This window comes from Gymnodraco acuticeps, unplaced genomic scaffold (assembly GCF_902827175.1).
Source record: "Gymnodraco acuticeps unplaced genomic scaffold, fGymAcu1.1, whole genome shotgun sequence".
In the NCBI taxonomy this organism is placed as follows: Eukaryota; Metazoa; Chordata; class Actinopteri; order Perciformes; family Bathydraconidae; genus Gymnodraco; species Gymnodraco acuticeps.
The window spans coordinates 149676-438033 of NW_022989815.1; the positions used below are offsets into that span (position 1 = coordinate 149676).

The 288358-nt window shown below is 41.1% G+C and overlaps 15 protein-coding genes, 1 long non-coding RNA gene and 4 other non-coding genes across 28 annotated transcripts in view; 7 read left to right on the forward strand and 13 right to left on the reverse strand.

Moving 5' to 3' along the window:
- Window positions 1-6761: 6761 nt before the first annotated feature.
- Window positions 6762-6952, reverse strand: LOC117556435. The gene has a single exon (XR_004570563.1). It is a non-coding gene; the product is annotated as a U2 spliceosomal RNA (small nuclear RNA).
- A 691-nt stretch (window positions 6953-7643) lies between these two features.
- Window positions 7644-7834, reverse strand: LOC117556441. Its single transcript, XR_004570564.1, has one exon. It is a non-coding gene; the product is annotated as a U2 spliceosomal RNA (small nuclear RNA).
- Window positions 7835-16047: 8213 nt separating this feature from the next.
- On the reverse strand, window positions 16048-16238 carry LOC117556446. Its single transcript, XR_004570565.1, has one exon. It is a non-coding gene; the product is annotated as a U2 spliceosomal RNA (small nuclear RNA).
- A 698-nt stretch (window positions 16239-16936) lies between these two features.
- LOC117556453 lies at window positions 16937-17127 on the reverse strand. The gene has a single exon (XR_004570575.1). It is a non-coding gene; the product is annotated as a U2 spliceosomal RNA (small nuclear RNA).
- A 2482-nt stretch (window positions 17128-19609) lies between these two features.
- On the forward strand, window positions 19610-21079 carry dynlt1 (dynein, light chain, Tctex-type 1). Its single transcript, XM_034231631.1, has 5 exons — window positions 19610-19685; window positions 19879-19920; window positions 20426-20549; window positions 20643-20720; window positions 20855-21079. Exons 1-5 carry the CDS (start codon window positions 19659-19661, stop codon window positions 20923-20925), a joined length of 342 nt encoding a protein of 113 aa, XP_034087522.1. The 5' UTR covers window positions 19610-19658; the 3' UTR covers window positions 20926-21079.
- Window positions 21073-29084, reverse strand: tmem181 (transmembrane protein 181). Of its 2 annotated transcripts, none has more exons than XM_034231614.1 (17): window positions 28794-29084; window positions 26880-26983; window positions 26582-26649; window positions 26248-26338; window positions 25994-26112; window positions 25656-25772; window positions 25421-25501; window positions 25167-25266; window positions 24806-24936; window positions 24058-24149; window positions 23906-23963; window positions 23139-23241; window positions 23000-23051; window positions 22825-22907; window positions 22620-22709; window positions 22468-22534; window positions 21073-22357 (listed from the first exon to the last, which is right to left on the reverse strand). In XM_034231614.1, exons 1-17 carry the CDS (start codon window positions 28925-28927, stop codon window positions 22273-22275), a joined length of 1575 nt encoding a protein of 524 aa, XP_034087505.1. In that variant the 5' UTR covers window positions 28928-29084; the 3' UTR covers window positions 21073-22272. The 2 variants fall into 2 exon arrangements, with proteins under 2 accessions (XP_034087505.1, XP_034087515.1); XM_034231624.1 differs by lacking the exon at window positions 28794-29084 and adding an exon at window positions 27215-27331.
- Window positions 29085-29927: 843 nt separating this feature from the next.
- On the reverse strand, window positions 29928-59338 carry tulp4a (TUB like protein 4a). Its single transcript, XM_034230921.1, is given in 15 exon segments — window positions 29928-32980; window positions 33097-33741; window positions 33743-36540; window positions 36638-36731; window positions 36907-37051; window positions 37652-37796; window positions 38735-38969; window positions 39085-39309; window positions 39541-39704; window positions 39820-39927; window positions 44059-44239; window positions 44728-44889; window positions 45749-45877; window positions 57042-58011; window positions 59269-59338. Coding segments are annotated over 14 exon segments (5400 nt in total). The 5' UTR covers window positions 57294-58011; window positions 59269-59338; the 3' UTR covers window positions 29928-32863.
- Window positions 59339-60090: 752 nt separating this feature from the next.
- On the forward strand, window positions 60091-62010 carry mrps10 (mitochondrial ribosomal protein S10). The gene is given in 8 exon segments (XM_034231570.1): window positions 60091-60139; window positions 60142-60176; window positions 60352-60404; window positions 60740-60809; window positions 60930-61069; window positions 61156-61264; window positions 61489-61578; window positions 61665-62010. Coding segments are annotated over 8 exon segments (612 nt in total). The 5' UTR covers window positions 60091-60105; the 3' UTR covers window positions 61746-62010.
- A 141-nt stretch (window positions 62011-62151) lies between these two features.
- si:ch211-51e12.7 (uncharacterized protein LOC336335 homolog) lies at window positions 62152-68475 on the reverse strand. Of its 2 annotated transcripts, none has more exons than XM_034230967.1 (6): window positions 68299-68475; window positions 66531-66604; window positions 66192-66332; window positions 65899-66027; window positions 65510-65635; window positions 62152-62769 (listed from the first exon to the last, which is right to left on the reverse strand). In XM_034230967.1, exons 2-6 carry the CDS (start codon window positions 66602-66604, stop codon window positions 62667-62669), a joined length of 573 nt encoding a protein of 190 aa, XP_034086858.1. In that variant the 5' UTR covers window positions 68299-68475; the 3' UTR covers window positions 62152-62666. The 2 variants fall into 2 exon arrangements, with proteins under 2 accessions (XP_034086858.1, XP_034086869.1); XM_034230978.1 differs by lacking the exon at window positions 62152-62769 and adding an exon at window positions 63864-64959.
- Window positions 68476-69213: 738 nt separating this feature from the next.
- msgn1 (mesogenin 1) lies at window positions 69214-71168 on the reverse strand. Its single transcript, XM_034230992.1, has one exon. It carries the CDS (start codon window positions 70102-70104, stop codon window positions 69673-69675), a length of 432 nt encoding a protein of 143 aa, XP_034086883.1. The 5' UTR covers window positions 70105-71168; the 3' UTR covers window positions 69214-69672.
- A 238-nt stretch (window positions 71169-71406) lies between these two features.
- On the reverse strand, window positions 71407-79885 carry LOC117555893 (flap endonuclease GEN homolog 1). Its single transcript, XM_034230935.1, has 13 exons — window positions 79591-79885; window positions 77832-78030; window positions 77558-77734; window positions 77132-77242; window positions 76971-77044; window positions 76590-76675; window positions 76164-76314; window positions 75706-75742; window positions 75549-75629; window positions 75343-75473; window positions 75161-75222; window positions 74093-74242; window positions 71407-73168 (listed from the first exon to the last, which is right to left on the reverse strand). Exons 1-13 carry the CDS (start codon window positions 79749-79751, stop codon window positions 71784-71786), a joined length of 2805 nt encoding a protein of 934 aa, XP_034086826.1. The 5' UTR covers window positions 79752-79885; the 3' UTR covers window positions 71407-71783.
- Window positions 79478-83117, forward strand: ppil6 (peptidylprolyl isomerase (cyclophilin)-like 6). Of its 2 annotated transcripts, none has more exons than XM_034230955.1 (8): window positions 79478-80277; window positions 80362-80457; window positions 80762-80950; window positions 81185-81247; window positions 81419-81560; window positions 82212-82271; window positions 82372-82507; window positions 82595-83117. In XM_034230955.1, exons 1-8 carry the CDS (start codon window positions 80200-80202, stop codon window positions 82704-82706), a joined length of 876 nt encoding a protein of 291 aa, XP_034086846.1. In that variant the 5' UTR covers window positions 79478-80199; the 3' UTR covers window positions 82707-83117. The 2 variants fall into 2 exon arrangements, with proteins under 2 accessions (XP_034086846.1, XP_034086840.1); XM_034230949.1 differs by having other exon boundaries at window positions 79479-80277; window positions 81419-81566.
- Window positions 83118-84462: 1345 nt separating this feature from the next.
- On the forward strand, window positions 84463-96326 carry cd164 (CD164 molecule, sialomucin). Of its 2 annotated transcripts, XM_034231003.1 has the most exons (6): window positions 84463-84733; window positions 85610-85693; window positions 90956-91024; window positions 91393-91506; window positions 92440-92514; window positions 92604-96326. In XM_034231003.1, the coding sequence occupies exons 1-6, from the start codon at window positions 84673-84675 to the stop codon at window positions 92774-92776; spliced, it is 576 nt and encodes a 191-aa protein (XP_034086894.1). In that variant the 5' UTR covers window positions 84463-84672; the 3' UTR covers window positions 92777-96326. The 2 variants fall into 2 exon arrangements, with proteins under 2 accessions (XP_034086894.1, XP_034086903.1); XM_034231012.1 differs by lacking the exon at window positions 91393-91506 and having other exon boundaries at window positions 84464-84733.
- Window positions 96327-99223: 2897 nt separating this feature from the next.
- cep57l1 (centrosomal protein 57, like 1) lies at window positions 99224-103477 on the reverse strand. Its single transcript, XM_034230783.1, has 11 exons — window positions 103457-103477; window positions 102879-103050; window positions 102602-102784; window positions 102388-102509; window positions 101952-102065; window positions 101784-101861; window positions 101475-101564; window positions 101307-101381; window positions 100946-101208; window positions 100731-100875; window positions 99224-99773 (listed from the first exon to the last, which is right to left on the reverse strand). Exons 1-11 carry the CDS (start codon window positions 103475-103477, stop codon window positions 99573-99575), a joined length of 1464 nt encoding a protein of 487 aa, XP_034086674.1. The 3' UTR covers window positions 99224-99572.
- A 2277-nt stretch (window positions 103478-105754) lies between these two features.
- On the forward strand, window positions 105755-157876 carry sesn1 (sestrin 1). Its single transcript, XM_034231046.1, is given in 10 exon segments — window positions 105755-105856; window positions 106469-106779; window positions 152614-152688; window positions 152784-152984; window positions 153085-153267; window positions 153533-153769; window positions 154296-154547; window positions 154641-154831; window positions 154940-155084; window positions 155185-157876. Coding segments are annotated over 9 exon segments (1641 nt in total). The 5' UTR covers window positions 105755-105856; window positions 106469-106509; the 3' UTR covers window positions 155272-157876.
- A 1-nt stretch (window position 157877) lies between these two features.
- On the reverse strand, window positions 157878-181288 carry armc2 (armadillo repeat containing 2). Of its 3 annotated transcripts, XM_034231022.1 has the most exons (19): window positions 181140-181288; window positions 179747-179822; window positions 178666-178973; window positions 178487-178559; window positions 178020-178185; window positions 176942-177068; window positions 174279-174346; window positions 173287-173394; window positions 170166-170350; window positions 169953-170055; window positions 169464-169678; window positions 168560-168705; window positions 167449-167548; window positions 164904-165228; window positions 161181-161303; window positions 160903-161016; window positions 160342-160474; window positions 159105-159259; window positions 157878-158873 (listed from the first exon to the last, which is right to left on the reverse strand). In XM_034231022.1, exons 3-19 carry the CDS (start codon window positions 178881-178883, stop codon window positions 158740-158742), a joined length of 2493 nt encoding a protein of 830 aa, XP_034086913.1. In that variant the 5' UTR covers window positions 178884-178973; window positions 179747-179822; window positions 181140-181288; the 3' UTR covers window positions 157878-158739. The 3 variants fall into 3 exon arrangements, with proteins under 3 accessions (XP_034086913.1, XP_034086920.1, XP_034086927.1); XM_034231029.1 differs by lacking the exon at window positions 179747-179822; XM_034231036.1 differs by lacking the exons at window positions 179747-179822; window positions 181140-181288 and having other exon boundaries at window positions 178666-179275.
- On the forward strand, window positions 171350-178804 carry LOC117555966. The gene is made up of 3 exons (XR_004570477.1): window positions 171350-171417; window positions 172142-172249; window positions 178042-178804. It is a non-coding gene; the product is annotated as an uncharacterized LOC117555966 (long non-coding RNA).
- Window positions 181289-207893: 26605 nt separating the features above from the next.
- Window positions 207894-251400, reverse strand: foxo3b (forkhead box O3b). The gene is made up of 4 exons (XM_034231066.1): window positions 251100-251400; window positions 250068-250786; window positions 211908-213376; window positions 207894-211267 (listed from the first exon to the last, which is right to left on the reverse strand). Exons 2-3 carry the CDS (start codon window positions 250617-250619, stop codon window positions 211937-211939), a joined length of 1992 nt encoding a protein of 663 aa, XP_034086957.1. The 5' UTR covers window positions 250620-250786; window positions 251100-251400; the 3' UTR covers window positions 207894-211267; window positions 211908-211936.
- A 3605-nt stretch (window positions 251401-255005) lies between these two features.
- afg1lb (AFG1 like ATPase b) lies at window positions 255006-280311 on the reverse strand. 2 transcript variants are annotated; one of them, XM_034231084.1, is made up of 13 exons: window positions 280195-280311; window positions 279709-279992; window positions 276558-276609; window positions 276352-276453; window positions 275978-276105; window positions 272291-272390; window positions 268640-268698; window positions 260676-260758; window positions 259614-259684; window positions 258278-258378; window positions 256926-257066; window positions 256213-256320; window positions 255006-255677 (listed from the first exon to the last, which is right to left on the reverse strand). In XM_034231084.1, exons 1-13 carry the CDS (start codon window positions 280307-280309, stop codon window positions 255543-255545), a joined length of 1479 nt encoding a protein of 492 aa, XP_034086975.1. In that variant the 5' UTR covers window positions 280310-280311; the 3' UTR covers window positions 255006-255542. The 2 variants fall into 2 exon arrangements, with proteins under 2 accessions (XP_034086975.1, XP_034086967.1); XM_034231076.1 differs by having other exon boundaries at window positions 255006-255680.
- Window positions 280312-281188: 877 nt separating this feature from the next.
- The window catches only part of snx3 (sorting nexin 3), a 14125-nt gene continuing 6955 nt past the window's right edge, over window positions 281189-288358 (forward strand). For both annotated transcript variants that reach the window (XR_004570484.1, XM_034231108.1), the window contains exons 1-2: window positions 281189-281384; window positions 288314-288358. The exon at window positions 288314-288358 is cut by the window's right edge and continues 51 nt beyond it. Coding sequence is in view for 1 of the 2 variants with exons in the window: in XM_034231108.1 (XP_034086999.1) it covers window positions 281223-281384; window positions 288314-288358 (207 nt within the window). In the remaining variant the exon portion in view is untranslated. The remainder of the gene's footprint in view (window positions 281385-288313) is intronic.

The window sequence follows — 288358 nt, forward strand, 5'->3', positions numbered from 1 at the left end:
GCCACTAAAAATATTGCTTTAAAAAAAAAAAAAATGGTCCTGTGGTATTGCTATTTTGACTAGCAATTGGGTTAAATTTAGGGCCGGGACTCGATTAAAAAAATTAATCTAATTAATTAGAGGCTTTGTAATTAATTAATCGAAATTAATCGCATTTTTAATCACATATAAATATTTGACCTAAGAACAGTGAGAAGCAATTTTTTTCACATGGATTTTAGTATACCATTAGGCGCATTCACACCGCAGTACTTTTCCCACAAAGGTTCATGAGAATTTAGTTCATGAGAACTCTTTGAACTGGATTAGTCAAATTAAGCCGCTGACGTCACTTCTTCTTCTTCTGCTTTGGGTTTACTGGCAGGCCGCAAACCACTTCACGGCGTATACTGCCGCCCGGAGTCCCCGGCCGGAAGTCCCCGGAGTTGGGGACTGGCTTCAGTAGAAGCTGCTGGGAGTCCCAGCAGCCTTCCGAGTAAATCGCCAGAACGCCGACACCTCCTCATCTCCACCGCTCCCATGTTTTATTTTGTGTTGCCATAAGTTAGTCTCTCTGCGTTTCTGCGCTGGGCTAATGCTAATAATGCTAATGCGAGGATAATAAAATGGCGGCTTCACAAAACTTTTTGGGAGTTTTACGGGGCGTGGTTTGCAATCCGCCCAGCCAATCAGAAATATAGCTCTTTTCTCACAAGAGAGCCGTACGAAAGTCCCTGCTCTCTAGCAGCTCTCTGCTCTCTAGCAGGGACTTTCGTGGGGGTAAAAAGGTTCTCATGAACTAATTTTAGTACCGGCTCTTTTTGGTGTGAACGCGATAAAAGAGGCTAACGTCCACGCTAGCTGCTATATGTTTTGCATTGAGGTGATACTTGAGGCTTGATGTGCTGCGATGATATGCGAATTCCTTTTTGCATAATTTGCACACAACCGTGCTCTTATCGACGCTTCCATCCGTCCGTTTTTTAAAACATTTCCCACTGTTGTTCACTGTGGTTTGTTGTTGTCTGAAGTCATGAACGTTAGTTGGTGCTCCAGTATAATCGGTACGCCTGAAACTCATCCAGTGAGAAACGTTCCGCGGTGCAAAAATAAGTGCGATTAAAATGCGTTAATTTTTTTAACGCGTTAATTGTTGTGTAATTAATTAATCTTAATTAACGCGTTAAAGTCCCAGCCCTAGTTAAATTGTTTAGTTTATTAATGCTACAACATAGCGTTTCGTGAGGTGGTTGTTGGGTGAAAAGCAAACAGCTGTTTGCTGTAGAGCCGCGCTCGCTCACTACAGACTTTCTCACCACCTAATCATTCTCCAAAATGTTTTTAATACCAGCGGTAACCGGCCAAGCGCCAGGCAAAAAACAATCTTCAAATAAAAGAATGTCACCGGAAGAGTTAAAAGGAGAGTGACAGGGAGCATGAGAAGAAGAGGGAGAGAAAGTTTCAGCCACACTGGCTTGATCGATGGAGTTGGCTTTGATATGATGCCAATATAAACAAGATCTTTTGTCGGCTCTGTACATCAATGCCGACCTATGCTGAAAAGTGAAGAGTAGAAAATATAAAGGTATTGGCTATAGGGAAGTGTCCCAGCAGTTTAGGATAATGAAGTTCTAATCTAATTAATGCTGTCAATTATCGCGTTCACGGCGGTAATGAATTTTTTGAATTAATTGCGTTAAAAATATTGAACGCATTTAACGCATGTGCAAAATGGCCCGCCCCATACATCCCACCAGTGGCAGCGCCAGGGTATGGCTGGGGTAGGCTACACCCATACCAATAAATGGCTTAGCCCCACCATGACAAATGATATTAAAGTAAGCCAAATAAAGTCTGCAAACTCACGGAGTAAATTGCACAGACAGCAGTAAGATTGATTTCAGTAGCCACTTGTCTGGAAATACCGAAGACCAGAAACGGTTTTGAAAACTTTTGTCACGTAGTGATCGTCTTCTCAATAGAACATCTTTGATAATGTCTTCTGGCCAATCAGAATCAAGATAACGGCGTGGTGTTGTTGCAGGAAGTCTCGACAGAGAATACTTTTGCTGTAGTACAGGGGTGCACATAACTGGTACGCAGGTTATGTGCGTAATCTGAAATGCGTACCGTCACTTGTGTCACAAAGCGCATTTGTGTACCGACGTACTTGTAAAGCTTTTCCAGAAGGCGGTTAGATCACCGGACGACAGAGTCGGTCTCCGTGTGCACAGACAGGGCTGCTGTTAACGTCGGTCTGTACAACGGAATTGTGCCGAAACTAGGCCAACCGGCTGCGGAGGGAGACTCCTCCCCCTTCACTGGAGAACTGCGCTAAAAACAGCTGATCACAACGTTCACACTCTGTGGTCACGAAGTACTCCACTAGCGCGCCCCCCCCCCGTCGACTTTCCTGAAGTACTCCCCCGTTGATAGAAATCAACACGTAATGAATTAAGACCCCACGGTTTGATGATTGATAGGTGTGTGGGCTGTCTTTCATTTTTGACACGCAGAAAATTTTTATAATAAACATAGATACTAGGGGTGTAACGGTACACGTACCCGTACCGAAATTATTCGGTACGGGCCCTTCGGTTCGGTACAGGTGTGTACCGAAGTGTACCGAACGAATATAACGTTAAACGTAAAAAATTGAGAACGTGAACAACTTTTTGGAAGTAATCTCAGGTGCTGCGTCGCAGCATTCAGAGTAATTTGCTCACATTGGGTTCAACGCGTCATAGAGCGAGCAAGTCATTTCATTGGATGAGAGGCATACTATGAGAGCTGGACAGAGGGATGCGTTCAAATGTAGTCAGTAATTTGAGGAACTGTCGAAAATTAATGGCGAACGCAGATAAAGTTGAGCTCGAAAATCCTCCAGCATCATTGAAGTCTCCGGTTTGGGAACATTTTGGTTTCGCAGTTACGTACAAGGATGAAGGACAAAGACAGGTGGACCGAACCAAAGCTGTTTGTCGGCATTGTTCAACTAACATTGGTTGCGCGGCTGGCAATACATCAAACTTGCACACTCTTGAAAAGGCATCACCCGAACGTGAATATCACCGGTACCAAAAGAAAAAAGACTGAAGTGCAAACCCAACTCCCACTAGCATTTAAGCCTCCACCACTCGCAGAGAGTTCAGACCGAGCCAAAGCTATTACAAACACCAAATATCCTTATGTTGCCATGTTAGCAAAGCGCTACCTGGCTGTATCTGCTACCTCTGTCCCTAGAGACAGGCCCGGACTGGCCATCGGGAGGACCGGGAGGTTTCCCGATGGCCTGGCCTGTTAAGTGGCCTGCTGGCCTGAGGATTTATTTTATTTTATGTATGTATTGTGAACGCAACGCTGCGCAAATGTGGGTCAGACTCTGCCTCACAGAGGGTGACTGGCTGTCTACATGATGTGGCCTGCCGACATGGCCACTTTCATACAGATCATACACTAAAGCCCTCGATTGGTCTCTCATTCAAGCTCGGGAGGGTGTGTATGTGTGGCGGGCCTGAGCGTGCGAGAGAGAAAGCGCGCGCACCGATTACGTGTTTTGTTGTTGTTAGCATCTGGTGCTAGCTAGCGGCGCTAATGGATGAGCTGACTGTCAACAAGGTGGAGGAGAGTCCTCTCCTGTCAGACTGAGAGACTGATAACTACAGCTCAGGTGAGGTAAAGGACTCTTGAGTGTTTAGATAGTTAACTTAGTCTGAGTTATCTCTGTGGGTCTCAAACGGTTTGGTCACCATTTATGTAAACACATATTTCCATTTGAAGGGGGAGTGATTAGTAAAATATGCATGAATAATAATTTTTTTTAAATAACTAGGTGACTGGCTGTCTACATGATGTGGCCTGCCGACATGGCCACTTTCATACAGATCATACACTAAAGCCCTCGATTGGTCTCTCATTCAAGCTCGGGAGGGTGTGTATGTGTGGCGGGCGCGAGCGTGCGAGAGAGAAAGCGCGCGCACCGGTTACGTGTATTGTTGTTGTTAGCATCTGGTGCTAGCTAGCGGCGCTAATGGATATAATGAGCTGACTGTCAACAAGGTGGAGGAGAGTCCTCTCCTGTCAGACTGAGAGACTGATAACTACAGCTCAGGTGAGGTAAAGGACTCTTGAGTGTTTAGATAGTTAACTTAGTCTGAGTTATCTCAGTGGGTCTCAAACGGTTTGGTCACCATTTATGTAAACACATATTTCCATTTGAAAGGGGAGTGATTAGTAAAATATGCATGAATAATAATTAAAAAAAATTAACTAGGTGAAAAAAGGTAAGATAAACTTAAAAAACTTGTTGAGAGCTAAAACTAGTCTTTGCTGCTGCCTCAAAGAGGAGCAGGGGGAGAGGGGGGAGATGAGTGAGGCTGGTTCAGGAGCACAGACACACTCACAACTATAAATGAATGCCCCCGGACCCCCCTAGAGGAATTGAGGTCCATCTCCACTTAAAATATGTTCACATGGATAGGTTCCTAAATAGATTTGCAAAAAAAATTGAAATATTAACCCATGTCCATATGTTTATTCTGGGGTAGTAGATTTAAAGTGTAGGGCTATCACTATGGGCAGCAACGCTGTAAATATTGACAAATAAATCCAGGAAAATGGCACAAAAGAAAACTGGTAGTGGCCTGGCTGGGTGTATAATTCCCGGCCTGACTTATTGTCCCAGTCCGGCCCTGCCTAGAGAGAGGGTGTTCTCCACATCAGGAGACATTGTTAGTGCCAGCAGATCTGCCCTTTCGGCAAGCAATGTGGACAAGTTCATTTTTCTTTAAAAAAACATGAAAATACAATGACAAGCAAATCCTAATGTCAAGCTGGCTGCTTAGGAACTAGTACAGTACAGTTCAAATACAGATTATTTCAGTTCATCGAAAAGCTGCACCTTAATGTTTATTTTATTATATTTTGTATTTATTTGAGTGAATATTCACAGTTTAATAATAATTAAAAACACAAAACTAATAGTTTATGTTTTGTGAGTACTAGTACAGTACAGTTCAAATACAGATTATTTCAGTTCATCGAAATGCTGCACCTTAATGTTTATTTTATTATATTTTGTATTTATTTGAGTGAATACATTATTCACAGTTTAATAATAATAAAAAAAATATATATATATATGTTTTGTTTTGTGAAAAAAAATTCTGCTGTACCGAAAACGTACCGAACCGAACCGTGACCAAAAAACCGAGGTACGTACCGAACCGAAATGTTTGTGAACCGTTACACCCCTAATAGATACTGTATGTTAAATGGATATATCCGCCTTCTTTCATTTATCTTTCCATTCCCACAACAATATACATAAAGAAATGGCATATTTTGGACATAGTTCGAATGGTGATTAATCATGATTAATTAACTTTTAAGCTGTGATTAATCTGATTAAAAATGTTAATCGTTTGACAGCCCTAAATCTAATCTATAGCCATTACATTTCTAACTCCTAATGACAGGAAGGCAGAAAGTGCATTATACAAATAAAACTACTCCTAATAATAGCAGACATTTTTTAACAATGACCACAATATCATTATTTTAATAAACCAAATATGAACAATTGAGGAAAATGAGGAAGAACTGATTGTTCAAATGTTGTAGTACAAGTAGTAATGTAGTTAGTGCATAAATTACTATTGCAACAAATGTGCTAATTTTCTTCATTATTAGTAGATTTTTTTTTGGACGAATGCTCCGGGCTAGTGATGTTACGTATTGCGCCGAGGCTTCGGAGCGTGTGTCGAGTAATCCCTGAAGCTTTTTGTGAAGCATGTATCGAGGCTTGTATCGTTTTGTGCCAGTGACGTCATCGATGACAAACGAAGCCTCGCTGCCTGTCGATACCACGTGACTGCTTCAGGAAGCGATTCAGATCGGTTGAACCGTTGAACCACAACGCTCATAATACCCATGGATGTATAATAAGAACCATATTACCCCTCCTGTACCCGGGCCCGGTGACACGATGAAATCAAGAGAGCTCAGACCCTCACTTATATAGAGGTCGGAACATGTCGTGACGTATAAATAGATACAAGCATAAATAAATGTAGGAATAAAATCATGAATAAATACAGAAATAAATACAGGAATAAATATGTTCCAGTGTTTTCAGGGAGCTTTAGCGTGTGTGCTGTGGCTCAGCTGGAAAGCAGTTGACACACGACCGCAGGGTCCCTGGTTCAACGACTGAACAATACGTATTTTTTGTTGTTTATAAAAGCTACAGCTAAATGAGACAATGTAGTTAATAAATGTATTCTTTGATATGGTTTAGCCTTTCTCAGGCTACAACATGGTTAAGTTTATGAAGGAATGCAAATCCCTCTTTGCAATGTTTACCAGCCTCCTTAGGCTTTTCAATCACAATCATTCAACTGGAATAAAAACAATATTGTTAACATTAAGATATGATTTTATGTTCGTTGTTTAGAGTTATTCTAAGGCTTTACTCATTGGGAACTCGGTATGAGATAGAGCACACTGTTGAGATGTCCAATCTGCCTGTTTTACACACTTTGACCAACAGGGGGTTTGTGTTCAAATGAAGCCCATGATGAAGCCTCATGAGATGAACCCTTTTGCGAACCAATTGGCTGGAAAGCTTCAAAGCTTCATAAGGCTTCATCTCACCATCACTACTCCGGGACAGTGGTTACAATGGTGGGGCCAGTGATAATACAATTCCACCGGCCCGGAGTGCCAGTGGCTTTTTACCCTTAATGTCTACCCCTGTCAGTGTTTTTATATTAGACATTTAGAGGGGGTGCACCGTTCCTGGAGGTACTGCAATACCAGGTCGATGCGTGGAGTGGACGGAGCAAGCCCCTATTCCATCTCCCTATTCCAAAAATCAATTTAATATATGGTCCCCGGGTAGGGGACGTATCAGATATTAAACTGATAAGAACAGATACTACACTTGATCTTAGCCAAAAGGCCGAGAAGCGATACTGCAAATGGGCCAGCAGGAAAGGTGTGATTCTCTGCACTGTTACTTTAAGTGATGGTTCAACATGTTTATTTTAATTACAAAAAACAAAAGGAAACACGCTTTTTCATGTTATAGAAACATTCACCACCAATACATGCATCAACAGGACACTTTTGTTAGAAAATGTTATGATAGTGAAGCCAGTTTAAGTTTATTTCTAGTAACATGATGTCCTTCTAGCCAATTATCCATCACTACTTAAGTGCCTTAAAATGCGTAGCTACTACAGGACTATTGTATTTGACTGCATTGAATTTGTAGACATTAAATTCATTAATTTAATAACATTGGCTTCTATGCTAACACTACAGAATTAATACATAAATATCTTACATAGAGTCAAATACACAGTGTTTCTCAGGCTGTGAAACCACTTTAGCAACATCATATTACTTTTTGGGAATGAGCAGAACCATAGAAAAGAAAAACAGATTTAATGAAATAGTGTTATTATTCAGAACATGTTAAGTATTATGTTTTCAACCATTGAAAGGGCAATGAAGTAAGTTGTACAATATCATTGGGTCACGCAAGCATGCGAGTAACTTTCAACATAACATGTTGTCATTTTATCCTCAATTCCTATATTACATTTTAAGGAGTAATGATGGTCAGGACTTCTCTAGGTGTTTTTATATTAGACATTTAGAGGGGGTGCACCGTTCCTGGAGGTACTGCAATACCAGGTCGATGCGTGGAGTGGACGGAGCAAGCCCCTATTCCATCTCCCTATTCCAAAAATCAATTTAATATATGGTCCCCGGGTAGGGGACGTATCAGATATTAAACTGATAAGAACAGATACTACACTTGATCTTAGCCAAAAGGCCGAGAAGCGATACTGCAAATGGGCCAGCAGGAAAGGTGTGATTCTCTGCACTGTTACTTTAAGTGATGGTTCAACTTGTTTTTTTAATTACAAAAAACAAAGCAACAAAAGGAAACACGCTTTTTCATGTTATAGAAACATTCACCACCAATACATGCATCAACTAGGGCTGTACCCGAATATTCGACTATTTGTTCGTTGGCCAACTATTCGGGTTTCAATTTCATTATTCGGATATTCGGTCTTTTATTTTATTTTTCAAAAAAATATGTTTTTTCCCCGAAATGTATGCTATCAATAAAGGCGAATTGCCATATTCTTATATTTATACTTTTGAATTGCACTGTTAAAATGCGGAAATATACAATATCAGCCTGTGCTCCTGACATCGCGTTCACTCAGTCACGAACGCAAACGGCACGCTTCACCTCGTTTCACACACACACCTGAACACAAAATGCCGAAGACTTCAGCTGTGTTGGACCATTTTAAATTGGACGACGGTAAGAAGAAGGCAGTGTGCCAAATATGCGACAAGAAACTGGCCTACCACGGTGGCACAACAACTCTGAAAAGTCACCGGATGCTGTAAGTAGTAGCCTAGCTTAGCTTAGCTGTTGTCAAGTTGCCATGATGAAGCTGCTTTATCCGCCGTTTAAACCGTAACGTTACACATGATAAAATCGTGCACTTACTTTGCTTGGAAAATAGTTGCAAGCAACCGAATTGTTTTTTTATATTAGTTTTTCAATTTTATCCGAATAGTGAAAATAATAGGAGCAATGTGGGAACATCTGGGGCTAAGGCAATTATTGGCATACAGTTCGTTTATTTATTTTTCGTTCTTCATTTATTTAAATACTGTTTACTGTATCGGTAACAAGTATTACACTGTTAGGCCGACTGTTACGGCTATGTTATTAAAAGTATTGTTGTTATAACAGAAATATGTGTTTTGTATCTTCAGGTTGTAAAACGTTATAGACGGAATTTGGAACCAGATTTGGTCCCCAGGCGCTGCACTGCGGCTGGGTTACATGCAGAGGACACATTTAGTTTTAAATTATGCGAGTACTGAGACAATAAATAAATATAAATCGTAATAGTATGCTCTTTCTGCGCTTCTGCTTAACAGCGTGTTGCCAGGTGTCTCGGAGCGTGTTATGAACATTTAAAAAAAAAAAAAAAAGTTTATTAAAAAAAAAGAAAAGATCTCCGCACCGAATATTCGAATATTCGCTGTTGATTACTACCGAATATCCGGAGCCCGAAAAATGGTATTCGGGACAGCCCTAGCATCAACAGGACACTTTTGTTAGAAAATGTTATGATAGTGAAGCCAGTTTAAGTTATTTCTAGTCACATGATGTCCTTCTAGCCAATTAGCCATCACTACTTAAGTGCCTTAAAATGCGTAGCTACTACAGGACTACTGTATTTGACTGCATTGAATTTGTAGTCATTAAATTCATTAATTTAATAACATTGGCTTCTATGCTAACACTACAGAATTAATACATAAATATCTTAAATAGAGTCAAATACACAGTGTTTCTCAGGCTGTGAAACCACTTTAGCAACATCATATTACTTTTTGGGAATGAGCAGAACCATAGAAAAGAAAAACAGATTTAATCAAATAGTGTTATTATTCAGAACATGTTAAGTATTATGTTTTCAACCATTGAAAGGGCAATGAAGTAAGTTGTACAATATCATTGGGTCACGCAAGCATGCGAGTAACTTTCAACATAACATGTTGTCATTTTATCCTCAATTCCTATATTACATTTTAAGGAGTAATGATGGTCAGGACTAGTGTTGCACGGTGTACCGATACTTGAAAGGTACCGCGATACCCTGCCGTTAAAAACGGTACGATTCCTCCGTTTCATTAGTATCGGTACTTTAAGAATGACGGGGAAAAGTACTCCGGTGAGAAAGCGCCGTTTTAATAAGAGCCGTGTGTGTTCAGCGCTCTGCTTCCACTCCCTGCACTGCAGCCGTGCCTGCAGTCCCGCCCCTCTCAAGCACGTTCTAAGTCCCTCCCTTCTCTCATGCACGCGGCCACGCGCTAGCTGCCAGAGCATGTGAGAAAACGAGAAGCATGACTGCAAGTGCAACTGCCGCTGCACCTCGGCTTGTTGACAAAAAAGACGCCAGAAGCTAAATTTGGAAGTATTTGAGCTATATCTCTGACAGTGAGGGCAAGCCTACGGACACCACGAGGCCTGTCTGTGAGAAATGTTTTAGATCCCTGCAAACCAAGGGAGCCAACACATCAGACTTGGCTAAGCACCCGCCGACCGGGGCTCACAATTAACGATGTCCCGGGGACCATACAAATTCCTACTGGGACACAAATCTATTTTGTCTGGGACTATTTCGGGACAGTGAAAAGAAAATTAAAAGTAAACTTCAAAATGAGTGTTATTTGCAAAGTCATTGGGCTGTCAAATCATAGAATGCATTCTACGTCATCCACTCTGCTGCTGACTGCTGCTAGACTCGCGCCAATGCAACGGTCACGACAGTTAAAAAAAGAAGAAAGAAATGCTGAGGTGGTTGAATAAACAGCCCCCTGATGCAAGTCCCAATTCTGCCGAATCCCGAAACGAAAACATCCCAAGTCCTGGTCATGATGCATCGTCTTCCACTGTGGTAAGTTAGTTGTCTTAAATGTCAATGTTAGCTAGCGCTAGCGCTAGCAACTGAAGTGTGCCTTACAATGCATACAAACGTTGTAAAATGCGGTGTCATGTTCTTTTGAAGTTTGTGAAAATTATGTGAAATACAGTTGATCAGAATAAGAGGTGTAGCCTATCATTTTTGTATTTTCTTTGTCAGCCAGTCAGTGACCAGGCTAGAATCTTTAGCTGCAAAAAACGTAAGGCATTTAGCTAATCATTTAGCTTTTCATCTTTTTTTAGTGTTTTAGTTTTTTTTGGTCAAGAACGTCAGTCAGATTGGGTGACGATTAGAAAGGGGGTCGCAAGGTAATTTTAGTTTGTCAATCAACTCTGGTATGAGAATAATGTGTCATGTTAAGAGAGAGTTTAATGTTCCAGTTGTTTTTGTGCCTAGCTAATCTCCCAGTAGATTTTGCCCTTCAAAGCAAGGCTACAATGTGCATTAGTGATGGCACGTTCGATGGCACGCTCGCTCGAAACATGTCTTTAACAAGAACAAACTGACCTGACCATTGTGCATGTCTGCATTTTTTGGGATCAGGGCTCCCCCAACAGGCCGAAAAAAATATGTGTATATCTGTTGAAACCAAAGACTAAAATAATGCTGTAGAAAAATATCAAAATGACTAAGATTATAATGCTCATACAAATGTTGCATTTCACCACTTTTGTAATAACATTTCTTTTACAATTGATAATGTTTTTGCCTTCTACATCTATATTAAAACAAAACAGGGGTCTGGCTCAAAGACATCATCAGGGCTTTAAGACAAAGTTGTATACAACATTGTACCCTACTATGTTATGTAATGTTATATTATAACATGAACATATGTTTTGTCTTAACTAAATTCAGGAGCTGCAAGTGCCCTAGGTCAAGGACAGAGGAGGCGAAGAGGCGAAGAGGAAGAGGAAGTGGCTTCCTGAATGGAGGCAACAATACCCCTTTGCCGAGTTTGATCCAGCTGCCAAAATGATGTACTGCTCAACATGCAGATCCTTCCCAGCAAAGGCCAAAGACAGTTCTTTGTTCATCGGTGTAAGTGGGGACAATGTACGTGTGAGAACACTAAAAATGCACGTCCTTACATCTGCTCACAATGATTGTGAGAAGGCTCTCAGAGTACGGGAGAATCCTGAGATCGCACCTCTGCCAAGCTGTCTTCTAAGAATGGATCAGGGTGTTAAAGAGAAATTAATCAAGCTATTTAACATAGCATACTATGTTGCAAAGGAGGAGGAACCCTTTACAAAATTTCACAAATTAGTGAATCTGCATTTCAAGAATGGCCTTAACTTGGGAATCACATACAAAAATGACCACGCTTGTCAGACATTCATAGACAACATAGCTAAAACCATGAACAAGTCTTTGGAAGAGAAGATAAAGCAGGGCTCGACATTAAGGACTGCCCGATGGCCCGGGGCCATCTAGTATTTAGCTCGGGCAATGAAGCCTCACCTGCTGGTTGCCCGATCGGGCAATCTATTATGCCAGTATCATGCAGCTTGCGGATCCAGTAATGAGAGACCCGACAGTAAAACTAAACTTATCTATAACTAGTTTAGGTAGTTTGAGAGGTAATTAAAATAGCTACGTGTGATATTCTAACCTGAAGTCTGTGTTTTGTCCGCTCACCGCTGCATGTGATCATGCAGAGCTGCGTGTCCACTCGTCAGCCTGCTCAGCTGATCTCTCTCTCCCGTCAGATTAGACTTCACTCGCGTTTATGTCCATATCGATCAGATTCAGCTAGTTCTAGCTAATGATATGATACCTGTTTATTAAAAGACACCTACACAATAAGTGTCGCTATGCAACTGGGTGAGGCCACAAAGTATAGCGCAGCATTATGCATTTGTTTACATGCCCACCGGAACCCCGAGGCATTACCAACAGATCAACGCACAATCAACCCACACAGGACATCTCTTTCTCCACATTACGTGTTAGACATTAGAATTGACTATTCTCGTCTGTCACATACTCTTTTGTCTGTCACATAAGTGGCGCAACTGAAGCGGTATTGCGCTAAAGGGAAATTATTTTGACCGGACATTTAGATTTGCCGGCTAATGGGAACTCTGACGTCGCCATTTTGTGTGCTTCGCGGATGCGCTCGGCTCCTCTCGACTGCTGCTCGGGTCTGCTCGGTCAGCTTCCGGATGAGGAGGCATTCGTTCGACCAACTTACAGTAGATAACATTACAAACATTTTTAACAGGGGCCATAATAGTGTAAATAATGTTTGTTTTGGCAGTTATAACTGAATGTAATGTTTTCTACTTTTTTACATCTGGGAAGGCATTTGCCTTCATCAGATGGAAAGTGTCTTGACCAACAACTTAAGTGTTTCTTATAGCTATGCAGGGCATGCAAGCGAGCAAACACAAACAAGAACAAACAAACAAGTGAAATGAAGAATAAAATTGAAATTGTACAATACAATATTGTGGTGGTTCATCTTATAATTCAGTCTAGAGAATGCACCAGACAGCATCTAAGACCTGCAAAAATCTAAATTTTCTAGGGGGACGGAGGCCCCCCAAACCCTTCGTGCCATTTCGTCCGCGCGCATTTTTCAGGGCAATCTCTATTGGGCTCAGGGCCATCTGTAAATTAGCTTAGATGGCCCACAGGGCCATCTCCCAAAATCCTTAATGTCATGCACTGTAAAGGCTGCAAGATTTTTTTCTATAATGTCTGACTCTTCTGTTGACCGATCAGTGCAGGACCAGGAGATAATTTATGTCACCTATATTGAAAATGGTCTACCTGTCAACGTCATGTTGACTATGGTGACATCACAGCATGCTAACAGCCAGGGCATCCTAGACGCCATAATGTCTGGACTTCACCAAGCTGGGCTCTCAGAAGATGACCTAAAGGCAAAGTTGGTTGGGTTCGGATGTGATGGGGCCTCTGTGATGATCGGGCATAGAAATGGAGTGTCTGCCAGGCTGAAAGAGATGTTTGGATCACTGGTGACCATCTGGTGTGTGGCTCATCGTCTTGAGCTGACCGCATTAGACAGCATGAAATCTTTTCCAGCTCTCACAGAACTGAAGAAAAGTATCAACGGAATCTACAAACACTACCATACATCAGCCAAAGCTAGCCGTGAGCTCAAGACTGTGGCAGAAGCCCTCAACATACATCTGGTCAAACCAGGGACTATCGATGGTACACGATGGCTTCCGCACACACTCCATGGTTTGTCAGCCCTTATCAGGAACTACCAAGCCATCCTTTTCCATTTGGAGAGCCACGCAAGTGACATGCATGATAGAGAAGCAAGTGACCTCATGAAGGGGCGGGCCAGCCACACTGTGAAAGGACTTAAGCAATTCAAGACAGACATTTTTGTTCATCTTCTTCTTGACATTCTCAGTGAGCTGAAAGACCTAAGCCTTCTCTTTCAGAGGGATGGGCTGACACTACAGATGGTGTCAGATGGACTGCAGAAGACGACCCTGGCTCTTGTAGCCATGAAGGCAAACAAAATTAATAGTTGATAAATAAACTCCCTAGAGAGAATTTTGTATGCTACAGTGTATGTTTAGTGATTGTGAAAGTGAAAGACTTTTTTCTTTTATCGTGTATTTCAGACAGTCCCAGGCCAGCATCTGAAGCAGTTCCTGGATGAAGTGGGGCCCTTTCCTGGAAACATGTACTCTGGTGTACAGCTCGACAGGAAACAAGTGGATGATGACAACCTCCACAAAGTGAAAGAAAAACGTATCAATGGCGGTTTGGCAGCCTTAATGATGGTGTGTTTAAAGCTGCTGCCACCATGTTTGACCTTAGCAACTGGCCAGAGGACATCACTGACCTGGCTACCTTTGGCCTGGCTGATCTTGAGACTTTTGTCTCTCACTTTAAGGGAATTCTTGAAGCATGTGAGGACTTCAGATCAATTCAAGAAGCGAAACGGGAGTGGATTGACCTAAAGGTACTAGTGCATCGACACTTCAGGCATCTTCAGTCTCAGGTGTTATGGCAGAGACTTTTGCAAGGTGCCATAGGGAGGCCTGAACAGTTTCCCCACATGCAGATGATCGTAGAGATACTGCTTGTGTTCCCGATGTCAACATCATGCTGTGAGAGAGGCTTCTCCTGCATGAAAAGGATCAAGTCTGACTGGAGAGCATCCCTCTCTAACCAAATGCTAAATTCCCTCCTCCGTATATCTCTGCATGGCCCTGAGGTTGAGGACTATAATGCAGAGCAGGCAGTTGAGAAGTGGTGGCAAAGTGGCCAGAGAACACGACGACCCATGTTTAGCGACTAAATAAATGTAAATAGTAAATGTGAAGGGGGAGATCTGGTGGGGGGGGTGGGTGAATGAGTGAGAGCAAGATGATTGACATTCATGAATGAAGATAGAAGATCAATTTATATTCCTATTAGTACTACTGACTTGTGAGGATAACTTGTAATTAGAACTGGAAACAGATACATTTATTAAACTGTATTATGGAACTTCTGTTTTTTTATTATCATTCATACCACTTTTATTGCCAGATGGAGGGTTCCGATCATAAAACACAGAGACCATACAGCCATACCATATTGAATTGAAAAATACAAATCAGAATTCTTCAATGTTGACATGACAATGATAAATTAGTCTGGATATTGAGAAACAATAGAAAAACATCTTAAAACAACTCTCTTCCCTTCTACTCTAGGAGAGGCAACAGATCAGACTAATATTCATATGTTTAAAAGAATAAGTATTTTAAACTTACATGGTGGAGTCTATGGTGTGATGATTAAGTGACAAAAAAGTATCAAATTATATGTATTCTGCATAATTGGGGGGGGCGACGATACAAATTTAAATTTGGGACACTGCTGGTTATATCCGGGACAATACAAAGAAGAATTCGGGACAGTTGTGGGACACTGAGGAAAAAAGTTAATTTCGAGCCCTGCCGCCGACCGGAATCCAGAGCTGTTTAAAGAATTTAAAGACAGACAGGTTAGCGAATGTGATAGATAACATAATTACATCATGCTCAAGCCCATGGCCTCAAATCTAAGTCAAACAAGTGTAATTTATTTTGTGACAAACGAACGTTTTCGTAGTTTGACGAGGCAATTAATGGCAATGATAACTGTCTAATATGGCTATCTTTTTAGCTAACTTACCAATGTGGCTAACATCTGCAATATACATTTAGTCAATAATTATTTATATTACTGTACTATTTCATGTTAATAAAATGTAAAAAAAATTATATTTTATAAAACAAAAAAGTTGTTTGAGATGATGCTTAATTTTATTTAATACGAATTTTTGTCATTTATTTTGTTTAATGTTCTCATTGTTTAAAAGTTTGTGTTATGGTTATGGTTCTGGTGTGAAATAAAGCACAATAATTACATTTAAGACTGTTTCCCTTTCTTTTAGAAAAGTATCGAAAAATAATCGGAATTGCAATTCTTGACTTGGTATCGAAACCAAAATGTTGGTATCGTGACAACACTAGTCAGGACTTCTCTAGGTGTTTTTATATTAGACATTTAGAGGGGGTGCACCGTTCCTGGAGGTACTGCAATACCAGGTCGATGCGTGGAGTGGACGGAGCAAGCCCCTATTCCATCTCCCTATTCCAAAAATCAATTTAATATATGGTCCCCGGGTAGGGGACGTATCAGATATTAAACTGATAAGAACAGATACTACACTTGATCTTAGCCAAAAGGCCGAGAAGCGATACTGCAAATGGGCCAGCAGGAAAGGTGTGATTCTCTGCACTGTTACTTTAAGTGATGGTTCAACTTGTTTTTTTAATTACAAAAAACAAAGCAACAAAAGGAAACACGCTTTTTCATGTTATAGAAACATTCACCACCAATACATGCATCAACAGGACACTTTTGTTAGAAAATGTTATGATAGTGAAGCCAGTTTAAGTTTATTTCTAGTAACATGATGTCCTTCTAGCCAATTATCCATCACTACTTAAGTGCCTTAAAATGCGTAGCTACTACAGGACTATTGTATTTGACTGCATTGAATTTGTAGACATTAAATTCATTAATTTAATAACATTGGCTTCTATGCTAACACTACAGAATTAATACATAAATATCTTACATAGAGTCAAATACACAGTGTTTCTCAGGCTGTGAAACCACTTTAGCAACATCATATTACTTTTTGGGAATGAGCAGAACCATAGAAAAGAAAAACAGATTTAATGAAATAGTGTTATTATTCAGAACATGTTAAGTATTATGTTTTCAACCATTGAAAGGGCAATGAAGTAAGTTGTTCAATATCATTGGGTCAAGCAAGCATGCGAGTAACTTTCAACATAACATGTTGTCATTTTATCCTCAATTCCTATATTACATTTTAAGGAGTAATGATGGTCAGGACTTCTCTAGGTGTTTTTATATTAGACATTTAGAGGGGGTGCACCGTTCCTGGAGGTACTGCAATACCAGGTCGATGCGTGGAGTGGACGGAGCAAGCCCCTATTCCATCTCCCTATTCCAAAAATCAATTTAATATATGGTCCCCGGGTAGGGGACGTATCAGATATTAAACTGATAAGAACAGATACTACACTTGATCTTAGCCAAAAGGCCGAGAAGCGATACTGCAAATGGGCCAGCAGGAAAGGTGTGATTCTCTGCACTGTTACTTTCAGAAACGGTTCAACTTGTTTTTTTATAATTACAAAAAACACAGCAACTAAAGAAAAACTCGCGTTTCTAAGTCATAGTAAGATTCACCACCAATACATGCATACGATCGCATACTTTTGTTGAAGAACGTTACGGTAGTTAAGCCAGTTTATACTATTTCTGGTCACGTGATGCCCTTTTGACCAATAAGGCATCACTAACAAAGAGTACCTTAAAATGCTTTCTATATCTTTAATATATGTACAAGCGTTTCTTTATTCAGTCAAAAATATACGTTTAAGACAAAGAATAACTATTTATAAAGACGGGGACGTGTGTGTGGTATACTAAGGAGCAGAATTAAAACCTTTGAGATGTAGTGCCACAAAGATACATAGAGGTCTGTCTCCCTCTTGAGACGGAACTACAAAACTGAAGTAGGTAACTTCAGCAGCTCATAAATTCGTCGTGCACTTTGCATTGCAGTCAGAACATATTCCAATACCGGCAAATGTGCCACAATAATTATCTGAGAAAATGTGCTAAACCCGTTTAAATATCACAGAAACAGTACAATTACACCATGGATATTGTCAAACTCATGACACGGACACCGTGATACAAGCGCTCAGCAAAACGTGCACAACATCCGGTTAGTCGGTTAAAAATAAACGTCAAAATAAGAGTCCATTTCAAAGCAGAAGGAAAAACTGTAAATTAATTAGTTCACCTTTTTTTGAAAATTGTATTTCAAACTGAGAAAGTTGATTAGATATGTAATGCCAACCCGTTTAAGCAACACTTAAAGGTGGGGTAGCTAATTTTGGAGAAACCAGATCGAGTGCCCCAGAATTTGAAAATACACAGCCGGAAAAAATCTGACACTTCCTCACAGAGCCCCTCCTCCAACACACACGAGATAAATAGGTGCACAGATAGAAGGCTGACAGGCAGGTAGGCCATCCAGTTATTTTAGCCGGGCCGGCTAAAATGATTAGTCGTGCTTTTTACAGTACTACGGCTTCCACAGATGAAATTGTTTTTTGTATTTATTGTCAAAGCATAATATATTCATTGCTATCGGGATGTTAAGAGCATTCCATGGAATATAACAAAAAGTGTTTGTGAAATAAATTACATTCCCCACATTTCACAATTACGTTGCATTTAATATTAACATCGATTCATTATTTCGCTGCAAAAGCGTGAGATTATGGTAATGGTGGTATGTAAATATAAGCTAGTTACCGTGACATTAGCTGCTTTGGGCCAAGGTCACGGAGACAGCCTTAACTGTATAGTTTCCTTTCAGATTTAATTAGCAAGGCGTGTTCGCTAATTAGTGGCATTACATCTTAAAACAAACAGAATAAGATAAATTGACGCAAAAGTAGCATAAAAATGCATATATTTCTCACACTATCACATCTCCGGCCCAAGTAGCCAGTTCAGCTAGCACATCAGGTGGCCTCGTGAAGCTAGCACTTAGCTCACGTTAGCAATACAGCATAACTCTACAGAAAACACTTTAAGATTATCTTCAACATTAAATATAGTACAGAGGGATTGCGAGGATTAATACTTATATACCCTATGCAAAAAAACCTGGTTAGTTTTAGCATTTTCCTACCTGAATTGGTCCTCTCGACAGCGACAGACCGTGGATCAACGGCTAGCAAGTGGAAAGTTATAAACTGCGTCATGTCAACGTCATGTGACAACTATCTCTAAAACTGACCAGAAGGGGCGGTGTTTACCTGTTTAAGGATATTTTGAATGCACGTACAAAGGTTTTGTTTATCAACGCTTTTAATATTTACTGGTGATTCAAATAAAACTTAAAATCACCTATTTTTTTTAAATGAGACATGTTTTGGGCTTCAGTGGGGCTGCAGCAATTACTAATAAAAAAGTTACGGTTTAGTGCTTTGATGGGGCCGGAAAAGTCATTTATATTGTTCAAATACCAAACATTTAAAAGCAAATTGTGTGTTTCTCTCAGTTTTACAAAAGACTGTTGTTTCATGAATTCTCATCGATTGAAGGAACTCTGGTCACTTGAAGAGGGCAATGTTTATTTTTATCCAACATTTATCCAACGATCAGTAAGTGCTAGACTATACATAGTTTTACGGCCAATTAGTCATTTGATAAGTTGTATCCTCGAAAATGTTGAAATGTAATGTTGTCACACATCCTTCGTGTTCAACTTTCTGCAGAATTACTACATTTACTTTTTGTACTTTCAGTACACTTTGCTGATAATACTTCTGTACATTTACTTACGTGGTATTTGCAGGACTTTAACTAGTAATGGAGATTTTTTTAGACAAATGTATTGGTACTTTTTTACTCAAGTAAAGATGCTGAATACTTCTTCCATCACTGTTTCCCATTAACACAAATCACTTATGGGCGTCAGTCGATGCTCTTATTCTGAAAAAAACACGACCGGAAATCATATTACTAAAGAAAACTTGGCTCATTTCGGAGGCAGTAGCAATGGATGAGGATCAGACAGAAGAGGAGGTGGGTTCGTAATAACTTGACTAGTAATTACATATATATTAATCAAATAGAAAACACTATTTCATCTACCATAACATTCGTTGAAGGGTGTCCTACTTTGTAACTTATATTGTTAATTGTTTGTCCAGAAAGTAGAAGACAGCCATGTCGACAGGCTAGCTTAAACTGAACTGTTTTGTTTTTAACCCGACAGACTGCGTTCGTCGTTGATGAAGTGAGCAAAATAATAAAAGAGGTAAGCAAAAAGACACTGGCTTTTGATTCACCCACAAAATATAGATTGTATCGGTTAACGCTAACATTTCTACCTTGTGTTAAGCAAACTGTTGGTTGCCAAGGACACAGTAACGGTTGCTATGCAACGTCATTATTTAGTATAATGTATTTCAATATTCTGAATAAGTTGTATTTATGCATTTTGTTCATAAAACGGTGTCGTATTTCAGTATTATTGCAATGGTATGACCTATATAGACCATTTATATACTAGTGCTGGGTGACTTGAGTTATCAAATAAATGTAGTAAAAAATACAATATTTCCCCTCTGATTTGTAGTAGATTAAAAGTTGAAAGTAGCAGTAAATAAATACAATACAATACAGCTTTATTTATAAAGCACTTTAAAACCTCCAGACCAAAGTGCTGTACAGTCAAATAGGAGGAAATTAACCTAATCACTTCCCACCACTGGGTTGGTCAGTTCCTAATTAATACTATGATGTTTAAATTGTCTCTGTAGTCAGTGGAAGCCACCATAGGAGCAAATGCCTACCAGCACAGCCGAGTGAACCAGTGGACCACCAGCGTAGTGGAGCAGTGCCTCAGTCAACTCAGCAAGCTGGGGAAGCCTTTCAAATATATTGGTACATACGCTGCAGCAGTAAAACAAATATATTATGATGGTTCCTTGGCTGTATGGGGTTGGTACTGAAAAATAATGTATTGTTTTCCCACAGTTACCTGTATCATCATGCAGAAAAACGGAGCAGGTCTGCAAACAGCGAGCACATGCTTCTGGGACAACTCTACTGATGGTAAAATACAATAGTGATGTTGCTTTAAATGTTTGTTTCCTCTTCTGCAAATGATCAACTTTCAAAAGCTGTATTTCTTCAGTAAATATAAATGTAAAGGTCATACTAAGTTTGCTGTGCATTACACCCAACAGGAAGCTGTGCGGTGAGATGGGAGAACAAGTCCATGTACTGCATCGTCAGTGTTTTTGGGCTGGCCATCTGAACCAACTACAATGCTGTACCTGTGTGTTTGAAATGTTTGGGCTTTTATATCTTTTTCAGAACCAGCCTGTTATGTTCAGACATGCTGGCAATATTTGAATGACATCTTGTGTTTTTTATATAAGTGCAATTAATTAAAACAATACTGTGCTGTATATACTTTGCTTTATTTACATGTGACATGAAATTGCTACATGTACAGCTTTTATCTCATGAAGCAACACTTGCAACAATTGCAAAAACATCCAAAATATCAGGTCCCACAATATCACTTTATCACCTTGAATCAAAATGTACATTTATGTCAAAGCATTTACAAATTCAAGACTGCAGAATTTTTTTTGAAGAAATGTAAAGACAAGGCACCATCTTGATTAGAATACATATTGAGAGATTAGTTTTAAAGTATAAAACTAAGCAATGTTAGGAAAGCTACGGAACAAAAACATTACTTAAAATAATATGTTCTACATTACGCAAAATATATTTGGCCAATACTGTAACTACTGTACATGCTGGGATAAGAAATGTTCATGATAAATCAGTAGTTCATTTACATAAAGTGGTGTAAAATCCACACAATTCATCAAACACCATTCATCCAGGGAGTCAGATAATACAGTATCAAATGTCCTAACTTTTCAGCAAATAAATTAAATTCTTACCCAAGTGCAATTACAAAGCTGCTTTTCATGAATTAGTCGGAAGCGTGTTAAAAATGAAGTAGTGCCTACTCCAGCGATAAGGCTCTCTCTTCCAATATGTTGGAATAAAAAAAAAGATTGTTAACAGCCAACACTGCTTTGGCACTTTTTTTATTCCCCGTCAAATCACTGATGTTGTGTTTGAGTCTGCTGCTGTGGAACACGTTTATTTTGCTTTCTACCAGCAGTATAGGTTTACTACACTTTGGCCATAAAAATGCATTATCATTATTGTCAGAGAGCTGAAAGGAATGGCAAAAACCACACAGTGCAATAGGGAGACAACAGTGGTTCAACACAAAGCGTTAAAATAACATTGATTTCTCCGAAAAAGATCCCCAATCGATATTAGCACGATTATATCTGACTATCAGCTTGTGAAGAAATGCTGCTGGGTAGGAGGAAAAGAGTTTACAAACTGGAAAAAGTGGCTACATGCCCTAACTTAAAGTAAAAGTACAGTATATTCAGTAGACATGGAACTTCTTTTAAAAATATAGTTATGTACACTTACAGTATAGCATTCTGTATCACCAATGCAAGTACTCCTTATTTACACCTACACATGATATTTTGTTGTTTTATATTCCTATAGTTTCCAACGGGGACACAAAAGAGGAGCAACATGGCAGTCAGGGGTCCCATCAGTCGCTGTCAGTCTCATCCTGGTACTTGGCGGTTGCTTTGATGGCACGTCCGTTTTGTAAAGGCATATCTTCATAATCGCTTCTTTACAGAAGAAAAATAAAACATCTGCTGGTTTATACACGTTCCCAACAAATGCTTCCCCCCAAACTATAGGGGGTGAGAATGTAATAAGCAATCAAGCAAATGCTTACCCGTATATAACTTCATCATCAGAGTCATTTAGCATTGAGAAAGCAGGGTTATCCTTCAACTGGGAGTCTGGAAAAATAAACAAAATCAGTTAGGTTCATACTTTAATTAATTATCGTATCCACTGTGTTTTAAATTGTGCTGTATTACGAACCATAAAGTGCATTTTTGGAGGGGGAATACACAAAAGCCAATGTGTACAAGTAAAAGTTGAGTAGACCATAGAATGATAAAAATTCAGCTGGTATGTCTGGAGTTAAGGAACCATTTATCACTTTTAAAATAATCAACATGGTGTCTCACATGGAATATTGAAGTGAAGTCATTGTCTAAAAATAAAATATTTTTGGAAAGGATATAGTTCTGGTAATGAGTAGACAGTGCAGCGACAAAATTGTTTTGTAGAGCCTTGGCACCAAACCTCAGGTAGAGAATGACCATGCTGGAGGACAAAGAGAAACAGCGTCATTTAAAACCAAATCAACCACAAATAGGCTTTTAAACAGGCCTCTTAGGATTTACTTAAAAACGTACCTTATAACAAGGACCACAAAGGTCAGCGCTGTCAAAAACCGGAGCCGGAGATCTAGTGATAGAAAACACACAGCACGTTCATGTTACCATGGTAAAGCAATAACTGTGATTAAGTCAGATGTGTGTTGTGCTGTGATACCTGAGTAAGGCATGTTCTTCAGTTCAGAACAAGCTCTGACGACCAGGAAGATCAGGTAAAGAATGTAGAAGGCAACTACAATCAGGAAGAAGACCTTCATACCCTGCAGAAATATATTGGGTCTTTATTAAACTGATGGGAAAAATAAGACATAAATATTGAGGGGTGAATTCACAAAAAGCAATGCAAGGATTTTGCAGGCGCTAAACCTAACCACAAATAAGAAAAACAATTATCTGAAAAGTAGCCACTAAGAGGGAAATACAGCCCCAACTGCAATGCCTAGCAGATAGTGTATCGATGTTCCTGTGTTATTTGAACCGATTTACATTCAGTGTTAAATTGTCCCATTTCTGGCAAATTAGCCCAACAATCCAATCCACAAAGATCAGCGCTAACAGCCACACAGTTGCAGTGAAATTAATAGCGTCTTCATTGTGCGTTCATTAGGTTAGTCCCATCCACACTCTCCAGTGATTATGGAAGCCGATTGAGGCCAGACAATGACATCGTAATACTTGTTTTCAAATTAATACATTTTGGGAAAGAGAGAAATAAATGTATAAAGATTCCCTACATGTCTTTTATGAAAACACATGAGAATATTGAAAACAGAGCTTTATATGGAGCAGATAGTGGGTACTGATGCGGGTGCTATCAGCAGTCGCAGTCCATTCTTTGTGAATTTTCCCCTGGCTGTATCAAATATAACAGTCCTGTCCAAAAACCTGTACCACAACCTTAACCATTTAAAAAAAGAGTCTCACCTGAAAGTTCACTATGTCCACTTTATACTGATAGGTAGGGTCTTGGAGTTCATTGACCCTGCAAATACAGAGGAAGGGAGTAGATGTATTCAGTCCTGTTGTGATTAACATTATTAAATCAGGCTGTTAGTGGACAGTAGGGTCAGACTTACGTTTGCCATATGCCCAGTGTGACAGCTGAGAGCCACAGGAGACCTACAATGACCAGCTTAGGAAGGTAGAAGGTCAGACATTTCCTCTCACCCTGTGGAAACAACATAAACACATGAAATAAGATTTGTAAAAGCTTAAAATGAGAGGAAACCCTTATATGCACAATGTATCATTTTCTGCCACTAGAGTCACTCAAACCACACAATAACAATAGAAGTTTGGGGGTGAAGTAGCCAGGGATCATGGGAGTTTTTGTCTTTGCTGTCTGCCAAATTATACAGAGGTCTCCTCCTCTCATAAACAAACAAAAAAGCTGCTCTAAATGATCAAACACTGAATAAAACACTTTCATGATGAAAATGTATGTGTTTCTGTTGCTAAGGTTTGGTCAGCTTGTTACCTGATAACTTAAAATAAAAGCATACAACTAAACCTTTATCCAGTTAAAAAAATATAGTTACAAAATGCCTAAAAAGCGTATTGTAAACATGTGGATTTAACCTGGATAAAAAGTGAATTAATGACAGCTTCCTAAAGAGAACCACAATGCTGATGTATGCACAAAGGGAATATGTGGTCATTACAAACAATCAAATGAAACCAAACATTTAGTATAATCACTGATTTCTCTAGGTTTGTAAATGTTGCGAAAATGTGGGATAATGGAAGTACAGAACGTAACAAAATATATAGGATAGATGTAACCTTATATACCTTTTAAAACTAACGGTATAGTACTGGACCCACCTGAACCCTGATGCCATGATAAACACAGAGCCAGAAGAGCAGCAGGGAGCACAGGAACAGAGCCTGGAAGAAAGCGTCTAACGTTCCTGGAAACCAGCTGTTCACCAGGAATGAGAGCGGGAAAAATGGATCTGAACAACAAAAGCAACAAAACACAATTAGAAACGCACCCCACCTTTAAGTAGGACTTCTTTTACAATGAATAAGACTGATAAACATTTGCAGTTGACACATTAAAACACAGCTCTTTGGTTGTGCAGATTAAAAGTTGCAGCTGCAATGATTGAAAAAGGTGATATAATGGGGAAGCCAGATTGTACAGGTTGTGTTTTAAGGGTCAAATATGAATGCTGAAGCTCACCGTTGTAGAGTAGCAGCAAAGGAAGCAGGACAGACATCCACTTCTGCTCTATGCCCCAATCCCTCATAGAAAACTTCCTCAGTGAGTGTGCAAACATACACTGCAACATTCAGAGAAAGAAATGTTAGTCCTGCGTTAGGCAAACATTGATTGAAGTCACTGATTTACGCTAGTTGGCTATCTTTCATTGCCAAGCTTTGGTGACCTGGAATATTGGTTATGTGATATAAATAAAAATGCACATTTGCTCTTACCGTCACCATGAAGGTTAACACCACAAAGACAAACCGGAACCAGATCTCCACTTGCGAGAAGGTGGGGTTGTACGTTTTCCACTGAGAAAGAAACAGAGGAGTAAAAGAGGCCGTGTTGAAATGTGAGCTCAAGCCTTAATGAAAGTAAAAGTATATCAAATAGTATGCAGAAACAATATCACAGAATTTGTTTTCATGAGCTGGAAGAAGAATCCTGTCAGTGTCTTTCACTTACCGAAAACTTGACCTTGATTTCATACGTGATATTTTCAAGGCCTTTGAAGCTGACCATAACCTGGTACTGGGTGTAGTTCAGATAGCCAAGATGGAGCACAATGATCTCATCACATTTCTGTAAGGAGACAGGAAACGCTGCGTCACTTCCCTTTCAATCAACAATCTAACTGTATGTTCACTGTATATCCAACAGCACTCACCACTATATTGCAACTTCATTTCATATCATAGATGACATTTCATAAACTCGCTCTGCTGCTGCTTGACTAAATGATTAATGATAAACGAGCATACTGTGAGAGAGGAAGGAGGCTGGGTTTCCTGATTGTCACTTACAGCCCCGCAGTGTAGCGTTCGTGATTTCTGGTGCGCGGTGTTGATGTGAATCACGCTGGCGTCCTGCATCACTCCCTTCAGCTCCACATTGATTTCTAAAGGCTGCTGGAAGTCTCCCACTGACACAGACGACAGAACATGTTGTTGTTAACAAAAGCCAGTCATGCTTGCAAAATAAAAAGGAAGCTTTTTGAGGTGTGTCATATGTGCTGGACATTTTACGCTCATGTTAAACATCTGTAGCTCATTCTTACTATTGCTGTGTTCAGCCTGTATCAAACAGGTGAGCCATAGCTGCTGGTTGTAGGTGGTGAGCGGAGAAGAAACTAGATTGAAGGGCCCGGTCTGTAAACATACAATGAATGACATCATTAAAAAGGATACTCAAGTCATTAAACACACAGGATGTTACACATGTTATCCCAGTAGTTAGACGTGTTTGCTTGTAACATAACACAAAACGTAAAGGTTTTCTTTTAACACAAAACGTAAAGGCTTCAAATTCATTTAAAGCGGAATGAATCCCAGGGTAAACAACAATGTATGTAATGATAACAAAACATCCCAATACATCAGATTGACTTTTACCTTAACTGAGAAGTTTTTGAGAACCAACTGATCACCATTGTGCTCTTGCTCAGCAATAGTCCTAGGACCTACACAAAAAAGCAACACATGTACATGACACATTCTTTACAATCTGAACTACTGGACTATCCAGAAATAAGCATTGTAGTGATACAAATAAAATACAATTTTGATTGTGCCATCATGCTTGATTGCAGAAGGACTTTCTTTCTTGTATCTAAAAACCTGTGTTAAAATGACTTGTGACCAACACCCAGTTTGGGCCACAGTATTGCAGACATGTTTATATTAGACATACCTGTAATCCCAATAAAGACTGTGAGGCCAAAGCAGATCAGAAAGCAAACGAAGACCAAGACAAAATGTCTTTTGGACAGGGTGTAGAGCCGCATGGGGGCCAATCTGTCATAGGAAGACATTGGTTAGAGAACACAAAAAAGCTAATGTTTATTTTGTGGTTAATTAAGGATTAAGGTTCGGATGTGTCAACACTGCTAGCGTCCATGCTAGTTTATGCTAGCAGTAACAGATGTCAGAAAACAGCTACATAGTGATGTCTTACAGGGTCTCCCACACATATAAAACACCGGGGACAAATCCCGGGAGTATCCGCTGAACAAAGCGTACACTTACAGCTCCATTTCTGTCGGTTCGCAGTCTCAATACCGAGAAAAAACGTTAAAATGTGGTAGTGAATCCACATCCGTGTAGTCCGTGTATCAACATCAGCCTGCGACGACCGGCGTAGACTACTGGAATGCAACGTCATCAAAGGGGAGGGGCCTGCATCACGTGACAGGGGCTTTCCTTTTCAGAGGGACTTGCTAAGAAGCGGTCGCGATTTAAAGCTGCTGCTCTAAGGTTAGATATAAAGGTTATATTTGTATTTGTGGACTAGTTTTATTCTGCAAAAATACGTTTTAAATATTTGTAGTATGTCGATGGTCGTATTTTCATTGAACATATTGTTCATGTCCCTCAAAAAGATTGGTAAAACAAAAAATATCCTATGTGAACATGATATGTATGCCATGCATATAAATCCCTTTTGTGAGGGCAAAAGAAAAAGTTGGTCACAAAAAAAAGAAAGTGAGAACATAAAAAGCCATAAAAAACCAAAAAATTGCTAAAATATAAAAGGAATATTTGAGGTACAGTTTGTTATCTAGATTTGCATACACAACTCACTTATTCACTCTAGTTTTCAAACTCGTTTGTACTGTTTCTGTTCTGATTTTATGTAAAGCGTATTTGAGCAATAGGAAAAGCGCTATAAAAATCCAATGTATTATTATTATTATTATTATACTTTACAGGCAATACATTACCCTTACACATGTTATAGCTTTTTTTATTGGTAAATTATTTTTGAAAACGTATGTTTACAAAGTCTATGTGACAAATCAGTAAGGGGTATTTGGCTTGTAGACATATACAGATTTATGATGTATGTTGCTCAAATGTTCTGTCATGGCTTAAATCATCCAACCATATCAAATGTTAATTTTACATTTGGAAACGTCCTTTAATTTTTCCCTAGTGCTGATAATGTCAGAAAAGTTGAGGCACAGGAACATTTCTTTTTAAATATCTGTTGACAACATGAGATGAACGTCCTACGTGAGAGAGTCACAGGCAGCATGCGACCACGTCATACGTTAACGTCAAGCAAAAAACAAAAAAGAATTAATGAGCTAGTTACTTTAATTATTTTAATTAGTCTTTACATTTTAACGACAACATTTAAAACATTTTTTTTTAAAAAGGCCTATTATTATTCACCACCAGCTAATGCAGATACAATCCCTTCACTTGTTGCCATTGATAGGAATCCAAAGGCCTCTTTACCCCTTATAAATGTGAGATTGTCAAATATTAATACTGATACTGAGAATGTGTCTAATGCAAAGTATTCACATATTTACCTTTTTTTAATGAATACATTTGAGGACTGCTATTTCCCTTTAGTCTGCACCATCTAAAATATAAACTAACGAGATTATGAAATATATATAAATCCACATAATAAGTAATGAACACATCTCGTTAGCATCAACCATAATCACCAGAGAGGCTGACAATATATAGGCTTATTGTTGGAAGGTGCAGGTTGTTAAATCCTGTCACAGCATACAAAGCCAAACATATTTGCTTCTGTAATGCAGGGGGAAATTGATCCTCCATTGTGTGAGTAGATAAACAGGAGAGCCACCTGTAAAAGCGATCATCCCGGAAAGGTGTCAGGTCCTCCTTCAGTTCGTGGTAGGCCTCCTGGATCTTCCTGCAGAAGTACTTCAGTTCGCTGTACAGAGGGTTCTCCAGGCTGGACGAGTAGTCTGCGTCCATTATGAAACACCGAGCCGTCTGCCGGATGAAAATGGCGAAGGGGAAAACAAACCAAGGCCTGTGGACAGCAGCACAATGATGGCTGTTTTGTTAACGCCGTTTAATTGAAAATGCAGCCGAAGCTTTTTTGTTTGTGTTGGTTCAAAGGAAGAAAAAAAAGGAGAAGAGAGGGCGGAAACACACGGGAGGAGGATCACGTGATCAGAGTTCAGCACCGCGGACAGAGACACCACACACACATCTTTATCATGGGTTTATCCAAATATTAGTCCTCCACTCATAAGCTTCCTTTTGTCTATAACCAACCATTAGTTACTACCTTTACATAGGCTACTCCAAATATAAAAGCATATAGAGTATATTTTTAAATATCTAAACCCAAATTAGTGTCTAGTCAGGGTGTGGAGATCCCTAATTTAGTTTTTTTGTTTGTATTTATTCAGGTTCATTCTTGAAGACAGTGCATAAATAGGCCAGACTAAGCAAGGTAGCTTTTTAAAAAAAAAATAATAATGATGTAATGCATATCAATTACAGTCAAAGTAAAACACAGAAACGTATGCAGAACATAGGCAGAAGTAGAAACCCAGTAAATGATGGTTAATCATAGCAAAAACATACAATTCTTACACATTTGTTTGTAATTATTACAGTTTCTTTCATAAATATTAGCTATAGAAAGCTAAATTGTGAGACATTAGACTCCTTTTCACAAGTATGACTATGACTTAAAACTATAAAACATAATTGTGAAAAAGTAATTTACTCGAGTCCACGTTGTCAGGTTTGTCTGACATGCATGGCCATAATATATTTGGGAATTTGAGCTTAGTTGCCTTAGTCCTCCACCTGTGCTTTTCCTGTTATGAAATATCATGTTTGTTGTTTGACACAATAGAGCAACCTTGTGTAAACTCTAGTCCAATAGCTGGCAGGGTAACAATAATCCCATCTATAAATTCAACATAATACTGAATATATTTAAGAGACAGGACACATCTTATTTCGGAAACAATGACGTTTTATTCAAAAGATGCGTGACATATACAATTATAAAATAATTTACATGGCATGCCTTACTATCCATTCACTATAAACGTTCAGTCACCAAATCAGACTCAGATTCTTTTCAAGTGTTTTTGTCATTTAAGTCTACAACTACAAATACAAAGCACATACCTTTTCTAAAGAAAAGCCAAATCCTACAATATCTACAACAGGTCATCTCGTAAAATCCGTTTAAAGTGAATCCTTAACCTAAGTCCATCGAGGCAATTCTGAACATGAACTCAGTGGTTTACACTTGTGAGTGAATGATGTGTGTATGTATGTGTAAGAAGCCATGAACACACACGTTTAAAGATAATAGATTTAACACTGATGGGATTGGTAGACTGCACAGTTGAATACAGACACACCTTGACTTAACAGTTACACTCTACATAACTAGTCTACCAACTACACTAAACTGGGCACTTACTCATTCACATCTTTCCATCCAAAGCAAACTTCACAAAACACAGAAAACTTGCCCGAACCCAAACCCCGCCCCCGACCAAACCCCATCTCATCGTCTGGGCTACACTTGTAACCACCTGTTTTCTCAACACAAAGAAATGTTCAGAAAACTCCACAATATACAGTATGTATAGATACTATATCTCCTTCAGGAAATAATCTCATAAATAAAATGCAACTGAGATGCTGAACTAAAAGAATGGTATCAAACTGTGGTCAAAATTGATAACAAAGGACCCCCCCTCCCAAGAAAATATTGCACAACTAACACAGAAAATGGATATTTTCTTCATGACATGCTCATGTTCTTTTTTTGGATCAGAAGAGACTTTTTTAATTATGTATTGTATCCCCCATCCCTACAGCCCCCACCCCCTCTGACAGACATGCATCTGGTTGTGATAAATAAAGCTCACACTAAAGAATTTAATAATCTCATCAATTCAAAGACCAAAACATAGCTGGTCCAAAGTTATACATTTCTTTATATCAAGTTACACTTTCTTCTAGGCCCATTTTTTTTACTATAAATCTTAGCAAATGGATATTTTGGCACAAAGGTTAAAGGTGAATATGATCTCACCTACCCAATATTACTGCCCTTTTTTGTTTGGCTACCAGCTTTAAGGAATATTTCAACCCCGTAATAATCATTTGTACATCAATTACTATTTACGATTTATTGTTGTTTCTTCAAGCTTTCAAGGTCAACATGTTTGAGTTATACACAAATGATCAGTTTGAGGATGAAGTATTCCTTTAAATTGATAAAAATCTATTTATTTATTTTGGCAATGTGGCTAATAATTGACTGCCCATGCTCCTATCTTGCTCTGTGTTCTTAGTTCAACACAAAGACAAGCGGGACTGCCTTAAAGAAGAAAGAAAAAAACAGCTTTTCAGATATTAGTGTCAGCTTTCTAAATGAACAGATTTCAATAGCTTCATCCTTCATTGGAGTTCTGACTTCAAAGATTCAGTGACAATGATTTCAGCTTAAGTCATAACTTGTTTCTGTTTGTGGTTGTAGCTGTTGAGCTGAACAGTACTACAGCGACGCTCCACACCTGAAATGACACTTAAAACACAGTGGAGACAGGCATAAACAGACATCTGTCAAAGTCACCCAAGTCTCTTTACAACATTTACATCACGACTGATATGTATTTACATGACTTCTGAAAAGAGTATGAAATGGCATAGGTGAAATATACAAAAATAATTCCTGTACCTTGCTTGTATGTTTAGTGTGTTATTTGAAGAGCAGGAGCAAACTACACACTCACTTCACAGAAGTGGCAGCAGGTGACAAATCACATCATGCCAGAGGTTAAGTTGTTCAATCCAGGCCTGGCGACTTCTTTTACGACAATGTCACCGTATGTAGGTATTTCCCTAAGTACAGGATATATCAGTCAAAGCTATTCAGTACACCCCTCCCTCTTGAATTACTCTGGACTACACAGCAATATTCAAATTCAGCCCCTAGTTCTCCCAAATAAAACAGGTAAGTTGAAAACAATGTTGACAGGGTATGAAGATTGGATATCACAAACAATGACAATAACGTTAAAATTCATATCTGAATAGATAAAGAACAAAATGTACATTACATCTAAATTAATCCATGTAGCGGAATAACATTTCTTCTTCCTTCAAAGTCCCAGGAAACTATGTGGAAACGACTGCAGTTCAACTCATCTATATTTACTCCTCGACCTTCCCAAGTGTTTAACAGTGACACACCTTTTACTACAGTGAAAAGTGTGACCTCTTAGTAGTGCTCCTAAATGATGCATATATCTAAGCCTCAATTCCAGCCAAGATAGTATTGAGATAGTAACAAAAGGAATGGCAGAGAGTAAAAACAAAAAGACCCTCCTACCCTCTGCCATTTAATAAAATTCTAAAAGCAAAAGCAGTATAATAAAGTGGTAACTGTTTCACTGAAGTTTGTACAGCAATGGATTTCAGTGCCCAGTAGTACCTGTGCGCTCTGGGAAATAAACAACTGTGATCTCCAGAGTGTGGTTTTCAAGTATTACTGCTGCTTCTTTTGAAAACTGCACCTCGACAATTCCTCTCTGTTTACAGGTTATCATGTCTATAAGCTTCTACTAGCTAAAGCAGCATTTATTTGCATGATGATTACCAAAGCTCAGCTCTTTGGCCCTACATGCATTGCAAGGAGCCACTGACTGAGGGCGACCTTGGCAAATGCAGGCAATGCTTATTGCACCAACTCTAGTGGCAGCATTGTGTAGTGCAGAATGATTGTATCTCTTTCTATGAACCCGGGCTGATTTAAGTCTCCTCTCTAAATCAAAGATTATTAATCTCAAATGAAACAACTGTGCCCCTCCAACAGATTGCATTTAAATCCCAGATATAACTCAGGGTAAGTAGGGAGGGGACATCTCATTTGAGGCGTTGAGTAACATTGGCTAAAGCCACTGCAAAGGCCTGCACAGCAGAGAAGGGATACTGAAAGTCCAGGATATAGGCATTGCCATCTATCCTGCCGAACTGCATCACCTGTGTAGAGAAACAAACAAAGAAAACAATGAATACAGATATCCCAGTGTTTCAAATAACTATACATATGAATATCGTGGAGAGAGGGATATTTTTTGAACAAAGAGCTCTCTTACCTGTCTGCCCTCCAGTTCAATTTGAAAGTTCTTGGCAGACTCCTGTGTGACGCGCCCACCAAAGTCCAGCTGGTACACCTGTGTGGCTTCATTCCACAGTGGCTGCTTGTTCGCCATGACGTACACGAAGCCCTGGCTGCCCAGCCCTCGGTCCTCCTTCTCGTTGGCCTTCCGACACTTTATCTCGTCCAGCTCATTGGCAGCTCTTAGGTTCCTCTTACTCTTCCAGCCCTTCTTACCACTCTGGCACTGATTGAGCAGCTCATCTCCGCTGATGAAGAGCTCTGGCTCACTCTCTGAACTGTCTTGGAACTCACTGTTGGCAGTGCCCTTACTCAGCTTCTTGGCCTTCAGCTGCTGCTCTTTCTGTCCCTTCAGCTTCTTCTTGTCCCTCCCTCCCAGCCTTGGACTAGAGATAAGGGAGTTGAAATCACCCAAAGCTCTGCTCTCCTTTTTCGACTTGCTCCCTTCAGCCAAAGGCGGCACGTTAGCCTCCTCGGCGCGCCCATCCACTCGCTTGCGGTTTTTCTTTACGAACTTATCAGACCGCTGTGGGACAGGGCTCTCGGTCAAGGAGAGCACCTCCTGGAAGCCTTCCCCGGCGTCTGCCATGGCCTCCTGCAGCTCTACTGGTGGAGGTGGAGGGTGGAGGGGGTGGGGGTGGAGGAGGAGGCGACAGGACATTTTTGTCTACTGCCATGTGGGAGGCTTTGGGTGGTAGTGGCACTGCAGGACTGGACATAGGAGGGCAAGAGTTATATGTACCCCAAGGAGTGTGGAGGGCAATGGAGGGAATAGGGAGGCCGGCACAAGAACTTCCTCCTGGATACAGGGGTGGAAGAGGGCAGCAGGTGAGGTTTGCCAGGTTTGCATGGTAACCAGGCGGTAAGACAAGGGTTGCATCCTGCTGTGAGAAGGGTACTGGTACAACAAGCTCCTTTGGGGAGGAGCAGGGGCGTGGAGACCCTTGGATGGGCTGTAGCTGGGCCACAGGATAGGCAGAGGATGGAGGGTACTGGAGAGAGATTTGGTATCCTGCGGCTGCTGCAGCAGCTTGAAATGAAGCAGCACTTGGACTGGTGGGGGACTTTGGAGAAAGGACAAAAGGCAGCCTGGACACATCTAAGTGCTGAGCAGGGCTAAGAATAAGTGGAGGTGGTTTGTGGGGTCCAGGGGGTCCAGCAGGACTCAGGGTGGCTGTCCGTTCCTGAGGAACCCACACCTCCTCTGTGGCTGCTGGGTCCCACTGATAGGGAGGTGGGCGTTTCACAACTAGTCCTGATGCATCATTTCCTCCTAGTGCCAGATTCCTCAATGACTGGTTCAGTGTTTCATCCTCAGTAAATGCTGAATTCACATAATCTGCCCTGTCTCTGTTACTTCCTCCTCCTGTGATCCCAGATCCTTCAAGAGCGCTCAGCAGGCTGTAAGAGGACTGCGAGGCCAGAGAAGTGGTGCTGTTGGAGTGAACAATGACTGTGCTGTGTGGTGCCCCGTTGCCTGGAGGGAAATCCTGCCTGATTATAGTTCCTCCAGCTATTCCATTAGTGCTCCCTGGGGCAGTGCTTCCGACACTAGATCCACTGCTACACTGACTGCACGTGTATAAGGCTGTTGGCACCCTCTGCTGGAAGGAGGCTGCTAGTGCACTACTACTACTGTTCTTAGCCTTCGGAGGCAGTGGTCTGGGCGCCTCCAGCATCTGAGAGACTTTGAGAGCGGCCTCTCGGCTGTTCCTCCTGAGAGTGGCGTGGATCAAACTGCTGTCAAGCCTCTGTCCAGGGTTCCTGCCAACAGCACTATTCTGATTAGCCGGGTCAGGGTACGGGGGCGGGTCTCCGCTGGGTATGGAATAGCGAGGTGCGGTGAGTCTGTTGAGTGTGGCAGAGGCGTAGGGAAGCTGGTTCTTCTTGTCAGCTGAGGAGGAGGTGACCCTGAGAGTGGCGGAGCTGCCAGGTCCCTGGAGTGTGTACACATTCTGATTGCAGACAAGGCGTGTTCGAGGACGACATACTTCCTCCACATTGCCACTGCTGTCAAATGTTGTTATCCTCTCATATCCCAGGGGTGTGGGGTACTGAGCTTGTTGCTGACCTGAAGGATAAAGTGAGAACTCGCCCTTCTTTAGTGACAGTTCTCCAGGGGGAGGAGTTCCACTGGGGCCCCCTACTGATCCAGATGCAAGACTGGAGGCTGCAGCGGATGCTGAGGCGGCAGCAGCTGCTGCAGCTGCTACAGCGGCAGCCACTGTCCCGGGGTAGGGGGGCGGGGGGTTCATCTTACTGAGCTCCAGAGGGGCACTAAACACCAATGTATCGCCTTCAGCCAGCTGTTGAGTTTGCCGCATGCTTTTGATTTTCAGGAGGTGCTCGTGTTCAACACCCAATGCTCTCTCAACCACTAAATCAGCAGGTGGATGAGGGATCTGTATCTGCAGCGCCCCCTGCTGGAGCATCGCTGCACCTGAAGTCTGTCCGGATGACATGGAGGTAACAGGGATCTGAATTTGGAGAGGCTGCTGAAGTGGATGATGGTGCTGCTGGTGCTGCTGCTGCTGCTGCTGCTGCTGCTGATGTTGTTGCATCTGATGCTGCGTCTGATGTTGGTGGTGCATTTGTTGCTGCAGTTGCTGCTGAATGTGTTGCTGCTGCTGTTGAATGTGTTGCTGTTGTTGTATTTGCTGCTGGAGCTGATGTTGATGCTGCTGCTGAATGTGTTGGAGTTGCTGCTGAATGTGCTGCTGCTGAAGCTGCTGCTGCTGCTGTAAGTGTTGGTGCTGAAGCATCTGCTGCTGCTGCTGTTGGAGTTGCTGCTGTTGTTGGAGCTGATGCTGCTGCTGCTGTTGGAGTGAGTGCTGCTGCTGTTGTTGGTGGTGGGGCTGAATGTGTTGTTGTTGTTGGTGTTGTTGTTGTTGGTGCTGCTGCTGCTGCTGTGGATGGTGGCTTGATTGTTGTTGTGGTTGTGAAGGATGATGAGAAGGTGGAGGTCCCACCATCAGGCGTCCGATTTCTAGTCCCCCAAAGATGACCTGCCCGGGGCTGGAGTACCTGGTGGGCACGGTGTACTGGGCTGTCAGGAGGGTGTCTTGGCTTTGGTCTGACCCACCAGCTGTGGCCCCAGCAGGGGTTGCTGTGGGATTCGTTAGGACATCCAGCTGAACATTTTGATTGGCTAGGAGTGATTGGACCAGACCAATGCTTTGGGCAGGGGACATGGCCTGGGCTGGACTATGGATGGGGGCAATAGGGATGTTGACGGTGCAGGGCGGGTTGTCATCGGTGCTCCCAGCGGGGCCGGACACAGGCAGGTCATCTTCATCCTCACTGAAGACGTTGGAGCTGAAGACGGGCAGATTGATGTAGTCCATGGAGATCTTACGCACCTCTGGCAGGTAGATGGTCATCTGTCGGGGCTGCAGATGGAGGAGGCTTGTCTTATAGATGACTAAGGGGAGAGGACCAGAGAAAAAGACATCGGACTTATTTAAATGTATTTATTAATTTATTGCTAAATGCTAGTTGAAAAGTTTTTGATGGGTTACCTGCACCAAGATTAGTTGGCAAGAAAGCGGCAAGCCCCACAATCTTGAATTTTGTTCCCCAAATATTGGATGTGACCTGAGCAAGGTAATTTTGCTGCAAGATGGGCACAAAGAGAATGATTTTATATATTATGTATGTCATTTCTTAAACCTGTATTGTATTTGTTGTGCTTGAAAGTGTATGCACACTCATCCTGTGCATAGACTTCAATACACAGCACTGATCCAGAGGAAAATAACAAATTAAGCTCAAATGATTTTACTGTTACCTGAGTGATGTCATCTAAAGGAAATTCCCTCCGTGTTAGACTGGGTGACCCAATTGAGGGTTTCCGTATGGGTAACCGTGGTGACCTGGAGATCTCTTGTGTAGCACGGGAAAGTTTGGGGGATTTTCTGGGATCAATGTTGATCCTGTTGGAAAAGGGACAAACTAAGTCTCTACAGAGAAGGTAGTAAATAGAAAATAAAAAGGTTTAGGCATGCATTGAACCAAAAACAGTGCAGATTTGTTACACATAATGATATATGAAGGAAGTTATCAATAATTGCTGGGATGAAACTTAAATAATCTCACTTCTGATATTACATATTTTATATAGACATTTATTAAAAGCTAAACGTTCATTCTTGTGTTTTTAAGCTGTTGGAGGAAGCTAAGATATCTAAAAGCTCTCTGCTGTCGAAGAAGCATTTAAGCCGATGCTGAATAACTGCCTAATATGTGGGAAATTAAATGTTTATTTAAAAAGAATTGTGTAACATGTAAGCCAAACCCCCTTAATACATTTCATTTTGTGTAGAGAGAACTAAACAACCTTCCACCAATCTGTAGGTCCTTCGGTCAAAATGTCAAAGTGTCCCTGGGCAAAATACTGAGTCAGTGTTTGTGTGCATGTTAATATATACTGATGAGCAGATGGCCCCTTGTACAGCAAATATGAATTTTGTATACGAAAAAAATAAACATCAAATAAAGATGACGTGCTACAGTACACACAGGTTTCTGGTTACCTGGGCAGTTTGGGGGATTTGCTCCCTCTGGATATCTTTGGAGATTTCTTGCCAACCCAGTCGTCACTCAGCTCAATGTCACTGGAGTCAGAGCAGTTACAGCTGTCAATCATGGCAGATATCAGACTGTTGCCGTATATCTCGTCTGAGGAGAAAAGACAAGATGGGGGACGAAAAAGAGGGGTACATTTTGAGTAAATGGATTGTAGATGTGTTAATTTCAACAAAAAATATTTAATGAGATGCTATAATGTGTGTTCACTGTTCACTCATTTTTAATGACATCTGATTAACTTGAGAACTAAATCAGGAACAGAAGAAGGAAAAACAAATATACAAATAAAGATGATCTCTCTACTTTGGCATTTCTGAAAATACAGATGACATTGTAGGACATCTACTACTCTCCAACAACCTGGATAAAGGCATGTTCCTCATGGATTTGTATAAAACTAACTATATGGCTCAGCATTGTTCAACATTTCTAAAGATAAATATTTAATCCCATTTGGTCCAAATCTTTGTTTCAGTAGTTTCAATTATTCGATTTTGCCTCATTCTTATGGAGTCAGTGAACCACTGCTGTTCCAGTTTAGGTCAAGTTAATTTATTTGATGGACATTAAAGTGTGAATGGGCTGGAACCATTTCATGGCTGGCTTCATTTATCACTGCATGGAGAGGGTGCGGGTTGATTTATGAGGAATCCAGGGGCCATCAGAGCCCCCATTAAACAGCTTTTAATTAACATGGGCGCAGTCTGCCCTATGTGACTAAAACATAGCCACGTCAAGGAACTCAAATAACTGGAAAAGTACTGGAGCAGGCCGATGTGTCTGAGGAATGCATTTAGCAGTTTTGTTTTACTCTTACAGTTACACATACAAACATTGGGTTTTATGCTAACAGGTACAGATTTATCAACAAATCAATAAGTCGATCGACAGAAAACAATTGACAAATATTTTAATACTCAAACAAATGTTGTTTTTGTGTCTGACTGATTAGACCAACCACTCTAATCAGGAACCTGTTCTTGGTTTTGCTCTGTGAAGTTACCAATATGAAGAAAGCGCAGTTTTACCTGTTTTCCCATCTGTCTTAGGGTCCATGATGACAAACTCTGGACGCAGTTTACTTATTCGCCGGCCTTTTAGGATGGGCACCAGACCCCCGAGGTACTCCAGGTACAGAGTGTAGCAGGGCCCCCCCACCTCAGGGTTATCCTCTGTTCGCTTCATTGTACAGTGCAGACGCTCATTTCCAGCTGTCGGGTAGCTCACAAAATCACGCATGTTGTTCGGATCAGGGATGGGGGGCTGAAAAGGAAAGGGGTGTATTTGTTATGAAGGCTTATCTCAGAAGGTGAGATCTCTGACGGAATGCAAGTCATTAAGTAGGTATGTTATGGTTTCACCCCCTGTTCGGTGTTACCTTAATGGTGGGTACAAAAGCAGTAGTGACGTAAAAACAGAGGCGGGAAGGCATGGTGAGCTTGGCAATATCTTTTTCCTCCTTCACTGCTGTGGCGATGCCCTGCTGGCAGAGTAGCTGCAGATTGGCAACGCGGTGCTCCACTCGCACTACGTAGAGCGCCGGGCCGCATGCCAAGAACAGACGGGAGTCCCGGTGCCCCCAACACAGCGTAGTGATGGGGCGCTGCAGGGTGACAGGAGACACATGGGAGAAAGGATAAGATTGTTTTGTCACATTTACAACACTACATACTGCAATACATCATTAAGATAAAGCATGAAAGATGTAAATATTAAGGGATCTAATTGGTATGGCTGTGACATATAAGTATAGAGTCCAATCTTGACAAAGGCAAATAACAAACACATACAATTCTGAGTAATGTGACTCAGGTTTGGCCCTGTTAAAGTTCACCTGTGCTGGTGTGTCCAGTGTGTAGATGTGTTCACCCTGAACGTTGTAGAACTTAACAAGGGCGCTCCTGGTGGGGGGACAGGAGGGGTCGGAGGGGAGGAGGGCCCTCTCCATCCCGGCCACCGCAAGGAGGTCCCCCTGCGAGCACCACTGCACCACCACATCTGTAACACGAGGCACAGGAGAAAAATTCATGTAATGCAGAGTAACACATGCTAACAACATTTACCAAATAAATAAAATCCTTGAGATATCATTGAATTAAACATTATTGCACACCTTTCAGCCCGGTGCGGATGAGGGTGGGAGAGAGGTCGTCGTAGTTGTTCATCAGGCTGATGTCTCCAGATGTGAAGCTGACGGTCAGCAGTGGTTTATGACTGTGCACTATGAAGAGATAAAGGACAATTTAAACATATTGAACAGGAACTGAGAAAGCAACATAACAAAGTGGTAACAATTTAAAGTACACGGTTTCAACAGTAAAGGAATAAAACAAGTTTCCACATTTAAGTATAGTGGATGTAAATAAACTAAATCAAGGGAAGGGTTACAATTACACATCTGTGCACTGAATAAAATGCAACAATTTATTTTATGTCAACTTTATCTGGGGGTTTAGCTTTATATGGCAGAACAGAGAGTAAGGAACATAACTTATTACAACCCCAATGTAACCTGACATGTAACAAGGGAGGGTCTTCATTGATTTGTCAATACATCGATTTGTCAAGAAAGAAAAAAATCAATGGTGTGAACTCTTTTTAATCATTGATTCTTCTTTCAAGGGAAACTGCAAAACATTGCCCAGTTGCAGCTTCTCAAATATGAGGATGTGCTCATTTTCATTGTCTTGATAGTAGACTGACCATATTTAGGTTTTGGAGTGTTGCCCAGACTAAACAAGCAAAATAATGGCATCACATTGGGCATTTTCCATGAGTTATTTACTTGCATTTCCAGAGATGGCTAAAAAATACCGCCCGTGTGTTTGTGTGTTCTTATTTACTCTAGAGGTAGTTGGAGGCTATTAAGAGACAGACGAGGACAGTTAATTGGCAGTTGTACATATTTGTCAGTGAGTTTCCACTGTGTACATTTAATGAGAATACACAATTTCACAAACACAGGCCCAGCACATCTCCCTGCTGCACCTATAGCTGCAAACAAGTGGCATTTTCCGTAACCTGCTATAAATAGAACACCTTCAGACAACCACCCATACGTTTTCCATTAAAACAGCCTTGAGTCTGTCCTCTCTCCTAGTCCTGCAATGACCCAAATACCAACACAAATGAATTATCCACTGCTGCTTTTGATTTCAGCCAAGGCTTAGTTACTCCTTCTTAATAATAATAATCCATTCAGAATGGTTTTAACATTAAATGAGACATATGCTTCTTTTGTAAATGCAGAGTGTGGTGTTGGGTAGTGATAATGGGTCATCATTATATATCATGATACAGAGATTTGGAAAGGCAGAGGAACAGGCGGCCTGGTGTCTTAGTCATGTTTTCGACTTGAGAGATAATTTCTATCGAGGCCAATCAATTACTATTGGCTGGTTCAATTAGTTTAATTATCGAGTTAGAGCATAATCAGGCAAGCACTTTTCAGCTTTACCACATAACCCACGGTGAAAGGAAGGGAAAAAATAGCACAGCAAGAGGAGGACAGACCCTCACCAATACAGCCTTAGCAACTGGGACTAATTAAGCTCAAGAGAAAAAAGGAGGCAAAAAAGGAAAACAGGAACCAATAAAATGAGGCTGTTACGTGGGCTGGTGTACACGGTGGAAGCAGCCAGGAGGTTGGAGGGCTAACCACATGCAACTCTACTATTGTGTGACTGCTCACGTCCCAGTAAAATACCAGTAATCAATCTATTGGCATTGGCCACCAGATTTTCTCAGGCTCACCGTTGACTGTTTTTAAATACTGCCATCGAACACGTCTGTAGGCTGCCAGCAAAGGGCACTAAAAAAGGTGAGTTATTTTAGGATTAAATTAACTATATGCTTCATAAAAATCTGAAAAGGAGGTTGGTTGGAGGAGAGTCTACAGGTGGGGTGTAAATGTTTATTTGGCAACTATTCAAACCTTTTTTTTTTCCCTCTAATGTCAACAGTAGCATAAACAGCCAGGGCTGTGCAGAATGTTTAATTTTTACACGTAAAACTTCCACTTCCGTTTTTTAGACTGAAGCCAAGAAAGCAGTTCATATTTACTAGGGATGCTCCGATCGATCGGTCACCGATCGAGATCGGCCGATACTCACTCTCTACCGATCGATCGGTGCTCTCTAAACATGCCGATCGCGAGAGCCGATCGCATGACGTAAAATACATGACACTTTTCTCTGTATGCGGCAAAACAAGCTCGCCAAAATGGCTTCCCGGTTTGGCAGTATTTTAAGGTGTCCGAAAAAGACAGTAAAATAGCGGAATGCAACGTGTGTGAAGCAGAAATCCTGCAGCTCCACCCGCTGTGACGGACCGGTGAGCGGAGCAAAACACACAAGAGTTAGACCTACTTAGCTATTTGATCTACCTCTGGAACAAGCTAAACTAGTTATTATAAATATATGTATTCTTCACTGTCGGGTCACTCATTACTGGATCAGTGAGCTGCATGAGATACTGACAGGCTGTCAGGAGGGAGAGAGGGGGAGAGGGGGGGGGAGAGAGAGAGGAGAGAGCGCTTCCGCTAATTTCTCCCGTGTTATTCTCCAAAGTGAATGTAAACTTGAATAATGTACATCATTTGAATGTAATAATTAAGTTGATTGTTGTTTGTGGAAGCTCCAGTGAATGAGCCCCATTAACTGAGTTTTAAACATCACTTTAAATGGAAGATTTAAAGTGATGTTTAAATCTTCCATTTAGGCCCCGCCCACTTGATCGGATCGGCGATCGGTATCGGCCGATACTGATTCCGGCGATCGGCCCCGAAATTGGCGATCGGCGCATCCCTAATATTTACCTAAAAAAACTGCCTTTTTTATAATGTCGTTATACAGTATAATTGTAGTTTATGGTATTGTTAGATTGTTGCTACAACGCCCTTGTTGTTTTGTTTTTTAAAAGGCTTCACGCCAACACATAAAGATTAAGGCAGAACATTCTGTATTTTGTAGCCTACTAGGGTTCGATCGGGACATTAAAAAGGTGAACATATTCCAATGGAGTGGATTATGTTTAAAGAAGAAACAATTGAAAATAAAGTCATAAATGTATAAGTTTTGTGTTTAGACACTACAAAGAATTCATATTTTATTTGTAGATAACACACTTCCTTTTCCAAGTAGAACCATTGATTGTCCATAATGTAAGTGTGTCGCACACAGAGCCTGGTGACGCACCCCCTTACACTGTGACATCTGCTGCTGTTATGACAACAGCTACTGCAGCATTAAAAGCAAACAGGAGGTCTAGTGGCAGCGTCAGCCCATTGTCAGGAGAGCTCCTTCTCCACCTCTTGCCCTCCATCTTTAACCGCAGCCCCCCCACCCATCTTCCATTTGGTCACACTCTCTTGTTTTAATGCGTCCCTCCCTCCCCGTCTTCACAACTGGTAGAGAAGTGGGAAATATTGGAAGAGTCATCTTCTCACTTATGAAGTTTAATAAATGATGCGGATCGCCGGTGAGATCAGCATCACAAATGACCTACCCTTCTAACGATGAGCTTCAATTAATACCTCCTATACATCGACAACCCAAGAGTATACTCCAAACTATAAAATGTGTTTACCTTATTTAAGAACACATTTTACTACACTGCGTAATACTAACAGGGTAAAGCAGGCATCTCAGGATTGAAATGTAATTGTGCCAAAGACCATCAAAAGTGTTCAGAGGCACTCAGTTGAACATGTAGGTGATCCAATCCACTACTTTCATGATCATTTTTACATCACATTCATATAGTATATTATTTTATTATGAATCTAATATCGATACAGAAACAAGGCACAGTTTATGTTCATGTGTACACCTGTTTCTGCGACCTAAATATTCATGAGAACACTAGGGAGGGGAGGCTACTAATCACAATATAGTGAAACCCTACCAGCCATAACTTGTGTCCTAACCTTGTGCCCCCAATTGGAAATCTTTCCCCCTTCCATTTGGACTAAGAGCCTGAGGAAGAATGGATGGAGTTGTAAAAGATGGCGGTAAGAGGCAGGTAGAGTAACTTATGGTCCTATGTATTTTGCACAGAAGTACTTACGTATTAAACAGCAAGACCCTCTTTTAAATTATTCAGGCCGATACATTTATTTAACATGGTTTCAAATTGGTTATCAATAATTGTGGAATTAACTAGTATTGGTATTGACTACTAGATGTTTGGTATTGGTACATCCTTACTATGTAAACCTTTATTAGTGTCCAATCCTACATCATATTATTCAGTTGTCTACTGTAGACATGATGTAAATTGCATTTTTCGCTGTGTGTGTGTCTGAACAAGCCACAAAGAGCAGTCAATTTAAATCAAACCCTGAGCAGCTTACTTTGCAGTGGAGAGTAGTCGTCAGAATCTGTGTCGCTCTCACTGCTGTCCTCCACCAGGAAACTGGGATAGTTCCAGGACATGCTGACGATGCCATCCGACTCATGCAGCAGAATGTGGGCCAGCATGCGCCCATGGCAGTCCATCACTATCACCTGTCCATCTGCAGTACCGAACAACACCTAGAGAGAAATAGTAAAGGGTTTTAAGGGAGAGGAATAAAGAGGAAAAAATTACACACTCTAACTTGGACTTAAAGGCAGAAGATGGAAAGGAACCTACACTTAGAAATAGACAAGAGATGACAGATAGAGTTAAGAGAAGTGCATATCACAAGGACAACAACTTGGGGAAAGAGACATAAATGGGATGAAGGGGTGAAAAAAGACATATATCCGGACTGAAGTTTGATGATGTCCAACCTGAGATGACAATTTAACAGCATGGAAGCATAAACATAGCCTAACAAAAAAATAACACTTTCAAGACAGAGCAGGGTTGCTGTCACTCAGAGATGATCTCCCTCTGGGCCGGTCGCAGCCTTCTGAATGACAAGTCCACATACTTAAAGTGGCAAATGACAACCTAAAACTTCTGAAGCTATTCAAATCAAAGGCTTGTAAAGTGGTAGGGTGAATTGTTACAATTCTGCGGGATGTGTGCGTGTTACCTGCTGGTCATCGGGGGTCCAGATCCCACAGGTAATCTGGCTTTCCAGGTTGATCTCGGAGGACCAGTGTCTCTGCCCGCTGACTGACCCCACCAGGACAAAGCCATCGCGGTAGGAGATGAGAGCCTGGGTGCCATCATGGGACCAGGTGAAGTCACTCACCTATAGGGGCCCAGATACATGAGTTGAGTAAGGAATGATGATAATGAGATGCTAGCTTTATGATTAAAAAAACAGTTGTGTAAATCAAACAGCCTTTGATGCCATTGTAACTGTCATTCTGTTATTTAGCACTGAAACAGTTCCTCGGTTCATCAAAAAGTCGATCCACAGAAAAATTCCTTGTCGAATATTTAGATAATAATTTCGTTTAATAATAAATAGCGTTTTTTTTCCTTTCAATTTTTGGGGAGTTTTCTTCATACCGTGAATATAGTCAATTGATTATCTTTTGACTGTTAAACAACCCTAATGTATGTTTACTGTAAAAATGCAATATATGAATAGCAAGAATTAGGAACTGGTCATATTTAACAACACTCAAATGTTTTAGGAGGCCCAGTATGCTTAGTAGCAGGGCTCTAATGATGGCAACATGAAAATCTCCAAACAGATGTTAAGAGAAGAACGGCCTCTAGGTGCTGCTAGCAAGACATTTACACCTAGTTTCATTCCAGTTTTGTGACCAGCACTGTCAGAACATTTAAATATTGAAATATTGACTGCCTGTTAATGTCAGTATAAATAATACCCTTGAACTGAGTGACAGTATAGTGAAAGTGTCAAATAAAGTGTTATCTGTAAATCTAAACTTTTTCTGTTAATTTGCTGTTGTTGATATGTATTTTACCCATATTACTGTTCTCTATTGTGCATCTACTTGCTTTATATATGCACTCATGTTCATGAATACAATTTGTATTTCTCAACATGCATTCCATATTCTGTGTAAATGCAAAGGAAAAATGCACTTTAAATGACACATTTTGTTCACGTCCCATTTCTGTGTAATGTATTTTACCTGGGCTCCACGGTCATTGACCAACTCCACGGACCAGCGGCCCTCATACTGGATCCAGACAAAGATTCCTCCATCTGTGTCACAGGTAGCCAGTTTCTGGAAGGGTTCATTCCACCGCACCAAGACCACCTAAAAAAATAAAAAAATGCAGAAAATACAATGAGAGGGGAGAAAAGGGACAAAAACAATGATTATAGAGACCGTCCCGTGTCCTTCTGAATGCCATTGTCTGTGACCCTGTCAGTGTTATCTAGTGAGATAAGTATTTTCAGAGAGATATGCAAATATGTATACACAGCAGTGGCCTTCCTGTCACAGAGCTTTGCCTCTCTAACTACAACAGATAATGTGAAATGACGAACAGCACAATGCCTCGTCAGAGTGCCCTTGATCTAAACTCTGAACTCTTGCCTGAACACTCGCTGTAGGGCGCTCTAAATTGGGGCGTCAGCTGAAACGCCAAAAATCCAGAAAGTTAAATCCATGCTCCAACATTTCAATGAGCTAAATTTAGCATCAAACCAGATGAAAATATACCGCAAAGTGGGTTAACCTCATTTTGAAAGAGTCTCAAAGGAGCTGAAAATATCCTGAATATTACTGACTATGAGATTCAACTATTGAATCTCTCTGCAGACTGTTGTCTATATAATCAAAACCACACTTTAAACATGGACATTTCTGAGTGTCCGTCCTTGTTTTGTTACTTGATAATGTGAATAATGAATAGCTGATCTTGTGTTTGTTTCAATGCACCGGTTATGTTTCAATTTTTTATTCTATGAAAAGCATTGTATTTGTCAATTTTGGAATTAGAGGGGAATCTAATCTAAAAGAAGTGATTGACAAGTGAGAGACACAAAATAGTTCACTGATGCATGAACGTCCCTACAGGAAATACTGTATTGCGGATTAAAGATCAGACCGCCTCTGACACAAGAGACTCACAGACGCGTGGGTTTCTGTATTTAGTAGATATAGCTATAGATCATCATCAACTGAGATGCAAATGTGAACTGGGACAAATCAATGATCAAAGTGATTATAATGTTTTTCTTTTTCAGCATCACCCATCTCAAAAGCACAATCTCCATCCAGCCCCCTCTACTCCCTGCATGTTTCTCTTTCTGTTCTTCTGTGGCGTGACTCAGCCTGTTCCCAGAGGAATAATCCTGAACAGGGAGCAGCTCTGCTCGCCCTAAGTGAAGCACGTGGGCTGTACACGCTCAAACACACAAAACAGGGCAGGTTTTAGTGAGGCTTACGCTCTCCGAGTGAAAGACCAACAGATCAGTGGCTGAGAGTTGGATAAGCCAGCCAGTCTTGCTCTTTTTCTCCCAACAACACCATCAGCCCCGAGCAGCAAACACTATTTTATATTCCTCTGAAGATACTGAAAAGATATGGAAAACCTGAATAAACAATTCTCCCTTCATCAAAACATCTTCAAGGTCCATATTGAGCTGCTTAAACTTTAGGGAAAGTAAACATTGGGAAACCACAAAATCAAGGCTACGTGTGATTGTTTTAAACCATCTTCTGTTACTACATTGATAAGCAGCCCAGATTAGCAAGTGATTGATTCATCAAATCTTTATACATTCGCTTCATTACATCACATTGCATTTAGCTGACGCTTTTATCCAAAGTGACTTACAATAAGTGCGTTCGACCAACAAGACACAAACTGAAGAAAACAGAATCATATAAGTACATCAGGTTTCATAGAGCTAAAACATTTCAATGCTACTCCACTAGCTTTAGATAAGCCAGTCCTTTATTAGTATAAAAGTGCTTTGTTAGCAATTCTTTGTTAGTAATTCTATCGCTCGAAGTGGAGTCGAAAGAGATGAGTTTTCAGTCTGCGCCGGAAGATGTGCAAGATGTGCTTCATAGTCAAAACTTGAGCAGCACGACCCAATGTTTGGAAAAGAGGCGGCGAAAAGATCTAATCTAGGTTTGATGGTAAGTTATATAGTAACTGTAGATGAGAAATGTTGATAAATATAGTATAATAGGGTGTAAAACTAAATGATATAAATCCAGTAGATGCTTCCATGCAATAAAAGCAGCAATGCTCAGGTAACAGTTACCAATCATATTTATTCTGCAGGGTTTTCCAATAATTCCCTAATAATCACTGCAGTGCAGTGTGACATTTTCGTTGAGTTCTACTAGCTGAACTTTCAGTGCTCTGCCTCACACAAACATGTTTATATGAATACACCATGTGCAGCCCTCTAGTGCAATGAGTGAACAGAAGGATTCATCGCTCTGCTGGCCTTGCTCCCTCAGCAATAAAGTGTCCTGTGAGCCAGATTTACCGTGTTTTCCCTCCCACTCCCAGTGGTATAAATCCTAATGTTGCTCTATAGGCGTGCCTCAGGTGGCAAACTGCAGGAAGGAGGACACAATGAGAGCTGGCCTGATGCAGCTCTGCACCTAAGGTCTGTATGTCATTCTGACTGACTTGACCAAATTCACGCACCATTAAAAAGGGCCGACCATGTATCATTCAGCCACAGCAGTGACTGGAGGCAGCGGTGCTCAGCGCGCGCAAAGCTGACAAGCTTGGGCACTAGTATTGTCAAAGATTTGTTGGAAAGACACATTTTTATGATCGAGTATCTCCTTAGGGCAGTGGTTCTCAAACTTTTTCTGTCAGGCCCCCCCTTTGGAGAAAAAAAAAAGTCAGGCCCCCCCCCAACACAAATAGTCAGGCTCAGTGGCAGCGCCAGATATTTCTTTTGGGGCTGCTGTGCGGTAGCTTGATGTTTCATAGAGGGTGCTCAAACATTTAGGGTTTCCCATTAATGTACCGGGCGCTACAGTGGAATTTTCTACTGCAACACTCCCCACGCACACACAGTGTACCCGTGACTGTTACAATGAAGGCTCGATAATCAGCTCACGGCATATAGGTGTAAGCAGGGGATTTATTTTTAAATATTGAAGTTAAAAGCATCAATCTGGTGCACTTTGAGAGCAAAATGAAGAGATCTATGGATACATCTCTCAACACCCATTTGAAACAGAACTGTTAACAGATTTACTTTTTCTTTATGGATATTTTACAAATCACCCTTTTAAACTTTATTCTTGTTTTACTGTCATAAAGTATTTCATACCTGTTTTTCATTTATTCTCTTATTTTTTTATAACTATAATGATCATATAAACGTGTGCCTCAGAAATAATTGTTTACATTAATGGTGACCAAAACATTTGAGACCCACTGAGATAACACTGAGAGTCCTTTAGCTCACTGAGTCTCTCAGTCTGACAGGAGAGGACTCTCCTCCACTTTGTTGTTGAAAAAACTCCTTATATCCGTTAGCGTAGCTCGCTAGCACCAGAAGCTAACAACTACGATCTCCGGTACGCTCTCTCGCACACAAAATGGCTCGTTCCACACACACACAGAGCCGAGCTTTAATGAAACACAGAGACCCAGACGTAATAGTACTGCATCATATTATTTTTGAATCAATACTTTTTGAAATTATGATTTTTTTATTTTTTTTTATTATATATATATAACCATTTTTCCTCCTGGTCTCATGCCTCTGCGCCCCCCACTTTGAGAACCACTGCCTTAGGGGAATACAAATCCATCTTGTTACTCCACCTGTGCACTGTCTGCAACCCCTGGTGAGCCAAAAGGATTTTCCGGATGGTATTAACCCAGTAACCCAGTACAGCTCCAACTGGTGTTGACATGAGGCTTTAGATCAGGGAGGAGTCTATGTTGCCTAATTCTTACATCATGTCTCTGCTATATAAACTAGCAAAGGGGCAAAACAAAAGATAACAAATCAATAAATAAGCATAAGGTTCACACATGGTATGTATTGCATGTTCACACACTTATCTGCAGCCGCATAGAGGTGAGAATAATCTGTATTATGTGTCTGTGTAAATATAGCTCAGTGTGGAGATTAGTGCGAGCTGGTCAGGCATCCCGCGAGGGAGACAGCTGAGCACCTCGCTGTGACGCAGCGATCTGGGAGATCAGACGTCACATGGAGACAGGCAGGATCAGAGTGAGAAGCCACAGGACAATGAAGGGTCAATGGGATCACAGAAGAACAAGGTGAATGCTTGCACAAATGCAAACATATGCAGACATATTGGTGACAATGCTCTCAAAGACCCAATCAAAGTACCTTAGAATGTTAGATACCACAATTTGACATTTAGAAAGTGGGTTACTACGTTTACAATCCCTTTCATTCTGCCCTTTGGCTAGGGCACGGCCATTGACAACTTCTCCTTGGGAAGTTGGCACCGTCTTTGCTCCTGCAGTGTCTTGCTGTTGTCATTGCGGTCCGGCCTCTTGCTGAGACTGGGAGCAGAGCTGACCCTAGCAACCTAACTGAGAATACCAAATCAAATCAAGGGACAGCTTTGGGTTGCATTGGAGTCAGCAAAAGGGAGAGGACACAGTGACAGACAGTGCAGTGTCACAGTGGTGCAGTCGTCCATGGCAATGCTTCGTTTTTAGCCATAGGTTAGGGCTTCTTTTGAAAACACACTTATGAAGGAGTAGGCTGTGTTTTCTTTTTTCACATCTTAACATGCACAAACCTAAATGACACTACACAAATTGCAAGATTAAACTGAATTATTATTGGACTTTCTTTAACTAAAGCCAAGGTTACTCTGCTAAACAAGTCATAGTTAAACGAGTTAAACATATTCAAATAGTTTATTCATTTAGGTTAAGTCTTTAATGTCTAATTTGGGAAATATGGACTGCAGCACAGCAATGAGAGACACCAAGACACAATTATCTATCTATATCTGGATAAAAAAAACAACATCTGGAAAAGGGACAAATTATCGCAGTTCTAAAAATGCCCATGTTAAAATAAATCCCTATGCTTTTCTTTTGAATGTGAAGCTGCTGCTGAAACTTCTTGACTAATGAAGAATAATTGGAAAGTCAAGACCCCCTGACCGACAATAAAATCTGATACAGAACTACCAAGCGAAAAGGAGCCTCTCCCTTCTCCCTCTGCCCTCTCCTGTAATTCTGGGTCTGACATGATATTAAATCAGAGGCAAAACTCAATTAAAGAGAAGAGCTGCACTGATACAAAAGCAAGGAAGCCAGAATGGGGGAAGTAGGGTCAGAGAGATTTGCAGCGTGCAGAAAGGGCAACGGGACGGGACCTTCAGGAGGTAGAGTCTGAAATGTTTACGAGTAGAGCAAGCATGTGCTAAAACTATAATCAATGTCTGATAATAGCTTCTACATTGGGTATCACTGGGTGTGATGCAAAGCCGAGGAAGAAAGCTGCAAGACTGTGTGCGGTGGGTGTTGGCAAGGTGGACACACTGACTTGCAGTTAAGTGCTTAAACATCTTATCATTTATCATATGATCCTTTGGCTATTTCCCCCCCAACAGTTCTGTTCTTTGAACATTGAATACAGGGCTGATATTGTTAAGACTGACTTTACATCATATTCAATGTCAAAAAGATGAATTCGATAAATACATGCTGTTTACTGGATGTGCCTGTACACTGCTCACATGGTCACTTACAATAATGCCGCAAGGTTGTATGGATACTAAATTGGCTCTTTATTCCAAATCTATAAAAGGCTGCAATATATTTTTCCAGACTGCCCCCAAGTTGTAATGCAACAGGACATGTGTGTAGGAATCATAACATGGTTATAAATCTGCAGCATCACAAGACCATAACTGGTTTACAGTTGGCTATGATGTATTTATAAGGTTTTCCTTGGATGTATATTGGACTGTAATGTAGCGATGCATTTGAGCTGAATCAAACTGACGAGTACAGAATTGTGTCGGAGCGTGTTAGGCAAATACTGAAACTCTCAAACAGCAAACATAAAGTAGCACACGAAAATACATGTACAAGAAAGGCAATCTGGTACTTATATTTCTATTTGTTGTTTTCATAGATGTTTGCTGCTTAGGCTGAAATGAGGAGCTTTAATACTGCAAATAGCAACACTAAAACAAAGTGAGCAGATAAGTTTGTCTTTTCTGACTACAAACATCGCTTATTGCAGAAACAACTTGCACTGCACAAACCACACTGTCTCCCTTGAAACACTTCTGGCAGAGAGACAAGTACACCTGGATTTGAGGAAGCAGAGGAGCCAGAGTGTTGTGCAACATGCCCTCTTCAAGAATGGATTAGCGGCACACTAATGCCATTTCCACTAAGCACTTTTGGTGAGATCATTTGAATGCGGTGAATGGGTCGTCGCTCTTCAATCACAGCAGGTCAAGAGGTCAGGAAAGAGAAGTGCTTTAAGGAAGATGTGTAAAGGCAGAGAAGAACATGATAGGAGGATGGAGAGCTGTGGTGGAACTCATTAGAAAATGAAGCAGGTGGAGATGGAAGCAGAGGTGAATGACACAAAACTCTGAGGCCGCAGTAACCCCATTAGAAGTGATGACTTTCTTACAACTATCCTGCTACAAAACTTTCGGCCTTATTGCAGGAAAAATGAAGCTGCATTGTCCCTGTCTAGCAATGTATTATTATGGTCCCCGTTATGTCTGAACAGACGAGTTAGTTGCTCTGCACCACATAAGTCATCATCTTCACCATTTAAAAAGAACAGTACAGCTCCCAAATCAGTGCGGAATTTTGCACGTGCGATCTACAGTACGAGAGATATCAACTCATTTATTTATGACAATTTTAATGCATGAAAATGTCACACTGCACAACAGATCAAATAAGTCCCAGTGTGAGTTGAACCTACATGGTGAAGTGGTAAACATGAGTACGTGCCCTTGGGTCTCTCTTCTCTTTTGGATTAGGTCCTTAGACACCTGCTCTAGCGAAGAGCCTGGATCAGGCCTCAAAGGACTTCTGCCTCGGGGGAATAACCCACCCATCGGACTCATGGAAATGGTAGCGAGGTGTGTATGAATGCATGTTTTTAACTTCAGTAGTCAAACAAATCTTTCCATACATAACTTTAAAGCAGTTTCAGTTGCAAAAAATCATAAACAGAATGACATTGTGCTGAGGACTTTAAAAGGATGCATATTTTTAGCAACGAAAGTCACAACATCTTCCCTTGAGATTCTCGCTTAATGTTCTACTTTCTCTCTCAGCGTACATGCTTGAGAAATGTAAATTGCACTTACTTTCTAACTTGGAGCACCGACTGTTTAATGCAGCAAAGGAACTTAAACTTTAACAAAGATGCACCTGAATGCCAATGATGTTGCAGCAATGGGAAGGATCTTAAATAAATAAGACACAGACTAGACCAACCTGAATCTACAATGGACAGTATTGTGGATATTTTCACTGGAAATAAAAGTACTTAAAGCATGTATGATTGTACCGTAGACAAAGGGCACAGCTAGCAGTTGACAGGATTCTGACGGACGATTCTCCCAAACTCTGAGTTGCGCCCAACATCTCCTCGTCAACATGCTGACAGTCATTGTCAAGCCTGTCTCTGATGTTCATCTCTCGTGGTGAATGATTGGACTCCCAGTGAGTATCTGCTCAGTCTGTTCAGCATCGGAGTGCAATACTAACGTATAAAACGCGCTGATCTATTCTGATGCATGTCCCAGAGGGATTACAGTGCAGCTTCAGAAGTATAGACACATAGAAAGATGCAAAACGTGTTGCTTTCATCTATTTTTCATGTTTTGTTCTAAATGTAATGCAACTGATGTGCCTGCTGCTTGAGGTTAGTATCGGTTTATAAAAATAGCATCAGGTCATTTAAGGACAAATGTTCTTTTAATAACCTTTTTATACTTTGTCTTGTTGGTTTATTTTAAGTTGTATACTTTGGTAGCAGCCATAATGTTGAAAAAAACTCTCTTCCAGAAAAAGGGAACATATTAGTTGATTAATTGATCAACAGAAAACTAATCAACCCGTTTGATAACTCAAATTAACAATAATAATAATAAAACATTGGATTTTTATAGCGCTTTTCCTAATGCTCAAAGACGCTTTACATAAATGGCTTCAGTCAAATTTCCAAGCTAAATCACAAATATTAACTGGTTATTCCAACGTACATTTCCTCTGTTTTACATCATTGTCCTCTGAATGTTGGTGGGGTTGGGATGGCTGGTCAAAAAACGATAGCTATTAGAAGACCTTACATTTGGCTCCAAGATATAGGGATGAAGATTTCAAAAGTCTTCATTATTTTTTACTAAGCGGTGGAAAATGTTACTGACTGTGGCATCACTCAAAATAATGTGTGTACGTTTATTATATCATAACACAATATGCTGAAGTGAAAGCGTAAAGAGTGCCTGAGCATTTCTGCTAAGCAACCAAGCTCAATGAAAAACAAAAAACATTGGATACAAAGTAGCTTTCTCATGACGCCCATTGTGAAAAGATGGCGGTGGGAGACAACAAAAGGAGCATTGGCACCACACACACCTTCATCCCTTTGAAGCTGTTACCTTGTAATTATCTCTCTCAACCTAGCTGAAGAGGCATGTGACGTCTGTAAACCTACATCAGAGATTTACAACAGGCCTTCTCATTATCTGAAGAAGATCATTAGAGCCTCCAGAATAGGAAAAACAGCAGGAAAACAGCTGAAATTGACCACAACACAAGCTGTGTTTTATCTTGAGGATAAAGGGTGACCGAAGTGCAAATCAAACCCTTTTCCCCAGGGAGAGGCAGTACACCTTACAGTATTACAGTCCTCTCCCTGTCTGTCCTCGTCTTAACACTGGAGCAGATGAGTTAGTATTTGAAAGGTATTGGATCAATCAGAGGGCATGTTTCAATCGGCCAATAACAAAACACCTACAAGACCAATCAAATAACTCTCTACAAGGGGCCACTTTAAATGAATGTATACATACTGGTTTGATCAATCTAAAGCCTGCATCTTAACCTTAATCGGGTGACTCCAATAAGTATTATGTGGGTCTTGGGAAAGGCCATTTCCCCAGAAAGAGAACCAATCAGAGCCTCTGATGTGTGGCAAACAATGGTGAAACTATGTGAGAGTCAAACACTCCTAACAGATGTCCTACAGCTCAAAATCTTCCCTGTTCTTTACCACACTGCCCGTTTTGGGCCATGTCCAAAAGACACGTCTGTTCAGAAGCTCGATTACATTAGAATGATCACAGGTCTGATACGTCAACAGGAACAATGGATCAACTTAAGGATGCTGGCGTGAGTATCGATCTTGGCAGGACCAAAATCCTAAAGGATGAGTTCATGTTGCATTGTTGTCGGTGCAGTCATTCATAACATGTTTTTAGCCAATTTACGTGACACTCGTCGTCACCAACGACGACAAATGTTCAAAGACAGGGCTGACGTTTAAAGGACAGGGATGGCATGTGACGTGTCTGAAGAGTGGGCCACTTTAACATACAGGGAAAGGTTATTCAAATGTATGACATAGCGCTTTAATCTAAAAACTAATTTTTAATACCTAGACAGGACTAACAAAATATAAATGTATTCATTTCTAGGGGTTAACGTCCTTGTTGTTGGACTGTTAATTGGACACAGCAATCTGTCCTCTCCTCATCAGAACTGGAATAGAAAATAATGTGGGTGAGTGAACCGATCTGTCATAACTCCACAAAATGCATTAGGCAGTGTGATTTCCACCACTGTCAGAAACTCCAAATTATGCATAGGGTGGACAAGTGGTGGATTTCGCAATTCCTAAAGCATTTATTGATTGCTTTACATCAAATCTAGAGTGGAGGTAGAAAGGGCATTACTTCTTTCAGTATGAGGTTAAAGGGAGGTGTTGGAATGTGCTTTTCTCTCCCAGTTGCATCTGTGTTTAAAGCCACTGTAAAAGCATCTTGATGGATGCAAAAAATACAAAACATTCTGATATTTGCTTTTCTAGGACTTGGTTGAATGAATAAGAGGGAAATTATAAAAAGGTCTTAATTAAAGAAAAGAAAAAATGCACAAGCAGCTCCAATTTGTCCTTGTTTTCAGTATTATTGCAGTATAGCTGCATTTAAACAGCAATATCCATAATTCTGTCAGCAACGCGTCATCTATAACTTTAATACACAAAATATATTGTGTCATCATTCATTTGAATCAGCCCCAATAGGTGGATAAAGTCAAATACACATAACAACAAAGTGGGTCAATTTAAATGATGTAGGTGTCATGTCCTCCACACTGCATGCACCAAAATAACAAAAGGAAAATGTCAGTACTTGGACCACATTCAAGTGGGCAGAGTTAAATGACATTTCTGCTGCGCTTCAGTCACTCTCTGTGGGGATTCATCCACTCTCCCTTCAGCTGCCTTATGGAATGCTGACACAGCACCTTGCTCCATCTGACCAACTGCTCCACCCACTAAACGAGAATACGCAACCTGTGTGCAGTCTCCACTTGTGCCAGCACTGCTATATAATGACAGGAATATTCAAATACATGTCGGGCAAAAGAACTCTACATCAAGTGATCTTTCCAATGACAATAAATGGCCTGAGTGCACTAGTGTTAGGAAACTTTGGAAGGGTATTACCATGATGAGAGATAAGAGCAATGCCAGAGGGTTGAGCATGGTAATGTTGTGACTAAAAGCAGCGGGTAGATCAAGTGATGCCAAACAGAGAGCCACTGAGAGCAGGAAGGTCTTACTTCCAATCAAACACTACACAATTTCCCAGATTACTCCATCGTTGTAAACTGTTAAATCATCTGTTGTGATAAGACTTGAAACTCTCAGCATGCCATGGCACAGACAGGGTGAGTCACTCTTCAACTAAAGTGCACCATCTTTGTGCTAGATTATACTGTACACTTGTTGCCAAACATGCCCTCAATAAGCACAAAAGAACAGTAACTTTAAGGACATTCTTCTGCACCTGACTCTGCAGCTGGGAAAAGGGAACAATGACCAAAATGCATAAATAGGGAGATGCTGAAGTAGTCTTTAAAAAGTGTAGAGGACACTTTTAATTAGAAGAAGGGCGGATGTGTTAAGTTACTTATTACTCAAGTGCGACATCATGGTATACAAGATATTTTTTAAGGGTATTTTTTAGTATGTGCTATAATATATTTTATTAGATCTGTGTATATTTTCCTGTAAACACAATAAGATCATCACACTCAAGAGCATCATTGAGATGAAATAACTTGATAGTGAGGTATATATTGAAATAATTATTGTCAGAGGGCCACTTTGTAACTCTACAATCCTTGAAACAATATGTGTTGTTTTTATACCTTTTCAATTCAAATATCAGTAAGTTCAATTTAGTAGGAATAACCTAATATGCATTTACGGTGTCTTACCTCGCTGTTGTGTCCTCTGAGGTTGAAGTTGACTCTCTGCGGGGTGGGCCGGTCCCGTCTGCAGTGGCTGGACGTAAACGTGACCCCGACCACTCCTCGACCGTTCCCGGTAGCGAGCCAGCCCTCCTCGTAGTAACGCTTCCTGCACACCGGCTTCTCCTTCTCGCTCTTCGGCACCCGGCCCTTCCAGGACAGGCACAGGATGTTGGAGTCGCTGCAGAGGACCGGGCCATGCTCTACGGCGGCGAACATGCCAGCAGCTGTATTCTACCCCGTGGATATTTGAAAAAAGAATACCCAGAGGGAGGTTTTCGGGTGGGGTCGGTACCGTTATGAGCGCCTCTCCTCCCCTGAGGTTACTGGTTCGGTGTTGGATGTGAGACAGCGACAACGGTGCATAATACGTGCGCTTTCTCTCGGCTATCTCGGTGATTTGCAATACTGATTAAGAGGTGACCAGTGAACACTTCCCTAAAAGTATAAATGAGGTCACAAAACTGTGGACTTTAGCGATGCTGGGTTAAAGATATCATGGGCTGCAAAAGGCACTCATTCAAGTCATTGTGATGTGTTAGATCAGTGAGCTACCTTGTTGATGATGTTTCAATGACAAGGCATAAGATGACAGTACCGGAAACTTATTTGAAATTCCACTGAATGTCAGCTAATCAAAAACAAACATCCAAAAAATATCGTTGTCTTGTAAACTCATCAGCAGGAGATGCACCCATTCCCCTCAACACGTCCCAGCGCTTCTCCCAGTTGATGTTATTAACGTTTCTGTCCAATTCAGTGTGTCATTTCAGGGCTCCGTGTCCTCCTCATACGACCCCGGCCGTGTGCGAGAGGAGGAGCGGGGACTCCATCAGCTGTCAGCCCTCAGGAGAGCCGCTTCTCCCGGGAACGTCATCACGTCAGCCAATCTGCCTTTTCAACCCGCCTCGGGGATCCCATGGAGGACTGCTGGAAACTAAAAAAAAAGGATGTCATTATCATACAGACAATGTCGCTACCAAATAAACAAGTGTTATATTTTGTATTGCTGTTTTTTATTTAAATAAAGCGTACAAGTCGACGGTGCAACAGTGTAATCATTGGAAGCAATCACCTGACTCCCACAGCCGTAATTTAAATATTAATGCGCTAGGCTAAAATTACCTCTCACTTACCGTTACTTATCAATTTAGTTGACTATTCACCGTAGCGGAAGAATATTTAACTGATTGGTGAATAATTCAGGATAATCGTGTATAATTTTAGCTTTAGCTGTTATACTCGACGAGTTACACTGATGTACTAAAGCCACAATTAAACACGAAAACAATGTCATAAAAGAGGGGGAGAAAACTAAATTAGACAGTGATTTTAATAGCAATCTAACAAGATCCGACAGAGGAATGGGCGTCTCGATTCACGATGCTCATGACTCTCATCTGACAGTAAAATGAAACCCAATGGACATCTGGTGTGCCAGCCAGACTATAATCGATATTTGAATTAGGTACATTCTCAGAGTTAGAAATAATAGCATACACACATAAAACGAACACTGGATTATAGACAGGTGATGTGACAGAGGGACATTTTCCTCCATCAAAAGATATACAGTTGCCAGTTAGGTGTAGCCTAACGTTGATGACATATCCATAGATACTATCGTTAGTAACTGACATTAAAAACAACGTTAATGGTGAAGCCCGTGAAATGATGCCAAAACAAGCCAAACACCCATCGCCGAGAGCTGCCTGCTAGCTACAGATAGCTAGATCCTGGGTGTTGGTGGATCCAAACAGAGGGATGTGTGGGCTTTCACGGATCAAAACATGTCAGCAGCGGAATTCATCTCCTCCGTTTTAATGTACCTTCTTTGTGCAGTGACGCTGATCTAGCCAGCCGAGATGCTCGCGAATGCAGCAGCCTGTGTTGTTGTCTCCTCCACAAAGAACAGCCAGACAGTGATAGCTAAGAGGCTAACCGAGCAGCTAGCTAGCTGAACCTGAACCACCATCAGCGGAGACTGGCTCTGTCCATCCGCCGCTGGCAACTCGTCGCTAACTGGCTACGGCTAGCACGTTAGCCGAGTGTTTATGCCAACGTTGTTTTCAATGTTAGCACGTCGTTTTTAATGATACAAGCATGTCAGTGTCGCAGTGGGCACAACCGAAAAGTAATGTCAGACCTGCCGTCAACTAAGCCGGAGAACCTCAATAACCAGTGGAGTGCTTACCTCTGTTGCTGCCGCTTCTTCCTCTGCCTGCAGCCGCTACTGTACACTGGCAGGGCCCGACAGCTGGGTCACGTGACAGGAACGTGATTTAGACCAATTAGATCATCAGAGTTCTCATCAACAACTGGAGTTGTCTAACTTTAATGTAATCTTAAATATCAGGATGAAAGAATAATGGACATGGTTGTAAAGCTATATAAATAATTTAGGTAGCATTGATCAGTTAAAACCTGTCTACAAATGTGTTTAACAAGTATTATTTCTGAAGCAATGGCTTATTATCACGTATTGTTGCAAACAACGACAATAGTAATGCTTAAAATGAAGCAATTTCCCATTTAAACAGTTGGGTAATTTCATGTAGAACATTTGTTTTAATAATTGATTGCAAGGTGATATGTTCTAGTGTAGACAATAATGAATTTAGTTTTGGTGTATCTGATTGTTTTCATTTCCTTGCTACCTGCCTATGGTAAATTATACATGTCCATCATATCTTCTTTCAAGTTAATAGCCAAATTATTTCCTTTCAATCATAAACATAATTTAAGGTTTTAATATTGAAAATGATGGACTTTTTTTCTTTTTGACTTCTTTTTTGGAATGTGATATGATACATTTCAATTTGTTAGTCTGCTGTGGTTTTTGGAAGTACAATATCCAAGCTAGCAAATGTTTAAATCAGTATATACATTTCTCTAGACACCCTGCAATGGAATTTGTAAGACTATAAAAACGGTATTTATATGTGAACATTGTCACAGATCCCACTCCGGAACACAGGAGGGCAGCACGGGGGAGAGCTAGTTTCCCTTCTGTTCCACCTTCTCCAAAAACATGGCTGCTCCCATGGCTCTCAGACGAGAATTATTTCTCTTGGAAGAGTTCTTAGCAGAGTCTCACATTTGGTAAGAAACGAATATATTTCTATTTGTACAACACCTACGAACAATGAACTAACATCTGTTTGAGAAGGAGCTATTACATCTCACAGTTTGGTCCCTGACAGCCGTTGTAGCATGGTGGGTCGGTTGTACAGTAAATGTCATTTCTAGATGTTTACTAATGTAAGTGTATTTACAGGGACCGAGAGCTTTGGGTGCCTGTTCACCTCACATAAAATGCTATAAAATAAGGTAAGCTGCAATTTCACTTCTTCACTCGTTTGTTGTCTACGCAGTTTATTATTAACTGCAATAAACCTGGACCTCGCATTAGAGCTGTTGTCTGCAAAGTACACCAACTAGGCATTACAAGACCCCCCTGCCCTGTTATCTGTTTTATTGCTATGTTTACAGTGACATTTAAGTTTTCAATCTTTTGAATATCTGAATAATTTCCTTATGTGCAAATGTTTTGATCCACATCACTATCAGATTTTTTAAATAACATTATGTATGTTCTAGACCTGCATTATCTACTTGAATGTGGTAGGACGTGTTAAATGTGAATTACTGTTTTGTTGCTGCAGGTCTCTTCTACCATTAGCACCCAGCACTTCCTTCCACACAGCTACAGTGCTTCCATCAACACCTTCACCAGTGAGTTATCAGTAAAAATGCAATCATCTTAGACTGTTTTTTTTAAACTGCTCAAGGTTGAAATAATACAAAAAAGACAGATCATATGCATTTATTGTGTTTTCATTTGTTTCCCTGCAGATCACTGTCACAGAAGAGCCTGACTCACTGTTTCAGAGGGTGTCGGTGCTGGTCAAAGGTCATGACAGAGCCGTGTTGGACAGCTATGAGATATTCGCCACCATGGCAGCCAATGAGCTGGGCATCACCCAAAACAAAGTGTGAGTAGCCTCCCGATACCTTTTTTTAAGCTACTAAAATCTTTACTGAAGACCTTTTTTGATGAACTTTTGTTCTTCTGCCACAGTTACGAACCTCCCAAGGACATGGAGAGATTGACGCTCCTGAAGTCGATTCACATCTTCAAAAATCACAGAGTCCAGTATGAGATGAGGACGCACTACCGGTGCATCGAGGTGATGATCCTGAACAGGGCTAATTATGTTTGTTTTATTCAATTAGTCGATGGTTATTAAAACTTCAAAATAGTTTGTGATCAGGGCAGGAACTTCACTGAGGGTTGTGATGGCCAAAGCCTTAAATACGGTTAATTATTTTTAACAATTACTGCTTCAATTTATTATTTCTGTGGACTTGTGTTTTTCTTTATATCTAAGATGTCCCTTCTCTTGTTTTGTAGCTGTCTCATATAACTGGCTGCACAGCACAGGTTTACCTTGAATACATCCAGAGGAACCTCCCTGAAGGTGTAGCCATGGAGGTGACAAAGGTAAGCAACTATCCTACCTGCTCAATCTAATGCTGCATTCAAACAGCCTGAATTCATGTGTTTTTTCCCTTTGCTGTTGTTATCAGACAGCCATGGAGAAGGTTCCAGATCACATCAAAGAACCCATGTGGGAGGAACAACCCGTTGATGACAAGCCCAGCCAGTGAAAACGTTGATTGAATTACTGGATGTTTTCTCAGAATTTAATGTTAACAACTGCAATATTAACGTGTGGTTTTCATGGATTCTTAAAACTGCTCAGCATAACGTTTTCAGCAATATCCTCAATATAGAGTTTAACACCAGAACTGGCATTCATTACGTCAACATGCAACAGTCATTATCTACTGTCAGTTGTGTTTTCATTGTTGTTCTGTTGCAAAACAGTGTGGAATTACTTATGTTTTTTCAATAAATACATTATTTAACAGACTTATGTGCAGTTATTTAAAAAGGAATTAGTTTATAATAGGACTTCTGCATTAATATAACATTGTTTGTCAAATTGTAGATGATGCAGTGGTTTCTAATTCTGTATGACGAACACATATTCTGTAGGACACAAGACCAGCACACAATACATTTCTTTTTGCTTTTATTGAATTATTGGTTTACAAAGATATTTCGGGGCAACACACATTTTGTTTAGCCTTTATTTATACAGGTGTAAAATATCATTGAGACACAAGGTCTCATTTTCAAGAGAGACCTGTTCAGTGGTAACAAATAAAAGTAAATGACAATTTAATATGTATCTTCTGCTTAACAGTAATAAATACTACATGGCTTACTTATCCTGAGATAGATGGCTATTATACTTGTAGTCTCCATACATTACCTGAAGGTGTGCTTACTGCCTGTTCTTGTTAACATTTCACGGTACAGATATACTTACATGTAAGTTGGTAAATCCAAAATGTATTGTTTGTATTCATTTATTAAAAAATGAAATACCACAATCTTTATTCAATATTCCTCACGGTCCCGCCGAGTTTGTTACTGTTGCACAGTGGTTTCAACTTCCCTCCTGAAAGACAATCTCCAGGCATCAGAGCAAGGGGATTAGAGATAAAGACACAAGAGGAGACTCACCTTTTCAAGTTCCCGAACTCGGTGACTCGGGGGGGGGGCGGATGTGAGGGAGGGTCTGGGATCCTGTGGCCTGGGAGGTAAACTGTACTGTGTGTCCCCCTTCAGGAGACAACAACAGTCAGGCTGTTATCATTAACCAAAGGGAGAAACGAGTGGAATGCAAAGACTGGAGAGGCAGCAACAAGTACGAAAAGTGCTGAAGACAAGAAAGAAAGAGCAGGAGGAAAGTGCAACACTTGTTTTGACACATTTATGAAAGAGACTGGCTTTGATGAATACCTCTCGAGGTATTCTGAGTGCGTCGGAAATAAAACACTTTCATTCACAAAAAATGGAAAGTCCTTTGTTGCACTGGCAGTAAATGCAACATGCAGTATTAATAAGAAATGTGTCTTCATAGGATTGTGCTTCTGCTTCACAGCTGGGGTTTGTTTTATCTGTATACACTCAGTAGAGCTAAAATAGCAGTACACTATGGAGCTACATGCATTCACAAAATAAAAAATATGTTTAGTCTCATGGTGTCTGTTTATCACTGATTCTAGAGTAAATCATTAATTTGATAATCTTCTTTTTGCTATAACCTAATCTATAACTTCTATATTTATTAATAACGTATTTAAAATGTACAGGAGTGTAGGATACATTATGCATTATAAGAGTATTAAATGAAATAGACAAATCCATTTTAAATCAATTTACAATTATTGTCAATATATTATCCTAGCAGCACACAAATATTAGAGTCCATATCAGAGTGTTTATCCTTTGCAGATGATGTCCTCCTTTTAGACATGCAACCACTGAATTGGAACTGTGGCATTACTCAAGTTGAGCGGTTCTGAGTCCTCCGGTGAAATTCATAAGGTAACATATGTCATCTTTCAAGTTACTAAAAGTGCAATTTAAAGATGCATTTTTTAGCCTTTTAATATCTGCAATAAGCTTCAGCTGTCTGCAGGCTGAATGTTCCGTTAAAGGCTCTTGATCGTCCAATCTTATCCTAAATGTATATAATAGTGTGCATTTATGCAGTGGTCTTAACATGGATAAAGTGTTCACTTTCAAATATGAAATACTGTTACTGTATACAGTTCTAGATTTGACATTGCAATTCATTATTTCCATACAATACAGATAAAGTATAATGACAACTCTCAGACTTGTTTGTGAATAAACAAAAAATAGAGAAGTTGGGTTTATTTTTATTTTTATTTGTTTTTCCACGACTACGTCATGTCTTGACGGTTTTCATTAAAACACAATCACAGGTTCACAAAAGTTAGGTAAATTACAGTTAAGAGAGTATTTATAAACACTTCAAAAACACAGTCAAGAGTAACTTGTCCTTAAATGAAGCAAATACTAACGGAATTGTCTTTATAAAAACTAGAAACTAGAAATCTATTTTCAATATACTATTAATTTGTAATGTCTTTTCCACTTTGTCATTACAAGATAGTTTGCTGTAGACAAACATGAATGTTTAAACAGCAATACTGGTGACTCAAAATAGCTGCACATTAATGATATACAATATAAAATAAAATACTCATGAATACTTGACAAGTGTCAGTTCACTTGAAAATTGTGGAAGTGTTAAACAAAAGTCACAACACTGCTTAGTAAAGTTATAATACTTAACTATTTCCATGTAACAATAGGTAAGGTTTAAGAGGTCTAAGTTGTACTAAGCTAGTTTACAGTGGTGCTCGAGGGATGCTGTGCACTCTTTAATTCCTTTTCACCCAACTTTCCCCATATTCAAATATGCATTGCACCCTGTTTTTTTATTCTTTATTATGGATCAGGAAAGCTTCTTAAGGCAAGAACCACAGCACATTTAAAGAACTTGAACAATATGTTTTCTTCCCTTTCAGAACAGGGGTTTCAAACTTGTTTAGCTTTTTCTTGACAATGTCAAATACTTCCTACAGTACCAACAGTATTTCTGTAACATAGATAATACAATGCCTTTACATTGTAAAAATTGTGAGGCATTTTATGTTGTTATTAGTAATTTTCACATAAATTATTTGCCAGTAGACAACACCATTATGCAGACATTTGGCCACAGAGTATGTCATGAAGATACTCAGAAACTTAGTGTAACACATAATCATGGGGCGTTTACTGCACCACTGTGGGCCCCTTCTGCATTAACAAGTGTTTGGTTATTGTTTTTAGGGCAGGCTGTGTTAAAAGCGTCGGCCACCAGGGGGCCCTGGCCACCTCTGGCCTCTGCCAGGTGGGTGGTGAGGAGGAGGAGAGACTGGTCCATTGTGGTAGCTGTGTAAAAGGATGAAATCACACATTGGATTCTTGGCTTTGGCCAATAAGGGCACACTCTGATAAGAGCAGCCATCTGAACTAATCCAGTCAGGGGTGTGATCCCCTCTGTTACTGTGTACCTTTCAATGTCATGTATTTACAGTACTTCGTGCACTATTTAAGGCTTCAAATAGTTGCAGTGGGTGTAATCATTATTAACAAACTAAGCAAAAAATGTTGTCTGAAAAATTGTTGTAGTAAAACAGATTTGTGGGCTATTCTATTTTTTTGCTAAACAAACTGAGAATTGTAATTATGAGAGAATAATGTAAACCCTAAAGTGAAAGCTATAGTGAGGTATAAGAGGAAACAGACAGAAAGGACTGTACATTGTATACAACCCCTCGCCGTTTGTGCATATCACAAAATTAAGGAATATAACTAGTGTAGGCTTGTCTCAAATCTCACCGGATGTTATTTTGAGGAATCTTAAAAGTGTTCAAGGAAAGTGCAGAGAACTGAGACTTACAAAGCTTAAGCGTGGTTATAATATTAAAACAGCTCTTACCCTCTTGGGCCTCGGGGGTGAAAGTGGCGTGGAGGTCCAGGGGGGGGCATGCCGCAGCCTCGAGGGTGTGGAGGAGGCCCTCTGAAAGCAGGGTGACCTGGAGGAGGGGGGGGACGGGGTCCGTGCCTACAGACAGCAAAACAAAAAACGTTGTATGTTTTCATTCAGAGGAAACCTGATTTAAGGATACACACGAGCAAAGGTGAGTGACAACCAACAGAAGGTAAGATAGACTGCTCCAAAAAAAATCATGTTTCAAATGTATATAACTTACTATACCTTAGCTATAAAAACTAAACATTTCGGTCACAAGTTTTTAGAATCAGGAGGATTGTTCTTTAATCTTAGACAAGCAACTCTGTGAATGTGATTGTGCGTGAGCCGGTTACCTGTGCATGGGTGGAAAAGGGCCTCTGAGGTGCATGGGAGGGGGGGGAGGAGGAGGGCCCATGCCCATTGGTCCATCCCTACCTCGATGACCTCTCATGTCTGGGTAAGGACGCATCCTCCTCATTCCTCTGAGAGGGAAGAACAGGAAATGCAACTTATTCATAACATGGCATTTTTTTATACAGCAAATCTCTAGGGTGATTAAGGTGATTCCCTTACATCATTTATAACCACACAACTTAAAAAGCAACTTTCTGAATGAATACCACCTAGTATATTTCAATGTTTGTACCTCATGGGTGCAAATCCGTTCATGGCTCCTTCTCTCCCTCGACCTCTCCCGTATCCAGGTGGACCAAACCCTTTTATCATGCCCCGCCCACCATGCATGCCGCCTCGACTCATCCAACCCCGGCTTCTAAACCCACAACCCCTGAGGAGATTAAAACAAATTTGAGGAAAAAATTGCCACCCTGCAACAAGTGTGCAAGTCTTGCTATGATCACCGCAAATTGGGCAAAATCAGAAAGTATTCAGGTAAATGAAAGCTTCTCATAATCATGTAATGCAACAGTTCACCATTATGTATCCATAAATACAGTATGAGGCTGTGAGGAAACACGAGACTTACCTAAATGTGTTTTTCTGAGGTTCATCCTTGGAAATCCTTGAAGTTTCGGTCACATTTTCTGTGTTTGCGTCCATCTGAAATGATGCAAGTCAATATTTATATACAGTACACTGTCACTCTTATAAGATTTAATAAAAACGTTCTTATATATAAAAAAGCATATCCAACTCCTCCATAGACAAGAAAATGATTTCTACATTCAAAATGCAAATTCACGTTTTATACTTGTGTGTTACAAAGCGATAGCCATTTACTGCCTTTTGCTCTCTTGCAATGTTGTATGAGATAATTTTTGGTAAGACTTCTCCCTGACAAAAAATACTTTAAGGCATGTGTTCCTACATTGTGACACAAGGCTGTAAAACTTCACTCAGCAGATCTTGGAAATAAAAAACCTCTGTATTGCATTCCCTGCATTGCTCCATCATCGAGTGTGACACGCTGTGCATGCCTCACACTGAAGCAGGTGACAAGTGTTTAGGTAAAACACGGACATAGTCAAAGCTGATAGCGGGAAAAGTATTAATAGTCCCAAAGCCCAGATCGCTGGTATAAAAAAAATACAAAATCTGTGAGGCTTCTAGACAGTGGAGTTGGGTTAGACTTTTTAAAAATATAGGGGAAAGGTACAGTAAGGCGTGAGGTTGCTGTGCAGGGAAACTGCCTCTTAAAATATCTGGGGAATTTGCATTTTAGGAGTGACTTTCAAAATATGCCCTGAAGGAGAAACCGCCCCAGAAGAAAAAAACCAGAAAAACTGTTACTTGTTTTTCTACCTGTGTGTTTAATACTTTGGTTGAAGATCCAGCAAACAACAAAAGCTTAACATGTGCACAATACTCCCTAAAAATACACTTATTCTAAAATCAACTCTATAAAAAGGTATGATGAGGTCACCATGAGCAAAGAAGTATTTGCAAGTCTAAAAACATTAACATTTGGATCATTTATTATTTTTCACAAACTCTGGCTTATACAATCTTTCAGTTTTTCATTTTGTAAGCTGTTTATGGTGTTGTTGAATTGTGGTGTACTTAATTGTGTTCGTCCAATTTATTTCAATGAGGTTGGAAGTCCCTCCTTCTATCCTCAACTATATCTATGTGGAAATCTATTTACACATATCTATATAGACACTTGTGGAGCAGTTATTCCTTCAAATTAACTGCCTTTAATTCATATAAGCTTTAGAGACATAAACTATGTCATGCAGGCTGGCACACACACGTACTCTATCACAGTGTTATTTTTAAGTAAATAAGCCTGCAGAGCTACAGGCACGTCGAGCGTCATGGAAACATTGTTATCCTGATCCTAGAGACGGTTAGAGCTGTTTCATTTTAAGCTAGGACAATCAGAGGGGCACTGTTCAACACATACACTTAAAGTCTCTAATAATGCTCCTTAATACTGTGCAGCATACAGGAGCCAGCGCCATATAGGCGTGAGCCTATATAGCGCTGACATGAGCTAATGTCGAACACATGTGGTTAAATTTAAATTATAACGCAAAGGGCATGGTCTAATTCCTGGAATAAACAACGCAGAGACGACCTGACACACAGTAGGCTATACTGTGTCCAAAACTGTGTATTTGTTATACATAATATTCGACTAGGTATCTCAGATTTTCACAGCTATTTTCTTAGAAATAAAATACAACTAAAAAGGCCGAATAACAAGATTGTACCTAAACGTTATTCGTTAAATAAAAGGGGCGTTTCTGTGGTTTTCAAACGCTTTGGTGAAACACAGAGATGGGACTTACTTCAGTTGGTGATGCAGGCGAGGTAGATTCAAAAACTAAACCAACTTCCCTAGTAGCTAGTAAAAATATATATATATATATATATATTAGAAAAATAAAAACATTTACGACATTTCCTGCAGCTTCTGTGGCTCTTAGCGTTTTGAAATGGCGACTTCGTCAGGCTTTACTTCATCCCAGGTTGGATTTATTTGTGAGGAACAACCATAGGGAACAACACATTATGAGGATGGTCACGCCCACTTGGAGGAATACTGGTGTCTGATTGGCTACTTGTTGCTCTCAGTCAGCCTGTTTTGGATATTTCGGCCTTCTGATTGGAGGAATTGGCTGACGTATGTTCTAATTGTACCACATTGTACCTGAAGTTAATTAATTCATTAACTGGGCCAAGTTCAAAACATAGGCTATTTATTGTAGTTGTACCCATTTGTGACCGAAAACTATATTTTTTTTTTGATAAATTATTTGCCAATGCACAAATCTCAAAACGTTTTCTAAATAAGTTACACCGTTTTGCTGAAAAGTGAGTATTTCTTAAGATAGTCCTACTATGTTAAATCTTTGGTCACATGTCAACAATCAAGTATGTGGTATCTATGTGGTATCTATAAACTCATAACAAGTTGATTATCAATATCAATTATATATTTTAAATGCCAAGGTCAGGTCCTGCTGTTAATTACAAATGCAAGATAGATCAATCAGAACCAATGTTGTGCTATTTCACATTGTTCATTAAGTCTCTTGGCACATGGGTTAGGGTAAATACCTGTCTGGGTATGCAACCTGGAATTGACACATCGTTTATCTAATGGATGTGTTTAACAGTGTATTAACAGGCCTGATATATTGTATAGTAAGGAAAATAATAGAATTTTTAACTCGTCAGTTACAAAAAAACAGGACTAATTATTATATAGCTTTCAGACACAACTTTAATATAGGCTATTATGAAGCTACTTAAACTTTAACACAAACAGCAACAACATATAACAAATATGATGAGGTTTCACTAAGTTCTCTGCTCACACGATACACAAACAAGGTGGGCCTAATAGGAGAACACCTTCATCAGTAAAGCTACATTTCATACCAAGGGGAAAACATATACACATATAACAATCAGCAAACTATATTCCCAAACATTTAATTCACAACTCCAACAAAGGCAGCCTCATATACAAAGTAATGGTCAAGTGCCCAATAAACAATATTTACATCACGAGAAGGGCGAACAAGAGAGCAATTTAATTAAATCAAATGTTAAAGTTCACTTAAAAATGTTGTGTTACTCATCGAATATATCAAACTAACTCCATTAAATGTCCAGGTCAGAGTAAACCTTATGCGTAAAAAGTAAATTTGCGTCCGTTACGCGCGGCCCAGAATGTCTGAAAGCTTGTTGATGTATTCAATAGTGTATTTGAGAGTCTGTATCTTGGTCAGGGGTTGGCCTGTCTGACTGTAGTCCGGCGGCAGGTAGTCCCGGAGGTGGTGCAGAGCCTCTGCAAGACTCCTCATCCGCATCTTCTCCCTCTCGCTGGCCTTCACGCGTCTCTTGGTGGACATCTTGGGCTTGCCCTGCCTCTGCGCTTTGGAAGAGGATCTGCGCTCCGGGAATCCGTAAGGGCAGTCCTTCATCTCCTGACTGCCGCTGGAGAAGCACATCTCCGGGGAAGAGCACATGGAGTCTATGGAGGACTCCGGGGAAGTGGACTGAAGTGAGTCATGATCTTCTCCAAACGCACCCTCATGGCTCTTCCACTCAGACAGCATTTTAGCTGTGACAACATCCATGTCCATGTTAGAAATATCCTTCCCGACAGTCGTGCAGCGAGGATGACATCAGGGGTGAATGACAGGTTCTGTGAAGGAGATTTTTCTGCAAGGAGTTTTTATATAGAAGCAGATCTCCGGAGCTTTATGGGTTCACAGCTCAGGCGAAAAAAAGTTCAAAGAAAACCCCAAGTGCCAAAATGCGACCTTCCCGAAGGTTCGTTATCACTGGGGTGTGAATAAGGCTAAATCGACGGATAATGTGATGGAAAGAACAATAATTAGATTCCCTTGTGTGTGAAATTACTCTTTAAAGTCTTCACTACGACAATTATCAGTTTGATGTGATTTGTCTAATGAAGGATTGAGAGGATGCTGTTTCACCTGAGAGCCTCACACCTCTCCGGCAAGTCAGGCCTGCGTGTGTCTTCAGTCTGGAAGTGAAGCAGTCAAAAAAACAACACTATTTTTAACTTACCAAGACAGCCTTACAGATAATTTTTTTGGAGATACATCTTTGTTATTTGTATAAATCAAGACCCCGGATATGTAATTAGGTAGATCATTTGTTTATATATAATTTGTAAGTCAATAATATTTTTGTTTATCAATTTAATACTGCTTAAGTTTATACAGTATCATAATTCTCATGTTTCATTTAATTATTATTACGTTTTGTTCGAGATAAATCAAATCAATCCTGTTTTCTTTTCTCTCAAGAAATGTTCCCTGTGAGGGATTAATAAAGTCTTCTTCTTTTAATGCACATATATTTACTTGCCACCTGGAGAAGGTCAATTGTTTCAAAGGCAGTTTTCCTGTTTCAATGTCAGAAAGTGCCAATTGTTAATATTATTCACAAACAAATTACACATCTGAACAAACTTTTACTTTACTAATGAGATCTGCATTGGAACACAAGCTGAATTTCCCCGAGCAACTGTCAGGAATAACAGGATTTAAGACCAAGTACTTGCTCTGAGTTGTTATTTGGGCAGAGGATGCAGCTGTCACCAAGCTCCTGCCAGACCTTTCATGTCTGAAAAGGTGTGTAAGGCCTCACTCATGATCAAGGGGAGCGACACTGGCAGGTTGTAAAACCAATGGCTCAGCGTCCTCTGTGCCTCCTCTCTAGCTGTGCGTAGTGACATGTAGCTTGTCAAACAGCAGCAGGAGAAAATACCACCAACATGTGGTGCCGCTACATGGCATTACATTCTGAAAGCAGTGCTAATCCAAAACCTTTTTACTTTTGATTTACTGTTACTCTCAGGATCAAGTAAGAGCAAGGCCAACTTTGATGCAACAAAAACTTAATTGGAACAAATATTTATGTGAACAATTGTCTTTGTTCATTGGCATAATCAGTCAACGTTTTTAATCTCACAACATATATTACATAAAAAAATCTTCACAATTACATAATTTTCATCAAAAGACCTGTCGGTTCAACAGTCCGAAATCCATAGATATTCAATGTATTATTATTTTTAAGACAACGAAAAGCTCATATTTGAGAATTTGGATCTAACAAAAGTTTAATTTATTCGCCTTTAAAATCAATAACCATTTTTTCGATAATCAAAAGAGTTGCTGAATTATTTTCCATCAATTGACTGATTTTTGCATCTCTTCTGTAAAAAGCTAGAACATGGGCATAAGAGTTGTATTCAAAGGTTCCAAGGTTAATTTTTCAAACTTGAAACCTAAAATCTTACATGTCCATCCTCCTGTATTCGTGCTGCTCCCTTCATGAATTTCAGTCTCAGTCTCTCTGCCAGTGGCAGTGGACTCTCAACACAAATAATGGAGTCATCACTGTCCAACACGACAGCTGGTGATCCCGGGGTCTGAGGAAACACACCACCATCAACGTGAGCTGGTGGGACATCTGGAGATTTGCTTTGAGTAGCTACAGGTCTGCTTTTTAATTCAATGTCTGCACTGCAGCTCTGAGCTTTTGGCTGTAAAGACTGAACAATGGTAGGAGCTGCTTTAGCTGTCGGTTTGGTTGTTTTAGGTTTCAGTGGGATGGCAGACAGGAAGTTGCCCTTCATCTTGTTCGTGTGCTTGCTGTAAGCTTTTCTTTGTGGTCCTGTCTGCTTGTTCTCTGCATCACTTTCCTCGCTGGACGAACACACACTCATGCACACACTCTTCTTGGTGCTGTGCAATGCGTTCCTGTCACTCTGAACGGGGTCAGAGTTACACCTCTGTGGGGCGAGTGTGGATGATGAAATGGCTTTCCGGACAAATTTATATTTCTGAGGAGGCTTTTGGGGACCGTTGTCCTTTGTCTTACTTTGTACTATAGGCGTCAGCCGCGGTTGTGAACCGTGAGTTTCTGCCTTATTTGTTGCACTCTGCTTTTGTTCAGTGAGTGGTTCCTTTTTGTTTACAGCAGATTCTTTCCCTAACAATGCAATGCCACTGCTACTTTTATCGGGGATCTGTCCATTTGGTTTTGAGTGTGAGTTATGAGAAGACGTTTTTTTGAGAGAGACCAACTCATAGTTAAGCTGTTTTGAGATCTCATCATTGTGTTTCTCCTTCAGGTCCATAGCTCTTGCTGTGTTCTTCATGAGCAGCCTGTCCCTCAAAGGACACTCTGTGAAGCACACCTCAGATCTGGAGTCTGCTCTTACGACGTCATTTGAGATTTTCAGCTCAATTTTTTCATCAATAACATCACTGTCTGTGGTTTCCCTCAGTTTGGGCTCAGTGGTGTGGTTAATAGTAGATTGTGGAGTTGGAGAAGACGTGAAAGACAAAGCCTCCCAGTCTATATCACTCAGGTGTAGCGCGTCGATAGCATCAGAGACGGATGGAGAAGCAGTAGCTTCACTTCCTGCACGAGACAGAGGAGTTTTGGGGCAATGGCCCAAACTGCTGTGCTCCCCTTTTGACTTCTGATGCTGTATATGCTTCACTGGAGTGTCCAAAACCACCACTTCTAGGTCATCTGGGTTTGAAGCGGGCAGCTTTTGTGGTTCGGTGTTGGAGGAAGTCTGGATGGTCATCTGAGCCAAGAGGTCAGAAATACCATCAGAAACATCAGATGGCTTCTCCTTTTTACTCTTTGGTTTTTTCTCTGCAGAAGAAGATTGAGACCAGATGTCAATGTTATACGACTGAAGGATTTCAAATTGCATTTAGAATTAGTTAGTGTCTACTGTGAACCAGGGATATTATTATTATAAACGTAAGCTGAAAAGAAATCTAAAAAAGTGTATAGACTTGTAGAAATAACAAGAACATGATTTAAGTAATGTATTAGGTAACTTTTAACCAAGCTATTCAAAATCAGTTCTGATGTTAACCAACAATGTCAGGATGAAATTGTTGGTGGGTTTTTCTGACAGTGGTAGTAAAATAACTCGTGTTCCAAATTAAAAAAATTAAAGAAATGATGGTGTATCTATATGAAGCTTTATACTTATAAGACAGTATACCAGTCCCTACAAAAACAAACAAAAACTAAATACAAAAAGTTAAACAAAAACTAGCAAACATACTCTGAAAACACAAATGATTCCAAAATAAAATAAAACTAGTTGAACATTCAGAACTTTTATAACCTTGCTGTAAACATATTCACTCTGGATGTATTGACAGAAAGCTCTTTGAATATCAGCGGATAGTTTTCCTACATATTAGGAAGTGAAGCTCTGCAGCAGTTAGGCCTAGGAGGGGGGGGGGGGGGGCACAGTATAACCAGCATAAAGTGACAGCGCAGCCTGTGAGACAGACACCTCTGGCTGCATCAAAGCCTCTGGTGTGAACTGGTGAGCTGCCAAACTCTTCAGGTGTCAGAGCTGCTGCAATAGACTTTCAAAACAAGTGGAAGCCCCAGGTGTCTTTGATCAGGAGCTTGTCAAGTCTGTGGGGGGGCTCCCTACTTTCTCATGAAAAGTTTAACTACACTAACTGTCAGATATGGTTATTGTAGGAAAGAATTCACAGGAAAACGTATTTTTCTGAAATGGTGGGTGGATATTATAAATGATTCCCTTACTCTTGGTCTTGTTTTCTTCAGCCAGAGCTTTGTCTCTCAGGTAGCTCTCCACCACCTCTGGGAAGGCCACACGGAAGAGAGACTCTTCCTCCACCGTCCTCACCTCGTGCTGATCCTCCGCAGGACGATCCTCAGGAAACACGTAATGTTCTGCAGAAGAAAAAAACAAGGTCAGGTCCAAATAGCTCTCAATAAGACTAATCTTGCTAGTCAAAAAGTGAAATCCTCAAATGTCAACAAACCAAACAAAACCAGCAGGACAAAAACTAACATTTTAACTAATATTCCATTTACTTGAATGTTAGAAAAAGGTTAATAAAGGTTCAGGTAAAGGTAAGATAATGGGTATACAAGAGTTTTTTAATACAGTATAGCAAATACAGCCACATGTTTTTATATAAATGGCAACAATATTACTTGAGGGATTTTGCAACATATAAGAAACACTTAATATATAAGTGATAGAATTATGTGTATTAGTGCAGTGATATTATTATTTATTTTACTTTTTAGATAAAATGTTCTCTAAATTTATATGCATCACAAATAAACCTACATTTCCCCCCCAATTCAGCTACATGACAGGATAAGCGAGGATATTGAACCAGCGGACTGCAGTTCACCCCAACAGTCATTTAACTGCAAGTCACTTTTTAAATCAATGATTTCAGATAGGTCTAATTTAGAATATCTAGCGATTTATGGTATTTATACGCATAATATACTTATCGGTTTTCTGATAAATACTTATTTTAAATGGCAGAGGAAACCACATTCTGAATGAATATATTGCGAGTGTCTTAGGCTGGTCTTGTTAGTGAAGTGGACTTTGATAGGACACATTTCCTAGCCTGGGGAGGAAGCCCGTTTAGCACCTCGTAGCCTTGTGAGTGATCTGCCACCTCTGAACCCGACCGGGGACGAGCCCCTCGCTGCCCAACCTCCACCTCGCGCTGCAGCAGTCCCGTCACTCAGCCCAGAGGATGTTTTCTTAACTAGATGTCGCTTTTCTTCTCACATTTCTAATATAACAAATGAAAGCATGAAAGGAATAAGAATATAACTCACCTGGTGTTCTCCAGATGATCTCAAAGCAAGCGACGGCATTCCTCACCCTTGGTTTCAAAATTCTGTTGTATAAAAAAGAAGTTGTGGATTATGCATGTGCTGAATAACCTTTTATTATGACAATGCCACTAAAGCTACATATTTGTTTTTGTTAAATAAATTGAAATTGAACGTAGGTCTACCTGAGGGGCTTGATTTGGGAAGACATTTCTCTTCCATATGTTCTGTTCATCAACTCTGAGTAGGTCATCAAGACTAACGCCTTTTCACTGGTGTAGTGCTTTGGCCACTCCATCTTGTCATAGGCAAATTTCTGGAGAAAAAAACTCACTTAAACATGCAACTCACTTAAAAGAGATACAAATGTTAACGCGTTATTAAAACCAACCTGTATCAGCATCAGGTTTGGCTGTCTCCTCTTGAACTGTGACACAGGCTTGTCCTTGGAAATCAGGAACTCTTTAATGATCTGCAAAATGTTATTCAAGTATTAAAAGCCAAACATATACTGTTAATTATGATACTACTGTGAAAAATGGCTGTACCTCTGTAAAAGGGAACAGTTGGTTTGCCAGTGTTTTCCTAAAAAAGAAATAAAATACAAAATGAAAAGATTACACACAACATGGAAGCAAATCATTCTTTAAAAAACACCCATTACAACTTTCCAAAGTGGGAGTCTTGTTTTGTCCAACCAAAACCCAAGAGATAAAGCTCACTCTCATTAAATAATAACAAAATATACATTTTTTAGTTTCTGCAAACACATATCTTTTGCCATTTTGACTTCTTGATAAATAGGAATATAGCTAAATGCTTGCCGATTATATTTCTGATGATAAACAAATTATAACTAATCAATGCTTTTGGAGCATTAAGAGCTATTCCACATCCTAAGATTAAGGATGGTTATTGACTAAAAAGCTGCTAGTCTTGATCTTCATTTTAGTAAATGGGATCCACTGTCCTGCATTCAATTCTTTAAAAAAAAAGAGTCACATACTTCCTGATGTTTGCCTCAAGAGACACGGCCTGCCGGGTCTCTTCGAAGCGGTGCCAGTCACAGGGACACTGGTAGTCAAAGTCCTGAGGCTGACAGAAATGTTTACTATCACAAAGCACACAGCCTTTACGTTCATGTGCCTTCGCTGAGCCTGGAAAAGGGAGATACATCTGAATTCAAACTTGATCAAATACAAAAGTAGGAGAAGACGACAACAACTTGAACATCTAACACACTACTACAACTTCTGTAAAGTCAAAAGCATATTCAGAGCAACCCGTCTCTCACATACGTGTATGTTTTAACACAGGTTAAATGGCTTTTAATGTGTGAGACATGTCCTGTCAGGGACAACCCCCCCTGATCTTTCCGCCTCTTATCAGCATCGCAAACTGGGGTCAGAGTTCAAAGCGGGGCACCACTCACCAGGATGTCGACAGAGTTGGCAGTGGGGAACCTTCTTTAAAACTCCCTCCGACACACCCACATTGTCCTCCTTCCACTGGGTGAACCTGGGGGAGATCAGAGAAAGGTTATCAGTAAGGATAAGAATGCTTATCTGCAATCAAAAGTCAGAAAACTAGATACAACAGCTGTCATGCCAAATTGGGCCAGGGTAGGGTGGGTCCATTTCTTAATTCCTACACTCTTCTTCCTGTGCCCTTGCTCAGACCACATTCATTTTTAAACTAAGCTTTTATTTAGATCTCAACATCACACCAGTAAGATTTGTGACTGCATCTTGTACAGTTGGGCACTATCACTGTGATATAAAAATATGAGCTTTTAATAATCTGTGTTTCCCACCTCTGCAGAATAGTTTGTCCTTTCAGCATCTGGATAAGCTTCAGTGATTGCTCTCTTCCAACACCTGGTATGCCCTTTATGAACAATGACAATGTTTAGTGAACATATCTTCAGATTGGTGATTTTGATAGTGGAAATTTACAGTAACATGTTCTCCCTACCTTAGGAATATAATCGCAGCCAAGAAAGACGGCCAGACCAACTAGATTCTCTCTGGAGATATTTAAGTCTGTGTGTACTCTGGAGGTCTTGTAACAGTCCACCTGAGGGTCCTGGAAGGGCATCATTGCATCATTAGAGTACAATACAGTATTGATACATGGGAAGCAAAATCGCAAAAATACTGGCTAGTTAAAATACAAGTTGTAGGTCTGCAGCAAAAGTCAATTTCAATACTGATTAATGTTTAAATGCTTAATGAATTCAACAAGTAACCACAACATTATGTAACAATTTAACCTTCGAACAACAGCTTCAATATCCTTTGCAAAGTAGCTGTGTACAATTAAAATGTAAGTAAGTATGAGGTTATGGTCCTCCAGATGTAACACAATGCAGTTGATGGAGATTAACTTTAACAAACATACTTTACTGTTCAAATTAAAGTTCCTGTAGACAGTCCGGGCTCCATACAAGAAGGCGTCTCCATCATTAGTGATGCAGCCGTCCACCAGGCCCTCTGAGTCCAGGTAGGCACACATGGCCTCAGCCTCGCCTGCAGCCGTCACCCAGGGCACACCCAAATAGTCCAACATGGCTGCACACTGCAAGTGTTAGAGAATGATAAAATCACATATAAACTACAATTATTTATCAAAAGTGATTATGATTAAGATGCATGTGAGTGGAGGAACAACCAACCTCTCTGAGTACAGCATTAAAGCGCCCTCTGCTGGTGTTAGATGTAGTCTTAGGGGCAGAAGCCTTTTTCAATCCTCCAAATCTCTGTTCTGTCCTCTTGCTCATCGTTTCTGCTTTGATTTTAGGGGCTTCTCCTTCCATCACAAAGACAAGCTTTACCCCCATAAGCATGAGAGATGACACCCTGAAAAATAAATTCCTGGACATAGAAGAAGAGACAAAAAAATAGGTTTTTAAATATAAGAATTAAAGCTAACGTTATAAGAATTTAAACTAGAACTAACTGGTTAGCTGGTGGTAGCCAGTCACACAGCCTTGATAGATACTTGGCTGTGTTTTTAATTTCCAATCTTTATTCCAGACTCAAGGTCCATATCACACAAAAAGACAAAACACACATCAATAAATAAGATAAAAAGCTAAACACAAAACAGATAAAAACAAACAGATAAATTAAAAACATAAAATCAGTCCAATCACAGCGAGCCACACATGCTCACCATCTGTAGAGGCTATTGCGCCAATGTCTCCAAATCATGGAAAAGAACCGGGTAGAACTCTTCACAGGGTTAATTAAAATCGAAATAACATAATTGTCCGAGTCTACTAGGCGACACATGAATTTGTACATTAATTTTCTTAAAAAGGGCTTGACAGGTAGGTACCCCCAAGTTAACAAACAGCTGGCTGGCACTGTGCCATCTTGGTACCCTCAGCAGCAACCGTAAAGCATCATTGTATGCGACTTTTAGTTTGTGTATGCTTCTAGCCTTGTAGTTACTCCACAGGTGAGCCTTGTAGTTACTCCACAGGTGAGCCGTGTACAATGGTGTACAGAAAGCTTTGAAAAGTGATACCTTGACATCTACAGAGCACTTGTGAAACTTACGCATTAATATGTTTGCCTGGGCATACAGTTTGCAGCGTTGTCTATGGATGTCTTTGTCATCTGTGAGATCATCAGAAATATAATGACCAAGGTACTTGATCTCACTGCACACAAGAAGAATGTTGCTACTGAGAATAAAATGAGGAAATACAGCCTTTTTATCCTCTTTACTTCGCACAATCATGATGTTACTCTTCTTGGCGTTATACTTAATATTAAAATCAATGCCATACTGGGAACAAGTCCTCAGAAGCTGTTGTAAGCCTGCACTGCACGGGGAAAAGATGATTAAATCATCTGCGTACATAAGGTGGTTGACAACAGTAGCACCGATGACACAGCCAGTTTTACACAAGTTCAGTTTCCTCGACAGATCATCCATGTACAGATTAAACAACAAAGGAGATAAATGTTGTTGTGTGTTCCTTGAAGTGGTTTTATGTCACTGTTTTGCACCTCTTTGTAGCGTTTTTGTTGGTGCCTCTTTGTGTAATAGCCGTATATGTTCGGTAACTGACCGGGTGACTAGGAGAGTAATGAAGGATCCGTTCTGTGCTTTAACTTCAGATGAAACTACTGCTATTGACTTAATGCACATCCAGCCATGGTAATAATAAGTGCATGCCTCAAGGAGTCTTATACATCCATGGTCAGCATCAACACGAACTGCATATCACTCCGCACCGACATCAGTAACCATCATATATGTGCGCGGCACTATACTACACTTTGTTGTCGTTTTTTTTAGTCGTTGTGGTCATTTTGAGTCTCTTCCTGGTTGGTACGTTGAGTGACATTTTGTAGGCAAAAGCCAGAGGGGGGGGTCCTGACACTTTGAGCCCCTGTAATCCACATATATGTGACACTTACCTCAGGTGGGGTTTGGTAACTCTCCCCATCATCGCTTGCACATGCTGGGCCTCGCACACCCATAAACTCAGGTCAACAGCCAGCGTTTTTCCGCTCAAACTGTACAGAGGCACAGACTCACGGACCGGCTCGACGATGGACCATAATTCGTGAACACCCATAACTACCAACGCATACGTTTATAGCTGATTTAAGAGTAAGATATAAGTAGAACACGTAAATGTTAAACCACACAACAAACGACCACAAAGACCCGGAATTTTCAAACCTTGGCGCCGTTGGGCTGCGTCCCAAACTGTTGAACATCGCTATATGACGCTACTTTGTTGCTTCTTTAATTGTCACGAAGTGGGGAAAAAAGTACATTTGACGGTTAAATTAAATACATGTCATCAGCAGGCGTTTTATTTAATACGTATGTCATTTATTGTTTCAATTAACATGATTATTTAGAAAACAAGGTGGAAAGAAAAGGAACAGTCTCACGAAGTCGAACAACGCCTTACTTGTTCAACACAAACGTCATATTCAAGCGCTTGTTGCTATGGATACGAGGCTTTTGTTTACAGGCCAGGCTCAGGATTTTTTTGACTGTTTTTATTTTAAACCATGGACTCTAAACTACACATAGAAATTGTTGGCTTGATTAAAGATCGCAGTTTCCATGTTGCCAAAAGTATTGTCGAGGTAAAGCATTTTATTTCTTACAGTTTTATGTAACATGTGTTTTCCCTCAATTTTACACTCTTATCCTTTGACTATGAACAACAGGGACTAAAACAGAAGTTTCCTGAGAAGTTTCTGGATCCGAAAATTAAATCACTCCTTGAAATAGACTGGCACACATATCTGTGTCAAAAGAAAAGGGTAAGTCCTCTGTTTATACGTTTGAAATGCAAATTAATCAAATTAACAGAAAAGTAGAACAATGCTCTACAATGATAGTAAAAGTGTAATGTAACCTAAAATCATTAATTATTATTGTACAGCACTTGGGTAAATATACATGTTATCTTCCACCATTGTTGTAGATGAGCTGCAGCAGCTTGCTGAGGGTTGTGATGCCACAGCTAAATACACACAACACACAACTGCTGTAGTTTGACGTCATGGCTTTTCTGAAAAGCTGATTCACAACCACACATCTGTTGTTTAACACTTGTGATTCAAGGAGCTGCGTGGTGACGTGTGGCAGTACTCCAGCAGCCTGATGTGCTTTCTGGACGGCCTTCTCCTGGGTAATGAGAAGGACCTCACCCGCTGGGCCAAGAATGAATGGAATTTTTCTTTCACTCGGCCACAGGCTTTCTATATGGCTCTCACTGAGGACTACTACAACAAACACCTTCGAAACACTGGGGCAAGTCAAAAACACAGTCACAAAAACATATATTTATATAGGTTATAGGACCATTTATGAAAAGTGATGTTATGTGTACATGAAGTCATCTTTGAAAACCATTAGGCTTCAGTTATAGTCATTAGCTGCTCTTATTAATGAAGAGTGCCCTGTCCAAATCATGTATTAATTATATTTGTTCAACCTTAAATCATCTAAATGAAAATAATACATCTCTCTTTCTTTTGATTATAGCATCAGTTTGTCTTCATGGAAATTGAGATAGCAGGAGAGGCAGTAGGGAGGTTATTGTTTGAGGTGAGGCAAACATGTATGTTGTTTCACAGTGCTTATACAAAACGCCTGTGTCATCTTAAATCCCTGACTTTTGTATATTGTAATATTCTTTAAATGGTTGGTATACAAAACTAAATGACATCACAGAATGGCAGCATGTTTTACGAGGTGCATTGTCCTCCCTATCCTCAGCTGTTCTCAGATATTTGTCCAAAGACATCAAAGAACTTCGAGGCTCTGTGCACAGGAGAGCGAGGCGGATCAGTAAGTGGCCTCCCACTTTGCTACAAGGGTTCCCTGTTTCATCGTGTGGTGCCAAACGGCTGGGTGCAAGGTGGAGGTATGGTCCACATTATCAATGTCACAATTTTAAATAAGATACGATAAGATTGGAAATAACTGTATGATGTCACACCAGGAAATTCTGTTCTTACAGTAGCTTTAGAGTGAAAAAGCAAAGGAAAAAAGCAGTTACAAAATATTGAAACAGGATAAAAACCAGACAATTAAAAATACAACATTATAATAGCTATTTATAAGCTACACCTTTCACATATATGAGGGTATAATAACAAGTCAAATAGAAATACATAATAATCCATCCAACTTCAATATCAGGGCAGTTAATTTGACATACATGCCACTTGAAATGGAAAATATATCAATAAATGATTAGTACTTGAACTGGAATTGAACTTCCTGGATTGTGTTCATGTTCATAATGATTATTTTGTTCAGCTTGAAAAGGCTTTATTATATTTGGGTCACATGATTTTTAAACTTATCTGATTCTATTTACTGGAAGTGAAATTATCTTTGAACTCCTGTAACTTCCTTCAATACTCATTACATAGCCCAGCCCTTGCTTACACAATACCAGCACCTGATGTTGTTAGGAAATCATGTGAAATTGAGGAAGTGTTTTTTGTACAAATGTCTTTGGTCTATTCACATAGAGCAAGCTGTATCTTGATGTATCACGTAGATATTAATCCAGTGAGGAAAGGTGATGGAGGGGAGTCAATCTATGGACCAGCGTTTGAAGGTAAAAACACTTACGGTCTTACAATGAATGTGTGTGTGTTAGTGGATTTACTTGTACTGTATGAAAACTCAGCTGAACATGTGTCATCTTCTCCATTTAGACGAGAGCTTTGCTGTGTCCCATACTAAACGTGGCACTCTAGGAATGGCCAATAAGGGTCCCCACAGCAATGGATCCCAGTTCTACATCACCCTGCAGCCAACACCCTGGATGGACAGGACCTATGTTGCCTTTGGGTTTGTATTACACCTATTTTATTTCTCAATCCTGCATAATCTCAATTCTGATTAGTTGGAGCCTAATGTCTTGGTTTTCTATTCTAGTCACGTGGTTGAGGGTGTCGACATCCTGAGGAGATTAGAAGAAGCTGTGACCTGCAATGAAAGACCCAAATATGAATGTAAAGTTACAGACTGTGGAGTGTTTAAGTTTTAAGTCAAGTGCTTAAATGTTTTATCAATGTTATTCATGGAATAAAATAAACAAACCTGAGATACATGTAACATGCGACTTATGATTTAAATATGATTATTTAGTATAGATTAAATCATCGAACATTATATTCAGGCATAGGCGTCACTTTGTCAGAAAAAGTGGTGGGGACAATTTCTCCAGATTTAACATCAGCATTGCAGAAGACAAAATATGTCCCTCCCCTGGGTGTTGAACCTCGAGCACCTGCATGAAAAACCAATGCATAGACCTGGACCATCAATGTGTTTTTAAAATGCCCAACTATAGATCTTGCAGTCGTGTGATTTGTACTTTTATGCACACAACTAGCACAGGTATGGAGGACAGAACATGACATAAGTAAAAAAATAAAAAAAAGCATAAATACAGGAATAAAAACAGGAATAAATACAGGAATAAATACAGGAATAAAAACAGGAATAAATACAGGACTAAATACAGGAATACATACAGGACTAAATACAGGAATAAATACAGGAATAAATACAAGAATAAATACAGGACTAAATACAGGACTAAATACAGGAATAAATACAGGAATAAATACAGGAATAAAAACAGGACTAAATACAGGAATAAATACAGGAATAAATACAAGAATAAATACAGGACTAAATACAGGACTAAATACAGGAATAAATACAGGAATAAATACAGGAATAAAAACAGGAATAAATACAGGAATAAAAAAATACAAGAAAAAATTAATAAATATTGAAATAAATAAATGTATAAATAAAAAAACACACTATATATCTTTAATGTATTTATACATGTATTTCCACTTACATGTATTCATTTCTTTGTCTGTTTAAACTGTAAAGCGTAAATAAACTTTGATTGATTTTGATCGATGATTTGGCGCAAGAAGTACACTTCATTTCAGAGCCCTCAAGAGTCAGATATAAATGTGTCAAAAATCGTGTTGCTATTAAAGGTTTTGCTTCTACCTAAAACTCAGTAGTGTGCATGTGTAGGAGCCAGGAATGTCAGAGATGGGATTGCTGATGTATGATTTATTGATAATATATTGATAATGATATATTACATTCGGTCTATATGCTGTAAAATGTATTATCTCTTTTATTTACACACGGCATCTATTGCACGTCTGTCCGTCCTGGGAGAGGGATCCCTCCTCTGTTGCTCTCCCTGAGGTTTCTCCCATTTTTCCCCCTTAAACTGTGGGTTTTCTCTGGAAGTTTTTCCTTGTACGATGTGAGGGTCTAAGGATAGAGGGTGTCGTTTTTCTCATACTGATATTCTGAACAATCTGTGCTGTTGTATTTGCTGTAAAGTGTCTCTACTGTAGGCTATTTTTATTTTATGTAGCACTTTGGCTCGACCAAAAATCGTTTATAAATGTGCTATATAAATACAACTTGATTTGATTGGGGGTTTTCTTTGTTTATTATATTATAACTTCTGCTTTTAAATATTCAAACATATTTAAATATTGCAATGAGTTCTTTCACTCCTAATACTTTTAGTACATTATCTTAAACATACTTAAATAGTTCATAAGTACCATTCTTGATGCAGTACTTTTACCTAGAATTGAGTATATAGGCCTACACAGTGTGGTTTTAGTACTTTTACTCAAGTAAATAATCGTAACACTTTTTCCACCACTGCCTAAACAGAGTGACAGCTGTTTGCTTAATGATAAGAAACTCCTCTCCTTCTTGCCTTTGACGTAGTTCTTCACATACGCTCGTTTTTTGTATCACTCCTCCCAGCCAACAATGCCACATGACCTGTCAAGTAGGAAGTAGCGAGGCAGCGAGCAGCAAGCAACAGCAGTAGCGACCAGAAACGCAAGAAGACGGCAAGGAAGCTGTGAAATCGCTGAAGTCTCATTCTCAACGTTTTTCAGCACACATTTGTATCTTCTCGGAGTATAAAGAGGATTAAACCGGCCGCAGTCATGTACCTGAAGGTGGTGTTTTTCACTGTAGTCGTGGCTCTGATTGGCGCAGCAGCCGCAGGTAAGTTTGAGCTAAAAGGCTAACCAGCTCGATGAAGACAAGCACCAGAAAACTGATTTGATCTGTCTGCATGCCTCCATTTCTGGTTATTACAGTGCACTATTGGATGTTTCAGCTCTGAGTTTGACAGCTGTCTCCCGTACTTTCTTTATTTTCTTTCTAAAATTAAATTTACAAAATGATCCTTTTGGCAACTTGACAGTATAATGTCTACGCTCAAGTTGTCCAGCTAACGCTTTAGCCTGCTAGCAAGCTATAGACCCGAAATTAAATGTAAAATTATGTTACAGTAATATTTCTCACATGATGTGCATGACAAGAGGAGCCATAGCAGATCTTCGCCAGATCAGCTTGTTATGTAACATTTTGAATCTCTATTCTGTCACTTTTTAAAATTCAAACATTACATTTAAGATTAAAAGGTATTATTTTAATATGCACAGTAGCTACAGTGTAGTTATGGCAATGGAAATGTCAAGTCCCAGGCTCCTTCACCAATGCAACATAAATATAAGACATAAACAATACAAAATAGTGCAAGAAGAACCGAACAGAAATATATGTAAATGTACAAATAGTGACCAATATAGGCTACAGGTAAATGTGTGGGAAGTAAAATATAAATATGTCAAATAGACTAAGATTAAGAATGTAAAAATACTGTACGGATAAAATACTTCTTATTGTTGTAATACATAAATATGTGAAATGCAGACAGATTAATAACAATGTAAAACCATGCTGTGTGTCTGTGCTAAAATGTGCATTGTTATTGTGAGTGAGACATCTGGATAGCAACAGTATCATTTTCATCACCTGCAGGAACTTATTAAAATATACCTCAACTATATTTGATTTGTGACTTCTTCTTTTCAGATGACTGTCCCTCCCTGTCCTGTGCTCTGTGTGGAAGCAGTAGCAATAGCAGTGAGTGCCAGTGGGTCAACTGCACAACATCACGTGAGTATCTGTCATACATGTGTGTGGGCTTGTGGAGAGAGAGGCACAGGTTTGTCTTTGTGTGTCCTAAGTGGTCCAGACAGCTGAACTGATTCGACACATGACTCCTACGGTATGGAGAGAATGATTGGCAGTGGATGCTGACTTTTAGATGATGTGATGCCAATTTCCCTATAGCCCAGCCTGTATCGTAATCGTCAGGGAACACCAACAACACACTGATCAGGACGGGCTGGTTTTAGAAGTACATTCCTGGCAGACAGCGCTTAAGGGGGAGGATCTAGTTAAGGCAACATTCTGTAAGTGATTTGCATAGACACACTTTTAATCAGCACAATAACGTCAGTAGTAGCTAGTAGATGATTTAAATGGAAGGGGAGACAAATGTATAGGAAAAGGGATTCATGCATTGCAATACTCTCTAGAAAAATTATGTCTCGATAGAGGATCAATAATCGGAATTTGAAACCCAATTCTCGTCCTCATGTTTCAATTATGTGCGATTAGACTGCTACTTTCCTTATAACTGAACTAATGCTATGGTGAAACTTAAAGGATATAAACATGTGTCTCATATTTACATTCTGAGCTTAGGCTGCTTCTTGAGATTCTTTAAGCTTTTATGCTATGAAGTGCTTCAGATCATGCTGAAGTCTTCCCTTATTTACTAAAGTGGTTCTGCTACAGGAACACTTTTGTTTATCTTGTTGTTGGTGTATTGCACCGCTAGGAATTATGATGGCATATGTAACCTTTCAGTTGTTACTACCATTTAATAAATACAGATAATGCAAGTCAATTCAGTAGCCAGTTGTGATATGGTAAATGGACTGTACTTATATAGCGCTTTATCCAGTCTTTACAACCCCTCAAAGCGCTTTACATACTACATGTCATTCACCCATTCACACCCATTCATACAGAGCAGTACCACTTGCTCTAGGACCTAACATTCACACACATTCACACACCGTTGGCCATGCCATCAGGAGCAACTCAGGGTTAAGTATCTTGCCCAAGGATACATCGACATGTTGGCTGCACGGGCTGGGATCGAACCCACAACACTTTTTCTTTGTTTGTTATTGACTTTATCGGACTTGAGGGCTGTTCTCTAATATTGGCCTGAGTTCAGTGTGTGTCAGCAGGCACACACAGTTCTCTGGTTATTGTGAAGAAGATGAACAGGAGAGGAAGAGAGAGGATGTGTGTCAGGAAGCCTGCAATATCCTCACGCTGGGGGACAGAAGGAAGGAGAGGATAACGGCCTCAGTTAGAGGAAAGAGTGTGCAGATAGGATAGAGATTGGTTTCATGTGCCTCGCTGTTCTCATCATTTATGCCTCGGGTGCAGTTCAGGACTGGAGTGCGCTGTGTTCTTGTCATACATTTCAGTTGTTATTAATCTCAAACCAATAAGATACTCTGTCTGTTGTAACTTTATTACTTGTTGGTCCAGCTTTTCTCCAGCAACAGTTGACGTTAGTAAGGCAAGAACAAGTAATTGTACGTCTCATGGGAGTTGACCTGTTAGACAACTTTGCCAATGAGTAGCTTTGATTCTCTCCAGGAGTGTTAGAGGATCCCACACCCTTCTTTTGTTTTGTCTCAAGTTGTATGTCCCTCAATGACACTTTACCTAATAATGCAATATGTGGTTGAACAGGACAGGTGAGGTCAGCACTATGTATATCCTCTCAGAGCCAACAGGGTCTGGGTAGTAAAGCCTGTTGTATTTCCCAAGTGAGAAACATGTACACTGTACAGGTTTACAATTACACAAAACGGACACAAGAAAATAGCAAACAATCATGCCTTGACACAAAAAACAAAACAACAAGTGTATCAAGAGCTATATTTGTCTTGTAAGATTTGAGGTCATTTTCATAAGTTTTAATTTATTTTGTACGGAAGATTTGAGTATCGTTTTTTCCCCTTGATCATCTGATGGTAATATAAACCAGAAAAGGACTCATTGTTAAAACTTAAAGAGAGGTTTGGCTGGTTTTCTCTTGTTCATGTTGGAAAGTGTCACACACCAGAACAAACAGCCTACTACAAAAGCAGGCTCAACACTGTTAAACAACACTGACTGCTCCCAACACAAGTAAGCCAGAGTTCAAATCTTTCACAAACCCAAAAATGGATCGCCCTTTTTCATATGAACTCAGCAAAATGTGGAAAGGTCAGCTTTGTCCAGTCAAGATGGCTCTGCTGAAGCGCAGCATGACCACACTGCAGCAGCGAGCTTCCACGTTGTCATTACCAGATTTATCTTGGCTTTAGGGAATTTGTGGACGTGCATTTCCCTGCAGTCCAGTGCTTAAAAGTGTTACACGTGTACATGCTCTGTAGCGTCTCTAAGTACAGGCTGTCATTTGTGACAAAGCTGGTTGAGTGTTCTTAACAAGGAAGCTCTTTCTGAGGCTTTCACTCACACCTCTAGTTATGACTGGGCCTCGTGGTGAGGAAGACGTCACTATATCGAAAAAGGGTGAGAGTCGGTCTCACCTTTCACAGCTGCCTGCGAGATAACAGCGCTCTCATACACTGGAGATTGAAAACCCTCCTCCCACATGTCCTGACTTACATAGATCGATGTGTCTATAAAATAATGCCGCCAACACTTTCGAAATGACTTGATCTTGATGTTACTTAATCACAGTTATGAAAGGCAGTGAGTCATTACGTTTCCAGCTTTGGTTAGTTTTGAGTTTAAGATATATGAAGAAGCTGACTTTTTTTGTCCTTACTTTACTTCCTGGTCAGTCAGGACAGAAGTGCTTACTCGTGTTAGATAGTATTCTGGGAAACACAAGATGGAGGTACATAGAGAAACAGTGGAGGCAAGTTAGGGCACAGTGACAGGAACCTGAAAGAATAGCCCCGAAAAAGACCCATCCTTAATAATTGAACCAAGAAACAAATTGACAAACTAATAGTTATGACATGAAAGCCTTTTAATAGTAGCTTATCTCAAATGCTAGTGCCCACAGTAATGAACCTGATACATTCTCCACAGCTCCCAGAGCTTCTTTCTGTAACACAGGCTTTGAGTTATTTTTCACCCTATTTGGATAAAGCCAAAAGATACTTTGAACAATGACAGCAGCCTTACTGTAATTTATGGCCAGCCATCTGGCGGGAGTCGTCAGCTTGGATGGTTGCTGTGGATTATTGTATTACAAGCAAGGAAGGTGGAGCAACATGTTTTACAGCAGCAGGTGTCCCACATTTAGTACACAGTTCCCTTTATGATGTTCCTGTGTGCTCGTATAAGCAAATCAAGAGCCGTTAGTCCCATTTCAATCCACACAAAGATGGGGTCAAAGGTCTTTAACAGCCTCCCCTGTCACTGTAATAAACAGTTATTAAAGCTTTATATGTTTCCCACTTCCCTATCACTTGAGACGTTTAGTTATTATCTTGTTCCTTGTTCCAAAAAGAGGACCGATACAAGTGATGGAAAATTGCACCCATGCTTGATGTTTGTATACTGTTACTGTATTTTCATTACTGTAGCGATTTCCAGTAAGCTAGATCATCCTAAATAAGATCATAATTGATTAGTCTCACCAAAATGGTGATTTGGCAAATCAAAGATTCAAACCATAAAAAGCTAAACATGATAAGTAGACGGACTGACAGTTGAATTCACATTATTGCACATCAGAGGTATTGCATAGTTTAGTATACATTTAAAAATCAAATCATTACAAGTTCACACAGCTCAAGGTGAGAAAAAAGAAGCTATTTCAATCAAAATCAAAGATATTCAATGTACTGTCATGTTTGACAAATAAAAGCATCAAATCCTTACATTTAAGAGTTTTGGCCTTGTTGCTTGAAACATAATTGTATACATATGTTAAGGCAATGTATTCTTCTGTTGATGTATACATTGAAACAATAATTTAAGCTCTGATACATAATATATTCATTAGAATTCAAAAATGTCTGCTTTCTCTTAAACATGGTCTGAAAAACCCTGTGAGAAGTTTGGCAAGAAGGATATTTAAAATAATTTTACAACAACTTATCCATTCACTTTCTGTACAACGCAATTTCTGATCAGAGGTTATGTATGGTTGCCTGCGCTTAAGCACAACGGCAGTTTCACAACATCACTGGTTGTGAAAAGACTCTAAAGTCACAAGGTGCTGTCCGTCATGACTCATGGTTTCCTGTCTGTGACACGGGCTGAGTTAAACCATTAAGTTAAAGAAATGAAAACTAATTTAAATAAATGTTTTCCTCGTTTTTTTCTCCAATTATGGATTATAATATTCGTTAATCATCTCTGTAAATAAGTACAATTAGGTTTCATAGGTAAAACAATAAGTAACTATGATGTTTCGTCTGTATCTTGTGTTCTTGTAAAGTATTGAGGACAGGCAAGGCTTCACAGCGGGGTCAAAGTCCCTTTTCTCAATCAGTAATCTGATTTGAACAATTAAAGAGAATACACCCAGACATTCAAACATTGAGACAAAAATAAAACAAATTATGTTTTCACTCTTTAATAGTACTGGAATAATAATAGTAAATGTAATGAAGTTCTGCACATGAATGTGTTAAAATGAGGTCACATTAAAATGCCTCTTCTCACATGTTTATACATTAAAACTATAGTAAAACTCTGACAGTGCCTCTTCTTGTTGCATAACCAGTCCTTGTAATTGAATGCTTATATTATATTTATATTATATTATATATTTCTTCTGTACCTACGTGTACCGTTATATTTTCAGTACAGGACTTTTGAAGAAGCTTTTTTTTCCATTATAGCATTGCCACTTTTAAGTATTTTATCTGAATCCCTTTCCCACCCTTGGTTTGAAGTTACTTTCTTTTTATCGCCAGTGACAATGAGATATAAGTATAAAGATTTTAACGTTTTATTTTGGTGAGTCATGCTCTTGTGTTGCCATGTACACTGCTGTTGTGTTAAAACGTAATAACTAATGCATAGAAAAAACAGCTTTTTACATCTAAAATGTAATTTCTTTTTGACTATGTTGTGTACACACAGAGAGGGTTAGAGAGGAAAAACCTTGAGATGGAGACTGTGTTTATGTTTTGTACATACGCATTGATGTTTGTCATTTGACTTCTTTGTGAGCTGTACAACAATAATGACTCTATATGATATATCAGCTGAAAATGAAAGGCTCAGGATCTTGCCAACAAAGGAAACTGACATCTACTTTGGGCACATTAATTCACATAAAGCATTTCATTTATGATACTTTTTGTCTTTCAGCAATTGTTGGCTGTCGCAACATGACTCTTCTGGCAACAAACGAGACCTGCACTAATGCTACATGCTCAGGTAAGTCCAACAGGGTAGTGTTTCTATCAAATATCAGATTGGGATATTAACATTTTACATTAACATTTTATATTAACATCTTCTTTTCGGTCCTCAGAGAATCTGCAGACGCCATATTTGTATTTAAATAATAACAATACTAATAATCAGCAGATTCTCTTTGGGTTTAGCTCTGAGGTGTTAATGGCCAGTCTAAGCACTTTGTCTATGTCATGTTTGTTGGCAAAACTTGGCTAAGTGAAACAAATAATTCCACCCATCCAAGAGAAATGATGAAGCAGCACTGTGTATTTCTGGCCATTGTTTTTTTTGTGCGGTGTCTATTGCTTCCCCCTTTCACCCTGTCTTGGTGTTGGTTCCTTGTCCAGCTGTTACCTCGCCAGCCCCTACTCCCACTTCAGCCCTTCCTTCCACTTCAGCCCCCCCTCCCCCTGTTGTCACCACCGCCTCCTCTAACGGCAGCACCCCTGAGCCTATCACAGGTAACCAGTCCTAAAATACCTCTGCTACTGTCAGCTTTACTCTCTGTTGTGCAGCATCTTTTTAGTAGTTTTATTTAGATGTACCAAAGTTGTAATATTGAAGAATTAAATTAAATCAGACCCTGTTTTTGATATTATATGGTTAGCCATGCAATGTATTTGCAATGTATCTGTAATTGTGTCTTTATATAGTTTAGTTAGTAGATATCATTGTTAGAGGTGAAGTCCACCATCCCCACTCAAATTGCCAATTGACGAAGGATTAACCGGAAGTGATGCAGAGTGTAATTCAGCTTCAATTAAGCGATATCAGGCTGTTTATTGTTTAGTTTTACAAACCCAACATACCCTACTACTGCAGCGTCACATTTAAAGACTTCAATTGGCACAACACAGTGTGGCATTTATTGTGCAGCAGTCAAAAGAAACAATGTTTTTGTCACAGTAAGTTCCATAAATCTGCCTGCAAAACAAGCACTTGTAATCATCAGAACTTTTTATCGTTGGATAATTTTTTTATTTTGGCAAAGGACTAAGAAAAAAACAGAACTAGTCACCGTTAGCTGTTAAATGAAGAGTTATTTTAGCGTTACATCTCCAACTACTCAGCGAGGCAACAAGCTTTACTGTGCCCTGCTGAGAAAGAAACACTCAGCTGTGTGCAGCTTGAAATCAAATAGTGGTTGAATTTATTATTGACTTATCCATTTATCAAAACCACGTTTGTTTGGCTGCACTTTAGACACACTTTTACTCGTTTGTACTCCTGACAAAGACTCAAGAAATCATTGGTATTGAACCGTACTTACTGATACCATGTGCAAATGAACCCAGACCAAATTCTTAGGGATTACAACTTCAAATAAATCATATAGCTTTAAAGGAAATCGAGTAAAGACTAATAGATGTGTTCTCACTGTAACCTTACACCAGCCAATACCACCAGTGTTCCCCCTGTCATCACGACTCATAGTGGAAACATCACCTCGGCTTCCCCCTCTAATACAAGTAAGTCTGACATTGTGACAGAGCGAGACTATTTCCTAAATCGGTCCTGAAAGATGCATTAACTCTCCATTTCTCGTCTTTTATAACAGCTGGCACCACCCCGGCCACCACTAAGGTCGCCCCCTCTCCTGCGCCTCACCATAACACCTTCGACGCTGCGAGCTTCATCGGTGGAATAGTGCTGGTCCTGGGTCTGCAGGCCGTCATCTTCTTCCTCTACAAGTTCTGCAAGTCCAAGGACCGCAACTACCACACCCTTTGAAGCAGCCGCTCGTTTTGATCCACATCACATGACCAATCCCCATCACTAACCAGAACCTTCCAGAGAGGACTTCCCACTCGGCACTCACTCATCACGGGGAACTCAAACAGTGTTTTCTAGCAGGTTTTTTCTAGATCTTTGATGTTTGTGCCACTTTTGATATAGGCCTGCATTAGCTCTGCTGTTATAGTATGTATCAAGGCACACACACACCAAGGCCTGTATGTATTATTTTAACTATACAACGCTGAAGAAATATGGCTTTTTGAGCCTCAATCATCGGGTGGTTACTCCCACCTCCATCATGCCATTAGTCATTCTGTGCACCCCATTTCCCAACAGAGTGAGGCGGTTCATGTTATTCTCTCAAGTAAACAAGAGAGAATTAGTCATGTACACAGTGTAGCTTTCCTGTTGGGAGTAAGACAGCTGCAAACTGCTAGTATTATCATCCTTTTTTTTAAATTTGGAAACACTGTTTGAGTTCACAGCTATTCTTAAACGTGACGACTGTGATGATTCAGTATTGCTTTTAGCCTGTTGAATCGTAGGCAGGTTCCCTCTTCCCCCAAGCTGTATTATGTGTTTGTAGATGATGTCAAAGTGGTGGGGGTTACGCACGAGGGAATAAAAGCAATACTAAATTATCTGATGTCAGACCAAAAAAACTAATGGTGATCCCTCTGGTCAAAAGTCTTATTCTGGGTGTCTCCCTTGGCTTTTAGGAGTGCTGTGCGTCTTCTGCTATTGAGGTCCCTAAGGGAAAACGTTCCCTATAATAGTTGTAAAAAACTACAAAAATCAACTGCCACTAGAGCAGCTCAATGCAATACATCCTGTATTAAGTTAATTTCCCATCCTGTAATCTCCCAACTGTTATTTCTGAACTTCACCGACATCAAAACGTACCCACTCTAACGTCAGCTGGCCTTTTGCCCCCGCTTCTTTGGGGAAGTCAAAGAGGGCCCGTGGGTCCTAATGAAAGATTGTAGAATATTTCAGAAATAGAAATAAATATTTTGTTTTAGATAATGTGTAATATAGAGAACAGGGAGATAAGGAAAATGGCATGCACCTTCTTGATGTGGACAGTGATAGCAGTGAAGTGCCTTTAATGTCCTGGGAGACTTAAAGATAGCGGTGGAAGAGTGTGAGTCTTTTCTTCTTGTTTGAGGCCCAAGTGTTATCATTAGTTTCTTTAAAGAAAGAAACGGTATCGCTGTGCTGATATTGGTGAGAACTGTAGTATCCCAGCTGGACTGAAGAGCCTTTATTGTGAAGTATACAATAGATAGTTGCCATTTGAGGGCCTTGATCAGTCCAGCTTGAAGTTGTTTCCCTATAAGTAGAAGACTATATTCAGTACAAGAATATATCGTCCTCTCACTGGTGACTTTGTGTAAATGGATAATGTAAAGGCTCTCTCCCTTTAGTAGTGCCTAACACTGCTCCTAAATGTCCTCCCTTCTCACTATTTATTCCTCAATTGTGTTGAATTTCGAAGCATGAACAGTGACCTGGCAGGAAATCTGGGACCGCTGTTTGGTGATATAAATCAGGGAATGTTCTTTAAACAAAAGGCAAGAATATTAGGCTTAGTTTAATAAACTTGAGTATTGTGGAGAGTGCATTGAGGTAAAAATGTTGGACTGTTTGAGTGCTTGTTTGGCCAAATGAGCATCGCACCTCTGGTTTCTGACTGTGCCGTGTAAATGAGAGGATTGTGAATGAAGTGCAGCACTGCAGCAACAGAGCTCCATGCTAGAGCTCATGTTCTCTTACTAGCTTGCTGCTAACCGTGTGATTTAATTTGTTCCATTTTTGTCCCTCCTGTACATAGCCATGTCCTGTTTTTGTTCATCTTCAACTTAAGGAAAGGCTAAATGAAGGAGTGTTTATCAGTACATCTTTGCTCATAGCGGCTTGTTGGTGTCAAGAATGTTCTTTTTTTCCCTTTATTGCATGCTGAATGCTAGGAGTTGTGATTTTTCCTCCCATTGCATATGCTCTTAGGGATTTAGACACTTAAAAACCACTTGATTATTTGTGATTAGTCCATATGCTAGTTGAAAGAATGCCTTGAAAACATGTGCATTGAGCCAAAGTCCTCAGTTTTGGCATGGAAATTGAGCATTGCACTGACGAGCTTTGTTTTGTAAGTTTCTCTTTGTAAATGTTTTCATGGTTCAGCCAATAACAAAAAAATCTGATGCTTGTATAAATACTCGGTCTTGAATATTAACTAGATAATAGATGAATAATCACATTGTTTTGTCATCACAAACTGTAATACATCCATGTTTCTTTTCTTCTTTTGGCTTTTATAATTTAGGTTCACATGTTTCCTGCTGCTCACCATTAATACGCCTTTTTACACCTGGTGGCATTAGGCTGCAGCCCAAAGACCCAACTGCAGCGAGAAGGCTCCAGAGTTTTGCCTTGGCTGCACCCATTTGTCCATTTGCTGCTTTTGGAGAGCCTTCGCCTAAATTTAGAGGAATATTTGAGTTTTATTCACAGCTGTTGCCTGCTGTGTGAATCCAGCCTCGGCTTTCGACATGGTAGCTGCATTCCTTAAGAACACAGCATCACATGTTGACCTCAAACCACAATAGATGTCCATTGTGTCGACTCTCCGAAGCTTCTCCTACTTAATCAGTCCGTGCACCTCTTAAAGAAAAGTGCCTTATTCAGTTAATACCCATATAAAGTTGTAGTTTGTAAACAAAAAAAATGATATGCCACCCCTATTAAATGAATGGGATTCAGCACTTTCAGACCCCTGTGAAGTGGTTTTCTGTGATGTATTCTGCCTAAACGTTTGTTTTGTCATGCTCAGCCTTAACTTCTAGATCACACCCACAGAGCATTTACTATTGATGAGATGTGCAGGCACAAACCAGGCTGCATTTTGTACTTTAAAGGCTGGCATTTAAGTGTCTACAAATCAACCAATCACACAATAGAATTATAGATGTTTAAATGCAGCTAATGGATAATATAGTTTTCAACTAAAAGAAGCCTGGTTTTAGCCTGGACAACTTCTCACCAGCACATTGTAACTAAATAGCTGCAACATTTTCTCCATAATCCAAACATGATGACTTGAAGTCCACTTTGGTTGTAATTTTCAATTGTTTTATTGAATTACTTGTTTTCTGTTCAGTAGGATTTTAAATGTGCTTGGTCATGGAGGGCTCTCCTCAGTTTTCAGCCTGGCAGTGTCAATGACCAACGAGTTAAAAGCTTTTTGATTCCCTCATTTGCTTTTGTGGCTTTATTTCTTTCTGCACACACTGTAGTGCAATACCTTTTTGTGTTAGAGGCTGTCTTGAAGGTACGATATTTTGTTCCTCCCACCCCTCTTTGACAGCCATATGTAGACACTTGCAGGTGCCACAAAGCCTCTTGAAATGTTGTTTTGCTTATTTTGAGCTACTTTTTCCCATCTCTCACAAACCTTTTGTTTTTTATTTTGTGCCTTGTTTTCAAGTGTTGCCTTTAATTTCACGATGTAAAGCCAATAAAGTTTGAATATTGTTAAAACAAATCCCCGTGTTCACCTTCTCATTTTGCAGCAGTGGCAACTGTCTTGGAGCTGGTGATTTCAATGACAAATGAAAAGTGGGACGATGAGCCAGGTCACAGGATACACCGCCATGGTTACAATTGAGCCGCTGGTTACCCAGACAACAACAAGTATCAGTTAGAGTTCAGGGTCTGCTTTGTGTGTGTGTGATATGCAATGCTAGGTCAACAAGCTCTAGTCTTACAGGAGTGAATAATAGCAAAGCAGTGCTGAACAAACCCTCTCATCAAATATTTACAGTCTTTAAACGATTACAAATTCAGCAGTGTTTACCTTTGAAAACTGTATTTGGAGATAGATAGGCCTATGTTTGTGTAGGGCTGCAACTATAATAAATGTTTTCAGTATCAATTCATCTGGTTAATATTTTATAGATTCAATGATTTCATATCTGGTCTATAGAATGTCCATGATAGCAGTATCTAAATGTCTTCCAAAAACGTAAAGCATTGATTTGATATAGGCTACAGAGAAAATCAGGACATTATCAATAATTGAAAACAGCATGCTATATGCATAGAAAATAATTAAAGATTAACAAAATAGTCACTTGTAGTGCCGAGAGATAGGGAGTCAGAGGCGGTGCAAGGAAGGTGCAAAAGGGTACTTTATTAGAGAGTAATTAAGGTAATGTTATCCGGTTGAAGTCCGGGAAGAAGAGAGTGAAGTCAGGAGGGCACACAACATATATAGTACACACATAACATGTCCGTGTGGGAACAATAGCCCCAACTGTAGTTCCATGTATGAATTATGTCCCAGTGTATTATGTGGTCACCACACACTGCAGCTTTATGTGGGAAAAAGATCTGTAGTTGTTTACAGACATTCTGCTAAGCTAGCCAGTGTTAGCTTTAAATGTAGCCTACGGTATGGTATATCATTAAACTCTAAAAGGAAACAGAAACATAATTCGTTTCAGCCAAATAACTTTATTTGCTGTCATGTAGCAATTGAAACCCAGAGGAACCCACCAATCTGTTCAGAACAACACGATTGGAAAAACAGAGACAGGACACAGGCCGTTTCCCAGGTCACAGCACGTTTCTGCTTATGTAGCAAAAACTGTGGCTTTAAAGGAAATGTCTGTGTTCACCCCAGGTTCACCCTCAAGAATCACAGTCTGTATACACAGTCTGTATACATTCTTAAAAGTGTGTGTGTGTGTGTGTGTGTGTGTGTGTGTGTGTGTGTGGCACCGAGTCACCACTGTTTCCCAGAACCAACGTTTCAGGAACCATTTTTTTTCGGACAACCACATAATTCCTCTCTCGTGACGTGAGTCCATAAAAAACAACCCTGCACAGTATCTGCTGGTAATGGACAGCAATACTACTGCAGCTCTATCACGAACTGCTTATATGAGCTTTTCGCACACTGAAGATACCTTTTTTTCATGGAAACTAGTAACACTAAAACACACTGTGATCAATCTAATCTTGCAATGAGTTGATCAGCATAAGAAGTAATCCCATGTTATGTGCACAATGGATTAATTGTTACATTTTTCATGCATAAATGTCAGGAAATGCTTTTTTCAGGCAGCAAATATGGGTAACTCCTGCTTTTTCTCTTTTAAATCATCTTAAACTGATTATCACTGGATTTTGGACTGTCAAAACAAGACATTTAGACATCGTGCTAGAAACTGTTATAGACATTTGTATTTTTTATGTACGATTATTCAAGAAAGTAATTAGTGTTTATTGATAATAAAAGCAAATAGTTGCAGCATTAAAATGTACAATGTACTTACCTTCATGAGATGTTGGTCATTTATAGGAAATTCTTTGACATACCCACACAAAATGCCTTACACAGACTCTACCCAGCCCTCCTACACACACTGCTATTACAAAGAGGGTCGTCCAGTCACGGGTATCATGGCTGCAGGGTCAGGAGAAATGCTGTTTGTGGGCAATGAGGGCTCTGGACTTGCCTCGGCTAACCTGATTTCTGTGTCCAGTCATGCTCTGTAATCTAATATGGGAGCACAGGAAAACAATGCAATAGGTTTAGTCTCTCTCAGCTCAGTCCATTAGGCCATGCCATGAACTCAGAGGCATGCCAAGAATACCAGGACCAATCCATTTTAGCTAGATAACGCACTGAAATGCTGAGGGCAAAAATAACAATCAGCTGTTTTGTACTTCCATGACCCAGAACCTTGGAAGTTATGGGTGTTGCACTGTTTTAAATAAAGTTTTTTTGACACAACAATTTCTCACCAAAAAAACACTAGCATCTGTGATTTGGATAAGGAGTGACTAAGACAAGCTTTAAAGTTGATAATTCAAAATTGTGACCTCATACAAATGATGACAGGCCTGATAACAAGGAGATAATACAAGAATGTTATGATGCAGCTTCACATATTCATTGCATAAAAGATGGCTGACTCAAAAAAGCAAAATAGCAAGGCCAACCAGGAACTTGTGACCAATCTGAAGAAAAAGTGTAATAGCTATCATTTGAATTTAAACAGAAATGTGACTGTTCTGGCGGTGTGATTTTGCACAATCCTGTGGCAAGAAGCTGTTCCTTCCACTTGTGCACCTCGATCAGAAACCACATCCGTTTGTCCTGTGGCCAGGGCTATATTTACTCAGCTGTCCAACCAGTTGCTATAACAGAGTAAACAAAGTTGATCCATCTCTATTACACACTGTTAAGGACACTAGGATCTTGCTGCTGCACCCATAAATCCATACATTGTTATTTTATTATGCATGAAACTGTAGTGTGATGTAATCCCTCACATTTGTAACATTGACATATGGCTGAGCACTGCCCCCTAGTGTGAGGTTAAAGCAATGAAGCGGTTATAGAAAAACACGTGTGAAACATGAGAAAAAAAATGTACTTACAATATTGAGCGCAAAGGCTTTATTAAAATTAAAATAGATTACTCCAGCTTCATTGGAGATATCATGGTCATTAATTATAAACTATACACTATGTACCCATGTATGTGCATTACTTCATTTAAGTCCATCACCCATTGATTAACAGGTTTAAGGAGAAACACATTATCAAGTCCTGTGGGGAACACAAAAACACTTTATTCCCTCGTTTCAGTTGTTACTAAAAATATCCAAGAGGCCATTTGAAGAGAAGGGAAAACAGACCACAAGGAACCATGGGAGTGTTGTGGTCCAACCAGCTGTAGCATCAAAGCCTGCACACAGAAAGGTCTCTCAGAGAGCCTCATGTTTCCCAGCAGAGGTCGTCCTGTTTTAGTTTGTTTCTGAACTTCTGGGTTTCTCTAAGAAGCTGCAGGTTGTTGTTAGTGGGCCTGCTTTTCTTTCCTTTCTTCGGAGCCTTCACAGGAGAGGGAACAGGAGGCCTGATGCTACTTGGCTTAGTGGTTGTAGGATCCTCAGACCCAGGATGGGTCAATTTGTGGACCTGTGCAGGAGCCAAAGACAGGAAACATTAGATACCTACAGAGTTAGGGATGGAGATCAGCTGACACTACAATACATATGCACCAACAGGTCTGTAGGAGCCATATGTTAAAATGTATAGTTTGATATATTTGAATATTATAATCCATTGTTGTTAGTGCTATTATATCATTTATTTGAACCAGCCGTGTGAAATTGACGGCATAGACGACCGCAGCTGTTCGTGATTACGAGACGTTATAGCCGACGGCAGCTGCTGGTGATTGGCGTATGTGAGGAGGAGAAAGAAGCACAGAGCAACATCGTTTTTTGACCTGAGAAAATATGTGTTTGTATTTGATACCTTTTTGTTTAAGTAAAGAGTCAAACAAACTATCCTGAGACGTATCTTGTTCGAGTCAAACTTATTTGCTACCTGTGAATCGAATTTTGGATTACTGGAACTACAAGGTCGATTGACAGCTAATTGGTCATCTTGGTGAACAGCTAATCAGTCCGTGAAATAAGACATTTTCTTTTGCGAATTTGCACTCCTGTGGCGCAAGATGGTTTCATGTTGCGCACAGAGAGTAACGTCAAAACCACAAACACATCATGTCCTCTTTGTGGGTTCAGTTTTGGAGAAATGTCATGTTAAGTTATTTAATAGACTGTTAAAGTGGAATTGTGTGCTTGGCAACAGCTTGAGTCTATTCCTACTTACTGTATGCTGATATCATTCACATACACGGCAACAGGAAATAAACTACGAAACTGTTCATGTTTACAGTGATATGGTCTCTAGTCAAGGTTTTATTTTTTAACACAAATTGAATTTTATGGACTGAATCGGTAGATCAGACTTTTAAAAGAAATTGGCATTAAAACCAATACTGGACATATTTACATTTCTGTTGGCATACAAGACTTTCACATATCTACCAAGCCTGCCTCTGTGTTGTGGTGAGTTATGCTTTACCGTCTGCTGGTGTTTGCGGAGTTTAGTGATCTGAGCTCCCTTCTCCTCCATCCTGGCGACCAGCCTCTCCAGTTCTCTCTGCAGATCCTGCATCTGCTCGCCATGTTGCATTGCATCTATCTGATGCACCAGCTCCTGATGCTCACTGACAACAAAAACACACAGATTACCAAATGTTAAAGAAAATGTTAAACAGTATAACAAAGCTTACTTACAAGCTCATTTGTCCTAGCTCGTCCTGCAGAGCGAGCAGCAGGTCAGACAGCGAGCCAAGTGACTCATGCGCTCGTTGGGGGTCCCTGTCCGGCTTGTCACAGGTGGTGGAAGATGGAGAGAAGTCCTTTTGGAGGCTTTTCTTGGCCGCACAACCAGACCTTTGCAGAGCGCTCACTCGTTCACACAGCTGGGGCTGATGGTGCTTCATCATGTGAAGGATACTCTGTATGTTGGCGTGGACTGAATGGCTCGGGCTGGTCGACTGCAACAGGAATAGAAAATCAAATTAAATTCAATACAAAAAAAGGAAGAACATTATAATATGGGGTTTGTTATTGCAGAGCATCAGAACTGACTTACCGTTCCTGCAACAAAGGGCATTATTTTGTGCCTTGGGCCGCTTGGTGATGCCAGCTCTTTCTCTCTGGAGATATTCTGGAGATATAAGACAGCTGTTATCATTACAACAACTTTTTTTCTCATAAGATGAATACAGGCAGTTATTGAGTTTATCTGTAAAAAAGCTACCTTGGTGGTCTTTTTTGTTTTCTTCTTTGGCTTTATTTCTTCAGTTGTTGGCAGAGATAATCGCAAGTTGGTGTTCAATTCCTTCTGCAGCTGAGGAGGTGGCAATAGTGGCAACACATTAAAGTCAGTCTTTTTAAGGTTGTGTTGGCATTTAACCATTATTAGACAGTGTAACTTAAAAGCTACTAGACATACAGTATTTTATGATTGCATTTTTTTTAAACTATTGCTAACTTGTTCTGCCTTTTGTGCAAAGAAATGTGCAAATTTGTTTAGCTGATTGAAAAAGTGAAGTGTGTGTGGACTAACCTCGTCTGCTTTCACTTGCACAAGTTTACGCTCATGCTCTTCATGCAGGAGTTTTTGCTCCAGAATGGCAAGCTTTGCCTGAAAGAGAGAAATTGCATTCAAATAATAATCTTATCACTCAGCTTCTAATGATCAGTGTTTAGACAAAATGGTAAAACTGGGAATTACCTCTGCCAGAGTTTGGGTCAGACTCAATTTGATACACTCTGATTCTAGTTTATCTAGCTTCTCACGCTGAGATTGGGAGTTTGAGCTGCTTGGCCGCTGTTTCTGCAGTGAAGCCTTGAGCGGGAGTAAACAGAGATTATATAGACGTAGTAATATACATCCAGAAATGATAGGAATTAATAAAACACAGATTATGATTTTACAAATGTTTGGTACCTCTACCTCACCTAAAAGAGTTATTCAAATCTTGTTTGAAAGATATTGACCCTGTTTTCCACACTATATTTCTCTATATAATGTTAAGTCTGTTTTTTTACTTAAGAGCCTTAGTGGTTATTTTGGTCTGTGCAGTTTTAGCTTGGCTCTGCAAATCGCGCTTCATGCCTGTATGAAAGCTATTTTTGAAAGAAAAGTATTAGTTGAATGTTTTAATTACCTGATTCTCCTTTAGGGCATACCTCTCCTTCTTAGCGTTTTCAACCATCTTCCTCATGTAGTCCAGCTGCTTCTCAAGAACCTTACACCGAGCCTCTGCAGACTGCAGCTTTGAGTCCAACTCTGTTATCATGAAAACAGATACAACTATTACAAACACAGAAAAAAACGTTGCATTTGCCGTGGCCATTCCCTCTGACGCCTTCATCACTTACCTTTCCTGCCAGAGTTTTCTGTCTCAGGCACGCTTGCTGCTGTTTGACTGGGTACTGATGCCGTGACTTGTTGATGCTTCTGAACATCGTGGGAATATTGACTATAGCTCTTTTCGGCTTGCTTCCTCTCCAGCTCCAATCGCCTGATTTTCTCCTGGAGGGTCTTCAGTGCATCAACAACAGCTGAAATAAATAAAGGTGGACTTAAAATTGTGGAAGGTGGATATAAATATAACTCATTGTACAAGGTAGCTACAGACAAAAGTATTTCCCATACCTGTGCTGTCAATATTAGCTTTGGTCTGAGACCCTCGAGGGCTGGTTATCTGTGGTTCCATGCAGATTGATGAGTGAGCCTGAAACTCCAGCTGTCTTGCTAGTGATCGCATCCGGTCTGGAGGCTGGTAATAGCTCCCAATGTAACTGTTTTTGGAGGGTGAGTCCAATGTCTACAGACAAAAGGGTAGAGAAGGTTAATCAACGAATAACTGTTTGGTCAATACAAAACAAGCTATTAATAAGTGCCTATTAAAAGTTCCCACAGCCCAAGATGAGGTCTAAGAACATGTATAACTAACGTAATCCAAGCTTTCTGCAAACGTTAACATTACGGAAGCTAAAACCAACCGTTCTGTTTACAAATAACACTTCGATAATAAGTTATCTTATCAAAAATCAGTAAAGCCCTTTGCAACTACCCTCTTGTAAACGAAGCTCGATAAACATACCCAACAAAATCAGTAGAAAAGCTCTTTCAGATAACCTCAAATTAGCAGCCAACGCCGGTTTGGCGAAAGTAAACAATGTTAGAGCTAATTTGTTAGCAACAACCGCAGCTAACGGATGATTCGTTACCTGGTTCTGATAAGTCTCCATTTGGTGACATGAGGTGTCTAGTCCCTACACAATAATAATATGTTTATATATAGTAATAATATTCTTCGACTGCTTGGTTTTTCTGTTACAAGCTGACTGATTTCTTCGAGCCACTCAGTTGTGCTGCTGTCACCGACATGCAGTCCGCACTTTTTAAATTTCCCTCCTCTTTGCCGCCTTCATCACATTGGTTCCGCCTTCCCTGTTTGCTTCCTTAACGACGTCCCGTTCCTGTGTCTCATTCTTTTTAAACAAGATTACCACAGACTGTATTTTAAAGATATCTGATAAAGACGCCATGATACGTTATTATAATACATCCGAAAGTAGTCACCTTCCACCATAAACAAACAATTCTAGGCCTTCAGGCATTTGGCACTGATTCAAACTGGCAACTCTCCTAAGGATGCTTGCAGAAAATACATGTTTGAGATTAAATGTCGTGAAAGCCCATTGTGTTTATAATAATACCCTTACCCAAACCTAAATCGAAAACCTTGCGAAAACCTTTGGTAGAAGTAAAACATGGCGATAGCTAGGATTGTATATATCTTAAAGAGTATTGCATGCAGCATTTATTGAAAAGAACACGTCTTTTAGACAATTTCTAGAGACAATGCAGAAAAAGTAACTAAAAGCCTTTATTTTTTGAGAAAGTGTTACAAATGTTAAGTGTACATGGAGAAAGCAATCCCCCTAAAGTTGAGGTCGACATAGTATTGTAGGCCTATATTATCCAGTGTTCATTTGAACTAAAACATGGCAAATGTGACCATGTTCTCTACCACATAAACACAAATCTCAGGACATTACCTCAGTGTCTGCAGTGACTGCCTGGATTAAAATAAGTGTTTAAGAAAGAACCCCTCATAGACTGCAAAATAGGAAGTTGAAATCCAAATGTTATGCTGAGATGTCATCATTCTCAACAACAACATAATAGTTGAGCGTTCTTGAAGCAATCTTCTGATCATTTATGATTGTTGGTTAGTAAAGTGCCTTTGGCTAGTAAATGATTTAGTCATCCAGTAAACATTTGCACAGAATTATGCAAATAGCCTGCTGCAGCTAAAGGCATAGATGCTGCACCAGGAGAAATACATATTTTTCTGTAACTCTGGTTCTGTATTTCCGTTCCTCTGCAGGTTTGAGCAATGTTTTTCAAAGTTTTCTGTTTGCTCGTCTTGCAGAAAATCACCCTTGTCGATAACAAAAACTTGCATGGCATCCGTATCCAATTTTAACTTCTTACAGATCATTTTACCTGTCTGTGATACATTTGATTAACTATTTTATATTTGGATGAAGTAAAAATATTTGTTGAATGTTTTTTAAAAGGCATTATAGTTCAACGATAAATATATACATTTTAAATCTAAAATACTTCTTCATAGTTCACATCTAATCTCACACATTGTATGTAGTCATGTGTTTAAGACTATATATGCACTAAGAGTTAAACATGTTCTCCTTTGTGAGTTTGTTTGTGTGTTTATGTGTGTGTGTGTGTGTGTGTGTGTGTGTGTGTGTGTGTGTGTGTATATATCTGTGTGTCTGTGTGTGTGTCTGTGTGTGTGTCTGTGTGTGTGTCTGTGTGTGTGTGTCTGGGTTCTGAAATGCATTTCAAATAAGCAATTTTTTCTTGATTTGCCTTTGATATTGTGTTTAGGTCAGGGGTTACTTTCATCTAATTAAATTGTGTGAATGCATTTTTATGGGTATTCTGTTAGATGTTGCAAATCTTTTCAAGACACTTCTTATATCTTTCTAATCATTTATTTTTTGTTGATATTTCACAGTACTGAGACTATATGTTTTAAATGTATTCAAGGGACACATAGGCCCAATGAAGGGGTCCATGGTATATTCTCTGTCTTGTATACATCGTTTGCTGAAAAACACATTTAAGATACTCTGGTTTAGTTCAACACAAATGAGGGTAAATCTCATATGAATGGAAATGTACCACAACAACATATCTCCCTCTCTCTATCAGTCTCTCTCTCAGTATGTTCTGATAAACAAGAAAGGGGGGGGGGGGGGGGGGCTGCTGCCCGCGAAATGTATGACGGGAGATGTAGTTCTTAAGTGCCACCATCCACAAGACACCTCGAACGAAGAGAACTCAACTCCCATAAAACCTTCTCCCGCTAGCTGGAAATAAATCTTCAACCAATCATTTGTCAGAATGTCACAAGGTGCCGCCCTATAATTCCAAGGGTCTCCTCTCATTGAACATCCTGTTCTGCCAATCAAATGTTTACCATAAAGTTGTTGCCTCCTGTCGTTTCTACCCTGGGACCTATGCCTGGGACTAACGTTACTGGTCAGTGCTGTGGCTGCAAGGCGCCCCGTAACAGAAGACCTGCTCCGGATAAAGTGAGTATTTGAGAATGACACTTTTTGTTTTTGACTCACAGTGAAAGGTTGATGTGTAGGAATGTTGTTTTGACCGTGGTTCTTGTGTACTTTTACTGCTGTCTTTGTTAACTGGCTGCTTGAAAACCTTGACACGAAAGGAAGAAAATAGCAGATTGAATGGACTCACTGACAAGTTAAAACAACCTCAATTCATTGTTGTTTTAAAAAAGTATGTGCAATCATTCTTTAATTCATAATAATGGTGGCTTGTAACATCAATATAGCGTATGTTAACCTGGCTTGTTTTTTTGGAATTTGGTATCCGACCAAACATTTGTATTTTCAACATGCTGTATTTATGCCAGAGCCTGTCTTTTTGTGGTAAATACCCATGATTGACAGTCAACAAATCCGATAACAAAACATGGTATGAATGGCCAGGTTTTTAAATTAAATATTCCCTTTGAAAATAAATATTTATACCCTGGTGGTATCTATACATTTGGATTTAGTGTGATGTCAGTGTGTTGATGTTTGACACTGAATGACATTACATGTGCATGCCTTTTATAAAGATAGTTTAGTTCATCCTGTGATGTAAACAATTTAATGTCTTATTTTTTTGCACAGCCTTTTGTAAGACAGCACAAACGTTAGCCCTACATCAAAAGATGGAAGTGCAGGATCAGGAGTCTCTGGGGCGATGGGAAGAGCTCGGCAGCCGGGATGCCATCTCCAGAACTGAAGCCATGGAGAACATCCGCCAGGACGTCATGAGGAGAGTGGAGACCATCAGACCCATTACAACATTGGCTCCAGCATCGAAAAGCCCTCTTAAAAGTGACCTGAATGACATCCTGGCTCACCTTCTCATGCTGACCAAGCGCTGTCCCTTCGATGACGTCAAGGAGCAATGCGTCCGGATTCTACAGGGCGTCCAGGTAGGAGATTCATACAGAAAACAATGACACGGTCAGCTTCCTGTTCTATGTTGCTTTAAGCTGCACCAGGCTGTCATATGTCCTTTGATACTAGTGCCAAAGGTATTGTTTGGCTGCCATCTAGTCCTCTCCTCACCTCTTCATAAGCATTGCAAACATTGTGGCTGAGTCACGGCGTAGAGGAAATCCAATGCATGTTTAGTCAAGTGGGTTACATTCAATGGCATGATGAGAGACCATGAACTCATTAACACTCGAACACTAGAAGAGCCAAGCATTTGCCAATCCAGCCCTCCACTACATGCATACATGCACAGAGAATATATGTACACAGGTATAAGATGGGTGTAACATTACATGGAATATGTACAGCCTTCTAACATCAGTGTCAGCAATATCTGTATGCCACGCAGTTTTTTAGGGTGTATTGCAGATGTGTTGGTAGGGTGCAATTTGGATTCAGGTCACGGCATGTAGCTGCATTTGATTTTGTATGCATGCTGGTTTTAATTCTTTCTGAACCAGCCTTATTGTCTGATCTGTGCTAACACTGATAAACCCCGAAAGAAGTAGACCAGCCTTTAAATACATTCTTATTCATGATGAATATTTTTATGATTAACAATTGTGTAAACAGTTTTCATTTAATAGATTTTGTCAGTCAAAATTACCCCTTGCAGAGAACAAAAACAAATATTAGTCCAGCCTGCAGCGTGGTTTAAGCTGTGGCCTGTTGTCCTTAATGAGTCCTCTTATAATCAACAAAATTAAGCCTGACTATTTTTGATGGCCTGCAATGGTGTTATTCTGAGGAAATGGACTGTTTGGCAGCGCCATTAATTCCTGTTTGTGCGGAAGTGTTTTTGGAAGATGCCGTAGAGGGGCAGGGAGAGATGAGAGGGAGAAAGCTGCTTTGCAGGTTTAACAGTGCTCCGCAGTACACACCGTCTGGTATTTTTGAGTTATGCTAAGCTGCATTTGCTATGGACTTGCCAAAGGGTGCATTTATGAGCCCAATGGGGCAGCTCATGTTGTTCTGGTCCCACAGTTGAACACCCCCCTGACCAGTTCACCCACAAACACACACATACCTTTCTCATGTTGTCAGGGATGGAAGGGGGTAAGGAGGGGGCTTGGGCTCAGACAGACCTCTAATTCCGGCAGATCCGCTGATTAAAGACAAAATCTTTGAAAGCACAGACAGTGCTTTCCTCATAGTGACCCCCTCCTCTCGAAGAGGAAGCCCCCCTGACTAGTGAGAATAACGTCTCTTAATACTCTCGGCTTTGAGATGGCCTGGAACCATGTTTTTGCCCAATGTGTATAATATTCTGCACATTTCTTCTTGGAAAGTAAATCCAATATTTATTTTTGTATAAAAGGGGAATGTCCGTGGGTAGAGTGCTTAATTCAAACAAATACATTTCAGGCACACTGGTTAAAAAAAGCCTTTATTAATATGTCCTAGTACAAAAATAGGGCTAATGCGTATGACATGCTTACACAAACTTGGGAGAAAAACACTTTTCCTTTATATTGGAACTGCCCAAAAAATAAACATGTCTCTTAATTAACATTGATGAATCCATTAAAAAAAACACATTTTGTTTTTACGACAAGGCATCAGTACCCCAAAATACATCTTTTTTTATAGGACAGAGCTAGGCTAGTTCTTTCTCCGAGTTTCCATTTGTTATGCTAATCTAGGGTTACATGATAATGGTTGTTTCCTTATCATTAATGTTCAAATAGAAGAGTGGTTTGGACAGTTTTCCCCCGTCTTACTCTTGGCAAGAAAGCACATTATATTGTACAACTGTTTATTTTATATAATATGCAATGTTTGTTTTACATGCTGCTGCAATGAAAACATTTGCCAATTTAGGATTAATAAAGTATATTTTATCTTGTCATAGAAGTGGTTTTCCAAAAATGTCGATTATTTCTTTTTCTTTGTTGCAATAATAGTTGCACATGGTAAAATAGAGTTCAGAAACGTCATCTGAGGCCACAGGCCGTCCTCCGCTCCTGGCTGTTACCTCATTTGCCTTTTTTGCAATCTGAGTCGTTGCTTGTTTTTCAAGGCACACTGTGAATATGCAGGTCAAGCTGTGTTCACAGTTATAAGAATAGGCTTGTGGGTTTGAATGTTTGCCTTGCTATGTTGCCCCAATATTTCGGAGTCCTAAAGGTCACAGGGTCACGGCTGAAAATAGGGTTCTATGTGCGGGCAAAGGTCTGGTTCCCACATGGTGTCTTTGTGTAGGGATCTATTGGGGTGAACATACGAGGGTCAAAATCACTTACCTGTGCAATCCTGCATGTACGGTCAGCATGCCGAGACAGAGGGTCATCCTGGGACTTGTGAAGGCGGTTGACCTCGCTGAGCTTCATTGAACTTTAGGAATTCATAACCATGGGTGAAGACAAATGCATACAAACCACGAAAGAGACAATAGTGAGTGTTTGTTCTGAGTCTATGAAAGGGGTGGGCAGACTCCATCGTCCCTCTCTCTCCGGTCACCATGTTCCCTTGCTGCATGAAAGGAGCCTAGTCTTGGGTAACTTGACAGAGACAGAGAGGGGTTTCTTTGTGTTATGTAATTACTCCATTGAGCCCTCCACCCTAACTTGAATTTGGAGCCACTCTCAAAGATCAACCTGTTTTTGTGATTCAGCCGGTGCTTCCTATATTTTGAGGATTTTTCCCATATCTGCACCCTACAGGGATGATATTATGTACCTGTAGAGAAGGCACAGTAAAGACCAACTGGACTTAGTGTCTCTTTGAATTTGATTCAGTCCACTTCTGAGTCATTTCTAGGTATTTCCTTACATTACTGCAGAAAACCCCCAAGATTTGAGGCTTGTTCTACAGCCAAGTGTTACTTATCCTAATGTCCCAATACACAATTCAGCATTGTACAGAAGTGCATAGCCCCAGTTTGTGCCTCTCAAGTATTATCATAACAAACTAAGCCACAGAGCTAAGCATCGGTTTTCTTGGCAATCTTTCAAAAAACCAGTGGGTGTTTGACAACATTAAATGCATTTTAAAACGTATTTACAGAATCCTCAAAGACTCCTTTGTCCATAGGGATTACAAATATTCTGTATGCTGTGCAGTAAAGATGATTTTAATCCCATTTCTCAAATTTGGACTCCTATTTATATGTTTCTTCTACGTAAAAAAGATGGTAACGTTATTATAAGTGATGTGAAACACATTTATATTTTCTTTTATATTCTACAAAGTGAGCTTCCACATCACTATTGTTTTTCTTCGATGCAGGCAAAGGTTTTCGATGTTTACGTTGCTCCTTATTCTTTTTACACATACTTATTTAGCTTATTTGGGACATTCAGGAGGACTGAGCAGCCCATAGTAATAAACACATATGTGTGATTAATTAAGTGAAACGAATTCCTGGATCTGGCCTCCTCCCAGAATAACCCAGAACACATTTCTGTCTCCACATGAACATTTGGGAGGGTCTCCAGCGCCCCAGATATGACCTCTGATATTGATCACATTACTTTTTTATGATTGATTAATTAATATCAGGAGCATGATGTCACTCATACAGATTGTAAGGGTGTGCACTGCCTTCAATCTGTGTATCAAGGTCCAGATCAAGCCTGAAATATGTGTTGCTGGATAATCACTGTAATACAATCCTCATTTGAATTGGACTTTTAAATGTTTCTACTATTTGATGTTGTTTTCATCCCTTCTTTCTGATTGATTGGTTGGTGTCACGGTGGATTTCTGTTGCAAAGCCTTTCCATAGGTGGCATGCTTATGGTGAGGCTGTATGGACAAACTTGACTAAAAAGGATCGTAGAGTGTTAAAGTCCACTCTTACTGTCCCAATGACAACTTCTCTCCTTTCATGTTTTTGTGCATGAATGTGTTTATGTATACTGTATGTGTCAGGGGGTTTGTGTGCATGCCTCCAGTCCTCTCCGGGCTACCTCTGCTTACTCTGTAAATAAAGTGAGGAGGACCCATGGAGAGAGAGTCTTGTGGTCTCGACAGGTCGGCTGGATTATGGGCGATCTCAGCTCGAACCAGGTCAGACAAACTGCATGTCGAGGGGGGAGAGAAAGCAGCAGCAGCACAGCAGCAGGCAGTGACCTTTAGCACAGTAAGTGTACAGTGCTCCGTGGATATGGAGGACGTGATAGGGAAATAAATCTGTGGATTTACAGCTGCCAGCAGCTGGGCAGAGTGATGGGTGGATATGAGACGGGTTGGACTGTGTACAGAGTGTGGGATGTTCAATCTCACTAAGCTGCATGAAGCTTTATGTGGCTGTCATATTGTAGCCACTTAAGGTTTTTCTATAGCCTACTAATTCTAGCCTCTCTTAATATGAATGTTTTCGGCCCTGCTGATGCTGAAACTGGTGATCATAGCTGCTCTTCTTTGATGCATTTTATCTTCTTTTCTGATGCTTTTGTTAAGTTATTGTTCAATTTTGAGCCATTAGAATGTTTTATAAAGTATTTCACATATTTCTTTAGCTTCTCGCCAGGATTTGCTGCTTTTGTTTGCTTTATATCACTTAACTGAATACCTTTTGGGTTTATGACAGTTAGACAATAGATTTTTGGAAACTGTTGTGGACATTTTATAGACCAAACAATTAGTTATTGGATTGTTCTAGTGCAGTAGCAGTTATATGTTTCAGCCCCTGGTATAATTGACTTTATCATCATAGAGAGTGTAATTCTTTAGTCTCTCAAAAGTGTTAAGAAAACAGAGTGATTGGCTTTGCAATTTAAGATATGAGTTTAAAACAACCAATAATGAATAAGTCTATAATGCATAAGTCTCAATTTGTTGGTGTGTAGTTGACTGCGTAGAAAAAAAAACGTTACAATACAACATCTTGACTTTCCAGCACCAAAATCCAGTTTTTCCAGGATAAGAGAGACCATTTTCTAACATGCTAGGAAAGAATACTAATACACAAGCCCCCACTTTGATCCTACAACACAGACAGACCCCCCCCTTCCAGCCAGTGCAGCATGCTGTAGACTCAGGAAGACTGGTGAGGAGGGGGCATGTGGGAAGTGTGCAACTAGGTCACTGTCAATCCTGTGGTAAGCCTGAATAAATGATTTTTAAAAAGCCCCATCCTCCATGTTTATCATTAATACAAGTTAATTAAATGCATTCAACACTTTCCTGTAGGAAGAAAACAAGGAATATTTAAGTTGTTGTAACAGCTGTTCCTATAAAACATGTTAAGGCTGTTATCCTGGCACTGAGCACTGGGTATGAGCTTTTGCAGAGCCCAAGCAGTCGTCATGGTACCAATGGCATGAGGTGCAATGATGGGGTGGGTTGGTTGACACCGTTACTTCGGGGCCGGGGTGCTGGCTTGTCTGCAATTATTTCTGGCAATGCTATTCAGGAATTAAGAGAGGGAGGGAGATGGAAGAGAGTGGGAGAGAAAGAAAAGGGGAACGTTGCAAAACATGATGTCTACACACTGGAGGTCGAACAAGAGTCGGGGGGGGGGGGGGGGGGAAAGGGACAATGGATTGAATAAAACAAATGTAGTCGTAAGCGAGGTGAGGAGAAACGACGGGGAAGATGGAACAAACACTGTGGAAAACGACTTGAACCCCAAGTCTACGAGCCCCTAAATGAGAGAAATCCTCCATGATATGTTAATAATCAGGTCACTTTGTCACTCAAGCCCATGTTCTTGCAATTCTCCCTGCCTTGCAGTTGTTTTCCGTCTGATCCAGCGTACATTGCAAGGCTCAGCTTGTCTTACCCACACACCCCGAGACTGTGGAAGAAGGAGGAGGGTGAGAGGGGGGAGGGAGGAGGCAGTGGACAACAGTAACAAATAGCTGCAGGAGGAGGTGGGAAAGGAATAACACATTCTCTGAAGGAGAGAAACACACACAGAAAAGGCACCTAAATAAAAGAGATATAGATCCAGCCTATCAGGACAGAGCGTGAAAAAAAAAAGAAGAAAGAAGCAATGTTTTTGCTGCAGGTAGAGCAGGATTTACTGTGTTGCTCCTATTAGAACAGAGAGATAGGGTGATCACATGGTGCTGTTGAATAAACAAGGCACGCTCTCTTCCACTTATTGCCATAATGTGATATTTATAACGTGCATAGCGAATTAAAGTTCACAAATTATTTATAAGGGAAAGCTTTCCGCCGCTTATTTAGTTCCCCGCTCATCTCACACAACTCTCTCTTTTCAGTTGGCTTATTGTTGACAGTAGAAACTGAAGCTTTATTTGACTGTAGAATGCATACAAGTCATTCTGGTGGCAACATGTCAAAGAAACTGATTTAACACATTTCCTAACGCCACATGAGTAATGATAACAAGCGAGTATCTCCTGGTATTGTTTACGTTGGCTAGCTGACATGATTTACTTTGACACTAATGAAATGGAGCCATTTGTTATAAATTACACCTGTGCTTTTCCTGCTGTGACTAGTCAAAGTGCCTGCTGTGGGAAAAGGTACAGTATACTGACCCTGTTTTCTTTTGGCAGCAATAGACCATTTTGACATGACTCAGTAAATACACAAGTGCAACTAATTACAAGAAGGATTGCTGAATTCCATTTAGCAGCTTCAGTTTACTGTTTTATTGGGATATGAATAGAACAGAGCCATCGTTAATGATATTAGAAACGCCCGTACCTTACCTATCAGGTCAAGTCCAAACCTGATATCCAAATGCTACATCTTTTTTTTTTTTAACAAAACCTTTTGAACTTCTCTCTCGAAAGCTATTTTCTTTCTCACTTAGCACAACTGTTTCTGTCACTTTGTGTGTTAACACATGAGGGAAGCTCTTTAACAGGTCTTGCTGCTCTCTATGAAATCAGGCTTTTAATCCGCCAGTTACTTTCTAGATTTATCAATCAATCGTTTGGTCAAATAAAATGTCACAACATCGTAAAAATTGGCCATCCCAGTTCCTCAGAGGACAAGATGATGTTTTTAAAAACCCAAAAGATATATAGCTATTAAGAAATAGAATGCAGATAAGTACTTTTTTCTCAAAACAGTTGGCAGTTTTCTTTTAGTCAACTAACTAATTGCTTGGTCGACTAAAATGTACAGCTCTACGTATAGTACTACTTTATTGATGGATGCTTTAGGCCTGTATGCAGCCTGAGAGGAAAAAACTCGTCAATTTCCATCGAACAAAATACATCTCGCCGATATTGAAGTGGCTGCATATCATCCCACTTGCCTCATAAACTCGGCCCCTGGTCTCGGACACTTTCATCTATCAACTTGCATGCCATCTGTCCAGGATTAATTTGATCAAATTCATAAATGAATGATGAAGGTTATTGTCCAGTGGAGGCAGTATTTGAAACAAAATCAATACATGCCTTTTATCCTGCAGCCTCTTAATGCTTGGCCTTTTACTTGATGAAAAAGATTCGCCCGTTGAGTGTTTTCATCATCCCCACAGTGTATCGAGGCCCTTAAAGCAGCTGCAGTTCATCTGTGTGGACACAAGAGGGCACTCTGCACCTGTCTGTAGCTTCTGCTCTCCTCTCAAGTTGCTGGAAGGGAATTTTCCATGCACTGGGCTAAATGCATGAAATGTTCTGCATGATTTTAATTTTTTCCTTTTGCCGTGTTCACTGGGCGTTCATCGTGTGTGTGGCCTAGCGGTACTATACTTGTGGGGGCCTAAATCTGTTTACACAGTCACGTGTGGGGACTCACCTCCCTTATGGGGACAAATTGGAGGTCCCCATGAGGGAATCATTAATTTTAGGGTGAAGACTTGGTTAGGATTAGGCATGTGTTGGTTATGGTTAAGGTTAGGATAAGTCTCCAGGTGTGTGTGTGTGTGGTAGGTATTGCAGTGAGCATGCAGGATTTAAAGGCATCTGTGGGTCAGGTCACAAAGCATGAATAGCTCAGTGGCTGCGGTCCAGGCCACAGTCTGAGGCGGCCCCTATTAGGATCCCAACCACACAGGCTCAACACCAGGCTTAACCAGTTAGAATACACAAACAAAAAAGAGACACTCGCTCCTGTTTCCTTTGGGAGATATTGTGTAATCAGTGATTCACACCAATCCAAATCCAGGTGAAAAGCTTCTTTATCGCTTTACCCACTGTCTGCTTTTGACCTGGGTAGAAGATGGTACTGAATAACAGTAGTTAGTCAAGAAAATCAACAATTTTGATGAGGTAATAGTTCTTTATGTCAAGTATTGTGCAAACATGCACACATATATCCAGGTTTTGCTGCTCTTTTTCTGCTTTATATCATTGTCAAATTAATTTCCTTTAATTTGGACCACTGATTGGAAAGATTAAGCAATATTAAACCCTCAATTTGAGGTCAGGGAACATGTGAGGGACATTTTTCATTGTTTTGACACCAAAGATGACTGGATTTATCCAAATAATTGTTAACAGATCCAATTGGTGCACCTCTAGCCAACAAAGGTTTATTGGTTTTGGGTGTTAGACTTCCATAATGGGTGTGTACATCTGAATTAATGAGTCAATATTAGAAATCTTGATTTATTTACTTTCACTAACATTGCTCTTTTTCAGTGTCATATCAAATATATGATTGTTTAGACTTCTCTGTGAGATTAACTGCCTCAAGTCTGGAAGGAAAACATTAAACATGCATAAGTACACACATAGTGCTCAATTCATTCAGTCCTGACAGGACCCCACACTTTGAGACATGAACTTCGCTGTGGTCAGCAGCACCCGATGGATCGTTTCCCCGTACAGGCATTGTGTGGTGCGGCTCACCAAACGGGGTTGCCATGTTGGCTTAGGCCTGGCTATGGTGTTGTTTCAGTGTGTGCTGTATTGTTTCAGGCACAGTGTGCAATGGTATTGTGCTCTCTTCTCATGGGTATTGTCCCGAGCTGATGTATGTGTGCATGTTTATGTTACAGGCCAGTTTGTCAGGACGGCGACAGTTTCACGCTATGGGACCTCCGCATTCCCACAGTCGCTCACCTCTGACCTCTGCACTTTAGCTAGAAATAAAAAGTGTGTGTGTTTAGGTTAGACGGGGAGAGAGAATGTGTGTCAGTGTGTGTGACAGACATGCAGTGTTTATAAAAAGTGGTTACTTAGGGTAGGAAAACACACTCCCTCTTTGAGAAATGTGTCTGCCATGAATCTGCACATACATGCACCTTAATGTATGTGGTGTCAAACACATAAATATTTACAGAATTACATGTTTTATTTATTTATATCTTAATCGAGTGAGCAATGTAAGATGCATAGCCTTTTCAATACACAGTCTACCATTTTATGCACTCAAATGAAGTCAAGGTCTTTAGAAAGTTAATCAAATTTGGATTGAGGTCAGATGACTGACTTTGCCTGTCAAGAATAATCTACCATTTCACCACAAAGAGAATATAGGTTTTTCAAAAAAAATTCTACTTTTATTAGTCCCCCCTTCCAAAGTCAATGTCAAATGATGTCTTGAATGTTTGTCCTGCTGCACTGTCCTTAAATCTGGCTGAAACAGAAACTAAATGTACTAACATACATTTGGATATCAGTACAAATGTATTTAATATCACAGATTAAAAGGACAAATGCTATTATAACACACTATACAATACTCCCTGTAAACTATATTTGACACATTCAGTTAAATGGTATTTATGTTTGTAGGTTGCAGCCAGCTGTCACTGAGCCTCTAGTTTTGTAAGTGTAACCAGATACTGTGCCAAAATACTTCTGATGATATTGATTCACCACACTGGCAGCCACACAGACACTTTGAAGATCAAGATTAATCGCTCGAGATGCATTTTCATCCTGCCGTCGACTGACAGAAGAGAAAGCCTGGCTAATATCGACAAAACATTTTTGACCAAATACATATGGGTATAATGTGGGGATTTTTTAGGGGAAGAATAGTTCTGCTGTGTGAAAATATTAACGCTAAATAACATTTTAAGAACTGTTTTACTGGTGTGGACTTGTTGGCCAACAAGAAAAAAGCATTGCTCATTTGTATTCAAAAGTCAATAAGCAAAGAAGGTCACGCTAAAATAACTATAATCAATATTTTTGTTTTGATTGATGACCCTACAGAGTTTTAACCTGAATCTGCAGCGTCTCTGCTTTATGCTTTTATAGTGATGCATTTATAAAGTATTTGTTATGCTGCCCGCCACCACACAACTTTACTGTTTTCATTGACCACCCAACGTACTCTACCTGCTCAGTGGCAAACAGCAGACCAAGCGACTAGCTTGTAAACATAGGGCAGCTAAAGTGTCAGATATTTCCCTCAGGAGTTTGTAGAGACCAAAAACAGAGCTAAAAGAAGTGTGAATAATGGACTTGCATTCACCAATGGTCCAGAAAGCATGATTCCAAATGAATGACAGTGTTGCTCTGTAATTTTTGGATGAGTAAAAAGGCAGCTGTTTGCTAAAAGGTTCACAATACGAGCTGAATAAAATTGACAACATATCGATGTTGTGTGTAACGTCTTGCTTTCTCCCCAAGTCGCCCTAAAAAAATCAGCTATTGCAGATATTTTCGCTTGTCAATGATACCCAATCCCTCATGATAAGTACTTACATGTAAGGATATTATTAGTTCTCAAACATTGAGTGTTACAGATGATAACCTCTACATGTGGGTTGCATGTGGCTGGTTAGGATGTTTGTCTCACTTTGTCCCTCCTCTGTGTGATCAGTGAAACTTGAAGGTGTGTGTGTGGTCGCTGCTCTCTGTGGATTGGGTCACTTCAGACGCTTGTGGCTAACCTAAAGAACACTCACGTGTCAAAGAGGAAATGCTTTTGTTCCCCTTTTCTTTTCTTTTTTTTAACAGTTCAACGGTTTTAAAGTTCATGCCTGAATAAAGAACGGAAACTTAATTCCAAACGTGCAAAGCAAGTGCACAGAGTTGTTTACCCTCCTAACACTCACACATTCGTACTACATGTTCCGAAAGAGTAATAGGAAGCGATACCCTTACATCATGTTGTCACAAATCACACCCCTGATCTCACACACACACACACACACACACACACACACATAGCACGTCACCCAGGCACAACACTTTTTATACCATCTTCGTCAGAATAGTACATGTAAGCATTTTTGTCATTCTTTACTGACTTGTTTTGCAGGAGTCAGGTTGGATAAACGCTGGAAGCTGTTCCCTGAACACATCGTGTAACTTTGTTCTTTGTAAGCTGAGCCCTTCTGACTCAAGAGCCTTATAGGAACATATTGATGTTTTGTTGTTTGCAGCAATAGTTGAAGTTGTTCCCTCCTTTTCGAATTATTCCAGATGTTGGCTTAAGCCACTTTGATGTTTGAAAGAAGATGGCTTTTTGTTTAACTGTTTTTCCACAAACTTTCTATTCTTCATGAAAAGAAATGTGGATGTTTGATTGAGATTTTATCTTTGAGTGACACACATGAAATGCATCTATATACATTGGATACAAATCTGGTTGTTTCTCTTCCTCTGGATGACTAAAAAAACTCAGCAGGCTTTTAAATAAATGTGTCATTCTCTTCTTATTGTACAGTATGGGATAACAGATTGACAAATTGTGGTCTATCGCTTTAAACAAAAATGTAATTGCTCTGAAAAACATTTACTTGGATGGGTGGGGCTGAACGGCACCTGTTATGTATTCTTCGTGTTGACGTTATAAATTGTTTCATAACATGTTTTCTTACCTGCTGAAAATGTAGGAGTCATGCATTGGGATGACTGAATTATGGCAGCAGTTGTCAAAGTTCAGAAACTCCCAAAGGTCCTTGAGTGTTCTGCAGAGGGTCTCCACTTTACCATAGTTCAGGAAGAAATACAGCATTATTACATTTAAGGGACTCACAGGTCAACAACAGTTCAAATGGACTGGATAGAAATGTGGACTATTGTTGAGGATTAATATTTAACTTATAATGACCTGTAGAAGTCTATTTGGTGGCCCAGCAAACAGAAATATGGATCTGTATGGAAAGGAGGTCCTTTATAGTCTTGCGAGTTTAAATAAATCAGATAATGCATAACGGTTAACAAAGCCCTCATCAGAGCATTTCAACCAGGGCGTGTAGGCTTACTGTGAGCGTGCAGTATGACTCTGACACAAAGCAAGAATGAAACCCCTCTTTGAAAATACCAAGTATAATCTCTGAGGGCCAAAGAGCACATTAGATGGAGATCCTAACAAGTAGAAATATTTGGAAACCATGCAATTCATTGTTTGATACATTGTTTTGATACAGACTGTATCAAAACAATGTATCAAACAATGAATTGCATTGTTTGATACATTGTTTTGATACTGTATCATACAGTACAGAGTAGGGCTGAACGATATACCGTGTCATGGCGATAACCGCGATATGCGCATGCGCGATATTCACACCGCCTGAAAAAAAAAAAAAATGCTAACGCACGTTAGCACAGAATTAAAAATAAAGATACCCTTATTACTTATCGAAACTGCACATACAATATATCCGATTAAAGCTGAGACTCCACAGATTATTTAAGTAGGCTATAGTATCTAAGCGATCCGATCTCGCAACAGGGGAAGCAAACACAGACATCACAACACGTACCTTTTACGTACCTTTTACGGGAGATCGTCTCACCGTAGCTGTCAATCTGATCAAGACGTGTTCAATGGCATTAAAACGAGAAAGAAAAAACGCGGCTGAATCGGTTGATCCATAGGTTGATAATGTATCTGTGGCTATGAAGCAATTGTTTATAATCCATAATTCCATTTTTATGTAAAAATCGGAGCACAAAAGTTAGCTGCTAATGGTAGCTACCAGAGTGTATGCAGCTTCCGGTTTTGGCTACGCGTCACTCTCACTCCTTATTTGGTAATGTGTGTGTGTGTGTGTTAAACTGCGCTGGACTGCCGCATTGCCAAGACCGGAAGCAGCAGCCACTCTGGTAGCTACCATTAGCGATGTCAGTTTTTTTCAATATCGTGCAGCCCTAGTACAGAGGTTTGACTGGAGCTAGGTGAATGAACGGGTACAGTAGTCTAAAGCAGAGAGAACGCTGAAGAGAAACATTAAACGGACAGGAATGAAGTAGAGGAAACAACGAGAGACAAAGAAAGAACAAGATATGTTTTGGGCTGCAAAACTAAAATTGCAATATCTTCCACATTACGGAGAAAACCAGGCTAGACTACAGGGAAATATAGTGGAGAAAAGACAAGATTTTGACTGGCTTTTAGAGAGCTTAGAGGTACAAGAATAGTTGGGGCCAATTTGGCTAAACACTTGAGGGAACAGAAGTATCTAGGCCATGGGGAGATCGATGGTGGCGGAGACAAAGAGCAACTTCTCTGTCTGGTTCCTGAATAGTTTTTGCTGGCAGGTTGCCACACCTTGTCTGTTCCTCTGTAGATTTTCTAATCATGTCGCAGTAAACAGTCGGGAGGCCCGTAGGAAACCAGGCATGTAAAGGTTGGCAACCGACCAACACAAAAATATACACAAACCCTCTAGTCACTCAATCAGCTAATTTTTTTTTTTACTGCCTCCCTCTTTATCCCCGGCCTGGTAAATATCTCTGAGCACTGAACGAACATCAGCTCTCCCCGACATTAAACATTCATTTCAGAAATTGAGAAAAGGAGTCCATATCTGCCATAAGAAACGACCCCCTCGTGACCCGCATGAGCGTTTCTCCCGGGACATCACTCAACGACAAGCCCTCAGTCGCTTATTGGTTTGGTTTAAGGGAGTGTCAGTGGCCCATTGGCTAATTATCTCGTCACTTGACGTCAGGAGAGAAGAAGAAGGAGGGGAAGGAAGGAACTCTATAAGGACCCCTAGTCATAAATTGTGCCAGGGGCATGATGTGATGTCAGGTAGGGCTGCACGATATGTCGATGATTAAAGGTAAAAACACTGAATGAAGTGGTTTCATGTGTTTCTCCAAGGCAGTTCGGCGCTGCTAACCAAGCTAGCTCAGCTTGTTGCTCTGATAACTTGAGATCCAGACGTCCGTGACTAAAATCCTTCATCCGGTTAAATATAGTTAAAAAAATACCAATTGTATAGCATTAAAGTTCAAGGAAGGATGGTTTGCGGGTCTTTTCTTCAATTCCTGTATGATTTTCATATCGCAGGGGGGGGGAAATCGCAATGTCAGTTTTTTTCCAATATCGTGCAGCCCTCATGTCAGGCGAGAAAGCTAATGTTAATGTACGGTAACTTATATAACATGTTTTCCCAAAGTTCAGCCAGTTAGCAGGTCAAGACGTTGACACATTAGTCTGAAGCAGCAGCAGCCGTTTGGGACCAAACCAAGCTTCAGAAATATGTAGATTTAGCTTAGTGGGAAAAAAGGTGTACATACGTAGATTAGTGGCGAATTCTTCCCATATTACAGTACATATTATTTATTGCACTTTAGAGGTAATCAAACATGTCAACATGTTGTTCCTGCCAGGCTACTTTGCCCATCTGTAATTTTCTTTGTCAGTTCTGTGTGAGTGTTTATCTTCGTCTGCATGAGTTGCTTTTTTGTTGTTGCAGTGTCACGTTACAGCAAAGTCCACGCTGTTCTGTTAGTTTATCCATCTAGCTTTACAGCAGAAACAAACAGTGGTCATGTACTGTATTTGTAATACATTACATGACGGAGCAAGCCACAGTGCAAATAGTTGTTTTTAGTCAACCAATGCCCAAGTGTAGTGATATTTACTTAAAGACACACATTTAGAAACTGAAAAAGATACTTAAAGCTCAAGTTTAAAAACCAAACTGGAAAATCTCCCACTTGCATTACCAATGTAAGTAATCCTTTTTAAAACATTTGTATGTTTACAAGTATTGGCCTGAATAGCATTAATAAGATAAGAAAATACCTCTCAAATATCAATAAGGATTAGCTAACAAAAATCAGTAAAACTTGTTTTCAGTGGCCTGTTGTAGCAGCGACCTAGTTTGTCTTTCCCCATATAGTAATATGGGTCAGCATGACTCGATTATATATGGAGGAAGAAGTTAAAAAGATCAATTGTTGAACCAAATAACTTCTGTGAAATACCACGTGTTTCTGAGCGCAGGTGTGTGAAGGTGAGCGTTTATCTAAACATGCTGTCATCACTCAGTAGTTGATCACATCATGTCAGTAGTTGTTCTTCTCCTCATACATGTGAGAAGAAGAAAAAAACAGATAGTGGAGCTCTAACCCACAAGCTTGTTTTCACTTCTGATTCGATGTTGCCTTCATGGTCACCACACAATGATACTCTGTGATAACTAGTCACACTTGTTGATATTGGAGATCTGAGCAGATAAACTGCTTACAATAAGGGCCGTGTTTGCTCGAGATTTCCCTTTTGAGACGTTACAGGAGTTGTAAACAACACTCTGGTTGCTTCATTGTGCAACACATCCCCATTGCATACATTTGACTATAAGAGCGGAAGGGGGAACAGGGAGAAAAACAAGCCATGAATGTTTTCCGTCTTCATTTCGTGTCTGATTTTCTGTCTGGAGAGCTTTGAAGAATGTATCACTTGTGCTGTTTAAAAACCCAGTTTATATAAGTACATACTTTTGATATACAGAAATAGTTGGAGTCAATCTTTAAGAACATGGAGTTACTTTAAACTCAGACAATCAGAGCTTCTATTTGGTGCTGTTGTAGATATGAGAATTACAGAATTATCAGTGTTTTTGTTAACTGGTTTGACGGTGTTCTCTTTGTACTGGGCAGACAGTTTTTCCTCTATTGCCAGCTCTCCACACCCTCTAACCAGATATAACCAGAAAGTGTGTGTGTGTGTGTCAAAGTCTGGTCTGTGTGTGTTTGCGGGGAGAGGAAGGGGCGAGAGATAGATAATGATAAAGCATGTGAGTGCTGTGTAGGTTCTTGGGTTAAAATAAAAAGTGTGTATGTGCGCGTGCACTGTGCTGGTGAATTTGAGATTAGCCCCCACCTAATTGTGGGAAAGCACTCAAAGACTATTAATGCCTGACCTGACCTCTTTATTCCCTCCATCCATTACAGAGCGCTGAAAACACAGCAAAACAACAACTGCCATTAACAGAAGGAGAGGGCTGCTCCAACCCGCCTCTCTGATTGGTCCAGACGCACGGCCTGAGTTGGCTGCTATTGGCTGAGAGGAGACACACCTCTATAATCTGTTTATCTGCAGCCAGAAAGCAAAAGGGGGGCTGCTTGAAGGAAGGGGATATTGGGGTGTGATTGCGATGTGCATTAAGGAAGACATTTGAGAGGAGGGGGGAGTCACATGTCCTCTCTGGGAAACTTCCATTGGATCTTGTACAAAACCTTCTAGGACATTGGGATATTTGTTTGCTTTTCACTGTGTGTGTTCGTGCTGAGCCCCTGAAAATCACAACCAGGCTAATTTAGTCTGCACCATTTATGAGCCAGCAGCCCTTCCCATAAAGGTGACCAGATCACAAGCTTGGTTGATAAAGTAAAGTAAAATCGACATCTTTATCTCTTGTTAATCAAATCAACATGTTCCTGCGGGCAGGCCTGCCCTCACTTGCAAAAATAGCCAGTTTATCATCAACAGCAGCGAAGGCATGCATGCATCTCATATTTGACATACATGAGCGCCGGCACACATACATATCCATCAACACGTGACATACTGCGTGTGACACAGAGACAGCAGGGAGCGTATCACAGCATATCACTCTTTGACGGTAAAGCAAGCCAGACGGTTACAGTAGGTGGGTCTGAGTCCATGTTATTCTGAACACAGATGCCAAGGATGTAGGAGGAGCTTACAATGTTTGTGTCTCAGACAGTTTAGATGTACAAAAAGTTCTGTACATTTTCTGGGGTTGAATGGTTGGCCCTTTTGTCGACAACTTTACTCATTTCAGGGAGATGCCTCGACTCCAAGATATTTATTAACCGAGGTTAGTTAAAAATATAAAACGTAAGGGCCGATACCTTATTGATATAAATCAGCTTGAATGTTGTACAACAATTTGAACTTAATACAAAATAAATTCCTAAAAAATCCTTCACAAGGAGTCAACTAAGACCTTTGTGTATAAAAAAAGTGATATTTTAGAGGCTAATAGCTTTTAATTGCTAAACCCAAATGTTGAGTCCCTTATGCATTAATTAAATTAAAAGTTAGAATATTTATGTCACAAAAGAAACCAAGATTTAAACTTAAACCAAGATATTTTACTGAACATTTTTAGAATCAGGATATCACCTTGTGAAAATAGTGTCAAGGCCATAGTTAGTCAGAAATAGTAATCATTTATATTATTTTGACAAAGATCAGAGAATAATTACCTCCAGAATCTTGGTGAGATGCAAGGTATATTTTTAGCATTTTTGTGCACACACACATTTACTCTAAACAGAACATGCACAAGTGTTTCTCCTCACATATAGTGTCGTTCATGTGCTGCAGGCAATGGCAATGGCTGTCTTTTCACTTGTTGTGCCCAGGGCTTTTGGAAGTCAAAGGTCCTGTAGATGTCATAGTTTCAGAACAGGTCTGTTTGAACAGTGCCTACTACAGTCTGCATTAAGTAACTGTGTATACGGTTTGTTTATTAGCAGGGTCAAGGCAGGGGATTTGTTCTAGTTTTCAAAGCTCAGACCATGTCTGCTCGTTGTTTACAATATGTGTGTGTGGGGGCGGGGGGGGGGCGGTGTGTGTGCCCGCCCTGGGCTTTAGGAAGTCAAAGGTACTGTAGATGTCACAGATTAAAAGCAGGTATGTTTGAACAGTGCCTACTACAGTCTGCTTTAAATAACTGTGTGAAGGTGTGTGTGTGTGCATAGAGTTTGTTTATTAGCAGGGTCAAGGCGGGGGATTTGTTCTAGTTTTGAAAGCCAAGACCATGGCAGTGTCCGCTTGTTGTTTACCTTCTATGTGTATGGGTGTGGGTAGATATGCTCTTTATTTGGCATTATTGACCTGGGGGCTAGCTGAAGAAAGGTTAAGGTTACTTGTGTAGGTTACTTACGAACATTCACTCTTGTAAGCAGGGAGGAGGGGCTGTCCAGTCAGGAACCAGTACTCTTTAAATATCCATTGTTGCATCAACACAACTCTCCTTTATCAATCGACACCCCTCTCACATTTGTTTGTCTTCACATTGATGCATTTCTTTCTTCTGCTCTCTTGTTGGTGTTCAGGTTGCCAGAACAGAGCTCTGCTTGTTCACCTGAGCTCAGCACAAAGTGAGTGTTTGTGTGTGCTCGTACCCGGGTTGGGCGTACATCTGAATACTTGCTATACTGCTAAATTTTTTGCATTAAAAACATTGAACTGAGTTTTGTTCTAATTCCTAAATACTAAAGCTAGGAAGTTGATGGAGAGGCATCTAAAGATGTTTAGAAATCAATCTTCTCGTATTGGATCAATCTGGGCAAAGATAATAGTAATGTCAACAACACTCTCCATATGTTTCCGATGTTTATTCATTCCAACTGAGTGGATCAAAAGAGAAAACATAATGTACAACATGTAAACAAATTACAATAAGGTTAGTTATATTATGTACAAAAGGACCTACAGTATTATGTAGAACACAAGGAATGTTAAAAGCTTTACTGTTGTATCCTCTTTAATGAAAGATTATAATTTTGCGTTTTCAAACAGCAAATGTAAGTACTACTGAAAGTCACCCTTTAAACTTTAGCTCCTGTGTTTTGGTTTGGGAAAAGCAAAACATGAAACCACCTTCCAAACTTGTTGTTGTTGTGTTGCCTCACTGACTTGGCTGTTGAAGCATTTTATAATAACTTCTGCTTGTTTGCTGTAGATAGTTACCACTGCAAAGTTATTATTGGAAAGCAGCTGTTTGGAAGAGAGATTCAGCGAACCGATCATTTCCAATCACATCAATTAAATCTCAGTTAATTGTAGTTTCCCCCTTGGACCAATTACCACTTTTGACATTCAAGATGCATGATTTCCCCCCAGTCCTCAGCAGACTGCTGAGGACTTTAACTTAGAGTTACCTGCTCAGGCATGTTGTGTCAAGATATCTTATAGCTCCATGTGTCCCATTTTCCTGTCGGGCCTGATGCCGAAATCCAATATCAACAAATAATCGGTGCTTATAGATGTATTGTTTATTTTCTTGCAGGGGTGTCGCCCTTTAAATTAGGACTCAAGGGCTTATCTGTCCCTACCATAAAGCTAGGAACACAGCGACCAGGTACCTGAGGTTTCATATTCATAAATCATCTGCTGAACACACATTGCACATTTTTAATTGTGAGGACAGAAGATACATGGACATTCCTGCTCTGAACTGTATGTTCCTTCTGCCTCTGGGTCAGTTTGCTCTGAGTTGAAAGGTTACATCACTTAACAGAGATGTGCATACATGAGTCCAAGTAATACGCACATAAAAGTGTGTATGCAAATAGACACGGAGCTGTACACTTGCGTAAGTTAACTGGTAAGCTATTCATGAAGCTGAAGTGCAGCAGACCTATGTGAAATGTCTTGGCCAAATCGCTCCCATATGCACGTCTCGGAACATGCAACTGACTCTGTGATGGAAAAATAGTTTTTCAAAGAGTGTGCACAACATGATGTGTATGATAGACATTATGTTTGTGTGCATGTGTGTGGGGATTGGTGTGTACTGTATGCGGTCTGTGGTTAGTGTCGGTTGGCTGGAGCCCACAGTCCTCACTGGTTCAAACTAGTTAATCTGTCATTGCGGGGTATGTGGCTGTGGCCTCGCCTTACAAAGCCACTTGTAATAACAGAGGGGGTTACTCTGCATGAAGGCCAGTTGTTGATGAAGAGAGGTGCTGTATTTGGGCAGATTTGTACAATCCAACACTCACTACTTTACAAAACAGGGGAAGAAAACAAAAGACACATAACACTAACAATTACATGAGAATAATTGGAGAAGAAGGTACATTGATTAAATGAGGAAGATGCTGAAAAAGCTGCAAGGGAAAGTTTTGCATCTTTCATAGGAAATGAGGCTGAGAGTGCTACCCTACACAGGAAGTGCAAAGAGTGGGTAAGAGGTCGTCTCATCGGAGCACACAGGGAGACGTTTATTCAAGGTTTCAACATCTGTGAGTGATATCTACTGTAGCCCACACTTACATGTTAGTTAATTCACAAATCATTAGTACAAGCCCCAAATGTCGTGTCAGTGCCTCCAGAATATAGTTACACCAGGGCAAGAAGCATCTACAGAACAATGCTATTCACCTTAAAGGAGCACTCTACCAAATATATATGCAAAAGTCAGATATAAACAAATGATATCATCGAACCATTTCCCAATCAAATATGTTTTTCTACCTGTTCTAAATGGCCACACTCTTGCAAGTAATTTCATGTATGTACAATTGCTGAAATAGTACTTTTAGTGGCATCCAAAAATAAGACTGATACACAGTTGGTAATAAGTTAGACAATTGTATTAGTCAGTAAATACAATAGTTAGCTTGGTCGTTACGGTTTATGTTAATGAACGGTAACATTTTAGAGCCAGCATTTCGTGCCAGATTAATAGCATTAATTGACATATATGCAATATTTAGCTATTTCATCATAGATATTTAAATGATGCAAACTCTTGGCAAAACATGCCATGCTTATGTCAATCTATATAATTTATCGATCTAATCTGCCAAAAACTCCTTTTTTACTTTGCTTTTGGGACATAGAAAAATGACATACAATGATCCAGTGAAGAGTGCTTTTACTAGAAGAAAAAGTGTGATTTGCACTCTTAGTTGTCGGGTGAGAGATGTGGAGACATTTTGCTGTACTCAAGATACATACTGTAATATTGCTGCCTTATTTCTGAGGTCTCATAGTTTTTAATATTTCACTTCATACATCACTGTTATGTTCTCACTGTACTACTTTCAGTCTCGCTTCATCTTTTTCACACCCAGCTCTTCAGTACACACACACACACACACACATACACATACACACACACACACACACAGTGACTAAGGTCGACTTGTTGTTGCAGGCAGCTGGCTGAGGGCTTTCCTGTCCAAACAGCCCAAACGCTGAGGTGGCAGAGTGTGAGGGACAGGGCGAGATACACAGCGGAGAGAGAATAGTTCGAGTGGGGTGACCAGCAGCTAATCCTCAGGCAGGAAACGGGGGGCATGGGAGATGGGTAAAGGCCATGAAGTTCTTCCTCTCTCACCCCGAGTGACTGATATGGCTACATAAACATTCACACACATGCATGAGTGTGGATGGACACCCACGTTCAAAGACATGGATGAACACATAAATACACACATAAATACACACTTGTTGCTGGGTGTTAATTTACAGCCAAACCTGACTTGCTCCACCCCCCCCCCCCCCCACACACTGAGTGTCAGGGGACAGATGTTGCTCACCTCTAAATATCTTCAGTCTCATACTTTGTTGTCTGCCTTGTTGACAGGGCTGAATACTTCTATCCTAAAACCTGACAAATGTAGGTTCAGAAATAATACTCCATTGAGCTTGACAGCTATTTCAGAAATAATTCCTGAATCCTGCTGAAAACCACAATTAAACAAACTGTACAGAACTGAGGATCTAATTAGACCCCAGCTAATAATAGAGGATGAGTCGTACCTCTCAATGAGTCCCTTTCCTGTAGTGTGTTTGCAGTATAAATGCCAAGTACTTAGGCTGTAATTGGTTCCATTCTCTATATATATGTTGTCACTCAATTGTTCAATTCATATTACAAGCAACTATTCCTAGCGTTTCCTTGTCTGATATTAGTGCCAAATCGGAAAAAACAAACGATAAAAATAAGTTTTCTTGGGATTTTAGTAATTGTGATTGAAATTGTTCAACTTTTTTTCACCATATTTCTATAAATCAAGAAAAAGTAATCATTGCAACCCCCATGTAACTTAAAATACATTCTTTGTGGCTCAAAATGAAGTTGATCATTTAAGTTTTCTTGGAATTATACATATTAAAAGAGCCGGAAAAAATGTGGATGTTGTCCAAACTGTGGGAGAGATTGGCATTTGCAAAATATATCTTTTAGTTTTCTCTGAATTTTACAAAATCTTGGCCTGCAGTGTAATGGCATACTGACCATGATATAGTCCCAAAGCAATTACTATAGGCTTGAAACAATCAGTGGATTGGTTTCAGTGTAACTGCTAAAACTTGGTGTGGAACTTGGAGCATATTGAGAGGGAGGCGTGTGGTGCAGTGGGTTGAGAGTTGGTGTTCAGATCAGGGGGTCACAGGTTCAAACCCCATTGCAGTCAGCATGTTGTTGTGTCCCTGAGACACTTCACCCCAAATTGCTCCTGTGGGGATTGCCCACAGTATTGAGTATGTAAGTCGCTTTGGATACATGTAATGTAAACCTACTGTAGCTTTACTTATTAAGCAGCTGAAAGTGTTGTTATGTCTATATTTAAAACCATACATGCTGTGACTTTAATCTGTCAACGCAAAAAAAAACCTTCTCCAGATACTGACTCAAGTGTTTCCTTCTGGAGTTGAAAACGCTTGGATGGAAATTGTGCTTTAGTTATGCATTTGACAGTGCTGAACAGGGGGAAGTCATTAGTCCAGATTTGTAGTTAATATGTAGCAGCAATGTTAGAGACACAACTTTGTTAACATTTTAAACAGATGACAGCAACAATAATATCTTTTGAAAACATAAACACTACCTCAGTGTTACTGATGGGAGAATCAATCAATCAATCAATGTTTATTTATATAGCCCAATATCACAAATGTTACATTTGTCACAGTGGACTTCACAGTTTGTACAGAATATCAGTATGACAATACGACACCCTCTGTCCTTAGACCCTCACATCGTACAAGGAAAAACTTCCGGCGAAAACCCACAGTTTAAAGGGAAAAATGGGAGAAACCTCAGGGAGAGCAACAGAGGAGGGATCCCTCTCCCAGGATGGACAGACGTGCAATATATACCGTGTGTAAATTGAAAAGATTATACATTTGCAACATAGGTAGTCCAAATGTTTGGAAATGCGTGTGTGTATAATAAGAAGATGAATCCATGAGGATATCCATCCAGGACTTATGATCCAGGACTACTGCAACAGGCCTACTGCAACAGGCACAGCCACGACTCAAGATCCAGGGCTCGTGATCCAGGACTCAGGACCGCAGCAACAGGACCAGCCATGACTCAGGATAGATAGACACCAAAAAGAAATTTGGGGAAGCTGGGTTAATCGGAACATGAGAGTACACAGGTATAGACAGAGAGAAGGAAGAAGTAAGATGTCCCCCGACAAACTAAGCCTATATCAGCAAAACTAGGGGCTGGATCTAATCAGCCCTAACTATAAGCTTTATCAAAAAGGAAGGTCTTAAGCGCACTCTTAAAAACGGATAGGGTGTCTGCCGCCCGAACACAAACTGGAAGCTGATTCCACAAATGTGGAGCTTGATAAGAAAAGGCTCTGGCTCCCATTGTACTTTTAGAGACTCTAGGAACAACCAACAACCCTGCATTCTTGGAACGCAATGCCCTAGTAGGACAGTAAGGTATAATGAGTTCTTTAAGGTAAGATGGTGCCTGCCCATTAAGGGCTTTGTAGGCGAGAAGAAGAATTTGAAATACTATCCTGTGTTCTATAGGGAGCCAGAACAGGAGTAATGTGTAGAAGATATTATAAGCTGTATTCCCGGGGTAAATGACCCAAGGTGCAACCTGCTGAGAGTCATGTGACCCCCACCACCACCTCAGCCCCTCAGTGTTATGTAACCCCCGGGTTAAGAGTGACGGTTGGAGGGGGTTTATTTCCGTACTCTGACGCTCCTGCGTGACATTCTGCACCGACCCAAACAGATACCTCTTATAGTTTATGTTTTTTGTATTTCCCCTTGACACATTTGCGGCAGGAAATGACACACATGTACAGTGAAGAGTCATGATAACAGTGTGGACACTGATATAGCAGTGGGAACAGCCAAAAAAACACAGAGAAAGGAAAAGGGAAGGACCAGAAACCAAAACAAAGAGCGGAGCCAGCCAGGAAAAGCAGTGGGAACCGTGTGCCTTCTCGACTTCTTATTAACAGATGGGTCTGCTTTGTTGGAGGTTTTTTCCTTATCACTGTCAGTGGCTCCGCTCTTTGTACTGTCCGTAAGGAAGAGAAGAGAAGAGGGAGAGGGGAAGAGATAGTCTGAGGGAAAGAAACAAATGGGCACACATGGAGATGAGTGAGGTGAGATAATACTGGGAATTGAGAAGGGGGGAAAAAACATGCGCACATTTGGAGATGCTGAATAGACAATGAAAAGGCTGGATGGAGTGGGAGTGGTTCTTTTGGCAGATAGCCCCCCCGCAGCTGCTTTAGACAAGGCCCCTACGCAGCAAAGATCAGGAATAAGTTAGCCACACTGATACACACTTTCTCTCTCACAAACACACACACGTGCACTTTAGCGACCTTCACTTTTTGGCAGCGGCTGCTTGCTTTTGTTTTCTGAGAACTGATTTAAATATGTCTCAGAAATTAGAAGGTGGAATCTGGGCTCATCTGCACCCTTTAAGTTTATATATATATATACTATTTTGTATGTTCTTTCCCACTATGATTAGGTATGTCATTCCTGTCATGCTATGTTTTTTCTTTATTATTTCTTGTTGGTTGTTATGTTTGTCTTCTATGTTGAAAAAAGGGAAGCATGATTCCCACCCCAAAGAAGTCTGTACTATTGCTTACACTTGTATGCTTCTTCTCAACACAAATATTCGAAACGAAGAAATTAGAAGGTGGGAGGCTCCTTCAGACACAATTTGATTATGTTATAATCATGGAGTAAACATTCACACTTTTCTAACAACAAATGCTTTTATAATGATTGTCTCAAGTTTTTTAACGTTTTGTTTTTCTCTTGTAATAGTTAGACACAAGATGTTAAATGGCTCTATGAAGTAATTGAAGTAGGCTAGTGTGTGTTTCCTAATAGATAAGTGCTTTCTGACAATGACTTTGGGCAAAAGTAAGGTGTTTCTTAACAGTCACTCTCAAAAGCAAGAAGCAAATATAGCGATCAGAGACAAATGAGACTCAATAATAGTTACAATTAATGATCACAGCTTCTTCGCTAGCCATAAAAGGTAACAAAGGTGCTTAATGTCACTCAGCTGGGCGATTGTGAAATAAAGTAGGTGTGAACTTGGATGGTAGTTTTGGACAAGTGGTTGGTCGAAGAGCAAGCAAACGCTGAAAAGTGGAGCGATAAGGGGTTTTCAATTGCTTATTGATCATCTGACAACCACTTACATCCTTAATGTTGTCATTTTTATTCAATTGTGATACTATAGATACATGACAGAAGTGCAAAGCTAGTTTATGGATGTTTATTCGTTTTATTATTTCAAAAAGGTTAAGAATTAAGTGTAATGTTCAAAGCAAGATTTATTTTTTTACATGCACGAACATATTAATCTCTTTCGTCTGAGTAATATCATTTTCATTCATGGTGAAACGGTAGGAAAGAGCTGAATGACCAAAAGCATATTTTCTGAGAAGTCAGTTCCTCAAGTCTTATATCCCGAAGTTTCAGAGCTGTTGCATAACTGCACAAGTACAGGATAATTCACAGATACCTCCCTCTCTTCAGTCAGCAACTCCAGGAAACCTGACATGAATGTGCAAAACGCTCCTGCTGCTATCTAGAAGCATGAGCTGCATGTTGGTGTTAGTAGTTTGTTTGTGTTGGATGAAACTAGCACATCATTACCGTCTGTGCAGCACAGCGCGGGCTCCAAGTGACAGTTAGATGTCCATCCACATTTACACAAGGTACACAAGAACACACAGACCAGGCTTTGTCCTGAGGGGACACGATGTTCTGTTGACCCTGCAGTGGGAGGACAGGAGGAATATTGAGAGCAGCGATGGTGACATGTCCATTAACATGCCTGTGAGAAACAGCACCCCGCCTAGACCCCAGGCAACCCCTCTCTGACTCTGCTTATTTAACTTTGTGTGTCATGTATTGTACGCCGGCATGTCATTGTTGAGGATCTCTATGCAGTTCAGTGTGTTGTTTATGTCCGCAGGCTTTGAGTTTTTCTGAAACACATACGCACACATCACACGTAAACATGTGAATACAAATGACACACTCTTGTCAGCCATTCATCGATTCTCAACTTGCTATCTATAGTGCTATCTATAAACGTTGACAGTTGTAGTGATTATGTTAGTCAAACTGACTCAAGACCTAGTCCATATGTACACAGGTATTTTTTAAAACATAGCTTTTCTAACAGCATTTTTCATTACAGAAAATAAACTTTTGTAAAACTAATATATTTAACTGTCAAAAGATTGTTCACTATGGTAGCAAGTAAAATATAAGTTCCTATGCTCACAGACATAAATACACGTTTGATCTGCTTCTTCAACATTAATTGATACACTTATAAACAAATTTAACATAGTTCAGCATTAGTGTTTTTTGGCATGTTTTGCCTTTTTCTAATGTAGAAACATATCGGCCCAAATATAAGATGACTCACCCTGTTTTAGTAAGAAAAGCTTTTGAAGGATACTTTGACAGTTTCCTGGAGGTACTGTTAGCTTAGGGATAAGATGAAGATGATCCTTAAAGCCTTTATCTCTGGTAAAGTGAACCATTAAATCCTTTAATTAAAGCGGAATATAAAGCTTCAGCCACACAACCAAAGCTCATACTCTCCTGTGGAGCTGTCTGAATGATTGTCTCTGAGTGTTGGCATCTTTCAGGTAGTTGCCTTTGTTGACTTCTCAGGGTCTTTTGTCTGTAGGTCAAACTAAAGACTGTTAACTGAGTAACACACTAATAAAACATCATTTCTAGGGGCCACTTGGAACTTTGTTGACGACTCAGGTTCTGGTCCAGGCTCTCGTCATCTCACGCCTAGACTACTGCAACTCCCTCCTGGCTGGTCTACCTGCATGTGAACATCCGACCTCTGCAGCTCATCCAGAATGCAGCGGCTCGTCTGGTCTTCAACCTTCCTAAATGTTCCCACACTACTCCGCTCCTCCGCTCCCTTCACTGGCTTCCGGTAACTGCTAGAATCCACTTCAAGACACTGGTACTTGCTTACCATGCTGCGAGTGGATCTGGCCCTTCGTACATCCAGGACATGGTTAAACCGTACACCCCAGCGCGTGCACTACGCTCTGCATCAGCCAAACGACTCGTTGCGCCCTCGCTGCGAGGGGGACCCAAGTTCCCATCGGCGAAAACACGTGGGTTTGCTGTCCTGGCTCCAAGATGGTGGAATGAGCTCCCCATTGACATCAGGACAGCAGATAGCTTGCACATCTTCCGGCGCAGACTGAAAACTCATCTCTTTCGACTCCACTTTGAGCGATAGAACTATTAACGAAGCACTTTTATACTAATAAAGGACTGGCTTATCTAAAGCCAGTTGAGTAGCACTTGAAATGTTTGGCTCTATGAAACATGATGTACTTATATGATTCTGTTTTCTTCAAGTTGTATTTTGTTGGTCGAACGCACTTATTGTAAGTCGCTTTGGATAAAAGCGTCAGCTTAATGTAATGTAATGTTGAAGCATGTTGTTGATGAATGATAGAAAGGTCTCGCTAACATGCTCTCTTGTCATCTCAATTAATAAATCAACTAACTAAATATTAACTGGCATGCTAACAGGAGTGATTCATTGGGAAAGTTATTGAAGGACACAGCTGTAAGTTCACGTGCCGCCTTTCTATTAACGCTCTTGTTAAATCTGTCATTGTTCTAGCTCATAACCAATGAGCTGCAACTCTGATTTTGTGTGTGTGTGTCCTGTCAGAGTCCTCTTTTCCTGGCTGCTTCCTGTTCAGATCCAGGGGTGTGTTCAGCTTCCTTCCTGCGCTGCCACAATCTTAGTCAGGCTTCCTTTATGTCCTCCAGCTTTATGAAATCCACTGTGTATGACTGTATGTTGGCTTGTGTCTCGGTACATGAAGCACATGCAGCTGTTGCGCCAAAAAATGGGACACAAGGCTTCTCCGCTGTGTTTTGGTGTGACCCCCACTCTGTGCGCACAAACAAATCCCGAAACACCTCTGAGGTCAGAGGCCCGATAAGAAAACACATGAAGAAGCTTTCCCACAGTGATGTCACCGCTTGTGAAAATCTTGTCACAATCCAGCCTGTTACTTTTAACTGTTTATCTTTTTTATTTGGTCATTTTGTTCCTGCGTCACCGATACCTGCCGAGAGGTTTCCGTTGTCACACTACTGGCTCAGACACTTACAGACGTGGCAAACAAAAGGGAAATCTTTGCTCTTGTTTTTGGGGTTAGCACTTCTCCATCATTGATGAAACGGCAATTTCCTTGCAACACAGAGAAATGTTTCTGCTTCTTGTCTGGGTGCTTGTTGTTTTGACCCTTGCAGACCTTATTGGCTGCTTGTTTGTGCCGGTATTTCACCAGTTAATGCTGATAGTGCTGTGTTGTGATCTGGATAAAGAGAGTGCCTGATACGACCCAATAACTCAATGCTTCTGTGACTTCCATAGCAAATACACTTGAAGAATGTCATTGTTCACATAGATATATGGTCAATAATTGACTAATCATTAAGCGTAGAAAATACCAAATGCATGCTTTTCCTTGACATGGGCCATTTTATAGTCTCACCTGGAAGTATTTGGGTAAACACAAGCAAACAATTTGATTAAATCCATTAAATGAAATGATTAAAATATGTTTCAATGCTGTATAATCGTAGGAGTGTAAGCGGAGGCAGATGCATTGACGTCACGGGGGAGAATGTTTGTAACCAAAACGATGTGATAAGGAGAAATGAAACAATGATAACGAAATCAGGATACATTTTAAAAACTGCTGCTCCTGCAAAAGATAAAAGCAAATTCTGGACAGACTTTCTGGTCTCTCAAAGGTCACAGAAATGTTGGTCTAAATTCAAGTTTTCTTAAAGTGTTCGTGTCCGCCCATCCAGATATAAACGCAACCCAGTAGTGTAAAACTACACCTGGGTCAGCATCATTTGATCACGCTGGAGTAGTGTGGAATAGGCATAAATGTTTTTTTTTTTTAATGAAAACTTATTATTGGATGTAGCGTCAGTGTACCAGTATCAGAGGGTGGATGTGTTTATTGAAGGGAGCTGCTGACAGTGAAGTATATGGACCGACAGGATTAGGCTCACATTGAAAGGCCTGGTCAGTGTCACTGTATCTTGGCCCTCTGGAAGCGTCTCTGGTCTGTCTGCGGTCATGAGACTGTGTCTGTGTGTATGTGGCTGCCATAGAAACCGTGGTGACGTCTGATACGAGGACCTGTCCCCTATCTCGCCCTGTGGTAGAATCCACTCCTGAGCTCTTATGAAGTACTTTGGTAAATATGCACTGTAAAACACACACACACACACACACACATACATGGCACTACTGATGCCCTACATGCCACAGCAGAAGTTCCTTTTAAGGTTCACTGTTAAAGTTCATTGTCTCAAAAATGGAAAATTCAGTGCGTAAAAAATCAGACAGACTGGAAACAAAACGGGAAGAATTCAAGAGCATTTCTAAAAGCAGCTCCTGTGAAAGCACTCGACTGTCATGTGCCCTGTAAGATGCATAAAATTACATTTGTTCCGCTACAGTGTCAGTCTAGGCCCTAAGAGAGTCTGGCTTTTGGACCAATGAGAGAATGGGTCCCTACACCTTCCCAAAATACCCCACAGAAGAAAGGGTCGGTTGCATGAACGCTCCTAATCAAACACCTCATTCACACCTCGGAAAGCCAAACTTTGTCCCTAAATATCTCACCCACAGCTTGTATCATTTGTTTCCTCTCAAACTAAATAACTTGCACAACCCCACTTCAGAGCAAACGTTCTCGTACAAAGCCCACAAAACGCCAAACTGTCCCCTAAAGAAAGGCCTCTGTCTGGCTCTGAAGAGAAAACACAATCTGTCCGCAGAGAGAAACACTTTTTCAAGAAGCCAGTGTTTTTTAGAATTCACGGAAAAACAGCGTGGAAAACACATTTGCCTCGTTCTTTCACAATTCGTTTCACTGCTCTATGATCATTTCAGCTGTAGGAGTGTCAGTGTGATGAGATGCCTGGACGTCACAGGGGGAATGTTTGTAACTAGGACGAGCCGATAAAAGCAAGTAGCAATAGTTGTGGTGTCAAAACAACAGATACGAGGAAGAAAAATTATGCAAAAAGTCTTGAAATTGACCAGAAAGTGCAGCAACCTCATTGAGCTGGGAAAGGAAATCTGATGATCTTACTGTAACTAGGTTGTCTTTGTAGTGGGGTCTGCAGGGTGCTACAGTATAAGAGGGGGCCCTGTTTTCCATGTGCACTGCTCATACTCAGTAGTCCTCTTCAGGCAGGCTGTCAGTATGTGGAGCAGCCGTAAAGGGCCTTGGCTCCCAGCTTTCTGTTCTGTTTTTTTCACCGAGCTGACGAATTTGTTGGGGTTTGAGCTGTAGCATCTGTTGCTTTGAGGGGGCCTGCTATTTATCAAACTGAAGTGGAGTCTGCTGGGAGCCCAACGGGAAAGAAACATGGCTTACTATATAGGTTACCCCCCCCTTCTTCTCCCTCTCTTTTACCCTCGGCCCTGTGTTGCCTCGCTCTCAGTCTGAAATGTTATTCTGAGCTGTGTTTGTGCGAAGGGAATAACTATGGGGTATTGGGGGGGGGATTGAAGGAGGGAAGGGATTGAAGAGGGAACTACAATATATTCCGTGACTACCTCCCTATAGTGTTACAGTTAAATCCATAAAAATAAATAATTTCTGACAGATGGAGTTCCTAAACTTGGCACTCGATGTTGGTTTTTAATAACTCTGTTGCAATAGTTAGATACTGAGATGCAGTTTGTCCTCCGGCTTTTCAGGAATCCACCAGTGCGTTCTTAGAAAGACTGAAATGAGGGAGAGAAAATGGTTGGACCAATCCCAGAAACCTCGGAGCAATAAAAGACAGTTTTGTTGTTTGTTTTTGTGTTGTTTAGGAGACTCACAGGCCACAGAAAAGTTTTTGCATAACAAGACTTGTCATCACAGGAACATATTGCGGTAATTCCTCACCTTTTTGACAATTTAGCTATCTGCTACATACATTCTCACACAAACACACTGACTGTAGGAGCCGCGTTTATAAGTTTATTTTGATTTATTTGGAACCTTTATTAACTTTCAGTGAGAGGTGTGCTTTGCTCAGGGGAAGGGGGCGGGGCTAAAGCTTTAAGTTGGAGGTGCGGTGTGTGACGGGAGAGCAGCAGGCAGCAGCAATACCGTAATTGACACGCAGACGCAACCTTATGCTTAGTAGAAGACAGATTATTAGGATCTAGTAGGAATGTAACGATACCAAAAACTCACGGTACGATAATATCGCGATAAAAAGTCCACGGTACGATATGTATCGCGATATTGAAAAATAAAGGGAAAAAATGTGAATTTCTTCTTTTTTTTTTTCAATTTTTTTTTCTTGATTAAATAATACATCTGATTTGTAGAGCATTTGAATAGGATAGTAGTATTTTAAAGTGTCAACAATATAATAATCAGACCCTGAAATAGAATAAATCAAGTTTCACTTTAGTTTTTCAAGTAACTCAACTCTAACTCACTCACTCAGCATCATCAAGGTTATCTTTTAGGAATATGAGCGTGTCCACATTTCCAGGTAGAAGCTGGGATGTTTGGGCGTTTACAATATCCCCTGCTGTGGAAAAAAACTCTCTTGCTTGGTACTGATGTTGCTGGGACAGAGAGATATGCTTTGGCCATGGGTGACAGCAGTGGGTAAGACTGCATTGTATCTCCACCACTTCAAAAGCAATACAGTTTTTGCCAAGAAGGTGAGGCTTATTGACAGGGCGAGATATAAATATACTGTTGGTACTTGTCAATGTCTCTAGGTACATGTAGCCCTGTAAATGTCCTTTTGTGTTATCTGTTGTTTTATGTTCATGTTGTAACCTACTTGCTGCCATGTTGGACAGGTCTCCCTTGAAAAAGAGATCGATGATCTCAATGGGACCATCTGGTTAAATAAAGTTTGAAAAAAAAAAGAATTGAGACATTTATTTACCTCGATATATCGTTACATCCCTAGGATCTACTGTTTATGTTACATATTGTTTTCCTATTTTGTTTTATGTTTGCTGGAAATAAACGTTGAAAAGCAACCGAAACGTCCAGTGGATTTTGTACTGCTTCCCAGGCCCAAGCTCTACATATGGCCAAGAACAATAACTTTTGAGGTATCGAGTTACAAGACAAACTTTTGGGGATTTTGGCCACTACACTGACACTTTTCTCTCTGAGACGAGTGATGCGTCAAGCCGCTCTCAGGCGTGACTCTTGCTTCGACCACATTGTTCTGAACCGTCCCATTGACAAAAAACAAGGTTCAGGGGACACTACTTTAAGGCGATGATGAAAGGCAACGAGGAAAACAATTGACAAAAGAGTCAAGGAACAGGGAAAGGTGAGTGGAAGAGAGTGGAAAGACGAGTATTCATTGACAGGACAGAAGTCAACAGCTTGACAGAAAACCCCGGAGGCAGGACTCGGTGAACTACTGTGTCAGGTAAACAGGAAATGAGGTTACATATTTAACTTTTAATAATACAGTCTCTTAGTCTATTGACCTCTCACACCATCAAAAATCACCTTCTTTTTTTCCCTCTCTCCTGCTTGTGATGTAACTCTCTCTAACAAACATGTATTCTTGAAGGAGGCGCTGTCTGCCGCGCGCACAGAGGCTCCATTCATACAGAGTTGTTTTCAACACTTTACATATTTTTTGCACAAATAGCTCACATGTTTCTCCCGCATCTGCCGGCCGGCCGCAGCCAATAAGTCCTTTATTTATGTAAGTTAAGTCTTGTTATGAGTTTAGCTGACCAAAACATGCCTCCTGACACGCTACAGAAAATAGAAGAGGGAGAAAATGCTGGGCTGTTTTTCCCCCCTCCGTTAACATGGGCTGGGACGAGCAAAGAATACAAACAGTTTTTTGCACACAGTAGGCTCTCTCTCTCTCTCTCTCTCTCTCTCTCTCTCTCTCTCTCTCTCTCTCTCTCTCTTTTTCTCTCTGTCCTCTTTTGCACACCCACACAGACTTCTGCATACACACACTTCTGCATTCTCTCCAATCAAAACGTTCATGCTGAGAGGCAGCAACTGGCCAACAGGATGTGAAACCCTCCTTTCTGCTTTTTTCCTTTTCTTCTTCTTGTCCGTATTGACCTTTCCTCTACTTTTGCCTTTTCTGCACTAAAGCTCACTCTCAGTTTGTTCGGTTGATTTTTCGTCCTGTGGCATTTCGACTGACAGCAATACCCTCTGCGTCTTGCACTGAGCACATCTGGGTCTTGTAAACTTTCCATTTCTGAATTTAAGTCTGTGCAGACTTGCAGATAATCTCTGTCTAGCTCATTTGCTTTATGTGGCCGAGTCATTCCCATGTACTCAGGGAAAGGTGTACGCTGGGAGGCAGCGAACACTCTGCTGAGTCTCCCCCCCTCACCCCTCCCTCATGACTGGTGTTAGTGGAAGGGAAGATGACCATCTGCTGCCCCAGTTGCCCAGTGACTGGACAACAGCCTTCCCTTATGGCACAGTTCCACTGTCCATTGTCTGTGTGTGTGTGTGTGTGTGTGTGTGTGTGTGTGTGTGTGTGTGTGTGTGTGTGTGTGTGTGTGTGTGTGTGTGTGTGTGTGTGTGTGTGTGTGTGTGTGTGTGTGTGTGTGTGTGTGTGTGTGTGTGTGTGTGTGTGTGTGTGGTCCCGCAGAGAACTCACCCAGCAGGACGGCGCTACTGTGATGTGCTGCTGTTAGATGACTCGGCCTTACAGTCAGGTTAGTGGAGGGTCAGAGATTCATAAGGCTAAAGGCCAAGACGTTGCTCGGGTGCACAAGAGAATAGATTTCCTCTAGACGTGTGTGCATGATCGCACACACATCCATGCACACTATTGTTATGGATCTCATCATTAGCCTTGAAAACGTAGTGTGCAGAAGGAGGGGAAATGTAAAATCTGTCACAGGAAAAACTAGAAGGGAAGATCTCGACTAAGGTCGTGACCTATGTCGCATTGTTAACGGAAGTTTCTTTATGTATCCGACTATCCGCACCTGATTCAGATCTGCTCCACATTTTATGGGTTCTTCCTTGGCCATTGCTACACCCTTCCACCAATTTTCATGAAAATCTGAGTCCATTTTCCGTAATCGTGCCGACAAATTGACAAGCAAAACGAAAACATTAAATTCCTGGCAGAGGTACTGAAAGCATTAACTGTCTTTTTAAAGGGGAATTTAATACATTTTAATCAGAAGCATTACCATTTTTATATTTTTCATTTGATCTTGGAGCTAAACTTCACTTTGTATCCCCCCCTGGGGCATTTGGGGTCTCTGCAGGACATTCGGAGCAGCAGGTGAGGGCACAGTGAAGACGAGAGGAGGTTGCCTTGTTATCTCACTGTTCATGTTTTGTTTTACCAAAACAAAGTAACGCTAAGAAATATGTGCTGTAGCTAACCCAACAAAATAAATAAACAGCACTTTATGTGATACTGAAACCCAATCCAGTCGGTGTAGAGAAAAGAAATACACCTACTCAGCAAATGCATCTTTATCTTCGACACCTCATGAGTTTCACACACTGCTTTTTTTCTCTTTTCTGCGTCTGAAATCGAGAACAAGAGTCCGTTTTTAACTCTTCTGATCACACATTTCTCTCCGGCTTTATTTAGTTAGTGTGATTTGAAAGTGTTTGATTTTCTCACCCTCTGTTTCTCATTTCTCTGTCGTTTCTTCTCCTTCCTGTTGCACACTGTCTCTCTCACACTCAGGTGATGTTTGACTGTACTGATCTCAGTTACTCATTATCCCTCATCCAGTCCTGACAGTTAGCTGCTCTTCCCCTGCTCGCCGGAGAACAGCTGCAATCTGAGAGCCTCATGACGCTGAACTTCTCCTCCCAGACATTCAGCCAGGAAAACAAGCCTGGAGCCATGCATCCCCCCCCCCCCCCCCCTGCTTAGCTAGAAGAATCTTGTGATCACATCCAGCTACAGATTTGTCAATGGTGCTTAAAGCTCATAACACATAGACGCTAGTTTATGGGTGACAGAAATTACAAGGAGCTCTTTGGGTCATGCCAAATGCCTGTGTGTGGTTAAAAATGCTGTTAGTTACGTTTTTAATTACATTTAAAAATACTTTATTGCTTAATAATATGCAGTAGATTGAGAATAAGGGTTGATAAATGTTCCTGAGGAAAGCAGGGGGATCTTGGAGATTTGCGGATTGTGGTTGAGCCATGCATGCTCCTTTGATTTGAAGGTGTGTGTGGGAAACCTGGCAGAAATCCCTTTTAGACTTTAACACACCGCGCTGTGGTCGCCTCTAATCCCTTAATGGGCTGACTCTGCACTGAAGCCGCACAAATACTGTTCCCCTCTGTGAAAACGGTGACAGAGGGTTTGTTTCTGTTAATGCGCCCCATGTATGTGCTCTGCATTACAGTGTGTGCATTAGTTGTGTGTCGTGTGTGTGTGCCTCCTCAGGTGAGTGGGCACAGATAGGTAATCTAGTGTACAGAGTCATCGATTTTCCCACTGCACAGGAAGTGGCTGGTTATTGATTCTTAGAGACAATGATGTCACTCCAGACGGTGTGGGCTGTTTGCTTATCCATGATAAGGTACGAGGCGCTTTCTCCCCACACACTGGTCAAATAATCCTCTTTACCTTTTATCACTCTTCTCCCATCACTCTTTCCACCCTCATCTTTTCATTCATTGTGAATGCTCTCTTTAACCCCCCACGTCCATTATGTGTGACATAATCGCTGATGAGGGACGTCAGCTGTAAGATTCATGCATTTACTAATCTTTAGTAGATAGTAAAAGTTGATATTAAAGTGTCAAATATGACCGATGCCAACGTTTTCTTTGCTAGTAAATATCTATCCATTGTAATTCAGATAACTTGTCCTTTGTTTGATACACTTGATGCACATAAAAGCACAACATTATTTTAAGACAAATTCCATCTCTCAGTAGTTAAAAAGGCTTTTAGTTTATATAAATCCTATTGAATAAATGTACTTTTTTTCGCTGTTGGGGACAAAGGACAAGATCATCATGATGAAGCAGTTTTCCTCTGCTTCATCATGATGATCTTGTCCTTTTTCTTCCTCTTTTCAAAGTATTGGATTAGTTTCCGTCTTTACTGAGTTTGTCACGCAACTATGCAAAGGTTGCTGAGTTGGCTAAACCATGTCCTATTACTGCTTATCAACTCCTTAATAGATTAATCCTGTTTATCAAACATGACACCAATAGGAAGGCTGCCAGTTAACACTATGGTGTCCACCTTTATGAATCAGCTCCCAGCATATAACAGGTTGTAATGTATGAAGATTTCAAATCAAGCCAATCATAAAAGTAACAACTTTATAATTTCAACCCAGAAATGCGCTTGTTGCATGGATTTACGAAATGACTAAGATAAGGTCATCACAGTATATTCAGTGAACGCTACACTGGACAGAAGCCATCTGACCTCCTGATTATATCTGACACTTCAAAGTTAGAGAGATATTAGAATCGGACTTGAGTCCCCAAGGGGAACGATACACAAAAGAGTTTCAGCCATTGGTCTGGTCTTTTCTTGGTCCAACAGGCCTGTAATTGATTAACTACAGAGCAAATATGTCCAACACTACCTGTGGCATGAGCCAGAGGACCACACACACACACACACACACACACACACACACACACACACACACACTTCTGTCAGGGTTACTAGGTCCATGGAGAGTTTGTAAAAGTGAAGAACAAGCGTACACACAAGCCCACTATATTTTTAAAGGGATAGTTAAAAAAGGGTTATGATAGATTTTTTAAAAACACAACAAAAAATGCACAGATATTCTAAACTGTATATCATGCTTATAGCGCATTAATTTCCCCTGAAACTTGGATTCAACCATCGTGATTATTTTTATTATATTACAGTGTTTAAATGTTTGAGTCATTACTCACTTGTTGCGTAACTATTAGGATAAAGATATTTTAGGACAAGAACATAATGTGTTTTGTGCATTTTCTCAGTGTTGTTTTCGACAGTACAAGTTTTTTTTGTCATGTGCTTATATTTGAGGAACTCACTGGGTGTATTCTGACAGCATGTACTATTTTCAAGTGTCTGTATGTTGTTTGAGTATGTTGCTACTTGTCCTTTTTCTGTTTGCACACAAGGAGTCTGCCGTGTATTTCCTGGTCCTCTGTTAGAAGTTTACCTTGTGATGCCAGAGTCCACATCTTTAATCTGTAAACAGTTTATTAGAAGGCAGGGCTACATACAGTATACTCTACTGTTAATCTTCTGTTGACCTTTCTCTGGCCAAGTGGTGTTTACCCAGAAGAGAAATAAAATGATAGTTAGCACTTGGATGGAAAACATCCCATGTGCCTCACAACTCTGTATTTATAGTTTATTAGCCTTTATAAAACCAAAAACCACAAGTGTAAGCAATGGATTGGACGGTGTGTTTATCTGCTCTAGTGTTAGCATGTGGCTCTCTAGCTTATAGCATTATCTCCAAAGCAAAGGAGCATTTCATACTATATTGGTTTATAAGGTTACAGGTTGATAGAAAATCTACTGTCTTGTTTTTGTTAACTGGACACTGGTCCTCGATGCTTTAACGGAGTGTAGGGAAGCATCAGCAGGCTTCTCCTGCTCCTAATTGGATTTGGGGAAGTTTATACTCGAGCAACTTCAGCCAAACTCATTATCAAGATCGCATTAGTTTGCCACACTGATTAGTCCTCACCCTAAAAGCATTTTCTCTTGTAACTTCACAACTGACAACCTCTGTGCTGCTTAATAATACTGGTGTGTATTGGTTCTACCCTGCGTTACAATAACATTGCTGGTCTTTTAAGTTACTATTTGGAACAAAATACTTGATATTTAACTATTTACAAGGACAGTGAAAAAAATAGTTAATTTAAATGATGATTTCCACCTTCACTCTTTGCCTTGCTTCTTTTGTCTCTCAAAGTCATACGAAACATCACCGCCTTAATATAATCTCTGAAATAATTGTATATGTTCATTGACGACGGGCGAAGAGGACAGCGACCAAGGTGATCGAGTTTCCACCTAATCAAACAGACATTTCATAAACAATTAAACATTAATGGGGCAGTGGGCGTGACGTCCCACTCAAATGGGGTGCTGCCAGATATTTTGTTCTGCCATTCAGTACCGGGGCTCATTGCCTATTAATGAAGTAATAGGACACGGCCAAATTGTTTCTGAGGGCAGCGATTAGGCCATATCACTTCCTCCCCCCTAAAGTACAGCAGTATCACATCCACTCTAAACTGCAATCAAAATGCATCCTGGTGAAGGTTACAGATTGATGAGATAGATGGTGGAAAAGAGAAGTGAAAATGGCATTTAAAAAAAGAACATGAGTGCAAGTTTCTAATCTTTGCTGCAGCCTCAATGATGTAATCCAGCAGACTATCAGTGTTTTTGTCTCCTCTCTAAACTGTTCACACTGGGTCTCTGCTCCTCTTGTCTTCTGTTATATAAAAATAGTTCATTGACTCCCCTGTTTGGAAGGATCTCACTTCTAGGTTCAATGGTTCATCAAGTTTGTATTGCTTTTTATAGCCCATCAGCCAAACCAGCCACTTTGATTGCTAGCTGGAGCGCCGTCTGCTGTAAAGTTGCTGTCGCAAACTTGTTTATCGGCGTCTTTGGGAATGAATCGCCTCCGTTCTGTACTCCCGCAGAGCCAGGTGAAGGCTCGGTTCTTTTGTTCTGGGTTTACAGTGCCCATTAAGAACTACAGGGTGATGATCAACAACTTTTTGGCCAGCTTCCCAGTGAGATGAGTCATTTTTTGCTCAGTCAGCACAGCCAAACTCTTGTCAGAGAGAGAAAAAAACAGCTGTGCATGCCAGGAGGCTCGCAGCAGCGTCAGAGCAGAGGGGCTGTTTTCTCTGGGGCTGGTGTAGGGTCAGCTTTGTTAGTGCCATGTTTCTAGATAACAGAGATAAACGTTCCCTATAGATGTCACCATCTTCAGTATCTGAAACATTTGCTCTGACACTTTGCAACACTCTGAGTTTTGTCTTTTGAGCGTTTTTCATTGATTCTGTGGTGGCTGTGTCATATCATGCTAAAGATAGCAGAGGAAGGGTTTGGTATTTTCTGTTTTTCCATAGGAACCTTTTCCTTGCATGTTGTATTGTGACAGCTGCCCCCTCCCTGTTAGAATAACATCCCCGGGAACACACTCTTCCTCACATGCACACAGGGGTTGCAGGCCAACGCCTTTTCTCCTGTATTGTAACCCACTGTACATTCATATTATTTAGGGAATTGTGCTTGTTTACTCCTGGCACTGTATAGTTATAAAAGAGAGGTTATCTTTTGTCCCAGATATACTTCAATGTGTAGGTTTTTATTTTCTCTTTCCCTGAGGTCTCCGCAGTTCCTCTGCATTTCATAGAAATCCAAGGAACGCTGCTTCCTCTCAGTGTTGGTCTGCGCTGGTCCAGGACCCATTGGTCTGGGGGGGGGGGGGGGTTGGGGGCCTCTCCTCTCAGGAAATACGGCGCTTGGCGAGACTGCTCCACTCTGATAGCCTGCCAGAAAACACACAGATCAGAGAAGAGGCGACTGGGAAAAAAGGACCAAAGTGGCTCAAAGAAAGCCAAAAGGCAACTCTCGGCCATGAAGTTCCCACATTGATTCAACTTTGACTTGTATATCTTGACACAAAATGAAAAGGGTTAAAATGATACTACATGAAACCCTAATTTCTCACTCTGAAGCTTATAATCAACAGGTTTAAAGACTTAGCAGCCGTTTCAGAGGTTTGTTACTGCTCTATAAGACAAGAGAAAAGTCTGCAGTCGGTTGTGGGCTGCTGGTCAGGTAAGGGTTAACCCTCCAGTTTGCTTAGTTAATGCTCTGTGATAGGTGAACAAGCTCGAGCTGTGTTTGAAGAGTGGGGTGGGGGATACCCTCTTAGTCTGCGGTTTTCACTCTTTGTTCACAAGTTTAAAACTATCTATAGATCTGTAGTATTTTTTAAAGTATTGATTTGCTTTCAAAAACACTCACAGCTGGTGTGAGTTAATTTGTTTACATGGAGGAAAAAAAGAGTTGTTGCTGTTTGAGCCTCTGGGCAAAAAATTATACATGTGGTTTTTTTGTTTGCTGTGCAGTTAGGAGACTTTCAATTTCCTACTTGTTGCAAAAACTCCAACAGAACAAGTTATAACTAAACAAATACACAAGTTATCTTTCTATGAAACAAACCAGATTGGTTTGTTCAGGAAACTTCATACCTCGGGCAAACTTTTTTCTGTTTTCCTTTCATTTTTTTCAGAGAAACAAGAGAGGCAGAAAGAGAGGGCAGAGAAGATTGGTTCCTGTAACTGTTGTTCTGCCCCCTGATTGGTGGAAGCCTGTTGCTAGGCTTATGTCAGTGTTCGAGGGTTTTCTGCTTCCTCTCCTCTGTGCACTGATAGGTTGGAGTTGAACTGCTCTGGTGGACTCCTGCCACTTGTTGAACATCCCCACAGTTTTTGAGGTTCCCTTCGTGACTTACTGCATGAGAAAACACAGCAGCCGCAGCCCTGAGACATATGTGCAGAGTTTAAGTCTGGCACGGCTTCCTCTCCCTGTTTTTTAATCTTATTAACTTTAATAATCCTCTTTATTGGTTTAAGCCTGTTGTTAATTCAGCTCCACACTCATTAAGGAAAATCAACCACTTTTGTGAGCATTTGAGAAAGTAGCTGCCATACTTTCTTACTTATAAAAAGTTTAGTGAACTGATTCTTGTTAGTAGACAGTTCGACCTTAATGAAACCGCTTCCTTGCTTTAAAACTACAATTTTTTTTTCTTTTCACTTTATCCTTTTCTACCGTAATCCTCATAACTTGGCTGTAAAATATTGGAGCGACATGAAAGCTGTTGCATATCTGTTTGTGCATTTCCCTGTACCTTCAATTCCTCATAGGCAGCGTCACTTATTGAACTTGCTACTACACGTCACTTAACATGGTTTCACTCTTTGATGCGCTATATTTTTCATGCTTTGTTGACAGAAACTATGTTCTGAATGTGAACAGACAGAAGACTCACACTTTGTAGATTGGAAGGCTGTAGGCTCTGACAAAAACATGACAGGGGTCAGCTTGGATTAAAGTTGAACAAAAAGTCAATGTCTTCTGAAAGCACTCATGCAGCACAACAGTCCTTTTTCCAACCAAAATGTGGCAGAATACACATTCCGCCTCCTTGAAAAGTACATCAACTAATGTTGATATTGGATATGGATATTATATTGGATATGGATATTTCATTTCATTTTTATTTGTCCCGCTCATGGTACGCAAAACCAAATGTACAATAATTGCCACAAAACATGACTCTTCCATTGAGCGAAAAGGAGCAGGGAGAAGAATAAAATCTTATGTGACGTGCCCCTTTCTAAAAAAATAAAAATAAATACAAATAGATGGTCTGCCCTTCATAATAATACTTTTTTTTTTTTTTTTTTTTCTTCACAGCCAAACATAACAGTATCTTAGGATACTAAGAGAAACACACAAAAAAAAAAAACTTATTTCCCACTTGGCGGTTAACGGAAAGAAACAAAACAACACCAAAACATCACATGTATAAGGAAAATAAAAGTGCAACACCCTCATCTGAGTCCTACTGGAGAAGAAGGTGGAAAGCGACACATGATGATGATAATAATAACATATGATATGGATATCAGATGCCAAGACTTTGACTGTGACAATCATGACTTTTAATCTTAATGGTAATATATGTTTTTAAAGGTTAATAATAGTCTAAGAGAAGTGGAAATGTGTCATTGATCAGGCCTTTTTTCTAATAGATCATTATCTGATGAGACATACTGTAAAACTAATCTGAGATGATTCCTGTTGTTTCCAGAGCCTTCTCTCCGTCATAACTAATCTTCCTAATGTTGTCCTAGCACCACACACACACACACACACACACACACACACACACACACACACACACACACACACACACTTTCATATCCAGGTGTCACAGTGGCTTAGTGGCAATCCTGCAGCTAAAAGGTCACTGGTTTATCTCCTGCAACCACTAATGAGTCTCTCAGACAGACACTGTTGTTTAGTTAGTGTAAACACCCAAGTAACGGCATGACTGTAAAAAGCATGTTCAGAGAAGTTTGAGTATTCCCTTACAGTGCAGGTGTACTTCAGACACCTGCAGTGTGGTTTTATATGTCACACAATGTTCTGAATCCGCTTCAGAAGACACCGCAAAGTCTTACAGTTTGCAATACAAGCCTGGTTTTTATGCATTGACGTCTAAAGTTAAATATTTTTTCATGTTCCCTTGAAATGTGTCAACACCAGAGACATGAAGTCCAAGTGTGCATACAGTTTTAGCACACTTATCTAAAGATACAGGGATTGGAACTTTCATTTTTTTAATTTAATCGTTTATTTGAACCGGGACAGTGCACATTAATGAACATTTTAAACAAAATAATGCTTTTAAATGAGCATTATTTGGCATGTGAACTGGATGTATATTTGGACAAAACCTTAACTCGAGGGTCACAAATAACAATTTTCTGGAGCTTTCTAAATCCAGAATTTAGTGTTTTGAGTCTATCATCAGGCACAATTATTATGATTCCTTGTATTTTGTTTTTTACGGTTTGCTTTTGCACAATTCAGCTCTTACTTTTTATGATTTGCAACTAAGACCAAAGCGAGCCTTGATCTAGGAAGGAGCAGATATGTCTGGATCACTGCACACACAGAGATACTCCTGATGTGAGTACAGTAAAGCTCACAGAGGAGTCAGTGCGTGCTCTCTGACAATAGTGTTTGTCCCTGTCCGCGAGGCCGGACCCCCGAGCCTAAGCGCTTTTATGTCAAAAGGTTTGGTGTGTCGTAAGCCCTAACGCTGACCAGCCTCTTCTGCAGCTTTGCTGAGCCATGGGGCTCCCTGCAGCCCTGGGAGTGCTGACTCCAGCCCTGGGAACATGTTTACCGCTGCCCCGCACCCCAGCCTGTGGCATCAGGAGAGGGACCAGGGAGGGGGGGGGGTGGCGTTGGCTAGAGCCACACAATGAACCTGCTGAATACTGTGCTATCTAACTGTCAGTGCTGGGGACTTGAGGTCGGTTGCCAAACGGGCCGGTCAGGCTCTTCATCGGGTGGCAGACACGCTTTCCTTGGCTCACCATTCCCTTATCATAACCAAATGTAACTTGTTTGTCAGCTTTTTATCGACTTCACAGTTCACATCAACTATTCCGTTGCTGGTTGTTGCAGGAAGGATGAACTAAAACACTATCTCATAAAATGTGCCACTCTCTCCAAACAATCTGAACTATTGTGTCGTTTCCATTGTGAAATCTCCAAAGGTATTTCTGTTTGCTTGGGAAACGTGTTGTTTTGAAACCCTACACAAAATGCACAAATATACGTGTGTGTGTGTGTGTGTGTGTGTGTGTGTGTGTGCACACACTTTTCAATATGTGGATGCTTTTCTAATGTGGTCACTGGCCATCCACAGAGGAAATAAGACTTCAATTTGGGCTTTTACAGGTAATTACAATCGTTTATCTCTTGTTTACCAGGTACCAAGTAATCTGCTTCTGGTACAAATCGTTTTCACATCCAGACCTGATATAAGGAGGCTTTTATAATGTGATATAAAATGTGTGGTACACAGTGTTGTTTTTCCAGTACATCTCATCTGATATCATTCTGAGTAATTATTGACTTGTATCCACTGCGGTGTGATAAACCAGTTAAACACTGTTCCAATGAAAGTGTTATTGCCAAGCTGGGAGAAACAAAGCCAGAAGAGCGGCCTTTCTTTTGTCTGCCCTCTCCTAGCTTTTAAAGGCCTCCTTCAGCTGCGGCTGATAGGTGGATCACATTATCTGTGGTCTGATAGGCTGCGGTGCCTCTAACTGAAGGCTGTTGTTGTTGTTGCAGCGGGTCCTGCAGCTATCTGTCTCGCTGATGCTAATCTATGCACAGCAGACCTCTACCTTCTTCTGCTGTTCACCAAGGACAGACGGGGGCTAGGTCCCACCCCCCCCCCCCCCCCCCCCCCCCCCCCCCACCACAGTGCTGAAAGACGCCAATAGGGGGACTTGCTGCCTGCAAGAGCTGGCTTTGAGATGTTGTTTTCACTGAATGCACATTGCCCAGATGGACACACAGATACCACAAACATGCCTCTTTTCCAACAACATTTGCCAACGTTACAGAAAACTATTTTTAGAATTCCTGCAGAGTGGTTTCTCCATATATGGTAATTGTTTTAAGTATTGATTGGAGGGAAAAACCAAGCAAGCAATCTTCTTGAATGGATTGCAGCCATCATTTAGCATACAGGGTGCAATGCATTGCAGTAAATTCAATCATGATCAATGGCAATGTGGAACAAAGAAGGAGAGAGAAGTGATGATGTTTTCTTAGAGGGGGGATTGTTCTCTCTGCTCACGTTTAGGACCCCCTCTCCCTCTTCACGCGTAGCTCCGCCTACCCGTGCTCTTCCCGCCGCCATTGGCTGCTGCGAGGCTGTTTTCGCCTCCTGATTGGCCGCTGAGCACGCCAATCAAACGAGCCGCGACTTATTTACCGAATGTATGAGCGAGAGTGGACGGTATTCTGCTGTAGGGCTGCAACAGCTGACTGCCGAGCACTTTACCCAGTGCCTCAAGGAACAAAGAGAGAAGGAAACAGCCATCAAGAAAACCTTTTTTTACATTTTTATTCCTTTGAAACAATCAAAGTGCAGCGAAGACACGCGATGAGGCACGCGGTCGCACCGGCAGAAAGCGTGGAAAATAATTATTTTGCCGTGACAAACCTGTTAAAGATATGTACCCATTGTGAACGGCTAAGCAAAAAGGTAAGAGGAATAAAAAGGCTACAGGAACAAATATCACCCCTCTGAATATCACTGCTTTTATTTCCTAAACATGACAAAGAGTTTTTGAAAACATTGTCACATTATTGGTGTTTTTAGGCGACGTTTTCCCTTTGAACAAACAAGCTGCAGTGCAGTCTTTTGTGCAGGCTTGTTTACGACAAGAAGAGTTTCAGTCGGTATCGGTCAAGAACATCGTTTCTGGGTTTAATTTCTTTGTTGATTTCAGAATCAAGAATGTAGACACGTAAATGACACATTCAGGTGCTTGTTTTAACTCTGTCATTTGTGAATTATATACATTTCGCCGGTCTTTCATTCATCCGCTTCATTGTGAGCTGCGGGACGGTGTCCGCTACTGGACATGTCTCGACAAGAAGCGGAAAGTTACAGGACGAGATAGAGGCAAAGTTCTGGTTGTGTTTTTAATGTTTTATGAAGGCAACGTTTGTGTTATGATTCCTCATTAATTATGAAGCGTTAGTTTAATTCTGATTTAATGTATTCATGTTTTGTTCAGTTTTGTTGAGTTGTATGTTACTTCCACAATGGCGAAAATCTTAAATCGCCCTTTTGGATTTCTCTCTGTAAACCAGTAGCCTACGGATGACTGTTATTAACTTCATATTTACTGGTGGCAGATAAATGACATTTCTGATTCGTCACACTGGTGAAGCAACACAGTGACATTAGAGAAAATAAATAAAAAGTGAGAACAAATGATCGCCGGCCAGCGGTGCGAAGAGCTTCTCCTCAGCTTTCCTGTGGTATTAAAGTGCATGTTCTCTTTCTTTTTGTCTTGCAGGACTTGGGAGTTAGAATCCCAAGACCCTTAGGAAACGGACCAAGTAGATTTATCCTGAAAAAGAGGTAAGAGACAGTCTGTTAACTCAATAGTGACTCACTTGCAATAAGGACTTATAACTCTAATTTAAAATCAAATGTATTAATTCAACTTGTCTTTTGTTCTGTTAGATTCTGGAAGTCAGTAAAGTGGACGCCAGGACACAGTCGATATTTGAGGATGCGTTTGCAGCCCTAGGTCGCCTCGACAACATTTCTCTGGTGATGGGCTTCCACCCACAGTACCTGGGGAGTTTCCTCCGGACTCAGCACTACCTGCTGCAGATGGACGGGCCCCTCTCTTTGCACTACCGACACTACATCGGCATCATGGTAGGATCCGGTTTTCGCTCTGATATCATCTCTGCACCAACTGTTGTATGTCAAGCTGTTAAACATCTCGTGGTTAACATCTTGTTCTGTGATCCTGCAGGCGGCAGCTAGACACCAGTGTTCCTACTTGGTGAACCTCCACGTGAATGACTTCCTCCAGGTCGGGGGGGATCCCAAGTGGCTGAACGGCCTGGATGAAGCCCCGCAGAAGCTCCAGCAGCTCGGGGAACTCAACAAAATCCTGGCCCACCGACCATGGCTTCTCACCAAGGAACACATTGAGGTGAGAGGAAGGGTCTGGAGGGGGAGGGACATTAAGAGTGTTACGCAACAGGCTGAGATCAGAGGTGGAGGGGGTGTAGCTGCAGCTGTACAACTTTGAGGGGTTTGGGAAAGTGACAGTGGAGGTATGGTGAAAAAGGGATGGGGTTAAGACTGGAAATCAAACATAAATAGGAAGGATGAAAGCACCTTTTCCACTTCTGTTGATGGCATCTTTTTAGGCTCCAGTTGTCAAGACTAACTTTATTTTACATCATTTTTTCCAGCGCCTTCTGAAGGCAGAGGAGCACAGCTGGTCCCTCGCAGAGTTAATCCACGCCGTGGTCCTCCTCACACACTACCACTCCCTCGCCTCCTTCACTTTCGGCTGCGGCATCACGACGGAGATCCACTGCGACGGTGGACACACTTTCAGACCGCCCTCCCTCAGCCAATACTGCGTCTGTGACATTGCCAATGGCAACGGTCATTCCATTCATCACAACGATTCGCTTGGCAACCAGGTGAGTGGTGGAGGATGATGTGTGAGCTGGAGCATGTCAGGGGTTTCTTATTGGGGTGTAAAACTTAAAGCAGAACACCAGTATATTATTTCCATGGCTTAGAGAAATGTAATCTATATTGGTACATCAGATACTTTTTCTGAAAGTATGAAACAGGAGAAGTATAATACTTGTTGATGTCATCTTTATAAAGTGTTGAGCTGCTCCATACACAAAGAATGACGGACTGATTTTTGTCGACACACAAAAAGTCAGTTTTCCTTTTTTAGAAAATGTCCCCATATACTCATTATGAACATTTTATATATTTCCCCATTAATTGTCTATAGAGTATTTGTACTTGATGACATCAAAATATGTAGATTTAAAACTGGGAGTGTTCATGTTAACCAATGTATTTTAACTGTCTTAGCCCAGAAGAATACCAATTATGATTTGATTTTTTTTTGCCAACATGTTTGTAGCATCTGATTGAAAATACTCCTCGTAGGACTTTTCCTGATTTGCTTGCTCTTTGTTTCTGTAGGAGTTGTGCGGCGAGGTGGAGGTGCTGATGGAGCGCATGAAGCAGCTGCAGGAGTGCGACGATGAGGAGGCGAGTCAGGAGGAGATGGCGACTCGCTTTGAGAAGGAGAAGACTGAGAGCATGCTGGTGGCCACAGCGGAGGACGAGGAGTGTGTCCCTTCCAGAGACATCTCCCGACACTTTGAGGACCCCAGCTATGGCTACAAAGACTTCTCCAGGAGGGGGGAGCACGTGCCCACATTCAGAGTGCAGGTAGAGATCAGATACAGCATGGATGTAGAGAGCAGTACGCTCAAACCATGGTCCACATGACTGTTATTAACTTCATATCTCTTGTTTCTGCAGGACTACAGCTGGGAGGATCATGGCTTCTCTCTGGTGAACCGACTGTACCCTGATGTTGGTCAGATGCTGGACGAGAAGTTCCAGATGGCCTACAATCTGACGTACAACACCATGGCAACACACAAGGATGTGGACACCAGCATGCTGCGCCGGGCCATCTGGAACTACATCCACTGCATGTTCGGCATCAGGTCAGTCACTGGACGCTCAGGAGGACATGTTGCCTTTTTTTATGACTTATATTTTGTAACCTGACCCGTTATGTGTTTTCTAACGCTGTGTCTCTCTGTGCTCTTCAGGTATGATGACTACGATTACGGGGAGATAAATCAGCTTCTGGACCGTAGCTTTAAAATCTATATCAAGACTATGGTGTGTAGTCCTGAGAAGACCACCAAACGAATGTATGAGAGCTTCTGGAGGCAGTTTCAGCACTCCGAGAAGGTAAGATCGTGATTCATCCTGGTGTGTAGCAGCTCTTTTAATTCTGTCTTAATGTTCAGTGTCTAATAGGTGTCTCTTTTTCCTCTTGTTTCTCCTGCAGGTCCACGTTAATCTGCTTCTTATGGAAGCGCGAATGCAGGCGGAACTGTTATACGCTCTGAGAGCGATCACCCGCTACATGACATGAAGTGCTTTTGGCCTATTTATCGTTGTCTTTTGACTGTCTTTGTCGTTGCTCATAATGGGACACTTCAAGAAAAAGAAAAAAAAAGAATATAAAAGTGGGGGAAACGTGAAAAGCCCTGGGTTGTGATGGTGCTTGTTTGATGGATGTTGAGAAGAGGATCAGAACAAATTTAAAGAAAATAACTGAAGTCATCTCAGACTGGATACACAAGCTCGTGTTGCCTGCAGTGCCAAAACTGACCAAGAGAGGGCCGCCTGGAGCAAACTCCGGCTCTGCTCGGGGTTTGTTCCAGGGAGAGGTTTCAGTGGTCCAGCATATCTCTTCTGTCTCCTGGTAGAGTGAAGACCCACAGAAAAGCCCAGAAAGCTGTGCAGCCAGAAACAGTCTGCACTTTGATTCTGTTGTCACTGTTATATTTGTTAGTTTCTTTAATATCTTTTTTTTCATTTTGTATTAAGGGAAGTTGTTGTCGATGTGGTTGCTTTTAGTGCTAACTGGAGATGGAAGCATTCACTTTGGGCGTTTTTTTCCCTTTATTTTTTGTATACGTGTGCCTGAACTATCCAGCACAGAGTTCATACGTGCTGATGCTGCTGCTCCCATGTTGTATTCAGCGGGGTCATATTGATCCCCAAATCAACCAACCAACCCCATTTTGTCCCCTAAACCCCCTATCCATTAGAAATCCACTGCATTACTCCCTCTACCCCACTCCCATATCTCAAATGTCAATGTAAGCTAATCTAAGGAGGTGTGGAAAAAAACTCAAAGAACACTGTCTGAGCCCTTTTTTTGAGTTTGACTGTAAACGTGTGGATGAGTTATATGTTCATGATGACTGAGGTGTGTGTGTGTGTGTGTGTGTGTGTGTGTGTTTCCCAGAAATGACGGAGAAAAAAAAGTTTGTCTTTAAATTTTATGTGTCAAAAAAAAAGCGAGGCACTTTGAAGGAACGCCTTCTTGCTTCTGCTGTAGCTCTGTTATTGTGAGATGACTGTTTTATCATTTGTTGATGATGATTTTTTTTTTTCTGGTAATGGGGATGTTAAAAAAAAAAAAAGCTAATCAAAAAGAAAGTTAGAAACCAGGTTTCCGGGGGGGTTTGCTTCCGGTTGCCCTGACCACACATTATCTGTCTTCCGCTTATCCCAGCTGCCTGGTCATCCTAACACTTACAAAGCTTTGGATTGTGAATTTACCAGTAAATGAATACCTCTTCTGTTTTTCTCTATAAAACTTATAAGATATGCTCTTTGGTGAGCAGAGACTCTTTCCGGGCGCCGTGTCCCCTTTGTTTTGGGACCCGGGGCCGACTGCGGTCGATTTTAGCTGTCGAACGCAAAATGTTGTAGCTGTGCTTATTTCCCTGCTGGGGAAGTCTAACCAGTGCGAAAGAAGCTTTTTTTTAAATTTTGAACAGAGGTGTGAAACCTCTGCTGTTTTGTTTTTTGTTTACTAAAACCAGTAAAGTACTGCATTCTTCTGAGGGTGGATTGAGAGTCAGACAGATGAATGAGTGAAGAGGAGGAGGAGGGTGATGATAAAAAGAATGGTACATTTGGAAGTAGTTTGAGAGGAAGTGGAGGGTTTTTTTCTTTCAAACTTCTGACTTATGTCAGTTACTGACACTTTTTATATGAAAATATATTAAAAAGATGAAGAAAAAAAAAACTGATATTGAATTGTTGTGTATCATTCGTAGTTTTCTCCTTAACGATTTGATTTCACTGCTTCATCGAGGAGATTATATTAGACGTGGAGAGGCCGACACAGTTCAGGAATAAAAAACTCACAGCACAATCGGCGTCGGTTCACTTCCACCGTTTGAGTTTAGAAAGTTAAATAATGGTGAGAAGACTCATGTGAAGAGGTGGGGAGTTGTTCCATCACCTTATGCTCCAACGTACACTCAGCTGTTTGATAATGAGGCTGACTTCATCCACAACAATCTGAACTCAGCCTGTCATCAGTAAGGTCCCGGGACTCGTATGACTCATTGAGAACCAGAGCCCTGCCCAGAGCCGTCAAAGTTTCTCTTTGCTCCTGACCAATAATTCGAGATAAGGGGGAATCCCTTGTAGGAAACTTTACCTCTCTTTTCTATATGCCTCGCTATCACCTCACTGGGAAAAACCTTCATTTCCCTGGTGAGGCTTGCTATCTGTCTGAAGTTCAGGGTGTTTCTTATCGAGGCCTGTGTGTTTGTTCTCACTCACCAGAGAAACTTAGTGTTATCCTAAACTGCCTTCACTTTTTCGGTTCCTCCAGATGATAAATGAAAAAGGAAACCTTGGCATCAGCCAGCCGGCTGTCTTTCATATCAACGTGAGAAACTTAATGTGCAGAACAATGTTTGTTATTAGCTCTGGCTAAACAATCATTTGGTGTTTTTTGAAACATCGGCTTGTCTTGTGGGTGTTTAAAGGTCTAGTGTGAAAACTGGGGGAAATGACAATATGGGTTTTTACATTAAGTGCCATTTCTGATTTGTCTCAATGTAATAACTATGTGATTTTGAAATGCTGTACTTTAGGTGTACTTGGTGTAACTTGTAAGCACTGCCTGGCCCCATATCTGTGTAATAAAAAAGGCCATGAGAAGCAAACTCTGTTTTTCCACTTGTTTCTTTATTATGTACAAGTTTCAGTGTCACAAAATCCCTGCACAATAAAACATTTACTTGTTAAGGTAAATTCCAAGTTAGTCATCTGTTTTTCAAGACTACATTATCATAAAAGAACCTTTACAACACAGTCAGCTAACAAAACAGATAACGTCTGTTATATAAATGTGCAAAGAGCTTGTATAAAAGTACATCTGAAGGTACCCAAGTCAAGGCTTCTGCTAGCTTTATGGGAATTAAAGTGCATACAAAGTTAAGCTGTTATTAAGACGCAGAGTGATAAAAAGCTACGCAGAACATGTTTATAGAGACAAATAATTGAGAAACAAAGTATACTCGCATCCACACATACTGTATCATTTATCAGATTTACCCTGCTTCTTTTATTTAGCATTATTTAATTTATCAGACATTTTCAATTGTTTTGAATATGACTTGCTGCTTATCTTTTGGCCTAAAAACGGTCTGCAAAAGGTTTCTAGTATCATGGAAAATCTCACCAATAAATAGCAAAGAGCAATAGTCAGTATGAATTGTGAGAAATTGCCATCATTTTTGCTAAATCATGACAAACGTGTCCTAGAAAGTGTAGGATTAAATGATGCTGCAGTCGTGGTTTGAGACATTTAAAAGGTGTTTTGACTTTTTTTGTCTTCAAAACTAGCAAGAAAATCCACTGACTGAAATGAATTCATGCTGACCTTACCTTATGCCCTCCATTAATAAAGAAAGCTTTCTCTACACCGACAGGGGATACGTGTTAAATAGTGAATTTAGTATAGGTTTTTGTATATGAGAGTTAAAAACAATGCTAAGGCTTCAACCACAACATCCCACAACATTCGTCAGGCTGTCCAATCCAGAGGCTGGAGAGACTTCAGCAGTTTTTGAGCTGCAGGTAAGAACTCTAACTCCCAGCATGCCCTATGGTAGTCCTTGATGTCTTCATTCTCTATCCACCTCAGAGCCTCCTCTTCATCTAAGGAATTGAGAAGATTGGACACAGGATGAGAGAGTGTAGTGAGAGGTTTCAGGTTTTTTTGGATACTTTTAACTGACAGGTTTTATGAACATGGAGGTATTTTGTTCTTGTTCATGGGGATATGCGTTCCCCTCCCTCCCCCCCAGAGGGCCACTTGTGTGAACAACAGCATGTTTTTGCCAGCTTGTCTCCCTCCCTTGTTATGTAAGGATTAGTAATAACACCAACCTAAGTATGTCGTGAGGATCTCCACCAGCGACTCTCTCTCCTGTGTGTCCAGCAGCGTCTCTGAGCCGCCGCCGCTCATGTTCCACAACGCCTGACAAACCTGGCCCGCCAGCTGCCAATCACCTGCTCCGAAGTCTCTCAGACAATCCACAAGCCTGATCTCACACACACACACACACACACACACACACACACACACACACACACACACACACACACACACACACACAACACACACACACACACACACACACACACACACACACACACACACACACACACACACACACACACACACACACACACACACACACACACACACACACACACACACACACACACACACACACACACACACACACACACACACACACACAGTGTGACTCGAGGGAGACGGATTCACATGACCAGCAGGTTTGTGGGCATTAGCTCCACTTCATTGAACCAACATCTGAAGAAGTACTGTGTGTGTGTGTGTGTGTACTCAGATGTTCAAACAATGTTCACACAATAGCCTTTCATCCATGTGCTAAACATTTACACACCTAAATGGAAAATCTAAAATCTGTAATTATAACTTTATTTGTTGCTATACCCACTTGTAGGCTATAACTTGTCAGTGGAGTTGTTACACACATGTTTCTCATTATGAAGAACATATTTTCCCACCAAAAGAAAGTTTACTCTACGTTTCAAAGAGGATGCAACTTTGGCCAAAGACTCAAAAAGAATGAGCTCAGTTTTCTATTTAAGGGTACTGCAACATATTTTAGCCATGAAGGAGTTAGAAAAAATAATAATTCCACTGTCTTATCTGCCCACTGAATATGACGCTAAGGCCATTAGCAGGTTAGCATAAGGACAGGAAGCAGTTAGCCTGGCTCTGTTCAAAAGTAACAAATAAACCCCTGGACTTCTGTTATTGTATAGATAAAACTAACAATATATAACATGTTAATCAGTGGATTTTGTTAGACTGTGTTTCCTTCAAACAACATGTATTTCTTCTTGTTTCCTGTCTTTATGCTAAGGTAAAATAAGCTAAGCCAAGCGAACTATTATAGCAGTTATTAGTGATGTTTTATAGTACATTTCAAGTAATTACCATATTGTGATTTCAATATTATGTATTATGCAGGGTAGATCTGCTTTTACTATATCTAGTCAAAAGCCCTGGCAATGTCTGTCAAATAAAATATGTACTATATGGGTCCTTTCTAAGTGCATAAATCCTTACTTGGCATCAGCCCCCTCCACTGTGAGACTGAGCCTGTTGGGGGGGTCCAGCGTCAGGTTGGTGAGGACCCCGCAGGCTGCAAAACACATCTCAGTGCTTTTTGAGTCGAGCAGCGTCACTACAAACTGGTGCACTGAAGGGAGGAGGGAGAAGAGTGGAGAGAGATGATGATGTGAGGGAGCGGGCGAAGACAAAGCAGGTCAAAGATAAGAAGGCTGCTATCACCAGAGTCAGCAGGCGTGTTTACACTGACAGACGCTGGCCTTGCAGATAAGTCCAGCCTAAACATGACACAACAGTATGCAGAGCTGCCTACTGTACTGAGCACTGAGTCAAGGTACTCGGTGTTATGTAATGTTCTGTGCATGGATGATGTGATTTCTGCATCCATAGGCCTCTTTTTCTCTGTATTACTAGGCTTTAAAGATGTCGGTTTATTCTCAAATGGCATATCTTTCCTGCAAGACTCAATGAAGTATGGCTTAAACAAAAAATAAAGAAGCAAAGTCTCACGTGGCAGTGTTTTGTGTGTGTCTGTTGGTGTTTGTTTCCATCATATACCTTTGTTTTGCATAATAAAGTCCCGTACATCCTTGGACTGTGACACATTTCCATACACACGAGTGGCCTCAAGCATGGCGTCCATACTGGAGCTGAGCACCAACTTCAGCATCACTGAGGGAGAGGGAGCAAAGTAAAAGTAGGAAGAGGGAAATTGAACAAAAAGCAGAGAGAATGAGGGCGAAAAGTGTAAAATCAGCTAAAACTAAAGAAATATTAACTCTCAATGTTATTTGTTTCCGTTTCTATATTGGGATCCGTCAGTTTTTCAGTCTTACACTTTGCGATGGTGAGTTGACTGCGCCTGAGTGCAGAGCTTTCCTCCTGGTAGAAGGACAGGTTGTTGATGGTGGCGGCCACATTCACCATTAACTCTTCGCTTTCCAGCACAGTTTTCAACTCTGTGAAACAAACACAAGAAATAAGAGAATAATCCCCACTAAAAGCAAGTTCAAAAAATATAATTTGTAATAGAGATGTTGAGGTTCCTTTAAATCCTCCTGTATAATTAGAACCAACAGATGGAGCAGGCAACAGGGACAGGCTTTCATTCTGCTGATATATTACTCTATTTATACTATCCCATTATTTTAGTCACAACATAATGCGACACATTATCCTTACATAACTTTCCAGGTCATTTCAATGACATATTCACTGAGAGCTAAAAAAAAAAAAGACCTCCTTTTTAATGACAAACCAGGGGCATCCAATGAAAGCGTTGTTTCCTTTTATGTAAATGAAGAAGATAATGCAATGATTATTAATCCATAAAACAACTGAGACATGGATTGTGAAAACTGGGTTGCTGTCAGAATAAACATGTTGTTTTTTTATATTTCTAGTCCAATGCAAATGCATAAAGACTGATTTACAGCTTAAATTATATAACGATCTAAATAACGACACAGAAATACCGGGGACCTTTTTGCATCTTACATCTTAAACACACTGATGTGCCACCGTGACATTGCCATAAAAGAAGTTGTTATCTCCGGTTTGTTCTTGATATAGTCCAGTTGATCATCAGCTGGCACACAAAGGTCAGCTTGACCCAATCCACCTAGCCGTGACATCGTGAGTGGCTTGGAAACGGTGTGCTCCTGATTCAGCAGCAGATGTAGAGTGCTCAGTCATAAATCGCGGATATTGCGATTGCTGTCAACCGGCGGCTGTGTGTCACACTGAATTTTGTTTTGGTTTCTGACTGGAAATACTGCTTTGTTCTGCCCTCCCCCGCCTCAAAGCTCTGTAATGTAAAGCAGCACTGTCGGTCATTGAACTTGATCAAAACAGGACATAGATCAGCCAGTTTTGCTCTTTTATCCTCTGCAGCGATTCTGTTTCGCTTACTTCTCTTTTTAACCTCTCCCTTAGCACAAATACAATTCCTAAAGTATGGAAGTCTGCTTATGTCTTGCCTTTACTGAAAGGAGGGGAGGCAACTATTTTAAATAACTATAGGCCAATCTCGAAATTGTCAGTTCTGGCTAAAGTGCTTGAACGACTAGTGAGTGAGCAAGTAAAGGACTTTTTATGTATAAATGATATCCTGTCGAAACATCAGTCGGGCTTCAGGAAAAAACATAGCACCATCACTGCCACAATGAAAGTTGTAAATGACATCACTAGTTTTTTAGATAATAAGCAGAGTTGTGCAGCTCTGTTTATTGATCTCTCTAAAGCGTTTGACACCGTTGATCATCGCATTTTAAAACAGAGGCTACTCAGCATTGGCTTGTCCAGCCTTGCAGTGGGGTGGTTTGTGAACTACCTCTCTGAAAGGTCCCAATGTGTACACTTTGATGGGCTCACTTCTGAGTGGTTGAGCATTTCTAATGGTGTACCTCAGGGTTCTGTTCTAGGTCCACTTTTATTCTCTATTTATATTAATAGCTTGGGTGATAATGTGGAGGAAGCTACCTTACATTTTTATGCGGATGATACTGTGATGTATTGTGCAGGTACCTCAGTTAAGGAGGCTGTTGTTAAATTACAGACTGTTTTTAACACTGTTCAGACTCAGCTCTCAGCGCTTAAGCTTCTTTTAAATGTGGATAAAACCAAGTTAATGCTCTTTTCAAAAGCTAAAAAGTCACCAGAGCCTGTTTTAGATATTGTAACCATGCAAGGAAAAAAACTTGAAGTGGTAACCTCTTACAAATACCTTGGTATCTGGCTTGATGACTGTCTTTCTTTTAAACTGCATGTCAATAACCTGCTTAAAAAACTGAGGGTTAGGCTAGGTTTTTTTTATAGAAACAAGTCCTGTTTCTCTCTTGAGGCCAGGAAAAGGCTAGTCACTGTGACCTTTTTACCTGTGCTGGACTATGGTGATCTATTTTATATGAATGCGCCGGCCAATTACCTCACCAAGATAGATGCCGCCTATCATAGTGCACTAAGGTTTGTGACAGACTGTAAGACTTTGACTCATCATTGTACCCTGTATACAAGGGCAGGGTTGCTTTCACTTACTGTACGGCGGCTAAATCACTGGTATCTTTTTATTTATAAAGCAATGTTAGGGAAACTTCCGTCTTACATCTGTTCCCTGATCTCACAGCGTATTGTAAATGGCTACTGCCTGAGATCTAAAGCTGTGGTTGTATTACATGTGCCAACTGCTAGGACTGTATTAGGAAATACAGCTTTTAGATGCGCAGCGCCGCTAGCATGGAACAGTCTACAAAAGGAATGGAAGCTAAGCAGTTTGATTCCATTTCATGTTTTTAAAGCTAGGATAGACGCTATACAATCAGAAAATATTGGTGTCTGTAAATGCTTCTAGTATACAAACTGTAGTATCATATAATGTCCTTTGTTTTCTGTCATGTTTGTATTAATGTTTGGAACTAATTGAAGCAGGTCACCATTGTAAAAGAGGTCTATGATCTCAATGGGTTTTATCTGTATAAATAAAGGTTTTGAATTGAATTGAATTGTTTCCATCTTTCAAAACAACTCTATATTCTCCCTCATTAAATGTCTCTTTCTTCAGTTCCTTCATTTGCTCCCTATCTCAGACTCTGGCATCAATAACACACCCCCATATGTTTGGAGATTTGACATTTTCTCACTAGTTTGACCTCTGTTTTGTTTATTTAATTTATGTCCCAACTGTCGCAAAGTGTGTAGGAGGCAGGCAGCAGCGAAATCAAGAGTTTCACACCCTCTCTGTGTTTCGGTTCAACCTGTCCTGAAACCATCTAACCACATAGGAAGATCTCACACACACACACACACAAACCAAGTGTGCTGTGCGATGTGACAGAACATCCTGCTTTTGCAGTGAAGCGCCTCGCTCTGCCAGACAAAACAACAGGTAAACCAAAAAGAGGATGTGCTGCGTATCGAACAGAAAGCCCTGAAAGGAAAGCGAGCGAAGGAATGTACAGACAAAGGAGGAGTGTGTTTTTCAACCAAAGACACATCTCGTTCCCAGCACAAGGGAAGTGGTTTGGTGCTGAGCAGAAACTGTACTTACAATGCACCAAACAGCTATTTTTAAACTTATCGGAACTCCAGATTTTCACACACAGCTCTCTTTGTATCACAGAGGAATACAACTGGAGAAAAGGACCAATCTAAAAAAGTTACAGCTGTAAATATGTGATTTTGTCAAACTTGTTTAGGATGCGAATATGAACTTCTACCATCTAATCGGAGATACAGGGTCCCGCGATTCAATAAAGTCAGACTGAAGCACTCCTTTGTGCATCTGTCTATCCTCACAGTAAATACAGAGCTAAATCCCTGATCAAATGCACGCTGAAGGGTCTTTGAACATGCTCAAAGACCCTTTAGCGTACATTCAGGGATTTAGCTCTCAGTGATTGTGCTGTTATGTTAAATGTTTGTTGTTTATTTTTCATGTATTGTGTCTTGATATTTGTCTATGTTGATGTTACACATGGAGCTGCTGTGATGCAAGTCAAATGTCAGACCTGATCTGACCATTAAGGTATTATCGAATCTTATCATATGAGTCTACTGCTCACCAAGTGTCTCCATCAGCAGCTGAATGCAGGACGTGTTGGTAGCCAGAGCTGGACCTACAGCTGGGTGGATGCACATGTTGGCCAGCACCCTCACCAGCTTCACCAGCACGTCTTCCTCCTCCTGCACGCTCGCTGGGGCTGCCTGAGGCCTGCTGAGGGGAGGGGGGTCTTTCTGTGGGGGTGGAGGGCGGTTTCTGTGCTGGTACGTGGCGTACAGCTGCAGGAGCGTGTCCATGCAGCCCTCGACCTGGAAGAGCTGCAGCCGAGCCTCATCGCTTTTGGCTGTGAGGTTCCCGAGGGTGAAGAGAAGTCGCACAACAAGGTCCTGTGGGAGAGCAGTGGAGAGCCGTGCAGGGGTCAATCTACAGCTTTTTGTGTTTGTTTTTCCTTCTGAATTCAAACAAACCAACCACAAATGTGTTTAGATGTTTCTGTCTAATAAACTTGGCTACAAGGCCAGAGCATGTTGAGAAAAGTAACTTCAAAGCTTCAAACTAGGGCTACGGTATCAGATTTCCACTACATATTTTTATGGGAAATATAAATCCTAATAAAACTAATATTGTGATAATATGATGATGGTTTTACTTAGTTTATTGTGCACGTTTGTGAAATGAATAATTTAGGAGAGGCAGGAGTATTTACACAATATCATCATACATGTATTATTATTGCTATTCTTGTTTTGTCCGAACAGCAGTCCAAAACCTCCCCAAAAGTGACAGTCAACAATATATTCGATGAGATTTCCGAAGCTCAACAGACACGTCACTTGCCCTGTCAAGTAGCACTATGCCGGTGTCACTCATTTCCCATGGGGAGCTAATAGCTCTGTACACATATTTTAAGTGTGATCCTGCTCATCTTTCTATTTAGTTATCGCACACTTTCCAAGAAACCAAGAAACCCCACCCCTGTACCCCAACTCTGCTTAAGACGAATACACACTGTTTCCCATAAATGCGCAGTGACATTGGTGTGAGGTCAGGACGAGTTGTCCCAGGACCAGGTGCTCATTACATGTATTACTATCCTGTGTGTGTGTGTGTGTGTGTGTGTGTGTGTGTGTGTGTGTGTGTGTGTGTGTGTGTGTGTGTGTGTGTGTGTGTGTGTGTGTGTGTGTGTGTGTGTGTGTGGCCTAGCATTAATGGGGCGAAGCCTGCGAGCTAATTCAGGCAGTCAACTCGAGCACCAATGATACATTAACACGTGACGCACCTCGTCCCTCTTACAACCAACCAAACACATTCTCCTAAACATGCCGCTCTATTTAAGCTGCCAGGTCTTCCTGCCTCTGCCTCGCTATGCTGCTGCTGCCACTGCTGTGTTCACTTGCTATTGCTACGTTCATGTTCCTGCTGCTGTGTTTCATGTTGCTGCTGCTGCTGCTACTTGCCTGACCCACCACCACCCTAGCTCCACCCCAGCTTCCACCTGTAGGCTCGGGGGATAGTTATCTAATCATCACTCAATGTTCTTTGTAAATCTGTGGAGTGATGAGGCCCGAGCCTCGACGCCAAACTCAAACTATATGCTGCTTATAATAAACATATTAAGAAACACGTGAGTTGTCTGACTGAACTATACTTGTGGGGACCTAAATCTGTTTACACAGTCACGTGTGGGGACTTGCCTCCCTTATGGGGACAAAATGGAGGTCCCCATAAGGGGAATCATTAATTTTAGGGGGAAGACTTGGTTAGGGTTAGGGTAAGGTTAAGGGTAAGGGTAGGGTTAGGCATGTGTTGGTTATGGTTAAGGTTAGGATAAGTCTCCAGGAAATGCATGTAAGGCAAGGCAAGGCAAGGCAAGTTTATTTATATAGCACCTTTCAACACAAGGCAATTCAAAGTGCTTCCATGTAAGTCAATGTAATGTCCCCTGAAGTGATGTATACATGGTATGTGTGTGTGTGTGTCTGATTATTCCTGGTAAGATTAAGAACACATGTCAATCATTTCTGATTGCCAAAGTCCCACCCATTTTTTTTCCGCCTCCTCTTTGCCACCACTCCTCCCCTCCACCTCTGTATCACCTCTACTGTAGTATCTACTCAAGCTTGCCTCATTAAATGTTTTTTCTCCTCCTCCCTCCCTCCATCCCTCTGCCCCTTTCTTTGATTTACTCAGCCCTGCCTAGGATGATTAAATGTCAAAACAACCACGAGAAAGTGGGAAGAACGCAGGTGGACACAATGTCCCCGTAAATGTGCTTGGAATTGAGGTATACATAAACAAACTGCTCTGAGGGTAAACATGCTAATGGATTAAGTCATCAGCACTGGAAAAAAGTTTGTCTTCATCTCACTGTTACGCGCACACACAACACACACACACACACACACACACACACACACACACACACACACACACACACACACACACACACACACACACACACACACACACACACACACACACACACACACACACACCACACACACACACACACACACACACACAACACACACACACAACACACACACACACACACACACACACACACACACACACACACACACACACGAGGAAGCTCGTGGACTCACCTGTTTTTGGTGATGTTTGCTCAGCAGTTCTAATAATAGTTGGTAGCAGTCGGGGGTCTGGGCCAGAGCGAGACGGCACTCCGAGTAAGAGGAGAGTTTACTGAGGGAGAGAGGGGACAACAAACACACTGACTGTTCCACTCACTCGCAGACATTAAATCAACACTGCTAATGGATAAGCAGCTCTGGTCTGTGATCTACCGCTCATGCTTTCATTATCTTGGGCTGAAAAATACTTCCATTACAATCTAAAGTGCTAAATGTTTCACAAACTGATCAAAAAACGTATGAGACCGACAGTGACAAACTGAAGATGGGGAATGTGGGGCCCAAAGCCCTCTGTCAGTGTCAGGTATGACCAGTATGGGGGTTAACGTTAGCAAACTCTTTAGATAGATCTTACTGCATTACTAAGTTAGTTTTGACAGCTTCACTTATAGAAGTAGTAACATTGTATAGCTAAAACTATGTGTATATAAAATACATTCATATACAGTCTCATAAGCCTGAGTTTAAGCCTGTGTTGATGTAGTCTTCAGTGGTGTTTTATGTGATAGAGATTTATGGAGCTTGTTTGACTTTATTGTCCCCACTGCCATGAAGATCACCCTAATAGTGTTGTCTAACTCTGCAAGTTCATTCAAGAAACCGTTTTACTTTAGTTAGTTTAAATGTGTGAAAGTTCTAACTTAAATTGTATTTGAAACTACACTCAGTGTGACTTTTTTGCATGTAGGTCTTCACATTTAAGCTCATTTGTACATTCTGAAGTCTATACTGAAAAAGCTTTTAAAAAAGTGTTTTTTTTAAATCACAAAAATACGTATAATGACATCTCCTCTGACATATGCTCTGTTTCTCTGGAGACTCTTGTTTTGTGCTACAAACAAAGACTCCAAGTTATAGGGGGGAAAAAATAAAGTAGGGAATTGAGTAGTACAGCGACTGCTGCAGAGAGAAGTGAAAACAGAGAACAGAGGGTGAGAGCTGAATAATGGCTTGTTTTAATTCAGCTCGTGACAGGTTACGATGTTTTTTACGATGTTTTTTTGTAAGTGAGCTGGGGAGAAATAAGGAGCAGATTATCCTTAGGGAAGTAAAAGTGCAATACCTGTATATTCTGGAGATGTTGGTGCAGATGTCTGGGTCTTTGTGGTGAAGACGCAGCACCACAAAGAGCTCTGACAGTATAGAGAAGGAGACGAAGAGTGGACGGGCATCAGGGTGATCTGCAAGGTTCCTCAAGGCTGCCGTCAGCTGCAGGGGTCAGAGGTCAGACAGAGGGAAATATAAGTGAGAGTGTTGGACAGCAAGAATAAATGTACCTGTTAAAGCTAAGGGTTTATATTTAAGCCAGTATTGTGTGTCAGTGTTGTGCTGCACTGAATGTCAGTCATGTGCTTAATAAGGCTGGCAGCTGGCCCGTACAGGACGCCATACAGCAGAGCGATCGGAAACTATTCAGTATGGCCAAGAATAATTATATCATAAGAGGAAAATAGCAATTTTCAACTCACGGCAGCACTGAAAGTTCTGCAAAACCATGGTCTGTTTATTTCCCTCCACTAAGGGCTTAATGAGTTGTGTTAGATATCAAATGAAGTTCTGGCTCAAGATGTTTGCTTGGGCCACATTATGCAGTTAGCAGCAATCATTTTAGAAAGAGGGAAACAGGGTGTTTTGTGTTGCCAGTAGGGAACGGTATGCTCTTGGAGCAGCTTGTATTCCAGTCACAAACACAAGCATTTTTGTGTATTGTGGGAAAATCTACAGCAAACATACACATGATGAAGAATATTTAACATTGTGTTCCTTTGTATTGACTTAACTTTTGCTCGCATAGTAAAACTGTTTGTAATAGCATCTGTGTTTTTGTGAGCAGGAGTATATGCTTCAAGTTTCCACCAGCTGTGGGATACAAGCTATTGGTTTATAAAGAATAATGTACATTACATATCTAAAGATTTATTCCAAATACCCATTCAACTTTCTCAACTGGGTTCATTCTGACACACCTGTACGAGGATGTGCCCTGATGTGGTGAAGTTGGTTTCTCGTGCCGTGCAGAGCCTCTGGATGAGTTTCTGAGCCACACCAACACAGTTCTTGTCCAGCAGGAGTCTGAGGATCGCACTGTTTCCTGAGAGAAATTTCAGAGTCCCAACACAGTACAGCAGAGCTTCTCCAGATGATGACACATCCTCTTTGCTCAAAACGCCCAGAAACGAGTCTGAACACATGAAAAATCAAACATTAGTATCCATAATTCGTTCCCTCAGTGGGACATTGGCAATCTGTAATGCCCTGGTAAACAGGTTCCATAAAAACTGCACCAAATATTACCAAACAGATACAAAATGATGCATGCTGTTGAAGCAGCTTAACATTGTGTTCCCTCATATTCATAAAAATAACATTGTGGCCTTAACTTATATATTTCAGAATACAGGAAAGAATAGGAATAACACTGTAAGCTACATCATGTGACCTGGAACAGTGTTCACCTATGATGGAGTTGTTCTGAAAGAGGATGTCGTTGCTTTCACTGCGGCTGATCTGGAAGATGAGCTTACAGATGTTGAGCAGATTGTTTCCACTGACACACAGCTGCAGAGAAAGATGCAAAAAGAAAGGTGTATTAAGCGCCAGAGTGCCCTGGATGCCCTTGTGGTAGTGACTGAGCGGCAGACATGCTGACACCCCCGCAGACGACTCACAGCGAGGCAGAGCCTGGAGATGTGCAGGTTGAGCCGGGCAGAGTGGAGGTCGATGAGGCGGAACAGCGTTCGAAGTATCCCTGACCTCCTCTTACAGCGCCGACCGAGCATGTCCGCTTCTGCCAAGGTGCCATGGAGACGGTCACACACATCACACAGAGGGTCCACCGAGCCCTCGGAGCTGCCTGGCATCGCAGGAAAAACAGACATTGGCAAAATTACAGGTCCCCTATTATACTGTTTTTCATCAATATAATTTATAGTTCTCAGATATATATAAAATGTCTCTGAAGTGTTTGGCTCAAAATACAAAACAGATCATGCATTGTAGCATCCCATAAACCCCTCTGTTTCAGCCCTGTTTCAAAAGTGCTGATTCTGTGTCTGTTACTTTAGATGAAAATAAGGAGCCCCTCCCCACGCCCCTCTGAGAGATATCTGGTTAAAAAGAACACAATGGTGCTCTAGGAGGAGATTCAGGTGATCAGGTGGGCGGGTGTTACCTTGGTTGGTGATTGGCTAATGGTTACACAAGCCAAAAAAACGTTATGACATCATAAAGTGGCCACAATCTGATCAGCTCATTTCCAGACAGGTTTTTATATAAATGGATCAGAACAAAAAGAGAGGGGGTCTTTGTTCCTGAAACTTTCAGAATCTCTTTACACAGAGGGGACCAGTGTTGGGACTAACGCGTCACAAGTAACGCGTTACTGTAACTAGTACTCTAACGCATTACTTTTTGAATTCAGTAACTCAGTTACCGTTACTACATGGTGCGTTACTTCGTTAGTTTTTTTTATATAGTCAACAGCCAGGCGAACAGAGATGAGAACTGTACTTAAATACAGTACTTGAGTAAATGTACTTTGATACTTCCTGTGTCACATGCGGAGACGGGCTGTGGGCGTGTTTGTGTTGTTTGCTAACAAGACTATCATGGCGGCGGCGGAGCTCAAGTCTAGTTTCTCCACCTGGAGATATTCTCACTATTTCACTTTTGTCGAGCACAAAGAAAAGAAAGTTTCTGTTAAATGTAAGTTGTGTCCTGGCGGGTCAAAGATCGTATCTACTGCCCAAACCAGTAATTCAAATATCTTAAAACAAATGCAAAAACAACATGCTGGGACGAAGCTAGTAGCTAAGATCACAGAGACTCAGCCGACGCCACTCCACCTCCACCTAAGCAACAGCGGCTGGATTTTAACCAAGGGACTGCTGGCCAGGGAAAAGTCGATAAAGCCATTGCACGGTATGTTGTAGAACACATGCAGGCTATTGCTACAGTGGAGTCACCCGCTTTCAGGGAGCTAGTTAGCATGATAGCATTTCCGGGCGGCACACGGCATATGGGACGGAAAACTTTTTCCAACTACCTGGAGAAAGAACAAAAATGGAAAGCCAGCTAATATCGATGCAATCCAGATTGCATATAATGCATGTCAAGTTGATCAACAGATTGTATTATTCTCCAATGCAATAACAGTACTGAAATGAAGGCTATAAGGGCATTAATGGGAGCCCTTTTACCAAGTAACAAAAACGTTACTTTTCACAGTAACGCATTTCCTTTGGGGTTAAGTAACTAGTAAAGTAACTGAGTTACTTTTGAAATGAAGTAACTAGTAATGGTAACTAGTTGCTGGTTTTCAGTAACTAGCACACCACTGGAGGGGACACATGTTTGGATTTTGCATAATAGGGGACCTTTAAGGAAAGTCAAATTCAGGGCAACATGTCAGACATTCAAATGGAAAGCAAACATCCTAAAAACCGAAACACCCAGTTGAGTGTGTTGGAAAGTGTGTATGTATGTATATGAATACAGATGAGTGATGTTTTGTATATGTTGTGGTGTGTTTGTTAAATTCGCTTTGGCTTTGACATGGTGTACTTTTGTCATGAGGTTAACTCTTCAACATCAATAATGCATTGGTCAGCAGTAAAATAACATTCCCCTCCCTTTTTCTGAGAAGCAGCTCTGAGTTTCGACGGTCATGTGCAGGGGAACAACTCGGCTACAGGCAACTGGGATCTTGACGCAGAGGAAGAGAAAAGGGTGGAGTCTTTTCCTTGTTTTTGAGGTAAAATAAATGTTTTCCCTGCATAAAGAACAGGGTTTGGCCATTTCTAAGAAAGGTTGGCTGCAGTCTTACACTCAACACTTCAATGCTATTTCCACTGACTCTGAAGGGTGTTTTATGCATGAACCAGAAGGCACTTGGTAGGCCTACAATAAATATTTAATATTTATCTTTCAAATGAATTTTCCATTAAATTTGTAGAGTGTTAAAATATTTACAGCTGGAGATTTCATTTCATGGCTGCCAGACTGCCGTTTCATGCTAAGACAATTCTGCATGGATGCCAAACATAACAATATTTGGTTTCCTCTTTCTTCAGTGGTTGAAATTAAAGTGCTTTTTCATTCTGTGAGACTTAAAGGTAGGGTAGGTAAGAATGGAGAAACCAGCTCGAGTGCGCTAGAATTTGAAAGTACGGAGCCGAAAAAAATCTGCCCCTTCCTTCAGACTTCCTTACAGAGCCCCTCCTCCAACACACACGAACACGCACATGACCAATGAGGGCATGAGATAAATTTGTGCACGAGATGGAAGGCTGGCAGGCAAGTAGGCCATCCAGTTATTTTAGCCGGGCTGGCTAAAAATGATTGGTCGTGCTTTGTACAGTACCACGGCTTCCACAGATGAAATATTTGTATGTATTTATTGTCAAAGCATTTAATGTATTCATTGCTATCGGGATGTTTCCATGGAAACATGGAGCATTCCATGGAATATAACAAAAAGTGTTTCTGAAGTGAATTACCTACCCCACCTTTAATGACTATCTGCTTTTGCTAAAATCCTGCTGGTTGAAAATGAAATAGTAATAGGGGAAATTAGGAAAAGAAGAAGAAGCTGAAAGAAGCTTACCTTTAATTAAAAAAGAGACAATGCACCCAAAAGGCAACATGTAACATTGAGAGGTGATACTGTGAGTATTTGGTGACAGAAACTGTATGTGTTTTTGGATCAGATGAATGGATGTGTTCAAGACTGATGCACGTCACATCTTTGCATTTTTTTTGTGGGTTTCCTTATTGCATTGCTCACACTACCTGCAGCCATACTCTCTAGTTGTCGGAGAAGAGGAGCAATCGTATTATTCCACACCAATGTCTCTGCATCCTCCTCCTTGCTCTTGGTTTCGTCTCCATTCCCCAGCTCTGAAATGCATGGAGAGAATTGCAGTTAGCCAACAATCACATCCAAACACAGACAGTGAACACGGGCGACAAGCATGGTTCACAAGTTCACGGTCTCAAAATAAAACAGCAGGAAGTTTGATGCCACAATGAAAGGTCACCATCCGCACTCGCTTCCCATAATGTCTGTTTCTGTGCTGAAATAGTCTGTGCGTGGGTATTTTAACGAGTGCATGTGTGATGAAAATGCATGTTTGTGCATGCAAATGTATGCAATCTCTCACACGGCGTGAAGCTTTTTTTGTGCTGAGTATTTGCATAAACCCTTGCTTGGTGAGATGCAGGAAACGGTGGTTGCTCAAACCAACAGCTCTCTCAGCTATTGGCTGGCTTCCTCCCAAGGTGGAAATGTGGCCCTTAGCAACAAAACCTCAATTTAAAGTGTAGGGTGTTCAGTACAGTGAACAGAGGTTTGACTAAGTTGCTGGAAAAAACAGCATTTCTGGGATCAAGTCTCATTGTTTTAAGGCATGCTTGGGTTGGTATCAGTTTGGCTTTAGACATCTAAGATCACTTCCTTGACTCAAAAGTTAGTTAGTTTGAGGTGCTGTTGTCTAAGTATACACGTAGATGTGAAAAACCCCAATGCACTCTCTTATTAAACCATTGAGATGCCTTTATTTATAAGGCCAAGTCAGGGAGTCAGAGCAGATGAAGGTTTAATGCTGAAATAGGTCGGAATTACTTTTCAAGTCATGATTGCGTTTGAATAGTTAAAAAAGACAGTTGATTTTTGCATCACAGACCAATTAATCAAGTGTTGCATGTTCGAAAAAGTTGCACCTGTATTGTTTTTGAATATGTCAATGGTTTAAGAGTGGTATATTGAGTATATCTGAACACACCTGTTGTCTGTCCTGCTCTGCACTCTGTGGGTCTAACGCTGGAGCCGACACCAGGCTGCTTTATTCTGCTGTTCGCACAAAAAAAACACAAAAATGATAGGCACATAGATATAGATTTTGAAGACAAGACACATGCAACTACTGATGAGTGTAGTTTAATTTAATTTAGGAGATTTGGCTAATGTGGGTATCAACATAACAAATAACATAACACAAATATTAAAGGAAGACAGATCATGTCAAAGAAAACATCTCCATTAAACATTGCTGACTATATTCTGTCAACCAGGCTGCAGGTGTATTTCCATCACATGCCACTAGGTGTCCCTGTTGTAGCAGGGGTTGGGACGTGTGTGCAGGTGCTGCTATGTGAAATTTCTTTGTGTACATTTGTGCTGCTTGTGCGTGACAGCTTGGAAGTTTTTGTGTGCGTGCGAACTTTTGTATGTGTGCAGGCGTGCAAGCCGTTGTGCAGCGCATATCCCCAACAGACAGGAACTCAGATCTTAGCTTTGTGGGCAGCCTGGTTAAAGCTGTTCGTGCTGTGTCACTATGACCTGTCTCTGCACAGCCCTATCACCTCTGTGCAGAAACCTCCCCCTTGTCATGCTATGCTATGTGCTGTGGCTTCCCTCTGTATGTCACTGTTGCATCTTACTCTTGCTGCCACTGTCAACTTAAGTCTGCACAATTCTGTTCACACACAGAGAAGACAATAAATACTGTGACTCACGACTGGAAGTGTGTCTTATGCCTAATTACTACATTAGAACATAGTTATTAATACATACAAATAAGTACAAGCAGCATGGTGAGTCATTCTGATAACAAGATTTACTTCACAAATCCCACAAAAGAGTGAGTCTACTTTAGAAAAACATGGAAATCACTACAGTCAAAGACAGATATAATTATGACTCTCTGCTGATTTGACATTAGTACAAAAGGTTAGCTCTCAGCGTATTGAACTTTTTCATTCAAGTATGTCTTATTTTAATGATCTTGCTGACAGGTATGAGACAGAAAATGGACCTTTAATATTACCAGTAGGCGTTGCTTGATACCGTTAGCATTAATATACAGCGTGTGCGTGTGACTATAGAGTGCACAGTCACTTTGAAGGAGATTGTAGTGATTGGTGTAAGCTGGCACACAGGGCAGATGCAGCAGGGAGTGCTGGCCGAGGCCTGTTGCAGTGTGTGTCAGAGGGGGCTTTGGCTCTGTATGATAGGATTAAGAGGCTGATAATAAGGCCTCTTTGTGTGATACTGCATTCTCGGAGACATGACCTCATCGCTGTCTTAGGCCTGGCCAGTGCACTGCAGTCACAACACACGCGGCTGCCAGCCTTACCCAGATGGGCACCCAAATCTAATAGAGAGCCATTTGGAGCTATAAAGCTCTGGCTTATTGGAGAAAAAGAACCTAGTGGATGTCTAATCTCCCCTATCTTTATATCGTATCCAATTCATCATATTAATCTGTCATACTAAGTCTATTTCCACTTACAGTCACTGTACTTTTGGCTTTGTTATCTCTGTGATTTTCACTTTCTTAGTCTCCATCCAACGCACCTTTAATGCAACACTTAGGAAAAAGCACTTAAAAACTCTGACCTAACAACAATCAAAAAGTCTTTACTCTTGTCCTCTTGAAACACACATTGACCGAAGTCTCAGTTCTCTTTTTTTCAGCCACATATTACACTAACATTGCGTGTTAACTTGTGAGGGAGGAGGTGCAGAGCACGTGCTGCAGGCGATAACCCAGATTTCCTGTAAAAGTGTTTTATGGTCTGTCCCCCCTCTACAGCCTCAGCTGCCCCAGCCAATCGATAGGCGGATGGATTGTAACGACGGCCCCTGACCTCACGCACAGAATTATGCCCCTCGTGCTGACACACAGCTGATGAGGTCGGCAGAAAAAAGCAGCTTTTTAGCCTTTTTGTGACGTGAAGGTGTAAAAGCTGACACGAGTTAGTAATGACAGATAGACGCAGTTTTTTGGATTTCACCAAGATATAGTGTACAGTAAACTTTTATGACGGCTTTGAATGGTGTGTTAAGTTGAAGAACTTGTTCTGGTTAGTGACAGCATTGCTGTTTTTTCCAACGTCATATATAGCTGTCAGTGATGGTAGCTGAACATATCTAAAAATAAATCACAGTAACTAACACTGAATTTGAGTTTGTCTATGTTAGCCCCTGTGCTATATAACACTAAGAGCTATAGCAGTTTCCAGGGCTGTGTTTTAGGTTTTTTGTTAATATGTGGGAAATAACTCAGGCATAGTGCAAAATAACGCAAACGCTAATAATGATTTCAGCTTCACTAAGGTCTTTCCTGTTATAACACCTCTTCCTATCTTCTAGATTATTTATGGACTAAAACAGGAACACAAAAAGACATTAGAAACTCAGAATTGGACAAACTGGGGCAAGGCAAGTAGGAGAAGAAGGAGGGGGAGGAGGATTTAGTGGGAGGCACAATCGACTCCATCGTGTAATGGCTACCACTGCAACCTTTGTGCGCCAATAAATCTTCGGGTCATTGTCACACTGTCATTCTGGGAAGAAAAGGGGGAGCAGGAGATGGTGGGGGGGGGGGTGAGGCAAGAGACAAGGACAGATCTTGCAAGTCGAACAGAGGGGTAGAAAGCGTACCTTTCACTTGCTGCTCTGCGTGGGCCAGGTTTGTGAGGACCACCGCGGGCCTCGGTGTGGTCAGAACTGGGGAGTCGTTTAAGTGACGCCTGCTTTTGTCCCGGGCCTGGGTTTACTCGCTCTTTCACTGAACACAGAAATGATGTGGCAAGATGTTATTTACAGGTTGTTGCAATATGCAGCAGTAACATTTGTACTTATATGACTCAGTTACTATGAATAAGATACCATATATGCACAGGATAAATTCAGTCAGTCCTCATCATCTATTTAGTTGCTTTGGACAGCAGAGCAGATTTGCGAGACAAGGTTTTAGAGAAAGAGAGAAGCCTATCCCACTCAAAACAGCGGCCGTAGATCACGATTTTCACCCGGCCGACCACAAAGCATGTAAATCAGGTAAAATGTCAGCATGTGAATGGCTCCATTCATTTCCCCTTTGAGAAAACCGCTCTTGCACTAGTGCCTGCAGAGAAGATTTACAGGGATGCGACTGGTGAAATAAATGGAGTGTAGTTTTCTCTTCTACCTGTGTAATAAAATTAACCATCTAATACCTTCCCTTTATATAATTTTCTTGGATTGCATGGATGCCTCCCTTCAAATAATGACTTAACTTTCAAATGATTTGACAGGGGCCACAGGGGTTGCATTAAATGAAGTGTATCCCATGCATTCTAGGTCTTGTAGCATGCGGCTAGTTTGCAGCCCTTGTCCCTGGGTAGGCTTTTAAGAAATAAAAACACATAATACAAACGTAAAAAAAACAGGTATAGCCAAAGAGATTCTGCGGGCCTTTAATTGTAAATGTGGACTGATTGAAGGTTGTTCTTCAGTCTCTAGTAACTGCTCCCCTTATGGATCCTTTACTGTTATATTTTACAAGGATTTCTCTGACTAGTTCTGGGACAAGGCCATTTGCCCACTTGAAAATCTATTTTACAAGTAATAGATTTCTACAATTCTCAAAGCTTAACAAATGTACTTTCTTTGAATTCTACAATGGTGCTTCTAAACCCCATGTATCAAATATTTTCTCTCACTAAAACAAATCCCCCATATATTTCTCCTTCCTTACCATCTTTGTGTCCCTCTATAAGGGACAGTGTGGTGAGAGATCCAGCTCTGAGTAGGCGGGCCCTCGTCCGTGGCTGCCGCTTCTTCGCTTCCAGAGGGTCAGCGGGGGGTTTTGGAAACGCCTTGAATGGATCCTCATCATCGCAGGGAACTGGCAAATGTGGCTTCTAGTACCACAAAAAACAATAAATGGAATAAGACGGTTTGACCAATGAGACAGAAACTGAATCTCCATATTAAACAAAAAGAGAATGAAGTATTTTGGTATTTCTATTCATACTTTTTGAATTTGCTACTGCATACATACCAGTGATACCTTTTTTTTTTAACGTTTTTTCAGTTTTCAATAGTATTATTAATACTATTGTACTATGCAATTCTTTCCCTGAGCTGACATTAAACATCATCTTAATTAGACTCTAAAATACAATTTGAACTACCATTTAAAGATGTGTGTTTGTGACTTACATGGTCCAGAGGAGAGAGGCGAGTCCCTGAGCCTGGCCTCGAGTCAGGAAATTCAAAGTTTTGTGCATGAAGACTGAAAATAAAAAAATAAAAAGCATTATTTCTGCTACATGGTAGGTGCAAAACTCAAATTGTCTCAGAACCTCAAATCATGAAGGATGTTGAAGTTTGTGACTGACCTGAAGGTAGATGGAGGTCGGTTGTCACGGTCTACACCAGCAGAGCTCTTTCCAAAAAGTTGCCTGTGTCCATCTCTGGGAGTGAACGGTCGCTGGGTGGACTGGACTCGCAGGGACTGTCTGGCTTCACTGACTATTTCTGCACTTGTTTTCCTCACAGCGTTGCGCCGTGGAACAAATGGACTGAGAATCGGCTGTTTTCTCTCCATTGAGGCCATTTGCTGCCAAGACAGTCTGCCAATTATTGTCTTCAGTGGTTTGACTTCATTATGCAATGGTTACAGGGTGTCTCACTGATGGGACACAGTCTGAGGTATAACAAAAAAAACAAGGATAAGGCCAGAAGAGAAAAATAACACCAGGTGTAAAATGCATCCAAGTTGCAATGAATAACAGTTACAAAACGACAAAATAAAGTGAATCTATGTTTACAAATGTCCTGCATACTCAAAGTATAGTGGATCCATAACAAAGTTTACCTAAAGTAAAAGTAACAATTTCACCAGGAGACTATTCTCCAATTCAAACACTGAGTAAGTGCATTGAACAAATCAATGACTGGATGTGTCCGAACTTTCTCCAATTAAACAAAGATAAAACTGAGGTAATGGTTTTTGGAGCCAAGTCAGAACGTATACAAGTTAGCGCTGAGCTTCAGTCTGCAATGTTCAAAACAACAGATAAAGCCAGAAATCTAGGTGTAGTCATGGACTCTGACCTGAGTTTCAACAGTCACATTAAAACTGTTACTAAATCAGCCTACTATCACCTAAAGAATATATCTAGGATTAAAAGACTAATGTCACAGCAGGATTTGGAGAAACTTGTCCATGCTTTTATCTTCAGTAGACTCGACTACTGCAATGGTGTCTTCACAGGTCTCACTAAAAAATCTATTAGGAAGCTGCAGCTGATTCAGAACGCCGCTGCTCGAGTCCTCACTAACACTAAGAAAGTGGATCACATCACTCCTGTTCTGAAGTCTTTACACTGGCTTCCTGTGTGTCAAAGAATAGATTTCAAAATACTGCTGCTGGTTTATAAAGCACTGAATGGTTTAGGCCCAAAATACATTTCTGACCTCCTGCTAAATTATGAACCATCCAGATCTCTCAGGTCTTCAGGGACTGGTCAGCTTACTGTCCCCAGAGTCAGAACTAAACATGGAGAAGCAGCGTTCAGTTATTATGCTCCAAATATCTGGAACAAACTCCCAGAAACCTGCAGGTCCGCTGCAACTCTGACTACTTTTAAATCCAGGCTGAAGACTTATCTTTTGTCGCTGCTTTTAATTGAACTATTCACATCTTAGACTGCACTGTAACTTTTATCCATGTATTTTTTCTTTTAATGTTTATTTTATTAGCTTTTCTTTTTAATGACTGATTTTAAATGCGATTTTCTTAATGTCTTTCATGTTTTGTAAAGCACTTTGAATTGCCTTGTGTTGAAAGGTGCTATATAAATAAACTTGCCTTGCCTAAAGTAAAAGTATGCAATTGTGAGCAGAATAGCTACTTTCAGTTTTATACTACATGTCATGATTGCATTTAAAGCTGTAGATTATTTGTATAATCAATTAATCAGACTCAAACAAACTTAAAATAAAATGGTTAATGAATTTTAGAAACAAAATGTGAAAAGCATTTAATGTCTTTCTAATAGAGGCAAAGCTTATTTCAACAAGATCCTATTGGGTAGTTTAACCAATGCATCAAATAATAGGACATTCATGTTTTGCATGAAATTATTCATCTGCAAACTCCAGATGAATGTAGTGGAGTAAAAAGAACATGCTTCTGATAGGTAGTGAAATAAAAGTATAATGTAGCAAAAAGGTGCAACTGCGTAAGTAAAAATACAAGCACCTAAAACATTTTACCCAATGTTGTACTGTTTGATATAGACTACTGCATGGTGGACACCTCAAATAAGTTAAACAGCGTGACAGTCCAATTATATTGTATCTAAAACGGCAAATAACATCCTAATAATAATAGTTGTCGCATTTGAATAAAGTGCGTAAATATACCATAGGTGTGTTTGTAATTGTCAATGTGGTTACAATTTGAATTAAACTATATGGAAGATAGATAGATATATGCTTTATTTATCCAACATTGTGAAATTGTTTTATATAATAATGTTTTCAGTTTGTTAACTAAATCTAACAGGGCAGCCTGTGTGAGTGAAAGAGTAGTCCCACTGCGCGTTCACGCTCCGTCTCCATGGTGACCAAATGCCGCTGTGGTATATTGGACAACAAACCCCAACAAAATAACCTCAAGAGGCAGAAATAACATATTCCTTTAACCCCGTAAGAACGGTTTTTAACTTATTTTCTGTAATCAAGTGTACACGACTTTTACATGAACAGAGGAGGAGGTTAACTGAAACAGGAAGCGTTTAATGATCCGGGGTTTGAGTTAAAGTCTGTCCACCTAAACAGATAACATTAGTAAAAAACAATTTACCGTTAACCCCAGTTCAATCCTCTGTGATGGATGGGACAGTTATCATTTCAGATCCTTGATTCGGTTTCCAAACACAAAACAATAACAACACCTGAAATGTGTAGACATCTGCTAAGTTTCCCCTAGCTTGCAGCAACATAGCCCCAGAAGGAACGTGCACGAGCTTCACTAATGGCAGTCTCGCGTGATTAGGTGACGCGCATTTACCAAAATGTGGAGGTTGGATGCAAACTTCAGCTTCGTGCGGAAAATTGTAAGTAAAATGAGCAAATTTCCTGGAAATATGTTACTATTCTCCCTGATACATATGTGCTTCGTGTTTGATGTACCACTGAGTTAAAGGAAACTTTATTTTGAAAATGTGTAGTATTTTGTTGGGGCCTAGGACACACACTACAAATGTCCCGGATGATATAACAAAGTTTTAAGGTTATCAAGTTACACTTCACAGCATTAATATAGCAGCAGACAACTTTTTGCTACATATTATTTACAGTTTTTGTTTGCTACCCCAGTTGAATGAAGTCACTCTCCCTGTGCTGTAATCCAAGTTTCTTTTTGATTAAACTTAATTAGCCAGGACGTGCCATGCCCCCATGTAAATGCATGATACCTTGTTTTTAGCTAGCTAGTAGCCCTCATATCATCAGCCTCTCTTTAATTATACTCTTATACCTGTGCAATACAAATATTTTGGTTCATAAAAACACCTAAAAGCTCAAACAAGTTGATATGGTGTAAAACCTTATTTTTTGACTACCTAATTATGATGAAACAAATCAAGAATTATACTTCATAATGTACCTCCTACACTGATTAACAATACAGCACACATCAGTGAGCTACACTGAGGCAGACTATTCTTTCACACACAGTGACGTCACGAGCTACCCACAATGCAACACGTACCATATATATATATAAATACGCCATTTTCATGGAGGTGCAAATATCCTGGAAGTGCAAATATAAACAGCTAGCTAACGTAGCAAGGCAGAGCGCACTAGGTTTTTTTTCTGAATTAACGACCGAAGAAATCGCTGCATGTCTTCGAATTACATCTCTGGACTTGAGGGGTGTGCTCTAGGTCGTTACCAGCGTAAACTAGAGCTGTGTGGGTTGTCGGATTGCCCTTACAGACTGCGTCGATTTTGGCTGCATCTACGTCTAATTTCTGGAAACACCAGGTGAATACCCCACTTGTCACAATAATATTATCATGCCATTGCATATATGTGGTATTTTAGAGTTGACTAGATATCGATTAAGGCAATAGACTATGATATTCAGTACAGGAAGCTTAGCAACACCTAGACGGTGTACGGCTAAACCCTTGGTCTGCTTGCACCTCGCGTAAAACGGCGGATACCGGAAGTACGGTGTCGCCCTCGGCCCAATACCCGTATGTGTGTGTGAAAGAATATGACTAATGTCCGTAGACCACGATGTCTTGACTTTCAGGCTTTGACTGAATATATTTTATTTTCAGTTTGAAGCTTTATAGTAATTTATTTATGTTGAGTTGGTAATTTTGTATGAAAAAGATAGAACAAATAGAAAGAACAGAGAAAAAATATAATGCATACTTTTGTATTACTTTATTGTGTTAGCAGCAATATGCTATTATTTCAAAACGTATTCAAGACAAACTTTCCTTTTTAGAAGATAAACATATAGTAATAATATTAATAATACACTTTTTGTATAGCACTTTTTAAAACATAGTTACAAAGTGCTTTAACATAAAAATACAAAGAAATCAAGTCAATTACAACAGCATCTACAGAACACATTGTAAAACACAGAAAATAATAAAACAAAAATACATAGAATAAGAATAAATGAAAAATAAAACAAGACTACAAATAAAATCACAAAGTGTGTTTTTAAAAGTGACTTAAAAGAGCTGACAGATTTTGCAGCCTTGATCTCCTCAGGTAGAAGGATATATGTGGGGTAAACACTGTAGCAATAATTTGTAAAACCATTTTAAGAAAAGTAGTATTGCAGCTAAGAAGAAACAAACGGCTCCACTGAATATATATATCATAAAGACAATTGTCATCATTACATGTCACTTGTCATCAGAAACTGAATAATTTTGCTGTTACAATATGACATCAACCCTAACTACTTGAACTTTTTTAATATAGACTTACAAATAGACCAAATATTTAATTGCAATAATATAACAACAAAAAAACAACCTTTTATCACAAATCTGAAAACAAAAATTCTCAAGCAATTGAAAATATCAGTTAGCAGTTTTAGTATAGAAAAATCAGTCATCTGTGTTGATCTCTAAAATATATTTAAAGCAAAAATAATAGATATAATAAAGTGTGACTTGAATATATATCAAACACTGTATATTTTGTACATTTTGCTTTCGTAAACCTACACTTTGAGGTTTATTATCCTCATGAGGCAGGCTTCTTATTCTACTACTTTCTGACTACAATTCCCATAACGCCGATTGGTGTAGTCCTGTTGTTGTCAGGGTCATACTGTAGTTCTGAGCAGCGATCTTAGCTGTAACCTACTTTCACCTCTCCTCTCAATCATGTGAAAAACACACAAGTCATTCTTTATAATCCTATAAGCTCCATCTATTGACATATCAGCTCTCTGTGACACAGAACGACGTGTGTAGAAACATTAATGTTAGTAAATAAAAGCAATATATCGTGTTAAATACAAGTAGCCTTAATTTTAGCTGTATAAAAAGTTACATAATTATTAACCAAAGACGATTTAAAAAAATTATACAAAATCTTTTTGAACTTTTCGTAAAAATATTTTGCGCTGCGTCATTCGGTGTTATCTACCATTTTGTCGTGACAGAATGACGTTTCAAGAAAATGAGTGGACTCAAAATGGCCGCAGACTTACGCTGTGTTCGTCAGCGAGAGTTTCACACTCTAGTTGTGGTCTACTGCAAATTGGTCTTTGATGCAACAGTCCTGCTCCGGCTGCTCCACGAAGGACCGCCCTGACCCACCGTGGTACAGGAGAAAAGTCCTCCAGCTTTGACTTCCTCTGTCTGTTTGTTTCCAACCAAGACATCCCCTTCGCTTACTTCAAGCTTCACAAACAGAGAAGAATTTGATCGATATTCATAGCAAATCTCAGGGTTCAGGAGTACAAGATGAAGAAGTTCATTCATTCAACTCACGGTTCGCTCTGGGTCTCTTTAACCCGTCTACATGGGCCGACTACTTTATACACCAATCAGGTCTGTCTGGATTTGCACATTCGTCCACTCATAAACCTTTTCCCCCTAGCTTTTTCTTTTTTGCACTGTGAAATATACATCTGAACAATCTTGTGAGTCCCCGGTTGGATTTAAATAGCCTTACATGCTTCAGTCTCTTGGATACAGTGAACCTGATTGGCCGAGAGAGCCTGCTGGGCATGACCAATCACAGGGCATCACCATGGAGCTTCCCAGCCAATGGGAGGAGGAAGATTGGTCTCTGTGATTTCATTGTCACTAGGGGAGGGGGAAACATACTGCCAGGACAGTTGGCACTAACATGCTTAGTGGTGGACTCTATTATAGTGAGAGTCTATATGTTTGAGGTAACCTGTGGAGCGTTGCCAAGGAGAGAATAGCACAGGGCGGGTCTACAGATGGAGCTCCTCTCACCAGCAGCTGTACAGTCCCACAGCACACAGGCTCATAGAGCACTGCGTCACTGTTAGCGGTGTTGCTCACGTCACAGGAATGAATGGGTTGAGCCATCGTCCTGCTTGAAGGTGGCGTGTCTCCTTGGCAACCAGCTCCATCTCTGGCCAGAAGCTTAGACTGACAGAGCCCTCGAATCACAGGAGGACGGGCGCTCCTTATCTGTCCCTCCATCGCCATACAGTCCTGGTTTGACCCCTGAAGAGTGATATCTCCTCGTCACTCCATCTGTCCCTCTCTGTTCTTCCTTTCCTTTGACCTGTTTTTGCCTCAGTATTGCTTTTTTATCAGCTTCATCCCTCACAAAACCCTTTCATCTCTGAATACCAGAGATGCAATTATTTCGTATTTTTATCATCCATTTATCTATGATCATTTTCTGAATTAGGTTATTTATTGTTAATGTCTTTTTAATTTTTTTATTTGAATTTTGTCTGAAATCCGACATCCTGAGATATTAATTTCCTTAAAAAGAGCAGCAATCCTCTCACATAGGAAGCTGAAACTGAGGAATATTTTCTACAAAAATGTATCAACGCTGTACAACTTGATTGATTATCGATGTTGTGTAGTGTGCACGCACGCACACACACATTTCACACAATTGTTCAGGCCAAATTGATACTGAGGGACTAAAAATAGTACTTATTATACTTTATAATGATCAATTAGCATGTCCTTCATGTCATACTGCCTTGGCATATATTTCAAGGACTTGCAGGATTTATGTATAGTTTCAGACTCTCTCCAAAGTATGTAAACAATGTAAAATATATAATTTAAATAGTGTTTGAGATCGTTAGCACAACAGCTAATCTAGACCTTGATATTGCACTATGACATAAAATAAGTCCACAAATTAGTTTTTTACATTTTTTTAATGATAAAATATAGGATACTAGCATCTTCCAGATCTTTTGGTATAGCTCTTTTTAACATGTACCCTTTTTGTTACTCTTTAGTAAGGTTTTCTATCAGTGAAGAAAGTAACTGAGTAAAGTTATAATGAGCCAGCAGTCTGACGTTTGACATGGCAGTGAGTTGTTCTGAGGTTTTGCTCTAGTCAGCAGCTCCTTGTCTCTGAAAGACATGGTGGTGCGTGTGCTCTGACACTCAAAAAACTTTTCAGCACTTGTGCAAGATGTTTTTGTGCTTAGTCGGAAAAATCTCAGATAAAATAGGTTCTTTAAGGAAAGCTAGAAATAAGGAGAGCTGTCTCATTCAAGAAGGACAGGACAGAACAGTGTGTATTTGACATTTTGTGGAGATAAAAAGATGCTACTCTCTAACTTTTTTTACTTGACAACAAGCAGTTTTTTCATTTAATCAGTGCTGGGTGCCAGCACTGTCTGTACATTTTATCCATGTAATCATGTTCCTTGGCAATATTTGTTGATGTTGTAAATGTCAGGCTGTCCGCATTCATGTCATGAGATTGAAGCATCTTTTCACAGTCAGAGGCCGAGGTGGGCAGAAAGCCAGAGTGTCCTAAAAGTGAACTAACACAGTACGCAGACGTCTTATCGCTCATCTCTCTTTGTGTGCATGGAAAATAAAATATCTCACGTATACGCTCTCATGTTACGCACAGATGAGCTTTTTAGAGCCTTATCCAGGCATAAACAAAGCTCACACACACTTGAACATATGGCCATGCAGGTCTACGGTTCACTATGAGATTTCGGAAGATACAAATACAAATGATTAGTTTTACAACTTGATAGAACTCTCCATTACCTAATACCTGGTACAATATTGAGATTTCTTGTTTGTTTGTATGTATCCAAATCGAAATGTTCACAGGAAAAAATCTTTAGGGGAGTATAAACTTAAATCAACGCAGATCAAAAAGATAGTAAGGATGTTAGAGCTACAGTTAATAGCCAGATAGCTTATGGGGTTACGTGAGGGACCTTTTCTTACCTTAGTGTTTCACCCTGTTTCTATTATAAATGCTTGGCAACTGGCTCATATTTATTCGATAGGAGAGTGGTCAATCTTCTCATTTAACTGTATTTTTCAGCAAAACCTCTTATGAGGATTCAATTGTCGTATAGCCAGAGAGAGGACTCGTTTCTGTTTCCCCCTGAGATTGCCATCACCCCGACAGATTTCAGTGAGGCATGTCCATCTCATTTTGAATGCTAATCAAAATGCAGGCGACTCAGCCCTATCTTGATGGAGCTTATGTCTGTTTCTATGAATAGATAAATGTGGGTGTAGGTGCTGACCTGTCTGTGTGTATCACTGTGTTCCTCCTCCTCATCGGTCCTCACTGCACTTTTCGCCAAGGCCATCTGACAGCACATAAACATCTCAGAAAACACACAATTGCTAGATCTCTCTAATATTTCGTATTCTTATTAGAGTGTTGTTAGGCTTGGACAAAAAGATTCCTTTTAAAAAGTGAGCATTAAGGTCTCGTTTCGGCGCTCTCACAATGGTCTTTTCTCCACGAGCCCACACGGGGGCTGGTGAAGGCCACCGGCGCTCGCCTTGCTCTTTTTCTGATCCTGTCCTTTTTCAGGCCTAAGTGTATTCATCAGTGTCACACTTGTTTAAGTGCATTTGTGTGTCTTTTCGCATATTTTAATACAAATAGGCATCTCAGGGTTATGAGCAGTATGGGATAAACAATGTGAAAATTACGTAAATTGTTACAAAACGAATATTTTTTTGTTATAGATGTACTGATAAAAGGCACATGGATTTTCTATTTTAATTCAAAAAAGCAGTTTTCTAATTGACACAAACTTTATTTTCATCCAGTTGCATTTGATTCACATCTATTATAATGATTCTTCATACAAACAAAATGTATTTAGCCTTTTATGCCTCTATCTTAAGCTGTCTTGCTTCTGTTTAAAGAAAAAAATTCAAATAAAAAAAGAAAAGGATTGCAATTTGGAAAGCATCTTTAGAGCAACACACTTAAATAAACACAAGGAGCATGTTTACACTTTACACAATGTTCTAGAAATTGGAGTATGAGCTGGAATTGTGCAATGTAGTGGAAACACATTAGGAACATAGGTGCATACAAGCCTGAGGCCTAACATATGAGAAAAATGCCAATATACTGTAGGGCTGTCTTTCAAAGTGCACTGGTGCATGCTGACAGGGGGATGTCACATCGTTTTTCTGCTCATCACCCTTTGACCCCGTCTGTAGCTGCAGACACGCACAGAAAGGCTGAGCCAAGTGGAACACAAAACAGGAACAAATGCAGGACACAGTTTCTCATTCTGAGCATTCCCATCTGAGCCACATGTGTGAAGCCCAGACCGCATCTTTAAAATCATCTAGTAAACAAATTCTAAAATGGTAAGAATATCTATCAGGCACAAGAGGGGGGCCCACGTGTCTCTACAGCAGGACATTCTGCAGAGCATTGTATGGAGCTCTATAGTAACCTGCACTATATTAACTGCCTCACACACTCTATATCACCATCATCAGTGAGGTCTTCTGGTTCTGTCATTACCCCTCCCCCAGACCTGATCTCCTTTGTTCCGTCCTGAGGATCATCCATTCCTCTTGGGTGATGTTTGCCAGTGAACGACCACATGGCCATTACTGGTCTTCTTCTAGAATATATATTTCTCCACCCTTGTTCGTACTGCTCTCTTTTTAAAACCCGTCATAATCCCCCTGTGGTTAAATGTGATGGACCTTTTATTTCTGTATACACCAAAACACAATCTTAGATTCAAACATTTGATCAGTTAACAATCAAAGATCTCTTGATGAAAGACTTAGAGGATGACGGGCTTTATCAGATGACTCAAAAAGCTGTCACCTTATTGTTTTATGGCACATGGATGATAAGATAATATGCTTTTATGAGAGGCACCTGTGATGACAATAGTCACACACACACATAAAAACAAGACAGCATGTAGGGGTTAGTGTTCCTTGCGTGCAGGTTTGCAAACATTGCTCTCGTGCAACATTCTGCAGTCTTAATAAACAAAGTCAGAGAGCGAAGCCGCTAGTTTGACTGTACATGCAGTCATGCACGGCCAAACATATAAACACACAGATGTTCAGGTCAAAGTCAGCACACACACTCATAAACACATATGTCACACAGATGAGAAAGAGGCCTCTGAGAGAAGGGTGGGGGAATAACACACTGTCACAAATATGTGTGTGCATGCTGTCATACAAGAGGCGGCGGGGACCCAGACTGACATTGAAAGAGACACAACATGCAAATAAAAGTAATTGGAGATAAATTGACCGCACCAACTATAGCCAGGCAGAGTCTGGTCTGTAGGTCACTGGTCACATGTCAGTTGATAGTGTTTTGGTGCAAATTGTAGACGTATTGTTCCTTGGAAACTGTTGGAATATATATCTGATAATTAATACAATTATATAGTTTTAAATGTGTGTTTTATTTGACTCTGCCTCCTTTTTGTCTCATTCTTTAGGGTGGATTAGCCCTTTGTCTGGCCAGCCAACACACCATCACTGATATTACTGTGGAGACGGACGGATAGAGGGAGGCAAAGATGGAGAAAGGGAGTAATGAAGCTATGTATGAGCTTTCCCTGGTGGTTTTAATGGTGAGTGCAGGCCATAATTCACCTCAATGCACGCAGGCACAAATGAATGCACCCTCACACACGCGCACACACACAGGCGCCTAAAGCAATACTTTGACTCTCTCTTTGTGTGAGTCCTACCTAACATTTAGACCAGAGCAGGGAAGATATATGGATGTGTGAAACACAGTGACCTTGACAGTCTGTGTGTGAGTGTGTGTGTGTTGGGTGGGGGTGGGTGATGTTTCTACACTGACTGTGCACCAATACACCATCTATGAATCATGATAGTGGAGTGGTGCACCAGTACATTTGGTCAATTAAGAGATTTTTATTATTTGTGTGACAACCCCTCCCCCCTTCTGCCTGTCTGTGCTCCCTGCCTTGGTGTCCTCTGGCAGGTATTGGGAGTGTCGTCCTGTTTGTGCCCGCCCATCTAGAGGCGGAGCCTCAAGAAGGTATAAAGGCTTGCCCAGCTGGAAGGTTCAGTCTCTGATTCTGATCCTGGCCTGCTGCAGCAACCTCAGCCTACCGCCTGTGTTCGGTTTGATGCACCCTCCAACATGCCTACAGCACACTTCCACACATCCACACACTGCTGACACTACTGACATTCTTATTCTTACGTACACAATTCCTCACAGGTATTTTTTTTTTAACCTGTTAAATAAACATATGATTGGCATTTAACTCTGTGTGGCCTCCCTATTTGTTTCCAGCCTTAAGTAAGGTTGTAACAAAAGTGTTACTGTTTTTGTTGAGTGTTTTTTGCCCTTTTGAGATTGAGTTTAACCACAAACATTTGCATTCTCCAATTTATATACATTCAGTTCAGATTTACATGAGGTGAACAGCTTTTTTGCACGTTTTGAGAGCGGCCAGGCTGTGGAGGCACAGAAGGACCAGGAGCCCTGCCCTTTTGTTTTAAACAGGGCAGATGTGTGCAAATCCTTTAAAAGGGTTAACCCACACAAGGCTCCTGGACCTGATGGCATCCCTGGCCGTGTTCTCAGGGTGTGTGCAGTTCAGCTGGCAGAGGTGTTCACAGACATCTTCAACAGGTCCCTGCTGCAGTCTGTAGTCCCCACATGTTTCAAAAACTCCACCATCGTTCCTGTCCCCAAAAAAAACAATAATCACCAGCCTCAATGACTACCGCCCAGTAGCACTCACCTCCATCATTATGAAGTGCTTTGAGCGGTTAGTCAAAACCTTCATCACCTCCTCCCTCCCTGACTCTCTGGACCCCCTGCAGTTTGCCTACAGAGCAAACAGGTCCACAGATGATGTGGATGCCCACACCCAGTGCTTGAATTGGAATGAAAAAGGTGCCAGTACTCTAAAATCAGCAACTTTTTCAAGTCAATTTTATATATACAGCCCACAAACAAGAATTTGGCTACTATAATGCTGGTGGGTTTGTCTCTTTACTACTGTATATTTTAGAAAGGTTCACTGTACTTAACATTTTTTATGATAGGCAGCGGATATGGCTAAAGCTCAGTAAGGTCAATATTAACTGAAAATATAGCAATCAAAGTCTAGATCTTCTGCTGAAGACACATGAAGCAGAGACCTTTCAGGTGAGAGCCCCTCTGGTGGTGTTCAACATTAATGACAAGGAAACAAAGCTCTGGTCAGAAGCATTTTTTATAAAAAGCTTTAACAAAATTAAGTATTTCTGTACATTTTGAATGCAATCTAACTTTCCAACTCAGAAAACGAAAAACGAAAAAGTGCCAAAAGTCTTCTCACATGGCTGAGCTGCTTTGCAATATACTTCACCACTGAAGAATACAAATATGTATAAAGTAAACTATGATGCAATCTAACTTTCCAACTCAGAAAAATGATAAAGAGCATGAACAAAGAACATGTAAAAACAAATGCAAAATGTGCACAATCTAAAATGAGAAACTGTAACTGCAAGTAACAAAGTCTGAGCCATGGTAAAGAGTTACATTGAACACCAAGCTGATCAGATAACTCCCTGGTTGGTCTGAAGTCCTTCTATCTCCAGGATCTGTACAAATCGGCACATTATGCCAAAAGTCTTCTCACTGGGTGAGCTGCTTTGCAATATACTTCACATTGTTAGAAAAGGCTCCAGAAGGCCTTGGGGACATCAGTATCAGGGGCTGGAGCTGGACAGGCTCTTTCATCAGCACTTCTTCTTCCCTTTGCCAGCCAGGACCTCACATACTGTTCCGGATTGAACTGTCCTAGTGATGGTCCATTACATTTAATGAAAACCAGGCTGGACAGTCGGCTGACAGAGAGAGCATTCCTTTTTGCAGTAAGGATATCGTTCATGCAGCTGAATACCCGCTCACACTCACTAGTGGAGACAGCGATGGTTCGGACTGCTTTCAGTAGAGGCTCCATGGCAGCAGGTGTACGGGATGCCCTGGTTTCCTTGTATTCGCGAAAGCCCTGAACAGTCTCTCTCCTGTCCACTTTCAGCACTTCGCACAAACGTAGCACCTCTACGTCCCCATACTGTACGTCTAACTCCTCTTCAGGCCAACTTCCAGGATGGATAACTTTCATGTCCTGGATTAGCTGATTGTCCCGGGCCTCCCGGCCATGTAATGGGATTTCTCTTGTGCTGACATGAGAGGAGGTTGTGGAAGTCATTCTGTGTCTCAGATTCTCTACCATACTGCGGAAAAACTGACCTGCATGAATCTGTACAAGCCTGCCATTCTCACGCAGGGCAACACCCTTGAAGGACTTCTCAGCTAGAGCTGTATGAACTGTAGTCATGTGTGGGCCAGGCATGGTGACCATGGATTCAAAAACTCGTATTTCTCGAGTTAAGAGCCTATCTGCTGTAGGCAGTGTCATCTCTCTTTTTTGGAGTTGCCGAGAGAGGTCGCTGAGCTCTGTGAGCGCATCGTACATCAGTCCCAGATTGCTGACAAACGTTGCAGATGTGAGCACATCATCCAGGCCCTTGTACTTTGCTCTGTCTCTGGAATCCCTGCTCGTGTCGTTTGCAGCATTTGTGAAGTGATCATGAAGCACTCGGTAGTTTTCCCAGACTGCTCTGACGCTCCTTTCACTTGAAGCCACCCAGCGGATGGACAAAACACGCCCTATCACCAGGAGACGCTGTCCGACTGCTTGCGCACACTGCGCTAACTGCCTCTGATTTTTGGGGGAGGCATGGAACAAGGAATAGAGTTTGTCAAAAAAGATCTGGAAATGATTGAGCCCTGAGACCTCCTTGACCACATCCCCAACTGCCAGCTCTAGACGATGATTGGAGCAGTGCCACACAAACAGGCTTGGGAACTTACTACACAACTGGGTAGCAACGCCTGTTCTCTTCCCTAGCATGACTGAAGCCCCATCACATGCAAAAGAAACGAAACACTGACCTAAAAAGTCCTCGTTAAAATCTCTTCCAAGACACTCCATTAACGCCTTTGTGATGTCATCAGCCGTTGTTCCCTCCAACTCGATCAGCTCCCAAAAAAACGTTTCGGGCTCAGCATCAGCTAATGCTGAGCGTAGACACACAACAAGCACTGTTTTACCACTAATAGTGGTAGATTCATCGACCAAAACACAGAGTTTTCTTTGGTTTTCTGTAATGTCTTTTGCCATTTTTTTCTTCAGCTCATGAGCTATGTGGTCGATGATTTCGCCACAGGTTTTATTGGAGTGCAAAACCCTGCCCACGTTCAGCCCATTCAGTTTCTGTACATTCAAATCAATTGGCATGTCTGTGAATGGCCGGCTATGTTTGCCAATTTTATATGCCGTTCGAAAAACTCTGATAGTGGTGTCTAATTCAGATGTATGCATATACTGCACTTGATGTTGAATAGTTTCACGTGAAGCAGATGTAAGGATGTCAGCAGCTTTTACATGGGCTTGTGATTCTTTATGTTCTTTGATTTTTTTTCTAAGGCTAGCTTGTTGTTTGCCCTTGTCAACACCGAAATGAGACACTGCACACTCACCCCATTCAGTTGACAGTTTCAGTCCTTGTCCAGTGTGTATTCCCAAAGATTTGACATCTCTGCATATCCGACATCCTAGCTTCTTATCTTTAAGAAGGAGCCATGCATTGGTCTTGCAAAAATATTGCACCTGGTCCGTTGTCCAGCAGTCAGGTGCATCGCTTTGCCCGGTGTTGGTGGTGGCAGTTGAGCCAGCAGCAGCTAACGTTAGAGGCTCTGGAGGAGGCGGCGGAGCTAGTGCTAATGCTAATGCACTAGAACTTGGAGCAGGAGGATCAACCAAAGAAAGCTCCCCATCAGACACAATTTCCAACACAGGCACAGCATTCTCTGTATTTGAAGTTTCTTCCGGCGACAACCGCTGTCTTTTTGCACTTTTATTAATCCATGCTAACATTTTAAGAAATGCTAATTTGTGACGTGACTTGCTTTCCTTCTCTCGGGGGCGTGCCTGCTCTGTTCTATCACTCTACATAGCCACCCACTGGGTGGGAGTTGCACTGCATAAATACAACACACGTGCATCTAGGTATGTAAATTGTAAAGCATTAAAACATGGTTTTACTAACAGTTTTCAGTATGTTGTTACTTCGGCATTATTATTATTATTATTATTATTTTGAAACGTGTATTACTATTAAATCACGGTCAAATAGGTTAATTTTGACATAGTCGTTTCCACCACAGTATTTACATGGAGAAGATAAGCCCCGCCCCCTCTCCAGCACGTTCTGTTTAAATGACAGGAGTAAACAGCTGACAGCCGCTGTGAAACTCCAGCGGTTAGAGCGATGAGAATGTCCGTTCGGCACCTCATGACGCATCTACTGAGTATCGGGCGGCTGTATATATATATATGGATGTATAATAAGAACGGCGGGAGAGTGTTGAGTACTGGCACGGTGCATGAGTACCGGAGTACCGCCAGCATGCCGGTACTGAGCAAGAAGTGCCGGTACTCCATGGGTCAGAACCAGAAGTGCCGGTACTGCGTACCGGTGAGTACCGGCCCAATTCCAGCACTGCCCACACCATCCACACTGCCCTCTCACACCTGGACCAGAGGAACAGGAACACATATGTGAGAATGCTGTTCATTGATTACAGTTCAGCATTCAATACTAGGGTCATGGCGATAACCGCGATATTCACACCGCAGGGACGTGAGAGACTCCACAGATTATTTAAGTATAGTATCTCTCAGCGATCCGATCTCGCGACAGGGGAAGCAAACACAGACATCACAACACGTACCTTTTACGGAGCTTTTACGGGAGATCGTCTCACCGTAGCTGTCAATCTGATCAAAAGACGTGTTCAATGGCATTAAAACGAGAAAAAACGCGGCTGAATCGATTGATCCATAGGTTAATAATGTATCTGTGGCTTTGAAGCAATTGTTTATAATCCATAATTCCATTTTTATGTAAAAATCGGAGCACAACAGTTAGCTGCTAATGGTAGCCACCAGAGTGTATGCAGCTTCCGGTTTTGGCTACGCGTCACTCACTCCTTATTTGGTAATGTGTGTGTGCGTAAACTGCGCTGGACTGCCGCATTGCCAAGACCGGAAGCAGCAGCCACTCTGGTGGCTACCATTAGCAGCTAACTTTTGCTCTGCGATTTTTACATAAAAATGGAATTATGGATTATAAATGAAATCATTTTTTTATACAGAGACGATAAAAACCTATGGATTAACCAATTCAGCCGCGTTTTTTCTCGTTTTAATGCCATTGAACAAGTCTTTTGATCAGATTGACAGCTACAACGCATCCGGTTTCGCTATGAGTGGTCGCATTTTCGAGAGCTCCCGCTTTGGAGGTTATTCCTCACGATTTTTTACATATTTCATCCTCCTGACAATATGGATTATGGACTCCTACCTCAACTCATCAATGAGGCAACATCACTTAGAGAAGGAGAGTAATGAAAGCGGGGATAAAATGAACCACAATAACTTTTACCTTCTCAACGGCTGGGAAAGGAAACACCTCGCTTTTGGAAGTGCAAGCATTCATGCATTATTAACTGCAAATCCGACGCAAAAGTACTTACCCCCGTCAGGCAAACTAGACCGAAGAAGTATGATCCTCTTGGTCTTATTGTTAGCGGGAGACATCCATCTGAATCCGGGCCCGGTGCAGACAAGAAGCCAGTCCTGCAGGATAGAGGAGCTAGCATCACAACTAGCATCACAACTAGCATCTCTTCCGCTGCAGCAACAACTACGCGACGACAACAGAGACCGTGGAGACAGCGGAGACCGAGGAATAAACTGAGACTTCGACATTCCCCCGGGGACGCCTCGGCAGACAGACACGCATGACGAGAGAAAGAGAACCGAGATCCGAGGGAACAAATATCCGCCATTTTGTTAGCCACCCTGCTAGCATATCAACGGCTAAAGCTACAACGGAGCCTCCCTCCCCCGCTCCAAACACCACGGCAAGCCGGTTGCTGTAACGGACAAAGACAAATATCTGCAAGCTGACGACATTGTGCATTTAAGCAACAAAAATGGACTACATATTTTTCATCTGAACACTAACAGCCTGAGACACAAACTGGCTGAACTCAGGCAGCTATTCATGAACGGTAAGGCAAGCATATTATGCTTTTCTGAGACCAAATTGGACAATTCCATTACAGATTCAGAGATTGAAATTGAAGATTATCTTGTAGTGAGAAGGGACAGGAACGTGAATGGAGGTGGTGTCTGCATGTACATACATAAAGACACCAATTTCAAAAACCGTACTGACCTGCATCATGAAAATATTGAATCTGTGTGGGTTGAAATTCTTTTTGACAATGCTAAATCTGTAATAGTCGGGACAATCTATAGACCACCGGAACAGAGTGACTTTTATGATACATTAGATGGGTGTTTGGCTGATGTGGGGGATGTAGAGACAATTATTATTGGAGACTGGAACACGGATATGCAACGTAAAGACACATCCGTCTTCAAGTCCTTCAGTAGGATTTGTGATGTGCACGGCTTCAGCCAGTTAATCACCCAACCCACCCGGGTATGTGAAACAACACAAACTACCATTGATCTCATTCTGACCTCTGACAAGTCCAGGATCTCCAGTAAAGGGGTTATAGCATGCGGTTTAAGTGATCATTATATGATATTCTGTACCCGCAAAAAGCTAAAACAAAGGGCCGGCTGTCACAAAACAGTCATATCTAGAGACCTCAAAAACTACTCTAGCGAGGCCTTTAACCTAGAACTGGAGAGCCTGGACTGGTCAGATGAGCTCAGTGGTACACAAGTTGAAGAAACATGGCTTGGTTTCAAAAACAAATTCACTGCAATACTCAATGATTTGGCCCCCCTAAGAACAACCAGGATAAAAAATCGCGCTGAGCCGTGGATGCACTCCGGCATACTGACCGCCATGAAAACCAGAGACAAAAAATGCTCTGAGTTTCATAAAAGTCAGTCAATGCTTTCCAAAAGCACGAGCAGTGAACTCCAGGCCCACGTGACTGAACTAAAAATTGAAAGAAACAGACTAAGAAATTACGTAAGCTCCATGATCAAAACTGCCAAAAAGAATTTCATCAATGTCAAAACTGAGGAAAACAAAAATAAACCCTGTGAACTTTGGAAATTACTCAATAACCAGCTTGGCTGCAGTAAAAAACTCAAAACGAGATTTTCGAACTTAAACATAAAGACAGATAACAGGCTCATCACAGACAAACTGGATGTGGCCAAGTACTTGAACATTTTTTTCACAAACATAGCCACAACTCTTGTAAATAAATTACCCTCCCACTCAGGGCTTTTTGGGGTAGATCACATCATGACCTACTACAAAAACCTAGGGGTACGCAAAGATCATTTCAGTCTAGCAAGGGTAACAACAGCAGAGGTACTCATTAAACTGAGCGCCCTCCAACCTAACAAGGCCACTGGCCACGACAATATCCCCTCCAAATTCCTCAGAGACACAGCAACTTCCATCTCACCAGTCATAGCTCACATAATTAACCTCTCCATAAAACAGGGAAAAGTACCCAAAGACTTCAAAATTGCAAGAGTAACCCCCCTGCACAAAAAGGGCAGCAAATTGGACCCAGGCAACTACCGCCCTGTTTCTATACTTACCTCCATCTCGAAAGTCATGGAAAAAATAGTATATGAACAGGTCGAAAAGTACCTTGCGGAAAATAAACTAATCTATGAATTTCAATCTGGCTTTAGAACATCCCACTCCACTGACACATGCCTTCTTTATTTGAGCGACCACATCAAACAAGAGGTGGACGAGGGCAAGTACTGCAGCATGGTGATGCTGGACCTACAAAAGGCTTTCGACACTGTCAATCACCCCATTCTGATTGACAAGCTAAAAGCAATTGGTTTTGATAAACTATCGGTGAGCTGGATGCGGTCCTACCTGGAGGGGAGAGAACAGATGGTGGAGGTAAACGGTACTCTGTCCCCCCCCCTCCCAGTGAGCTGTGGTGTTCCACAAGGAAGCATATTAGGTCCGTTACTGTTCCTAATTTATGCAAATGACATGTCATCAGCATGTGACTGCAACTTGTTCCTGTTCGCGGACGACTCAGCCCTGCTGGTCTCTGACAGGAGCAGATTGCAGGTTGAAAAAACCCTCAGCTCCGAGCTCGGCAGAATCTGCACCTGGCTCGCCGATAATAAATTATTATTACACCTGGGTAAAACAGAGTCCATTCTCTTCGGTTCGAAACATAATCTCAGCTAATCCGACGACTTCTCAGTTGCAGTGGGTGACATTATTGTCACAAGTAAGAAGGAAATTACATACCTAGGATCTATTCTTGAGGCAAACCTCTCCTGTGACAAAATGGCATCCAATGTAATAAAAAAAGTCAATCAAAGAACTAGATTCCTATACCGGATCTCCTCTCTGGTAAACAAAAACACCCTGAAAACTCTGGCAGGAGCACTCATTCAAGGGTACTATGACTATGCTTGCACGTCATGGTACCATAGCGCCTCCAAGGCGCTAAAAATAAAACTTCAAACATCGCAAAATAAACTGGTCAGACTACTGCTTGACCTTTCATCTAGAACCCACCTCACCTCTGACCACTTTGACAACCTAGGATGGCTTAGAGTAGACGACAGAGTACAGCTACTTGCAATGGGCCTGGTCTACAAGATCCACTACACCTCTATGGTACCCATGTACATGTCAAAATTCTTCCCAAAGGTCAAGGAATACCATGATCATAACACCAGAGGGAGCTCCACAAATCATGTGAAACCCAGATTTGGCACAAAAAAGGGGGAATACACGTTTCGCAATTATGCCACATCAAGGTGGAACGCTCTTCCCACAACTGTAAAGGAAAGTAAAACTATACTTACCTTCAAAACCTCTCTTAAAGAGCACCTTTGGGGGAGAGCATTGCAAAACTGGCCCCGGTAATGGTACAAATCTCAACCTGTCGTTCAATGGACAGCTTCCCCCCCATCTATGTATATACTCGCATTTTAGACTCTGTTACTAACTGTATATCTGTAGACTTGGTATGTCTTAAATGTCCGGTTAGGATGTATTAGAACAAAATATAAAATGAAAATTGTAAATAAGCAATCTGTATGTAAAAAACCACCTGTATGTAAATTGTAAATAAGCCATCTGTATGTAAAATATGTCTTAAATGATATGATGAATTGGAAATGGGGGACCCTGATGTAAACAAGACGAAAGTCTTTCTCTGGTCTGCATCCCCTTAACAATTGTATGTTTTGAGCTGTACTGTACTGTACCCAATATACAAGCTGTTAATAAACTTTTCAATCAATCAATCAATCAGAGGTCGCACGCAGGTCGTCGCACGCATCTCTGCTTGTCTAGCAGACATCTCTCAGTGGATGTCTGCTCACCACTTTACGGCCCCTACACACGGCGGCGTGCGTTACCGCTTGGCGGTGGGCGTGTCTGAAGCTTGGGGATTTTTTACGAACAACGCGACCAACAACCAATCACATGAATGTCCCGCCCCGGACATACAAAGCAAAGCATTCATGCATCCATGCTGGCTAAATATACTGTCTATGCTTGCTAGCTGTCCATTCAAACGAAGTACACTGGATATAAACTCCCCAAAAAGCCGAAAACCTACCAGTGTCACCCACTGTCTCTGCCACCTCCCCCCATGCCTGGCTCCTCCGGTTTGTATCCATGTATGTAAAGAGGGACTGGTCATATAGTACCGCCACGATCTTTTTCTCCTCCATTTTTTTACATATGGGAAATAACTGCGGTCTGGCTCTCCCAACATACACACGGTTTGATTGGCTAGCGCTTGTAATGTCAGATTTGCATACGCGGGATTTGATTGGCTGACGCCTCCGTCGAGGCGGCAAAAGTAGAACATTGCTCTACTTTTGCAGCGAGCACCGCGAGAGAAGCTACGCTTTGCTCCCACAATGCAGTTCGGCGAATCGTGACGTCACCCCATTCAAAGTGAATGGGCAGAAGCGTTGAAGCGGCAACGCACGCCGCCGTGTGTAGGCTCCGTTAAGCTCAACCTTGACAAGACTGAACTGCTTTTCCTTCCGGGAAAAGATTGTCCCACTCTTGACCTGACAATCAACATCGCCACCTCTATTGTTTCCCCGACTCAGACTGCAAGGAATCTGGGTGTGACCCTAGATAACAAAGTGTCCTTCACTGCAAACATCGCTGCTACAACCCGCTGCTGCAGATACACGCTTTACAACATCGGGAGGATACGTCCCCTCCTGACCCAGAAAGCGACGCAGGTTCTGGCCCAGGCTCTCGTCATCTCACGCCTAGACTACTGCAACTCCCTCCTGGCTGGTCTACCTGCATGTGCCATCCGACCTCTGCAGCTCATCCAGAATGCAGTGGCTCGTCTGGTCTTCAACCTTCCTAAATTTCCCCACACCACGCTGCTCCTCCGCTCCCTTCACTGGCTTCCAGTAACGGCTAGAATCCACTTCAAGACAATGGTACTTGCGTACCATGCTGCGAGTGGATCTGGCCCTTCCTACATCCAGGACATGGTTAAACCGTACACCCCAGCACGTGCACTCCGCTCTGCATCAACCAAACGGCTTGCTGCACCCGCACTGCGAGGGGGACCCAAGTTCCCATCAGCAAAAACACGTTGGTTTGCTATCCTGGCTCCAATATGGTGGAATGAGCTCCCCATTGAAATCAGGACAGCAGATAGCTTGCACATCTTCCGGCGCAGACTGAAAACTCATCTCTTTGGACTCCACTTTGAGCGATAGAATTACTAACAAAGCACTTATATACTAATAAAGGACTGGCTTATCTAAAGCCAGTTGAGTAGCACTTGAAATGTTTTGGCTCTATGAAACCTGATGTACTTATATGATTCTGTTTTCTTCAAGTTTGTATTTTGTTGGTCGAACGCACTTATTGTAAGTCGTTTTGGATAAATGCGTCAGCTAAATGCAATGTAATGTATTGAAAATACACAACCGGAAAAAATCTGCCACTTCCTTACAGAGCCCCTCCTCCAACACACACAAACGCGCACATGACCAATGAGGGCACGAGATAAGTTTGTGCACAAATGGAAGGCTGACAGGCAGGTAGGCCATCCAGTTATTTTAGCCGGAGTGCTTTTTACAGTACTACGGCTATGGATTTTTTGTCAAAGCACTTAAGATATTCATTGCTATCGGGATGTTAAGAGCATTCCATGGAATATAACAAAAAGTGTATCTCGAGCCGGTTTCTCAAACTTACCACCCCACCTTTAACTCAGCTCTGTCTAGATCTAAATTTACCGTATATTCTTCTCTCCGGCTAGGTCGCAGAAAGGCATGAAGTTCACGAGGACGAACATCTGGAGGAAACCAATTCTGGCATTGTAGTCAATGGAGAATAACCAACGAGGAAGAGAGGTCATTTGATTCATTTCAGCCACACAAACAGTCACAGAAACAAAATGGCTTAGTGATTAATCTACACTAATGAAAACTCACGCTTCGAGATAACACAATTCCATGTTGTTCAGTGGTGGATGATGACATGTTCACACACCTACACAGTTTACACACTCTTCACTGTTTTCAGCTGTTCTCTAAAGGGACTTTTCATGAGGAATCCTTCACCACAAACTAAGCATTATATCAAAGTATAGTAGATTGCACCCTATGACCCAGTGCACACTGCACACACATGTAATACAGTCACATGCAGCCACATGCTACAGTGGGAGGTAATACTCTCAACCCAGAGGGGGGTGGGGGATGGAGACACAATGGGGGTTAGTGGGCTTATACGGCTACAGGATTGAGAGCAAGCCAAGCATGATGCCCCCTCACATGGGGAGATATCACAGCCTAGGTATGAGGTGATGTGTGTGTGTGAGAGAGAGAAAGAGAGAGAGAGATGAACTCTACTGGCTTGATATAAAGGAGGTGGAGATGAAGGTTTGACAGGCAGCTTCTCTGTTTCCTGCGTGATTATTCCACCTCATCTCCCTCCCTGCCCTCAGCCCAGCATCATCCTTTCTCTGTCTCTGTGTGGGGCTGTTATTGAAGAATAGCGGGGTTGACAGTGGAGAAATAAGAGTCAAAAACATGAGAATAATACAGGAAAGAGGTGTGAGAATGAATGATGGGAAGGTGAGAAAAAGAGCAGGAGGGGAGCAGAAGCTGAGGGAATGATTGTGAGGGAAAATAGATTTTAATCAGATCTTATGTTGTTTTTCTGCTTTCATTTTGCATTTGGTTATATTACTGAATAAATTAACAAATGCATTAAAAGAAAACCATGTATTACTCAAGATTACATCACATGCTCAAACCCCTTATAGGTCCAAACAAATCAATGTGACAAATGAAAAGCATTAATCAACAAAATGATTTCCCCTCTTCCAACAGTTCACTCCTGCGCTGCTGGTGCGTGAGGTTATCCAGTTCAATCCCATCAATGGTCAAAGCCCCCATCGATTGAGACGGAAAGAACAAAATCATTTTGAATCCATGGCGATGCTTGACCAAGGTAGATAACAAGAAATAACGGGAACATCCATCAGCCTCTGCTGCCGTTCTTTACTTATAAACATCCTCTTTTCCTCATCCACATTCTCAGTCACATTCACACTTCTTTTCTCTTCACATTTTTCATCAAAACATCTCCCTTCACCTTCATATGTCACATAGAGATCAGCATAATTATTTAAAAACAGAGGATAAAGAAAATAAGGATTATCAGGAGAGTATTGCAGTGCAATAGAGACGTCGAACACGTACACAAGCTTGAAAGTATTTTCTGAATTTGATTTAATTTCCATAATGAGACATGAAAGAACACTTAAATATCACTTCCTTTATGAAACTTATATATGAAATTCAAATGAACTTTGGAAGTAAATTTGAGTCATTGTGAGAGTTTCATCTGCTGATGGAAAACAATATTCTCAAATCTCAAATCACTCATTGTGTCTTTTTGATTATTTCTCATTTGAAATTATTGTTAAAATAAGACAGTTTTAAGTTCTGCCTTGGGTGCATCAACAAATAAATTAACCTCTTGATCAATGTGTAACTATATGACTTTTTAATCTTTACCCTTTTTATTATATACCCATGTAATGTTAGTTCTCCATTTATGATGAACATCAAACAACAAGTTTTCTATTATTTTTTCTATCATACTAAATTCATGCTGCTGTCCTTGTAAGAGCTCAAGGTGTCATGTAATTTGTTCTTTGGAGCAGCTGAAGGGCTCTGATGCGTCGGTTGGATATAGGGAACAAGCCTCAGATGTGGCAAATATGACTATACTGTACCACTTCTACTTTTGTAGATATTATCATTTGAAATTCATGTTTCCACCTCCGAATCTCTCTTTTCTTTCTACTAATGCAACCATTACTTCTCACTTCCTCTCACATCTCTATTTCTGTCGTTGCATTGCACCTCACCTCTGCCTATCACTTTTCACACTGATACTGTGCATCACATCCTCACACCTTCGTACTTGTGATGTGCCCGTATGGACTGTGAATCTCAAAGGGAAATGGAAGAGCATGAATTTAAAGGCATGTGATTACGCAGGAATACATTATTCTGTTCAGATTGATCCCACATTACATCAAGCAATGTGTGTAAATCTATGACATTTATGAGTGTTTGTTTGTCCGTTTGTAATTGCGTGTGTGTGTGTGTGTGAATGTGTAATTAGAAAAAAAGATCTGTGCAGTGTGAAGCAATCTGTCGCTCCACACAGGCTGAGAGTGTGAGCTATAATCTGCCGTGATGACGCCGATCACAGCCTGTGAATGGAGGTGCTGCGGGACAATGCTCAACCGCTCTGTGCCGGTGTGCCATTACAGAGATGACATCATTCCACTGCAGCACTTAGCACACACACACACACACACACACACACACACACACACACACACACACACACACACACACACACACACACACACACACACACACACACACACACACACACACACACACACACACACACACACACACACACACACACACACACACACAGTATCAATTACGACTGCTCAGTTCTCAGGTCTCTCCCTACTGTCTTGGATTCGTCCTCGTGTGGGCAGCAGCAGCAATTAGTATGCGTGTTTGTGTGCGTGTGCGAAGCAGGAGTTCAGATAAGGTATAGACATCAGGCGAGCTATCGAGATTAACAGAAGCCCTACCACATCCATCAGCCGGGTAGTGTCAGAGCTGGGGGATGGGAAGCCCACTAATGGCCATATCTGAACAGATCCATCACATCTCCATCTTGTTTACACTTTGAACCCCCCACCACATATTGATGAGTCACTTTTCATTAGCCAGTCAGTGCATTTGTGCCTGGCATCGTGTGTCTCCATTTGGGCGCTTATGTGTTTATGGAGAAAAGTTAGAGATTAACAATAGATAGATGGATGGTAGAAAAATACAACATTATTGCGTGTCCACCCACATCCTGCATGTCCATTATTACTCTGTATTTAGCTGTTTTATCTTCATGTCACCCAACCTGTCATTATGACTAATATCCAATGAAGCCACAGTGACTCACCCTCCAGTCTGGTCAGGGAGTCTGGGTGCTTCTCAAGTTAGTATGCCTTTTTATAAGCCTTTTGGTAAGGTTCAAGCTCGTTTTGGTCTCAGGTTTGCTATACCTATTATTTGATATGGTTAAACTCAAAGCTGGGATCCATTGGTGAACTGACTGGGGATAAACGACAGACTTTAGTCGAAGGTCATGAGAGGATGAGTGGTGGATTAATTACAAGATATCATTGGACTTAATATGGCCGTACACAAGCAAGAGAGACCATTTTAACCTTTATTTATTTTTTACATTTTCTTAAATCTTTTTTTGTTGAGGTTTTTTTGATGAACATAAACTGTTAAATCCTGAAAGATCACCTCACTGAATGGTTGAAGACGTTTTATTCTTTGAGCATTCTGATGCATCAAGTGTAAACCATATAAGTCTGTTTGGCATTTTCTCTCCCTTTTTGATACATCTGCTATCTACTTTGCATATTGTGTGTGCTGAGCACCGCCCATGACACACGACCACAACTTACTATCTTGTCAGGCACGTCGTCTTTTGTGGCATCAGATGGCTATCAGGATGAAACTATGACTCACACTCTTGGATAACATTATAAAAGACATCACCTGGTGAGTTACACTATAGCTCAGGACGTCATTAACCTGATTCCAGACTTCTGAATCACCATGTCATACATTTGCTCCACGAGTCAAATAGGCCATTGTTGTGTTATTGTTAGCTGTTTCAACTATGAGGAAAATAATTGATTAAACGTGAGTTCGAAAGGAGGGATTAACAATTGGTTGATGACTCAAGAAAAATCAGTATCGGCAATGACTTCTTCAGCTGAGACATCATATGAAACAACAACGCACATTCAAATGATTGTATATGCTACACTATCATTACAGTGAATGTCTGGCAAACACAATGCTGTCCTGTATTGAAGATACACAGAAGTTTGTTTGCATCTTTGCGTCATTCTTCCAAGGACTTTAAGGCTTTTGGTGTGAGTCAGCTGTAGGTGTGTACATGCTGACACTGAGAACAATAAATAAACAATAAACCCACGTGTGATTTGGTAGTCACAAGGCACTCAAAGAATGTATTTAAAGGAACAAACCACTCCCTTTTTAGGTAGAATTACACATCCCAATCTGACACTTGTCACAGATAAATGAAAGGCCCAATTTAAACACCTGTTAACAAATGCACTCAAACAACATGTTTGAGTGTTAGTTCCTGATAGGTTTACACTTGGAAGACATTGGTTATACACAATGTGAACAATAAATACACATACACCCTCCAACAGTTCACAAGCACACACTATACGTCACTTGAGCACCTCTGAACACTTCTTATTTGAATTAACCCTGACTTGACTTGTGGTTAATTGCCTCCTTTATAAAAAGATGACATTTCGAAAATAGGAGCCAATGAGACAACAGACAGATAGTATGAACAGACAACAGATTTTAGCCTTTTTTGTTGTGTTTAGAGGAATCCTCAGCCACAAAATCACAATGTAAACATCAAATACTCAACCTGTGAAATATGAAATTCTTGTAAAAAACTTGTTTGTCCCTGCTTGCCTCCACACAGTGAACAAACACATTCAAAACTGAGATAGTACTGGTGAATTGAAATAAATTAGGGTCGTGGTTTAAAGGTACAATGGGTAGTTACGAGTCACCAGCTACAAAGAAATAGGGGGCAGTATTTCACCTGTTCCACTGGGTCTAATCTAAATGTACAGTCAGAAGTTAAAAAATAAAGCCAACTATAGGATGATATTGTATGATTTTATGTAATATTTTCTAGTATTAGTTTAGTATATTTATTGTGTAAGTTTAATATTAAATATTGTATTCTATAGCTATATAGCTTACTTAGTGGTTACTCTTCTATTTATTTAATGTGTACAGTCTGTTTGTCTGTCTTTCTTTCTTAGCTTGTAAATACAGGTGTTGATATGGTTTTGTTGCTAGTATTTGTCTAATTCATTTCATCAAGACTTTTCTCGTTTTTTTGTTTTCTCGTAAAAAGGACTTAAAACTTTCACAGCCTAATAATTTATATATTAATCGTCATTTGTGGATGAAATATAACTTCAAGAAGACAGGAGCATATACCTTTGTAATGGTCTATACAAAATGTAAACTTATAGAGAATAAAACAAATATTTAGTCATATTAATGCCAAAAATAATGCCCATTACCATGCTGGGATAGAGTGGACCTTAAATCTGGATGTAGATGCTATAAAATAGGTAGAAACAAAAATGCAGACCAACCCTGACTTCAGTGACCTCATGTGTGACTGGTGTGACTGCAGCCATGCCAGACATGCAGTCAGTCAGGTGACCAGCTGACTGGGAACCGCTGTTGAAATGTGGCTTTGGTATTTGTAGGTGTGGTGAGCCTGTTCCCAGTCATAAAGCCTGCTTTCATATTTGTGAGTTTTGCAGTAAACCCTGAGCTTTGGGATTATCTCTATGGAAGAGCACAGTGGATTTCCCCCCCCCCCAATTCCTTTATGCTTTCTAAAATGTCTCCTCTTCATGAAAGAGTGCTTTAAGATATCAAGCTAACAGAAAGGTCTTTGTGTTTGTTTGAGGTTCTTTTGTATATTTGAGGACAAAATGAAAGGGCCACATTGGTAGACCGAAAGCACCTGATGCATGTCCTGGGTTCGGCAACAATGACAGTGCGGTTATAAAGGTACTATACTGTGTTTGACAACACAGCTTGGGTTTCACAAATCATTCAGGCTGGCTTTACTCTGACAAAGACCAACATGTATACAGAGTGGTCTGTAATTGTATGTCCATATAGTGGAGCATTAAACGCGGGTGGTGGCAGAGGCTCTAACTATACTTTTTAACAAGTTAATGTGTTTCAGAAATACTGACGTATGACATATTTTGATAATAACAGCAGAGTGGCCTGCCTGGCAAGGTTCTGTTTAATATTTTTATATATTTATATAATGTCACATATTTAGACATGCAAGTGACTCCCATCTGTGAGTGTTCCCCCTCTCCCTTTTATGTTACGCAACCACAGAAGAAAAGCACCCAGCCCAGTGTCAGGTATCAAGGGCTGCTGTACGTCTGCTCTCATTTATTGCAGCCTCACACAAAACAAACATTGTGCAAGAGGACTTCCAGGAACTTTAGGAACACAGAGTTGTTTTTCTGTTCAGACTGACATGCGAAAGAGATTTATCTCCTGGAGGGAGTGTGAGGTTAAATGTGTTCACGCACAAGTGCTCACACTCGCACTGTTTTGGAAAACACTAGCAGGATAACTTGTAAATTAACAGCACATGTAAGGCAGGCAAGCGCTGTAACTTTTTCCTTGCCTCGCTGAAAATTCCTCTCATGGTTATATGAGCTGTTAATAGCAGCCTTGTGCTTCCACAGCACTCGTGAAATGTATATACCGCTAATACTTTCATATTTCTACAGCAATAAAACCATTTAAGACAAGGACATGGGTAGGGTGTGGAGCCTCACCAAGCTTTATTTACATGCGCACCATTTCTTATACAAACTAGATTACAATTCAAAATGGAATACATAGGAAAAATACCCACTAACATCAAGTCGAGAAGAAGCAAGATTAATAAAGGGCAAAGTTCAAAGGGCAAAGTTCAGAGGGTGTATGGAGGGAAGCTGGCCTGGGCCTCTAAATAAAGATGGTAAAGGTCCAAGAGGAGATGATGAAAAGGAAACGTCCACGAGGTGATTAAGGTATCTAGTGGTATGTCTATTTTTTTTGCTTTTCTTACTTTAAATGTGCACATGTTGTGCTGCAGGTGTGTGTGTCGGGCACAATAGGACATAATCCGTGCTTGGATGAAGCAGTAGCACTGAGTGGTTGTGTGGAAGGCCTGCTCCACTATGACTTAAGTGTAAACTATTTCCCCAAAGAGCCAAAACATTTTTCACTGAATGTTAAAAAAAAATATGGAACACCTTCCTGCGATTGAGATTTGCAGTTTATCAAGGATCAATAACCCCTCTTTAAATTAAAGGATTATAGGGTCTTCCTGGATTTACCTTGTCAGTCTTCTTTACAGGAGTGAAGTGCTCCTAATATTTAGTACAATCAGCATAGATTAATTGAAATGCTTAGCAGCTCAGGTGATGGCTCAGGATTCCCCCTGCCAAAAGACGTGATAAATGCTCAGGAACATTTCGGATGTGACAAGTGTGTAAGAAATTCCAGCGCGTTGTCAGGTGACACTTTAACCACTTCAAAGTTATGACCAAAACGCTCGCTGAGAGCACCAGGACGTTAACCTGCTGTACTCCACGTGAAATACAACTAGTGTGAAGCTGAGGAACGTCCGTTAACGAGGCTTTCCCTGTGCCTGCCTCGATGTACACACACTTGTAATAATAGACACATTAATGCAGGAGGATGGTGCAAGTGCTGCTCTGAAAGCCCTGATTTTAAAGATAGAAAGTGTGTGCGTTTCAGTGCTAAAGACACAGGGTTCCATTCGATTTTAAAATTTCAGTTGCAGGATGGCACCATCGGAAGGGTCTAGGGGTACAGCTAGGTCATGCACTAAACCTCAGATAGCACAAGAGGTCATTCTAGCCAACCATGCACACACTCTCCTCTGCATTGGCCTCAAAGTGATTCACACACATCTGTACACTATTATACACAGCTGGGCATACACTTCATGTCGTTACCCCAAACAGAGAAGGGATACCAGGGTGTCCAGATGCTACGACAACGGTTTTTCCACCATTTTCTAAATCTGGTCCAACAATTTCATCGCTGGTATCTGGGTTCCCTCTCACCGGGGCGTGTAACGTTGTTCATTATTTCTTCAACTTTACCTTCAGAGGTATCACAAAATCCAAGGGTCAAGTACTACATCAGTATATAAGGACATACAGCGAGTATATATGCATTTCACACAGTTTCATTATGCATAAATACATACATACATGCATACAGTTGGCTGTGCTGTATGCACCATGAGGGATGGTGAGGGATTAGCACATCCTTGTGAGATTAATTCAACAGAAATAAACTCCACAGATAAACACATGTTCTCAGGAAATACAGGAAGTCACCTGCAGGAGCACCAGGCATGTCCATGAGGGCATATGTGTATGCAAGTTCAACAAGAGGAAGAAAAAAAAAAGCTATGACAGCAAAACCAAAAATGACAGACCGCGTGAAGTTTTAATCCTGACGTTTATAATCCTTCTTCCTCTTCACCTTGACGGCCATAAAAGTTCACAGGTTACAAGTTCACAAACACAAAGCATTACTGTTTTTATCAAGAAATGTTAAAATACCATTAGAATGTGACTTGATGTTACTTAAACGGGAAGCCTCCCTTTTCCCCCCTGAGTGATCTTTATATATATATTTATGCATAAGAAGCCCCACAAGCTCATGACAAGAAAACAGCAGAGCTTAACACAGATCCCTGGTATTTTTTCTTCTTCTATCTATGTGTGTGCAATATATTTGTGTGAGTGCTGTGATTTGGCTGCCAGCATGTCCTACTGTTTGTTTTCAAGTAATTTGGCAATATACAGAGATAGCTTATTGTTTCACTCGAGAAATAAATGGCTTCAAGAGGAATGAGCCTGAAACCCTGCAAACCCCCCCCCCCCGCTGCCCTATACAGGTTCAACCTTCGCCGTGCTACAAGTGGCTGCAGTTTTGGGCTTCTGCAGGTCGTGGGTAATAAGGAAAAACAAAAACGAACAAACAAAATGCACGGCTTGCTCTCAGGGCAGGATTCAACACTGTTTACATAGCACCTGTAATGGTGTGGAAATGTTCATAACCCTAGGAAACAGGTATTCATTTTGGCTACATCTTATGCAGTGATAAACGACCTCAACAGAACTCACCGGAAGTTAGGAAGTCTCAGAAAAGACTGACAAGATCTTTCCCCTTTCTTCTTAACTCTACACTGACCTGCACTGTACAAATATCCATGACAGAGATTTTCTTCAACTATTTTTTTACAGTTAGATATACATAAAGATAGCAAATATTTTTGTAATATTCAGCTAATTTTAATATGACCCTCAGTATGCAGCATTTATTTAACTGAAGAAATTGTATTTGAACAAAACTGGAAGTGCATGGCATCGAGTTGAATTTTGTGGTCTGAAGTTTTGCAAACTGGAGAAAATTGTGTCTGTGTGTGTTTGGTTGTTGTTTATGTGTGGCCTCTCAGTAAGAGAGATACTCTATTTCCATCTTTTCATTTCATCAGTACACCATCTCTTTTTGTAAAGACATGTATGATGCAGAAACAAGTATGATAAAAACAGAAAATCCATAAAACAAACACTGAACATTTAAAATCACTACGTGAGAACAGAGGGACATTTCTTTTTTCAACGTAACACATCCCAGGAAACCACTGGATTTACACCACTTCTTGATTTTTTCACTTTAGTCTTTTTTTGTATGCCTTCAACGGAAACAACTGTACCGCGCACTCCTTCAAACTTTGCTTGATATTTTGTCCTTGTATTCAACCTGAAACCCTTTCTGATTAAGCAGTGTCTCTTTTGTATCAACAGACTGGGTGTCAAAGTAAAATTGCATAATTCTAAGATTTGTGAGTTTGACATAGCTTTTTTGTTGTTGTTCTTGTTGTAGTTGTTGTTTCAAAGGAGTCTTTGAGGGCTGATGTGCAGTATCTCTAGAGTCTGTCGGATCGTTCAGGTTCACGGTGTGGGAGCAAAGGTAAAGCTCTCGAGAGGAAGTCTTCTGTAAACACAGGGTTCGTATTTTACGTTGTGCTGATGGCAGGTTTGGCAAAAAGGATGTTGTGTGTCTTATCTTCTCTTGCACTACACAGTTCAGACCTGTAGAGATAAAGGACGAGATGATTATGTTTGAGTATTCATACTCTGTTCTAAAGTCAAATGTTTTGTATTCGGGATGCACCGATCAGATTGGGTCTTCTTCACCAATATACTTTTTTTACATAGAACATAGTACCGTGTACATATACATAGTACAGTACATGCAGCGGTAATTTTTTTGGTTTTGGGAAAATGACAAAGCAAGGCAGAGTTGAAGTAGTTTAGTAAATATATGCAGAGACATGTAATTACATCAAGGGAGCATTTTCTATGTGTATTCCAAAGACAACAAGTGACTCTTATTGTTTATAACAGGAGTTCTGTGATTTCTCTTTAGGTATTGACAAACTTCTAAACAATATAGATACAATTTTCACAAGCCTAGAAAGCATGTTGGTATATGAATGTTTCCATTTACATTACACTTTCAAGTTAGCTTACACACATCATAATCAGTTCTGCACACAGGCCTTATACAAAGTTTATAAAAAAGAGCATTTGTATGGGATCTGTTCTTGGCATTGGCAAAACCTTGACTTTAGGTTTAATCAGTGCATCCCAAAGTCCCCTTTATCAAAATATGCCTTTGTACAAATACCAAATGATTTCTGAAATGCACACTACACTCGAGCATACACACCTGCTCTGCTCCTCCATGGCCTGAATCTTTCAGCTGGGTACCCAGCTCTGAGAGGTCTGCTTGGTGCTCGTGAAGTTGCCAACTCCATTCATGTTGGCCAGAGAGTCAAAGTTAAAGTCCAGACCATCAGCGTCCATCAGCTCGTTCCTGATGATGGAGTCCATATCACACTCCAGGCTGCTGTTGAACATGTCCAGGTCCAGATCTGTGGGGAAACGGTCCTGGCAGAGCCCTCCACTGCCGCTAACTGTTCCATTCAGGAAGATCGAGGTGTCGATCTGCATGGAAGAGGAACCGTTTCCTCCCAAAGGTGAGAGCAGGAGCTGCTGCTTAACATTAGCCAGAGCGTTAGCCTCGTTGGCTAAGTTAAGTCCTCCGTTCAAAGACCTCAGTGAGCTCTGGTTATGGTTGTTACTTTGAAGTATCTCCCCTTGGCTGCCCTGAAGTCCTCCAGTCGTCCCAAAAGTCATTACGGGATCATTACGGAGCATGAGGCTACGCCGTGAGTTCTGGGAAATGACGGCGGCGGCGCTGGCCTGTGACATCAGCGGGTCAGACTGCGTCATCATAACATCGCTGTGGCTGTGGCTGTCAGAGTTGAGCAGGTCTTGTAGCGTCTGACTGCCGAAGCGTGACAGGCTAATGCTGGAGAAGGAGGTCTGCTTGTTCTCCTGGATGGTCTGCATGGGGGACGGACGCAGAGAGGAGACCGCCGTGTGGGGGCCAAAGATGGAGTTAGTGTAACCATTCACTCCCACGTTAGGAGGAGAGGTGGTGGGGGGAGAGGTGGTGGAGGAAGGTGAGACTAGCCCAGTGGGTTTGGACCCAAAATTGAACCCTGAAGAACCATTTGGAATGGCCGGACCTGTGACGGTTGGCACCAGGTTAATGTTATCCAGCAACTCATCCATCAGGTCATCTGTGAGTCCGTCATTCAGGTTCATTGTTCCTGTGAGGTCTGCCAGGCGGGGCAGCTCAGCCGGCACCGCCTTCCCGCCTGTTGGAATAGGAGACAGCGCTCTGCCTGGGCTGGAGTAGAGCATCGGCGAGAGAGGAGGCTCGTCATCGGGCACCTCGTCTAACTCGGGGTTAGCCAGAATGGGTGAGAGGCGACCACTCACTGTGCTGGCGTTGGAATTAGTGCGGGAGCGGAAGTCTGTCCAGGCGTCCAGCTCCTCGCTGCTGCGTGAGGTTGGGCTCCCGGGCCACTTTGAGAGACCCGAAGGACTGTCTCCCCCCTCGCCCGCTGCAGCCGCTGCAGCCTGCAGAGCTGCCTTCTTCTTGGCCGCACGGCCACGGGCGGACTTTGTGTACTTGTTGCTGTTGTCCATGGAAACTGCACGGCGGCGAGGAGCCTTGCCGCCCTTCCCTCCCTCCGGGTTGATCATCCACCAGGAACTCTTCCCCGTTCCTTCGTTCTGGACGCGGATGAAGCGACTGTGGAGGGAAAGATTGTGTCGGATCGAGTTCTGTAACACAAAAGAGAGACACAGAAGAGACTGTTGAGTAAAATCTATTTGAAATAATCACTCGCAACAATTACTGGCACCAATATTGATTTGTTTTTATTCTTTCTTTCCTAATACCAATACAGAATTCAATGAATACTTCTCATTAAGTCCAACAACACAGGTCCATAAACCACCCACTACTACTGATTCTGCAGCAATGTAAACAGTCGCTTTGGTGAGGCAAAAATTATATTGTTTCAATTGTTCATCCACTAAATATAGACAAGTTACTCTACACATTAATGTGTAGTGCTGATGTCGGCATTGTTCTCACCGTAGCTTTTGTGTTATGGGTATAAAGGAGACAACAGAGACAGTGGTCTATAATCAAGCGTCTCCTCGATTATGAATGACATATACAAAGAGCCCCTGTGTTGCTTAAGGAGCTTGTTCTGTGTCAGATCATGTGTGTTTGTGCGTGCCTGTGTGAGTCTTGTCTGGTGTATATTGATCAACTCTGAGCTCCTGCCTTGTGCAAGCCTCAAAGGCTCATTGTGGGAAACTGGTGCACATGATAGCCCCTGCTAATGATCGAGAGTTTTATTCACAACAAAGAGATGAATGTATGTACTCATTGAAAAGCCACATAACACCCCTGAATCACTTCGCTGCTAGCTCTTAGACTGATACACTTATTTAATTCTATAAAAATGTTCGCCGTCTTTAAGGCATGCAGATTTCTAATTATGTGACATGCTGTTGTAACAAAAACATTTCCCAAATTTGGTATCAATAAAGTATATCTCATCTTAGAAGGGAACAGGATCTGATCTGAATAGGGATTTTAGATTGAATAAATTAAACTGTATTTTATTTGATTATTTCGAAAAATGATGAAGGCCATGGAACCATATCGATATTTCATGAAAGTAGAGTAGCTCTTGTAAAAAATGTTTTTGTTTGTTGCACGATATAAAGGGTTCACAAAACCAGTGGCGAACAGTGTCTATCACAACTGGACCTTCTGTGCGCACGCACGCACACACACACACACACACACACACACACACACACACACACCGCCGCGTAGTGCATGGACCGAGAAGGACAAACAAAGCAACGTAACAGTGTAATATTACAGATCAACAACACAGATACGATTCTCATTTAATATACATTTTATTTATATAATTAAATTGATTTTGTGTTTGTTTTATCCGAGTGTTCCAGGGTATTCTCTGAATACCTTGAAGGCCCTGACGGTTCGCCACTGCACAAAACATCTTTGCAATGTGGAGATGTCAAATTCTGTCTTCCCTAATCGATTAGTGCATGTTAAAAGAAGGATTATATGATCATATTGGGCTTTGCAGTTATTTAAGAGCAACTTCACTTGATCTGTAAATTACAGCCCTGCACATGAGCATCTGGAAAACCCCATGTCTACACAAAAGCACACACAGAAACCACCACAACACTCAGTCTCAGCCATCTGGTAACTTAAGAAGACATCATTTCATAGTCCTTGTATGACAGCATAATGATGATAACACGAACATGCACACTAAGTATCAAACCTCATATCAATTCACAGTTAATCTATTATCTATTTTCAAAATGCATGGATATCTAGTAAACATTATGAGCTTTTTAAATCTGACTTTCTCTTTAAAATAATGTGTCCACTTCATTTTGTGCACCGCAACCTACTTAAGGCCTTGTCAAATTCAGTAGTTTGCCTTTGTCTCCTTCTCTTTCCATACCCTCTTCCCCTTCCGCAGTTTCTGTTGTTTCGCAAACACATTTCTCTTATAAGCCTTGAGGGACTCTGGGGCTATGCCATATCCTCCCATATAAACAACCCAACCACCATCCACAACACACATGCACGCATTTTCTCCCCCATGTATATTTTTACTCCATAAAACAGAACAGATTTATTGGTTTCAAACGTCAAGGGGAAGTTTTGAGGTAATCACAATATTGTTTTCCATGAAGTAATTCCATCTTTCCTGGACAGCAGTTTACAGATCATTTGGTCTGGATTGTTTTTCTGGTCAAAGGCAGTTCAATCAAAGAGGATGAAGACAAGCTTAAGTTACTGCTCTGAATGCTACGCTGGCAGAGTAAGAAAGTTTGCTCTCTGGGGCCAAACTGAACCTGCGACCTATGCTAGTGTGTGTTGAAAATAACAAAAGTTGTTTTTGCAGGACTATTTGATTTTTTGTGATCACTGCTGTTCATTAGCTAACCCATAAAAAGTTGCTTTAAATCATGAATGGTGTGTGTTTGTGTATCTGTGTTTCCCAAGTGTGTGTGTGTATTCTGTGCAATGAGGTAAGATGAGAAGTGATACCAGGGAGACCAGCAGTGTTTATCCTCTGCCAGCATCTCTTGAGGCATGACGTAATGCATATTACAGTACACACACTCACACTGGCTCTAAATGTTTCCAGATGCCAAGGAGATGTAAATACTGACAGAAGATGGACTTTGTGAAGGAAGAAGGGAACTTTTAAGGGATGAATGAGAGCAGAATGAATGGAATGTGAGTTTCTTCTGCCGCTGCTGTAAACATTTACCTGCCAGCACCTAACACTTCATCAATCCTTCTCCCTCGCTTCCTCCTACACCACCTTGACCCCTGCACCTTCCCATTCACTTCTACTCAAAACCACTTGTTTAATGTTTATTTTTTCCGTGCCACAGCTCGAGCATTCAAATGCCAGGTGAGATATTTCTAACTCTGTGTGACGGAGCAGTAATAAAAGGGAACAGGACATCTGCAACCCAAGCACGGACAGTGAAAACAAAATAAATAAATTGGGTGCCAAATAAAAATGTGTGAGTGATGGTGAGAAAGAGGGAGTGAGGAGCATGATTGCAAGATGAGTGTGCCTGCTATGTATCAGTATTATGTGTGATGTATGTTCGCAGTACATGGTTGTAGTAGATCTTCCTCACAGGCCCTGTACTGATTATCCCTTTCATTTTTGGATCTATACTGATTTCAAGATATATTTTATGCCAAGGCACAAATTCAAAATGTAATTCTTCAAAGCTTTGAGCACCACAAAGAACATTTAATTCACGTCCATGGTATTGGGATGGAGCAAAAGCATCCGTGACAGAGATTTTGGCGGACTAAACTAAACCCTTGTGGTGGAAAATATGTTGTTTTAGGATTTTAGTGGACAGACCTTTTAACAATTTGGGGTTGTCTTTGCTTCACATTTTAACACAGACATCCAGTCTCTACTCAGACCACACTATCTTATTTCTGGCTTTCATGATTGCTACTGTATATAATGACAAAACCAATAATATTATTTAACTTCCCAGAAGTTTAATGAACTTATGAACTTGCATGACTATTTTATGTTTTGTTAATTGCACAATGCATGCATGAGTTTGTGTGTGTAGATGTCTAGTCACGGTGTTAGTGGGATACTGTATGCTTACTACTGTAACCCCTCTAGGGTATTCCCAAAGCCCATTCATAATGATAACAGCTCACTGAGACAGCAGCTTTGATTCATAACTCCTATGCAGTGAAAAGAGCTAAATAACACACAAACACACACACACACATTGTGGGGGATTCATTTTTTTGTTTGTTTGACCCTACTCCTCACCTCTCTCTTGATTGGTCATCTCAGAGATCTAACTTAGCACATCTAGGCCTTGTCTCACAAAGTTGAGCTAACTTTGGATCAAAAGCTGGTGTTCTTCGTTTAGAAATGTCTTTAGTTTTGAAAGAATGGTATCGAAACGTATTTCTTCTTTTTTGCCATGGATTGAAATTAGAAGCTAGATACCACTAAACAACATATCTTAAAGTTAAATGTGAAGATTAAGCTAGTAGCTGGTTAGCTTACCCTATCTCAAGACCCCAGAGATTAATTGAACCCAAAAATATCGTTTGTATAAAGATGAAATTCAAGATACGTGATAAAAGTTGTTTGTTTTTTTATACTTTTGACAGATCAGTGTTAATTGTTTTACCCAGTTTTCAGATTGTTTGCTGAATTAGGCTTAGTTAGAATTAACTGCTAGCTGTAGCTGCAGTGTACATCTTCTATAAAATGTATATTTCCCAAAAATCGAACTACTCCTTAAACCAAAGTTCATTTGGTTTAGGTCATTGGGATAACTGCTCTGCAAAGCACAGAGTCAAACGATTACTAGACCGGTTATCTAGGTTTACCAGCGTTATACTTTTGAAAGCAAACGGACTCAAAGAGAGCCTGACGAAGCTGAACTTGTTTCGTGAGACAGGCCCCAGCTGTGTGTGTGTTATTGTGTATGTCTGTGGGTGTGTGTGTGCATGTGCATGTGCACCAGCTGCAGCCAGAGCACAGGAACACAGAGGCCTTTTTGTCCGTCAGCACTCAGCAACATGTGGGAACAATTAATCACTGTCAGCAACCACGCTAGGAATCTCTCCCCTTTTTCTCATTATTCTGATTTCTGAAGGTGCGTAGGTGGGAACTCAAATATTTGCATTTATGTTAATAATTAAAATTAAAAGATGCATGTACATCACATTTTTTAAAGGGCTTACTTTGAGGAGATATTAAGTCAACTGTGAGGGTTGATGTTTAATTCCACAGAAGCATGTTAAAAATGTATAGAAATTAGTACCACATCAGACCCCTGAGGTAACGGCAGGTTCCTCTGATTGGTGCAGAGGATTGTAAGGGTGCTTTCTAATTGGTTGTAGCTGTCAAAGCTCCAGCAGTGGTGATTGGAGGAGGGAAATGGCTTTGCGTAGCCTGGCAGTACAGAAAAGGGAGGGTCTGTATGGTGTTGCAAGTGTATTTCATCAGCCAGCTACAGCACGTATCTGAACTCAAACGTATGAACTGGGTCAGTTTCACTTTGCAGAGTTCCTGTACTCTTTGTGTTCCTGAGAGGAATATCTTACCCCTCAGCCCAGCCCAGACCCAACCTTCCCTGCCTTAACCTTTAAAGGAAAGGCAGAGTCTAACACACAAAAAACCTCAACGCCCTCACAGCTCTTCGCGTGTTGGGCTAGAGGGAAATGAGGGTCAGAGGGTTACACTGTCACAGAGCAGGGAGACAGCAATGTGTCAAAGGTCAAAGTGCTTTGGGGTTGTAGCTCTCGCCTCACACATGTAAGCCCCGCCCCCATGACCCTTCTACCACTGCTTTGATTGGACCAACTTGGTGACCTGAGCCTCACACCTCTGGTGTAATTAACCAGCCTCTGGCTCAGTGTGTGTGTCAGTCCTTGCCAAACATAACCACACTTTATCAGCCATTATGTAAACCAGCTGTAATCTGAGTCAGTAATGTCAACAGTGGACGCTGCTGGGTCAAGCGGACAACTTGCTCAACATTGGTTATCATTTAACACAAGGGATTGACAATGGTCTGTGATGAACACAATGCCTGTCTTGCCCTGAGGTGTTCTGTCTTAAGAGAATGGAGATTAACTTTGCGCAAATAGGCACAGGCAGCCTCATAGCTAATGACTCAGAGATACACAACAACTATAAAACCGAATAAATGCAGGAATTTCTACATGTTTTTTTTACAAAAGTGGTGTAAGGCCAGGGGTATGCTTAGGCAAACTCATTATTATGAATCCTGTTTTCTTGGCAAGCCCTGCCCATGGACGCCTAGCCAGTCCTCGCACTTAAATGCTTAACCAGGCAGATTTCGCCCAAAAAAAGCAGTGGGATTCATAATAATGCTGCGCAGACACATTACACACATGTGCAGAGGATGTCCTTTGTTTATTTGTGAAAAGAAAAGAAAACAGTGGGTGCAACAACGTAACAGGAATATGCACACAAATGGGGATTGGAGTAAATGCATACAGCGCCCGGAAAACAAGTAACAGTTATGTTTTGTAGGGCATATGCAGTCGCCACGTTTGCTGTGTGGTTACATAATATTTTACGCATTCCCATCGAAGGCCACATGGACACGAAAACCATGAATTGGCCCCAAGTCTGTGAGGGGGGCAGTGAAAGTGTCGTGATATGGTGTGAGGTAGAGGCGCAGACGACATGCAGGTCTTTGCCACGCAAAGTCGGTTTAAAAATAAACAGCGTGGCTCGTCTGCGCTAACACTGCAGAGAGAGGACAGTTATAGATACTGTGACCCTAGACGCACGCACGCCCGCCCGCACGCACGCACGCACCCACTGGGTCCAGGTTCCAGCTGCCCTGCGCTCTGGACTGCAGACAGAACATTCCATTCTCTTCAATCATATGTGCGTTTCCTGGCCAGCGGCTGGGTGTCTCTCAGCTTGTGTGTGTTTAAGTTGTGTGTATGTGTGTGCGTGCGTCTGTGTATTCTGGATGGGGATCTGGAGCTTGGCAGAAGGGATCCTGTTACACCTCTTTCTGCTGCTTATATTTCTACTTCCATTCCTTGTCCGCCCCTCTTTTGTGAATAGATTAAGGACTTCATTGGAATGCAGACACACACAAAAGCACAGTGAAAAAAAACTTTAAATATCAAATCTTCGTATAATATATGATATCTTATTGAGAAAGACAAATCAATTGTTATGATGTGAACAGCAATATCAAGTTTGCTTAGAATATTTAGCGCATACAGCCACACAAACTATGCTTTCCAAGAGTTGTGACCTTGTTGAATCATGGAAAAAGTCTGCTTTTCTCATAACCAAGACCTAACAACTGAAATATGTCAACTTCCCTCTCCCTTTCTATAATTTCCACTTTTCTCTCGTGATTTGGATGCATGCAGTGGGGCCTGTATTGTGTAAGGCCACATGCTCAAAGAACTCCTTGTTTACTCTTATGTTTCCTCCAATCAGTTGGCAGGAGGTGGGAGAGTTAGCCAACCCAGCCCACCTCAAACAGCCAATCAGTGCAGGCCGGCACAAAGGCACGGCTAGTCACGTTACCTTAGTTAGGCTTCATTGGGTCAGTGTGTTTTGATCAGTGCTGGACGGTCATCTCAGTTTATTTGGAGCATTGGCTCATAGTCACAGTGGAAAGTTAAGCACACACAAACACTGGAAGGAGAATCAAGATTATGAAAAGCCAGAAGCAGCAGGTTCGACAACACTGTTCGTCACGACTCAGCACGGCACGTGTACACTATGCTTTGGACAACACAGGACATCCATGCTGGGCTTTATCAACCCGAGTTCCAGGACACAACGTCCTTAAGCTACGGAGCAACTGCGCCTGCCAAGAACACACACACACACACACACACACACACACACACACACACACACACACACACACACACACACACACACACACACACACACACACACACACACACACACACACACACACACACACAACACACACACACACACACACACACACACACACACACACACACACATACACACACACACACACACACACACACACACACACACACACACACACACACACACACACACACACACACACACACACACACACACACACACACACACACACACACACCACACACACACACACACACACACACACACACACACACACACACACACACACACACACACACACACACACACACACACACACACACACACACACACACCTCAGCAAAAACAACTTATGCAGATAGAAAGAAGACAGACGTTTAAACGAAAAGTTACTGAATGCATCCAAACACAACAATCTCTCTTTTTAAATGTGTGTGTTTTAGTTGTACTTCAAAACTATTTCGCCAAACTAAGCACTGGGGAATGTTTGATGAGTCAATATTTTGTCAAGCTGTTTAACCAAATTGGAATTGTGTGTTTATAGCAATCAAAGAAATTGAATTCCTGGAATATTAAATTAATTTGTCCCATGTAAATATGCAACATTGCCCACATTGGCCTAAACTGTAATAACAGTAAAAGCGGGTAAAAAAACCCACTTCTTTATTTATTAACCTTCAAGGGCGTTCTCTGCATTGATGGTACAACCAGAGATTTTAAATGCATAGTTAGTGTAGTGTTAGTTGAATCTATGTTGTGCTGTATATGTTATAATATCCCACCCTACTGCACATCATACTGTAGCACCATTTTTAATAGAAAATGTTTGATTGCATCCTTCAAACTCTTTGGATCTGTTATGTAAATAGAAAAGGGACTGTTAGCCATCTGCCAGTCATCAAATACAACCAGAGGGAACGTGCTCATAATATTTTAGTTGATAAACTGCTGGTGGAATTAACGTAATTTATTTGCTGTGTGAATTGAATGTTGTTTGTCTGTGGGCTTGGGTTGGCAGATCCTGTGCCCTGGTTTTATGAAGATACCGCAGCCTGCCCTTTTTAAGAACTTTAACTATTTCAACATCTGACGTCTAAAAATAGAGCGGGACCAGGGGGCAAATCTGCTAGCGACGATTATCGTATTTATCCTGGCCTATAAGCGCGCTGATGACAGACACACTCTAATACACACACTGAGAACGAAAGCCCTGTGTTGTGGTGGGGCTTAAAGTACATGAGCATATAGAGACAAGGGTAAAAAAGACAGGGGGGGGGGGCAAACCACCAAATGATCCCACTGGTATGCATTATAGAGCTTTTCTATGTGAGCAGGTGATTAATGAGACCTTCAAACTGTGTGTGGATGTGTGTGAGGGAGATTGAGAGGCTTTGAGGGAGACAGAGCGAGATAAAGAATAAAAGGAGAAGACAGAGGAGGAGAGAAAAAGAGAGCACCCTTACTATTAAGACTAGCAGAGTGTCTTGATTAATTACATCTCTGTGCGATACGTAGCGCCGAGGAGTGTAGGGATAAAGGGAGAATAGGGGGAGAGAAGGGGGAAGGGACGAATCATTCATAATTATCAGGAAGGGGAATTTTGCTATTCCTGAGGGAAGATATGGCGCGGGTGACAAGGAATACATTTGGGAAATGAGCCAGCCATCTACACCTCCACCCTCAGACCTATCTAAGGGCAATAGAGCAGAGAAGTGGGAGGATATATTTTTGGTATTCAGTGTCCTGTTGGTTTTGCCGTTTTTCACGAGTGTAGCTATCGTAGTGGCCTGGATGAGGGAAGCTGATGATTTGTTTGTTTGATTGTTGGTTTGTCAGCAGGATAACAAACAACTTCTGGCCCAATTTTCATGAAACTTGTTTAAAGTGTGCACCACAAGCCGAGAAAGAATCTGTGTGAATCTTAATCGCAGGGCGGATACACACATTGTTTTTCACTTTTGGTAACATTGTGAGATAGGGATTGAAAAAGCAGGAGACGAAGAAAAGGCCACGTCGGTAGAGAGAGCAGTTGAGGGGACATTGGAAGGAAGTGAGGGAGGGGAGAACCATGCTGTTTTATGTGTGTAGCTTGGGTGAGGGGTTGACTGAGGTTTATTGCTTAACACCACCCTGCCCTGTTTGCATACTTGTATTTCTACTAAGGTCCGGCTTGAGTTCTGCACACACAACATGGTTTCACAATTTGTAAGAGACTTATGGAGGATTTGTGATACCTGAGGGGTTTCTGTCGAGATACCGGTAAAATGTGGATTATCACGGGTCCCCAAATTGAGAAAAACAATGACTTTGCCTCAATCATTAAGCCTTAATTTATCAAGCACTTATTTCTGCTCCACAACATTATGTTTTATCTTCTTTGTCTTTTCTCAAAATCTTAAATACAAGATAAAAAGTAGATAGGGTCACCTTCTAGAGCCTTTAAAATCAATATTAAAAACGGAAAACTTCTCACAACACACATCCAAACTAAACTTTAACTTGTGACAACTTGTTATACAAACTGTAATCTTTTGTGGGGTACATTTAAAAGATGACCTTGTGCTGACATGCAAAACTGTCTAATATAGAAGAGGTGTTGATATTAGCAATGATGTCATGGTTAATGACAGTTGTAAGTGTATTTAAGCCAATAAATGTTCTAAAGTAATTTATGTAACATGTTTAAGTACCCTGCGGCATACATTGCCGCTCTCACAAACCAATCCTGTCTCGTACAGAATTCATTTCCCATTAAAGTGCATTTTCAATTACTCATCAAGGGAAATATAATTTCTCCTGGATTGTGGTTGATCTTGTAAATTGAAACAAAACAGAACAAAGAAGTGCAAAATGTATTTGTTTAAGTTAATAAAGACACATAATCTTGGAGAAAATATGTTTCCCTCTCAATTTAATTGACTTTACAGCTTCATTGTATGGTAACGTCATTTTTTAGGAGCGCATGCTGCCCAAACTGCCTTACCGTTTATTTTTGTTTAGCTGTATTAAGTAACATGTTATATAATGGTTTAAAGCTGAATGTACACACACACACTTGACTCTGACTTTCCCTCTACGTGTTTCAGACTATCCACATGTCCTTTATCATTACTCTTGTCTCCTGGATCTACCTTTGCTCCGCTGTGCGTGTGACCCTGAGCGTTGCTGTCCCTTTGACCGTGTGTTTTCACAACACAGCTGCTTAATGCCTCCCGGCTGTACCAGGTCACGCTCAAGGGACTCACTTTGGCTTGGGGAGGGGTCGACTCTTTTTCTTTTCTATCTGTTTATGTACGCCGTTTATTGACCTCTGAAACTTTCAATTAAGTCCGCTGAAGGTGAGCTATGATCTCATTGAAACAGATTATGGCGATAATAGCATTAGGCATAATCATGTTGGCTAACTAAACAGTCGGTTACAAATTTAGTTTGAGCTTGCGTGATTTGAACAAGTGACGTGCCGGTGCTTGTTTTTAATGTGTGTATTTGAGCGTGTCATGCATGTGAATGTTTCGAATTTTGGTGCGGTGGTGGAGTTCACATCTGGGCCGGGTTAGCATCGGGGGCCCCGCTCATGGGGCTCTTCTCTCTAAATGGTGCTAAAAACAGATACAGTACACACTGACACACACACACGCGAACAACAGACCTCAAGCCCACTGATTCTTACCGTATGTTGTACCATGACACGCACTTAAAGGGTAATTTCTACAAACTAATTTTCTTTGTTTTGGCCTAGCTGCAGTTGTAACATTGCACATGCCAGGTTAATTTATGAGAACTGGGAACTCTGAAACTCCCTAAATAAGTTAGACACGGCAGGAGGACACACAATCAGACTTTTTAAACCGAGAAAAATGAAGCTGAATCAAAAATTCCCACAAACTGTCCAGTGTACACATCCATCTCAGTTTACACACACAGCAAGTAGTTAAACTTTAACGCACCCCACCCACTGTAGATTAGGAATTAGTTGGGCACACTTTCTTTACTATTTTTACATCCATATGATGTACAAGTGAGATCTAGCCATAAGATTAAATTGCAATAAGCCATAAATGTTCCTTTACGTTTAAAAATAAAACCTTAAATGCTGGTCTTTTAAAGTGATAATGATGAATGGTGCTGCATACTCAGCATGACGCTGTCTTTAAGTTGTATTTTCAAGATGTATACCCGTTTGACAGCTGAGTCTGCTAGTTTAATAATGAGCTATAAGAACAAGTGCGAGCACTTGGACTTCATTTTCTTCCAATCTATGTCTCATTCTTTCAGGCTAAGAATCTCTAAGTCATTTTAAATCGTTTGACCCGATCCAGCCAGCAATTTTGCACTAGAAAAGAGTTTGTTTGACCGTGTGTGTATGTGTGTGTGCCTCTTTCTCTGCTGATGTCAGCACTTCCAGGCCTGTCAGCTCTTTTCCTCCTACACACCAGCTGAACAGCTGGAGAAAGGGAAGGAGGTTTTTGACACACAGTTTCACACAATGTGTCTCTGTGTGTCTGAGTGTGTATTTCATGTGTATGTTTTAGCACACGGCGAGATCCTAACCCCTGCAAGGCAAACACCCAATGGCTGACACACACTCACACACCTTGGGAGAGTTTTCTCCCAGCAACAGCAAGCCTCTTCCTCAGCCCCTCTAGGGTCCGCCTCTGAGGAGTCACATGACTTCCTGCTTTGAGACAAAAAGGAAGCAGAGCAGCAGCCACACTCTGCTCTTCTTTTTTTCTGACCTGGGTTTGGACATGCATCTCATAGTGTGTCCCCAGACTGATGTGATCGCCCCTCTGCTCTTACTACCACATCACTACTTGCACAACTGAGAGGATCAGAGGGTTCTACATATCCCTACTTTAGGAGCAAATGTAGTGTTTCATCACCTCAAAACGCACTTCCTTTATGTGCTTGCATGTCTGTTTCCAATAATAATGCTGTGTGCATCATTGTTTGTGTGCAAACGTGAGCTCCCCATCTTTTGTCTACACAGGCCTCTGTGCATTGAGCACGTTTCTGTTAAGGTTATTAATCATTGCCAAAGAATGATGATGGCATATTAATTGTGCCTACTCTCTGCACTGTCAGCTTAAAAATGCACGTCTTCCTCATCTTATTTCAGTCATTGTTGTTTATGTCTGCATGCTTTTTTGTCTGTTTACTAGGTCCCTCTCATGATGTATGGCTTTTCATTTCTTTGTCTTACTACATTTTTTAAATCAATCCAATCTTAATGTAACTTGAAGATGCAGTTCACAGTAGACAGGCTTTATTTTGCTCAAACTATTCACAGATATGAAACTACAAAAACATAGTATTGAATCTGGAATTAAATCTAATACTCCTGCAATGACGTAAATGGCAAGTGACATGAAACAAAATCTTGATATGATCTGTGCGTGTGGTTGGTTGACACAGGACTTGAACTCAAAACAGAGACTTAAAACCACAGACATAATGTAGGAGGGTGCGCTTAGCAGAAGCCCACTTTCTTTTGTCTTCTTTACTGTAATTCCACTTCGCTTTCTATCCGACGTCTTTTCTCTTAAAGAATAAGAACGGTCCAGATTTTGGTCTGTTTGTATGGCACTGCTGCTCATCTAAAGTTTAAAATAATCAGGACGGTTGTTTGTCCGTCTTTTAATTGATTTGGCCAATCAGACTTTCTTCTGTGGGAGGAATATGTAACAAGTGTTGACTGATGAGATTATCTACTGCAGAAAGACAAGGCATGAATGTGAACACTTTACTGTGTGATACCTCATTCTTCTCAGTAATGTTTATTTTATTTTGTATCAAAAAAGCACCTAAAAAATAATGGAGGGAGAGGAAATGAGCCATATTGCAATTCAATCAAATGGGGATCTTTGTCCAAAGGGACCTGCCACTCCTTCACCAAATCTTTAGCTTTTTTCCACCTAAAGAATGTACAGCACATTTTTGAAGAACATTTAAGACTATGGTAATGTTGGTATACTGAAGGTTTTAATTAATTTACATTATCAAGCTAAATTTAAACTCCACACACCTCCTTTCTGTCCTCGCTGCTTGAACGTCAATGCCATGGTGACTGTAGGAATTTCATTAGCCAAGCAGACTGTATATTGTCATCTAGTCTCAGTATTTATTTTGGGCCAAGGGTGGCGTGAAGTTAAATACCCACATGCTATCGGGGGGTTATTTGGGGGTACCCATATGGGCCCCCCTTAACCCAGAGCGGAGACTGTCCAGTGAGGACACGAGGAGCCCTCCTCTGCCTTCCTCCATCCTTCTCTTTGTCTCCGCTCTCTCAGGCGCTCACAGCTTAGTGCTTTGCCACACACACACACACACACACACACACACACACACACACACACACACACACACACACACACACACACACACACACACACACACACACACACACACACACACACACACACACACACACACACACACACACACACACACACACACACACACCACACACACACACACACACACACACACACACACACACACACACACACACACACACACACACACACACACACACACACACACACACACACACACACACACACACACACACACACACACACACCACACACACACACACACACACACACACACACACACACACACACACACACACACACACACACACACACACACACACACACACACACAAAGTCAGGTGGACAGTGGCCCCTTTTTTAATCGCAGTGCCCCCCCCCACCCAGTCACTCCCCCCTCCCTCCAGTGGAGCGCATTTCCCCACACGCAGCACTTCGTATTTATATTACCCTGCTATTAATAGACCACTGGCAACTGCACAGCTACCCCTTCTGTATCCTATGTGTTTAGAGTGTGTTTTTTTTGCATATGTAGCCAACAAAAGTAAAACATTTCCAGCTCCTTGCTTAAAGTTTTATTCTGAAAGATCCTTTTTGTGAGACGGTTGATTTTGGCATGACAGGAAACCATGATTTTGCAGGTTATCTCTTCATCTAAACTGCGGCTGACTGCATTTACCCAAAATTACCAGTTAGTGACATCAGTGCACTTCCCCTGACCTCAAACTGCAGAATGTGAAGCCTGCATGTGGAGATAAAAGTTTCTTGGCGAGATTTTGGAGGATAGTCTGAGTTTTGGGATGGTGTAGCTGTGGCATGATCTGTTTTATCTACTGTACAGGCTTATGAAAGAGTCTTTATCATCTGCTTTAAACCCTCCTACTATTCCTAATGTTTCTCCTTTACTCAGTATTTGTCTGTCCTCTCCCTTACAGCTGCCTTTTGTGATTATTTCTCCTCCTCTTCTGCCCCTTCTCCTCTTGCTCTGACGTCCTCTCATTGCCCTGTTTCTGTATTTTTCTGTCATCTCCCACTCTTTTCTCTCCTTCTCTGAAAGGTCCTTTCTAAGTCAACTCTCCGCACAAAAGCTGTATGGTGGCTGTAGCTGGCTGCGGGCCAAAACTCTGTGCTCTGGCTCTTTCTCCTTCTCTGTGTTGGTGAGCAGCAATCACTCAATCTGCCTCTCGTTTCCACCCCACTCTCCAGCTCTCTTTTTGTTTTTCCTCCTCCACTTTCTTTTCTCTGAGGAGGCAGAGTGGGTAGAAAGTGTGAGATCTCGAATGCTCAAATGTGCGCTTTCACACACACATGTACACTGTGACTTGTCAGAGGAGCTGTGGGGCTCAGTGCTTCTGAAAGGGGTGTGTCTGGTAATCCTTTGGAGCTTGTGTGCGAAGGCCTTGTAAACCGGAGAGGGGAGAGAGAAAAAAGTGGAAGAAGAAAGGAAGAGTAGAGGGGGAAAAAAACAAGAGAGAAGGAGCTGACAGGCTTTTCAGCAGAGCGGGTCTCTTTCAGATAGTAGGCTCAGCACCACAGCTTCCACATGCTAATAAAAAAAGCACACATACTAGCACAACACACTGACCTTAGAGTGTGTGAACCTTTCATGCAGAACTCTTCAGAAAAACCTCACCTCCAAGTTGATTGACAGCGCTTTGACCCAAACGTACACATGCTGACAGTAATTAAAGCCTTGCACATGAATGCTAGTCACGCAACAAGTTCACATCGCTTCAGACTACGGGTCTACAAGTAGGCCAAAATAAGAAGATGATAAGGCGGTAATCAAGGAATAAATAAAATGCAATACAGTACGTACTGCAGCCTGCACAAGAGACAGGGTTTCATGTGAGGCAACAAATCTAACTTGTGACTTTTACCCATCAGAACTCACATGCTGACCCTGCCCCAGTCACTATGGTGTGGCACGAGCAGTCAGCAGCCGCTGGCCTCAAACTGACTGAAATAACCAGAGGAAAAGGGAAGTGGTCGGTCGGTCTGATGCTTAGCCTCCCTGGTCACGAGATCGAGATGAAAGAAAGTGCTGAATTGGCTGTAGCTCTGTGTTGTAACATGAAAAGACGGAAGATGTCTGTGTGTCTTGCTATCTATCTATAAATGTGCTAATGCATGTGGTATAGATGTGTGCTGCACCATCCTCAGTGTTTTGCATTATGATTAGAGTGTGTGTTTAAGTTTCAAGGTGTGGTCAAATCTATATATGACATGCATTGTAGGGTGTGTGTGTGCTTCTGTAAATGTTGCTATGTACTGAACTAACAACGAAGTAGTTACAAATGAAATGACAAGTTTGACAAACAATTATTTCATGACGAGATTGATACCACTCTCCATGTGAAGATGATTAGCTTAGCTTAGCATATAGACTGGAGAAAGCTAGCCTGCTATGTACAAAGATGACCCAATATGTCATCCAGCACCACTCACAAATGACAACAAGCTCACACATTTACTTGCAGATCTTATTTATTCATCCAAACGTAAACTAAACTACAAAAATAACAATATGTGATTTTGAAGAGGGGTTATGAGCCACAGTTTTTGACTCTGCGAGAAAACCCATGAGTGTATTTCCCAAGATGTGGAGCTATTCTTTTAAAGAAAGTCCTACGAATAGCAAGTCCTCACAAATATAGCATATTTATATCTCCAGATATGCCGATTTGATGACAACATCGGCCCAACATTTATGGCTCTACTTGACTTTGCGCCCCATTGTCTGCATGATCACACTGAGTAAGCGTGTTCCTCGTATCTGTGGGTGCATGTGAGTGTGTGAGTTTTTAGCTGCATTTTTCCAGTGTGCCCTGGAGTAAAAGCCTTCCGTCTGTCTGGTGCTCCATTCCTCACAAAGTGGGTCAGTGGCTGGCTGAGTAAGAGGGTAAAGTCAGGCTAAAGTCAACCTCTGTGTGTGTGTGTGTGTGTGCATAATTGTGAGTGGGTGGGGAAGAGTCGCCTACATCCACCATAACAAGTTCAAAGCTGGGGCAGAGTGAGAAGACGACAGAGAGACGAGATTTTAAAAAGGAAATCGAGAAAGCCAGACAGGCAGGAATGTATACTTTAGATCATGTGGGCAGGGCTACATCCAAAATGCAATGAGTGCTACTGTACGAAATGACTGGTTCCTAATAAAGAAAATGCATGAAGGTGTAAATGTGTGAGATGTGTAGATGGAAAGACAGACAGACGTGTAAAGGGAGGGCTGCGGAGAACACAAACTGCTGCGGGGTGCTTTTAATGTGAAGTATGCAGACAGACACGGCTGCAGAGGGAGTAGTAAAGTGTACAAGACTTTATTTTGTCTGCTTTTTACAGTCTGCTTGTCTGGGTTAGACTACTATGGGCAACGCCTAGGGAGCACCACTTACAGGGGGTGCTCGAGTATGCGTGGGTTTCTGTGTTGGGGCACTTAGGGGTAGAGTAAGCACTGTAAAATAATTTGGGTTAGCGTGAATTATTCACTGATTTAGCTGAGCACAGCATTGCAGAGCTAGCTTCTCCTCGGGCAGCGCACACTCGTTTTAAAAAGCAGGAATAAGGACTCGCACGGTAGCTGTGGCATGATTTCTGTGTGTATCAGTGGGTTTATATGGTCCGCAATCCAGCAGATTAGATAAACAATCCTTTTTCTAAGTCATTTGTGGTCAACGAGTCTGTGAGGAAGCCCTGTGATCAGTGTCTGGGTGAGGAGACAACCACAGGGAAACTCACAGGCTAGCATAAAGGTTTAAAAAGGTAGAAAATCAACCAGCTTCACAATCTGTTTGCCTCCTTTCATGCCACCATTTATTCATGATACTCTATCCTCTTCTACCCTCATCTCACATTCAAACAGAGAGAATATAAATACCCTGCTATGCTATATTTGCCACGAGTTGTCTGTTGGATGGTGTTGGTGTTTGTGTGTGTCTCTGACTAACACACTGTACTATTGCACTCTTGAGTGCAACAGGGCACCCCATGTTAAATCATTCCCATCCCCCACCTTCGCTCCTCTGTCCTCTTCCTTCTCCTCCCCCTCGCCTCTTCAACTTCCTCTTTTAACCTCCCTGCTTTATTCCCTCTTTCCTGAAGTCTCTCTGGGTTTGAAAGTTGGAACGTAGCCAATTAACACAACAGCCGGTTGAGGTGGTGGAGGAGGGGAACAGAGAGAGAGAAGGCTCACATCGCTACACACTGACCTACATACACTTCCACCCAGCTGATTGAATCTTACGTTGAGGCCTGCGGCCAATCACGAGTGGGGGTGGAGTGCCAGCGAGCCAATGGCGTCAGCCGCTCTACGCGGAGCTCTTGCACTGTCTCCATACAGTTTTCAGTAATCATACAGGGGCAGAGAGAATGAGAGAGACAGAGAGAGAATGGGTGTGCTTGACAGATGAGAGTCACAGAAAACGAGAGAAAGAAAGAAAGAAGGAGACAGAATAGAGTGAGGCAGAGAGGCAAAAAATAGAAAAGCATGGAATCAAAATATGGCTCAGACGAAGGAAAAAAAAAAACATTGTTCCTTCCTCGTTTGCTCTGTGCCTCAAAGTCTTATGGTGCTACAACTGCAGACAGATAAAGGCTAATACTGGCTGATTTTAAAGAGTGGATTAGTGCCCCGTATTTGTCCTTGCTCCTTTCCCAGCTCGAGCCCAAGGCTAGCTTTTTACTGAGCTTGAGAAGTCTATGCTCCTCCTCGCTCTCCAAAACAGTCCCTTAACACATAATTCAGACCCACTCAAAAATATCAAAAGTGACATAATGTATTGCTGCCCTTTCCAAAGCAACTCATGACTCAACGTTTTGGTCATTATCATGCTTTTACTTGAGCTTGAACTTGGTTTCCCCTGAGTTGTATGACAGTCAATCAAAAACTGTATAAAAAAAACCACTCAGTCAACTTTTTGAAGCTGTGTGTCATTTATCACTATTGAAATAACTTGCTGTGTTGTCAGTTATCCACCTTGGGATTACTTGTACAGGTGTTATATTACATAATTGCACGATTAAGATGGAAGCGGTTATTGCATTCTAATTTATTTGAATTATCTTTATTTGTTATTCTTGCGACATAATCACACTGAAGGTGGACAAAGAATAATAAGATTTACTGTAGATGTCTAAGACTGATCAGAGAAAATCTGAGCTCCTCTACACACAGCCTGAGGACAGAGATACCAAGATAACTGTAGCCCACAGATCCTTTAGGTACACAGACACACACCTTTGATAACACTGTGCCACCACAGAGAGGCTGAGGGCATCCCTGGCACTGCACGAAATGGAAAGTTCAACCTGCAACCAACTTACTGCAGGCTCTAAAAGAAAACCTTACATAAGCGTTTGAGCCCAACAGAGATAATGCATTTCTGTTCTATTCTATCTGCCTTCGTTTTGCTGTGGTGGCAAAAAACGGGAAGGAAGGAAAGGGAGTCTCAAAAGCGAGACAATAAAAAAGCCGAGAAAGGCAAACTGAAAGGAAAAAGAGGGGGCAGCGTGAGGCACACTAACCCATATTTACAGAGATGGAGGCTTATACAGCTCTCACAACAGAGACAACACTCTTGAAATTATGGATTATGGGAAGTAGAGGGAAGACAAAAAGCTATCATATGGTACCTAGGGAGAAGATTGGATTTTTGTGTTGATATTTGATCATTTTTACCTTGAGAGCACGGCAATTTTTGATTAAATATTGAAAAACATTGAGGGTCTGAGAAAGCATGCATGTGTGTTTAACTATGTTAGCACTCTTGGCCAGACTATTCATGTGTTGGTAGAAAAGTTAGCTGTCATTATCAGTATACTGTGACTTGACTTGTTTTCTTATTCAACTGAGGAGACGGGGGTGATAGCAAGACATCCTAATGTCTTGAAGGTCGAAAGCATCATCAAATATTCTTATTCCCAAAATACGTAATTAGTGTTCAAATTACTACTGCATTTTTTTGGACTCATGCTTCTCTGACGCTCACGCCAAAGGCCTCTCCATCTCAAAGTCCCAAGCTGAATTGTATTTTCAGTACACTTCTGCTTACATATAGTGATATTCAAAAACATTCAAATGGCACAATCGAACTGGATCTGGGACACACACACACACACACACACACACACACACACACACACACACACACACACACCACACACACACACACACACACACACACACACACACACACACACACACACACACCACACACACACACACACCACACACACACACACACACACACACACACACACACACACACACACACACACACACACACACACACACACACACACACACACACACACACACACACACACACACACACACACACACACACACCACACACACACACACACACACACACACCACACACACACACACACACACACACACACACACACACACACACACACACACACACACACACACACACACACACACACACACACACACACCATTAATCAGACTAAAAGCCTTTCAACCACACGGTGATGTCACTGCACGGCAATAATCCATCCCAGAGGAAACAGTGGTCAGCACTGGTTTGGCTCACACTCTTGGTCCATAGATGCCCCCTCCCCCCTGCGCCTGCCTCTTTTTCACCAGACAGCTGAGCCTATCAGGAGTGATGGGTCTTTATGAATAATGCACTCATTGACTCAAGTGCTCGTATGAAAATGGATTCCTGACCAATATTGACCGTCTATTTGAAACAGAAAAACGAGCAGCACTCAACCTGCTAAGGTCTCTCCAGAGTGAGGTGTCCTGGGTAATTAGCCTGTATCGTGAAAGTGAGAGGGGTGGAGGGCTGGTGTGACCCTCCCGTCTGAACGCTGACCCATTATAGAGCGCTCTCATACTGGGGCAAGTGGGGCATGTTACTGTGGTCATGTCATACTGTTCTCTGTGTGGCGACCTTTTCACCCTGCGTTCACGTGGCACCATTTATAACAGCTATAAACACTTGGTTGGACAACACTTGATACAAACTAGTTTCAAGCATATCCAGACCCTAACAGATGATGCTAAGACTTGATCGAAAGGAAATAATAATGCAGCCTGCATCAGTGGCAGCTGCTGACAATGCACTCCAATAAATCAACCAAGATAATGGTTAATAACAGCTTTTGCCGATATTTCTACTTATGTTTGAGTCAGTTATTTCCTTGCATTTGGACAATCAAAAACAGAGTTTGTCTGAACTTGTCTCTTGAAGCTGCAGCTGTAGATAGCGCCTTATTATTGATTGTGATAAAGCAAAAAGAGTTGGGGAAGGTGACCTTTGCTCAAAATGCAAGATTTTATCTAACCGCTAAAAGACAAAATGCTCTGAGATTTAAGGTATATATTCAACAGTTGTTTTTAAAAACGTTGTTGACTTTTCTAAGGGATGTATTATATTATCCCTTTGAATTATCCTGTGTCACAGTCCCCTGTAGTGTATCGTCTCTTTCATAGATGGTAACAGTCTAACAGGGTGGGACTGCACATACTGTCTGCTTGCTTGACTCTCTAGCCAGATCACATGAGCTCTAACACTGAGCACTGTATGTACCCATCCCCCACCACCAATATGCTGTGGGAATGAAAGAAGGAATGGAGGGAGATAGGGGAAGAGGAGGAGGAGGTGTGAGGCCCACTCTTTTCTTTTTTCTAAACTCTGTTGCTTTGAGTCCTCAAACGCCACGCTGAACTGAACGCTTCCCGCAGAAAGGAAAGCAGGAGCGAAAGTTGGCTGTGCCGGGAAAGTGAGGATCTCTCTGGAGGAAAATGTACAACAACAGCTGGGGCCAGGGCTTTCCCCTGCATTAGCCCAGCCCCCTCTGTGTATAGTACTACTACACACATGTGCCTATATATTCATAATGAACACAAAGCCTCCTCTACATCAGGGCCCCTCCATATTCAAATGCCTAGAGCAGAGAATGGAAATAAGAAACTTGCACTAGAGTATGTCTCCCTGGCTGGGTGCTTGAGTGTGTTTTACCCCAGTTTTATTACATATGTATAGTGTTGGATGCTTGTGTGTATTCGGTGTTGTGTCCTTGCCGTGAAGCCATTTTGAGACCCTCCAGGTCTTAAGGTCATTGTTTCTGGGTATCGGTTACTCTCCTCAGCAGCACAGAGGGACTAAGTGATTGATGGACAGATGGCTCCTTGATTGGTTGGGATGAAGGTCGCCGTGGGAACAGAGGGATGAGCTACAAGTTGAGAGGAATAACACATGCATGCACCCATAATGCCTACAAACACACCACCACACAGGGTGAAGGTGAAGGAAGGGCTGAAGGAGAGTGTGTAACGCAGAAAGGAAGGCTATATGTCTGGGTAGAGCGGTGCCCAATGTGCCTTGGGGATTTGGACAGATTTCATGCCCCCATAAGCAATGAAACGCACAGACCCAGACACACAAACTCAATGCTGGGCATTCTCTCTGCCCAGCTACCCGCATCAGATGAAAAAAGCATGGCACGTGGTGAGAGACGGAGGGACAGAAGAACAAAGATAAGCAAGAGAGAAATCTGCTACAATATGCCTTCACTGATGGTTGCAGGAGAGTGCTCTAACTCATCATATAAAACTTCCTTTTAATGTTTCTGGCTAAAGAAAGGCTTTCTGCGTCAACATTGAAAGTCTTCAGTACATTTTCCTGAGAAAGTAGGTTGTGGCTTTTCAACCTTCACAGAGAAAAGCATGCATGAGTCCTCTAATAACACTGTGCACCATTTGAAAGGCAAAATAGCACTTTTCTTTCCAAAAGCTATTGTTCACACTGGGGGTTGAGTTTAGTGAAGTCAAGTTAATCTGTACAGAGTAAAATCACAAACAGTTTTACGGAACAAGTATAGTGTAAATACGGCCGAGTGCTTAAGGTTTTTGTTTATAATTGGATATATAAATATAATTTGGAAAATGTACGTCAATGGACCCTCACGAGGGGTGTGGAATGTATCTTTTACTAATAGTGGTTTCTGGCCTAACGGAGCTCTCAAAGGACATACAGACAAAACATATATATGTTTATGCTCAAGGATATTTCCTTTCTAGCAGTTGAGTTTTCAATTTTTTTCAGATATGCCCAGCTGGTCCATGAATTTGACCCCATAGACCTTTTTCGTATATCCTCCGTGTCCTATCTATGTTTTAGACCTGGACATCAAATGCAACACTCACATGTTGAATTCCAACAGGGCAGAATATGTGGGAGAAGTTAGAAGAGGTGTGTTGCTTTCAGTTCAACGGCTGACTCAAGTAAATCTGGGACTGTAGGGTTGTGGGTGAGAGTCCTACAGAAAGCTTTCTCTCTGGGTTACTGAACCAGCATCCAAATTCTGACCTTTTCCTTTTTTCTCAGCTTAATGTGGACCTATCATGCTATATCTGAAAAATATATTGTAGGGCCATACCTATACAAAACATGTCTGTGAAGTTTTTTTTTCAAAATACCAAACAGATCACCCATTGTAGCCATGCCTCTTACTGCTCAAACCGCTCTTTTGCAGCATCTGTTAGAGAAACGCAGATTTTGGGTCCTTAGCTTGAACAAAAAAAAAAAGAGGAGGCGGAGCTAATGCCTGATCAGAATTCTACCGGAGATAAAGTTAAATTCGGTTGTGATAAAACGCCATCCTGTTCTAAACCACATTAAGGATTATTTCTGAAACAGTATGGAGCTCAAATGCTTTTTCTCTTGCAGGTTTATCACAAGGTGAGTTCCTTTTTTATTTCCTGCTTTTTAAAACACATGTGCTCTACAGTACAGGTTAGCTCTGAGCGTTAGCGAGGCTTGCTAATGTAAACAAAGACGAGATTACGTCCAAAACACGTCAGGCATTGTTTCTGATAGCAACTTTCTGTGGGTCCGCCGACGTCAGTTCGGATGGACACGTCAGTTTGGATGGAAATCTGTATCCGCTCGTTGTACCCCTGTTAAGATTTTGGGTACGGAGGAAAAGAGAGAGGGTTTTATTTTCTGATGCTGCGTGACTTCCCCAGACGCACCGGGGACACATTTATGTATAAAAGACATCACAAAGTGCATTTTGCATGATAGGTCCCCTTTAAGGTAGATATACTCCTGCCTACACTCTGCAGTCAGATTTAACTAATTCAGCAGACTCAACCTAAGATTCATTTAAAATATGAATCTGTTGGATCTTTAGCTCTCAAGGTTTTTCTTGAATAAAACAAACTTTTTCAAAACAAATTTGGCTTAAGGTTAAGTCAGTTTGCACACTGTCAGGAAACACTTAAGGACATGCTTATTAGATTGACCCTTATTTGCTGCTGCTGCTGTGCTCTACAGGCATATCTGCTGACCCTTATCAACCCCCCAACTCTCTCTTATAAAATCCAGGTGTGCAAACACAAAGGTTTACCTAGGCCTCATAAACCATAACAGATAAGACAAGAGGAGGGTAGAAATTAAGAGGAAGGAGGCCCAGCTCGGATCCACAGTAACCTCCTCATCTGAGCTGTGACTTGGCCTCGTTTTTTCATCCCAAGATGACACGAGACAGAAAAAGTGGATGTTCTGGCACAGATATAAGGCAATTTACTGCCTCATCCACTCAAATGCTAAGAATCAAATTGGTTAAAAGAAGAGACTGCCAGCTGTTATCTACTTCGTAATCAGAAGGTCACAAGTTGGAAAACTGATATGATCAGTTAGTTCTCAACAAGACTTTTGGGCATCCATGCTAGCGGTTATGTGAGGTCTTTCTAGTGGAAAGCAGTATCAAGTTAATAATTCATCCTTTGGGACACATGAATGTGTTCACCAGATTTCATGCAATCCATCCAATAGCTGTTGTGAAGTTTCACTTAAAACCACTATGTCAAAGTGAGAGTGTGACTTAAATCACTAGCATGCATCGTCTGGGAACCACGGATGTCAACATGAAATTGTTCCAATCTATCAAGTCAATGAGATATTGTTCAGGATATGTGAAAGTACGGGTATTAAAGGTATATTGCATGGCTGAGAGATGATGAGTGGATGTGATAGATCTCAGATATGTTCTTAACTCGCAGTGCCCCAGAGCAGATGGTTTCCAGCTTTTAAAGAGTGACGCGAGAAAAATGGTCAAGTTGAAATTCTATCCATCACAATGTTTTCTCTGTACCTCCCTTGCAGTTTTAACCTCTCGTGCAAGTGTTTCATATTTGATACATGTGGAAAACAAAGATTACACAAACAACGTGACCATATTTTTTTCTGCTGCTGCCATCAGTCTTTCTGTTTCTGTGTTCAGCGGTTAAATCAGGATCAACAATGGCTTGCCTTCATCCCACAGTAACCCGCCTCCACTCACACATCTCAGAAGTCCAGGGACATAGTGGTGACTTCATGAAGAGTGGGATTAATGCTAAAAGGCTGCCGTGTGTGGGATCTTCAGGCAGAATAACACAATGGACTGAAAAACGCCAGCTACGTGCAAACATCTGAGTAGGCCTTGAAATACAAACACACACACAAAGAAAGTACTTTGTGCTGAACAATCGCCAAAGGAAAATTATGGGAACTATTATCAGATACCCAGAAAAGAACAGAAAGCGTCATTCCCTTGTTGTAATGATGCATGGAGGATGTGGAACATTGGAGCCCAGCATGTGTACAGCAACACATCTCGAGCTGTGTAATTCATACCAGAAACTGACACGCTTTGCATGTGTGACTCTGACCTATAGGATTTCACAGAGACAAGAGAATCCTGTGTGTCCAGAAAGAAAGCCTGTGTGTTGAACAGGTGGCTGGCAGGCTGGATGCTTGATGGCACAATCTTTGCTTATCAAATCTGGGAGTGCCGTGTCTGTGGTTGGAAAGCTTCCACCAGTAACTCTGTAGTCTATAGAGTATGTAAAACGGTGTACTGGCTACACAAAATGTGGGAGCACAACAGACTGCACTCTGGGAGACAGATTAAAAACAATAAACTAGGGCTCTGTGTTGGCAATGATCTTGCAATATAATATGTATCATGATAAAGGGATTACAATTAAATGTATTGAAATATTTAAGCAAGGCGAGGAAAACTGTCATAGTGCTCGTGTGTGTGGTGGATTATTTACACAATACTATAATTTCTTTTCAGCATTTTATCAATATTTCATTCGTTAAATGTCCCGGTTATTGTCAATATATCAGTAAATCAAGACACCCATATATCCAATATATGCAGAAATGCCATAACAATTAGTTGAATTTGGGTTACAGAAAGACTTCACATCTCTTTCCCCCCCCATTCGTCACCTCTCCTCTTCTTCTGCCTCCCCCCTCTGACACAGAAAGCTTTATTGTAGTCAATTAAATGTTAATCAGGAACAGTAGCTCAGCCCGTCCTCTGCAGTCTCAGTGATGCCAGATAGGTGGAGTGGCGTAATCGAAAGAGACAGGCTCAGAAGACAACAAATTAAAGTTTAAAAGCCAAGAGTCGCATCTGTGAGCCAAATACCGAGTTGAGCACTTCAAATCAGACGCTAGTTGATGACTGTTGACAGAGCTTGGATAATGACGCAGGACAGGGAAGGAGACGCTCAGATCTTCACCTACATCCCCCAAAATACACAACGTCTCAATTTAATAACTCAATACTATTAATGGCTTATCTAAACATGTCTGAACAAGACACACAAGAGGGTGTGTGTATGGCATGATGGTGTGTGGTGGTGGAGGGAGTCGATTACAGAGAAGGAGGTGACCGAGAGGCAAGGGGCCCACTTCAGCAATGTGGTTATCGGAGAAATTGAGAAACAAGGCCAGAATGGGAGGTATGTGCAGTCGTGTGTGTGTGTGTGTGTGTGTGTGTGTGTGTGTGTGTGTGTGTGTGTGTGTGTGTGTGTGTGTGTGTGTGTGTAAGCACAGGGGGAGGGGAGATGCTTTCAGTGGGTCACTCTGTTATCTGCCGTCACCCACACAGAAAATCGCCCTCCCACCTGCTTGACAAGTTATCAATACTATGGAGACAAACAAGTAACAACCCCCCTCCCTTCCATGTCGACACAAGTATGCATGCCTCTGTGCATGTGGCCTTATGAATATACACACACAACCACACACACCTACAACATTTGCGTTGATGAAAAGGCCGTCATTCACTTTATTTTAGACTTTTCTGCCCAGTGAAACTTCCTGTGCTCCACTGCTCATTTACGGTTTGATATATTTAAAATGTATTTTCTTAAATTGTATTAAAGCCCACTGTTTTGTTGCTGTTACACCACGTGGCTAAGATGACAAGAGATGGCGAACACTTGTTTTGAAAGTTGTCAGGCCATTAAATGGCAGTTTACAGTTGTTATCGCTACCATAATAATGCATCAGATCGGACAAACTGCACATTGAAAAAAATGTCCGCAGTTAAAATAAGTAAAAACTTTTATTACTTTTTTTTAATTTATTTTTTTGTTTTCATCTTTTCATGTTATTGTTCGCAGTACAGACGATCAGCATTTTTCCCAAAAGATCAAATGACTCTTCACAGAACTAAATGTTTGAGCCTCTACAGCTCAGGGCTACTTGAGCACTGATGGTGCAACGCTTCAGTCCTTTCACTGTTAAAGCTGCTCATAACTCTTAAAATAACGTGCATACAGTAGTAGCAGTAGTGCTGAGGCATGAAGGTCTTGCTTGGCAATTTAGTTTTAGCTTTAATATCCACGCAAGCATGTGTGGTTGTTGAATAAACACTGGTGCTTTTTTGATAAATACCTCAGATTAAAATACACTTTTGCCAACTTTGTGTGTCATTTATGTATTTTTTTGCCTAGAAGTACTTTTGTTTGCAGAGATATCTTGTTTAGATAGAGCAGACGTGGCTGTGGACGATGTGTACTATAATTGCAGGTTTCCTAGAGGTTTTATTTATTTTTCCTGTGGCAGACAGACAGCATGATTTTCCAGTCGGACTGGTATTTCTGTATTCTCTCTGAAACCAGCAACACTTTACTGTCCCTTGTAATTTATCGACCCTGCTATTGAAAATTGCTTTTTGCTTGACCTTTCTCCAGAGGGATCAAGGGGCAGTGTCATCTACAGAACAGCTTGCATGGAGCTGGAAGAATTAGCCCTGTTGCTCCAGTAGTTAAACACTAGTCTCCAACTACCGTTCTGCTTTACTGAGCTTTAATGTTGTCTGTTTATTCTATGTAAAGAGAGATCTGTAGTTTCGGTATATTCTTTTTGTTTTGTATTTCTAGGGAATTACATGCACAATTAATTTCTTCCCATTCTTTTTCCATTCACCAGCTCTTGATAAAATGCTTGCAACTTCAGCATTGCTGCGGTTATCTGGCTCGAAACACTGGTTTCATGCACCAACAGTTGGAAAAGATCAGTGTAATCTGATGTTGTATAAACTACTGAGCAACTGTTTTGTGAGGACCTGTGAGGGTGCTTTGATAGCCAGATCAGAACTGTTTGTAATTCAATAGGCTCTGGAAATATACTGAAGCATGCCATTTCCACTCTAGTTCTACGATATTATGCAGGCTGTGGAACTTCATACCATCTTTATAACTAAGCTCACTATCAATAACAAAATTAATATATATACAGCGTATGTGATATCCTTCCTGCAGGATGTTTTGCTTACTAACATATCCTTCTGTTGCCTTAAAATATGTAAATACAGCCAGCGGCCAATTAGCTTAGCTTAGCATGAAGAATAGAAACAGAGGGAAACAGCTAGCTTGATTTTTCCAAACACATAAAACGACTCATAGTTTTATGAGACCACCTACCTCTAAACCAGTGGTCACCAACCTTTTTAAGCCCAAGATCACCAACCTTGGCCTAGGTGAAAGGCGAGATCTACCTATTGCAGAATTGAGTGAAAAAGACGACCTAGACAGTGCTTCCAATTTGAGGCATTTTATAGGCTAATTGCATCTGAATTACTGTTACAATGAAGGCACCATAATCAGCTCACGGCATATAGGCAGGGGTAAAGTGCTATTTTTTATGAGTGGGGGGCGGACCTCACCTCCTCTAGGGGGTTCCGGGGGGATGCTCCCCCGGGAAGATTTTTTTTAAATATTGAAGTTGAAAGCATCAATCTGGTGCACTTTGAGAGCAACATGAAGAGATCTATGGATACATCTCTCAACACCCATATGAAACACAACTGTAAACAGATTTTCTTTATGGATATTTTACAAATCAATCAATCAATCAATGTTTATTTATATAGCCCAATATCACAAATGTTACATTTGTCTCAGTGGACTTCACAGTTTGTACAAAATATTAGTATGACAATACAACACCCTCTGTCCTTAGACCCTCACATCGTACAAGGAAAAACTTCCGGAGAAAACCCACAGTTTTAAAGGGAAAAATGGGAGAAACCTCAGGGAGAGCAACAGAGGAGGGATCCCTCTCCCAGGACGGACAGACGTGCAATATATACCGTGTGTAAATTGAAAAGATAATACATTTGCAACATAGGTAGTCCAAATGTTTGGAAATGCATGTATGTATAATAGGAAGATGAATCCACGAGGATATCCATCCAGGACCTAAAATCACTCCCCTTTTAAACTGTATTCTTGTTTTACTGCCATATAGTATTTCATACCTGTTTTTCCTTTATTCTCTTATTGTTTGTATAACTATAATGATCATATGAAGGTGTGCCGCGGAAATAATCTTTTGAATAATTTGTGACAAAACCGTTCTAAACACTCAGAGAGTCCTTTAGCTCACCTGAGCCCCTCAGTCTGACAGGGGAGGACTCTCTTCCAGCTTGTTGTGGAAACAGCTCCTTATGTCCGTTAGTGCAGCTAGCTAACCAGATGCTAACATCACGGTCCCCGCTAGCACCGGTCCCTCTCTCTCCCTCTCTCCCTCTATCACACTAAATGCGCTATTGCCACACACACACAGAGCCGAGCTTGAATGACACAAGTACACGTGTATTTCCATGCAACTCTCTGATTGGTCTGGTGACTTGCCTCTGTTGCATTCACTGAACACGGAAAATTGCAGTCCTGCCGTCCTCTCTTGTGTCATGATGAGGTTCACGTAAAGCACGGTTAATGTATTATTCTTTCACACACACATATGGGTATTGGGCCGAGGGCGACACCGTACTTCCGGTATCCGTCATTTTACGCGAGGTGCAAGCAGGCCGAGGGTTTAGCCGTACACCGTCTAGGTGTTGCTAAGCTTCCTGTACTGAATATCATAGTCTATTGCCTTAATCAATATCTAGTCAACTCTAAAATACCACATATATGCAATGGCATGATAATATTATTGTGACAAGTGGGGTATTCACCTGGTGTTTCCAGAAATTAGACGTAGATGCAGCCAAAATCGACGAAGGCCACTTTCGAGGGTCGTTTTTCCATACATCTGCAGGCAGTCTGTAAGGGCAATCCGACAACCCACACAGCTCTAGTTACGCTGGTAACGACCTAGAGCACACCCCTCAAGTCCAGAGATGTAATCCGAAGACATGCAGCGATTTCTTCGGTCGTTAATTCAGAAATATAATATATATATAATAAAACCTAGTGCGCTCGTGTAGCTCGTGACGTCACTGTGTGAAAGAATATTATTGAGGTGTCTCAAATATACGTCAATCAAGTGGCACCTGCTAACGGGTGGTGGATGATAGGTTTACATCTAAAAACGTATTTTTAACGGTCCGCGATCTACACTCCGGTCGATCGCGATCGACTGGTTGGCGACCACTGCTCTAAACAGACCTGTTTCCTGTCTTGTGCTAAGCGTCTACTGTTTGTAGCTTCATTTTGACCAAACAGACATAAGAGGTATCAATCTTAACCATTCCTTTGAGTTACTGAATGTCCTTAAAATCCAGTTTAAATCCAGCCCCTATGTAGCATGTTATCATTTTGTGAGACACAAGTGTTTGTATTTGAGATGCTATCAAGGACTAGCCATGTGCAGGCAGCTGGTTTCTCTTTTGCTGTGTGCGTGCGTCTGTTCAACACACCCAAGCACACACAACATATCCTTTGACCCGTCTGCTCGTAACTATCATCATCATGTAAACTCATTTCTAAAATGTACTTCAAACTCTGGGACTTCTGCAAACAGTTAAGCCCTGCTGGGCCACATTGAGGTTTTAAAACTATTCATTTCTTTTACAATCTGCACATTTTCACAGCGACAAAACAACAACAGCGTGGCCATAATGTCTCAAGTGTCTCAATCGTGCAGTGTTGCCATGATGGCGACAAAAAGACAAGAAGGAGTCAAGGGAGTATGGAGTGTAACAAGAGCGAGGCCCAAGATTTATCTTCTTTCATTAGTGCCCACAACAGATTTCAAGAATTGCGCTTCAGAGGAGCAGGGGAAAGTTGCAGGGGGTGGCTTGTTTTTGCTCGCCACAGTGTTTTACATGCAGACAAATGAGGGAGCTGGCAGGAAAATAATGAGGGATGGTGTTGGTGAGAGAGAGAGAGAGAGAATGTGAAAAAAAGTAGTTAAAGCGATGAAAGAAAGACAGAAACCGTAAAAGGGGTTAGCCTTCAGCCAAGAACAGGCTCTTAAAAATTAATACAGTGATCTAAATTCATCCCGAGTGCATTGAATAATTGAGAACTATCTTTGAGGAGAACAGATCATGCTGTGTGTGACATGGTTGGGGATGGTAGGAATGCAGAAAATGCTGAGAAAACCAAGAGAGAGACCAAAAATCTGCATCTTCCTTTTCTTTCTTGCAGATACAAATACACAAAAACACAGGAGACCTTAAACAGAGGGTCGAACAGACTTGTGTTTGTCTGAAAGTTTCAACGCCTGGACTGATGACAGAAATTTGACAAATTACGTGTCCACTGTCAGATGCAAACAGATGGAGTATAATAGTATAATATAAAGATTTGTTTTACTTCTATTATTGTGCAGATTTAACAAACAATATATGGTGTGTTTATTAGTGAAATGTAGAGGCGTTTGTTGTCAGTTGTTTCTTACCTCTGGACAGAGCCAGGATAACGTTTCCTTCCGTTTCATGTCTTTGTGCTAAGCTAACTAGCCGCTTGGGAGCGCTTCAAAGTAACTGTACAACATGAAAGTGGTATTGATCCAATGCTATATGCTCTAGTGACTGAATGGGAGCAAATCTCTACAGCTAAGTTTTCAAAATCTAGTTGAAAACTTTCCAAAAAGTGTAGTTTAATAGCTGTTATAAGGGATAGCATAAGGGGTTTTGGAATAAAATGCTCAACAATCACATTGGTGCATTGCTCAGGTGTCTGCACACTTTCGGCCGTGTTAATTTTCAGATTAAAATCTAGAAGCAAAACTCCTCAGGCATCTGAAGAAAATATGGTTTAAATGATTGGAAATGGAACTAGAACAGAGCATTGGGGTTTCCCTCCTAACAGAGGTTGACTGCACAGGGTGACACTATTCATTGGAGGGGTTTCTGGAGCTGGTGTGTTCCCATAACCCATTGCCCCCACACCCAGGAGCCCTTCCATTGGGAATCACAGCCAGAGGGCAGTTGTAATACACCAATTTAGAGCAAAGCTTGTTAATTTACTCCCTCAGTTCCCCCTCCTTTTACTGTCTTCACCCCCCCCCCCCCACTCCCCTTTTTATTGCCTTTTTGCTTCAGTTTGTTCAGTTGGCAATGTGCCAGATCCATCTGAGGGGCCTCCTGATCGCGTTCAGAGTACCTGAGTGCACACACACACAAATTCCCACAGACAGACCATTCTTTTGCAGACTGCAGATAATGCTCAATAATATTCATTGCTGTCTCTGGGATCTTATCAGACATAAAGTTCACCCTACTCTGCATTGATGGACTGCCAATGAAAGGATGAATGTTTTCTTTTCCTTTATGGCAGCCCCATCTCTTTTGTCAGCCCTGTTCTGCTCTGAAAGGAACAATAAATAATTTCAGCCCCAAAGAATCAACACTTTCAGCGTGCAAGGCCATTAAAATGATAATCAACATGCCCTGGGGGCCTGTTTTCCATACGCCTCCAGACAAAGTCAAATGAAGGAATGTGCGGAAAGTAGCCTCTGCGTATGTATCTGTGTGTGTGTGATGGTTGTGCCATAGTTGAATCTCTGCTTTTTGTCTTTTTGTAAAGTGAGAGATCAAATAAGGTGTGTTTAACACTTGTGGTCGTGACTCACTGGTTTGTGGGTTGAGCTGTACATGAAGTACCTGCAAATAGCATCAATTAAACCATGACACAATGACTAATGTACATGTTGAAAAGCACCTGATTTTGACTTTAGGGTCTTATAATCTAATGAATACATTTTTGACCCCTGTATTTTGAAGACCTGCGGCAGAGGCTCACCGTCATGAACCCTGGTGATAAGCCTGAACATGACCGGGCAACAGCTCGTTATATGTCTGAGCATGTCTGTCTGTGAGAGAATGTATGGCAGGTTTAGAAAGTTTAACGGTCAACTTCATCCGAGGTAGAAAGAACTGTATGTACTGTGAATGAGAGTGAGTGAGGTTGTTAAAACCTCATAATCCTTAAATGAGAATATCAGACGTGTGTGTATATGCGTGTGTGTGTGTGCTCACGCAAGTATTTCTGGCTGCTGTGAACCTTGTGCCCTAGTGTTACTTAACCCTGTTGTAACAGGCTCCCTGTTCCCAGCAGCTGCCCAATGCAGGCCAAGACCTGGTTATGTCACAATGACACTCTGCACAAACACACAAATAAATACACCTGTCTGTGCATAGCATTGGACCTATGCTTTCGATTATGCAAAGGATAGACACACAGGTGAAAGACACTCAGAGTGTTACAGGCGTGTTTACAGGTGCTATTTTGAGATGCTGCCCGATACTCCCCCTCCATACCAAAGCTTCTCTTAGCACACATTTCAGCAGCTCTGACCAGACCTGCCCAAACTCTTGCTGGAAATATCTACCACAGGGCCAGGCTGCTCTGGGACAATGTGTGATACTAAAAAAGCTAGCCAACATTGATACTTAAGCTAACAAACTCTAAACAGCAAGCAATGATTTGATTTTGTTTATTACGACTAATATAGTTCAGAATGTTTGACTATGTATGGCTATCATATGAACGTTTTTTTACAAATCTGCCCTGATTATGGATCAGAGCAGACAATGGATGCCTGTTGACAGCACTGAGGTTTGATACTTGGGCTGAAGTCGTGTAGTCCATTTAGCTTAGGAACCTTCCTAATGGAGTGAAATGACCCGGAATCCCTCAGTGGCAGCCATGATACGTGCCGTTCGAATTCTCTAGATGATAGGAAAGGAGGTTTCAAACTTCCTTTATAACCTCCTTTAGCTTAGGAACCACTGGACCTCCCTTTACGAAAGGAGAGGAGAAAATGCTGCCCCACAATGCCTTGCAGCCGCAACATTTGCCGTCACACAACAGTCGGCCGTTCACGGAAACAACCGATTATGACCGAGAAATTATATCATGAAAGTTACGGTGCTTATTAAGCATTTTAAAACGTATATGGTAAGTTGCCAAAGTGCTTTGTTTTGAACGTTCATCAGTATTATAATCAAAAAGAGAAATATGAACGTTAGTTTTGACTGAAATGATCAAATAAAGTCAACATTTCACAGTCTTTACTGAGCTGTGTGGGGTTTGTTCAACTTTTAAAAGATGTTTGAATGGTGATATACACAGTGATAGATGTTAAGGACTAACGTTTATAATAAATACATTTATTTATTTTAAGATATTTTCATAGTTCATACAATCATACGTATTGGGATCATTTGTATTAATGTGGACCGGAGGGAGAGGGTGAGGAGCATAAGTTTCACTTTCCTTTTTTATTTCTATTCCAACTTTGGTCATGAAGAATATGTTTCTCTGTTGTCCACGTTCATAAAGCATAAAGCAACAGCATCAGAGCACGGTGCAGAGTCTCTAGATGAGTTTACAGTAGTCCCTCGTTCTTATTGAACATCCATGTTGTAGTCCGCTGTATAGAAAACTGTAGTTTCCATAGTTTCCCCACAGCAGCAGACGCACATTCATGACGTCCGCTGGCGCATCATAAACACATCGGATAGTGAAAGTGCATTCGGATTCTCTAAAGTACCGCAGTCTCTTCTCCTAAGTCCTTTTGAATTCTCCTATCCACTATTCCTTAACCCTGTGACGTTTCATTCAGAGGTCAAGAAATAGACGATAGGGTTAGACGTTAGAAGCTGATTTTTGGATTATCCGACCGCAACCCTAGCCCTAAAAATTAAATTAGGAAGGAAATGACAAATCCTGGGTAACATAGTGTACACTGAGTTCTTTATTGTGTAAGAAAAAGTAAATTAACTAACATTGAGGCTTCTCTTGGTTAAGGACAATAAGGTGATAAAATGTCTTAGAGTTATGCTTGGCATTCTTTACCAAGTTTATCAGGGCTAATGATTAACTGACAAAGATATGAAACAGTATGACGTAAGTGGAAACCTGGTAGAGAAACGCAGGGGGATTATTCGGATTTGCTCAGCAAAGCTCCTCAACAAAGGTGTCCTGGCTGCATGAAACTGTAGGTGTTCAAACCTAGCTCTGTGCGGAGGTGAAACCTAAGAGTGAAATGGAGTGCAAAGTGGCTTTGGAAAAGTGTCCATACAGAGGCAGTCCTCTGAACACCTGGCTCTGCTGGCTGTCTTTGGTTTCAGATTGCTGTGTTTTGACTAAAACCTATAAATCCTTTGAAATGCTCAAGCCTTCCAGCACACAGACTTATAAGTAAAGGTGTTGTATGAACTGTACCCATTTGTTTTTGTTGTTGTATCAACTTTATTTGAAAAAGAATCAACTAGAGTGTAATGAAAAAAGTGTCTTGTAAGTATACTAAAAAAAGGCATAGGCTGTAAGGTACAGCAGAGATGTATTGACCAACCATGCGTAACACTAAACCCACCGACAGCCTGGCCTTCATGCCCGAAATTCCAGATGTAACTGCCCTGCATGGTGACGGTGAACCCGGCCTTGACTTGGTGGGGCTACACACACACAACCTCCCTCTTCGCTCGTCGCTGAAGCATATCACATAGCAACACTTGAGAAGCCCTGACAAAATATGACCGATAGGCTCCACGCCCCATGGAACGGGCCTTCAGCCACTGAGGGGTGTTAATATCTGTTCTCTGACCTTCTGCGCCTCCCTCTTTCTTGGACACATTTCGGGGGTCACACATGTCCTATGGGTGACCAGATAGCTGCCTTTAAAAAAAAGAAGCTTTACCCTCAACAGCACACTGCAACCAAATAGTTATGTAATTCCCCCATGGCAGATGCCTATCTGACCCAGCAGATAGATCCCTGCCAAGGTTTACATAACAAATGGCAAACAGGGCAATACAGTAGCAGGATGGAAACGTAGATTCTAAATATGAAGACCTGATGTTAATATAACTGTACCATAACATAACTGTGAATGCTTCTCATTGTTTCTTGACAGTCGAGGTTATGTGTTCAGCAGAGGTCTTCACACTTGTCCACACAGCATTATGGTTAAATAGTTTGTTTACATTCAGCTCCTTGTCCTATAACTGGGTTAGCTGCCATACAGTAAACTGCCTTATGTAATTAATCATTCTCAGAGCGTAAACTGGTTGTATCACTCAAAAATAGGCTACTGTGTTTCCAGACAAACCGGTTACAACGTTACTGTTTGTTCTAATTCCAGCCATGTGACTGTGACTGGCCTCAGAGGGAATATTGTGCACATAACTCATCCAATGCGTCGAGTAAAAAATAAAGACAAAGGACATGCATTTTAGATGCGATTTCAATCAAAGCCCCACAATCTTATGTGTCTATTACATGTCTGTGCATAAGTGCAAGATGTCACGTTTGGTCAATTTATGAGATAATTATGTGTAGGTCACGAAACCCCACGCTGCTTAAAAAGATTAATGATCTGAAATACCTCCCTGATGTGATTTTTTCCTCATTTGCTGTACGTTCTCAGACTGATCTGCAATTTTCATTAGAATGATAATGAGAGCGAGAGGTATAATGAGTGCCAGACGCTCATAAAAACGCAACTACGATGGTACAAATGTGTGCGTGTGAATGTGTGTGTGTACCTCTGTAAGTTTTACAAGCAGCATGCGTTTTGTTTTTGTTTTGATGGAGGAAGGAGGGGGGGGGGCTTTGTGGGTGAGTGGGAAGATTCTTACCTTCCATCCTGCAGAGCTGTTGCTGTCGCCTTTGTCTTTGAAGTAGGGTATGGATCTCACCATCCAGTCATAAATTTGAGACAGTGTCAGCCTCTTGTCCGGTGTGCTCTCAATGGCTTTGGTTATCAGGTCTGCGTAGGAGAGGTTACCCCAGGCGTTACGGCGAGATGATGCTTTCCTCGGGGTCTGCTGAGCAGCCAGGCCGCTGGGAGTCAGTGCGCCAGAGTTGGCCGTCGGGGAGTGCGAGGAGTGCGGGGAGCCTCCACTCTCCTGGCCGGAGGAGGACAGCCCTCCATCGGCCACGGGGCTGCTGCTGCCCTGGTCCTCTGTTGCCAAGCCAGAGCCATCGTTAGCCGTAGTGGTGGCGTTATCATCCTCATCATCCTCCTCCTCAGGTATAATATCTGTGTCATTATGATCTGGTTTCACCGCGTTAGAGTCTGGTCGAGGTAGCGGCCAGGTGCAAGATCTGGGCCGCTTCTGGGGCTCGAAGTCCGGATCAATGATCACTTCCAGGTCCGGGAGTGTGTCGGGGAACGAAGCCTCAGCCATTATCTCCCGCTCCGGTCACAATGTAGCCCCCGATGCCAGGTAAAGTTACAAGACAAGAAATGAGGAGCTGTCAAAGTCGCGTCCCATGAATGCGCGCTCCCTTCCTTTGTTGCTATTCCACACCAGCGAAGTCCCCCCAGGGCCACGAGCAACTTAGTTATTAGCGCCTGTTGAGGACATGGAGACAGAAAATAAAGCCAACACACTCGGTTAGAGTCGAATGAAAACACAACCTAACAGATGCGATGCAGCGCCTGATTGTGTAGGTTTATTCTATTTCTGTCAATCACGCTCTAAACGAAAAATAGCAACACATATTTAAATCCTCGCCTGCGCGGAGCTGGTCTTCATTCTAAAACACTACTTGCTCATCTACACCAAATCCCGTCCTGGTGCACGGCTCTTAATCCTCCCACGGTAAATAAATGGCTGAGGAGAAAGTGCGTAATAAATCCGCTCTCAACACTTTAAATGAAATACCTTGCACGGCCAGTCACTCGCGCTCTGTGGTTTCCAAAAAAAATCCCTCCGAAGAGACTAGATCCCGGATTGTCCACGGCCACTTCCAGATGCCATCTTGACTCTATTCCTCTTTCACTCGTCAAGTGCGTTTGCGATATCGATAGGATGGATGTCGATGTGGAATAAGACTGCCACCTCACTCCGGGTTACTACTGTATCTCGATTTGCTCTCCACACTGCGCTGCACACACACGTTCTCTTACACACATACACACACTTACGTACATACTCGCGCATGCAAGTCGATCGAGGGCCAGCCCCCTGGATCCTGTGCATGGGATCGCCTTTTAAAGAGACACTGCAGTCCAACAGGACAGAGCGGTGTGTGCGCAGGTTGAGGCTGGGACACGTCCTGACATGTTAGAGACAGGCACATAAATATACAGAAATGTATAGAGGCACACAGCTGAAGAAAGTAGGAACTATTAAAGTCCACTTGCATCAATTTATATACATAGATTTACTGTCAAAGCAAGATCAGATGGGGGTTTACATGTCTTACTTTTGCTTCTGGTGTAACTGGACAAGCATGCTACAGGTTTTTAATTTGTTAGAAATCATTAATTTTGATTCAAAGAAAAGGCTGTGACTGTCTCAATAAAAACGATGAACAAAAAATAATTACAGAATATTATCGCAGCAGTCCAATATGAAAAGCTATTTAGTTTATTATCATAGAAAAGAGAGGTATGCTTAATAAAGTGCTTTTCAGGTTTAATCAATTATGTAATCTGAGTAATTCAACCCCTTGTTTACATATTATTAATATGCAGTCATTCAATAAGAGATGAAACATAATATAAACAGTAACTTATATTTCAAATATAACAATACAATATCATGTTTCCTAGAGTCATGTGACTTTTGGTCACTTTGTACACATTTTTTGTAAGTAGTATTGTGAGCTATTTGTATTTGGTGTGTCGTACACAATGAAGCTTATATTATATTACATTATTGTTATTGACATGATGGTGCTTAATGATAAAGACATTTAAAACCCATTATCACGTGCTCGGATTTGAAGCTTAGACATCATATGTTGTATTCTCATCCCCCTCGTTGTTGCTACATCATAATGGATGATGGTGCCTTTAATCAGCGGACCTCAGATTGTCAATCACGTGTGTCACCGCGCTCAGGCCACGCCCCTTTCTGGCGCCTGTTCCACATCCTTTACAATGACGTCATGTCGTTTATTAGCCAGAGATAAGGGGAGAAATCCTAGATTGCTCTCCCTCCTGTAAACGATGCTCTGGACCTCCTTCCCCCACCTCCTCCTCCGGATCAAAACAGCCTCGTCCACGGCTTCTTTGTTCCGAGTGCTGCCTGCCTTGCAAGGTGCGCGTCCATCTGCGCGTACTCGCGGTTTCTGTGCAGGAATGCGCGTTCACAGCTGACCATAACAAGATACCCTTTCAATATAACTGCATGGATTTATTGTGTCTATACTTGGATGGAATTTTGTATCTTTTTATTTGACATTACAATAATGTTTTTATTATTTTACGACATTATACTGTTATTGTTTTTGGCATTAATTAAATCTCCTGTATTGTATTCCTTGCACATCTGTAAATATGTTAAGGCCCCTTTTTCCTATCTTTTTTGGGGAGATCTTCATCACATTATTCACAGACACCAAACTGACACATTTACCCTCTAAAAAGGTCAGACCTTATTGTTTAACTGTGTTCATTGACACACATTTAACCGAGCAGATGTATACGCTCATTTACAACAGCAGTCTGGAGTCTGTACTGTACGGGATTACAGGCGGATAGTCAGTACACGTACCACATATTGTGTGATGCTTTTTTGTTCCCTTCACATCAAAGAGAATACCTGATGCAGCAGTTTGGCTCCCGCAGAGAACTATAGAGTTAACTGCACACTGGATGTACAGATAGAGGTTAGGATGTCTGAGTGTGTGTGTGTGTCTGTGTGTGTGCAGATCTACTGTTTAAAGCCAACTGTATTAGACTGGGATATGTTTCTTCCTTTAAATCACACTATTTTGTGCTACTAACATATTTGAATTCAGTTTATTCCCAATACATTGAAAGATAATTTGAAGTGGATACAATATTGATCTACATTGATGATTATTCAGTAAAGTATTGCATTTGTTTCCTTTTGAACCAAATATGAAATGACTTGCCAAGGTTGAAACCATCTTCAATCCTTTTATGACTAAGCCATGTAACAGCTTTAAAAAAAAATTGTTATTGGCTTCATCTTTTTGAGCACACCAATATCTTTCTGAACCCTATCGATGGCTTTAAGGTTACTTTAAAGAGACCACAACACTGACTTTCATTTGCTTTTCCACCACAGACATTGGGAACTGAAATGCACCTGCTGTACGGCATGTGCAACAGTATAAGTGTCAGACGTGTCCTCAGTACCCTGCTGCAGTATCTCTGGCATTTGGCCAATATGTTCTGTGACAAGATAAGAACGCTTCCCCCTACATGCGCCTTTGAGTTTCCATAGTGTTGGGCAAGAACACATTCATGCACCCAAGCAAACAAATACACACGCAATCCCAAAACATTATTAGTCTTTCTCTTTACCAAAGACACATTTAACCAAGTAAGAGCAAGCAGCCATTAGAAAACACAAGTCATTTACTAGTTTTGCAAACTGTGCTATCAAATACAATTCTTACAATCTTATCAACATTTAAGGCACGTTTTAGGACATCTTGTGATGTATCCTAAGCCCCCTAATTTAATGTAAAACCAGAAGATAAATTATTGGTATTTTTTATAAATGTTTGTTCCATTTTGTACTAATAAGACAAAGAGAAAGAGACAAAAGAGGAAGAGACAAAAGGTGAAGTGTGTTCCATCTTCCCTCCATCAGCAGGGGTATCGATACATTGGTCCAGATGGATGGAGACTGCGACCCCTCTAAGCCGGCGTGATTTATCCAATTAAGACAATCACAAAGCGCAAGGCAGCCATCTCTGTTTGTGTCTGATGTTTCCCCCAGCGTAATGCTCTGATTGGATTAGGGGCCTTGGCATGGGCGTGATTGATTTTTCTTTAATTGAGAGTTATGGTGGGAGGGCCTTGCTACAGACTCAAGTGCTTTTTATTGACACATGTCATGTGCATGCACCCCTGCACACACCTGCAGACACACAGCCATCAACCCCCACCATTATATATAAGGATTTTTTTAATACTTTAGAGTTTTTGCACATTTGCTGCCTGGTACAAATGCAGTATCTGGCATAATGCTCTTGTTCTGGATACTGTAGGTGCTGCTCACTGTTCTGACTGTATTGTCAGGATGGGCTGGTCCAGGCTGGAGTGGTGCACTAGAATGACCTCATCTTTACATGGACGCAATAACAAACCATGTTGTGATTGGTTGCCCTCTACTGCCACCTAAAGGCATACAGGAAGAAGTAAAAAAATATCACAGTTAAAAAAAAAATCTATCCGCCCTATAATTGTACCTAAAATATGGATGAAAATCTAGGAAGATGTTGATATTCTTTCCAACAAAAGGGAGATTACCCATTAACCTTTAAATGAGGATACAGTTTTCATGTTTAATCTGCTCATTTTGGAAGGCAAGATGTCAGTTTCAATGTTGGTGCAAGAGGGCTTCTCGGGAAATCAATTGTGCAATATAATATATGTTTTGCAGGACTGAAGCGTTTTCTTGGCATCTTGTAAAAAAAAGAAGGAGGATGCTAAGATGCAAAAACATTACATTTTATCAAATGAACAAAACACTAATGTGAATGAAATGTCACTTTGCAACTTACTTAAGGTTTCGGATCTGATTTATTTTTAATCACACCTGCATGACATTATTTCTGAAGAAATCTGGACTGAAGAATGCAAATTGTTTGAGATTACAATTTTAATAGTGTTATAACGCAGTAGTTGTGTATGCTATTTCCCTTTAAGAACAATTTCCCCTTCCAAGCTGCACAGTGTTAGTAATAGCAACTGTAAGTCAAACATCTTGCTAACAGGAGGCCAAATTAAGACTAGTTCTAGTTTTATCTGCAAAGCTCTTGATATAATACATAGATCAATATCATTCATACCATTTTAAATTCAAAAGTCAGAGACTGTGTATTTAACCTTTTTTCAACTTTGTCCACTAGAGGGCGGCAGCCACCTAGTCTGAGGGACTCCTCTCTGGAGTGTTTGCCTTGTGGTTCTCACATGTTGGAGGTGTAATATGTTTTAATAGAGTCTTCCACAAGGGGGAGAGAGCACACCTCTCAGCACAGGAAAAAGGTTCAACGCACAGTGTGGACGTCAGATCCAAAATCAGAAACCGGTATCTAGTGTGTGGTGTCGGTAGTTAGTGAGGTACTTTGTTGTCTGGAGGTATGTATGACTATGAGGCAGTCAGCAGGATGTGAGATGTTCATGTTTCCTTGTTGCGACTGCGATCTCCGTTCATCCAGTATGACTCCGTCTGCATCTCCATCAGTCTGGAGACGGTCCTCTGGAAGGCAAAAATCTCCTCCTCAGCCGTGAACAGAGTCAGGTTCTCCGCTGCCTTCTGAAGAGAGGACACAACACTAGAGTTAGCGGCTGATATACTTCAATACCATTTTTATTCAAACATATTTTGGCTAAAGGAGAAGTTAAGTAGCTGGATTAAGAAAATGAAATTGCCTGTTTTATTCTTAAACATGCAGGATTAGGATGTGTGAGAGCTAAATCCTCTTTTCAAAATTGCCTTGTTGACATTAACATAGTCTCGGTTAAACTTTAATGATAATGTAATACTTTTATAATCAGCCATTAAAAATAGGTAAAGGAAACCTGTGTTTTGGATGAAAAACTTCCCTTATCATTAACACCACTACAATGATGTACAATGTACATGCACCCACTAATACACTATTGACTAACAAACAACCCACTGGTTGTTATTCTCATGAAAGTGCAGCTCACTGTGAGGTGAACTGTAAAGAGAAATCAGTAGTGTGAATTTTTAAATGTTATATTTGAAACTGCATTTATTGCATATAGAAGATGAGGGTTTTCCTGCCAGTTTAACTTGTTGTGTTGTAGCACATGTGATTTACCCCACTGAGACCCAGGTCATCCAGCAGTTGTCTGTCCCTCTCATCGTCCCCTCCTGTGTGGACGAACAGCTGCTCTAAAGGAGTAGCAGCCAGCAGCACCACTCTCACCTGGGACACAGAGGGGGGGAAAGACACAGTAATGTCCAGTTTAGTTATATAGGTCACTTCCTTTTTTATTAACAATTACTTCTTCTCATGTAATCAATACTACATCAGAGAAGATAACCATTCAATCATTATTTCCTTAAAATGATATATCTTTGGTCACTTTGACGGTCCCCTGAGTCAAGTGTATATTGACTCTTTTTATAGATTGAAATTTCCTCTTCGACGCTATGATGAATTTATTAATAAAATGACAGTTCATGAGAAGTGAGCCAATATAAGGTTGACACTTGTGGTCTTTTAGTGGTACGATAATATAGTAATATTACTTTTTGCAGAAGAGTATTGGTTTACTATTTCATTTCAGTGGTCTATTCTGTCATGAAACATATTTGTTTTGTTTCTGGGGGGGCATTTAATGCGTTTGTTCTACAATTAACATTAAAGAAGAGAAGGGAAGAGAGAGGGATAGGGGGTGACATACAAAAAAGCCGAAAGCTGGACATAAACTGTTTTTTGGCCGAATTTAACCTTTTTTATGTGAAATTACATTTGTATTTTTGTCTCTTTTATCACCCAATTTAAGTTAGGACAGATTGATGGAGCACCTTGTTGTCGTAGAAGTTGTCTATGAGGGTGGTGAAGCGTCTGGCCTGGTCCTTCAGGGTAAGTGTCAGCACGGGAACATGGCGAATGAATACAGTGTCAAAGAACCGAGCCATTTCCAGGTAGTCACTGGCACCCAGAGGCTGAGAAAAAACACGTTAGCAGGTTAAATTAGCTGCACATCACAATGCGGAGAATAGTTTCACTGTGTCCTTGTAAACACAAGCACGCACTAGGAACGCTGTGGTGTGCGTGTTTGCCCTGAAGTGCAAACGGAGCGCTAGGGGCACCTTGTGCAAAGAGTTCGGGCTGATGTTCAGTCCCTGTCCTTGGTTCTTTGCCATTCACGATGATTGCTCTCAAAATGAATGTGCACGTGCCAAGCATATGTCAGATAGAAGAAGAAGCCTTGAAGCTCAGATGCCTGCAAAAGCTCACCGCTGTCCATCAGGCTTGACCACACACACACACACACACACACACACACACACACACACACACACACACACACACACACACACACACACACACACACACACACACACACACACACACACACACACACACACACACACACACACACACACACACACACACACACACACACACACACACACACACGCTTTTTGACATTGAGCAGAAAATAGGACTGAGATGGAGGGAAGGTGATTCATTTTTTGTGCAAAGGTTTGGACAAAAAGTACACAGAGGAGGGAAGAAACAGAGTGCAGAGGCAATAAAGAGGCAAGAGAGGTGCTTTGAATCTGAGCAGTTTTGATTAGTGGTGAGTGTGCTTTGCTTTTAATGTTCTTTGTGCACACTTAAAGAAAAACGATTTAGCTGAATATGGCCTGCAGCATTTACTGTTATTGTTGAACTTTTGAAACCATCGTTTTTCAGAATGTTGACAATGAGGCAAATGAAGAAGATTTGAACTCCAGTTCGAAACCCGCTCCTGCCGCCACTGCGTCAGGCCGTTGTGTCCTTGGGCAAGACACTTCACCCGGATTTGCTCCTGTGGGTATTGTCCACAGTACATGTATACTATCAATGTGTACTTGTAAAAGCGCCTCGATGACTTCGAGGCGTGAAGATGGACGGTGTGGCGCAGTGCGCTGTGCAATGATCATCAGATCAAGGGGTGAAACCCGCCGCTGCTGCGTCTGTAAAGCCGTTGTGTCCTTGGGCAAGACACTTCACCTGAACTTGCTCCTGTGGGTATTGTCCACAGTGACCATTGCATGTATAAAAAAAATATGTGTAATGTGTATTTGTAAAGCTCTTTGAGCATCTGGAAAAGCGCTATAATAAATGTAAGGAATTATTATTGTAGAGAAAACTTTTGTACACTCACTCTGCCACACAGCTGCTCAAAAGTACAGTCAGCGATGGAGCCACAGGTCTTTTCCAACATCACGTCTCTTCCCAGCACTGTGAGCAGCCGAGGGCCCGTAACTAAAGAAACACACACACAAATCATCTTGATCCATTACATTATATTACATTACATTGCATTTAGCTGACGCTTTTATCCAAAGCGACTTACAATAAGTGCGTTCGACCAACAAAATACAACTTGAAGAAAACAGAATCATATAAGTACATCAGGCTTCATAGAGCAAAAACATTTCAAGTGCTACTCAACTGGCTTTAGATAAGCCAGTCCTTTATTAGTATAAAAGTGCTTCGTTAATAGTTCTATCGCTCGAAGTGGCGGTTTTGAGTTTTAAAAACACAATTCCAGTCAGATCAACTACAGAGCATTGATACAGAGTACACACACTGAAACAGAGAAGTCTAAAAACACAATGTTACTCACACAATTCTAGAAGTCTCCAGTAGCTTTCTTGTCAAAAACGAGTTGCACATGATCCTCATGTCATACAGTTTCTATCATCACTTTTACAATTGAATCAATATATTAAAAGTTGATCTTAGACCTTAGAAGTCAGAAGTCACCTTAGTTATTTATGTCTAAAACAGGTATATACAATGCATCTACACACAAGTTATTTGGATAAAGAGTTTCAGATATATATGAACAAAACAGTCTAAATAAAAAGAACCCTAGAAAACCTTAAAATTAAAGCATAAAACTAACCTGGTGGCTGATAGGAAACAGTTCAGCAAAACTATAAACACTTGTCAAACCCTGATCCAATATTTTCAAACTTCTAAAACTGAACGCATAGTCAAATGTTATCTTTTCTGACCTTTAGTTTAGTTTACCAAACCCTAGTTTTTTGGTACATTTCTGCATATACTGTAATACCTGCCTGGGCTAAACACCCATCAATACATGCACTATTTTCTCCTGTTGCAGGAAGGGGAAGGTATTAAGAAATAAGCTATCAAATTGTAAGGTTTGGACTTTTCATTGGATATGTGTACAAAAATATCACATATTGTCAACGTTATCCGTAATGTGGGAACAAAGCAACAATCTTAACACAGTGGGTAAATATGCTGTTGCACAACAAACACAATAACATGAACTCCATCGGCTTATGTTTTAAAAAATGAAAAAGCTTGATTTTTAATATTTATTGTATTTAGCCATTTGTCTGCTATCGCATCATGCTGCCTCCGATTAAATGTTTTCCTAGCGCAAGCAGATCAAAATGTTGATGTCACGTTATGAAATGGAGCGAATCTCATAGAAAGTTGATGTTTTTCTTTATGTTCCTTACCACTCTTTTGACTTAAGGCCAGCTCCTCAAAAAGCGTATCCAAGGAGGCCTCTGCACCAGGCTCCGCTGTGCTAAAAGAGAGGGACACACACAAAAAGCAAATATGAAATTAACAATGCTGAAATGGCCACATCAAACGATTGGCAGCCAGGAGTGCATAGGAGGGGGTGGTACTTAGCTTTTCACTCCATCAGTAAAAAACAGGATGTTAGGCTCTAAACACGAGCCTTAGCCTGTGAATGCACGTCAACATGAGATTTTAAAGGGTGTGTGTTTGTGTGTGTGTGTGCTTGTGTTTTAACTCCTGGTAAAAGGGTGCGATGAGTCTATTTACATACAGTGAAAAGACGAAAGCACTTGAAAGCTCCAATACTGCGATGAGCAACAGCAGTGTCATTCATACCTTGTTTGTGTGCATGCGTGTGTTCCTAACAGCGTATATGTAATGAGGGAAATAGAAAACTAGCTTTTAAAGCTCTTCCATTTTCTCATACTCTATTGATTCCTCTTTTATTCTTTTCATGGATCTCTCAAGGTAATGTAGGTCTTTATAAATCTCACAGTCTGCTTCCCCATTTATCCATCTGTTTGCCTTCTCTTTCTGTCCTTTAAAAATAAAAATCAATCCACAAAAACATTTCCTGTAATAGTGTGATTGAATGCTTGTGTGCATGTTGTCAATGCAGATTAATGTTGACTCTTTACCAGACTTCTTCTAAACATCCACGCTGAGTCGAACTGCAAACTTGAAACAAATATGTCCATTAGATTGTGTGTGTGTGTGAGAGAGAGAGAGAGAGAGAGAGAGAGAGAGAGAGAGAGAGAGAGAGAGAGAGAGAGAGAGAGAGAGAGAGAGAGATAGAGAGAGAGAGATCTCGCTCTCTCTCTATCTCTCTCTCTCTCTCATATCTCTCTCTCTCTCTCTCTCTCTCATCTCTCTCTCTCGCTCTCTCTCTCTCTCTCTCTCTCTTCTCTCTCTCTCTCTCTCTCGCTCTCTCTCTCTCTATCTCTCTCTCGTCTCTCTCTCGAGAGAGAGAGTGTGTGTGTGTGTGTGTGTCTTACAGGTAGTACAGATTTCCAGCTGCAGCTTTGTCCAGCCTCCTGTAGTCAATCCCAGAGTCAAGACAGATGGTTCGGCAGCACACCTGCACACACGCACACACACACACACACACACACACACACACACACCACACCACACACACACACACACACACACACACCACACACCACAACACACACACACACACACCACACACACACACACACACACACACACCACACACACACACACACACGGTAAGACGGTTGAAACATCAGCAAAGTAAGAGCAAATATTAACAATAGGCCCAAATGTGTTTTAAAGCAATGCAGAAGGAAACATCTGTATTGTAAATGTTGTTAAAAATTATATATTTAGGTTAGAGTTGTACTTGTATCTACCTTAATTTGCAAACTGTTGTTTTGTTATTCAAGCAGTTCAATCACATTTTCTAATTTTTACGAGTAGTTTATTTAGGATAAGGTTAGAGATACTGAATTGTTTATATGTCTTGTGCTTTTTCAGTCCACATCTTTTTCAGCATTCTGGGCAATACTCAGATACACTGAAGTCTGTTTGCACCTAATGAAGGACTTTAACTGGTGCAAAAGTGTGGCTTGTTGATTTTCAAATAACACATATACGGCCGTTGTTCACAGAGACAATATTTGTAGATAGGGTCAGTTCATTTATATATTTTTTAATAGGGGTGAGGGGATACCCGGAAAATGTTTTTGCAAAACCACCATCTTCTCTTTCAAATAGATCATATTAAGTCAGAACTGTGAAACATCAGATTTGACGTATCATATTTCCCTAAAATGTAATTTTTAAAGAACATTTTAAAAGGTTTTTTTGATTGGTTAATTAGTTTGTAAGGTTTTGCTGTTTCATTGCAGACATTTAAAATATTTTTAAAATATGGGTCTGGACGTATTTAATCAGTGGCACATAGAAGTTACAAGAGAAATATTGATATATGGAAAAAAATGTGCACCATATAAATCAAATAACTCTTATAGGCTTTCAAAGTAGATATTATCTATTAGTTTAGATTGATCATCTTGGGGGAATTCATTTAGATAACGGAGCTTGTGATTTTTATTGTTGCTTCTCTACTGCTCATCCCTCATGGGCGAAAAGCAAATAAAAAAACAAGTGAATAAATTCAATACAGAAGGCAGGAGACATCTTTCTCTCCTCTAACAGCGCCGGGATTTTGAGACACTTCTTTATGGTTTATTGAGTCGATCTATTGTTCCTGCAGCTATTCAAGTGTGTTAAAGCAGGGGTGAACTTTTGATGCAGAGTTCAAACTTTTCCAGATAGTGTAAAACGTCAACAGGATTCATGTCAGGGAGTGCACCACAAACTATAATCATCATCTCCACCATTCTATCAAAGAAGAGAAAGGAATTGCATATCATCCCATCCGAGCCAGCGGCGGCTGACAGACTAGTCGACGACAGCTCCGGTAAATTATGAAATCAGTGAATTTCTGCCACTGGCCTCCTTAAGCTGCAGGATAATTAGTAATCATCACAAAGCAAGGGGACAGAAATACTCTATTCTTCTCCGCTGTCAACTTTTTATCTCCATGTCCGCTCACACAAACGGGGTTCCCACTCTGAGCCAATTGGCTGAATCAGGCTTAATAACAACCTGACAAACTCGCCCTCCCCCACATACAAAAGGGAGGTGTCATTTCATCAACCTACTGTGACCCCACCAACGGGTAAATAGTCCCTCCAAAATGGGAAAAAAAGAAGGAAAACTTGTCACTATCGCCGCCACATCATTAGAGTCTCAGTCTGTCTTTTCTCCTGCCATCTTCTACTCCATCTCTTTATCTAGCGTCTCTACCTCCGGTAAAGGCGGCTGATGCGTTTCTTGACGGAGAAGCGAGGTACAAATAGGAGAGAGGAGAGCAGGAGGAATGAAAACACAATCAGTGGTGGTGATTCCATTGGTTATTTATAATCAGATAAGGCTGAGGCCTCGCGGGTCATTACTTGATTATCCATCTTGAGGGGATTGTCAAGTTCTCACTCCTCCGAGATTTTATCCGCCTACTACACATTGTGGTCTCCTCCTCCCCCCCCCCCCCCCCCACCACCACGCTTCTCTCTGTCTTCTTGGAAACTTAAAATCTCATCTCCAAATGGCCTTTTAGCTTATTCTGTTTATTGTTCTCTAAGGCTGAACAACAACAATCTGATGTATAAACTCTGACAAACACCTGCCAGCTGCACTCAATTGTCAATTGTAATGTTTAAACGCTTAAGCAATTATTGGATTAGTAGATAGAACATTTTGATAATCAATTGAGCATAAATAAACATGAGAAATGGCTGTGTTTCTCTGTTTTAGATTGGTGGGAATTTAGTTAGAGGTAGTTCACCTTGGGCTCTGGGACATATTTTACAGTATGATTTTAAATGTTATACGCTAATCAATTGGTCTATAAATAAGAAATGAAGGATAATAACAGATGATGCTAAATTGCAGTCATTTAACAGGTAAAATGGTGCAGTGGAAACTATTCACTGAATTCAGATTGTCAAATGGGAAAGTTTGCTGCCTTTATCTGTTTTATCAGATTGGAAATTGATTATATTTGCGATTTTGGAGGGAGGAGAAGCAATGCTGTGCACAAGGTATCTTCGGTTTCTACAAAATATATTCATGTTTTAAATTGTTGTTTGGACAATACTATCAGATCTAGAAAACTGAGGAGTATTTCTGTAATATGTTTTAACTTTTTATTAACATGAATCCAATGATTAAAACACAATAATTGTCTGATTTAATTGATAGGTAAAATAATCCGAAGTTCCTAGTTTCTTTGTCACCATGCCACATTATCAGCTTTTTGTACTTGTGGTGTGAAACTGGTCCTATATGTGTAGCTGACTCACAGAGGAGCAGCATGGAAGCAAATTAAAAGTCTCACTACTTGCAGCGATGCATTCAGGAACTCACAGACACAAGAGGGGAGGGAAAGAGAGAGAGAGATGACAGACATGAGAATCAGAGTCTCTTTAGAAGAAAGTCATCCAAACACATGTAGCTCCAATCATGTCATTGTCCAAGCTGTCCACTGCTCTCTCTGGACAGCCGTTTAGCATAAAAACAGAGTGGCTTTTTTTTTTATCTTCACTGCCTCCGCGCCCACTCCCTCTGCGACATATCTTTCTCTATCCTTTACTCCTCAAAAAGTTGCTTTTGAGTTTTTCAAAGAGCGCGGTGCCATTGAGCTGCAACAAAAGCCAAGGATAGCTGACTATCGGGCCCTGATGAGGTCCACTCCCTCATTACCCGGCAGCAGAAAACATTTGATGCTTTTTTTGTTTGGCCCGGAGAATTGACCAGGCCTCAAAGAAATGCGGGGTGGGAAGGCTGAAAAAGAGACGAAGGGGGGAGAGAGAGGGAGGAGGGGAAAGGTTGTCGTTCATTCAACCATGTGTGTCTTACAGCCTTGTGTGGAGGGACAGAAGAAAAGGAGGGAGGGAAAGAGGGGTCGAGAGAGAGAGAGAGAGACCGGGGGAGAAAAGAGAGAAAGCTTAAAACACTGCCTTTATGCTGGCAAGTTCTGGACGACTCTTCTGACATCAAAGTGTTTTCACTAACTGGGGATCTGCTGTGTGTGTGAGTGAGTGCGTGGGGGGTGTAGCTGGTGATTTTATTCATTCTTGGGGAGTCGGGGGGGTACGTGACAATGTGAACACCCTAATTACACCTAATGATCTATTCCCTTAAAGTGTGACCGCCTTGGGCCAGCGATGGTTTGTTCTGAGGGGTCGTTCTCACAACCTCCCCCTGCCTCGGCTGCTCCTCTTGGGGAAACATCTTTTGAGTCGGAGGCCCCACCTTCCGTGATCCAGCACCCCACTGGACCCCCCACCCTCAACCCCTCTCGAGCTCTGATGAGGCCCAAAAACCCTGAACCGCCCCAAAACTCGCTGCTCTACCTGCACCTGGCCGGCAGAGGCTCCACATGTTGGGAGGAATAGTCGGACAGAAGAAATGCAGATGAGCAAATCGCTAAGATACTAAAGTCTCTGCACAAGCTACAATTTAACAGATGTTGAAATACAGCTACTACTTCAATTCTACCATTGTCCTATTATAATTCCAGAACACCAGACATTTAAAGGAGTACTTAGCAATTCACCCCTATAACATAGAATGACTCATTATTGACGTTTAAAAGTTGTGGGACAGTATTATCTCCTTTCCTTTGGTAAAGTATGGTGACAAGGAGACAATAACAATATCCCCATAGATATCACCTTTTGTTTAAATAAGAGAATTCGACCAGCTTCTACTTAACACATTTTGCATCCTAAGCAACAAAAGACAATTCTTTATCCTTGTCAAAGCCTGGTGCCTACATTACCCACAATGCAACTCCACTGCCAACAGTTCTTTCAGGGATAGTTATAGTAATGGATAATGTATACTATAGTCATATATTTGTTCTTCTTTTTAGTATTACTGTGTTATTTGAAGCCCTTTGACCTTCCCTTTAAGCACCAGCAATCTTACTCTGAGATATAAAACCTGTTTTTGCTCAGGTAAACAAGTTGGTAAGTCCTTTTATCTTTATAATAAGGGTGTTTTAAAACATATTTAGTAACATAACATGTACAAAATGGCCATCTTTGCAGCTGCTTGATGTTACAAATGTGAAAACGCAGCAGAGTCAATTGGGTTGATAAGAGTGCAACGGAGACACAAAGCATAAGTACAATTATTTCATGAATGTACACGTTACTGAAGTTAAGAGGAGAGCAACATTTTTGTATTAAGCGATTCATTCAGATTGCAGGTGGCCTGCTTTCCAAATAAACAAATAGAGTAAAGGAAAATATACCTGTGTGCGTGCATGCATGATCAAGCACATCTGACACGTGCACATGCAGGAAAACATCAGTCAGCAGCAGAAAATAGGCTAAGGTTCCTGGATCGATTCAAAATTAAGTGATAAACACAGAGCCAGAATCAATTCCTCATGTTCGAAAGGAGGAAAAATCAATTTGTTCTATATTAATCGTTTGGTTTTGTAGGTGCGAGACACTGATATAAAATAAGTGAGGTATGCCCTCGAGGCACACAGTGAGTGGCATTAAATGCTCTGGAAGACAATGAGAGTCATCAAATATCAACATCCATTTGATTCAAACTGGCAGGCTGCCAGCTCTTCAAAGGCAGTCCTTCTCACCAAGGTCTTCACTGGAGGACCACATCCCTCTCATTCCTCAATTTTCCTTTCTCTACCATCCTGTTTTATTTATATATTTATTTTTCTCTCATCGCCAACTGCACATCCCATAGCAATTATTAACAATGACACAAAAAAAGAGAAGGAGAGTGGATCAAAAGAAGGGTTAAAAACAGCAGGAAACTCAGAGATACTCAAAGTTGCCTCAGGGTTGTTGTCATGTTTCCCACCCTCTCTGCAGCATTGTGTACGCAACTGCAATCGAACAAGCGGAAGGAAAATAAAGTCACTATTCTGCTACCAAAATACAGAGACCTGACCTTGGGTGAGTAAAGCCAGCGAGCAGAGCAGGATAGTAATAGAATAAAGAGCGGGATAGAGGGGTGGAGAGAGGATGGGCGATGGAAAGTGGAGTGGAGAGGGAGGACAGTTTGTGAGAGAGAAAGAGTGTCTTAGTTACAATACTGGCAGTGTCCATTAAAAAAAGCCCTTAAACCCTGTATTTTACAGAACTCAGAGCTGTGCCATGGCTACAAAGAAAAAGAAGCCTTAACAACTGAAGAGCTTTCCTGATGGAGTCCACAGAAGAGAACAAGAAATAACAAATGTCTGAAAATATAGGAAGGACAGAGACTTTTAGGATAACTGAAGCTTTCCATGCATAGCATCATTTCTACATTTTTAAGATTAGGAAACTGGATGATTTCTTTGAGGGGGTAGGGAGCTGAGGAAAAAGGGGGTCCAAACTCATCAGAAGTCAATAGTTAAATAAAGACATCAACCCAGGCGGACATAGGCGCAGGATTAACCTCTACCACTCCAGCTCAGGTGATAGGGAGGAGAGGTCAGAGGCTATTTCTTACTTTCCAACGCCCTCATTCACTGCCTGACCCGCTATAGAAACACACTTAGACAAGAAGGAGCCGCAGCATGGAGGAGGACCCGCACCACCGGGCCCTGCCAGCATTAATTCAATCTATCAAGGGTCAGCTAGTTAGCAGCGTGACCCCGCTAAAACACGCTTTAACTTTACAGAACAGGCCGCTATAGAGAAGCCAGAGCACCCCCAAAAAAAAACACCGACCCCGAAAACCAGATGGCCTCACAAAGGGGAACATGGAACCCTGAAAGAGAGGAGGTAGTGCGGGGCAGAGCGGGACAACAGGCATTCAGGACCTTGATGAGGGTGGATTAGAGAGGGCAATGGTTCTGCTGGGTGAGTGGGTGGGGGGCAGAGTGACTCCCAGGTTGTTGTGTGTTTACGTCGGTGTGTGTGTGTTTGAAGATACGGTGAAGCTCTGATGACCCTGAAACTGGCCGTAGCCTGGGCACTTCAGATCAGCCATGTGACTCTTGTTAACAAACAAGTTTTGAGATTTACTCCTTTTCTTATTTTGTAGACAACAACAGTACTCCCACTGAGGTTTGTGACGAAGCAGATACATCGTTCATGTGATGGAATAATTCTAGTCTTACAGTAACATACTAGTTGTCCTATCTAGAGAGTAAAACATTTTAGGCCAGTAGGAATAAGTCATATTAATAAGTAATATTTTGTGGGGAGAAAATTCAGATTACATGACATCCTCTCATGTTATAGTAAATAAACGTACAGTATATTTACATAAAGGTGGTGTTCTTGAGTCCGTTTTTTGTATCATTCATTATGTTTCATTTTTACTAGATGTACCCGAATCTGCTCAGCTGTGATGCTATAAAATATACTTCTCCCTTTACGATTATACTGCATAAAGTACCAATATATCGAGGATATTTAGTTTGTTCTAAACCAAGACCAATAAAAACAAATATATTGCTGAGGTTCTGATCATTGTGCTAATATAATTTTAATACAGGTAGTGTTTCCCCTCGTCACCTCAGTAAGGCATGTCTATTATCTTCAATAAATAATGAGAATTTAAAAGCAGCTTCCTTTATTCGGCCATAGAATTCAAGCAGCACTTTGAGTGGTTATTTTCAGTCCTTCAGTCACAAGAGAGCATTTATCAGCTACATTATATTGGCTGTGAGAGTAACTCGCCAGACCTTTGCTGAAAAACCTGTAGGTCTGTACGCGAAAAAAAGTGAAGGAATTATAAATTACATTTATTTGCACTACTAGGGGCATTTTTCTTATGACAAGGCGAAAAAGCACTACATTTGTGGGCAAATAAACTGCTGTTAGATATTGCTTCCTGTTATTATTAGACTAAATACCAATAATAGGTGCAAGAATGCTGCCCTCCTCTGTTGCAAAATGCATGACAACAAATTATTATGCAATTATTTATGAACATGATCACTCCAAACACATCAATGATCATCTGAGATGCAGGCAGGATAATGGCGCTACCTGCTTAAATTGCAAAGTAGATTTTTTGCTGAAAATGCTAACCACCGCATCGCCCACCACTCGCCGCCCCCCCCCCCCCCCCCCCCCCTACTTTTGAAATGCAAGCAGTCACTCACTCAGCTCGTCCGCCTCTCTCTGATTCACATTACCTGAGCTCACACACACTCTTTCCATCTCTCCCTACCTTTCTCTCTGCGAGTCTTTCACCGTGCCCTGGTATGATCAAAGACAGCTTTGTGACACTGTGTGAGGCATCGAGGAAGCAGAACACATCAAACCACTAAAAAGCAACTTGCAAAAAAAGACAGAGATAGAGGGACAGAGGCGCACATGCATGTGTGTGTATGTGTGTGATAAACAAATGAATTCATTAACAAGACAAGAGAGAGGGATGACTTTGTCTCTACCTTCAGCACGTCGATGAAAGGTAGGAAGGTGTCCCTCTGAAGTCCGTTTTTGTACAGATCTGAAAGAGGAGGGGAGGGCCTGTATTAGAGCTGCTGTTTAGCCTCCTAATAATGTCATTCCCTCGCCGCAGATTGGCAGATAAAGTGGCTATTGATGAACTGAAGGATGGGTGGGGAGGCACGACAAAAGGACTGGGACCAGGAGAGAAAAATGGATTTCTCTACCGGCAGCGGCAGCAACATAAAATTCATTACATTCCCAAACAATGGTGGCGACAGAAAGGACTGTCGCCTTTTCAGAGCGGACAATGTCCACAGCAGCTCGCTGAATAGATGTTTCAATTAGCTCGGCTGGAACAAATTACATCTGAAGTAGCATCCCTGATAGACAGATAAAACAGATAGGGATTCACACACAAACACGGACAAAGACACACACCCACAGACACACAGCGAGGCTTCAGCTTTTCCAGCTGCAAACGTAAACAAGCTGTTGTTGTTGATGTTTGGGTTTAAGCTTAACTCCTATACTGTAATGGGCTGCGCTGTCTATGACACAATTCTTTTGCAAAGGTGAAAGGAATAGGTAAACATTTTGGGACTTTGATGATGACGCAGTTATTTATGTGTCGACAAAGACTCCACAACAGGCTGCAGTGTTACTGAATAGGCATGAACGCTGTCTCTCAGTGGCTTCAAAATAATTGTGTTCCTCTGAACTGTCGAAAAAATAGTTTGAATGTGCTTTGAGGTGATGGCTTCACAATAACTCTTAATGAAATGAAAAGTTAGAAAGGAAATTGTTTTGGTTTCATCTTGGATTCCCAAATAACATTGTAGCACACATTAAGAAAGTGCCTACGACCATCAAAACTTATCTTAATGGTTATCAACTTAAAATATCTTGCTAACCAATAAAGGCCGGCCCACTTTACAAGCAGGCATTGATTTATTCCCGTCCGTATATTATGTAACTGTCTGAGGCCACGCGACACAGTGACAAATAAAACCAATGACCTTATACATACAAGCGTTGTGTGTCAGAAATGGCACCAATGTGGAACTAAAAAAATAAGTTTAGTATGTTTAGCTTTGGAAATATTATAAAACTTAAATTTATGAAATGGATTTTCAAGTGTGAATGGCTTTGCCCAGAACTAGTCAGTCAGATGATATAAAATAAGAATAAACGTATTACAGTAAAGGAGCCACTACGAAGGGAGCAGTTAGTGGAGACTGCAAATCAACATCCAATCAGTCCTCTCAGCTTTTAAAACTAAGGTGAATCTAAAACTAAACTAATTAACACGATATATCCGTCATGTTTAATCCGTACAAAAGCCAAAGTGAGTAATGGAGCTTTAATTAGGTTGTGTCCTGGTGTACATTATTGGACAGGAGCAATGCGTTCCTAGAAGTAACTCATCTCTTTCGACTCCACTTCGAGCGATATAATTACTAACAAAGAACTGCAGAGCACTTATATACTAATAAAGGACTGGCTTATAGCCAGTTGAGTAGCACTTGAAATGTTTGGCTCTATGAAACATGATGTTCTTATATGATTCTGTTTTCTTCAAGGTTGTATCTTCCTGGTCGAATGTACTTATTGTAAGTCGCTTTGGATAAATGCGTCAGCTAAATGCAATGTAATGTAAAAAAGTAGTCAAGCATATGGCCTCCTGTGAGACAGGGTTTTACATTTTACACGAACAATTATTTTATTTGCCAGGGTAGCTGTTATATCTATTTCTATTTGTGCCAGGCTAACTGGCTGAATTTCATATTTAATGTACAGATATGAGTGTGGTATAGATTTTCTCACCCAACTCAAGCAAGAAAGCAACTGAGCAGTATTATACTGTAGATAGATGTTACCGATTTAAATGGATTCAAATCAGCTCACAAAGACTATTAAATATTTCACTGTAAATTGCACGTCCAGAAAAGACCATTTATCCATAACCATTTATCCCTCAACTCTACTCAATGTTATTAAACTCCATCCATTTTTAAAACAATGAAACACCACTTTAGTCGTTGTAGCAAAAATGTCTAAATTACGCCTCCAAACACGGCCGTTTGATGGCGGCATCTACACATCAATAAAGATGGGAAATGTATGCCTTTCATGTCCAGTTGTCTCTTATGGCTTTCAGTGTTCCATTAACCAAGTAATTAATACCAAGTAGGCTCTCTATCAAGTTTGCATGGTTTTGCGCTTTGTTCTTAATAGCCAGTAAATATCAGAGACGGGCTTCTTTGTCTACAAGAGCCATTTTTCTGCCATCCACTTCCTACCCACTCGAGGCATTGAGACATCAACATCTTCCCAGAGAAAGACGTCAGATAGCACATCATGCATTTATCTTCACCTTGATCACCGCCTAGCTAATTCTTTCTCAGACCTTGCTCTGCTGGCAGTAAATGCAACATCAAAGCCTGTTTAAAGGTTGTGTCATGTCTCTAAGTGAGAGCTGTATCAAACGTCTTTTCCCCGGTTATTCGCGGTTAACAGGGTGTATTTGTCGTGGTCCTGTCAATTGATTCTTGCCGGGGCCAAGCACCTTCAGATGAAAGTATTAAGTGAATATTAAGTGAATATTAAGTGAATATTAAGTGAATAATGTAGATGTATGTAAAGTGACTGGGAAATGTGCTGGTTCAAGAGGAGGAGAAGCAAACATTGGTGTTCCAGGAGTATTACTTGTTATTTCAGCTGCAGATGGTGTACTGGTGTAGTTAAGAGTCATTTTTATAAATGCAACATTTTGCAATACTCTTTTCAAAGATAACCATCGCCTGACGACCTCAGCTTTGCTATGTTTTATCAGTCAGAGTAAGAGTTAGGTAAAGCTTTAATTTTGATGAACAGTTTGTAGTTTAAAGTATAACGTTCTTTGAACAACTCATCAATCATTTTCACTACCGTGCAGCACTAAGGTTATGAGCTTGAGCTATTCATTTGTTGATTTTGTTTTCAGATTTTAATTTTTCTGCTTTCTGATCATTCAAATATCTATATCATTTCATGCATACCGAGTTAATGGGCAAGGTTTGTAGGAGATCTAGTAGCACTTTTGTTATCTTTCATTTTCCCTTCCTTTATCATTATTTGTCACCAAATCAAACCACAAGCACCTAGCGCCTAAAGTACCCATTTAAAATGTAAAATCAAATGGGTACTTGTTGTGATAGATTAGATTAAGTAAAAGAAAACAATAAAATATTTCAGATGTATTTTTTAACTGCTGAATAATTGGGTCAAATTATTATTATTATTATTATTATTATTATTATTATTATTATTATATGGTCCTGCAATATAAGGAAGATTTCATATTTGTTCTGGAGGTTCTAACATTTCTGTTGCAAAATACTTTTTTACTTTAACCATTTCAAGTGTAGTTGCTGTGTGTTTAATCAGAACAACTTAATAAACTAGAAGAGCACTGGGAGAGCGCTGACCCCGGCCAATGCCAATCTGCTCTAAAATATAATGGCCAACCTTTTTATCAAGTCAGGCCAGTAGTATTTTGGTAAACCTGCTTAAAAACACAAAAACAACTCAAACTGAAAACCTAACCTCCTAGGCAGAGGTAATAAACCAGCTAAAGAAGATGACTATAGGTATGGGCTGAGTCGCCGTACCGTCAGGGGGTCGGTTGGAGGTGGCCACCACCACCACTCCGGTCTTGAACAGCGTCTCAAACAACTGCTTCAGGATCATGGCATCAGCAATGTCGGTCACCTGACAAAACAGAACCAGAGAAGAAGAGCGAGACATTCAGGTGCTGTATAATTTACCTTTTCTCGCCACAGTACGTGTGTGAGTCTGAGGTCAAACCATGCCATCAACACTCCATGTTGATTAGTGTCATTCAGGTGTGCTCATTCAATCCTTTGTGTGTGGTCATGGCCATTCACACTCGCACGCATATATACGCACACATACACACCTAGACCACTTGAACTGACTGCAAATGGTCACGGGGCGGCTTTCTGCTGGGGACAAGTAGCTGAGGCAAGGCAGCGGTCCTGAGCTAATCAACGGCGCAGTTGTAAAAATGACTGAACGCAAGCGGGAAAAACAAGAGGAAGAAAAGAATGATGAAAAACGAGCAATGTGAATCCAGACTGGGGTCACAATGGCAGACAATGATTGATAGATGTTACACAAAGATGACAATTCGACAACCTACACAAGGCTATAATGCATAAGTACGATTCAACTGTACGCTCCTTTTTATTTATCGACATCATTTCCATCAGTCCACAATAAACAAAGGTCGCTGACAACAGTGAAACAAGGACGTTCATGAGTCGGTTCGGCTGTTAAGTGAAGAGCTCTGACCTTTCTATTAGCAATCCAGTGCTCTCACTTTTGTTCTTATACTCTCATATCTCTCTCTTTAAAAGCTGCATGTATAGAACACATCTGATTAAACCCGATGACTGACTGATGGGCATATTGTAAAAGCAATCGAATTATTTTCCGATGTTGCGCATACTCACGGTAATTGTTGTTTCTCGATACAATATGACAAACAAATCCACTAAGCTAAGTGACCTTCCTTTGCAACATGATTGCTGTAGGAAGATTCAAATTATGAGGAGGTAGGCCATTATACCATGTGCGTTTTAAGCAAATTGAGAGGTACATTACGAGAGATACAGTTACGTTGCTATTATCTTAATGAAAGGAGACCTTTTTAAGATGTCTTTAATAAAAGGAGACTTCTGTCCCGCCCTCTCCTCTTACTCCCTCTTACCTACTCTCCTGTATATAACAGGCACTTCTGATGGCCATACCCACGACATATGCCTCCTTTCATACTCTGGAGGGTCTTCTGCTTTTGCATATTAGCCCCACTCCCCTTGCCAATACTTGATTAACATTTGTGTTAAAGCCTTGATTTCACTAAGGAGAGGTGGCTAGGGGCATCAAATTAGTGTGTGTGTGTGTGTGTGTGATTGTGTGTGTGCGTGTAATGAGAATCAACAGAAAGCCAAGGCTCTGTGTCTCTCTGAAGGGGCCCCCATTTCCTCCGACCGCAGGATTTTATTTTCATTTCAAAAGAATCATTTAAAAATGACCTTTTATACAACCTGGATTTGTTTATTCATGTGCCCTCAACATGGGCATAGTATGAGGGGCAATATTGATTGCTGAATGAGAAGGGGGAGATGGAAAGAGAATGGGTACCCACAGAATGAGAATGGTGGAGGGGACTGATGTAGCACTTGTGGAACACAAAAATAATGGTGCAATCTCCGTCAGCCAATGCCGATATTCAAATGAGCATCCAATTACTCAAGCGGCTGTCAGTTTACAGCGAGGCACACGGGTGCCAAATTAAAACTCTTTTGATGTTACACCTCTTTATGTACACAACCTATGAGCAATTTCACAGAGGCAGCACGGTGACTGAGGCCCTGAGACAATGACGCTCAAGCGTTTTCTTCTCACTCTTCTTCCTTCTTCCTCGCTCTCTTCCCATCTTTCCATCTCGGACCTCTCAATGGCGAGTATTCATTAGGGGAGCCAGGCGGGGGCCGTAAAAGGAGGGAGGGGGGCTACAAATTACTGATAATGGCACGGCGCTAATGAAGAGAATGGAGAAATGTCATTAGCATTTAAGAGGATAAGATCCATCTGACCCGCCGCCGCCAGTCGCTTTCTAGCTCCACTCACTTAAGGAAGCAGGAGAGTGCGACTGATACCCAGAGCCTCATTTGCATGGCTGAGTGGAGGAGGATGCTGATTGGTATAAACCCCCCCCTCCCTTCCACACCCCCCAACCTTGCAACCTCTTGTTTATGCATCACAAACAACGTGCACATGTCCGCTTGTTTCTCCTCCATTCACCGGTAGCAACAGTCGACAAGCGGAAACAGCAGAGCTGGCGACAGCAAACAAAACAAATCAATGAGAATGCAACAACAGCGCCGCAGTTTAAAATGTGAAAGACGGGCGGATGAAAGGAGCAGCTCTTGATCCTCGCAGATGCATAGAGAGTGATTAGAGAGAGCAAGCGCACTTTCTGTGACCTTTGACCTGCTGGCATTAACTGTAATGATATCAGTAAGAGGAACTACACTGTGCGGCTCACAGATGTGTTTGGCTAATGATAGAGACACAAGCACACGTCTTTCTTTACTCACTGAATGACTAACTACCTTACAGAGAATAGGGAGAGCTTCAATAGTGGCTCTCTCCTTTGACACCAAAGGGTGGAATAATGAGAACTACTGCAGCACTAATGGCTGAAGATGCCTCTTATTTGTGTGAATCCAGTGTACACAAACTGCAGGTGACTTGGTTGTAACTGATGAAGCAACCATGTGCATAAATAAGCAATAGGAACAGATTACTGGTTGCTGCATTTACAACGCAACACAATATTACACATTGATACGTGTAACATTACACATGTATGTACTAGTACTGTACTAGTAAGCTACTACTGGGGAGAGCGAATGTCTCATTGATATTGGAAGTCATTATTCTATATTTAAAAAGGCCACTAGGTGTCCCCAGTCCTGTTTCTGTGGGGGAACACAGATCTTTCAGCATCCAGTAGTCCAGACAGGATACTGGTTTAAATGAAACACTAAAAGTGATCACAGCTTGAACACATGTTTAACTTGTTTCTGACCAAGCAGGAAAGAGGGGTTACTTATAACTACAACACAAAAGAAACACAATGTTGCATATCACTTTGTTTGCTTCCTCTGATGTGTGATTTACTGTGTTTACAATCAACATCTTATTTCCTGTTTCTTTGTGTTTTGTTCAAATCTGTAACATTTGCTGGAAATTTCTCTGAATATTGAATAAACCAGTAGCTACAAACTTTTAGAAAAAATGTGCAATATCTGTCAATATAATGTAAAATAACAACTTCTGTATGACTGTTGCAAAAAAAGTGTTTTGATCTGGAAAAAGAATTGACATATTACTTTTTAAACATGAACATTGTTTACAGTAGAATTATGTTGTACCTTGCAAACTTGTTAAACCTTTATAATGCCTTAAGATATTACTTATACTTTTGACTCAATATGCCACAAAATATGTTTTTACTTTAAATCTTTGGCACTCTCTGGGTATTCATCTTAGCCGAGGGTATTTTTTGGTATAACGTTCCTAAGCATCAAAACGCCATTATTATTTAAAGTTAAACTAGCAGTATATCTTCTAGTATCACCCATTACTTAGTACTAATGTTGGTGTAGTACTTTTTAAAGCAAATGTATGCAGTTGATGTTTGCTTCTTGTCGCTAATGTTCAAGCTGTTTTTTTTACACACACACACATGTAACAAACTCGCTCACCTGAAACTCGTCAAAACACAAGAGGCAGGTTTCGTCGCTGATCTCCATGGCAACCGGTGATATGGGGTCATAGGTGAACATTTCCCCTAGCCGTCGTTTTGGCAGGCTTTGTTTCCTCCGGTGAATCCCTTTAAGCAGCACACAAACGTCAGGCACATCCTAAAGCACACCTGCATCAGCAACTCAATGACAATACTGAATAAAGCAGTAATTTCACCTGTATGCATAATGGTAGACAATTAGAAGGAAGGCTTCAGGACAAACACAGAGATAAATATAGGATCTCCAGCGCATGAGGAGTCAGAAAACTTCCATAAAGTCAAGCAAGCAAACCTTCAGCAGTGAGCGTCTTGGAGTGGGAGGATAATACTAACTTTTGTGGATGTCCAGCATGAAGCCGTTGAAGTGGACTCTCTTTTTACGAGTGTTTTTCACACTGGAGTAAAACATATCCATGAGCATGGTCTTCCCTGTGCCTGAGAGGGATACAGAAAAGCATGATTATCACTTCCTTGAAATCTTCCAGAGATGAAACTCCTTAGAAAATATCATAGTATATCTATTTATTTTTAGATCTTACCGACATCTCCATAGAGGTAAAAGCCTTTGGGTGGGGGAGGAGTGGGTTCCTCCTTTGAGGGAAAGTACAGGAAGGAAATTAATAAGTATGTTTTTACATTGTATCTTTACCAGCTGCGAGCCATCATAAACAACAATGCACAACAGTTAAGCATCAAATCAATATGGTTATGAAAAATGATTGCATAAATGCCGTATTAAAAAGGCACAAAACATTATAGCTGTTGACCTACATAAACGTCGTTATATTCATTACCATATAAGACTGAATCATCGTTTAATAAACAAAGTATGCTGAGGCATTAAGCCACCACTACAGTGTGAGGTTTCACATTCTCCAGACTAGCCCAGTGCAGGGGAGGAAGACAAAGGGGATCTAATCAACAAGACAAGCCAGGGTTCCCACGAAATAAAAGCATCATCAGAGGAACAATAGGGGGATTTGTCAGACAAAACGGAGAGGACTGGATGAGGCTCCATACGAGATGGAGTGGACTTGCCTGTGCAGCCTGTTTAGCGCTGCTAATTGTGATACGGTACTGTTGCATTGAGGTGCTGCTGGAAGTCATTGTGCTGCCTGCCTCCCATCATCAAAAGGTCCTTGCTTTAAAAAAAAAAAAACGTATTCTGTGTGACCGAGCTGAGAATATCGCATAAAGCCAATATCTCTAAAGAGGGCCGAAGCCATGTTGACGTCATCAGTTTACTCATGACATGTAACGATAAATTAGAGCATATTTTTTAGTATATGAGGACAAATGAGAAATGTTTAATACAGGGTTCAACAACAATGTGGTTCAAGATTGTCCATCTCTGTAACCGGGCAACGGCAAATAGCTTTGGAATTAACTGAGCACTGAATAGAAAGGTTTGTCTTCTTAAAATGTAATTTAGCAAATATTTCATGAAGACGGTACTCAGTGTGTCCAATGCACTCGGTGACCACAGTACAAGTAGCACTTGACTTTGGTGAAAGCAGACAATGGCCAATTGAAAACTAAATGAAAAAACAAACTTGTTACCCATCCTCTCTCTCACTCTGCCCTCTCCCGGCTCCTCCCCTCTCCCACTCCCCATCCCTGCCTGTCCTGTGCTGGAGTGAAACACTGGAAGAGCAACAAGCCTTTCCTGTCTGCTCTGGCATAACAGTCTGTGACTTCTCCCTGACTTCCCAGGCTGCCCTCTGGCATGGTGGGGTAATTGTCAGTGGTGGCTGGAAGCCATTCTGCCACGGCAGAGTGGAGAAAGACAAGGCCGTCTCTCAGCCACTCTGTCTAGCTGAGCTGTGTGGCCTTGTCTCACCTCCTGGAAGAGGGTGCAGACTGGCACATGAGTGGAAAGTTCACATGCAGGACATAGACATTTTGGTTTTGAAATGACTTCAGGAGAACTGCGTTTGATCACATCTACAGACAGATACGTTGTGTCTCTCACTCAGAAGGTTCATGGGAGTGAGGTTTAAATGGTACAACTGTCCTGCTGGAGACCGCCAGTGTACAGGAGGACTGCATGATGCAGGTCTGACTTGAAGAGGGTGGCGCCCTTTAAACAATGGTCCATTGTTGGCCGGCCATCCGCAAAACCACGCCACATTGGGTCAATATTAAGTCAAGTGTACTCTCCTCACATACTTGGTCAGTTAGTTAGGACAATGGCGGTACTTTCACAGAGAGAACAGACACCGAAAGGACAGTGGTATGACCTGATTCAAGCCAGAATAATTGCATAAGTACTTCTGTCAGTGTGTATGTGTGTGTGTGGGAGACAGAGCAATACATAAGGTGCAAAATGAGAGGGGGCGGTAGTGTTGATAGCCTAACACCAAAGTATTTGTCAGAGTCCCGAATCAAAAGCAAAAAGGACAAGAATGGCCCAGACAATGGGGATCCCCTCATTACTGCACTGGGACGGTGAGAGAGTGAGAGGGGTGCCGGGACCAGCCCAGCAGGAGGTCTGCCCTGCTGCCTTCCAAAATCTCTGCCTAACCTTATGTGTCTGTGCCAGCCAACCAACAAAACAACTCCCACCACCAAATACTAGACAGTCAGCTCCCCTGACCTAAAAACAACAACAGCCCCCTACATTACGCCGTTCCAAAACTCACATACACAATACACTTCCCAGACCCCTACCCTCCCTTTGACCTGAGCCCCATGGCCACCATGAGTGATACAACTTGTGTACAGTGCAGTGAACTCTGTGAAGTCCCTCCATATGTTGGACGTCAACAGGGGCTTTATAACAGACTGAGAGTCCAGATGCCCCACTGTAATAGGTTTTAAACAAATGCATGCTGCTGTACAAATTGTAAACTGTGTCCAAAATCACTCATTATTTTCTACCTTATGCACTATTCCAACTTTTTATTTCAGTGTATGCACATTGTAATTCATGTTGTAAGGAAAGAAAAAAAAGATCTGCAGCATGTATGCTACTTCTTCGTTTTAAGTCCAAACTATTCAGAAGTGCCCACAATCTCAACTGAATAATCCTATTGAGTCTTGACTCTATATCAAATACAGAATAGTATTATATAATATATATGATATTAGTCAGGTTTTAATGGCACTACTGTCTTGCATGACAGTTTACGGTTTAGATTGACAATTAAAAAAACCTACTCAAATCAGATCCACTTACAGATTTGTTCTCAACCTTTCAACCACATCACATGGTCTTCATGATAGGGAGGAGTTTATTTAGTTGTAACAGAGATGGATCCGTTGATATATTGGTCAAGTACCTGTTTTTTTTAATACAGTTGCTCAAAGTGCATGTCATCAGGTGCAAATTCATGAAAACTGACCAGACTCCGCCTGCTGATTAAGACCATATTTTAGGCCATAATCCCATTGTATTTTGTTTATGTATGTATGGTATTTGTGGACGTACATTTGTGGATGTATTTTCTTTAATATTTTAATTTTTGTTTTTGAAAGAGTCTCATGTGGACAGGTGTTATTAAGTCTAGCAGGAAATTGGTTGCTTTATGACATTGTGGCTACTACATGTGGTCTATGGTTGGGTTTTGATAAGTTATCCGCTATATTTTGGAGACCAATTACATCAGAATCTAAATTCAGAAGGGCAATCAAACAAGTATGAGAGTAATCATTATCCGACCATGCATCATTACGTATAAAACGTCAAACCTTTGCAGTTGATCCACCATATTTAACGTTTGGAAGTTGACTGTTGTCATCTTTTGAGTTTCTGGTTGGGGTTGGGTTCAAGTAGATGCTGTTAGTGTAGTTATTCAGATTGTGCTTCAGCAAAGCCAGCTGCTGTAGGACGTTTCTCTGCTGAATGTCTTCCTGCAGGGAGCCACATTGAACAAGGTGGTCATACTGTCCAATGAGGGCACACGTTTTTGCTGCAGGAGGCTCAGAGGAGCAGTGTGGTGCGGACGAACTGCATGTCCTCCAGCCAGTGTAACCTTGGAGCATAAAAGCAAAAGCTGTTTTGTAAAATTCTCTGTAAATCGTTACCTTAAGACTGCAAGTATACACGGATTCTGTCAATATAAAACGTCATAGGAAGTAAATAGAAGTCGAGTAATTCAGAGGTTTAAGACTGTTTATTTTTAAAACACGACAACCTGAAAATAATTTACTACAACATGACCGAGAGACACATACCCTTTCCAGTGCAAAATGCTGACCCTCGGAAAATTCTCCTTGAAGTCAGAACAGTATCTTTTAGTACAAATTGTATTGAGAATCTGGCAGCTGCAGGGACCCTGTACGCAGCCATGATGTTTCAAAATTCAAAACTTTATTGACAATCACATGACAAATATAAGCCAGCAGTCTATGCACATGACACAGGCATGGCAGGATAGGGCATATGTTGGGTATCTAACTAGTGAATATGAATACATATTATTAGATATAACCTGGATACAACTCATATATTGTATTTTTATTTATATATTATATATATTATTTTTATTTATATGTATCTTAAACCTGCAGTAAACTACTGCAGGTTAGGTTGAAAATAAAAATGTAAGGTTTTATATTTTAGGCCGAGGTACATTTATATGACTGGATCTTATCAATAATAATGATAAGTAAACATTTTTGCTTGTTATTTCGTTTTTTAATAAAACATTGTTTTTTTAATAATTAATATTATTTGAGCATTGATTCCAAAAGCAACACTATTGCACGTTTTAGCAGCAATTTCAAAGCATGATTGGTCTTGAGTACAGGAATATAATGATAACAATTGTGTATGTCGTCCGAATACGTCATTCCAACCGATAGGCCCGCTGGCGGGTTGTAAACAAACCGAGCAGCAGGTGGACGGGCAGCATCAGCTGAACCTCAGCTGATCGGAAGTGCAGCGAGCTGGCCTTTCAAGCTTGCCATAGTAAGAGACCTATCAAAACCGGAAACTGTATGATTTACCTTCAACTTAAAAGTTACCCCTAAACTTGTGTGCTGCATAAACAACAGCGTCCTGTAAAAAGTCACATATAATACATACATACTATAATTTAATACAGAACATCTCCTTAAAGAGTGCGCTTGACTGTATACGTCCAATTACCCGTGCACAACATTCACCAAATGTTTTATTTTGAAGGTGAGTAACGGAATGTAGGTATTTGTATTCTGGCTAGCTTCACACTATCACTAGCTGCTAGAAGGACAGGGGAGAAATGGCTGATACCATAGCTGACACAAGAAGGCTCTTCTCCAAGCCCCAGAACCTAAATGACGCGTATGGACCTCCAAGTAATTTTCTAGAAATTGATGTGAGCAACCCTGAGACCATCGGGGTTGGCAGGACCAGATATACCACGTATGAAGTCAGACTGAAGGTAACAACTGCTAATGATGTTAGCTTTTAAGCTAGCTACCTGAAGTATCTAACGTCTTTCCTGTTGACAGAGAAAGTTATGACTTCATTACATCGGGGTCGCCCAGAGCAATAAAGGATGCGTATACAGTCACATAGTCGATATTTAATTATGTGTAGAAATATCTGTGCAGTTGTATTTGCAACACGAGTTTGCTAACGCTAGCTAGCAGGCTAGTAACCCTCGTAAAACAAGCTAACACTGTTTAGCTGTCTGACAGTAAGGTAACGAGTTAACGTTAGTGATGTTAGCTTTGAGTCCAAGTTATTTGATTATACGTTTGTTAATAAGTAATGGAGAAATGTTGATAACAATGTTAACAGGGACATTGAACCTAATGTTTGCCTAACTTGTAGCTGTCTCTGTTTACGAAGGAAATGTGTTTACATTGGCCTCAAGTGTTTTTCTTCCGTGGCGTGACATTTCACTGTTTTATCAATGCATACAAGTCTTCAAATAACTGTCACATTACCCCTGCAGCAAACTGAGTAAAACGAAGATGAAACAACTCATCATAAAAGTTTACCCTGCCAAGACAGTTCAGGTTTGAACTCCTGCCACACCCCATGTTCTGACTGCAAAGAATAGATAACAGAATGGGTTACACTTAAGAACCAACTTGAAGTCATGTATGACAAGATGCTCATCTATATCCTATTCTACTATTACTTGAGTAAGGGTGTCTGTTTTTTCAAGAGTGCTCACTGCTTACTTTGACCTGACTTTACTGATAGGTCATCACAAATTCTCCAATGCTAAAGAGGAACATAACTTTGCAAGTCAGCTTCTTTGAAACTGGACAGGATGCAACGTGCTGCCGGATCCTTTCCAGTCGCTCCCAACCCCCTCACCACATTTCCTTCCTCCTGCCCGACTGAATACTTGTAGAAGAGAACAAATGATGGTCTTCTTAGAGAGGTTCCTGCCATCTGTTGGTAAACTATAGTAGTTGGTCCAAATGCTTGTGTCAAGAAACATATATATACATATAAGTGAAATGTTACATGTTAGACTATTGCCTTACACAACATCCAGAAATGTGCTGTTATTGCGCAATGAGGAGAAAAACAGTTGGACAGTCCTTCCTATTGCGAAACACAGATGTGTGTCTCATTGGTATTTTCCTCTGTAAATCAAGGCTGAGTCAGCTTGAATGATTTTTACAATGGCCACCATGCATTACAATGCAAAGACTGTACTTTAACCAACTGACAAATAGTAGACAAGGATGATGATTGACAAAAATGATCACAAGGTCCACTTACCTTGATGTTTTGGAGCTTGATTAAAAAAAATGCACCCCCGTTTCAAAGGTTATGAAGAATTTGTGAAACTTAAATGAGACATTTGCTTAAATTATTACTTGCATTATGATTAGCTATAATTGTCTCTTTCCAATATGACACATGCATAGAAAGAAAGTGGTAGCACCGTTTTAAAGATTTGACAAACTTTCATTTCTGTCACCACCTACATTTGCATAAATTGAGCCATTCCAGGGCTTTTCTGTATGCGCTTGAAATGGGCAGGCTTTATTGAGAGTCTGAAATGATCAGGCAGTCATTCATCTCGTCTGATTGCCCTGTCTTTTATCTTTAAATTGTCATTTCAGTTGACTGACACCCCTGTAGTTAGTGGCCTGGATTAGATTGGGGAGCAGCCCTAAAGTATTTATAGTTTCCCTTTACCTTAACAAATGGGTTGAGGAAAGAGAAGCCGTCTCCAGGCATTAGCGTTGAATATAAGGCTACTGTACTTGATTAGTGTGTTTATAATTAGCATATGCGTGTAATCAGCATTATTGTGCACCTCATAGCCCTGTGTGACCCTGCTTTGCATAAGACCACAGAAGAAGCGGCGCATCCCTCACTTCTCAACAAACGTGGTGTCAACTTTGCTTTGCTTCTCTCCTTCTCCTTTCTTCAGCTTTCTTTAGAAGCATTTTCCTCCATCTCCAGCAAGTTAAGAGCGTTAGCCACAATGCCTCGGCCTGGAATGCATAGCCTATGCTTTGCTCTTATTGTTTCCATTTTACTTGTAATATTCAGAACTACTTTTTTCTATCCTCTAACTGTGCTTGATACTTTCTGTTTAATAACGCTTTCCCTTGTCTCATATTCTCACCGCTGTCCTGCTATCCACCTCCAAATCGAGAGAGCCCTTGTGGCCGCACTGAGAGAGTCTACCTAATCCCCTCATTGAGAGAAGAGAAGAATGAAACAGGCCAGGGTGTGTGGGGGAGCTGGAGCGTTTTTTCCCCCCATCCTTACCCCCCGCCCCCCACCCATGGGAGGGCAGAAAGCCACCCCCTCACCAGCCTTCATCCCATTGCCCACTTATCCCATTTCACTCCCAGCTGTGTGCAGTCAGTTGCGTCGTTGATAACGTGTCACTGAAGCCCCTTGATGATATGATTTCATATATAGCATAAACACCAGAGCAATGCATTTTCATTACATGATATTGTTTATTTTACTCTTTCAATAAATGACAGTGTGTATTTGACTTTTGACTTTGCAGTTGCTGCATGTTTAACAAGTAGTATGTGAAACTAAATATGTGCTTATCATGTGAGAAACCTTATCCTTTGAGGCAGGAAACATAGTCGCTTTTTGACAACCAGGCCTGCATTGTTTTTTAAATCAATGAGATCAATATACTTATTGCAGTCAGTTTTTGAAAGAGGTGGAAGCTAAGTTCTTAGTGAAAGGAGGCGGATATCTCATTTTGCCTGAGCAGACTTGTAATGTCCAAGGTCGTGTTGAAACAATGGATTTTTGTTCTCACCTAAATCCTTGCGATTTAAGCGTAGTTTCTCAAATGGCCTATAGACCACATGAAGCTGGTAGGTTCTGTTTCTTTTCTACCTCTGCACGTGTTTCTCACGTCGGTGATGAGTTATTCCGCAGAGTCCTATCATATCACCGTAATGTTTTTTCGTGTGGTTGCTGGCTTTAGAGGTCCTTCTTAAGCAGCGTAGTGTATTTGTCTGGACCCTCAGCAAACATGGAGTTGGGGTGTTTGTGTGTGAGGGGGGGGGGGGTTGTTGGGTATTATCAAAATGTCTTGTCTTAAGTTGGTTCCCATCTCATCCAGAGAGCACATTCAAGGGAGCAAACTTTGGGATCTCACTTTGTTTATGGATAGGAGTACATAAAAGGCCTCTTATAGCTGTGTCGCTCACTCTCACTCAGTCTTCCACCCCTCCTCTTCTCTACTCTCATAGCTTCTCTTTCTTTCTCTTTTCCATTTGGGCTATGGGGAGGGGGGCCTTTGGTCATTAATAAAATGGGGAGAGGCGGGTGTGTGGTGGGTTGGGGCGCTTGTCAGGCACAGTCAAGTGTAATCCAAAGTCTACAGCATCCTCTTCGACAACTATTTTAATGGAAATAGGGAACATATTGTATCAAGGCTACCATATCCTACTTGAAATGACAGTATCAAAAGTGGGAGTTGATACTATGGCAACAAAGCAGCTTTTTGCCAGCTAGGCGAGTCGGAGAGAGGGTAGGCTGTCAGGCCGCAAGGGCCGGCAAGCGAGTGAACGAGTGAGAGAGAGTACATGGAGAAGCGAGAGCGAAAGATCCATAGCCCGAAAGCTTTTGTTCCCTGTCTTTTTTTCCCCCCACTCTGGAATATGATGCAATGAGATGGTATTATGTTGCCATTTTTTTTATGCTATTATTCTGAAAGGAGAGTATATGGGAGGGGTAAGAAGGGGGCATGGGGAGGTTTAGGATGCGCACTCTCAAACTTGACTTAATCCATCCTGCTAAAAGCTAATGCATGGTGGCCTTGAACTGTTCTCTCAGGATATGAGTGATCTTTGTCCCCTCTCTCGCTCTTCATCTGTCTCGCTGTTTTTAAGGGTTCTGCCTCTTTTCAACCCATTTTCAATGAGCCTAAGGTATTGTGTCCCACACATTATGAATCACATGCTCTTCCTATGGAGCATAGATTGCACCTTAGTCACTCATAATGGAAAGTAGAGCTCGGTGGTTTACTTTGAAGGAACTATATCTAGCTTTATGGTCTTTTTCAAAGCATTTTCTCTTTTTTAAAGCTGCTTTAATATAACCATTCATTCCATATTTGTGTGTTTTTTTTTGTTGGTCTTTCTCCAAGTTTGGTTGTTGTCCTTTCTGCTGGCTTAATTTCCCTCATGTTTTAGTTGTTCCGCTAACCCTAACCCAGTCCCTTAGGAAGTGAGAGAGGCAAAGTGTGCCTTTTTAGACAATAAATGAAATGCTAAGACCCAGCTGGGTGTGGACTGGTCCCACCTCCCAATCACTGCAGGGGCCAGTAAGTTGAGACACCGGTCCCTAACCTCTAACCAACCGTGAAGAGAACAGAGGCCGGGAAACCTTATCTTTGACTTGTAGGGCTCTCACGCACCGCCTCCTTCAGTGTGTGTGTGTGAGAGAAAGCGAGTGAGACCTCTCCTTTTTCACTTCTGTCATTTTCGTTCCTCCCCTTGTCCTGCAAGGCCAAATCTCATAATCACAGGGGTAGAGAGGGCGAGACGATTGAAAGGCCAGGTGACTTTCTTTCCTTACACTCTCACTGCTGGCTTCATTGTGTTGAGATGAGAGGTCCGGGTTCGACTGTGTGTGCATAAACAAGTTTGAACGCCTCGGGCTATTATATTTACATTGTTAACTGTGTGACTGGTCAAACCTCATACTTAACACCTGTGCATGCCCACTTCGTGTACGCCAGTGTGTGCTTGCGCGTGGTTAAGTGTTTTCTGTGTGCACATGATGGGATTAGAGTCACGGCGGTGGCAGATTACCTGTAACTGTGATCTGTTGTGGTGGGGATTAACTTTGCGGCGCTCCATGCTGAGAGGTAACAGACCACGGTGAGAGGAGAGTGGAGTTAATGCTAGAGCACTGGGGTGATAAAGCTTAGATAATCCACTTCTCCTGTGACCTGAGAAAGAGGAGGAGTGAGGGGCTCATTGACAACTTCACCTGGAGAGAACTTGAAATAAGTGGGAAAGAGACGTTTTCAGGGCTCTTGTGTAACAGAAACACACAGTGGGAAAGAGGGAGTGTGCATCCGCCACAAAGGTGACGGAAAGATACCAGTTACAAAATGGTTTGTTTAAAAAAATAGAGGTGGTGGCTAAAAATGGGTGTTATAGTAAAACAGCTAAATGAACTAATAGAGCTATTTTGGAATCAAACACCAGGCTAATATAATGATCAGATATCAAATCCCAATCACTAAGCATGAGAAAAGTAAGCAGCCAGTTATAAAAGGTGGAGCATAACAGTCTTTACAGTGCAAGGTGCTGCAACACATACTTGTTGTTCTCGTTAATAGAAACTGTGTGTGACGTGGATATTATACATTGACAACGGAGTGACATGCATCAGGATTCTCTTTCAATTATTTCCAATAATAACATTTGAGTTTTAACGTCAAATATGGAATCGGCAGCTCTCACCGCTATTTATTAAAATGTGATCAAACAAATTTGCCCTTACCAACCAAATGTTGGCAGGATCTAAAAATGGTTACTGAATGGGTGGATGGAGCAGAGGGGGAAGACAACAAATGCTTCGGTTCCCCCCATTGAAACACCACAAGAGGAGTCTCAAGGGCAGAAAATCTGACTTATTATCACGGAGCAAGAGACATAAAGAGGGAAAAGACTGAAAGGGAGAGACCATGAGAGCAAAAAGACCACTCCTGCTCTCCCTCCTCCTCAATTAGTCCTGCACAGACCAGATGAAGCTCACAACCCCTCCAGTTTTTTTCTGCTCTTCCTTTATGACTGCCTACACCCCCTCTGTGTTCTTTTGTTCAGCCATTTACTCAGCCTTCTAGTTAACTCTCCATCCCCTCTACTGCGCACAGCCGTCTGCTCATCGATCAGTCTGCAGCTCACACTGTATTCCTGCTGCACCTACTTGTTCAAATGCTTTGCTCTTGTGATTCCTATTTCCATGAATTCTGACCTTCTGTGAATGTGGCCTGCCAATGAAATGCTTATTCACTCCCTCCTTGTTCGTACATTGTCACAGGATGGCCATGTACTGTCAGGACTAGTGAAGAGGTTTGGCATTGTACTGTCATTTGCTGTTTGCTCAATGTTCTGTCAATGTCAAAACATCTCTCCTTTTTTTTTATGTGCTTCAACCGCGACTAAGAATGATGCACCTATCTGCGCATGGGTGTGCACAATAGACAAAATGGCCATACACTCTGAGTGCGATTGACCTTGGTGAGCGTAACATAGGTGAACTTTCCATTTTTCTTTTCAGTTTGGTGAAGGAGTCTTTGTTTTTTTGTTTCTTCCTTTCAATAAAGTCAGACAACACAAGGTTACAGCCTAAACCCAGTGCGATAACACCTTTCACTCTCAGCATAAAGGTTTCTCTAGATTTCGAATGATAATTTCCCACATTTTGATACAGATAAGTGCTCCTCAGAACGTGCCTGTGAAGTACGCGCTCGCTGTGGTGTTACTACTCAAACTAAATCACTCAAAGGAACAACCTTACACTCAACACTGCGCTTCCTTGAGTCCTGGACAATACACCCGCCATCATATACTTACATCCCCAAGCGGTAAATGCCTTATATTCAGAGCTTTATCCATCATCCCGTTCAGCAGAGTAACAGTTCATAAGGTATCGAGCCACAGAGAATGGTTCATATTTTCTGATTTCTTTCTTTCTGATTGGTCCAAATGTGAATAGTAACTAACAGTTGAGCTCATAAATCCAGTATAGTATATTGAAAAAGCGAGTAAACACCCTTTATGTTGCTTACTGGAATAGAAGCACTGGCTTGATATGGTCTCAGGAATAAGGACAATCTGCACGCAATCCTTAGAGACATCCTTTAACAGTTTGCCATTTGTGTGTTTGTACCCACAGACCAACCTACCCATCTTCAAGCTGAAGGAGTCGAGTGTACGGAGG

Coding starts and splice junctions, on each gene's coding strand:
- LOC117555893 (XM_034230935.1), bottom strand. CDS start 79,751: ATGGGTGTTCACGAATTATGGTCCATCGTCGAGCCGGTCCGTGAGTCT. Junction 76,315..76,589: donor CCAACTCTGTCGACATCCTG/GTGAGTGGTGCC, acceptor TCCCTTTTCCAG/GCTCAGCGAAGGCACATGAA. Junction 75,630..75,705: donor AACTGTTCCCTTTTACAGAG/GTACAGCCATTT, acceptor AACATTTTGCAG/ATCATTAAAGAGTTCCTGAT.
- dynlt1 (XM_034231631.1), top strand. CDS start 19,659: ATGGATGAGGATCAGACAGAAGAGGAG. Junction 19,686..19,878: donor AGGATCAGACAGAAGAGGAG/GTGGGTTCGTAA, acceptor TTAACCCGACAG/ACTGCGTTCGTCGTTGATGA. Junction 20,550..20,642: donor GAAGCCTTTCAAATATATTG/GTACATACGCTG, acceptor GTTTTCCCACAG/TTACCTGTATCATCATGCAG.
- armc2 (XM_034231029.1), bottom strand. CDS start 178,883: ATGGCCTCAATGGAGAGAAAACAGCCGATTCTCAGTCCATTTGTTCCA. Junction 170,056..170,165: donor TCTCCAGGCTCTGCCTCGCT/GTGAGTCGTCTG, acceptor CTTTCTCTGCAG/CTGTGTGTCAGTGGAAACAA. Junction 169,679..169,952: donor TCAGAACAACTCCATCATAG/GTGAACACTGTT, acceptor TCATGTGTTCAG/ACTCGTTTCTGGGCGTTTTG.
- cep57l1 (XM_034230783.1), bottom strand. CDS start 103,477: ATGGAGACTTATCAGAACCAG. Junction 103,051..103,456: donor TGGAGACTTATCAGAACCAG/GTAACGAATCAT, acceptor TTTTGTCTGTAG/ACATTGGACTCACCCTCCAA. Junction 102,785..102,878: donor AGCTAATATTGACAGCACAG/GTATGGGAAATA, acceptor TATTTATTTCAG/CTGTTGTTGATGCACTGAAG.
- cd164 (XM_034231003.1), top strand. CDS start 84,673: ATGTACCTGAAGGTGGTGTTTTTCACTGTAGTCGTGGCTCTGATTGGC. Junction 84,734..85,609: donor GATTGGCGCAGCAGCCGCAG/GTAAGTTTGAGC, acceptor TCTTCTTTTCAG/ATGACTGTCCCTCCCTGTCC. Junction 92,515..92,603: donor GGCTTCCCCCTCTAATACAA/GTAAGTCTGACA, acceptor CTTTTATAACAG/CTGGCACCACCCCGGCCACC.
- msgn1 (XM_034230992.1), bottom strand. CDS start 70,104: ATGGACATGGATGTTGTCACAGCTAAAATGCTGTCTGAGTGGAAGAGC.
- si:ch211-51e12.7 (XM_034230967.1), bottom strand. CDS start 66,604: ATGGACGCAAACACAGAAAATGTGACCGAAACTTCAAGGATTTCCAAG. Junction 66,333..66,530: donor CCTCAGAAAAACACATTTAG/GTAAGTCTCGTG, acceptor TAATCTCCTCAG/GGGTTGTGGGTTTAGAAGCC. Junction 66,028..66,191: donor AACGGATTTGCACCCATGAG/GTACAAACATTG, acceptor CTTCCCTCTCAG/AGGAATGAGGAGGATGCGTC.
- foxo3b (XM_034231066.1), bottom strand. CDS start 250,619: ATGGCTGAGGCTTCGTTCCCCGACACACTCCCGGACCTGGAAGTGATC. Junction 213,377..250,067: donor ACAGCTCTGCAGGATGGAAG/GTAAGAATCTTC, acceptor TTTGTGTTACAG/AACTCGATCCGACACAATCT.
- ppil6 (XM_034230949.1), top strand. CDS start 80,200: ATGGACTCTAAACTACACATAGAAATTGTTGGCTTGATTAAAGATCGC. Junction 80,458..80,761: donor ATCTGTGTCAAAAGAAAAGG/GTAAGTCCTCTG, acceptor TTGTGATTCAAG/GAGCTGCGTGGTGACGTGTG. Junction 82,508..82,594: donor AGGACCTATGTTGCCTTTGG/GTTTGTATTACA, acceptor TTTCTATTCTAG/TCACGTGGTTGAGGGTGTCG.
- afg1lb (XM_034231076.1), bottom strand. CDS start 280,309: ATGGCTGCGTACAGGGTCCCTGCAGCTGCCAGATTCTCAATACAATTT. Junction 279,993..280,194: donor AGCATTTTGCACTGGAAAGG/GTATGTGTCTCT, acceptor TTATGCTCCAAG/GTTACACTGGCTGGAGGACA. Junction 276,454..276,557: donor TTACCTCTATGGAGATGTCG/GTAAGATCTAAA, acceptor TATCCCTCTCAG/GCACAGGGAAGACCATGCTC.
- tmem181 (XM_034231614.1), bottom strand. CDS start 28,927: ATGGACGCAGACTACTCGTCCAGCCTGGAGAACCCTCTGTACAGCGAA. Junction 26,650..26,879: donor AGTCTTTATTGGGATTACAG/GTATGTCTAATA, acceptor TTTTTTGTGTAG/GTCCTAGGACTATTGCTGAG. Junction 23,964..24,057: donor ACACTGGGCATATGGCAAAC/GTAAGTCTGACC, acceptor CTGTATTTGCAG/GGTCAATGAACTCCAAGACC.